The sequence below is a fragment of the Eutrema salsugineum genome, unplaced genomic scaffold (assembly GCF_000478725.1).
Source record: "Eutrema salsugineum unplaced genomic scaffold, Eutsalg1_0 scaffold_1, whole genome shotgun sequence".
Taxonomy (NCBI): domain Eukaryota; kingdom Viridiplantae; phylum Streptophyta; class Magnoliopsida; order Brassicales; family Brassicaceae; genus Eutrema; species Eutrema salsugineum.
Window position 1 is genome coordinate 9,496,208 of NW_006256909.1, and position 276,000 is coordinate 9,772,207.

Below are 276,000 nucleotides of genomic sequence, written 5' to 3' on the forward strand. Positions count from 1 at the left end.
GAGAAATTCATTGAAAAAAAAAAACAAATTTCGCATAAACATAATTTATAATTATCATTTTAACGTATTTAACCAAACGTTGTCTTTATCAGTGTAAAATTTTCATGGATCATTGGAATCGTCAAATGAATTTATAAAAATTACATAATTATAGATACAAAGGATTTTTTGGTCATATCAAAAAATAAATGTGTTAAATTCAAAAACTTATAGATTCGAATATTAATTGCAAATTTATTTCTTCAAAAAGAATAATTCTGAAATCTTTTAATTATTAAAAATGCATCATTTAGTTTTGGTTTTACATTGTACGCCATTTCAAATTCGTAAATTAAAAACACTCGTAAAACCATCTGAGAATATAACATACGTATTTGTAAAAAAGAAGAAGATATATATTCGAAAAGCCGAAAGATATTTGAGAATTGATTGTTTGACAAATCCACCGACCTCGTCAAAAAGAAAACTTTTCCATACTTGAAGGTCCCCTGACTATTATAATCATTGGAATTGGGGATCCTTATTCTCTATTTTTAGTTAGGTTCTGTTATGAAAACATAATTTATTTCGTCAATAGTCACTTATAATTTTTTAAAATTCAACAGTCTATCGCTTGAAATACACGCTATAGTAATCCTTATTCAAAATGACAATGTAACATCCACTATTAAAATGCTTAAGGATTTATAATCCAACTATTGTTAAGTGAATGATCCAATATGTATCTATAATCTATAATAGATAATTCAATTTCACATATTGTAAATGAAAGTTTAACAAACCATTAGCAAAATATCACATACTTTACAGTTTTTTAAATTCCAAAATTAAAAAGTGATTACGGAAATAAGTTTCTTTCCTATATTGATCAGTGTAGGAAAACTAATTGGATCCAAACCGTTTGATAACTCTAAAATTTTTAGATTAAATTAACTAGTCTTGGATATTCTTAGTAAAACAAGAAACATTCTTAGAAATAATTTTTAGTTTTGCAGACTATTTTTTTTTCTTTTCAGTTATCATGTTCAATTGTCGTAAGACTACTGGAGATCTTGTTGACTAAAGAACCGACTTGTGTGGTAGAAAATATACCAAAAAAATAATATGTTAAAATAACTGAATCTCTATTAATGTTTTAGGGAGAAAAGTTATTATTACAATTCCATGACAAAATGTCGTTTTATTGTAATAAGATAGCGAGACACATTATACACGCCTGCATATATCTACACGTTGGTAGGTATATCTGCATATATATACATATATATATATATATATGTGTGTGTGTGTTTGTACATATGCTGATATGAGCACAGAGCACACATATAAGAATACTTATTGAATACTATGATAAGACTAACTTAATTGCCTACATATGGGGAGAAAGTGTTCGTATGTTCCTAAATGAAACAATACTGTATATGGCACTTAAATATTCGTAAGTTCAGACGACTATTTAATTCAGACTATCACTAATAAGGAAAATAAGTTATATTACATGATGTGTGTGTGTATAATTTCAACCAACAAAAGGTAAGACATATTTACGTGGCTTACGGCTTACCTACATTGTGTTGACAAATTTTTTATGTGCAATCAATTTAAGTCAGGCTATTTGACCTTCAGTCGTAAGAAATTAATATTCGAAATAAATTGCTAAGATACATAGATTAATACATATCAGGTTCTTTAAATCTTTCTCATATTCAAAACGCACGTTGTTACAATGTTTAACTTGTTATATCTTTCTCATATTCTTAATTTTCTGTTTTCAAAGAATTTAAGGAAAATATCAAGCCTAATTATGAAAATAACAGGTGCAATGAATTTGGTAGATAGTTTTGGTGCATCTATAGAATTGAATATTTAAGTCGTGTTTCTTTCGTATCAACTAAGTGTTATCAACTAAGTAAGAAAATAAAAGAATGTTTTAAGTCATAAGTGATTTATAACAGTAAAACATTCCATCTTTGACTCAAAAGATTTGGCTAAAAACCACTACCATTGACTCAAAATCTATAGTTTCAAAAATCGAGTACTATGTTGGGATTTATGTGCCTTCACGCAAATAAATTAAGCTTTATAGTTTGAGGTAATCTGTTTTTTAAAAATGATATTACTAGATATATTAACCAAATAAAATTTTCAAATTATTTTGTTCACTAAAAATGAAACAATTGTTGGTTATCAAAAAAAATTGTGAAAATTTTAAAATAAAAAATGAAACAATAGTAATTTTAATAGCAAGAAAAACTTAAAGCCACAAACAAGAAGTGAAAGTCTTTACTAAAAGCCTATAGCAAGCAACCCCTCCAGCTTTGATAACCAATCCAGACTAATTCATTCTTTTTTTCTTTCACCTAAACCACCCAAAAACCGAAATTTTAATCGAACATTTACAGCTCCAATCAAGAACAGCAAAAACAAAAGGACAATAAAATGGCGAGAACAGAATCTCTCGGCCTTTTTTTCTCTTTAATTTCTTGAGATTACGGAAGAAAATTTCTACAATTGTGAAATTGTAAAAATATACACAGAAAATGTTAAACGAAGTGTGAGTGAAGAGGGGCTTAAAACAAGTAGAGAAATTTTCTAAGCAAGATAGTTGTATATCTGAGGATTATTCTTGTCTCTCTCCAAGTATTCTCGATCGATCAAACTCTCTATTCTCTTCTTCAAATCAGCCGGTTTTATCGGGAATTTTAGCTGCAAAATCACAAACGAAACCAAACCCGTTTACGAAAACTCGAGCAAACTCCATCCTTTTTGCAATTCAGAAAAGCGGATACACTAGTGAAAGCTAAGAGCCATAACTTATCCTAAAGAGAAGATTTACTGCATATCGAGTTCAAAACTTTTCTCGTTTAGATATGTAGTGAGCATGAAAAAAATATGTTACCTGTTGGAAGAGCTCAGTGATTAGAAGAGTATGACTTAAGACTTTTCTTGTCTTCATAATCCGGACAATGGCTGCATCGATCTGTAAATTGAGTAATTTGGATAAGAGAAAGTTGTTTGTCAAAATCTCTTCTCGTTTTTAAGGAATGAAGCCACGAAAGTTTTTACAAAACCGGTAGAAACATACCTGGTATTGGCGGTCGTGGAATACTTTTTCGGTTGTACTTGCGTTCTCCTCTACCGTTTCTTTCATCTGGATCGCATTTACCTGCACCAAGATTTGATCAATTAACATGGAGACGATTTCTAGATCTCTGAAATGGCAATAGGTTATACTATAAGATTCAAGAAAGTATAAAGTGAGGGAGGGAAAAAACAAACTTACCTTAATGCGATACAGTGAGGCTGTAAAGTCTTCGTTGAAAACAAATTCGTCACCATCCTCTACATCTTTTCCTTTTGGGACCTGCAAAGGAGTTATATAAGATCTGACGAGTTTCTGCTTAAGTAGAAAAGACGGTTACAGAGTCACAGTTTTTTGGCTCTACCTTCACCAGTACACGAATTTTCCCACATGCAAGTGACTGCAAGGTCCTTCTCAGTTCCTTGTCTTCAATGTTTGTGGAATCTTTTATGTCTTCAAAGCTAAGTTTTTGTGCATCATTAAATAACATCAACACAACGGCCTGAAACACCAAAAGAAAAGGCCTCTTAAGCAATCACGCAAATAAAAGCAAAGAAAAGAAAGGGCATCAACATACCTGAAACAGTGAAACAGCAAGCTCCTTTCTACCTTTCGGGAACTCTGCCTTTAGAACACAGTGACCTGATGAGTTTTGCCACATCAACCTCCTACCACTGTACTTACTCAAATAGAACTCTTTGAAGATATCCTATGAAACACACACACACACAGATTGACATAGAGAAAACCATGCAAATATGTCGAAAAGGAAAATGTATCAAGACTGCTGGAAAAACCTGATAAACATTTAATTCATGCGGAAGTTTAGCATCCATTTGTGGATATGTTGGCCAGTACCTGCATTATGATGATATAAGGATTTTAACTTGATTTGCAATGTTTATTCCTATCCGACTTTGGTAGAAATGTGATACACAATACATACCCTGTTGTTAAAACATGTACACTCATCTCAATTCCTGACGGCAGTTTTGTCCTGGCCTGGGACGATTGTTTGAAAGACTCATTGATTTCCTTTGAGAGCTCGATGTCCTGGAAAATTTTACCAGAAACAGAGAGGACTGGTTACGATTGTTGAGCTTGTACAGTCGTAAAGAATTAACTAAAAATCTTGTGAAACAGTCTGATTATATTTGAAGTAGTAAGCACAACACCTCATAAGCTCGTAAATTTACTACACAGTATGCTAATTTCTTTTATAAAGCTGAAAAACCAAAATATTCTTTAGGGAGAAAGAAATAGGACCTTAAACATCCCCTCAAGTTTGTTTGTAAACTGGCTACCACACTCATTCTTAAGCTGCAGTTGCACCAAAAGGCAGGTCAGTGGATAAGAAATTAAGAACTTTGTCGGTAAAGATAAATTCTCTGTGAGAAAACGAAATGACCAGAAAAGTATGTTAGTTTTCTACCTTAGAGATCATAGATTTTTCAGCATCAATCGAAGCACTCTTTCCCAGCAAGAGTCTTTTTGCAAGATCCTTTTTGTAGAAAGCTTCAAAGACATCTTTACCCTTGATTAAGAAAAATAATTTCAGCAACATGATTTCTAGATGGTCATTGAGTTGGCTTTCAATTCAGGCAATGCCATGCAGCCACACATAAGCAGAAGTAAGAAGTGAAGACAAACCTGGATAAATCTGAACAAAACCAAGACTTTTTCAAGTGTATTCTCCAGCTCTTCTTCCGAAGTACCCTTATTCCCAGCACGGAGCTTCTCATCCAAAAATTTGGCTATAAGCTCAGCAGGCCGGTTCTGCAAATAGTCCAGGAGCATAAATACGTTTCTTCATTTATTTGGACGCATGCTGACATGTAAAACTCGAAGAAGTAACACGAAAAGAAACCTAATGTGAACTTATGTCAAGGATTTCACATCTGTAAAATGTTGGCTATTTGCAAAGTGTGTATACTTGCGGAAGCACAACAAATACAAAAGAAGCCACAAACTGAAATTGTGTTTCGAAGTTGAATTCCAGTAACATGTAGCGAATATATGCATCGCCAACACTAAATCAAGACAATAATCAAGACAATAATCAAGAAGATAAAACTCCAGATGTTCAAAAAAAAAAAAAAAAAAAAGAAGATAAAACTCCAATACCTGACGAAGATTAATCAGATGCTCAAATGAATCTTTAATAGTATTTCCAAACGATTCATTCTTGGAAAAACTCTGTTCCCATATAGTGTCAAGAGAATTCTTGAAGTCCAATAACGATTGTACCATATCTTTATCTTTTTCATCATCCATAACGATCCTCTGCCCAGTTTTCTTAATGTAGGAGCTTAGAGCCTGCCTCAGAAATTCAAGCGCATTAACCCTAGTTAAGAGAGTGTACATCCTCTGAAGGTCCTCAGTACGACGTCCATCCATTAATATTGTGAAACCCTGAATGATTTTGAAAAATGAAATTAGTTAGCCATAGACCATGCTTTTCTAATAAGTACATAAATACGTAGATGACAAGAGAGTGAAACCTTATCAAGAATAGGGGATATGTGACACTCAAGCAGTTGCTTTTCAGTGGTTGCTATCAGTGGCTTCCTGGTCCCTGCATCTAAGTACAGCATGCATCTTTCATTTTCTTCATGCAACCTTCCCTGCAAAAAACATCAATAGATACCTTACAGAGACCGGAGCTACTAATAACCTTTACTGATGTCTATCGTAAGGAGAAAGAAACACTTTAAGGTTATATGAGGACATTCAAGGTACCTCAGTATGCTTCAAGTACTCAGGAACGTCAGACTGCTGCATGTATTTCATTCCTTCAGCCGCATAAAACTCCGATGTGCATTCAAGGAAACGTTTCTCGAAGCTTTCCATATATATTCCCAGTGCAGTAAACATCTTCAAGAGATGGTTCAATAGAGTCCTATTAACAGCTTCGCCTAATCTGCAAGATAATTCACATGCCAGGAAGAGTTGGTAAATTGAGATGAAATAATTTACAATAATTATGACCAATAACAGCACCGCCTTGCCTTGGAAATTGCATTTAGAACATAAGAAATGGAGACCATACTTCTAGAGAGCATCAAAACATTACATGACTCATAAGCCGGAAAAATAAGTAAGACAAAGATCGGCTTCTCGAGTATCAATTCACAATGTGACAAATGAACCAAGCTTCTCCGTTACCTTTAAAAGACCAGAATGTTGCAAATGCAACTTTACCTTTCGTTTTCAATCATACTTAAGAGACCAGTAACAGTCCTTTGCTCAACTTCAGGGGCAAGGGAGAGATGCTTCCGGAAAAGCTGCAGACCCATCTCCCATAATGAACGTATGTTTGGGTTTTGTATCACATACTTTCTGTCCAGAGACAAGGCTATACTACGAATCATTAGCATCTGGTCACAAAAGTCTTGCCAGCGCTTCTCGACAAGCGACAGAAAAACAGACAGATCAGTGTTCTGACCAACTAAAGATTGTAAGGCAGCAGAGATGTGTTCTTCACACTCCTTTTCAATTTGTTGGTAAAGTTTCTCTTCCAGCTTATGCAAGCAAAGGTTATCAACAGCCTGATGAAAAAATCACGCTCTCATCAGCGAGACATCTTAACAGATGCAAATAAGTCCCTATCGGGTAAGCTATAAATTTGCAGATAAATATACCTGATAAAGCCCTTCAAAATCAAAAGTAACTGGTTTCATCAGGAATATAGCTTGGATAGCTGACTGCAGCTTTGCCCACGTATTCTCCTCAAAATTCGTAGGTAGAGTTGGTTTAGCTTCAAATTAAATGAAATAAAATTAGAAACTTTTACATTCTTAATTGCTAGCAACTCTAGTAACAATGAGAATCATCCTCCCAGGCTCCAACTAAATAAACGGAAATATAGCCAAGAAATAGCTAGTTTGACTAAATTCATCAACCAAGATTCATTTTCATTGATGAAACTCAGGCAAGAACACAACCAAATGGATGGGAAACATTAGCGAATAGAGAAAAAACAACCACTTAGTGGCATCCAAAAATCCATGGTTTAACACTCCATTCGCAGTTGATTAAGCTAAATTCTTAAAACTAATGCTCTGGAATTTCTATCAGAAACAAGTAACTATCCCGCAAAGCCTACCAAATCACTCAATTGGACAAGCCAAGCAAGAAACCAATGGTAATTCTCTAGCCTAACCAGTATAAAGACTCAGAGAGTAATCCTAATCAATCAATCCGTAACATCAATCACAGATTATACTAGATGAGATTTCGATCGAATCACAATGGACCAAAGAAAGAGCAGATAGATACCTTTATTGAGTTTGATGACGAGTTTCTTAGTTGGTTGTGGAAGAGTAGCCTTTTTCCGAGAGAGATTCGCGGCGGCCGGAGTAGGATCGTCCTCCATCGAGAAGGCTTCTTTGTCGTTGTCGTCTTCTTGAGACTGCGGCGTCTGATGGAGGCCGTTTTTGGCTTTCTTCATCGGAGGAGAAGAGGAAGAGGAAGAAGCGGCAGAGAAACAAGAAGAGCGTTTGGTGGGAAGAGACATGAAAATGGTGAAATTGAGAAATGGAATCAAGAAGAAGACATCATCGATCGATCGAATGGCTTAACCCTTTCCACGAAGCTTCTCTTTCTCTCAATGCTTCTCTCAGACCTACGCCAAACTCACGAAAGAGAGAGAGAGAGATGACGAAAATTACTTGTTTCTATAATATTAAATTAAATATTTCAATTTTGTGAAGAAAATGAAAATTAAATATTTCATCTCCAGTTTTAAACTTGGGGTTGAAATTAGAAAATCGTGTTAAACTATTTCTTATTTTTATAACAGAATAAAAAAATGTCTATGTAATTTTTTCAAGATTTAGAATTCGTATAAACCAATGTACTAAAAACCTTAATTTGCTTTGATGTTAAGGAGAAAAAGATGTACTTGTATGGTGTAAGAGATTTAAAATTTGATACTAGAATGTTGTGAATGCTCACAAAAACAAATATAGTTACTTTTTTCAGAAACAAATTAGTCTCCCATTACCTTCTTTGAAAACTTAAAATATGAAATAAACTACATTACGTTAACAATCAAAACTGTCAAAAGATTTCAAAAATGAACTAATAAATGTTTGGTTTACAGTTGTACTTTCATGGGATATTGGGATTGAGTCGATTGATTGAAAATGAGCTCTATTATGTTTTACCATATCATCGATCCATTTGATTTGCGTTGGTTTAGTTAACTAAAAGACAACTATTTGGTTTGGGTCTAGACTGGTTTGGTTAAAATGCCAGATTTCAATACCATGCGATTCATTGTAGCCCAATGATATATATATGTGCTGTGTTCAAGGTTCAGTCCCAAAAAGTATAGACCCAATATTATTTTTCTGGTTACGACCCAATACTCCAACACTATGCTTTTTATTTGGTAGGTTAGATTTTTCTTGGGTACTTCCTTTTTTGGCTAGAATAATTTTTTTGGGGTAGTTTTGCGGATTTTTATATTTGCATCTTGCTGTGTCATAAATTCGATTTTAGTGATGTGTATGCTTAAGTTAGATTATAGAAAACAATACTATTCTCTATTTTTTCATTCTCCTATTTCTAATTGTTCACTAAATTTTTGTAATCCTATATAAATCTTCATTATCTATGACATAAGACACAACAATTTCATCTCTTCACTTCTCTTTCTTTTTATTCACAACATGTTATCAGCACGAGAATCTCTCTTTATTTTTCCACCGAAAAATGTGAGATTTAATTTTTATTTGTGTTTATATTATTTTGGAATGATAAGTAATATCTTCTCCAAATCAATCATGATCATATAATAGACAATGTCTCTTTATATCATATTCATATAAAGAGCATGGCTATTGATGTTAACGATGCTTATGTAGAATAATGATTATTGATTGTCTGATATTTGCACAAAGATCAAACAATCAATAATCATTCTCTTTATATAAATATGATCTGAGGAGACATATAGTCTACCATATGATCATGATCGTAGAGGTAGAACATATCATAATCAATGATTTGAAAAATATATTACTTATCATCTCAGAATAATATAAACACAAACAAAAATTAAATCTCATTTTTTTAGTAGAAGAACAAATAAAGAGATTATCGTGCTGATAATATGTTATGAATAAATAAATAAAAAACAGAAGAAATTGTTATGTTTTATTCTATAAATAATAAATATTTATATAAGATTACAGAGACTTAGTAAATAAGTTGAAATAGTAGAATAAAAAAAGTTCTATAATATTCTAGAATATTCTGAAAATCTTCTAATAATAGTGGACTTCATAATGAACATCCACGTAATTATTCATAACAATCATATTCATACGATATAAATATTCAAATTATTTTTTGACATTTAGTCAAACAAATAAATATATAGAAAATATTTCAAAATAATTGATAAGAACTAGAGGAACCTCTAGCTTCTCATTTTTCAGCTAGACGAAACCTCTAGTGAACGAGGATAAGGTAAGCGGAATAGTGCAACCTGGACGTGTGTTTTACCAAAACTTGTACATGCATGTCCTAGGTGGGATTTTGTTTACCAGAATTTTGAAAGAATATAAGATGTGTTTTCCGACTGGTTTTTCTACCAGAATTTGTTTTATAACAACACAAATAGAACAGAGAAACAAAGGAAAAAAATTATCTTCTGTGACTGTAAAAGAAAACATGAACTATAAGTTCAAACATAGCAGAACATGAACATAATTGGTGTTATTTTTTCGGTAGGTTTGATTCAAAATTAAGAACTATATTGTCGGTTATACGATTTTTTTTCTCCCTATAAATTTTTTGAATGGATTTGTTTTTTTTTTACATTTACTTTAATTGCTTTCTTTTTTTTTTCACTAATCAACGTCGGCAAAAAAAAAAATGTCTTTCTTTATGTTTTTGGCGGAAAGAAAAGTAATTCTTCCTTTTTGGGGATCTCCTTTTCTGATTCTTGATGCGAATCGTCACATATGTTATATACATATGCAAAAACGTGAATCCACACACATACAATCTCCCTTTTACATGTCAAGCCATGTGCCAAAAAAAGCAATTGATTAAAAAATAAATAATACTAGAATGTGAGTGGCGAAGCCAGAAATTTTTTTAACCGGGATCAAGTAAGGCATCCAACATAAAATTACAGGGATCAATCAAATAATTTTTAACAAATTCTTTCAAAAATAACATATATTAGTAAGCTTAAGTTTTAAATTTTGTAATTTGACATGGGTCAATTGACCACTCCACACTACAAGTAGCTCTGCCATAATGTCCATTGGATAACAATAAAAGAGAAGATGGTTCTAAGAAGTGACTAAAGATATATCAAATATATGCATAACCCTATAGATACAAAGGCCAAACACTTATCTAAGTTATTTAACAAACAATCTAAGTTTGACAACCCTTGTTACGAAAAAAAAAGCAAGCTATATAAGTTATTAACAAGCATATATAAACACAGCTTATGGAATCACAGTGTAATGGAGATCAAAATGTCGAATATCGTATCTTGGTACTCTATTCGTTAATCCTCATCAAACTTTTACTATTTTTTTTTTGTAATCAGACCATTTTCTGTAATTTTGTTTTTGGCAATACATTAACTATAAAGAAAAAAAAAACCCTCGTAATGTCTAGTAAATTAGAGGTGTACAATTTAAAAGATATTTATGAAGAAAATATACGATGCGTGACAAGCCAACATGTTGAACTTATCATTAGGAATTTTAGGATCGTCTCCATTTTTTTCATTATGAGAACAACGTGTAATAGTGTAGGTTATTTTCTATAAAACGTTATACCGGTTAAACGTTGTGATTTCACAATCGAATATATATAAAATCTAGTTGTATATACTTAGTTTTGTTTTTATTAGTGTCGGAAAAAATTGCTATATAATTCATCTCCTTTTTAAGGGTATATGTTATATATGATAGCTCATATAACCAAACGTTTGAATATCATTTTCGTGTATAAAATAATAGAAGTTCTTTCGAACAAAAATCCTATAAATTGTTATATGACATAAGACAAGACAAGTACAGCAACACCAACGATATGCTGCTTTAATAAAAAATTTCAAATTCCGATATAAATTTTCACAGTCTTACGTGTCTTATCCATTAATGTCGCACCCAAATTACATACTTTTTATAAAAATGTTTAGACGTTCTCATTTTTTGTCGTTTATACCAAAAAAAGGTGGAGGAAAAAGAGAAGCATACACATAGATTAAGGCCCTTTTGACGTATGCGCGTCATAAATGAAAAACACTTTGAATAGTATAACAAAAAAACTAATAAAAAGAAAAAAGCACACGTAAAAGCTTTTAGCCATGCATGCACGATGTTTACTGGTTATCGAGAAAGCAGTATCGTCGAAGGATAAGACCTTAACTTTCTCTCTAGCATTATAAAGGTTGTTTTTCTTATACATAAATGTTGTCTCTTAATGCTTATCCAGTTATCCATATCCACAAAAATTCAATTTTGTAGGCAACTTTACAATAAAAAGTATTCTCTTAATGCTTAAACCATTAACTTGACTGGATTATATGTTTGACGTAAAATGGCCCACAATATCCGCTTTCTTAATATGACGTCAAATATATCTCATTGTCTAATGTATAAAGCCAAAGTCCAATATGCATTTGTTGTGTAAAAAGGTGCAATATGTAAATATCTTAATGATATGTAATTATATGGGGTTATAAATTATATATTAAAAATTTTGGTTTAGTAGATTATTTAACAGTTTTTTTAATATCTAGATTATTTAACAGTTACATTCACTTTAAGTTTAGTTGGATTGTAGAAGTTCGGCTAAATATAAAAAACGCAGTTATAGAGTAGTTAGAGGCCAACATTTAACCAAATTAAACCAAATTTTCTTGTAGTGAGACTACATATAGTTCAAATATATTAAAACTATGAGTCTGATGGTGCAATGGCTCAGCAGATTTATAATGTTGGTCATGATCTTCGAAACATGAAACGTATCTTTCCAGTGCCAGACAGCCAGAGGACTGACTGCGAGATTCTTGATGCTTAATTAATATCTAAATGTTTTTCTCAAAAATAATATATATATATATAAACAAAATCTCTGTCGTCATAAAAGAATGGATAGAAACGTTCTACACTCTAATTATGTTTTCACCTTTTTGTGCGTATTATATCAAGGGTCCCTTATATCAACTGACCCTTACAATGCATAGACACGTTATAGACACATTGTAACTAAAAATATAAAAACATGTCGGTCCAGTCTAACCTAGACCGGTCAGGCAGGTTCTGTCTCCGATGGTTTGGTCTGATCCGTTTCTTAAACAGTTGATATATAAACAAGTTGTAAATTGTTGGTTCATTTGCGATAACCGACTCGACCCAAAAATATGGTAATTGGAAAACCGGATAAAGTAGTACTCTACTTTTTTCATGCACTACGAAGATTCGAAACCCTTTCCTCGCAGAAACGTCTTCTAAGCTTATAAACACATTTCTTTCGCCATTTTGCTCTTAAAAACATTCAGATCATTTTTTCCCCCTTCTTTTCATCTAAATCGTCCTTTCTAAACATCATTTTTTGTTGTTAAAGATCATATTAACAGAAAAACACTATCTTATCAATCTGACCTAGAACGGAAAAAAAAAACTCTTCTTACCGCTTCCCAATCTCTCCGCACAATCATACGATCTTATTTAGCGACTTGCACTTCAAAAATGTCCACTGAAAGACATCACACCGGTGTTTGAGAAGCATATGTTTGTTTCACCGGGAAAAAAAAACCATGGAAACTTTATGAGTTCGTGGATTAATAGAAGTTGATTCACAAAAGTATGTCCAAACAACATTTATGATAAATATTCAACAAAGTAGATCACTCATCTTATAGTTAACGAAAAAATCACTCATCAAACAAACATAAATAACTAACGTTTAGCTATATAACAATAATATAACTTGTGTCATATATTGGATTAATAAAATTATCATTATAATTTTCAACAAAACATATAATTTAACACAAATATGTTTAGGCCGTGTATGGTGTAATTACGTCAGGCGTCAAATCCATCTATCTATGGAACTGCCACAAGTCGACCGGTAGTCCATTCTCAACCGCGAAATCAAACTTTAAAACGTCGAGCAAAAAGTTTTTCAGCCAACTATAAACAGGCCAATCTGGATAATTGACTGATTTTGACCCATTCTCACATATTTAACCCCAGTTCGAAACGAGAAAGAATTTGTTTAATGACAAAAAAATCCAATCGCGCTTTAAATATATTTCTTATAAGTTGTATACATGTGTTCAAATAAAATGGCTCTTGGTGTCTCGAAAAAGAGAGAAGATTTAAAATTATAGAATAGAAAAGAAGACACTACGATATTTCAGATTAGATCGATGCTGCCAAAAGTCTCACTATAAATTAATGTAATATTCTAGCTAGCCAACCTTTCGAGAAAACGAATTGACTATCGTCTACGTGATCAAATTTAACTTTTTATTTTATTTTACTATTTAAAAATATAGTAAGTAGAAATTAATAAATTAACAAATCAATCGCCAACCAAACGCATGCACTTGCTAAATTTGTTTTATAGGTTTAACAATGTCAAGTGATTTAAAAATTACTGGTGGTTGAAATTGACCGACGCCCCCAAGTGTATGACACTGCTCCGCCAACTTAGCTCATTCCCCTCAAAAGCAACTTAGCAACATTATCCTAATTGACCCATTTATTTTAATTTTATCAATCTAATGCTTTTAGTTTTTGTCAATTTATAGTTTAATACATATTCACACACAGTTATCTTCTTTTATTTTAAAAGCGCCTCACTATTATTATGCACATATATTGGCTTTTGTCTTGTGATAAAAAAAAATATATTGGCTTTTGTGTGAGAGAAGTTTTCTGTGCTCATATGTATCTATATGTAATATATGTATACAACTATTGTTCAAAAAAAAAAAATATGTATACAATAATTCCATCCAAACGATCTTTCACCTCAAAACCCTTGTCTTCGCAGGAAGTTAGAGGTCCGAAATATAATGTTTCACATCTGGAAACAGAGAAATTTGTGTCACAATCAGAAGGGTATTGACCGAAAGATATAGAACACAATTACTGCAAGAATACATAAAAAAACAAGAAAAATTACTTAGAATGACTCTAATTTTTTAAAAATTTACTAGTTAGATTCGTTATTGACAGGTTTACTTAGTAATAGCATTCTTGTAATATCGTTTTTCCTACAACAAACTTACAAGGACATTTTGAATAATAAATTTACTAGAATGACATATATCTTTTGTAGTTTATTCTAGTAATTAAACTTATAATTATGTTCATTCTAGTAAATTTTCCTAAAAGAAATTTTGAAAACTTAATTTCCCATGTGACTTCGATGATTATCTTACCCAAAAATTTATAGTGCTCCCTTGTATTTACTTCTTCTTTTTTTTTTTTGCCAATATAATACTATTTTAGATTTTGTTTTTTGTAAAATATAACTTTCATTTTAATCAGTACATTCATAGTAAAAAAAATGTATATAAAATATTTATGTCTTGCACAACTGTTCATCAAGAATATCAACGACTCGTAAGTGCAGGGGTGGATGTAACTAACGTTTTTTAATTACCCTTACTGTTTTTTAATTTTCTTAAATAATTTAAATAAATTTAATTAAAATATTTAAAATTTAGTAATAAAAATATAAAATTGCCCTCAATTAAAATTTTTTTTCTTTGTTTATTAAATTATGCCCCCATAATTCGCCATTGCGTAAGTGTACGTAACAAGTTGAAAACAAAAAAAAAAATTCAATATACTAAAAGATGGAGAAGTTTGTTGAGCCAACAAATGCTCAACATGGATGGTGAAATTGTGTTCTAAACCGCAAATGTATGATTAGTTTGGAATATTGATATGGATTATATTGCAATTCCGATCAAACAAATTTATATACTTTATTTACATCTACGATATTGTTGAATAAAAGATCTTGAATATTAAGCTCATCGCATACTCTAAAAATTAGTTAATTGAGTTCAGGTCTGTAATTTTTCGATTAAAAACATAATTGTGATATATGTATTTTTATTTTTAGTATGAATGTTAATAATTTTTTTTTTTCTCGGAAGATTTGAAATTTAAAACTTTATGAGCCAAAAATAATATTTAAAAACTTTTAAGGAGAAACGGAGGAGGCTTCCTTCAGTGTACCGTTGAATCCTTTGACACGTCATGTCAAATCGGATCTCCAATTAGCTTTTGTCTGAAGACGGTATTTTCGTTATAATAAGGTTGGGATACACTCGTGGTCAAGATTCATGCGAAAGGTAATCAATTCTTCGAATCGTTTAAATTAGCATTAACCTAATCAAGTAGACAATACTAACAGTCGAAAATAGTAAAAAATAAACATTCTTTTTCCGACTAACAATAACCTATGTATTAGTAATAACCCAATTTAATTATTACTTTATTATCTTGAAGTTTGGGTTCAAATATATTTTACCTCAATTAATCTATAATCAAAATATGTATGTTTATGTACACAACGATCCTTTTTGGGTGATTTGCATTAGTATTACTAACAAATTAAGTAACTACTATAGAAAAGCGGTCAATTAAGTGCATAGCACAAGTCAACAGAAAAAAGTATGTGAAAATGATATTGCACTCCTTACTTTCTAAATCTAGACATCGCTTTTTTTGACTGAGGTTGGGACCACACCAACTTACTAAGACACAGACGTTACTTGCTTTTTGAAACAATAGCAACGTAAACTTTATTGTTACTTTAGTAAGCTTTAAACGTTGTTGTCGTTTAGTATTACGTGTACAAATAGGTTTATTTGAGGGAACTCTAGTGGATCAGATAAATAGCCACTAACACAACACCCATAAACCAAACATTCAAGTTTCTGATTTTTAGCGTTATGGTTCGTATTTTCTCAAGAAATTATGGTGTCCTTTTGCTCAAATCATTAAAATATGAGATAACTCTATGGAATAATTAACTATTTTCATAAAAATATTTACTCAGAGTATGCGGTTATGTAGTAGACGACTATTTAATAAAGCAGTTGCATCCGCCTCAGATGAACGTCTTCTCATTCTAAAATTATGAGACATTATGTACGATATTTTCTATGGTTACACCAAGTTAAAAGTAAATAGACATATACAAAATAGTCACCTATCACTTCAACATAGACATTCTTTTCAATTCTATTTATTTTGTTTTTTGTGTTCATATATTTATAGTAGATGACTACTAATAGGTAACTATGTTTAAAATGTAGGCGGTTGTTGTCGGCCACGATAAGTATGAAGTTTACAACATAAAAAGGGAGATATGTACATAACAAGTTATCGGTAACTTTTTCTTACAGCATGAAAGACCATTTCACCTAGTACCAACTCATGTATGTTATGGTGTCTCAGAACTACTTCCTCCATTAATGCGCTGACCAGATGGTCGACCAAAGAAAATAAAGATCTCATCTTAAGGGGAAATGAAGGTAACGTACTCAACTATTTAGTGTTTGTAACATAGTCAACTTTTTTATTATTATTCATAGTTGACTACTTTGTGGTAGAAATGTGGTTGATCTAATTCGTTTGCTGACACAGAAGAAATTTGATGAATACGGCAATACTTTGCAGCATGTGTCTTGGGAGGTGTCACAATGGTAACTCTATAGCCATAGTTGACTATTTTCATAGAAAATCATTAGCGAAGAGTATGTGGATATGTAGTATACAACTATTTTCATAAAAAATATGTATCCCCCTCAGACAAACATTCTCTCACTCCGAAAGTGTGAGATATTATGGACGATACTTTCTATAGTTGCACCAAGTTGAAAGTAAATAGACATATACCAATTAGTCATCTATCACTTCTGTATAGACGTCCCTTTTAATTTTAATTCTTTTGTTTGTTGTGTTCATATTTCTAGTAGACAACGACTAGTAGGTGACACAGAGATGTTGACTAGTTTGTAACCTATTTTGATTAGATAGGTCGTACTCCAAGTCGATTACTAGTAGTTGTCTATTTTCTCCATACAACTCAAAGTTGATTTTAATACTTAAAAGTAAGTATTAATAATTGTCTATTTCGATTAGATAGCTACTTCTAAAATTTGATTATTGGTAGTTATCCATTTTCGCTGACTCAAAGAATTCAGGGTAGCCCTTCATTAAGTTGAGACGTTTAATGAAGGCAAATAGGTTGAGCGCCTTGATGAGAGATGGTTCCTTAAATGTTTGGTTTAAAACCTTACATGAACAAGCAAATGAACACATCTTCTGCAGATTCTCTAGCAACCTTTACAAAGACATTAACGAGTGCATCGCGAATCTGAAGAAGCACATTATTTGCGAACAGTGTGGGTTCACATTGTTGAAGAGAACACATATCCCTACAGAGGAAAAATGGCAAAAAGTTAGCTATTGTAAACTGATTACTGTTATAACGTAGTTAACTACCGATAATTATATTAGTAATTGGTTATATGTGCATAGTAGTTATGTAGACTAACTGAATATGGAGTAGTTATTTATTGTATATGTATAGATGATAAGAGTAGGCAATTACTAATGACCATATTCAATGTAGTTACTACTTACTCAGTATGCATATAAAAATAGTTAACTACTCTAGATCTACAAAATAAAGAGAACCAGATATCGATAACAACGAAAAAGATGATGGAACTGTCAGAAATTTACATGAACAAGCAAATGAACAAGCATATTCGGCAGATTCCCGACCAACTCTTTTAAAAATATCAACGAGTGCATCACTAATCTGGAGAAGCACATTATTTGCAAACTGTGTGGGTTCGGATTGTCGAAGAGTACACATATCCCTTGAAACGAACAAAAGTCAAATAGTTAGCTACTGTAAACTGACTACCAATGTGATGTAAATAACTATTGTTATTCATATGAGTAGTTGACTATTCCTATCTAGTAGTAATGTAGACTAACTGAATATGTAGCTTTATATTGAATCGATTATAGATGTTGCGAGTAGACGATTACTAGTGACGATGTATATAGTTAACTACCGAAAGAAATTTTTTAAAATCCTAGACTGCATCGCGAATCTGCGGAAGGACATCATTTGCCAGCGGTACCAGATCGGGATGTACTTGGGACAACATAGCCCTTCAAACACATAGCAATGAATAGTTAGCTACCGAATAAATGGTCGCCTACTAAGCTAGTTATGTAGTTCAAATGTAGTTGACTATAGACAGTAGTCGACTACTCAGATATGAAAGCATATATCTAAATGACGGATGAGAATGAGAGTGGGCTGGGTAAAAAATACAAAAATCATGAATCACGAGAAATTACTTATGAAAAAAACGTTTATGTGTCCAAAAAGAGAAAGAATAGCGAGAGATCTAGCTGAGAAAAATAAACAATTCTAGATTCTGAAAATTAGCGACGACATATGCGGGTAACTGCGACTACAATCAGATAATATTCAAATTACAAAAACAATAACAGAGTAGAAATAGATGTGTCAACGACTGAACATGTACCTTTCAATATTCGCTGCAGAAGAAAAAGGCAGTGGTTCACAAAATTTGTCCATCATGTTCGGAGCTTTAAACGGCGGTAATGATATAAAGACTCGCTGTGTCAAACCCCGGTTGATATTGACGGGAACGGCGAAGCAAAGATGGATAGTCGCCGATATAAGAGAAAAGAGGATATGGGTGTGGTAGCAGTATTTTGAAATTCATTGAATTTCAAAGACTTAAGCTTGACTATAAAGTCCCAGCGAAAATAATTTGAATTAAAGTTGATGAAAGAGAAATGTGTCAGAAAAAATGAATATGTAAAAGCGTATACGCTATCATTTTAAAGAGATGCTAGAGTGGAAAGGAGCTGAGGGGGTTTAAAGTATTTTCCATACTATAAAATAATTAGTTTTCAAATACCTAAATAGTTCTTGTCTTATTGCTACGACACCAAATTTCTCATTTTTTTTTCTGGGTCAAGAACACAACGATTTTATAAGACATATAGATTACTAATTAAATTTAATTAATTTAAGACTAAGATGTCATTTATATCTATCTAAAGTAAGCATGATTAGATAATTAATTGTTATAATTAATTGTGATATACTAATTTATATCTTTCTCTTCCCTGATTATCGTAGAATAAAATCTCGATGTATTATATAGTTTTTTTTTAATTCACGACTCACCTACTTAATTGAAACGACTTTTCAAATATTTTCCGGTACTTTATGAAAATTTTGCAATTTTCTATTACATTCACTTATGTGTATCCCATTCTTATTCTCTTTTTTTTCTTTTTCTAATTAGTTTAATAACATTGCTCACTTTATTAACCAAACCAATCGCTAGCACAACTTGTAGACTACATGTAATCAAAACACACAGAAATGTATTTCCATACATGTGCATGCAATTATGCAAATTTTCTTGTCATGGAGTCTGCATAAATAGTAATTTTCTTAAAAAAGCATTCATATCAATATTTTGAAATCTAATATATAATCTTTAATAAGAAATCCCTTGTTGTGGTTTATAGAAAGCCGTCAATGGATAAAAAAAGGCATAAATGAGAAAAGCAATATAGGGAAGGCAAAGCTAAACAACGAAAAACATTAAAATACAAAAACTTCAAAACTAAACCTTTTCCTTTAACAAAATAAATAAAATAAACAAAAACACGGAAAAAAAAAACAAACAAGCAAAGAAAAGTATTCTTCAACTTGGCTGGCTTATTGTGTATGTCTATATATATTCCATTGAACCCTTTCTTAAAACCCAAAAGCTTCACAATCTCTCTCTCTCTCCCTCTCTTTTCCTCAACATGACATCAAGAACATGCACAAGACTTTCGAATCTCTTTAACGTTTTTCTCCTGCTTTCTCTCGTTTTCTCAGGTGATTTGTTTTTTTCCATCGTCTAAATCCTTTTTTTTGTTGTCTGGAGTTTTCTTACAGAAATAACGTCTAAATTTTTAGTAATTACTTTTCAAACTTATGGAAATTTTGGCATAATTTTCTTAAGATTCTGATTCTTTGAATGGAAAATAATGCAGGGAATATATTACAAAGAGTAACGTCTCTTGGCATCAATTACGGACAAGTTGGGAACGATTTGCCTTCACCGGATAAAGTTATTAACCTCTTGAGATCTCTAAGGATCACCAAAACAAGAATCTACGACACTAATCCTCAAATTCTTAGTTCTTTTGCAAATTCAAACATCGAGATCATCGTCACCATTGAAAATCAGGTTTTACCGTTGTTACAAGATCCTCAACAAGCCCTCCAGTGGGTGGATTCTCACATCAAACCCTATATTCCGGCCACTAGGATCACCGGAATCATGGTCGGAAACGAGCTTTTCACCGACGAAGACTCTAGTTTAATCGGGTAATTAATAATCATTGAATCTCTTAATATTTTGCATTTAATCAAATATATCTCTTTACAGTGATTTCACATTTCCTAGTAGAGTCCTTGGTCAACAATGACGATCGCATAAAAACAAAATTAAAAAAAAAAAAAATATATATATATATATATATATATATATATCAAGGGCCCAGAGCGATTTTAATTTTGAAAAGTTTTAAATGGTAAAAATATATGGACTCGGTACGTCATCTGCATGTAGTTACAAAATATTGCTATATTTTTTATATAGTTAGGTGCGATAAAAAATTTCAAATAATGCTAATTTGTATTTTATTCCTCATTTTTCTTTTGTAATAGATACATGATGCCGGCGATGATAAACATCCACAAAGCTTTGGTTCAATTAGGTTTAGACAGATACATTCAAGTCTCGTCTCCTTGCTCTCTTGCCGTTCTAGCCGAATCTTATCCTCCATCGGCCGGAAGTTTCAAGCCGGCGGTTTCCTCCGTGATGCAACAACTTCTAGATTTCTTGGAAGCCACGAAATCTCCTTTTTGGATCAATGCTTACCCTTACTTTGCCTACAAAGATAGCCCAAACAAGATCCCAATCGATTACGTTCTATTCAACCGTAACATAGGAATGACCGATCCCAACACAAGACTACATTACGACAACATGATGTATGCTCAAGTCGATGCGGTTGCTTTCGCGGCTGCGAAATTAGGGTACCGTAACATAGAAGTTAGGGTTGCGGAAACAGGGTGGCCTTCAAAAGGAGACCCCGGAGAGATTGGAGCGTCTCCTTTGAATGCTGCCACGTATAACCGGAATCTTATGATGAGGCAATTCGCCGGAGAAGGAACTCCGGCGAGGCGGAATTCGAGGCTCGATGTTTATATATTTGCCTTGTTCAATGAGGATATGAAACCGGGTCCTACTTCGGAGAAGAATTACGGGATATTTCGACCAGATGGATCATTGGCTTACAATTTGGGATTCTCTACGATGTCGACCACGACTGCGAATTCAGAATCAGTCACTTATTCATCCTCTGCCACTAAGGTACAATAAATATTCCATGGTTTTGTTTTGTTAGAACCCGGAAATTTTGAGGTGATCACAATGAGAATAAATGTTTGTGAAGGCTAATGAATTCTCTGTTTCTAATTCTTACAGGCAGTGAATAAGGCAACGAGCTTGGAGTATTGGACAATTTTGATATTGGCGATGATTCAAGTTGTAATGTTGAGATTATTTTAGAGGGGAATTTATCGAGAATATATATAATAACGCGATTGGTTAGGATATTTATGTAAACAAATTAATTATTTGAAGTTCGACAAATATGATTTCATATTCTATTCAATATTACTAATCAAATCGGTAAATAGTTAAAATGATAAATTTGTTGTTGTCGTTAACATGTTGAATGGACATGTGGATATCGATGAATTAAAAAACTGTTAATTTTTTTCAAGAAATAACTTATATTGGCGACTTGTCGCACATGAAAAGCTAGCTTACTGTAACCTTGACCCTTGGGCGTAGAATCGATAAGTACTAGCTTACAATCAACCATATCGTTTCTCTAATTCAAGATATAAGGCATATAGCCGATTCATTTATTTATGTATGTTATTAGATATTTTAAATATAATCATAAACATTTATATATTTACTAGAATGCAAATCTATGCATTGGAGTGGACGACACGAAAAACTGGAACTGAAGCTAAGAAAAAAAGGCCATGAAACAAGAGCTTATGCTCACGATGCATATCCACATGCCAATTTCCAATTATATCGGCTAAATGTACTCTCTAGTTCTTGCCGCAAAACGATGCGTTTTTGACCTTGAAAACAGAGGCAAATATGCTCTTTAATTAACCATCGTCTGTATATCTTTCAACCGAGCTCTTATATTTAATAGATATACAAAATAAAATATTTTAGCCGCACGTACTATAAGAAATTCAATATTGTTTGAAGACATTATTTACAGCTGGTTAATGCCCTCTAATATATGCTACTATTTTATATTAATCCATAGACTAAACAAACTAAATAAACATAAATGCGTTGTAAAAAAAAAAAATTAACATACATGCGAATTATTTTCATACATTGGAGTATTGGACCGTCGAAAAATGCATCGATCATTACGAAAATCTCTCAAAATGAAAATTGTAAAAAGAAAAAAAAGATGAGAATTACAAAAGTGGAAGAACAAAATCGTTTTACGTACCGGTAGTTAACGATCGCGAAAGTCCGGTTTGTGGAGAACTTCTAAGGTTGTGTAGAGAGATCGCAGTAGAGAGTGGTAGCGGAATTAGGGTTCTGGTTATGGCAAGGAGATGAACCGGAAGGTGGTACGAATCCTTTAGGAAGCATAACCGAGAAAATATCCGGTCGGACCGGACGATTTAAACCGTTATTACTCTTCTTGATCATCATCTTGAAGTAGTCGGCACGACGATGAAATTCAAGACCACGGCGACGGATGTTATGGCGATAGTAGTAGTAGTGGTGATTGTAACGAAGACGACGGTGGTGATCTCGTTGCCGGGGGTTCAAGATAAACGGCGTCGTTTTCTTGATGTAAACGAGTTGATGCGGCGATTCCTCGTAGCCGTTGAGATAGGTGTTTTTCTCTTGTGTTGATACTCGTCTTGTTTCTTGATTCGAAGATGATGGTGATATGAGGAAGACGAGAGTGAGAATGAGAGAGACGATGAAGCATTTGAGAAGGTTATGTTTCATCAAGTCGTCCATTGCGATTGAGAGAGAGAGAGAGAGAGAGAGAGAGAGATCGTAGGGTTTTGGTTTAGAGAGAGATAGAGCGAGAGCGAAAGTAAACAAAAGGATAAGGGTTATATAGTAGATCTTGATATACATAAACTGTTTTTTTTTACCTGGTGTCTAAAGTTTAATTGTATGAACTTAATTAACTATTACAATTTGTTAGCATTTCAATGAAAATATGACTAGTTTGTTAAACAAAGTAACCCTATTGGGATTGGTTTAAGATTTTTTTCCTCAAGTTTTTATTTTGATGTAAATGTTTAACATATTATTAAGTAAAAAATAAAGCATTTCAATTTTAAAGGTGGTTACAAAAAAAAATTATTATTGTGCTCAGGCCCATTACCGGCGATACAATCTAAGCCCAATCCAGCTTACGCTTATGTAGAAGAGCGGGAAACGCTCTGTTGAATTCAGAATTCAATCTTTTCAAACTTTGTCAAAATTTCTTCACATACAGTCTACAGAGAATATCAGATCGATGCGAGTGCGAACACGCGTTTCCGATCTCACAGTGAAACAATTTTCTTCAGATAATCGCCAGGTTTCTTCATCGAGATTTTTTCAGTTTCTTCTTTTGATTCTGCATTTTTCTTTTGTATACATTTCTCGGCAACATAGGTTTGATTTTGTTACTCGATGAGATCTAGAGATTCGTTTTCTGGATATTGGAGATGAGATCTGAGTTCATATCTAGTTTTACTTTCTCTTTTATTTCGATTTAAATCCTTAATTGTGACGAAAACGCGCCAACTGTTTGATTATATGCTCTTCTTTTCGAACTATAGATTCTTCTTTGATGATCTAATTTTTCCTATGAAAACTGGATAAATGATTACATCAATGATATACATACACTCTCAATGTTGGAAAGGCTAATAATATTGATTATACAATTCACGTTAAGACTCTTTATCTTCGTTCTCACTGATGGAGAAAAACAAATGATCACCGTCTCTAATGACATGTACATCATCTATTTCTGCGTTTTCCGCATTTTTGACCATTGTGAAACTTCTGTCTCCAAATTTCTCACCTGCATAATTACGCCAGTTTTTATTTAGTTATATGAGCTTAGAGCATTGTGAAGTAAAAGAGCTTACCTGCAAGTCTTAGCAGCTCTTCTATGGAAGCAGGTAATATTACTAGCTTCGACAAATCTTTTCCGTGAGACTTCAAGTGTATGGTAACTCTCATATCTTTTGGTTTTGTAGCTTCATGTTCACTAGTTTTGTTTGGTTTTCCCCCTTCTGCTATCTCCATCTTCTGTTCTTGACCTCTTCTTGTTTCACCATAACCCTCTTTTCTTGAATCCAAATCGAAATGTTCTGAATCATTCAGTTGTAAATATTTGTGCCCATGTCCTTGATGTCTGGCATTTCCTTCTCCTCTCTTTGGACCACCACCGAGCCACTCTTGGAGGAGGAAGTCTGGTTGGTTGTTTGGATCATCGATTGCTATTGACTGTTGCCCTCTGAGCTTCTGCAAATTTCATCATGACAAGAATGAGTTAGTATTGTTTTAACTGTAATGTGAAAACATCTTATAATATTCTCAAATCACATATTTGGTATATTGCTTGCTTACCATGAAGAGATTGTTCATTATGACACGTCCATCTTCAATATGAGATCGCATAGCACTCATTAGAGATGTTTTGCTTACACGTAGTATTTGAGATAGTTCTCTTGTCCTAACTGTGAAAGGTTGTGGTTTGTAGCATAAAACTCCAATCTCTCCAAATGCATCTCCAACAACTGCCTTGCCTTGAATCTACATGAATGTTAGAAATGTGGTTATTACTTATTTGATTATCTCTGTTTCTTTCAGATCTTTTGGTCAAATACTTTGTCTACACATACCTGGTTTTCTCCGTCAATGTAAGCAGTAAAATCCTGCACAATCGCCAACAGAAAGAGTAAAATATGTGAGAAGGTAACTTCAACAATCCTAAACCGTCTTTGATGTTTAATTTAAGCCACTCACCACTGCTCCTGAGACAAGGATATAAAGGTCTGTAGGAGCCTCGTTCTGTAGTATTACATCTTCTCTTGGTGGGAAATACTCGGCATCTATATCTGAAACCTTGGTCGGAAAGGGTAATATAGCGTTGGTGGGTTATATAAGACGAGACAGAGAAAGAAATGGACAAGAATGAGTTTAACAGATAGGAGTATTTTACCAACTGAAATAGGAAGTTGCGAGAAACTCCTTGGAAGAGGTAGACGTTCTGAACAATTGGGAAGAAGAGATAGTTTGCAATGCTTGACCGTATTGCTTTCGGCAAACCATTCAAGGCTTCCTGTTGTTTCAGACCCTCTGTTTTGAACTTTAAGCAAATGTGTGATAACATCTGGTCCTGTATGTTTGGTGGGAGCTGGTTTCTTGATGCAAACTCTGAAGCAGCTCTAACAGTATCTCTCTGTTGAATAGAAAGAATCAGCTCTAACAGAATCAAATTTTTGCAGGTGAATTCGAAAGAAAGTGACTGAACTTACAAAGGTTCTGGTGCGGCTAGTCCAGTGAACGACAAGGTTGGTCATATTTCCAATCAGGTAAGATGTGAAACCAAGGTTGAAGAGCATGTAAAAGACATCGAACAACATTTCCCTCGGATTCTGAGCATGTAAGTCTCCATATCCTGTTGTTGTTAATGTCGTAATTGACCAGTAAAGAGCAGTCACATATCTACTCCAAAGGCTTGCCTTCTTGAATTCTGGGTACACATCTCCAATCCATGTTTTTCTTGGATCAGGGTATCGATCTGCAATGAGGTAGTTGAAGCAGCCAGCACAATGTACTGTAAACAGTGTGACCTGATATAGACAAGTATACGTTGTAAGTTATAATTCATACACTAGTGACATTTATACGTTATAAATGAAAGAGAAAAAAAAATTCCTCTGTTTTTGGGACTTACCGAAATGAGTTTTGTGCATCGTGTCCAGAAATAGTTGAAGCGGATATCTTTCTCAAGCCTGAAGCAAAGGAAAAATGAGGGATATGGATTAATATTTGTGCTGATTCTTCAAATGGTAACTCTTCTAAACCTGAAAGAAAATGGTTTGCTTATGATTTAGAATTTAGAATGAACCTTGCAAACAGAGAGCTAACTCGTCTGAGACGCCAGAGCCTGAGCATACTAAGAACTCTGAATCCTATTTCGCTTCCATTGTAATTGAACAGAAGACTAAGTGACTGAAACGGAGCTGTCGAGCAGACATCAAAAGCGAACCAAGTCGATAGGTACCTGAAAAATGTTTCATGTATCAAAAAGAAACTTATAATGAAAATATGTTTCCTTCCAAACTGTAGTTTCTCTCACCTTATAGCTATTTTCTTAGGATTATCGACTAGAAGATAAGAGTGGCGGTCTAGATAGGCAACGAAGAAGGTGAGAATGATATCAATGGCAAAGAAGCCATTGACAATGTTATCTACAATGAACAGAGCGTCTTTCTTGTAGGTGATGAATGCAACTTCAAAAGGACAAATCCAAGCTGAGTAAATCACGAGAATGACCAGCCACATCTCCCATGCCCTGAATCAACATTACGCCACAACTTAAGAAAACAACAAAGACAGAAACAGAACGCGAAAGATGAGTTCTAAAGTTATACAACACCTGAAACGTGGATCGAAAGGAGATACTATGTGTTTGCGGAGCTTGGTTGATTGGTTAATTCTTGCTCCAAGAGATGGCAAGAGATCAGCAGTGAGGACACTGCTGTGTTTCATTGTGTCCATATTGTATTCTTCCACGCAGAATCTTTCGAAGAAGTTTCTGGTGCAAGAGATTGACATCTTTTTGTCTAAACGTTTAAGGCTTCCTCCTCAATAAAGGTAGTTATAGTAAAGAAACTTGTGACAAAGTTTCACAAGCTAACGAACTTTTCTCTTTTCTCTCTCTTTCTCTCTCTCTCTCTCTCTCACGTTGGTTCTGACCTTTAGTACACCAACTTGATCTGACCCAAGTTTTATCGTTTTCTCAAAAGGAGGTAAAAACGAAACTTTTTCGCAGGAAAAGGTTTGTAACTTGTTTGCACAGACTCAGTGCAGCATTAATGCTGCAAAAACACACAAGGAGGTTTACACAAGAAATGATTAAGAGGGTGAAAACTGAAGCGGTTCACGGAACAGAGTAGTGTTGGTACATTTGGAGGAAGAAAAATTAACAAGTAAGATCTATTTGAGTGGCAGACATTGAGATTTTTTACAGCAGCAATGCTCTGAGTCTCTTCTTCCTGACAGGAAGTAAAGATTTGAAAATTGGAGAGTAAGAAGGAGAAAGAGGACGCAATCTGGTAATGGAGTTTCTACTTGATAAGATTGTGACTGTGGTGGGATATCCATTTACTTAGTGTTTGAGGCTATTATATATAATATATACAAAACACACATTTTGTATGTGTGTGTATGTTAATGGAAAAAATTGGTGTTTTTCATTTACAGGAATCCAGAAATGGACCAGGTAAGGCAAAAAGAAAAGATGGTCAGAATAGAATTTTTAAGGGCCGAAAAGGATAAAGATAAACAAATTCTAATAGTATTCGTTAAGTATCTAATATACACTTTATGGTATGCTTAATTGAATTCTCTTTGGTAAAATGTTGAGCGGCTTACACTACATACTACAGAAAATCAGATTCTTACCTGGACAGCTCAAATATAGGGATGACAAGTGGACCAATAACAGATTTCCTTCGTTTCTTGGCTTTTGACTACTGAATTAACTTTTACGTCTCGAATTGTTTTGATATTTTGTTTATGATTGCTCTAGACCTTTGGTTTCTTAAATTTTTTGTTTTATTAAAAATATTAATCCTTAATTACGCGTAAACATCTAATCAGAGTATTAACAACCAAAACCATCTAATCAGAGAAATCTGACACGACATGGAAAGAACAAAAAGACTAATCAGATAGTAAAAGCAGACTACAAAGATAAACTCTGTTTCACACTAACATTTATAATGGAATACAGAATGAAGTAGCAACAATCAAATCGTGTATTTCAGTGATAATGTTTTCTCAATTATGGAAATTTCTTTAGTAAATCGTATAGAAAACTATAATCGTAGTTGATATTTGGAAAGGCTATTTAGAATTTTTTTGTTTTTTTTTTTGAGTTCATCCAGTGATATTACAGTTTTTGTTTTTTCTTGTTAATTTTTTTTATACAAAACTATACTTGCATAAAAGAATTGTTTCACATATGATGATTGCATTCGTTTTTTTTTTCTTTTTTTTGTTTACACGAAAATATTTAGCATTAGTTTCTTTGTCCCTATTAATTACTACTAGAGATAAATTGCTTGCGGGTATATTTATGTTGTTTTGTGACTATTCTTGTTTCAACTCTAAAATTCTTACCAAAAAGGAAAAAAAAAACTATTTTGCATTTAGCTAGCAATGTGATTACAGTATTTTTTTAGATGGGTTGCCCAAACTTTAGTTTAGAATGTTTAATAAGACTTAAAAAATATTCAACTCATTTAGTTGTTCACTTGGCTTCTATGCTCTGCAAGAATGGCTATTACTCCACTGATTAACCACACGGTCTAAGAGCCGGTTAAATCCTGCACATGCAAAAAAGTGCATTGGGTCCAAATTATTCAATATTTTTGTCGTTATATTTCAAATGGGAAACACAGTTTGGGACTCACAAGTCAGAACCCAGATTAGGTGACATGGCATTTGAGTAAGAAAACTTAACTCCAAACCGATATTTTTTATAGTGATAAGTGATAACCGGGGGTTATCTTGGTTTTTAACTTTTAAACTCTCCACAAATGTTTGCTTCTAACTTTTTGATATAAAATAATACCCCTGGGTAATTAGTTGTCGTTTCTAAAAAAAGTGATCGGAACGTTTTGAGTGATGATTAGTCAATGTTCAAATTTAAATTCTTTACGTTTTCGTTTTGGCCTCTTAGTTTTACTTTGCAATCCGGTTTAGCCCATAAATCGAAATCAATCCAATAAAATTTAGGCTACGATAATTTATATCGAAAATGGGTTCGACCTGATAAAATGGTCCACCAATGATGGTCGTCCAATAGCGAGAGTCAGTGGGGATTAGAAATAAATATCTTAAATACATAGTTATTAATGTACTATAAATAAGAGAGCTTGTTATTGTTCAATGGGCTGATCATTTCCTCGAGAAATAGGAGAGAGACTAGCTCAATAACATTTGTAATTTCTAGTTTGTCGGAGACCTCAGAACCAGAACCTTTGTATCCCAAACTCAAAGTATTAATAAAGAATTTCTTCCAACCTCGAATTACCGAATTAACCCCTTAGTTGAATTCCACAATCAACACTTATCATTGCTATTAATCATGATTACAGTAATGTAGCATCCATATATAGGTCTATCCTGGAATATACCTCGTTTATTCTCTTAAATTTGTCACCATGATTCATCCTAGCTATGTGATTACAAGATACACATATTTGGTTAACATACGCACACACAAAAAAAAAGAACGAAATTTCAATTAAGCAGGACAAGCTAGGATCCAAATGACAGGTTTAGAAGCTGGTCGAACATACACGGTCCGGTTTCATGCATGGGCTGTCTGCATTTTGTGATTTTGTCACGTGCGTTTTACAAGGTCGGCTTAACGTAGAATATGCGCACTCTCTCTTCTCCACCTTTATTTAATTTTAAAAATGTTCATCTATATAAGAGAGATTCTATAAAAATATTATTTGTAATCATCTTTTAGCTTTTGTTATAAAATCATTTGATAACTAAATCGCTATAAGAGAGACTAGGTGTAAACTCGTCCTCCTTTTAATTTGGTTTCAGCTTGAAACAATTTTGCTGCTATTAGAGCATTTGAAATCTCGAAACTTTGTGATGATATATACAGAAAAAGGTTGAAACAATGTTGATGTTCTTCAGTTGTGATGAAACAATGTTGATGTTCTGTAGTTGTGATATAAATCTCTGATTAGACCAATATATAGAAGTCGATAGACTTGAACATTATGTCAGAGCTAATTAACTAGAACCACTTGTTATTTCTGAACATAAATTTGTGTGACACCTGCTAGGTTTGTTAACCTATTGTTGCTTCCATGGGAAGTTAGTTAAACAAATGCTTCTAGGATCCATCTATTGCACAAGTCCTACCCTGTTGTAAGTGGCTTAACATGGAAAGTAAAGTCCATATGTGTCTGCAACAGAGATCTAACCTTTGATTATTTTGTTTCCAAGTTTTTTAAAAGACTTGGACTACTAATCATACACTACTTAAAGATTCATAAGCAAAAGCGATCATATTGGATTTTAAATCTATTTCACTATTTGTACTTGACATTTTCTGGTTTTGCCTAAAATGATTAAGGTTAACCATAGGAATATTAGAGCCCTGAATTTTGGTTAATAGGTTATGCTTCACGGGATTAGATACATGCATGTAGTTAGACATTGTGGTAGGGTCAAAACCATAATGAATTTCTCGTGATCACAGTCTTACAGTGTGAGACTTTTGAAATGAAATTAAGAAACTATTTTTTTATTTTTGTAATTGTCCATTTGGTTAACTGTGAATGAAGAACCGTTATTAAAAGTACTTTACCAATTGTAGTAATCTTGATATGTTTTTAACCATGGAGTTGTGTTCTTCAGGTCAGAATTTAAACTAATCATAATACAAGTTCAATCACGTAAAATTCTTCTAATATCTAGTTTTTCTTACTTCCCAATAATCAAGAATTCCAACCTAATTAAATGAAAAGAAAATTAGAGAAACAGAAAAGGCAAATAGAAAATCTTGGTGTTGGATCTTAGAAGATAAAGCTAAGAGGTAAAGTGGTCCTTGAGGACAATGATGAATGGTGTCCTCACTGCCTTCAAAGCAGCTTCTATGTTAGGCCTTCTTATTCACGTGGTCCGATTAGTTTCTTATATGTTTGTACAGCCAAATTCATGCATGAGTATCTAACAAAAGACACTGTCTCTTTTCAAATATTCCGAATCTTAAAAGAGCTTTTAGATGGCAATGTAATATCATTCTTCTTTTCTTATCAATATAATTTAACTTGTTTAGATTTGCCTCCAAAAATTATATAGAACATAAGAGATTTATGATTGAGTTGTGAGTGATAAAATTGACATTTACGCACTGAGAGATAATACTCTGATTCCAATCCGGTGTCACAATATACCAAGGAAAGGAAAATGGTTCAAGAGTTTTCTAGTAATATGAATGGAACATTTTGTTTCGATAGAAAGAAAAAGTTTGACGGCTCGATTGCTTATTTTGGCCTAGCTTCAAAGTATTTGAATCTCTTTCTTGTTAGTGTCAAAGAGTCAAAAAAATAAATGGTTTACGACGGAATCACACTACATTTGTTGTAGAGACAATAAAAATTAAAGGAAAATACTTCAAAAACATCTTAGAATGAGAACGAAACCGATCCACCACAAAAAGCTGCTAGAAAGTGAATGTTATAGTTGATTCCTATCTTGAGATAGAAAATTCGAAAACAACATTTCCTCCACCAGTATGGTTTTATTTTGAGATATAAAATATTGAGGAATGAAATAATTATATTCTCAAGATCAATAAAATATCTAAATAATAAATGGAATAAAACTAGTGAACTCCGTGTGTGAAGATTAATGATTTCTATGTTTTGTGTATTGGTCATTAATGTGCTAATAGTTCATTCTATATCAGAAAATTTAATGAAAATGTGTTATATTTTATGGTACTAAGAGGTTTTTCTATATATATATATATAACCTAATTCCATGTGGAACAAGAGTGGTACAGATAATATAAACCCATGTTTTTTTCTTTGAAATATAATTCAGATTCTTTTATCTATATAATTTTTAAAGAATATAATATAAAGAGAAAAATAAATAAATAGTTGACTAAAAGGGCATTAGAAAGTGAAGATAAAAAAGAAGGTGAAAATCAAAGTTGATTCTAATATTTGTAGGGTAAAAGCAGTACCGGACCGATCAATTTGGATGTCCGCATCTAAATTTTTTAAATATGTCATTTTATATATTTTTTCAAAATTAAAATAATAAAAAATGAAACAAAAACTTTATAAAACAATTAAACTCCATAAACGATTTGTAAGAAAATAAAAAGATTCAATAAAACATAATAATTTACTACTGAAATATAGATATTCTTGCATTTTTCCGTGTAAAATCATTCATTAAACTGTCGTAGTCGAGTTTTTTAACCATATCTGTCTCAATTGATAACAAAACAAACTCATTTTGTTGTTTCTGATGACAAAGATAATTAAAGAGATTCTGCTAGAGCAACCTGAGGAATGTAACAGACTATAGATGGACGTGGATTTACTTGGGAGGGGTGTGCTAGATTTAAGTTTTCTTTTATCTAATGGGTACGGTTTTTTTATTGCGCTAGATTTAGGTTTTCCTTAGTCGGTTTTCTTCAAACTATCATTGATGGCCGATATTAGTTTTTTTATATCAAACAAAAACCCAAAAGTTTGTTTATACTTTTGGAACGGTTCAAATCTGGACTCAAGGTAAACTAGAGTTTGATCTCTAATAATTTTTTTTTAACAAAAAATATGCTTTTTTAGAGTTGATGCCGCAAAAAATATATTTTTTTATAGTGGATGTCCGCGGCGGTCGCCTCCCTCGCCTACCTTCAAAGCCAGGCTTGGCTAAAAGACATTAACAAAATGAAGTTGACATTTTGAATTCAACAAAAACTGACATGGTAAATTGATTAGCTCGAATATTTTGGATTTTAATATAATATTATATTTGGGTAATGATAAATGTATCATGTATGGTGTACATATTGGTTTGGTTCTCCTTATTTTCAAAATTCTTTACGCCATAGTTGTGGAAGATCTTAAAATATGCCATTTCCATAAGTGGTTATCATTACAAAGTGTGTGTAGTATGCATATCACATAAATTAATACAAATTTGTAATGACTTGGGCAGCATAAATTTTTTTCTTTTCTTCAAAAGGTAAATTCAGATTCCTCATGCAAATAACAACAAATATACCAAGATTGATATTCAAGCAACCCGTATATAAAACTATTATCTTCCGGAAACTTGTATGAATATTGATTTTACTTTCTTTTTTTATTTAAATTTTTTGAATAATTGTACTAACTTGTACATGAATAGAATCCACTGAAATTTTGTATATTCGTAACACATGTTCTTCGTGTGAAAAAAAAAAAAAAAAAAATGTTCTTCGTGTGAATGACTAAATGACTTATTCCTGCATGAATAATGATTTAACAATTAACACGAATACCCTTTTGATTATACTACTTAAATTTTTTTTGGTCAATGATTATACTACTTTGATTACGGAATGAATATTTACAAACGTACATTTATAAATACTTTCCTGTCAAATAGGTTATACACAACTCTACGGATATTTTTCTTCCACGCACGCTTTATTGGAATTAAATGGGAAAGATTCGTGGCAACAATATTGATACAAACTACTCTTAAAATGAAACCAGAAATTTATCTATTATAATCTTATGTAATTTAGTAAGAGTCAAAATAATGATCTTATTATCGCCGGTTTTGATCAAACAATTAGTAAAAAAAAGATTGTTGCAGCCTTTTTTAGAAAAAAAAAGATAATTGCAGCTTTGTTTTTGCTAAATGATAAATATTTAGTATATTTCTCTGTTGTGATTGATAATTTGCAAAATGGTAGAATTGCGATTCTTCAAATGTTTTGCCAATGAACAAATATTTACGGAAAAAAATGATTAGAAAACAAATTTAACAAAAATATGGAAAAATCATTACATAAAAAATTAAATTTAAACTAGATTATTTTATTTCGCAAGATTATTTATATTATTCTGCAATTTTATAGTGTTACCAATCACCACTCTCTATCTTGTATTTCATCATTTTGATGTTTGCAAAATATATATATATATATATATATATATATATATATAGTGTTACCAATCACCACTCTCTATTTTGTATTTCATCATTTTGATATTTGCAAAATATATATATATATATATATATATATATATATATATTGTTACCAATAACCCTGCTCCGATTTTCTTTTAGTTGTAGTCATAGTATATTGTTGCCGCCTCTTATTAGAGAGGTGCTGAACCAATGAATAAATCTTTATTTGTTTTTCTCTTTTACTAATGAATTTTCCTTGGAAATACTACACATTTTTTTTCCATGCGGCCTCCTTGCAAGTTCCAAACCATTTCACGTATTCACAGATCTTAGTCGCTGTCACTTATTAGCAAGTTCTAGACCAATGAATTTCATTATTTTTTTTCGTCAGCTTTATGTTTTCTTTTGTTCGGTTTCTCATGATAATGGCCTTTTTTGCCCCCGAATTTCATGTGACTCAAACGTGAGATGTAAGTGGTGGAGGGTTTGGATTTGGTCAAATATGTCATTTGTCCAATGGAAGACCAAATCTAAAGAGCGTATCCCTAAATTTTGAGAGAGAGAGAGAAAGTATTTATCAGAATTAAAAATTCTTTTTACCAAAAAAAGAGAATTAAAAAATCCTTCACTATCAGAAATCATTAACCAAAAAAATTCCGTGGTAATTTTATGGGCCTACGTATTGTTACTATGGGCACTAAAAACTTCCATTTTTTGGTTATATTTAATACTGTCAGTATTTAATCGATCTTTTTTTTTAGAAAAGGGTTATATTTAATCGATCTTGTTTGTTTAGTAGTATATTTGTCATAAATATTACAATTTTTAGAATTGTGATTCTTGAAGGAATAGTTGTAATTTTCTTTTTTTCTTATACAGTAATACTATTTTTATTTTTCTTTAGAAAACAATTATATGTTATACAAATTTGGTCGCTAGTAGCATGCTAGACGGCCGATTTTGATCAAATCGAATAAAAAAGCACTAAACAAAATAAGTCAACATTTTTAATTTATCAGACGCTTAGACAATCAATTACTAAAATATATAAAAACTAAAATAATATAAACATGCTAAAACTAATCGGTGCCTAGATAGTTTAGACGCTAACCGAAATTCAAATTAACATCCGATTAGCACTTCACACATTTTAGAACATTGCAAAAGTAATCATAAACTACACCACTTCATCACTCGTATCAACATTTGATAATTAGATCAAAATTTAGGTCTATCCGTTTGCACATGATTGTAACTTGATCTCTGCATTAAGATTAATTTTAGCTATTTTTATTTAACTAATTAAATAGCTAATATATAATCATTCTTAAGACAAGAAGAAGTATATCAATCAATAACAATCTTGATCATGCAGTTGATTAAATCTTCTACATGCACATGTACAGAACTAATAAGTAAGAATTTGTACTTGATATAGACTCCATACAAATTGAGAAGAGAGAGAGAGAGAGAGAGAGAGAGAGAGAGAGAGAGAGAGAGAGAGAGAGAGAGAGAGAGAGAGAGAGAGAGAGAGAGAGAGAGAGAGAGAGAATATAAATGTTCCATTAATGGATCGAGGACGAATGGGGACCAAAAATAACTCACCCAATTCAATCTCAAAGTGGTGTGGAGAAGTTATGGGGAGTTGCAAATCATAAGCCAATTGATTAAGCCCTTTTATGTGTTATGTTTTCCATATATATAAAAAATGTGTGGCCATATATTAGAGACACTTACTTTTCAACGAGGCAAATGAAGCTTTTCTTTATTGTTCCACAATGTTGGCTACTGGTGTCTAAATATGAAATTCATTATCCGAGTCTCTTCTCTTATATTTTCGCATGGCGGCACCGGTAGAATATGATTTTTTTTTTATCATGATGAATTTATATTTATTGGACTATTCCTCGTAGTTAACTTTTATGTTTTAAGTACATAAATAATTTTCACGAGACGCATTTTGATATTTGTAAAGGATATTAAAAAAGTTATATGAGTTTCAGTTAAAAGAGCCCATAATTTAGAAAAGTGAATTAATATTTTTTTTTTGTTAGTTGTTCAAGTTATTCGAAAACTGAAAATATAAAGTTAGACCCGACAATGTGAAATGGTCGTGGAGAAAAACCCATCAACACATATACTAGGATTAAGTTATACATAAGCACCAATTATTGTAATATTCATGCATGCGGCACACTTGATAAGACTATCATGCTATGTATTGTTGAATATCACATGCTTGGAAGGCTCGTTTCAATTTTAACTTTGATCATCTTCAATAACTTATATCAACTGAAGAAGTGATTGATTTCATTTCTTGTAAACACAAGATGGGAACTAATATGAATGCGGAACATGTACAGTGTTAAATGCTGTGTCAAATTCTTGAAATCAAAATGGTTAAATGAATTTCACTATCATCATGTTATTTCTGTTTTTCTATGACATTAAAGTTTAATTGCCTGTTATGAGAAGCTTTCAATGTTATATTGATTTTTTGTATTGATACAGCTGTATATATGGATGTCTATCTGTCTATGATTTTTACATCGTTGCAAAATGTTGAATATTTGTGATCAACTAAATTTGTGGTTTTCGAAAGTGTATAAGTACTAATAATTTCCGAATAGATAAATACATATATCATGCCACGTGAATGCAAAAATGGTGTATCCAAATCATGAAGGGGACCAAAATGCTCAATCGACTCCATCATTATTGCTGTTTCCATCTTCTGTCTCCAACCTCTAGAACTTGATTATCTCAGATTTGCGAAGAGGTAATAATTTCCGTGGTCTGAATTTTTGACTAATCATGTACACGTCATGTGATCTCTCTTTTGTGTGTGCAAAACCCTTGATTAATTGCATAGAATTTAGTCGTACGTGATCGATAATTTAATAGATATTGAAACGTTAATGCTTGATGGTTTTAGAAGTTACTGGGACTTAGCAGAAAAATTAAACTTCGTAGATACGTATGTGCTTAGTTAAATGATGTTAGTCCAATACTTAGTTTTGATATTTCATAAATTAATTTCTTTTTTTTTTTGAATAGTTTTCATAAATTAATTTCTACTAACTAAACTTTTATTTGCGGCTAATATTTACAAGATGTTTGTTAGTAACATTAAAAAAATTTTGAATTTATCCTAGAAACCATTAAAAACAGTAAATACGCAATTACTATAAGCTAGTTAGTAATTTATCTGTTTCTTCACAAATGGTTGCTGACAAAAACAAAGATTCTTTGTCATGTCTCTAACTACTAAGTCGTTGTTTGTTGTCAACTCCACCTAACAAATCTCTACTTGTATACAAGTATTTTCTCATTCGTTTTTTTTTTCTTTCAATTTCTCAGTTCGTTTTTCTTACAAGTATCTTTTAATTTTTTCTATATAAATTTGGACCAGTTATATTTCTCCCCAGCCTAGCTAGTGAATATATGTACCTAGTTACTAGTCCATTTGCTTGAAATGTGATATTGTGAAGTCTAAGGCATTTGCTTGCATTAATTCAAGCCTTACGATCACATTCTAAATTGGGCCAGAATTAAGCCCATCACAATACACATCTGCATCTAATGCCGGTGAACGGAGTATCACAAAGAAAAAAAAAAAAAAAAAAAGAAGACATCAGTAACCGTGGTAATAATGTTTAAGGATTATGAACATTTCTAAGTACTACATACTCGAAAACCACCAGGAGTTAAAGAATTGTAATCACCTGGGTTTTTCAAATATATACATACTAGCTTGTTGTATCATAAACTTGATTTATACTGTAGTTATGTTATATCATAATTCGGGTTTAGAGTCAAGAAAACGGCAGAAACTTGGTTGCTTTTTGCTGATTTGCAGATGCCCATCTTTAAAAAAAGTAATTTACTAGTTTTTTTTCCTTTCCATAATGATTAATACACTAGTTTTTTTTTTTTTTTTGGCGCATGAACAAAAATAGAATACGTTTATAAAGTATATAATACAAAGCACAGTGGTAAATTTCCCAACTAATTATTATTTTGATCCTTATTTATTATGCATTAAGCTAATGTTATATAGGTGGTAGTAATGTTCTCTCTTTTCTTTTAGTCTTTATTATGTATGTATGCTTGTGTTAAGGTACCAACAACAAGAAAAAGCTTCATTTAGCGGTGTTGGCTCCTCTCTCTACGTCCTGGAGATGCTCCACCATCCCCACCGCCTGAGCCGCCACCTTCACTTCCGGTCCCACTTCCGTGGCCAGAACCACCACCTGTGGCTCCTCCTCCTCCCGAGCCAGACCCAAACCCAGTTCCTGAACCAGAACCGGAACCAAACCCGAATCCAGCCCCTTTTCCTCCTCCATCTGGCGATGAACCGGAACCAGAACCATAGCCATAACCACCTCCCGGGGTTGATCCCCATCCCCAATCATATCCCCAATTAGGTCCATGAGCCGAACCGGTTGCACCACTTGATTTTGCTGTTGGACTACTTGGACTAGCCGCTGCATTAGTAGGCGTTCCAGGCTCTTCTCCTCCATGAACAAATGAGAAGGCCAAGAGGAAAGAAATAAGAGCCAATATTGTAAGGAACTCACCTTTCATTTTTTTCATGAAATATTTGTTTTAACTCTTTCTGTATGTTCTCACTCGGTTTAAGACTTTATATAAGCACCCACTCACACAACACACACACACGTATAAGACACGTATTACTTACTATTATTATGTGATGAGAATCTAAACAATGATATAAAAATTATATGAGTTCAAAAGGAGAGGAAGTTAGTGATACTCGTGAGTCCGTGACAGGAGTCTCTCTTTTAGACATGTGAGAATCCAATTTTAGGGTTAAAATTAAAATGTCGGTTTCTCATGATATCTTTTTTAAGGCCTCTATAGTAATGAGTCACGCCACTCATGCTTCGTGCTATTTTTATTATCATCCCACTAACTATTTGGACATTGATTTTTTGTTCTTCACTTATTTGGCTCAAAATTTATATCGTTTTCTATAATCTTTTTTTTTTAAAGGTAGTTTTTATTTAATCTTTGTATTATCACCAATCTTTTAAAGAAATAACAATGCTATAACTTATAACTTACTTACCGGAGAAAAGAGTATTTATTTTACTTATGAGATTAAATATTTCTTAAAAGCAAACAGTTCCCGTGAGTGTTGACAAATGGCAGCTCACATTCTATATATCTTTTTGCTCTCTCTAAAGTTTTACACTAGCAGAACAGTAATTGAATAATGTTAGTTGGCAGTTAAGATAATTCCTACGTCCTAGCTCCAAGACTTTTTTGTCATGTGTCTTTGGAGTCTGTCTGTGACTATGCTTTATTGTCAATCTTTTAAAGAAATAAAATTAGAGCACTTCTTTCCAGTCATTTTCCACATATTCTTTCTCCCACAATAGAATGTCTTCAGGGACTAGAAGAAAGGCATGCATGATGCATTATTAGATTTAGATTAGGACATTCACTTCACATGTAATCAAACTTTTTCTTTCTTTAATTTAAATTAGGGATTGTCATTTCGGATATTTTATTTCCTTCCAGATTTGGTTTTAGTAAAACTCTGGTTAACCTCTTAGTTTCTAACCGAACTTAACTCAATTTAGTTCAACTTGGTTTTAGTTCGGTTTGGATTGTGTTAAATTTGATTCACAAAGTTCAATACAATTTATTTTGTATTTCTTTTTTTTTTTTTTTTGAAATTGAATGTAAAAGTTTATTATAACCCAAAAAATCATTTTTACAATATGCGTGTCTATTTTCTGAAGTTTGAAAAGATAAGACTAAAAATTAAAATCAAAAAGATGATCCAATGATAATTAGATTTCTTGTAGCAAACCCTTGTTCAAGCCTTCTCCATATATACTGTCTTTTAAAGTTTTTATCAAAGATAGTCCATTCCGTACTTGCTTATCCATGAATTGAATTAGTCAATCAGGTAGGGTGAGATCCTTTCCATTTCTCTGGACATTCCTATCTCTTAATAAGCTATGAATAGTCACTAGAAATGCATACAGGGAAGAGTGGTATCCGTAGCTAATCTGTGTCTAATATGATAGGAAGAAGATCTTGCCATGCTCCTGTGAACCTCTTTGTGAGTATTCCTCTTGCTAAAACCATCCATACTTCCATACAAAATGGACAAGAGAAAAATAAGTTGTTTTTAGAGGATCATGGCATAAAAAACACATAGTACTTGCGCCCGTACAGAACCTTATTGGGTTGAAGGAAAGATTAACCAAAACTCTGTTTCGTTTTGGGTTTGATTAGTTTTGGTTTGATTGAAACCGATCTTTACCATATAAAGCGATCTTTCTATAGTCAGAGTTTCGATGGCTGGAGCTTGTTTAGGGTTTCTACTTCACAATTGGTACAGAGCATCTGTGTCCATGGGAGATACAAGATCACTGGCTCTTGGTGGAGCTTTGGCTACTTGCTCTGGTATGTTTCCTAACCTTCATGTTTCTACCATAAATTGTCTTTTATATATTCGTTTCGGATCTATGCAAGAAAGTAAAACTCATTGGGTTTAGCGAAAAACCAGTGCTTTATTCTTTTCATCATAATGTATATAGAACATGTTTCTTCTATATATATATATGTATAGACAAGCTATACTGAAAATAATTTGCAAAGCTGAGATCATTTATTCGAATCAGAACACACAAAAACACATAGTACATAATAACATATAACTTAGATACTTCAGGTCGAGCAAAGTCTGCGGCAGATCAACCGGTCTCCAACTCGATACTTCAATCTGTGTGTTATAGAAAGAAAGAGAAAAAACAAACTTAAGAACTTCTCGCTTTGATGAAAGAATAAAGAAAAAGAAAAAAAAGAAAAAACCATGTGGTAATTTGATTTTACCTCGGAAACAGGAGGGAATCTTAGCGCCACATCTGGCCAGACCAGACTTGACTTTGGATGGGTTGATACCGAATCTGGAGAGAGAGTTCTTGTACGAGCAAAAGCATTGTAGATTAGAGGCTTTGACCACCTTGCAGCAGCCGGGTCCTGGAGGTGGCGGGTTGTTTCCAGTAACAGCTGAACGACACTTCTCCAAGTCACTTGTGTCGACGTTACACACGTGAATGCTCGTCGCTTCTTCCACCATCATCAAAGCGGTTAAAACCATAGCAAGAGCTGCAAATTGCATGAGGATTCTGGTTTTGTTCTTACCCATTCTCTCTTTTTCTTTAATTCTCTTTCTCTTTGAACTATATATGGTGAAAACCTTTAAACTGGTGAAACCCTTAAACGTGAGGAGCTTATTATATAGCGATATATGGAAATGCTAAGTGAAAGTTGAAAAGAGCGTAGACTCATGAGTCTTGATATAGTGAAGTCGTCTTTTGAGTGGAAATATGTAAAATAAACAAATGTGGGAGACTTTAGATGCAATGCATAATAAGTCTTCCTCCGGTAGGTTAATGACACAACTTTCTCCTTTTGCGTAGCCGCCAATGGCTTTTGGTCGGTCCCTTCTATTATGTTTTTGTCCTTGTCAAGTCGTATAGAACTATAGATTATATTTCTGTGTAAAGATCAAAAAGACTGACTTCTTGTCATGTAAACAACCCGTCTTTAGTTTTGCAGTGTCGTGTGGCGGAGTTAAAAAAAAATTAAGTTGGGAGCATAAACTTATAAACAGAAAAAAAAATTAGTTGGGGGTAAAAATTTTTTTACCACTAAATTATATATATTGAATTGAATTTGCTTAAACATTTAAGAAAAATAAAAAAGAGTAGGGAGCACTTAACCCCACTACTCATATAGTGCATCCGCCCTTGGTGTCGTGCCAATGTTTCATGGAGAGGCTTAAGGCTATTTTAGAAAATATAGCCTTTTGTTATTTTTTTTTCAAGCATAATAAAAATAATAATCACTATAAATTAATAATTATTATAAAATAATAAATTTTGTGGATCTCAATTAGAACCAACGTAAAAATTTATCAAATTCAATAAAATATTAAGATAATAATTTTTTAAAATTTTTATATAATATATGATCCCAACAAAAACATAAATTGATAATTATATAAATTTATGTAAATATATGTAATATATTATAATAAAATATAAATAATATATTTGTTTTTATTTAAAGTAAAATTTCACTTGTTTTTATCTCTTTACTTATTACATCTTTATTTCTTAATTATTGTTTTATTTTAATATATTTCAAATTTGTGAAATTTTGTTTATGTGATAATTGATTTTTTATAAGCAAATATTTACAAATGTATTGTAGAATTATCTTTATCCGTCTTTTCAAACCGGACCGAACCAATCAGGTTGAAGAAAAGATTAACCAAACAGGTTTTGCATAGACTCTGGTTCGTTTTGGGTTTGATTGGATTGGTTTGGTTTGGTTATGTTCCGTGGATTTCATTTTCATAAGAGAGATTTTGTTTGCGACTGAAAAAAATCGTAGGTGTGTGAACTCTGCTAAACTCAGCAATCGCTGAACTTGATTGACCCAATCGTTTATTTTCTCCGTCTTCTTCCATTTTCAATCGTTTCTTCGTTTCTCACTTTTATTCAATTGCTCTTTCGTTCCTTTCTCTGAGCGATGCGATGAGATCTTTACCGTTTTCGAGTCCGAGCTCTTACCGATTCCATCATCCGATTCCGTTTCGATCTCTCGAATCGATTCCTCTACTTTCGGTTACACGTCTTCGCGTCGAATCTGGATCTAGCTCTTGTTTCAAGGTACATACTTTACTTGCTCTTCGTTTGGTTTGTAATTGGCGTTTTCCGCACCTTTCTCGATTATTTTTGCCACATTTGTTATTACGAGCGTTTCATTGCCATGGCAATTTTCGTCTGCTTGGTTATGCTAAAATTAGAGATTTTCGTAGCAATTCATTAAATAGATATGGATTGATATCTTTAAGCTTTCTACTTTACATTAAATTTGTAGTGATTGCATTACATATTCATAAGGAATGGTCTGTATTGCGAAACTAGAACTACTAGTATGCTCAATTTGCTTGGTAATTTGGCATGTTTTGTTTCCTTAGAATTGGTATAAGCTTAATCCTATTGGATCTCCAGTCTTTATACTATTGCCTCTTTTATATTTTTGTTTCGGATTCTATGCAGTTCTGTGCAGCGAGCTTGAAGAGACATGGATGTAGCATGAGACATAGCTCTGTGTCAGTTAAGGCATTTGATGACGTAATTCTCAATTCCTCATTTCAGATTAGCATTCTTCTTCTTCATCTGTGTGGTTTAAACTGGCATCAAAGTTACATCTTTTCCTCTTCTTTTTCTTTATTCCTTAGGATTCATTTGATTTTTATTCCGGTGACATATTTGCTGCTTCATACTTACTTTCGTCGAGTGAAGGCGAAGAGAGTGATGGGGATTATGCTCTGAATGTGGTAACCGAAACCACTTCTCAAAGGCTAAGCAAGTTTCCAAGAGGTCGGAAAAAGCACAGGCACGTAGATATTTCAGATGTTAATCATGGCACTACTACTCTTAAGTATCATTTACCGCGATGTGTGTATAGGTGAATTGTAGTATAAAGTAAGGAATTTGAATTAGGATCTAGTGTTTAACAAGTGTTTATTCCCTAGAGACTCTTTATAGTTGTTCGTTTTATAAAATCATAGCAGGTTGTCTCTTGTTGTTTTGACATTGCTTTTTTTTATTCATATGCAGAATCAGATATGGGATTAATTTGGGGCTTCTTGCCTTTTTGTTAGTGCTGCTTTTATTTGTGGACTCTTTTGCTTGGAAGATTGTTAGACTGCCTCTGCCTCCATACTTCTTAAGCATGCCCTTCTTCACATCGGCGGCTTTAGTCACCCTAGCCGGTTATATTTTTGTTCCCCTGCTAGACAGACTGAAAGTGCATGAGCCAATTAGGACACTAGGGCCAGTTTCACATAACCGCAGACCAACAATCCCGACAATGGGTGGGTTGTTCTTTGTTCCAATCGGTGTTGTTGTTGCAATAGCCATGACCAAGTTTTCGTCCATCGAAGTCGCTGGAGCAGCAGCTGCAACTGTAGTATTTGCGGCGATTGGGCTAGTTGATGACTCCTTAAGCCTCTGCAGTGATAACAATAATGGTTTATCTGCAAAGATACAACTCCTTTTGGAGGTATTTTACTGATTCTTCCCCTCTATCTTTTGCTTTTAAAACATGGTCATCCTCTTAACTTGATCCATCAGCTTGCATCACAGGCAGCTGTTGGGACTTGCTTTGCATTTTGGTTGGAGACTGCAAGCATATCATCTCCTTATGGCATGTATAGCCTCTTATAACTAATATGATCAACGCATATATGATGGTAACTCGCGTATCTACTTTCATATGAACGTACATGAGAATAAAGAATCTAAATGATTATATTCAGACCAGACCACTATGAGCTTTCTATAGCTCTCAAAGACTGATAAATTGGGTTATTCAGATTTACTTAACCGTCTTCTTGATTTTGAATATTTTTCTTTCCAGGAAAATGTTGGTCCCGTTGCCTTCACCATTGGGTCTCGTTTGCTTGGGGAAACTTTACCTATTGTTGACATCTTTCTACTTCGTCTCCATGGTAAACTTAGTCAAAGCAACCGATGGTCTTGATGGATTAGCTGGAGGTATTGCTGCCTTGGCTTTCGTTGCAATGGCAATAGCAGTTCTTCCTATCTGCTCTGGTTAGCCGCCTGATGACTATACTTAATAAACCAAATCATTTACTTTCAAAAAAATTTAAAAACATTGCACTTCATTTCAAGTGAAGATAATGTTTGTTGTTTCTTTGGGACCAGATCTTTCTATATTCGGAGCTTCGATGGCTGGAGCCTGTTTCGGGTTTCTGCTTCACAATCGGTACAGAGCATCTGTGTCCATGGGAAATACAGGATCATTGGCTCTTGGTGGAGCTTTGGCTGCAATGGCTGCTTGCTCAGGAATGTTCTTCCCATTGTTCATATCCTCTGGTGTTTCTGTCTTGGAAGCTTCTTCTGTCATAATTCAGGTAAATAGTAGAATAGAACCATTAGTGTTTCTCCTTCTCTGATCGCAATTCGCAACCGCAACCGCTGATGATGTATATGTGTTGTGGTTTGGCACGCAGGTCGCCTATTACTCGGCGACAAAGCGTTTGAAGGGAAAAGGGCGTCGCGTTTTCAAGACGGTACCGTTTCATCATCACCTAAGGCTCACTGGTTTGAAGGAGCCAATGATAGTAACGATGGCGTATGTTGTATCCTCTTTGCTCTCTCTTTCAGCGGCTTACGTAGGCCTTATATCTGCATAACATTCTCTTCTTGCCCTTCCTCTCTACCCAATTTTGTATTCTTAAATTCTTATTAATAAAGTAATATTTATTAAAGTGGCTAACTGTTTTCTTTTACAAATGCCCTTAATAATATCCAAAGAAAAAAATTACTCCCTCTGTTCAGAATTATTTGATGTTTTAGAAAGTTTTTTTTGTTCAGAATTATTTGATGTTTTCACTTTTCAATGCAAAATTTAATGAATTTTTATAGTTTTTGATCTTTTATATTCTGCAGATTGTCTTCTTATTGGCTGAATGATATTTAAATGGATTATAAATAATATTTTTAGTATAGAAAAAATAAAAATTAAATGAATCCTTAAACTGTGTGCAAAAACCTTAAACATCAAATAATTCTGAACAGAGGGAGTATATATCTTTGAAGTTTGATCTTCCATAAAAAGAACTAAAAGAAAATGTGGTATTGTTTTGCCATTAGAGAGTTCTCTTTCATTAATTTTATAAATGGGTTAGATACACTTTTCCTCCGCCTTTAAAATTTTGATAACGAAGTGAATTAAAAAGAGAGAAAAGTAAACGAAGAAAGTTGATATAAAAGGGACTGCCTACCAAATATTTCATCGTTAGGTGTAGTTATATTTTAGTTTGTTAGTGTTTTAGTCGATGGAATCAGAGACCTTACCCATGCATTTGTAATCATTTCGATGATTGTCAAATAACCGCGAGACACGAACGATAATGTGAATTAATTAAACTTAGGTTTGCCTTTTGTTATCTTTGCAATTCTCGAGATCTGACAGAGAATACCACTTAAGAACCTTAATCTGCTAAATTTCCTACGAAAGTTTTAACCTTTTTTTTAACAGTCAATACACAAATACATGAAACCTAATGGAATTAAAAAAAATAGCGCTAAACATCTTTACATCCATATTTTCTAATTAAAAAATGGATTTATAATTCTTCGATAAAAGAAAAATAAAATTCTAATTTCTTCTTCTATATCCCTCTTGTTCTTCTTCATAAATTCGCTTGCCAACACGATGTTTAACGGGTTGGTCCAAAAAAAGACGATGTTGACCTTTTTTCATGCATGCAAGTTTATTTTCTTTGGTTATTCATGCAAGTTTATATATATATATATATATCTATTAATACTAAGTCTCAAACTATAGATGGAATATGTAGTAGTAACTAATTAATGATGTAGCTACACTTATTATATTTATTTTTATTTTTTTCAAAAAGAAATTAACTCAATGATGTGATCATATTACATAAGGAGATTCATGAACTCTCTTATTTTGTATGTGATTTGTTATAACTGATAACAAGACAATTTCCAAAGAAGCTTATAAATCGATGAGCATACTAAACATAAAGTACATCATTGGAACCTAGAATAAGTAAATTATTTGATTGCTTATGGCATGGGACCAAATTGAAAAGCTAAAACATACTACTTATTTATTCCCTATGGTAACACAGAAAGGCCAAAATCTCACTTGTGAGTGGTGCGTTATATATATATATATATATATATATATATATATATCTGTGTGCATATAGTAAGTTATCAAGAAGAATTTAAAGGGCTGTGATCATGATTCAATTACATGAAGATAGTAGCTAGATATACAAAGTGAAATCACCAAGTAAAAAATATTTATTTACTTCTTCTTTTCTGTCACCCCTCTTTGACTTGTTGTATAAGATCATGATTATGTTGGATGGTATCTTGGGTTTGGTGACTGAATTTATGACATCAAGGAAAATTAACATTATGATGATTATTTGAATTTGGCCCATCCCTCCATGATCAAATTGATTATCATTTCTTTAACGAGCTAAGCTCTCAAATCATTCTAGTAAAGCCTCTTTTGCACCAGCAATCACATGCATCCTCTCTATTTGTCTATCTCCCTCGTCGATCTCACATATGCACCCTTTTATCCAGTGATATACATGTACTTGTATGCTTCATGCATGAGTATATATATTATGACTCTTTCTCCATAAATTCACATAGAATGATGAAACTAATTTAGAGAGAGAGAGAGAGAGAGAGAGAGAGAGAGAGAGAGAGAGAGAGAGAGAGAGAGAGAGAGAGAGAGAGAGAGAGAGAGAGAGAGAGAGAGAGAGAGAGTTAAAGGGAATATTAGAGTGATTTTGTGCTGTGAGATTATTTCTTAGTGTTGTTAAATCAGCTACTGTGATTGAGATCAGAATGAAAATATTTAAATATATAGGGACTGTTTCGTTTTCTATTATCTTTTATCTGCTTTCTTCTGCGCCACCATTTGTCATCTGTTCATCTATTGAAGTCACCATTGATAACCATTCCCCAAGCAATCTCAAGAGCAAAGGTTCCCTAGTACAGGACAAGGTAATTTGTTTTTGATTTAATCGGTTCTTGTTTAATTTATAAAAGCTTATATATATTATACGATTCTCACTACAGTTTTGGGTGTAAATTTTTTAGTGTATTCATTACTAGTATTAATTTAGAAATTTCTTAAATTTCAAATGGCAGTTGAGTCATCAAAGGATAAACAGCATAAAGCTTCATGGCATTCTCTTATGGGCTTCAATGGGATTTCTTATGCCAATGGGGATTCTCTTCATTAGAGTGGCCAATAAAGCTAACGAAAATGGAAGAAAAGTTAAAGTATTCTTCTACTTTCATGTCATTTTCCAGGTAATTTGATTATTACTAATCACCTCATAGATATTGACATTGTAATGATGGAGAAGATATATTATTGCTGATAATTTTGTATCGTTCTCGAATTTGAGATACGAAAAAATATTTAAAATCTTTAGTTCAAACCCATGATGACATCTCACTTTAATCATTTTCTCCACTATAAGTATAATATCAAATATGCTATCTAAGGGGGAAAAACTTTTAGAATAGGGCTATAGGATTTTTAAAATTGAAAAACAAGAAGCACTCATAGTAGTCTTTAATTTACTCAATTTCAACAGCTAGATATATATGCCTTGAAATTAATTCCAAATAGATAGCTTATGAAGGAATTGCTTCTTAAATTTTCTATAGCTTTGATCATGATTTCTTGTATATTAAGGGAAAGGATCTAAGGACACATTATGATTACACTCTTCGTCTTACACACATACTCGAATCCATAACACGTACATATCTAAAATACAAAATGTTATCTCTTCATAATTACTTGTATGAGATTGCATAATTTTATTTTATTTTATTTCATTTAATAAATGAGCAGATTCTAGCATTGGTTTTGGCAACAACAGGAGCTATAATGTCTTTAAGAACACTGGAGAACTCTTTTGACAACAACCATCAAAGACTTGGCTTGGCGCTTTATGCAGCCATGTGGCTCCAATTCTTGACCGGTGTCTTCAAGCCATCTAGGTACCTATACATACAGCTATATACACATACATATCTCTCTCCATACACATACGCCTTGCACTTGTCGTGATTCTATTGGATGCATTGTAGAGGGAGCAAAAGGAGGTTGAGATGGTTCTTATTGCATTGGATTCTTGGAACAATAGTTTCAATAGTTGGCATAATAAACATATACACAGGAATAAGAGCTTACCATAAGAAGACGTCATCAAGTAGAGACTCAAGTCTTTGGACAATCTTGTTCACGGTTCAACTCTCTTGTCTAGTCTTCTTCTATCTATTTCAAGATAAATGGGAACATTTTCAAAAGCAAAGAGTTGTTCTTGATGATTTGGGCCATCATCAAAGTAATGACACAAATAGAAGAAGTAATGACCAGATCATTCAAGTGGTAACAAGAAATGATCATGAACAAAAGGTCATGGCTCCTCAGCCTTGTCGCAAAAGTAATGCACTTGTAAATCTGTTTAAATTGATTTGATTGGTGTGAAGATCAATTATATAAGGATTTTGATTCTAATATTTTTTTTCTTTGGATGTGAATCATGTGATACACAATATCAGATTATACTTATTGTTGATAGATACTGTTGGATTTGCTTTGGTTTGTTTTTGATATATATAGTATTTTAATAGTTCATTTGCTTAACATGGTTAAAAAGAAGTGAGAAAAAAGTTGTTTAAAGTGAATATATGGGATTTATTATATATCTTATGAACACAATATATATGTCCACTGTCCACATTCGATCAAACAAGCTGGATTAGTGATTTGTTAAAGATAATGAGCTTGTTTTATCAGCACTAAGGTAGTCAACTCTAGTCATTTACACGGAGTTTAAAGCAACCTCCGATCAAACAAGTTGGATTAGTGATTTGCTAAAGATAATGAGATTGTTATATTAGCACTAAGGAAATCAACTCTAAGTCATTATGTTACAAACTTATTTTCGAGTTGAAATTTGATAATTATAATATTTTGTTGGCTCAAATTTTGTTGGGGAAAGTCAGTGACGTCAACACGCTTCACTTGCGAGTGGGTCATGACGCGGGGTTAAATTTGCGGGCATCAAACGAAGACAGGCCCAACAGTAAGAAGGAAAGAAGCCCATCGGATTTTTTTTTTTGTTTTTTGTCGCCACCGATCGGATTTAACTTTTACTTTAATTTACGATCGGATTTATTATATTTACGATCATATCTAATTTTGATTTCAATTTTGGGGTGGAATGTGCGCAATTTCTTCCATCGAAGCTTAACCTCTGAGATTAACGAACCAGAGATTCAATTCAAGCTCTGTATAGCACAGATTTAGAGAGCGAGAGAGAGAGATAGAGAGGAGGAGGAGGAGAAGAAGATGGAAGGCGAAGGGGAAACGAGGAAGAGAGTGGTAGTTGAATCGCTGGGATGGATAACGGAATCATCTATCATGCCGAAGAAGCATCGCGCCATCGAAGGCGTGGGTCCTTCCTCAATCATGGAGCTCAAGGCTCAGCTTTATAAGTCGCAGGAAGAAGCTAAGCAGACGAAGGATTTGACGGGATCCGATGCTCAGTACCATCGCGCCAAAGAAAGGATTGCCGCGAAAGACTCTTTCTCCGCGAAGAATTCCGGCGTCGAGGGTCGCGCTCTAAAGTAAGTCGGAGATTTATCAATTTGAATCTTCCTCTCTTTGTTTGTTATTGCTGTCAATTCGGTGAAACGATAGGATTTGAAAAATAAGGGATTAGGGTTTGATAATCGCCTTATTGTATCAACCATTCAGAGTAAGATTGGATCGTAATCGAACTTCGTAGTTTAATTAGTAGGATGATTTGTCGAAAACTGAACGTAGATTAAGCAAAAAAGTATAAAACTTGGGCATGAGTTCTTCTGCATTTGGAAACAGGCTGATTTGGGAATTAGGAGATGAGGTTTAGTCTTTAGTCATCGTGTCTATCATTCTGATTAAGATTAGTTAGTACTCCAACTTCGTAGTTAAGTAGATTCATTAGTCTAAAATTGAACCTCAATTAAGCAAAAACTATAGAATATAGGATTATGCTATGCTTTAGAAGAATATGCGTTATACGAATTTAGTTTCAGTGCTTTGTTATGGTCAAAGATCATTGAGGATGATAGGATCACCATTTTTAGCTTTTATCATGACCATTTCTGCTGCTTAACTATCTCCAGTGATTTTACTTTTGTTCTGTTCTAAATTTCGAATGTTCTTTTGTATATGTGGGAAATGAAGGGACAAGCTTGAGCTTAAAGCAGTTAAAGACGGAGCTGTTAGCTACGCGGCGTTGGAGAAGAAAGCTCAGTTATATGAAAAGCTTGCAAGGGGAGAGCTTTCAGATGAAGAAGCCGAAGAGAAGTACTGTGTGGATTTCTTCAGGAAAGGAATTGAACATGGAGAAGATTCACGACCATCAAGCACCAGCAACAGTTCCATTTCAGCACCTCCTGAAGATTTAAAACCAGATGGTGAAGACGATGGTTCTCTGTTTAGCACCAAATTTGCTGGACTCGGACGCGCAGTTGGGACAGCTGATATAAGTCAACACGTGCGTATGGTCAGGTAAATTCCATTGTTGTCTTTTTTTCTCCATCACAGGCACAAAGAGAGAGAGAGAAGGAAGCAAGTCCATCGTTATAGATTTTACTCTGCTTTTATTAAGTGAATTAACATATATCTATCTCTCTCTGATCTTCTCTTTTGAAATGAAAAATCTGTGCAGAGAGGTTCATGAAGAAGTGAATCAAGCGAGAGAAAAGGCAACGGAGTTGAAGCAAAGGAGACAAGAGCAGGCAACAAATCGTCGGGAGAAACTCAAACAAGCTTATCTTCGAAAGCAGCTCGAGAAACTTAAAGCTCAACAACAGCAACCGCAATAACAGAAATTTTTCTTATGAATAGCATCGATTCTAATTTTTGATTAGATGGATAGTTTCTAAGTGTAGTTTGTATTGTACTTTTACGAGCATGTTACATTGTAAAGAGTAAGGAACTTTTTTTCTTCCATTTTCTGCTACAATTACAAAAGAATATGCTTTAACTTTCCATGTATAATGCATGTACTGGCCAATGCATCCACCTATGGATGCTAAACCTCTCTCATGAATTAGAATTAGAAGGCCGAGCAAGGTTATGTTTTTCCTTTTCATGTTGGATTTTTTTTGTTCTTACAAGTTTTTTTTTATTTTCATTGTAATCTTTATGTTTGTTACGTGGGATATCTTCCGTTCGTGTCTTTTATTGTTTGTTTTGTTGAAATTGCGTTCCTATAAATCTTACCCAATAGGTGATTAGATTTACTCATTCGTCTCTCTTATTAGTCGATCGAACTAAACCGTATAATCGAATGTTCTCCCTCATACTGTATGAGTCATACACTGATACACCTACCAGAAACAACTAGCAGAAAGCTACGTACCAAGTGCTTACAATGATCACTTTTCTTATAATGTAATTCTTTTTAATTTTGCTTGGGTGACTACGTCAAACATCCCACATGCCCGATGCCTCCAATTTTGACCACTAAATCTAAAGATGATGTTAAATCAATCTTTATTTATTTATTTTTTAATTATGAAAATAATTATGTGTGTTCCTCCTACGTACTTACGTTCCCTTGCTCTATAAAAAGACCATGCGTGTCCAGACTCCCGAAGACTTTGTACGAAAAAGAATTAGGAATTACCACGATAACGCAATCAACCATTTTAGATTATTACATTACAGTTACCAAAAAAAATACAATTCAGATTCATTTAAAATCTAAATGAATCTTGAAAAGAGAATTGAAAATCAACAACAAAATTAGATTAAAAAAATTACGGAATGAAACACTTTAGATTGTTATCGATTTAAAATCTAAATGGATCTTGATACTTAAATACTTAAATGTTTTCCTCTCTCTATTTCATTTCTGCATTTTTTTTGTATAGTTGTTACTTCTTTCCGTTTTTTAAATCCTACTTGCTGGCTAAATTATTGCTTATGAACTCTTATCACGCTCTAAGATATCAATATCTAGTAAGCAACGAGGAAGATGCAAGAGAAAAACATAACACAAAATCATATTTTATTGATAGTATTCACTCTTTGGAACGTATTTCATTTTTCCTGTAAGCTAACTAATGGCGGAGAGGTTGCTAGTGATGTTCATCCTTGCTTCACACTTGTTCGTATCCGGTAAGACCATTTTCCCGGTTAATGGATCATCTTTTAGATATTTGTAACTTTTTTTACTTCATTTCCTAATCTTAAAATTTGTTCCCAGGAGTCTTTTCGGGGAGTATCCTCACCATAGAGAACAAATGCGACCAAACAATTTGGTCAGTCATCTTCTCATGGCAATCAAATCTCTCCACCTCAGGCTTCGCTCTCAGAGCAGGAGAGGCTCGTGTCCTTCAGGCACGGTCTTCTTGGTACGGTCTTATCTCGGCTAGGACGCTCTGCTCAACCGACACGACAGGAAACTTCTCTTGCGCCACCGGAGATTGCCAATCAGGCAACATGGATTGTCCCGGGGCATACGATTGGTCCGCAGTGACTTATGTCTACTTTAGGATCGGTGACGGAGGAGTCAGCAGCTACACCATCAGTGTCGAGTACGGTTACAACCTCCCGCTAAAGGTGGTTCCGTCAAAGAGTAGCCGAACATGTATCGCCGCAGGTTGTATGGTTGACTTGAACAAGACATGTCCTGATGATCTTGATCTGTTCACCGATGGGAAACAGATTGGCTGTATTAGCGCGTGCCGGAAATACAATACGCGGGAGATTTGCTGCACACATGACTTCAAGTCAAAGCAAAAGTGCAAGCCGACCATTTACACGAGGAACTTCGAGCGTGATTGCCCGCTCGCATATAGCTACGCATACAACGATAATAACAGTACCTTGACGTGCCCGGACTCAACTGACTTTGTTGTCACGTTTTGCCCCTCTTCTGTTCCCAATAACACCAGGTTAATTAAGCGTCTCTCTTTCATTTCTATTTTTGCTAGGGGTTGATTTCGTCAAACATCATCACACGGTTCCAAATTACATCTTCCTTTTGGATTATGTATTACGTACAGAACATATCCAACTAGCTAGTGCCTAGTGGTTAATTGGGATTAATATATACCTAGGGAAAGCGGATACAATATTAACTAATTAATGCCCTGTGGTGTTAAAAAATAAAAAACACACAATCATACTTTATTGAAATATCTAAAAGATGAGAACATACAAAAGGTTTCTCCATTTCAGTTTCACGACTTTGGAACTTAAAAGAATGGTAAATCTACATTAAATATGTCATGATTTAGGCTAAATTATTTGTGTAACTTAAAGTAGGAGGCTTTGGTAGTTTTTGATGCAATTTATTAATCTAGGCTTTTTATGCAATTCATTTTGCATCCCAACTCACGTAGTTAATTTTTTTGAAACCAAATATATCCGAATATTTTAATAAATCTTAGTGGAATAAGGGTCAAGGCTCACGAGTAGTCACGCCTCAGTTATTCTCAAACGATCTGAGATGTGTGGACTGATTATTTGGTTTGGCCATTTTAGGAGGTTTATTTGTAGCTTTAGTATTTCAATTCACGATTTAAGTTAATTCAGTTTTTAGGTGAAAGGCTTTTTATTAGCAAGTTTTCCCATGCATGCATGCATATATATGGACACATTATATATATATATATATATATATCCTTTATAACAAAAATCTTTTAGAATGACTGTAAAACTGTAATCTTGATCAAGCTAATACCAGTTTCAAACTCCGAAAATGCATTAGTCATTAATGGTTGCTAACCTTCAACATCCCCAAAACCGAAAGGATTGAATGAATGCATTTTTCACATACACACACAAACACAAATGAATATACGTATAATTTTTTATGGGGTTTATGTACGTTTAACTTGATAAACTAATATACATATTTATGTTATTTTCTTGGAGGAACACAACAGAAACTCGATGGCTCCGTTAGCAGGACGAAAACGTAAGTATATTTTTTTTATTTCTTCATCTTATACAAATGTATGAAATTTTCATGTTGGTTTTGTTAATCATAAGTTTTATTTGATACATTTGCAGATAATTCTTTACGGAAGTTCAAACCAATACTTGGTATCACCTTCACTGGAACCACATCTCTGATGCTCATCCATGCACATAGTATATAACTCCTACGTTTCGCTTGTTTTTAAATTCTTGCAGGAGGCTCAGCCGCTTTAGCTGTGTTGATCATTATTGTTGCGACTGTGGTGATGGTGAGAGCAAAGAATGCAAAAAGAAAGAGAGATTCCAATTACGAGAACATTGAAGCGGTGGTAATGTTGAAACGCTATAGTTACGAAAACGTTAAGAAGATGACAAACTCGTTTTCTCATGTTCTCGGGAAAGGAGGATTTGGAACTGTCTATAAAGGAAAATTACCCGATGCAAGCAGCCGAGATATTGCACTAAAGATCTTGAAGGATTCAAAGGGGAGTGGAGAAGATTTCATCAATGAATTATCTAGCATGAGTATAGCATCTCATGTCAATATCGTTTCTCTTTTTGGATTCTGCTATGAAAGGAGTAAGAGAGCTATCATTTATGAGTTCATGCCGAATGGATCCCTTGACAAGTTTATTTCCGAGGATATGTCAACGAAGATGGACTGCAAAACTTTATACAACATTGCGGTCGGTGTTGCTCGTGGATTAGAGTACTTGCACAATAGTTGTGTATCGAAGATTGTACATTTCGATATAAAGCCACAGAATATACTCATGGACGAAAATTTTGGCCCCAAGATTTCGGATTTCGGTCTTGCTAAGCTTTGCAAGAAAAACGACAGCATCATATCAATGTTAGAAGCAAGAGGGACCGCAGGATATATTGCTCCTGAAGTGTTTTCCAAGAGGTATGGAGGAGCTTCGCATAAGTCAGATGTGTTTAGTTATGGAATGGTGGTGTTTGAGCTGATCGGGGCAACGAGCAAAGAGAGAGCTGAAACTTCTAGGTCTAATATAAGTACAATGTACTTTCCAGATTGGATCTATGAGGATCTCGAGAGGAATGAAACCATGAGACTGTTAGGAGATCATATTATCGAAGAGGAAGAGAAGATAGTGAAGAAAATGACATTAGTGGGTTTGTGGTGTATTCAGACCAATCCATCTGATCGTCCAATGAAAAAAGTCGTTGAAATGTTAGAGGGAAGTCTAGAAGCTCTAGTGGTTCCACCTAAGCCTATCTTGACTCCCGCGGTAATGGCTTGGGAAGCTGTTGAAGAGAGTCAATAGACTTCTAGTCTTTTGACACCAAGTCACTTAGAAAGATTTTGAATATTAAAGCTTGTCAGAAACCCTAATTATGCATTTCGAATAGTCTCAAGTTGGTTTTTAATTCTCCAATACCAAAGCCAGGAAAGTTTTCAAAATCTTGGTATATTTTTATCTATAGAAAGAAGGGGATTGAGATATATATGAGGTCCCTTGACATATTGTAAGGGTTTTCTTTCTTTATACTCTGACTCTACGATACAAATTCATATATATATGTTATTTTTCTTTGACAGTTTGTATTTGAAACATATTTTATTTTTCATTATAAGCCAAATGACGGAGAGGCTGCCATTGATTAATTATTTTTCTTTTCATCATTTTAATTCGCAGGAGTGTACAGTGTACTTCTTGAATCTTGATGTATAAATTATAAAGTATATTTAGATATGATGCAATCATATCACACATGTTTAGGGATTCTTCACTTAATCTATTCCCGTAACATACGTAATTGTACAGCTTGTGTAATCTTTAGCATTTACTAGCAAATATGCTCTCTTTGTATATAACGATGTAATCGTTCCTCCTTCAATACACAGAAAACTCTTTTCCAATATTGTTCTCTTGCTCTCTGTTTCCTACATAAAGTGAACAAACATGCGATTATATACTGTGTGGCAAGTTCCCCGAAAATTATTAATCAATTGGAAAAGGGTAGTAGTTAGATTATTTCATTCCTTCCTATGTATTTAATCATTTATAACTTCTAGTTGCTAATAATTTACTGTTTATATAAATTCTTATCACAAGACACCAAATTCTACTAAGCAACGAGGAAGAAGCAAGAGAAAACATCTCCTTCCTTCCTAATTAATAAATATTATACTCTTTAGTTGGTGACTAATTTATAGCCTATGAAATCTTAATTATCACCAAAATACCAAGTCCTACTGACTGACGAGGAAGAAGCAAGAGAAAACATAACCACAAAAAATATCATTGTTTGGAACATTTTTTTCTTCTCCTTAAGCTAATGGCGGAGAGGTTGCAATTGATTTTCTTCCTTGCTTCATATTTGTTCGTATCAGGTACGTTTTATTCTTTTTTTTGGACTAACCGATGAGAATAGAAACACAACATGTATTATGTAAGAATTATATTTACTCATTCATTCGTCTCTCTTAAGTTGATCTCAACACTACAAGAAAACATGGCATATTCCTACTAAACTTCTTACGAAATATTTGGTAAAACAATTTTACAACGAATGTCCTACACAATCACAACGAATGTCCTACACAATCACAATGAAAAGTAAAAATAATAAGAAATTAGTAGGAAATTTCCTATAAAACTAAAGCGTTAAAAAAACGGTAAGACATTTTCTACCAATAACTTACTAAACACAAATTTGTAGAAATTTGGTCCAAATTTGGAAAGAAAGTGGTAAGTTCTATATGACTATTATGGATATTTCGTTGGAAATTTCCTACGTATTTTTACTAAATATTCTCTATAAAAAAAAGCGTAGGAAATGTGTAGGAAATGCTGCAGCGAATCATATTTCTTATTCGATCTCTGTTAGTCGATTTCTTATTCGATCTCTCTTAGTCGATTTCTTATTCGTAGCTCTTAGTCGATCGAACCAAACCGTATAATCGAATGTTCTTTTTTTTTGGTGAACGGTTATATTAATCGAATGTTCTTCCTCATACTGTAAGAGTCATACACCTACCAGAAACAATTCTCAGAAAGCTACGTACCACTGGTCCACTACCAAGTGCTTACAATTAACAATGATCATATTTTTCCAATAATTCAATAATTCTTTTTTGTCTTTATCCAAAAAAAAAAACAAATTCTTTTTTTGCTGGGGGTTGACTATATCAATACCACATGCCCAATGCCACAAACTAAAATATCAATGTCTAGTTAGCAACGAGGAAGGTGCAAGTGAAAAACATAACACAAAATCAGATTTTATTGATAAGTATTCACTCATTGGAACGTATTTCATTTTTTCCTGTAAGCTAACTAATGGCGGAGGGGTTGCTAGTGATTTTCATCCTTGCTTCACACTTGTTCGTATCCGGTAAGACCATTTTCCTGTTAATGGATCATCTATTGGATATTTGTAATTTTTTTTTTGGATATTTGTAATTTTTTTCATTCACTAATCTTCACAGGAGTCTTATCGGGGAGTATCCTCACCATAGAGAACAAATGCGACCAAACAATTTGGCCAGTGATCTTCTCATGGCAATCAAATCTCTCCACCTCAGGCTTCGCTCTCAGAGCAGGAGAGGCTCGTGCCCTTCAGGCACCGTCTTCTTGGTACGATCTTATCTTGGCTAGGACGCTCTGCTCAACCGACACGACAGGAAACTTCTCTTGCGCCACCGGAGATTGCCAATCCGGCAACGTGAAATGTCTCTGGTCATACGGTTGGTCCGCAGTGACTTATGTCTATTTTAGGATCGGTGACGGAGGAGTCAACAGCTACACCATCAGTGTCGAGTACGGTTACAACCTCCCTTTAACTGTGATCCCCTCACATAGTAGCGAGCAGTGCCGTGTGAAGGTTTATAGGGACTTAAAGCAAACTAAAAAATAAAGCATTTTTCATTTTAAAAAAGGTTTTTTAACAAAAAAATATAATATAATTTTAAAATCATATAAAATATTCAAAAATAAAATTTTAATCTAAAAAAACTAATTAAGACATAATCTTTCTTCCTTCTTTTTCAATAAATTTTTCACCAAACTCTCATAATCGAGGTCATTAACTAGTTTTCTTTCTATAGATATGATAGATAGGCCATTCAATCTTTCTTGTGACATAGTTGATCGCAACTAAGACTTTATCAACTTCAACTTTGAAAAACTTCTTTCAGCCAAGGCAACTGAAACTGGAATCGTCAGCAATATCTGATAAACAATCTATGAATTTTTTTTTTCTCTTGGGCTTTAGGGTTTTGGTCTTATTTTAGGATGTTATAAAGCCGATAATCTAAACAAATCTTAATCAATTTCCTAATACTATTGAGAGAATGTAATCTTAATCTATTTCCTATATCTATTCCTTTTTTTCTCTCTTATAAACAAAAATAAGAAAACATCTTATGTAAAAAAAAAATTTCATGCCAACCATAAACCACTTAATCACCTCTTAAGAAAATGGGGGCACTGAAAAATTAACATATTTTGGGGGCTTGAGGCGAAAGCCTTTTTTACTATATGGTAAGCACAGCTCTGGTAGCGAGACATGTTTCGCCGCAGGTTGTATGGTTGACTTGAACAAGACATGTCCGAATGATCTTGATCTGTTCACCGGTGGGAAACAGATCGGCTGCATTAGCTCGTGCTTGAAATACGGTACGCGGGAGATTTGCTGCTCACATGACTTCAAGTCAAAGCAAAAATGCAAGCCGACCATGTACACGAGGAACTTCGAGCGTGATTGCCCACTCGCATATAGCTACTTATTCAACGATAATAACAGTACCTTGACGTGCCCGGACTCAACTGACTTCGTTGTCACGTTTTGCCCCTCTTCTGTTCCCAATATCACCAGGTTAATTTAGCTCTTTCATTTCTTATCTTGCTTGGGGTTGATTTCGTCAAACACCATCACACAGTTCCAAATTACATCGTCCTTTAATTTGGAATATCTCAATAATGTATTACGTACAGAACACATTCAACTAGCTAGTGCCTAGTGGTTAATTTGGATTAAAAGATACCTAGAGAACACAGATATTAACTAATTAATGCCTTGTGGTGTTAAAAAAAAACCCAGTCCTACTTTATTGAAATACTAAAATACTAGATTTTCCGCATATTAACGTGGGTAAAAAAATCAGACTTTTAAAATTAATTATTTATCTAATTATGATCTATATAATTAGATTCTAAATTAAAATCTAGTTAAGTTCTTTACAATTTATGTTTTATGATTCGTAATTAAATAAATAGAAATTGATTCTTAAATCTGAAAAATAGTTTTTTCTAAATAAATGTTAAGGTTCTAGAAACATTATTTTCAGGTAGTTTTTTATTTTTTACTTATTTTACTTTTACTATTTGTTAATTTCTTTTTAGTAAAAAATAATTTTTTTGAAATACATAATTAAGAATGAAAAGTACATATTATTACATGACACATGTCAAATTTTTAATTAATCATGAGTTATAAAAATCCTACGATATTACGTACAGAACATATCTAACTAGCTAGTGCCTAGTGGTTAATCCTATATTATTTATTAAAAATGATATTTTAAAAACAACATTTGTCACTTGTGTTATTTATATATCTGTTATGTTAAAGTGTTATCTCCACAAAACTTCTCAAGGGTTCTTTGTAAGAAAGCTCATGGTCTAGAATATTTACTACTCGGCTATTTTGATTCAACTAATGCATAATCATATCTTATCTGTATTTAATATCTCTACATATTTTTTTAAAAAGATTTCACTTACTAGAATAATTACATTCATGTCAATCATATTAAGCTTATTTTTCATTTGATTAATATACATAATCATATAACCTCTTAATATATTTTTGAAAAATATTTTCTTGCTAGAATAATTACATTCATATTATTCATATTAAACTTTTGTTTCATTTGACTAATATTCATAATAATATAAGTTTAACTATAAGATTTTATATACAGTGTTTTAGTTTTTTTTAATGTGAAAATATTTTTTTTTTACAAATATCATATTTACCAAACTATTTATTTATAATTAAAAAATGTTTAACTAAAACTATGCATTCAATATTTCTATTGATTATTTTTTGATTTTTATACTTTTGAAAAAATCATTATGTTTAACCATTTAAAAAAATTTAAAACAAAACAAAAATCTATATCAATATCGTTTAAATCGCGTACCTATTTCTAACGCAAAATCATTTCTCAATTTGTTCATTTTTCTATGAAGATAAAATTCTACAAAAATAATTTCATATCATCACTCCAAAAATATACTGCAATAAAAAAAAATATATATTTATGTGCATTTGAACTGGAATTCATTTTAAATTTTGGCATTCAAAATATCATCAAATCATCATTAATTTCTATTATAAAACTTATGTTAGAAAATGGTAAGACAAAAATATCAGTTACAAATTTTGCAAATATAATGCAGATGAAATTTGATTGTTACCTTATGTAGTTATCAAACATATTTTGTATTTATTTCTGTTTATTATTGATTAGTTAACAAATTTTCAAAATTTTGACCTAGTTATAATCTTTGTTTCTTATAATTTTGTTTTTTTAACTTAATCTCTGATTTGAAAATTTTGAAGAATATGTAAAAAGTGAATATTAGAAGACTTTGCAAAACAGTACTAAGTTGTTGTTGGTTTAACAATTGAGAGTGTTCTAATCTACTCAAATGTTAGTTATGTTATTTGTTTCATTTAGTTTTATCATTACTATTATTTATGCTAAATTTTATTCATATGTAGTTTTTTTTTTCATGAGAACATACAAAAGGTTTCTCCATTTTAGTTTCAGGACTTTGGAACTTAGAAGCAGCTTTAAAATGGTAAATCTACATTGAATATGACATTATTTAAGCTATATTTGTGCAGCTTAAAGTAGGAGGATATAGATTATTTGTAGTTTCCGATGCAATTTGTTCATCCCAAACTCTAATTTTTTCATGGCATCCTATTAGGGTTTTTATGCAATTCATTTTGCATCCAATTTTTGCATCCCAACTCACGTAGTTAATTTTTCGAAACCAAAAGTATCCGAATGTTAACATCCGCATGTTGTATTTTAGTGAAAGAAAGAACAATCCTATAATTATCTTAAGAATTTTCAATGGTCAAGGCTCACGCCTCAGTTATTCTCAAACAATTTGAGATGTGGACTGATTGTTTGACCATTTCCGGAGGTATTTGTACCGTTAATATTTTAATTCACGCTTCAAGTCAATTCAGTTTTTAGGTGAAAGGCTGTTTATTATGGACACATTATATTGGTTTGGCTCCTTTAAAAAAAAAATCTTTTAGAATGATTGTAAAATTGTAATCTTGGTTAAGCCAATACCAGTTTCAAATCCCGAAAATTAGTCGATAGTGGTAGCTAATTAACCTTCAACATCACGAAACCTAAGGATTGAATGAATGTGATTTCACACAAACACAAAAATGAATATACGTATAAATATTTTTTGGGTTTAATATACGTATAACTAGCTTGATAAACTAATATATATAGTTATGTTATTAATTTGCTTAGCGAGGAACACAACAAAAACTCGATGGCTCCGTTAGCAGGACCAAAACGTAAGTCTATTTTTGATTTCTCCATCTTATAAAAATGTATGGAATTTTCATATTGGTTTTGTTAATCATAAGTTTTATTTGTTACATTTGCAGATAATTCTTTACGGAAGTTCAAACCCATACTTGGTATATATCACCTTCACTGCAACCACATCTCTGTTGCTCATCCATGCACATTTATAACTCCTAAGTTTCGCTTGTTTTTTTCTTACAGCAGGTTCAGCCGCTTTAGCTGTTTTTATCATAATAATTGTTGTGATTGTGGTAATGGTGAAAGCAAAAAACGCGAGAAAGAAGAGTGATTCAATGATAGAGTTTAGCTCGTTATTCTCTCCTTATCACTCTAAATTTCCTTGTATTGATTGTTGAAACTCAGAATTACAAAGAGAATTACAGAACTTGAGGAACTATGTATCGTAACTTCCTGCTAACTACCTCATAACGGAAGTAACAGAAAGTAATCAAGCTCATCACGCTCGAGAATACACAATTCACATATCCCCTCTCTCACTAAACATGATTAGCTATTTATACTAATCGTTGAAGCTCCTTGTTCCTCCACGTGGCCGTGCGTGCTCAAGCTTCAACTTGCTTCTGATCCTTATTCTTTCTCCTTTCGTATACTTTCAGAGGTCTTCCACTCCTATCAATACCCCCCTTCGAAATGCATCTTGTCCTCAAGATTAAAATCTGGGTACTGAGTCAACAGCTCTTCTGCTAATATCCACGTCGATTCATGAGATGGTAAATCCTTCCACAGCACCAAAATCTCCAATTTACCATCAATATTAGTCCTTGATTTGATCACTCTTTCTGGAACAATTATCAGATCATCCGTTCCAGGTAAGGACAATGGTAATGGTAGTACTTCATGATCTTTACCCAAGGCTCTCTTAAGCTGTGAAACATGAAAAACCGGGTGTATTTTGGACCCTTCCGGTAACGCCAAGCGATAAGCGACTTTACCAATTTTCTCCAACACTTCAAAAGGTCCAAAATAACGAGCTGATAATTTCTGGCATGTTCTTCGAGCTACCGACACTTGCCTATACGGTCTTAGCTTTAAAAACACCTGAGATCCTATCTCCAACTCCATCTCGCGGCGATGTTTATCAGCCTGATGTTTCATCAAATCTTGAGCTCTTAGTAGATGCTTTTTGATCTGTTGAAGCATGATGTCCCTTTCCTTAAGCATTTGCTCCAGTTCGTAATTAGTGGTAGACCCTGTTTCATAGCGCATCAAGGTTGGGGGCTCACGACCATATACCACCAAGAATGGAGATGCTTTTAAAGCTGTATGGTATGTAGTATTGTACCACAGCTCGGCCCAAGATAAAAACTTTCCCCATGTCTTCGGATGAGCAGAAGCTAAGCATCTTAAGTAGGTTTCCAGACATCGGTTTAAAACTTCTGTTTGTCCATCTGTCTGTGGATGAAAAGCAGTACTATATTTCAGTTTAGTCCCGGATTGTTTGAACGCTTCTTTCCAAAACTGACTCAGAAATATCCTGTCCCGATCAGATACCACAGACAAAGGAAATCCATGAAGTCTTACGACTTCTTTGACAAACTTATTTACCACATCGGTCACTGTAAAAGGGTGTTTTAAACCGATAAAATGGGCATATTTGCTTAACCTGTCCACCACCACAAAGATAACATTGAATCCACAAGACAATGGAAGTCCTTCTATGAAGTCCATGCTTATGTCTTCCCAGATAGCCTTAGGAATTGGTAGCGGTTGTAGTAGGCCAGCAGGTGATAATGTTGTGTATTTGTGGGTTTGACATATTTGACATTCAGCAACAAATTTCTGGACTACTTCTCTAATACCCTTCCAGTGAAAAGATTGTTGGATTCTCTTCAATGTTTTGAGAACTCCAGAATGTCCACCCAATGGCCCTTCATGGTATTCGGCGAGTAATAATGGTACATAAGCCGATTGATCTGGAATGACAAGTCTACGTTTGTACCACAATTTGTCATCAATAACTGAGTAACCCTCCTTGACCTTTTCACCAGTTTTGATCTTCCTTATCAATGACTGAATGTGTTCATCCTCTGCAATTTCTTTGAACACGTCCTGAAGTTGAAGAACTGTAGGAACCGTTAATGCCAATAAGGACGAGCTCACAGTTTCTAACGGCGCATGCATACAACGAGAAAGTCCATCAGTCGCTTTGTTTTCTATGCCCGGTTTATAAATGATGTCAAAATCATAGCCCAGCAAACGAGTTAACCACTTCTGATACTCCATTGTTACTTCCCTCTGTTCCAACAAGTATTTTAAACTGCGTTGATCAGTATGTACAATAAACTTTCTCCCCAACAAGTAATGCTTCCATTTTTGAATAGCCAACACAATTGCCATCAATTCCCTTTCATACACTGACTTGAGCTGTTCTCTTGGTGATAAACCGCAACTGAAGAAAGCGATGGGTTGTTTGTTTTGCATTAGCACAGCGCCTAAGCCAAACCCTGAAGCATCCGTTTCAACAATAAACTGATCAGAGAAGTTTGGAAGAGCTAAGACTGGTGCGGACATCATTGCTTTTTTAAGGGCTTCAAATGCTACTTGTGCTCTTTCTGACCAATGGAAATTATCCTTCTTTAGCAGTTCTGTCAATGGTTTAGCCAGATTCCCATATCCTTTGACAAAACGCCTATAATATCCGGTTAAACCCAAGAACCCTCTCAACTCCTTAACTGTCCGCGGTGTGGGCCACTTATTCATAGCCTCTGTTTTGCTAGGATCCGTCGAGACTCCCCGGCTAGATATAATGTGACCCAAATAGTCCACTTCCGGTTGAGCGAACAAGCACTTTTTTCTATTGGCAAAGAGGTGGTTTGTAGCAAAAATTTCCAACACCACCCGTAAATGATCTCGATGTTCTGTTAGACTCCGACTGTATACCAAGATGTCATCGAAGAATACCAGTACGAACTTGCGCAAAAACTTCCTGAATAGATCATTCATTAATGACTGAAATGTTGCAGGGGCATTTGATAAACCAAATGGCATAACCATGAACTCATAATGTCCATCATGAGTTCGAAATGCTGTTTTTTCCACATCCTCAGCTTTCATACGGATTTGGTGGTACCCAGATCTTAAATCCAGTTTGGAAAATAACACTGCACCGTGTAGTTCATCCAGTAATTCATCAATTAACGGAATCGGAAATTTATCCGGAACTGTTGCTCTGTTTAAAGCCCTGTAGTCCACACAAAATCTCCAACTTGAATCCTTCTTTTTCACTAATAGTACTGGACTTGAGTATGGGCTTACACTTGGCCTGATGGTACCCGCTTGAAGCATCTCTTGCACCATTTTCTCCATTACTTCTTTATGCATCTGCGGATAACGATAAGTTCTTACGTTTATTGGACCTTTTCCATTCTGTAAAACGATCCCATGTTCACGTCCTCTAACCGGTGGTAACTCGGTTGGTACTGCGAAAACCTTGTCAAATTCATTCAGTAATTCCGTGATCATGGGTGGGACTTCTGTTCTTTCCATATGTGATAACTGTTGTGTTCCAAACTCAAGCTTTACCCCCTTCGTCTGTACAGATGGTTTATTTGATAAGGATTTTAAAGATAGTTTGTGTGAGTGTAATGACAAATCCCCATATAGAGTGATCCATTCTCCTTGATGTCTGAAAGAGAATTCTTGTTTCTTCCAGTCAACGTGGCACTTCCCCAATGTTTCCAGCCATTGTATTCCCAAGATCACATCCACTGATCCCAGCTCTAGTGATATGAAGTCAGTGGAAAATTCATAACCAGCTAGAGAAAACGTCACATCACGACAAACTCCTAATCCTTTCACCTGTAACCCATTCCCAAGTAAGACATCCAACATGGGTTTATCTGATGTCGTTAGGTGAGCCTTGAGAATCGCTGATGGTGCAATAAAATTGTGAGATGCACCACTGTCTAGCATAACTACCACTGATGTTTTCCCGATCTGTCCATACACCTTGGTAGTTCTCGGAGATGCCAACCCCAGGAATGCATTCAGAGATAGGTGCATTAATTCTCCACCCGTAGTGGTCTGTTCTTCCGTCAGTTCAAACATGTTTTCGTCCAGTACTTCCACTTCAAAACCATTCAGCACTGTTAAGACTTGTAGCTCTCTCTTAGCACAAACCTTGTCATGACCTTTAAACCACTTCTCATCACATTTAAAACACAGTCCCAGACTTCGTTTTAAGTCCAATTCTGCATCTGTGAATCTTTGCCTTGGTCTCAACTGGGGTTTACCCATTTGTTGCTGAACTTTGTTCTCTTTGTCCTCACTCATTATTGGTTTCGAACGAAAAGGTATTATAGCCTGCGTTTTTGTATTGGAGTACTGCGTTTGTCCCTTCCACCCCGACGAACGCGAGTATCCGGAATCCTTCTTCGCTGATTCACTTACGACCTTACAGAATGCACTGCTCTCCATCTTCAGTACAGCTGCAATGTGGTTAGCTAACCCCTTTGGTTCTTTCATTTTAATCACCTCCTTCATTTCCTGTTATAAACCGTTGTAAAAGATGTCTTCTAACCCTTTGTCATCCACTCCTGACACTTGTGAAGATAGATCTTCGAATTCTGAGACATAATCTTTCACTGAACCGGTTTGTTTGATCGAATACAGCCGCTTCCCAGGTTCTTCTTCCAAAGTTTCTGCAAATCTGAGCAACAATTTGTCCAGAAAATCTCTCCAACTACGAAATCCTTGACGTTTTCTGGCCCAGATATACCATTTCTTCACTCTTCCTGACAGTGATAATGCGACTAAGTCCAATTTCGCATCATCGTCGTATCGTCCCAGCTGGAAAAATTGTTCAACATTCGCGATCCAAACATACGGATAAGTTCCGTCGAATATCGGCATTTCGATCTTCTTTAGCATACTTTCTCTGTTTGCAAGATCGGAATAACCTGGCCGATAACCTAACGAAGTATTATTCCGGTTCGTTCCCAGATTAGAATCCTGTACCTGGTTGGTTGCTCGCGATGTTTCTGGAATCTCAATCGGTCGAATTCCTCCATCGGATCTTGCCGGTAACGATGATTGTTGTTGAATTGCCGATAGAATCGAATTGAGCTTCACATCCAATTCCGCCATTCGAGATTCCGTTGTTGCTGTAGCGTTGCACAATCTCGTGAATCCTCCATGAAGAAATTTCAATTCCTCTTTTACTGAAGAAATCTCTCCTTCTTCTTCGCTCGCCATTTCGTTATCGGTAATCGCCATCTTCGTCGTTTCGATCTTGTCACGACGCACCATTTTGATAGAGTTTAGCTCGTTATTCTCTCCTTATCACTCTAAATTTCCTTGTATTGATTGTTGAAACTCAGAATTACAAAGAGAATTACAGAACTTGAAGAACTATGTATCGTAACTTCCTGCTAACTACCTCATAACGGAAGTAACAGAAAGTAATCAAGCTCATCACGCTCGAGAATACACAATTCACATATCCCCTCTCTCACTAAACATGATTAGCTATTTATACTAATCGTTGAAGCTCCTTGTTCCTCCACGTGGCCGTGCGTGCTCACGCTTCAACTTGCTTCTGATCCTTATTCTTTCTCCTTTCGTATACTTTCAGAGGTCTTCCACTCCTATCAGTTAGAAGCAAGAGGGACCGTAGGATATATTGCTCCTGAAGTGTTTTCCAAGAGGTATGGAGGAGCTTCGCATAAGTCAGATGTATATAGTTATGGAATGGTGGTGTTTGAGCTGATTGGGGCAACTAACAGAGAGAGAGCTGAAACTTCTAGGTCTAATATAAGTACAATGTACTTTCCAGATTGGATCTATGAGGATCTCGAGAGGAATGAAACCATGAGACTGTTAGGAGATCATATTGTCGAAGAGGAAGAGAATACAGTGAAGAAAATGACATTAGTGGGATTGTGGTGTATTCAGACTAATCCATCTGATCGTCCACCAATGAAAAAAGTCGTTGAAATGTTAGAGGGAAGTCTAGAAGCTCTAGTGGTTCCACCTAAGCCTATGTTGACTCCTGCGGTAATGGCTTGGGAAGCTGGTAAAGAGAGTCAATAGACTTCTAAGTCTCTTGACACCAGATCAGTTAGAAAGTTTTTAAAATCTTTTAGCATGTCAAGATACGCTAACTAAGCATTTCTAGAGAAATCTTGGTTTCTTCTCAATAGACAAAAAGGCGATTGACATATTGTAAGGGTCTTCTTTCTTAATACGATGACTCTGTACGATACCATGTCATATGTTATTGTTCTCTGAGAGAGAGTATTTTGAACATTTTATATTTCTTTTGTATAAGCCAAATGGCTGAGAGGCCATCATTGATTAATTATTTTCCTTTTCATTTCTAATTCTCAGGATTGTACAGTGTTCTTCTTGATGTATCCTTTATATATAGTGAACAAATGTGATTATACACTGTGTGGCAAGTTCCCGGAAAATTATTTATCACTTGGAAAAAGGGTAGTAGTTAGATGATTTCCTTCCTTCCTATGTTATATATTATTTATAATCTAGTTGCTAATAATTTATTGTTTATATGAACTCTTATCACCAAGACACCAATTTCTACTAACCTACGAGGAAGAAGCAAGGAAAAACATCTCCTTCCTTCCTAATTAATAAATATTATACTCCCTAGTTAGTGAGTCATTTATTGCTTATGAACTCTTAATTATCACCAAACCACCAAGTTCTACTGACTGACGAGGAAGAAGCAAGAGAAAACATAACCACACAAATATCACTATTTGGAACGTTTTTATTTCTCCTTAAGCTAATGGCGGAGAGGTTGAGGTTGCAATTGATTTTCCTCCTTGCTTCACATTTTTTCGTATCAGGTACGTTTTTTTTTTTTTTTTTTTTTTTTTTGGGACTAACCGATGAGAATAGAAACACAACATATGTATTATGGAAGGATTATATTAGACTCTCATAATTTCTTCTCCCAAAATTTTTCAACTGTTTATTTCTTCCCTAATCTTAAATTATGCTAGCAGGAGTGTATTCAGGGAGTATCCTTACCATAGAGAACAAATGCAACCAAACAGTTTGGCCAGTGATCTACTCATGGGAATCACAGCTCTCCACGACAGGTTTCACTCTCAAAAGAGGCGAGGCGCGTGCCCTACAAGCACCATCTTCATGGTACGGTCTTATCTCTGGTAGGACGCTTTGCTCAAACGACTCAACAGGAAACTTCTCTTGCGCAACTGGAGACTGCGAATCAAGCAAGATCGAGTGTCCCGGCTCATACAGCTGGTCTAAAGTGACTTACGTCTACTTCAGAATCGACTACGGTGGGATCAACAGCTACTTCATCAGTCTTGAGTACGGTTATAACCTTCCGGTAATGGTGGTCCCTTCACAGAGTAGCTCGACGTGTTTTAGCTCTGGTTGTATGGTTGACTTGAACAAGACGTGTCCTGATAATCTCAAGATATTCAACGGTGCAACGCCAATTGCTTGTAGTAGCGCGTGTCGAGGGTTTGCAACGCCGGAGAATTGTTGCACGCAATATTTCAAGTCGAAGCAAAACTGCAAGCCGACTTTGTACACGCAGAACTTCGAGCGGGCTTGCCCATTCGCGTATAGCTATCCGTACAACGATAATAACAGCACTTTCACATGCACAAACTCAACTAACTACGTGATCACGTTTTGCCCCTCTTCCGTTCCCAACATCAACAGGTAAATTCTCGCAACTGCCCCCTCTCAGTTTTTATTTCGTCAAACATCACACGGTTTCGTCAAATTTTTTTATTCTTTTTCTATTAATTTTATAAGACCAATTGATATCAAATATATAATATAAGACCAGTTGTGAATAGCAAGACTACTGTGTGTCAGCTTTTTTCTTTTGTCTTTTGGGTTTTAAGTCAAACATAGGATCAAATAACCTTGTACAAATAATTTGTTTATGCGAGTGGTGTTAGTTTATGTGAAAAGGAAGGATGGTGTTTTATATTCCTTGAAAAGAAAACAGAAAGAGGCTTTTGGAAACCAACCAAAATAGTTTAGATAAATTTGAATAACATCATTAGTTGGTCTTTCCAAGCTCATCACAATGTCAGACCGTTGTCCACTCATCAAAAAGCTTTACAAAAAAATTCAGCATATATAATTTAGCTAAAATAGTTCAAAAATCTAAGCCAAAAATTATTTTTTATAAGTTATGAACGACCAAAACTGAACCATTGTTATATATATATATATATATATAGATAAAGTTATGAAAAAAAAGTAAATGACCAATTATAAAAAATGTTGAAACAAAATAGTTCATAAATATGTACCGATTCATATAAATTATTTCAAATAAGAATAATGATCTTAGGTTATTTATTAATTAATTTTTTTGCCTGCGGTGAAAAATATTATGGATGCGGCTCCGACAGAAACTCAGTGGGTCCATTAGCAGGAGGAAAACGTAAGTTTATGTCTATTTTCTTCATCCCATAATTATGTATATGCTAAGTTTATTTTGGTTTTGTACTTTTGTTAATCATAATTTTTGTTTGATACATTTGCAGATAATTCTCTACGGAAGTTAAAACCCATACTCGGTACCACATTCATTCCAACCACATCTTTGTTGCTCGTTCATGTACATAACACCTAAGTTATGCTTTTTTTTTTTTTTTTTCTGCAGGAGGCTTAGCAGCTTTAACAGTGATAATCATTATTGTTGTTATTGTGGTAGTGGTGAGAGCAAAGAATACGAGAAGAAAGAGTGATTCCACCGATGAGAACATTGAAGCGGCTGTAATGTTGAGACGATATAGTTATGAAAACGTCAAGAAGATGACAAACTCGTTTTCTCATGTTCTAGGGAAAGGAGGATTTGGAACTGTTTATAAAGGAAAATTACCGGACACAAGCGGCCGAGAAATTGCACTAAAGATCTTGAATGAGTCGTCAAAGGGAAATGGAGAAGATTTCATCAATGAGTTAGCCAGCATGAGTAGAGCGTCTCATGTTAATATCGTTTCTCTGTTTGGATTCTGCTATGAAGGGAGCAAGAGAGCTATCATTTACGAGTTCATGCCGAATGGATCTCTTGACAAGTTTATTTCCGAGAATATGTCAGCGAGGATGGACTGGAAAACGTTATACAACATTGCTGTAGGAGTTGCTCGTGGCTTAGAGTACTTGCACAATAGTTGTGTATCGAAGATTGTGCATTTTGATATAAAGCCACAGAATATACTCATGGACGGAAATTTGTGCCCCAAGATTTCGGACTTCGGTCTTGCTAAGCTCTGCAAAAACAATGAGAGTATCATTTCATTGTTAGACGCGAGAGGGACCATAGGGTACATTGCTCCTGAAGTCTTTTCTAAGAACTTTGGTGGAGCTTCCCCTAAGTCAGATGTGTTTAGTTATGGAATGGTGGTTCTTGAGATGATTGGGGCAAGGAATAGAAAGAGAGCTGAAACTTCTAGGTCTAATAAAAGTTCAATGAATTTTCCAGATTGGATCTATGAGGATCTCGAGAGGAAAGAGACCAATAGACTTGTCGGAGATCATATAATCGAAGAAGAAGAAGAGAAGATAGTGAAGAAAATGGCATTGGTGGGTTTGTGGTGTATTCAGACAATTCCATCTGATCGTCCACCAATGAGAAAAGTCGTTGAAATGTTAGAGGGAAGTCTAGAAGCTCTTCAGGTTCCACCTAAACCTCTCTTGGATTCACATCTGGTGACAGCTTGGAAAACTATTGAAGACATAGAAGACACTTCTAGTCTCTCAACACAAAGCTTGTTAGAGAGAAAAAATATTTCGACCGGCCAAGATACTCTAACCGTTTCCAAAGAAGCCGTTTAATGTATTGTGGAAGAGAAAAAAAAAGATATTTCATATTCCTCCTAAACAAGAAATTAAGTTACAAAATCTTGGGATCTTCTTGTTGGTTTCTTGTGACACTCGTATTTAATTTTGTTACATTCTCTTCAAAAAAAATATATTTACTTCACCATTGCATTATTCATGCGTAAGTTTAAGCCTAAAATAATTATGGAATGATATTTTAAATGCAGAAGTCTGATATTATTAGGTTGGACTGAAGATTAACATAGTTTTAACTCAGTCAATTGGTCAGACCTTCCTTATGGAAGTTACAAGCAATAAAAACACCCATATGGTCCCAGGGCCATAGTTTTTGTAATTGTTATTGTACTTTGGTATGAAGTTGTGTTAAAATTATTTAGATGAAAAAACAAGTATGAAAACGTTTCTTAAAATGTGTAAAACAATCTGTAGAACATCATTCTTAATGAAAAGTAGGGAGTATAAATCTTTTGAATGTGATTGAAACTCCCGAATGTTTTTTTTCTATTATGAACAAGTAAAGAGATTATATATAATTAACTAAAATAAATACGTGTGTTACAAGAAAGAATCTCTATGAGGCATGTGTGAAACTCACGTGCGGTTAGCAGAAGCTCTTGCTCTGGCCACTGATCTCGTGTAGAGCTCTTCGTATTGTGTAGCCGATGATGCCCAACTGAAGTCTATACTCATCACTTTCTCCTTAAGCCTGGTCCATTTCTCTTCATCTTTCTTGTAATGATTAAATGCTCGCTCCAATGCGTAATTCAGACCCTGTTTTTAACATTTTCTTTGTTTAGCTAAACACTAAATACCCACCACCCATTTTAAGCAATCATAAGCAAAGACTGATAAAGATCGAAAGGAAGAGAGAATCGTTTCAGTTACCTGTTCGTCTGCTGTTTGAAATGTGAATCCGTTTTGAAACTGGGTTGGTATTGTATCATCATCGATGTCGAACACACTGAAAAATGATCAAACTATCAAAATGATCTTTTGATAGTTTGAAACCAATGTAATCTGACAAAATGGTCTGAAGTTTTTGGTTTTACCTGTCGTTTAACCCTCCGGTTTTTCGTGCTATTGGAATGGAGCCGTATCTCATAGCGATCATCTAATGCAAGAGAAAAGAATCCGAGAACAGAGATTAGCCAAAATGTAGTCAAATTGATGATGGTTTGGATTTTCTTCTAGAGATCATGTTTGGTACTTCTAACCTGTGTAAGTCCACAAGGCTCGAAAATTGAAGGAATGATGAACAAATCGGAAGCTGCGTATATCGAATGAGACAGAGCTTCATCGTACTTCAGTAATAACCGGACATGATCATGGGTCTTAAACTGTTGTTCAATACCTTCAAATTCCCTCTAGAAAAAAAAAATGCATCAAAGCTATAAACCATGAAACTGGAACTTAGATAGAAGATATGAAAGAGAGAAGCTAGAGAGCATACGGGTTATTACCTGAATATGCGGGACAGGGCTAGAACCAAGAAGAACAAACTGTCCACCTAACTCTAATGTTCGGTATATCGCATGTCTGATTAGATGAACTCCTTTCTGTGGTACTAATCTTGTTATACAACCAACCTATATTGAAAGAAAAGTATAAATTAACTGAATCAGTGTGCTCAAAATTTTCTCAGCATTCGCAGCAATGCATCAATAAGCACTTTCAAACGTAAAAAGTACCAGCGGTCGTCTTGACTCGGCTGAAGAAAGTCCGAGCTGCTTCCTAAGGGCATATTTGTTTTCTTCTTTCCCTTGTAGATCTTTAGCGTTGAACTGAGCTTTGAGGAAAGGGTCGGTGGCGGGATTCCATGAGTCTGTGTCAATGCCGTTAAGGATTCCAATGAATTTCTTGGAGTGGGAATTGAGTGTGGAATGGAGTCCTTTTCCTCCCTGTAAAATACATTAGACCGATTTAGTATGAAAGCTTTGGTTAATTAGCATTGAAAAATACCAAAAGGAGAATGTTCTACCTCGGGTGTTCTAACTTCTTGTGCATAAGTAGGGGACACAGTTGTTACAATATTTGAGAAAATTATAGCACCCTGGACCAATATGAGAAAGAAAGAGAGATGAATAAGAACAAAATGTCGAATTTATATGCTGATTTTGTGATCATTTACCTTAACAGGATTGACTCTATCTCCAGAAGAGTGATCCTGCATTCTGTCTGGTCTGTTTAACTGGTGAACATCAAGCCCGCAAGATCCCAATTCCGAAGCAGACGAGGTACCTTGATACTCGAAATTGTGACATGTAAAGCATATTCTTGCAGAATCTAGCCCCTTTGGAGCATACACATCCCAATAAAGCGGAGCCTGCAATAACAAAATAAAAAGTGCTTAAAATTGTATCCTAAACAAAAAGACTCATGTCACTGTTCACAAACAAAGATAAAACCGTACAACAAAAGCTGTTTGCCAATCATGACAATGTATGATGTCAGGTTTTTTGCCGGACTGAAGAAGCAACTCTAATGCAGCGCGGCTAAAATACGAGAAGCGTTTGAAATCATCTTGCTCTCCGTAAAACTGTCCTCTCCAGAAGAATTTACTCGGATGTTGAGGTTCAATGAAATGTACAGGCAACCCTGTAATTAGAAAGAAATTTTTCTTTTGATTCAAACAAAAAACACAACCACAATAAAAAAACAAAGTTTCCTCACCTTCAACAGTGCCAACCCAGATTTTGTTTTTATACAACTTCCCATCAAAATATGACTCCACAACAGTATCCAACGCCTGCGGTGAATAAAGCAAACCATCATCAAGAAGACTAGAGATTTTTAAGTCCTCTTATTCTTTATAGATTCGTCAAATTGCAACAACATTACCCTCAAGTCACGCACACGATCATATTGCATACAGTCATATTTGGGAAGAATAATCTCCACCAAATGACCTCTTCTTTGCAATGCCTTACCAAGACCTGCCACAACATCCCCCAAACCTCCCACCTACAGAAATTACATACGGAAATTAGGAATGGAGGTGACAAAAAACAAACACGAATAGCAAGAGAAATTCTTAGGGGTTTAGCTGAACATACCTTAGCTACAGGTGCCATTTCAGCTGCAATGTGAACGACATACAATCCTGGACTAGAATCAACACCATAAGAAGTAAATAAGTTATTTTTTGCCAAATTAATTGAAACTGGAAAAAGAGAAAGCACGTTCAAAGGCGTTGATTACCTTGTTGGAGATGCCACAAGCTTGAGGAATGCAGAGATAGCATCGCGTTCAGTTTTGTCTTTGACGTCAATGTACGTATCGTGAATTCTTCTATCTTTCTTCCAAACCATTTCTCTCAGTGAGTCAGCATCATCGCTTGCTATTTTCTTCTCAAGCAGCCATCCATCAACAGTTAGAAGCAAACGACTCCAATAATCCCAAGGCATATCATCGACCGGTTCATCTCTTGCTTTTCTCTTGCTTTCTTCTTTCAAACTTTCAAGTGTTTCCTGGAATTCTTTTATTGATTCTTGATATAACTGAACATACGAGAATATCTCAGCATCAGATTTCTCGAGCCGCTCCTCGAGTAATCTCACTTTATGTTGCATTAGCTCATTGTACTGTTGAATCTTTTCTGATGATTCTTTATAAACATTGGCCTCTTTAAGTGACTCCTCGATTTTATCAACCTTATCTCTGAGATCTTGATTCTGTTGTAACACTAAAACCGCTTGCTCTGCTTGTTTGGTAGCTCTATCTAACAACAGCTGTAGACTCTCTACCTTCGCCCATAGATCAGTGCATTCGGTTTTAAGTGTAGAAAGCTTCGAGACATCTTCTTGGGAAACCGATAACTTAGACTCCAAATCCTTTACAGAAAATTTCAAACCCGAGCATTCCTTTTCCAACACAACTACACGTTCATCAGTATTCTTAACGCTCTGAAGTTCTGACTTGAGCAATTCTAAATCCTTTCTCAAAGACTGATTCTCTATCTTCAATGTTTCGAGTTCTTTGCTAAGAGCTAGAATATAACCATCACTTTCTAGCGGGGAAAGCATTTCATGACGAAGCTTCTCTAACTGTTCTTCCAGAATCCCTACACGTACTTTCTCTTGAGCAGCAGTTTTAATCCTTTCATCAGTCTCAGCCAGTTTCATTTCCAAGACACTGATTTCTCCCTGCAATGCTTCTTTTTCACTTAGAATTTTGTTAAGGTCGTCAAGAGCAGTGGCCCTTGCTTGGTCAAGCCGAAGAATATCTGCCACATGAAGCCATCAGAAATTCATATATGATTTCACAATATAAGAAATAAACACACATAAACAATCTAAATGTTGGTAAAAAATTCACTTTTCTCTGCATTTCTTATCATTGTCATTAGTTCCCCATACTGTCCATCTGAAAACTGCTCGCCTCCACTTTTGTTAATGGACTGAAAAACGATTACAGAAGTTATTAAAAGAAGGCCCTTTAAGAATTGGAGAGTCAAAATATACCATTAACACAAAAAAAAATCCATACCAAAGCTTTAGCTACCTCAGGCACAGTTAATTTATTTAAGTTCTGCACATCATCATGCTCGATATCAACAGTAGCATGAACGTTCTCATCCTTCTTCTTTGCAGATTTATTTTTGGGCCGAGTAACTTCAGTTTTCTGTATATCATCTCTCTTTTCAGTATTCTCATCAGCATGATTAATATCTATGGTGGCATGAATATCATTGCCCTTTTCTGCATCCGATTTGACGCTCGAAACACTCTCTGCGGAACCATTTTCAGGTTCTGATTCCTCATCGTTGTTACTCTGAAGACTTGAGTTTATCGGTAGAATTGGTTTAGGAGAGCCTTTCTTGATTTCTTGTCTTTTATTGGAGCTGCAGATTGTCAAGACATCAGAAGATTTTTTTCTTGACATAATCATAATGTAACTAAAATGGGAACTGAATTTGAAAGGAACTTAAGCTGCAAAGAGGCTCAAATGCAACATTTTTCATCTGATTTCTAACTAAAATCAACATTTTAGTTCACAGAATCCTATCCAACTCATCCTGCAGAAAAAGGAATCTAAATGAAGATAACCATAACCAAATTCACATCTATGACCATTCACCTAAAGTCAAACTGAGGAAAAGAACAATTCAAAATGCAAAACATAAACCAAAATTTCAAAACTGGAAACCAGAGATAAGGTTAATGGTAAGAAAAACCACATCACGCAAGGTATCTAAGAGCAAAAACATCAAACTCAAAAATGCCAAGTTCGTATAAATCCGACAAAATGGTTATGTCTTGTAATCGAATTCACAGCTTATTCTCAAGACCCTAAAAAAAAAAGTACGAATAGACGGAAATACTCACTCGAAACCACGTTGTTGTCGAATCTTACAAGAAGCAGGAAGTAATCGACGCGAAGGGACACAGAAAAATCGACGAGAGCTTCCATGTTCTCTCTCGCAGGAGATTCCTGCTAATCCATGGGTCAAGAAATAGCTTGACAGCTTCGTCGTCATTGATTAGATAATTCCTAAACGAAGATAGATGCAAAGGAGGGTGCTTCAATGGAGGTTCTGTAGAAAATTATCATTTTTTTCTCAAAAAGTACTGTGTAAATATCTTCTTCAGGAGTTCTTAGTATCTTTTAGAAAAATATTAAAATAAAAAAATACATGTTCGCAGGTCCATCACTCACGTGCTTACGCCACGTGTATTCGAAGCAATATCCAAATCGAACGGTGGTAAAAAGAAGAGACACCATAACCAATGAAAATCAACCCTTAATCCTATTGATTCCGTCACCGCCGGGATTCCCCGTCGCCGGTGAGTTTTTTTTGTTTCCTTCCTCCCTTATCATCGCCGTCGCAGATCTTCTGTATCGCTTCTGAGAAATTTGTTTGCTAGTCTAATTTCCCAGTTTGATTTTGACGGTTCGTTTTGTTTTATGGTTTAATTTTGAGTCATTCCTCGTTTAGCTTTTGACGATTAAGATCTGGAATCGTTTTGGCTTGAATATTTCATTACTAGAAATCAGATTCTTTATCCTCAGTTTTGGAGTGAACTTCCTAAAGTTTACAACTTTGTGACTTCTAAAGTTCACAACTTTGTGCAGTCTATATTTGTGAATCAAAGTCACATTTGATCTAGTTCAAATTTCAATTTTTTTCAATTTACTAAGACGGAAAGATAAGATATTTTTTTGGGTATCAGAGTTTTTCTCAATTTGGGAGTCTGATTCTTTGTGTAGTTTCTATCTCCATAGTTGATTTGACTGGATTTAGAAGCTTAAGGATGGATTTTCATGTTTGAATTTCATTTTATTATTTACATTCTTTGTTCAAATGTAGTTTGGAAAGAGAAGAGGGTTATCAAGGATCATGGAGGATAACTATTGCTGCTTTTACTCGAAGATGGTCTCTAAATGCAGCATCGGTTTGGTTCTAATTAGCTTGGCGATTGTTCTAATGGTTCGTGTACTGTATGTTATATACCGGTGTGGCAAACCTCTTCCGAAAGGAGCTTCACGGTCTTTTAGTACTCTTATTGTTCTTGGCTCTGGTGAGAGGAGTTAATACAGTGTGTCTTATGCAATTTGGATACATGTGATGTGCATATCGTTGATTAGATGAAATGTCTCTATTTTTCATCAGGGGGACACACGGCAGAGATGTTGAGTCTCCTCTCTGTTTTGCGGAAGGACAGATTTGCGCCAAGGTTTTACATTGCTGCGGCTACGGATAACATGAGTCTCCAGAAAGCTCGTAGTTTTGAAGACTCTGTAGCTGAGAAGGTATAGTTAAATCCTTCATTTCAATTTCGGTTTGAGTTTTGCTGCTTCTTGCTTATGGTTGTCTTGAGCGTTAAATTTCTGTCTTAGAAAGATGCGAGTGATTAGTATCTTGTGTGGTTGATACTGCATTTTATAGCATAAAAGTGGATCATTCTTGAGCCGATTGATGAGTCCTGTTTTCTTGCTTGATTTGGCTGTGATGTAGCCTGTTGTTAAGGAAGCTTCCTCACAGTTCACGCAAATTTACCGGAGTCGAGAAGTTGGTCAGTCTTATGTGACTTCTGTTTGGACTACAATTGTTGCTATTGTTCATGCTCTGTGGCTAATGGTCCGGATCAGACCACAAGTGGTATGATCTTTCTCTGAATGCTTTCTGATTTTTTTAAAAGGCTTCTTCACAAAAAATGAATCAGGTTATTTATTAAATCCTAGTTGAACCTTTTCAGATTCTCTGCAATGGTCCTGGGACCTGTATTCCTCTATGTGTGATCGCTTTCTTGTTCAAGGTATACACACTTCAGAAATATTTTATTACTCAGTTCTTAGCTTTACTTTTTTGGATGACCTTGAATGGACCTGTGGCAAGAAAACAGAGCATGTCCTGGATTTTATTCTTAGTCATGGTCTCTCCATTTTATGTGGAATTTCCATTAAGTTCTTGTTTCATATTTTGGTTTACAGGTGCTGGGAATTAGATGGTCATCGATCTTTTATGTTGAGAGTGTAGCAAGAGTGAAAAAACTCTCATTAAGTGGATTGCTGCTGTACCATTTAAAGATAGCTGATCAGTTCTTTGTTCAATGGCCACAACTGCAAAAGAAGTACCCTCGGGCTCACTATGTTGGGTGCTTGATGTAAGCTGATTGGAACTCTCCTCGCACCTCGAATTGGTACAATAACTTAGAACTGCTAAATAGCCTACACTCTTTATATACAGGATCATTTTCGTAATACTCGTCTTTGGTTGCTATGAAATCAAGTTTTATATTATGAACTTTTGTAATCAGCTACTGGTCTGAATTTGTCCATGCCATTTCACTGAGCTTACGATGTGATTTTGGGTAATCTTTTCCAAAACTAACGCAGAGTCGTTTACTATTTAAATGAAATCTACTTCCTGTTACAACGATGCAAAAAGTTTCACGTTGAGACTTCACCTGTGTTGCATCACCAATGTATTATGTGTAGTCTTCACTGTAGGCTGCCTTGAGGCCGATAAGGAAAGTAAGTTAACTCATTCACCTTATTTCGATAGCCGACTTTACCCCTTCTGCTTCTGGTGGGTCAAAGGATTCCGTTGTTGGGATTCCATGACTTTTCTTCATGTTTTTGTCATCAAGATAGTGTTGGTAGACGTAGGATGTGAAACCCCAAATAGCTAAGATCATAGAAATCACCTTTAATCCATTCATTTTGTCATGGAAAATGATGACAGCCAGGATAGGAACCACGGGCAGTCCCAAAACGCTTATTGCATTTGAGAATAGAGAGGAAAGCTCGAAGATCAACCCCGTGCCACCGATGCTGAATACCTGCCAGATAACAGCTGTCCACACTAGGTTCATAATGTAAGATACCTTCCCTAGCTTGTAATTTTCCATTTCAGCGCTCAAATTTTTCCACTCGCTGCTAGCAAAAAGCCCCACCACGCTAACACAACTGGCCACTAGACTCACGTAGATGATCATATCCATAACTTCTGAGAAAGTTTGCTTCTTGAGGACTTTACGGAAGGCTAGCTGTTGTAGGGATAAGAGTAGGCCATACCCAGCAGACGCAGCAACAGTGCATATGAAACCTTTGACATACTCTCCTTTTGTAACTTTTGTGGAATTGGATTCCTCATTATTGAACGCAAGGAGGGTGGATGAAATAGTTAGGAGGAAAAGAGAATTCAAAATGACAGGAGTGAGTTTTTGCGAGTTGAGGAAATAAGAGAAGAAAGCGTTGAAGGCTAACTGAGATGCACAGATCAGGGAATAGGTTGAAACGGGTAGGTAAAGCAGTCCGATGGAGTATAGGTAGCAATCTGCTCCTACAAGAAGTCCAAGCACTACATAAACCAATACACGGTTCCTTGTTGAGGTTTTTTGGCCATCTCCATGAGTTGTTGTATGTGTTTTAATTGACAAGAGGTAATATGGAACTAAAACAGGAAAGCCTACGAGTTGAACTACTGTTGCTAGCCATTTGCTGTTTCCTCCATTGTCATAGTATAGTCTGCCCAGAATTGTAGCAACTGATTGGCCTGAAATAACCAAGATTGTATAGATAGTCACCCGGAGCCACCGTTTGTACGTGTTTGAGGGAGATACTTTTGTTTGCCTGCTACTGACCGAGTTTCTTTCTTCTTGAACTGTTGGATTTGGTTCTTTTCCCTGCTGAACTGGTAAGTGAGGAAAATATCGCAAAAAAAATTAGTTTATAATTTATTTTGGTATCATTTTTAACTTAATTTTATATACTGAATACTGAGATAATAAGCCTCTTTTTCTTTTCTTTTTTTGAAGATGAAAGACCAGTAAGTTCTCCACAAACTGGTTTATGCGTACTCACCGATGACTTGTAGTTCTTGATCACCCTTCATGGTGGAGGTGGAATCACCTCCTTGGAGATGGGCAAGGAGGAGCTAACGACGGTCTGAACGGATTATAAGTATCAATTCCCTTGGTTGCTAATATGCTACTGTATGATAGCTTTTTTTATATGGGTGAGATACATTACAGATATATATTAGATTAGGAATCGGTCACCGTCTACGTTTTCATTGCACTTGGCCCCACATCGAGTAAATGCCAACTATACATCTCTTCTCTTGTCATGAAGTTAATCATTGTGTTTTTCTACATGCAAAGATGCCACTATTGTTGACCAAGAAAGTTAGGCCAAGGAGGATTGTGTGACCTTCGTGCTGAATACACACAAGTTGTGTGAAGACACATCAACCATACGCATAGACATTTACAAGCTTACACGCACACACACAAGTTGTGTGGTTGTGAGACCTTCGGGCTGAATATTTTGAAAGTTCTTTATGTCTATGAGTTTCTTTGGGTTGTATCTTTCTCTTATGATGAGACATGTGGAAGTTTATTTCATCAAGATAATGATGAGGAGCTAAAAGTCTAAAACGATGGCAGCCGAAGTTCAGGCTGAATATAATGAAAGTTCTTTGTGCCTAATTAATTTCTTTGGCTTGTTCTTTGGAAGTTTATTTCATCAAGATAATGATGAGGCTAGCTAGAACGATGGCAGACGAAGTCAGAGACTTCCAACTGGTATTATTTCTGGTAACTTACATTTTGTTCAAAGCTCTGTTTCCCTCAGGATATTTGGACCTGTCTGTCTAAGTTTTCTTCCTTTTTTTTACATTATAACTGATTTGCTGTTTGTTATCTCAGGTGCATTGAAACTAAAAGCAGAATCGTGGATTGACATCTTCGGAAATTATGGCTAACTGGTCAATTTTTATCGGGTGTCACACTCACAAAATGAAAATTTCACAAAAATTGACATGGTTTTGTATTGAGGAAATGGTTTTTTATCACCCTGCTCGTATTAAACTATTCTCTTTCGAATATAAGTTTCAAATACCTGAAAATGTACATAATTTCTTATTTACTTAGAAATGAGTATTTGGCTAAATAAACTAACACAAATCTGATATATGTGCACAACTGCTCAACCCGTAATGAAAGACAGGTGTTCCATTTGCATGGACCATTAGAGAAAATTTACATAGACGGGCTTCACATCGAAGATATGCATAATTGTGTGCACAACTTTGTATGTTTGTTTATATGACCTTCAGTGCAGCCGTGTTTCATCAAGTTTGTATATCTTCCTCGACAGGGTTTGCGTGGCAAGTCTTGGACATCTTTTCGTCGAGGTAGTGCTGATAGACAAATGAAAGGAAGCCCCAGATAGCTAAAATGATGGAGAAGATCTTTGATGCTTCCATTTTATCATGGAAAACTATCACAGCTATGACTGGGACTATAGGCAATCCCACAGCAGTTATGGAATTGGAGAAGACAGAAGACGACTCAAAAATCAATCCAACAAGACCAACGGTGTAGACTTGCCAGGAAATAGCTGCGGAGGCCAAAGTCACAACATACGACACTTGCCCCAGTTTGTAGTTTCTCATCTCACTAGGCAAAGTTTTCCACTCTCCACTCGCAAAAAGTCCTATGAGAACCACACAACTTGCAACTAGAGACTGGTAAATGGCTAAGTCCATGACTGCTGAGGATGTATGCTTCTTGAAAACCTTCCTGAAGAGAAGTTGTATCAGAGATAGTAGCAATCCAATCCCAGCGGAAGCACCGATGGTGCATATGAACCCGACCACATATTGTAGTCTAGAGACATTTGATGTTTCTTGCGGCTCAGTGTTGACCACGAGGAGGGCAGAGGAAACGGTGAGGAGAAACAAAGAATTGACGATGAAAGGAGTGAACTTTTGCGAGTTAAGGAAGTAGGAGAAAAAGGCAGTGAAGGCCAGCTGTGAGGCCAAGATGAGGGAGAAAGTAGAAACTGGTAAGTAGAGTAAACCAATTGCAGACAGAGAAGCGTAGGCAGATACTAGCAGTCCAGTGCACATGTAAACTGATGCAAGGGTGGTGAAGGAAGGGGACTGATTGAAATTTGTATCTGCTGATTTTGGTTGTCTGATTTGTGAAAAGAAGCGGAAGAGAACCAGAACAGGGAAGCCAATGAGTTGTAGAAGTGTTACCACGTATGTGCTCTTCCCACCATTTTCATAGTACAATCTACCAAGAATTGTAGCAAGTGGCTGGCAGGAGAGGACAAAGATTACATAAATGGAGACACGGAGCCACCTTTTAAAGTTCCTAGTTTCAGGTAACGATGATGATTCAGTTACCTCATGATCTATTAGGTTTGCTTCTAAGTTTTGGTCACCTGAAAATATTTAACACTCATGGTTATTATATTTCCTTAGAAAAAAATTAGAGGATCTACACTACCAGGTGCTTCTTCCTTACCACTGGCATAGAGTTCTTGAGATCTGTCCATGAGGAATGAGAAGGTGAGAAAGAAAAATTGGAAGAAAGAGAATTGTCTTCTATTGATTGTTATTTGTTAGAGATGTCTTGCATTGTACACCCAAAATCTCTCTTTATACAAAACTTGGTAGTTAATTAAAAACTAAATACCCCACACAAGTTGCACAATCAAACCTGATAGAATTTTTAGTAAATTAAAAAAATAGATGATGCAGGTGATAGGCGACAGCACAGCAGTATCATAATCTAGTATGCTCTTGTTGACCTTTGACTTTGATTTTTCTGCTTCACTTGACTTGGAATTCTTGAAACCTTTGTATGGCGGCTCTAAGAAAACCTTTTTTTTTTCCTTCTCAGTATCTATTAGAAGACAAGCTCCTTATGTAACTTTTTTACATTTGAAGTAATTTTGTTGTAAGAAAGAAAACAGTTACTGTTCAAGTCGCTACGTTATTTATTTGTGGCTTCCAAGTGGTATTATTTCTGTGCCCTTGTTTTTTGTTAAAAGCACTTTTTTCCTCTAGCTGTCTCTGTTTTTTCATTGGACATGTTACGCTGGTTGCTCTAGTGTTCAGTGTTTCAGGTATATTGCGAAATGACAAAGCAGAGTAGTGCATTTAAATCTTTGTAATTTATGGCTAACTGCTCAATTCTTCTTTGGTGTCACACACACAAAAGTATAATGTCACTAAATTGACATGGTCATCTGCTACACAGTTCTATATCGGATAAAAGCTATAAAATCTGAAATGCACAAACTTTATCAGTTAGTTAAAACGGACTAGTTGGCCAAATAGAGTTACATGAGCTTTATACAGGATATATATGCGTGATCATACGCTTTGTGTGTTTGTGTGACCTTCCTCAACAGGTAGACGAGGACCTCCTACAGGATTTGTCTGGCTAGTCTTCAACTTCTTTGCATCGAGGTAGTGCTGATAAACGAATGAAATGAATCCCCATATAGCTAAAATGATGGAGAAGATCTTTGACGAGTTCATTTTATCGTGGAAAACTATCACTGCTACAACTGGAACTATAGGCGATCCCACAGCAGTTATGGAATTAGAAAACACAGAAGAAGACTCGAAGATCAATCCCACAACACCAATGGTATAGACTTGCCAGGAAATAGCTATGGAGGCCAAAGTCATAACATATGGCGCTTTCCCGAGTTTATAGTTTTCCATCTCACTTGTCAAAGTTCTCCACTCCCTGCTTGCAAATAGTCCTATGAGAACCACACAGCTTGCAACTAGAGATTGGTAGGCGACCAAGTCCATGACCGTTGAGAATGTATGCTTCTTTAAAACCTTCCTGAGGATGAGCTGTACCAGAGATAGAAGCAGTCCAATCCCAGCAGAAGCACCAATGGTACATATGATCCCAATCACATATTTAGCTCTAGAAACATTTGTTGTGCTTTGCGACTCAGTGTTGACCACAAGGAGGGCTGAGGAAATAGTAAGGAGAAACAAAGAGTTCACGATGAAAGGTGTGAACTTTTGTGAGTTTAGGAAATACGAGAAGAAGGCAGTGAAGGCTAGTTGTGAGGCCAAGATTAGGGAGAAAGTAGAAACCGGTAAGTAAAGCAACCCGAGTGAGGACATATAAGAATTAGCAGACACTAACAGACCAGTGACAATGTAAACTGATCCAAGGGTGATGGAGGAAGGAAACTGTCTGAAACTTGTAGTAGTAGTATCTGTTGCTTTAGGGGTTTTGATTTGGGAAAAGAAGCGGAAGAGGAACAGAACAGGGAAGCCGATTAGTTGGACAAGTGTTCCCATCCATGTGCTCTTCCCACCAATTTCGTAGTACAATCTTCCCAGAATTGTAGAAAGTGTTTGGCAGGAGAGGACAAAGAATACATAAATGGAGATTCGAATCCACCTCTTATAGTTCTTCTGTTGAGGTACTGACGATGATTCAATTTCCATGGGGGTATATGTTTCCTCCTGATCAGTCAGGTTTGCTTCTATATTCTGCTGAGCTGAAAACAGAGAAAAAAACCAGTCATGGTTAGAGCATATTTTATGAACAGTATCAAATGATCTGCATGTTTTCAGATGATTTTCAAAGGGATCTACACAAAGAGATGCTTCTTGCTTACCATTGACATAGATTTCTTGAGTTCTTTCCATGGCAGCTCTAAGAGAACTTCCCACAAACAGATTTTTAGTCAAGCTGTTATATAGATGGGAGCTTGAGGCAAGTGCATCATATTTTATTAAAGGTCTGCTCTTATTTACCGTTGACTCGGAATTCTTGAAACCTTTTAATTGGCGGCTCTAAGCGAACTTCCTAAACTCAACGTTGTTAAAAATAGGCTGTGTTTGGTGAAACGCTTTATTTCGTTATCTCACTCGAATCATATTGGAAGTGTACATTTGTTTTATTTTTGATTCTTGACTTTTTGGCTTAGTAATGGACTCAGAAGTCAACATAGATATAACAAGAGAGGGAGGCCTATTACACTTGGCATTAAACAAATTTTGTTGCAAGGGAAGCAAAAAGAGTTACTTTTTCCTTTTATCATGTTGCTCCTATTACACTGTTCTCTATAAGATAGAAGTTCATAGGTTATGAAATGTTATATTTTTGTGCTTCTTCTTTTTCAGGTTGAAAAAGCTCTTGCTCTTCTTCTTCTTTCTCCTGATTTACTTCTTTTGTTTTTGGTTCATCGACATAATGCTGGTAAGCATAAGAAACAAATCCCCATATGGCCAACAACATTGCAACCAACTTGATTCCACTCATCTCATCGCGGAAGAACACAACAGCAAGACAAGGAACAACAGGTAAACCAAGAGTGCCTATAACATTTGAGAAAAGCGATGAAACTTCAAGAATCAAACCCAAACTACCAATCGAAAAAGCTTGCCATGATATCGTTGCACCGAGATTTATCAGAATATAAGAGATTTTCCCAAGTTGAAACTCTTCCATTTCTGTCTTCAATATTTTCCACCCACCACTTCCAAAAAGTCCAACTACAACTACACAAGTAGCTGCCAGAGACGGGTATGTGTCCATATCTAAAATCGCCTTGAAAGTGTGTTTCTTTAGAATATTTTCAAACGCGTAATCTTGTAAAGAAAGCACCAGAGAATACCCAGCTGAGCTACCAATTGCGCAGATGTATCCAATCACATAATTGGATTTGGCAATGGACTTGGAAGAAGAAAGCTCAGGGTCAGGTTGGATGACAAGAAGTGTTGAAGATATGGTCAAGAGAACAATTGAATTGAGTATTGGAAATGTGATCTTTTGTGAGTTTAAGAAGTAGGAGAAGATTGCATTAAAAGCCAATTGTGAAGCAGAGATCAAAGAGAAAGTTGAGACAGGTAGGTAGAGTAATCCAAAAGAATATAAAGCACTTTGTCCAGCAACAAGCAAGCCAAGTCCAATATACACTAAAGACTGTTTCAAGAAGGAAGAAATAGTTTTTCTGGTTATGTCTTTAGTCTTGGAAGGCTCAGGCTTTATGTAATAATAACAAGGAAGGGTTAAAGGAAACCCAACAAGCTGAACCAAGGTCTCGAGCCATGTGCTTTTACCACCTTTTTCGTAGTAAAGTCTTCCTAAGAGAGTAGCTATTGTCTCTCCAGCTAAGAGGAGAATTACGTAGAGAGACACTTTTAACATCCATGAGTAGTTTTGACTTCTTTGTTCTGTTGAAAATTTCCCTGCATGTTCTATCATCAACACATGAAAACAAGAACATAAGTATATAAAAACAAGACCGCAAGAAGCTCTATTCCGAAATTGCTGTATTCGTTTGATTGATTCAACCTTGTAGGGACTAAACTACTTACCGCCATTGACGTGAAGACAGAGCTCTTGAGTTTCTGATTCGACTTCCATCATAGAAACCGGAGGGAGCAATATCTCATGGAACAAATAAAGATGATGAGTGCTCACTTTAAATAATTCTTTTATAATCAATTTTATTAAATTACCAACATAACTAACTCCATATATTAAATTGAATATACCAAAATATTATCATAGTATATTTAGATATGTATATGTGAACACATAAAATAGTTAATAAATCAGAAATCAAATGATAAATGTAACTGATAAAATCTTCCTCTAACCTATTTTAATAAGATTTATTAATAGTTTTACCAAAAAAATATTGATTATCATATGAAATTGATATTCTATAATGAAAAGGGAGAAGTTCATTATTAAGAAATTAAAACTCTTACTATAAATTAAATTATATAAAAAATTACGGAAATGATATTAGTATGTTTAATGATTTGTATATAAACACATACTCCCTCCGTTTCACAAAGAGTGTCGTTTTGACATTCTGCACACAAATTAAGAAAAAAGATAAAAGGTCTTTTATACCCTTATTAATTTGCAGAAAATAACTTTTGGAATTATATTTATAACTAATTTTCTGAATTTTTTTAGGTTAAAAATGGTATTTTATGTCAAAAATTACATTGGAATTCTAAAACGACATTCTTTTTGAAATAAAAAAAAAGTGTCAGAACAACACTCTTTGTGAAAACGTAGGGAATATATAAATAATGGTGGATTACAGAAAAAATAATGATCCCGTTAAGGATTGCTTTATTAATCTAATATATAAACAAATTAAAACAGTTAAACATTCAATGTCAAATGATAAATGTAATTAATAACTATCAATTTAATATAACTAAAACAAAAGTGAAGATGTTCCTCTGTTTCGTCTAGTTGTTGGGTATGCTTTGGATTGTGAAAAGCCTATAATCCATGCGCATTCTCATTCCTTTATATGTTGATAAATTATGAAATGTGTGTTTTAGATTTTTAGTTAGCTAAAGTGCTAAACTATCACGAAGCAGTTCAGAAATTAATCTAATTTCTTCAATATATCTCTGTTTTTTTCCTCTACTCATCATAATCTTATGGAAATCGGATGTGACTTTGCATTTATACAGGAATCAAAATTTTCTGTCCAAATAGAATAGATATCATTTATTCCAGGAGTGTTGCAACAGTATGTCATATAATCTTATTAGCACAAAAATAAAAAAAAAGGTAAACGGAAATCAATATCATCATCCCACAATTTTCTCCCTCGACGAGTTTTTTTTTCTTTTTTCAAGAACACTAAATCATAGTAATATCCTACTATTCTCTTCAATTATAAAACCTCATTGGGCCCTTCCGCCCTTGGGTCTTTGTCTAAGCCAGAATGATACCGTTATCTTCTTGTGGTTCTTCATCTTCTTCTTCAGGTTGAGGAATCTCTTGCTGATCTTCTTCTGGTTTTGGATCATCGACATAATGCTGGTAAGCATAAGAAACAAATCCCCAAATGGCCAAAAACATTGCTATCAACTTGATTGCACTCATCTCATCGTGGAAGAACACAACAGCAAGAACTGGAACAACAGGTAAACAAAGAGTGCTTATAACGTTTGAGAAAAGCGATGAAACTTCAAGAATCAAACCCACACTACCAATCGAACAAGCTTGCCACGATATCGTCGCACCAATAGTTATCAATAGGTAATAGCTTTTCCCAAGCCTAAACTCTTCCATTTCTGTCCTTAACATTTTCCAACCACCACTTGCAATGAGTCCAACCACAACGGCACTAGTAGCTACCAAAGACTGATATGTGACCATGTCTAAAATCGCCTTGAAAGTGTACTTCTTTAGAATCTTTTCGAACGCGTAATCTGTTAAAGAAAGCAACAGAGAATAACCAGCTGAGCTACCAATCGCGCAGATGTATCCAATCACATAATTGGACTTGGCTAATGACTTCGAAGTGGAAGATTCAGGCTCATCTTGGATGACAAGAAGTGTAGAAGATATGGTCAAGAGAACAAGTGAATTGAGTATAAATGGTGTGAACTTTTGGGAGTTTAGGAAGTAAGCAAAGACGGCATTAAACGCTAATTGCGACGCAGATATCAAAGAGAAAGTAGAAACTGGAAGGTAGAGTAATCCAAAGGAGTACAGAACACTGTGTCCAGCAGCAAGCAAGCCAAGTCCAATATACACTAAAGATAGTGTAGAAAAGAAAGAAGTTGTATTTTTGGTTATGATTTTAGACTTGGAAGGCTCAGGTTTTATGTAATAATAGCAAGGAAGGGTTAAAGGAAACCCAACAAGCTGAACCAAAGTCTCGAGCCATGTACTGTTTCCGCCTTTGTCGTAGTAAAGTCTACCCAAGAGAGTGGCTATTGTCTCTCCAGCTAATAGGAGAGTGACATAGAGAGACACTCTTAACCTCCATGAGTAGTTGTGACTTCTCTGTTCTGTTGAAAATTTTCTTGCAGGTTCTGATCAACACATGAAAACAGAACAAGGTCATATGTAAGATAAGAACACAGGAAGCGCTATACCATGGTTTGATTGATTACATTTGTATTGGTTATACTACTTACCTCCATTGACGTGAATATGGAGTTCTTGAGTTTCTGATTCTACTTCCATCATAGAAGCCGGAGGGAGCAATATCTCAGGGAACAAGTAAAGATGATGTGTCCTTGATTACTTATATAAAGGTGCATAAATTATTACTTTATAAACAATCTTGTTATTACTTATATTAAATATATAGTTACTAAAATAATAAGTTGTGTATGGATATAATCTGTGCAAGCTATTACCCGGAAATTGTTAGATGGTGCTCTTGACATGAACCATCTCCCCCAATGATTTCGCATTCCATCTTTAAACTAACCAATATTTTTCTTATGAATAATCTTTTAATTAGCCAAGATTTTTCTTTAGGATGATGCTATCGAATTATCTAACAAAAGTCTCTAACTTTATAAGAAAACGTGTCCAAAAAGACAAAACAAGGCACAGAAGTTAAATTACAAGAACAACTACATGACGATGATGATGAAAATTAGTGACATGGGGGTGGGATTTGAGTCCCAATGTATCTAGCTCTAACGTATCTACAAGAAGAAGAGACAGCTTCACTTCCTCTGTTTCTGCTCTGGTTTTCTCCAATTCCTCCACCAGAAGAAGAAAGATAGAGATGAACATTCTCTAAGAACACTTTCTTACATGGAATTCCTCTGCTACAATGTAGCTGCACAGCCACCCTCGAAGATGATGTTCCTCTTATGTTCTTGAAGTATATATCACTCAGCTTCACCTTCGACGGTACCTGCAACAAGGAAATGAACCAAAACAGTGCTCTCAGACCCATTTCAGTAACAAATCTCTAGTAAAACATTCAATGTCACTCAGATCAACGCGGTATGGTTCTTATGTTCTTGAAGTTATATGTCACTCACACTTACTCTAAAGGGTACCTGAAAAATGTAGTACTTATCACAGAATCTAAGCTGATATCACAAAATCAATGGTTAAACCGGGGCTATTGCCCGTTATATATAGAGGTAGATTAAGTCTACTTTGGTTCTTGATGTTATGTCACTCTAAAGAGAGTAACTGGAAATGTAATTATCATGACAGGGTCTAAGTACTCACAAAGGCTGATTAATTACAGTCGTTTAACATAAACTGATAATTTGTCTATAGATAACCGTTATATTTTTAGAAAATAGAGAAGTAGCTAGAGAGTTAAGTGATAAAGAAGACTTACATTTGAAGTGCAAGAAGAGAAAGGACAATAAGACTGATCAATGATGATTGGATTAGTCACATTCTTCATAACAATGTTCTGAAAAGTCATGTTGGTAGCTGCACTAAGACCAGGAGAATTAGCCCAAGTTTTGATCCTTATCCCATTCGTTGTACCGCTCATCTTGCAATCCCTCACCACCAGCCCCTTCACATCTTTCTCATTTGGATATCTTCCTAAACTCCCAACGCTTCAAACGCAAGAAAACAAAACCGTTTATAAACTCTGCAACAACAACAGTTACAAAAAAAGGCGGTTTTGATCAATTTTACCTGATACCATGTCCTGGTCCACATTTGATACTAGTGATTGTGATCTGAGAATTTCCTTGTCCTATAGAGACACAATCATCTCCAGTGGCTATATGTGAACGCGAGAAATAGACATTGGAGCTGCGTTCGATATGAATACCATCTGTATTTGGACTATCAGAAGGAGCAGTGATGTTGAGTCTTGTGCCTTTGAAGTCTCTGCACTCAACTAATGCCATGTGAAAGAACTTGCTGTTCACTGAGCTTATCCTTCTTACCACTGTTCTGTTCATCCCCACAAACTTCAAGCTCTGAAAATCAACAGCAAAAAAAAACAAAAATCAATCATTTCCTTCAAAAGGAGACAATACTTATGATCACACATTCAAACGTTTTTATCTCACTGTTGGGAGGAGTTTGCAGTTAGAATCGGTAGTACAGTTATTAAACGGCCAAGCTACGGCGCCTTGACCGTCAAATGTTCCACCTCCGGTAAGAGTTAAACCGTTGATCCATCTAAACTCAATCCAACCTCCACCTGATCTATACTTTGACAGATCAGTTGATGCCTTGAGATGACCCTAATTCAGTCACGTGTATAGCAAGGAAACATTAATGAAACACATGCCAAAAGCAGATTCAAAGAGAGAGAGATATATAGAGATTGAGGGGAGAGTTTCAAAAGAGAGATAGAATTGAGGGGAGAGTTTAATAGATTACCTTAACTCGGACAGTGAGATTGGATACGTTAGTGCAAGGACCAGAGAATCTGAGAGGACCAACAGAGAATTCACCTCTTGGGATTATAAGATCTACAGAGCTTGAAGATGATTTACATGCCTTGTCCCATGCTGCTTCAAATGCCTTATAAAACAATATCTCAATGGGATTAGCTGATTCCAGTGAGTTAACAGTGATTGGATCTATAAAATGAAAAGCAGATTACGAAGGAAAAAAAGAGAGAGAGAACCTTGGTGTGATCTCTATGGTCGTTAGCTCGAGCACCAAAACTATGGACATTAACAATAAGGACAGAGCTTTTATCAATGTTACGGACTCTGTTTCTCAAAGACAAGTTTATGTCTCCACGAAGAACAAAACTGAAAGAAGATAATGTGAAGAAGAAGAAGAGAATTAGAACTCTGAGGTAATGAAAAATCGCAGACTCCATCTTCCACTATGCTCATGAAGGTGAAGAAACTGCTTTTAGAGCTGTAGTAATTAAAACGAATCGTGACACGGAAAAAAAAAAAAAATCATTTTCTTTTTCGGGGAGTTAAAAAGTGAAAGAAACTGCCATGAACTCCTTTCCCACTACTGAAGTACTGAGAGAATTGAGAATTTACCGCGTGGGACCAGAGAAGATAAATGGGCTTAAATTGGGTTTATTTATTGGGCCCAACCCAGTTACCATTTTTTGGAAGTAAAATCAATCCACCCGATGGAAAGAGAAGCAGTGATGTCGTGAAATAGAGAGAAACCTAAAAGAGAGTTCATTCGCGCAGTGCCAATCAAAACTGAGTTTGGTCGCTGGTCACAAGCAAACAATCGCTCCTTTCTCTTCTCTTCTCTGCTGAGTGTTTCATCGCTGGTCACAAGCAAATCAAACTTAGGGTTTTTCTTTTTGGACACAATCAATGTCGAAACTTGACCTAATCAGGGAGAATCTATTCCTTGGAGATTTCTGCGCAGCAGCTGAAATTCTCAAGAATGGTAGCTCTGAAATCTCACATGTTCTAACAGTTTTACACAGCCCTTCGATTGGCAAAACGTTCGAGGAATGGCAAAACGTGAGATTAGAGTCGAAAGAAATCAAACGAGTCTACGTAGGTGATGATGATGATGATGAGTGCTTCTATTGTCATTGCGTATCTGATGAGAACCGAGAAGCTGTCTGTAAAAGATGCTTTGGCTTCACTGAGACAAAGCTCTAACGTGAGTCCCAATCAAGGGTTTTTAAAACAGTTGGAACTGTTTGAGAAGATGAACTTTAAAGTCGACCGTTCAAGCCCTATTTTCAAGCGGTTCCGTCTTAAAGCTTTAGGTTATATATATAGTCAAGATAAGAAATTCGACAGGTTAAAGCTGAGGGCAGATCCGGAGAAGAGTAATAGTGGTGGTGATACATCTACGTACCAGTGCAAGAAATGCAGGAGAGTTGTGTTGCTTCAAGAGCAAGTGATGAATCATACTCCAGGTGAGGCTGATCTAGAGTTCTCTGCCATGTTTGCAAACATGAACGGAGATGTTCAGAACAAGAATCATGGTGGCGAGCAGCAGCAGAAGCAGTGTACTTCTGTATTTGTAGAGCCGATGAGTTGGATGAATGGAGTGGAAGATGGTGTGTCGCAAGGGAAGTTGATGTGTCCTAATTGTAATGCTAGACTTGGAAGCTTTGATTGGTCGGGAAGTTATTGTAGCTACGGAAGCAAGATTGTTCCGGCGTTTCAATTTCAGTTGAGCCGCGTCGATGTTCTCACTGTCAAGGATGAAGCGAAGAAGAAGTTTAAGAAGAACAAGAAATGAGAGTCTCCAAATCTTTGGCATTGAATTTTTTTTTCTTTTAAAATATGATCAGTGCTACATAAACGTTTTGGAGCTCAATCAGATATTATTATTTTTTTGGTAAAATGGTTTAATATTAATCTTGAGCTAAATATAATATAAAGGGCAACCTTGCAGAGAAACATCAGAAAGGCTAGTTTCTGGTCTGTTGTGGAGCAGTGTCGTGATTCATGAAATTGGAAAAATCTGTTGAAATTAAGAAATCTTGTAGAGAGGTTTGTGAAATGCTCATTAGGGAATGGTCTTGTGGCGCGTTTTAGGTATGATTCTTGGACTCTTTTAGGCCCTCTTAACAAGCTGTTGGGGGATGAGGGACTACTATAGAAATCTACGTAGTCCTATATATATGCAACTGTGGCTGAAGCAAGTGAAGAAATGGTTGGATTGAAACTTTCGGATCCTCGTTCAGATGGAGCTATTGCTCTGCATATGCATTTGACAACCATTAAACAGCCAAGGTATTCTCAGCGAAAAGACTCTTACTCATGGACAGTTGAATCTTGGATCATCCTCAGTACGGGTTGTTGGTGGTACGCTCCGCTCCCTGGTCCGGACCGGTTAGAGACCGAGACCGACCCAATTGACTCTGATTTACGATGGTCTTAGCCGAAGTGGGCCTGACCTGACAGCGCGGCGCATTAGAGAGAGGCCCAACGACGAGAGGCGGTGAGAGCTGAACGAGAAGCCCTAGAACGTCTCCTCGTTTGTGTACTATAAATAATAGAATTGTTACTGTAGAAGGGATCTTTTTCGGACCCGGAGAATAGAGACCTGAACATTGTATTGAGTTCGCTGAGAATCCTCCGAACTGAACAAACTGTAACTGAGAACTTAATAAAATCTTATCAACTTAAGATCTTTCGAACTCAAATTACCGGACCGACCTCGAATAGTTGAATATAGCAATCAACAATTGGCGCCCACCGTGGGGCCGGTTCGGTAATCGGCCAGGACGATATGACAAGTGATGATAGACAACCGACCTCAGTCCAGGTCGGAAGTCAGATGACCTGTGCAGATGGAATCACCCAGGACGGAGGACCTGCCGGCCAGGTCGGAGGGCCTATGGAGGAATGCGAGCGCATCCCCGTACAACCCCAATCGGAAGCGCAACAAATCAGGACGGAGCCGAGCTCAAGCGACGGGGCGCACCAGACCTCACCAATCCGAGCTTAAGCTACCTTCGATCCAACTGCGCTTATGAACGCCTTCGCCGCACAGATGCAAGAGTTGGTCAGAAGCAACGACGCGAAGTTCGCAACCCTCACCGCACAGATCTCCAGCCTACAGCAAGAGAGTCCGATCAGAAGACGGAACCTCATTAGTGACTTCCAAGAGGAGCGAGACCCGCAATGCACAGCGGCACGGTTAGTAGCTCAGCAGTACCAGCAGACAGAGAGCCCATCTCAGCACGTGCGAGCTCAACCAACAGCACGCGACCTGGAGATTGAGCGGATGCAGGCTCAATTGCGAGAGATCAGTTCAAAGTTTCACCAAGCCACCAGCTCGGCACCCAAAATCGACCGTGTAATCCATGAAGCACAGAAAACACCGTTCACTTCCCGAATCACCAACGTCCCCGTCCCAAACTTAGAAAAGTTTAAGCTACGATCGTACGAGGGGAACTCCGATCCAAGGCATTTCCTTACCTCGTTCGGTATCGTAATTAACCGACTGAAGTTTACCTCGGCCGAACAGAAGGACGCGATTCAATGCCAGTTGTTCGTCGAACACCTCGAAGGCATTGCTCTAGACTGGTTCTCAAGATTGGAGGCCGACTCCATCGACAACTACAATGAACTCTCGACGAAGTTCGCAAAGCATTTCTCGATGTTTATCGGACAGAAAACTCGTAACTCCGAGCTGTGGGAGATATCACAGGGCGAGAATGAGTCGCTCCGAGACTTCATGGCACGTTTCAAGCAGATCGTAGCACACTGCACAGTGGACGATGAAGCCGCTCTCGAGGCTTTGTATCAGAAAACGTGGTATAAATCCCCCTTTCACAAAGAGCTTCGCAGGAACAGACCGCTCACCCTCGAGGACGCGCTCCATAAGTCAAACATCTTCATCGCGGAAGAAGAAGAAGAAGCCGCCAAGGATCGGCAGTATTCAACCCTAAAGTCAGGCCAAACGCCAACCCCCAAAGAGAGCTCAGAAACGAAGGTCCAGCCCGGGAAACCGCGCAGAGTAGTAAACCAAGCAGGACCGTCGAACCAGAGGACAGGACGACCTCCAAAATCTTGGAACACATGGCACAAGGACGACGATACGCCACTGAGTGAGCGTTTTTGCGAGTATCACGAGCGATATGGGCATAGCACGGAGGAATGCTGACATTTGAGGCATTTCTTACTTCAACAGTTCCGCAAGGGCGAGATCGACACCGCGGATTTGCCTAAACCGGGACCTTGGCGGCCGAACCCGCGACCAAACAAACCTGGCAATCAAGAAGCTGCCAAGGCAACCGACTCCGATGACGAACAGGTCGCTCCCCCTAAACGAGACCGCGAAGCACCTAATAGAGAGGCGAACGTGCCCAAAACCAGGAAGAAGGTCAATATGATCATGGGAGCCCTTGAATCATGCAACTACTCTGTCCGAGCCCTCAAAGAATACAGTCGGCAAGCGTCGAGTTCACAACCCCAGACAACGGTCACAACCGTACCACTGTTATTCACCGAAGCCGACCTGCGGGGAGTGCACATGCCTCACAATGATTGCCTCGTCGTCGAACTCCAGCTCGGAGATGTCGAAGTAAGCAGAATCTTAATCGACACAGGGAGCTCGGTAAACGTCATATTCAAAGAAACATTAAAGAATATGGATTTTCCGGACTCCGAGATCAAGCCCTACATGGAATCATTGACCGGGTTCACCGGAGAGAAAACAAGAACAGTAGGAACAGTGAAGATACCCATCTACGTCGGCGGGGCGGCTCGAATGATCAAATTCTTGGTCCTCAACAAACCGGCGATATACAATGCGATTTTGGGAACGCCCTGGCTGTTCGACATGAAGGCCGTCGCTTCAACGTTCCATCAATGCGTCAAGTTCCCGACCCCGTCAGGGATTTTCACACTCAAAGGAAGCCAGTGCAAATTAAGCATGGCACGGACATGCGTCATAAGCCCCTTTCAGGACGGTCGTACGGCCGCAGAAAGCCAGTTCGGTCCACCCAAGCAGAGCCAGGTCGACCAAGTCGGCATTGACCCAACAGATCCAACGAAATGTGTCGGCGTAGGGGCCGAGCTGGACAACAGTATCCGAGAAGCACTCATCAGTTTCCTCCAGAGAAACGTTTCCACGTTCGCATGGAATATCAGCGACATGCCCGGAATCAATCCCGACATCACTTGCCACGAGCTAAACATCGATCCCACATGTAAACCTATCAAACAGAAGAGACGCAAGCTCGGACCCGAGAAGGCACGAGCAGTAAATGATGAGGTCGAAAAGTTACTCAAGGCCGGTTCGGTCACAGAGGTTCGATACCCGGACTGGCTAGCAAACCCGGTAGTCGTGAAGAAAAAGAATGGAAAGTGGAGGATCTGCGTCGATTTTACCGACCTGAACAAAGCTTGTCCCAAAGATAGCTTCCCACTGCCACACATTGATCGGTTGGTAGAGGCAACTGCAGGCAATGAACTGTTGTCTTTCATGGATGCCTTTTCGGGGTATAACCAAATCCTAATGCATCCGGATGATCGGGAAAAGACTTCGTTCATTACTGATCGAGGGATCTACTGCCATAAGGTCATGCCGTTCAGCCTCAAGAACGCGGGCGCCACCTATCAAAGACTCGTGAACCGCATGTTCGCCAGTCAGCTCGGAAAAACGATGAAAGTATACATCGACGACATGCTGGTTAAATCCCTGCACGCTAAGGACCATATATCGCACCTATCAACGTGTTTCGACATTCTGAACGAGTACGGGATGAAACTCAACCCCGCTAAGTGCACTTTCGGCGTGACAGCAGGCAAATTCCTGGGTTACATCGTCACCGAGCGCGGCATCAAGGCTAACCCAAAGCAGATATCCGCAGTTCTAGACCTACCTTCTCCGACTTCAAAAAGGGAAGTGCAAAAACTCACAGGCCGAATCGCCGCCTTGAACAGATTTATCTCCAGGTCGACGGATAAATGCCTGCCTTTCTACCAGTTGTTACGAGGTAACAAGCATCATACCTGGAGCGCTGAGTGCGAAGACGCCTTCAAGCAGCTGAAAACGTATCTCTCAACCCCCCCCCATTCTAGCTAAGCCCGAGCACGGCGAGACGCTCTTCTTATACATCGCTATCTCGACATCGGCAGTTAGCAGTGTTCTAGTTCGCGAGGATAGGGGAGAACAGCGTCCAATATTCTATGTCATCAAATCGCTAAGTGACGCCGAGGTCAGGTATCCGACCTTAGAAAAATTGGCGCTTGCAGTGGTAGTTTCTGCTCGGAAACGTCGGCCATATATCCAGTCTCATTCAATTACGGTCTTGACCGACCAGCAACTCCGAACCATTCTACATAGTCCAAGCCAATCAGGTCGCCTCGCGAAGTGGGCCGTCGAACTAAGTGAATACGACATAGAGTACAAGAATCGAAACAGCACGAAATCCTAGGTACTCGCCGATTTTCTGATCGAACTTCCCAAAGAGTTCGTCGTCAAACAGCCGCCTCGCGAACTATGGATTCTGCGTGTCGACGGATCGTCATCTCACCGGGGATCAGGAGTCGGAATCCGCCTCAAGTCCCCTAACGGCGAGATCCTCGAACAGTCGTTCCGCCTCGAGTTTCCAGCAACTAACAACGAGTCTGAGTACGAAGCCCTACTTGCCGGGCTGCGATTGGCTGTCGAGCTCGGCGTACGACATCTTCACGCTTTCTGCGATTCGCAGCTCGTCGCAAGTCAGTTAAGTGGAGAATACACGACCAAGAACGAACGAATGGACGCATACCTAACAGCGACTAAGGTACTCATCGCTAAGTTTGAGACGTTCGAACTCACGAAAATCCCTCGCGGCGAGAACTCGTCCGCCGACGCATTAGCCGCCCTGGCATCCAGTTCTGACCCGCATATGAAGAGAAGGATCCCGGTCAAAAGTATCTCAGAACCAAGTATCCAAACCGCGCTGAAATGTAATGTTGCTACTCGCCGACGGAACTATGACGAAAATCCGACCTCGGCAAGTACGCAAAACAGGAAGTCGACCCGGACGAACAAGAATGCCGAGCAAGGAACTTAAAGAAAACGCCGAGAACAATCCAGAAGACCTAGCTGCCGGTCACGACTTCGAGCTCATAACCGAAGGACACCACAGTCCGTCAACCAGCGAAAGCCAGGAAAGCGAGTCCGCCGAAGATTGGACAGCCGGACTGCGAGAGTACCTCCTCAACGGCAAAGTCCCCGAAGACAAATGGGCTGCTCGCCGTCTGAAAGTCCGGGCTGCCCATTACACAATGCATAAAGATAAGCTATTCCGTTGGAGTGCATCCGGTGTACTCCTGGCCTGCGTTTCCGGGAATGATACAGTCGAAATCATGCGCGAAATCCATGACGGGTCCGGTGTCAACCATTCCGGAGGTCGATCTCTTGCTCTGAAAATAAAAAAAGCCAGCTATTTCTGGCCGACGATGAACGCGGACTGCGAGAAGTTTGTCAGGAAGTGCGATAAGTGCCAGCGCCATGGCCCAATGATTAACGTGCCGACCGAGCTGCTGCAAACCAGTACGGCCCCTTACCCGTTTATGCGGTGGGCTATGGACATCAACAAATCAACAAATCAAAAGCAGTATGTCTTGATTATGACTGACTACTTCACCAAATGGGTCGAGGCCGAAGCATACTCGGAGATTACCGCACTAGACATACAAAAATTCGTTTGGAAGTATATCATTTGCCGACACGGGGTCCCGCACAAGATCGTCACGGACAACGGACCACAATTTATTGCAGGGACGTTCAATGAGTGGTGCGCAAAGTTCAAAATCCGCCTTAGTTTTTCTACCCCGCGATATCCGCAAGGCAATGGCCAAGCCGAGGCAACCAATAAGACAATCCTGGACGGCATAAAGAAACGTCTTGATGCTAAGAAAGGTACCTGGGCAGACGAGCTCGATGGAGTCTTATGGTCGCACTGAACTACTCCAAGACGATCGATCGGACAGTCACCTTTTTACTTAGCGTACGGACTCGAAGCCCTCTGCCCGGCAGAAGTGAGTATTCCAACCCTAAGGTACTCAGTGCTCCCCGAGGATCCCGATCTCAACGACCAGATGATGGTCAACAACCTCGATAACTTGGAAGAGCAACGCTGTTTAGCTCTCCTCCGAATTCAGAACTATCAAAACCTCGCTGCTCGGTACTACAACAAAAAAGTCCGAGGTCGGCACTTCGATGAAGGCGACCTCGTCTTACGCAAAGTGTTCCAGAACACTGAGGAGCTAAATGCAGGAAAACTGGGAACGAACTGGGAAGATCCATATCAGATAATGAGAATCGTCAAGCCTGGGGTTTACGAACTCATGCAGCTCGACGGAACGCCGATCCCGCGATCCTGGAACTCAGCCAATCTCAAGCGATACTATTACTAAGTCCCAGCCAACAAGCGCGCGGACCCAAAAAAAAAAAAAAACCAGTCCGGCTCCGGCCGAACTCACCCCTGTAAACTGAACTACGAGTGGCTTGATCCCTTGCAAAAGGGTACGTAGGCAGCTCGATTTCGAGTCCAGCTACAAATCCAATAAAAATCCTCCTTTTTCATTTCTATAACTAACTCCATAAATCCACTCCCCGGCCAGGAGATCGAACTAAGTATTCCCCATGAATACAATCTCAAAAGCCGGGATCCGTCTCGCCCGCACCCCACGGTGCCCACTATTCAAAGCCGGAGTCCAACCCGCACTCACTCTTTCGAACAACAATCCGCCGACCGCGATTCAAGCTCGAAGAGTTCCCCGAGTTTGTCTGCATCGTCGCAATAACATCACGAACTCCAAAATTAATCAAAACAAGCTAAACTCCCAACAGTCCGCAGTGAAATATCAAAAGAAAATTCTAAGTAACAGTCGAGATAAAGGGAGACCATGTCCATTTCATAAAGATATCCAAGTTTACCGAACTAGACGGCAACAAATACAACGCCTAAAAACGGCGGTCAAAATAAAACACTAAGTAAAAAACCCGAGCAACTTGGGCAGAAAAGTCTTTACAACATCAAAATAAAAAAAAAAACTGAGAGGATGATTCATTGACGAGCAACGGACACCGGACTCTTGAGTCTTGCCGCCCGGTCAGCCGAGATCGACTTGGAGTTCGAGCCGAACTAATCCAAGCCCTCTGGAACCTGCGTCCCCGGTGGAAGCACAATCCTCGGGATGAGGTCGTCGTCGCTTGGGAGGAGGAAATCTTCGTTCTGGAACCGCGGAAGGGGGATGCCATCGACCTCCTTTGTGCAGTTCCTGATCCTGCGCTCATACGTCTCCACGATGTGAGACGGGACGATCATGTTGTGCTCCCGCTTGAGGAAGTCGCAGAAGCCGACCAGAGCCGTCGCCTGGTTGAGTTTGAGGAATGGCGCTTTCCGGAGTTCAGACTTGTCCATGAAGTCCTTCATCTTGGAGAGCTTCCCCTCGCACTTGCCTCTAAGGGCGGCCAGCATCTTCTTTCCCTTCGACTCAGCATCCCGATACCTCCGCTTCTCGAGCTCGCTTGTTTTGAACGACTTGGACAGAGCGTCCACGTCCCCCTCCAGCTCGACAGTTCGCTTCATCATAGCCTTGACTTGCTCTTTCAGAGCCGCGTTCTCCTTCTCCTTTTCAGTAAAGGCCAGTACAGCAGCCTCGTACCTCTCCTTTTCGTCCCGGTACGACGTTTCCAGAGACGCCATCTCAGCAGCGACCTCAGCATTGATCCTCCTCAGCCTCTCGACCTCGGAGTCGTACTCACGAACGAGCTCATTGGTATCGCAGACGAGCTGAAAATAGAACCCAAGTCAAAACACTTCGAAAATAAAAAAGCTAAAGTATTCAAGGCGGAGGGAAACTTACAGCAGAGGCAGATTTCGTGACCCGAGCGTAAGACTTGGGACGGAAGAGGTCTTTCGTCTCAGGCATCGGAGACGAGGCCGGCACGATCTGCCTGAAGAGCTCGGCGCAGGCAGACGAGTTGTCGAAGAAAAACCGGTCCTTGTTGTACTTAAGTCGGACCGAGAAAGAGGACGAGTCGGAAGTCCGGCGCCTTTTGGACGACCTCGGGTTCTTGGTCTCAGCAGCCGGATCCGCTGGAGGAACCTGAGAAGCGTTAGGCGAGTCGCGAAGGACCAATGTCCCCTCACTCGCAACCGTCTCGGGCCCGCCATCCCTCTTCCGAGACGACTTCTTAGACTTGCCTTTCTTCCTACGGGCTCGGTCGGCGATGGTGAGCTCGTCTTCATCCTGCTCACCAATTTCCCCCTCTTCCATTTGAGGCTGAGGAGTCACCTGTGTTCCCACCACATCGCCCTCCGATTCCGCAACCTGGATCAGGGGGTCAACTGGGCCGACCGGGACATTATCGACCTCGTCCCCGATAGCAGCTTCAGCACCGTCACTGGCCTCGTTCCCATCGAGACCGACGATGTCGATTGGGGCGTTGTCGTCTTCCTCATCAGCCCCAAAGTCCATTATTGGGATATCCGACCTGTCGAACGCCATCCTTCTCCGACTTGACTTGCTGACTTTCTTCGTTTTCCTCTTCTTCGGTTCCGGCCTCGACGAGCTGGGTTCCGTCTTATTTTTTGCTACAAAAGACAAGTGTCAACCATAATCCGAATAATAACAAATTCAAGACGATCCGAGAACTCATACCTCTGTCCTGAGCTCTCTTTATCCGACGGTCAATCTTCTCCCGGTAGGCAAGTGGCCAACGGCGCTGTCCGGCGGCACTTAACTGCTTCGCAAGGTCGGACGTGAGGGAGCGCTGAATAAATCCTGGAACGTGGCGATCTGCATAAACACAAAAACGTTGTTAGTACCGACCAAAAAACAGAGGAGTTAACCGTGAGATATGTACCAAAATCGACACTCCAGCCAGTCCGGAACGTGCTCTACGGATTCTCAGCAGATACCGAATCCACGCGGACAAAGAAGTAACTTTGGTCCCAGTTCGGAAACTTGCTAGCCTTGTTCCCAGTCACCAGGTCGAACTTCAGGTTGCAATTCACCGACAGAAACCAACTCTTCGCCGCCGAGACCTTCATAATAAAGAGCTCCTCGAATTGAGCCACGTTGATGTGAGCCCGGATGCCGCGCCCGAGCTGGACAATCCCGACAAAATTCACTATTGACGCCGGCTGAAGCTGCGAGATCGCGCACCCGTGACGAATGCAGTAAGCAAACAACAAGCGAGGCAGGGGAAATTTCAACCCGGCCTCGCGAAAATAGGCTTCATAGACGCAGATGAAGTCCTCGGGTGCATCCCATGGACGCTCATCCGGCTCAGGAACCTGGATAATGATTCCGGGAGGGGCTCCGCCGGTCAGCATAGCAGCCCGAACTGTCTCTGGAGATGACAGTGTGGATTTTACCGGGGCACATATACACGGCCGATCCGCGATCGGCATCATATCGTCGTCATTGGGATCCTGCGCCCCTCCATCCCCGACCTCGCGCAACGGAGCGTCCTCGTCTGTCTTCACGTCAGGCTCCCGTTCCAGGACCAAATCAGCAGGAACTTGGCCCTCAGGCTCGCGGAGATTTGGATCCATCCGTTCTAGAGCCCGAATCGGAACTCGGCTACCAGAGCCGACTTCGACGACCCAGGAGTTCTTCCGAACCAAAGAAGCATTTTAGGAATGCTCCGTAGATCCCGAGCTCGAGATCTCGGTAGAAGTTTCCTCCCTGCGGTGTTTGGGAAGGATCGCGGCCTCGGAATTGGAAGAAGAGCCGGAAGACATCGTCGGAGAGCTCGAGAGAATGATCGTCGACAAGAGAGCACGGCGGACGGCGACCGAAAACTCTAGAGAGAGAAAAAAGAAAATTTAGAGAGAAGGGAGAGCAAATACCTTGGCAGTAGGAGCGAAAGTAGGAAATGGGGAGAGCTGAACCCTATTTATGGAAAAAGAGCAAATCATTGCGACTTTTCGAGTTCTGCGCCTTGTAATGTCGCCATTTCCCACCTAAACTGACGCGTCTTTTCAATTCCCCGCAAGCAAAAATACTTAAGTACCCTTGCCAAGGCACCAGGGACGACGAAGGTTGTAAGCCGAGGACTCAACGTCACCGACCTCAGCCTGAAACCGATCTAACTCTAATTCGGCAAAAGTCAGTCAGGTCCATTTACTGAACTGGGGGGGGGGATATACTGTTGGTGGTACGCTCCGCTCCCCGGTCCAAACCGGTTAGAGACCGAGACCAGCCCAATTGACCCCGGTTTACGATGGTCTTAGCCGAAGTGGGCCTGACCTGACAGCGCGGCCCATTAGAGAGAGGCCCAGCGACAAGAGGCGGTGAGAGCTGAACGAGAAGCCCTAGAACGTCTCCTCGCTTGTGTACTATAAATAGTAGAATTGTTACTCTAGAAGGGATCTTTTTCGGACCCGGAGAATAGAGACCTGAACATTGTATTGAGTTCGCTGAGAATCCTCCGAACTGAACGAACTGTAACTGAGAACTTAATAAAATCTGATCAACTTAAGATCTTTCGAACTCAAATTACCGGACCGACCTCGAATAGTTGAATATAGCAATCAACACGGGTCATGACCATCCTCTCAAACTCAATCCCCTTTTTTTGGCAACCAAAAGTGCCGTTCTCTTGATAAGAGTTATAGTTCTGACATGTGGAGGCGTGTCAAAGATCTTGAGACTCCTAATTAGGTGATCCTCAGGCTGGACATTAGCATCATAATCAACACTATCATCATCCGGATCTCGATTTTGATTTCAAGCTACAGTATTCAGCGAGCTTGTGCTTGTAATACGCGTGATGAGGATATTTGTTGGGCTCCCTAAAAAATTTGAATCTTGCTCTAAAACTTCAACCAATTCTTGGAAACTAAACGTGTGGCTTTTCTCTACTATTGTTCTATTGAAAATTATCCGCAGGTGGCTGAATGATTTCGCTAGTCTTCTTGTTTTGCCCCGATTGCAATTCATTCTGCGTCGGGCTGGAATTTTTTTTTCATACAATAAGAAATGTTAATGACTAGTTAGGGTTTCAGAGAGAGATACGAAACACGGTGTATAAACGAAACACTTAGCCTGACTTGTGATACAAGCCAAGTTCGTAGTAAAAGGGAAAAACTACATAATCTAGAGGAAAAAAATAGAACAAACTTGAGTATTTACCTACGTTGCATGGAATCGCTTGAAAAGCTACGATTCCCATTTTGAAATCGGAATCGGAGTCGTACGGAATCGTTGGAGAATCACGATTCCAAAATTTTATTGTTTGGAAACGCTGAGAAATCATACAATTCCGAGTTAGAATCGTGTTCTTCGTGGTTGGAAAGGTTGCTGCAAATTGCGACTAAAATTATAGAAGAAAAAATGACCTGTCATTACAATTTTGTTAGGCTTAATATATTTCAAGTCCATTAAGTCATCACTATCGGTTTTTATTTTATTTTTAACATTATTTAATTAAGCTAATTATTTGTTTAATATATTTCAAGCCCATTAAATTCATTAAGCCATACGTTTCCAACACGTACCGCTTCCTAAATTTTTGGAAAACTTTGCTTCTCCACTTTCAAACGTTTCCGTTTCCGCGATTCCGTTTTCGATTCCATGTATTTACCGTGTGGGACCAGAGAAGATAAATGGGCTCAACTTGGGCTTTCATATTTTGGGGTCATTGGTTACGCTCTACACGTAAGGAATTATCATATTCATGTTAGGCTTGATTCCCCGGCCAAACTGTTAGGCTAGTTTCTGTGTAAATGTGTATGACGGTGTCATCCATTAGGTTTTTGTGGGATAAATTTTTGAATGTTAAGAATATACTATAATTTTTATGTAAATACACGACTTATACACCAAAAATACATGTCCATTTAGGCTTATTATTCTAACTAATAATGTTCTTTCACATCAAAAATTATGTTCTTTATACCAAGGATTAAAAGGTTCAACTATGTTAAAACTATATATTTTACATGAATGTATTTAATTTAAGCACGTTAGGTTGGTTCTTTGATTCCTACATATGATACAAAAATGGCGTGCCTAAAAATTGGATCTATCATTTAAATAAGAAGAGACGTATATCAAAGATGTAAGAGGAGGATAATAAATAAATTTACTTGATCAAAACCCCAACTATTCATTGAGAAGAGAGGTGTTTTGATCCGTATGTACTTTCTCTATACACTAGCTTTAATATGTAAGTCAAAAAAGAGGTCGTAAAAAATATAATTAACTAGACCAACGATATTTTATAGTTGTAAACTATAATATATGTTTAACAAATTTACCTCTACTTTTCCTACCGTAATTGCTATAAGAATTTTTTGTTTAACAACAAAAAGATTGTTATAAGGATTTATTTATTTATTTTAAGTACTCATCATTACGTGAGAATATAGAAGCATATATGGTCTAATTGTTAAAAATGAGATTATTCAGTTTAACGAGATGTGGATTTAATATAGTGCTCTGAATCTTTTCACGTGTATTATTCATGGGTGGTTTCATATCTAAAGAAACCATTAATCGAAATCTAAAACTATACTAAAACAAAGAAAGCTTGAAATTCGATCCACGCGTTTATTATTTTCATGATAATACAGTCATCCAATGTTGTATGTTAGCAATTTTTACACTCCAATTGTTAGAAACGATGTCGATCCATCTAAGATCGTATTGGAAACATGTTATTCCACTATTGTAGACTAGTTTTAAACTCTTCCTTAGAATTGGAAAAACTTGATAAATTGTTTTCTATATAGAAAATTCATTATTCATTTCAAAGAGAGCTTTCTAGACTTATATAGTTAAATGTATATGGTTTCTTTATATAGAGAGTATCTTCATCATGTCATTATAATTGTCTAGGGACTAGGGGGTTTGGCAATTACTTGATTCTCCCGGAAGATCTTTTACAGTTGCTTCTCTTTCTAGCATTCTTGCTTCCTTTTGTTTTTGTTAGGTAAATTTGATAACGACCCCGAAAAAGAATAAATATATCATTATCACAAGATTTGTTTGTATCAACAAATTGATATTTATATAACTAAGAAATGCTAGATAAATATTAATGTTTCATCATATTAATTTTTTTTTCATCATACTAATTTAGATATGTGTTAAATGGATTTTCCATATGATTCGATGTATGATTGGACTTGATATCATCTGTTATTTTATTTATGTAGGCCAAATCATTTTCAGTCAAAACATGTACCAATTTGGTCAAAATGTAGAACATATAAAGGATATATTTTATTATGTTTGTTTATTTAAAATCGTAAACATTTTTGCAACATAGTACTTGTCTTTGGAAGAATTATATGTCAAACGTGATGTTATAGCTCTATTGATCGAATGTTTCAAGATTTTTATATGGAATCACCAATCAAAATATAACGAGTGGTATTGTGAAAATGATATACTAAAAATGAAAAGTATTCTCAAAATACTTAAACTTTTTTAGATACGTCTTCCAAACAACTGTATTTGAAGTGATTTTATACAAAATGAATAATGATAATTGATCAACATGAATAGACTAGGGATTGGACATATCAGTTGAATTTCTAATTGAAATTCATTTTCAAATAGGAAAGTGAAGTTCCATCGGAGGGCGCATGTTAGATATCAGAAGCCACATGATCTATGATGCTCTCCTGAATCATATAATTGAGATATAAATGTATTTCATGCATTCAGTAACTTTGGTATATGACATAAATGCGCTCCCAAATAATGTATCGCTGATCCGGTGATCGACATATATATTGAAAATATATGTATATTTATAGTTTTCACAAACAATTGGCATTATTGTTTTCGTCAGACAGTGCATTTGTATAAAATTCATATCATTATTAGAATCTCGACTCTCTATTTCTACTATAACTAAACTCTGCTATTTCCATAACTATTTCAGTAGGAATATGCTATAATTGGATGGAAAGGTGAATGTAAATATGTATAATCAGCAACCAAATTTCGTGGTTAGCGATCATTAATTCTAATACATCTTTACGTATATATATATATAGTTGTTAGTTAAAAGTTCCTTAGCTTACTTAAATAATTTGCTAGCTACAGACAGTGTTACTGATATATGTACGAGTCTTCTCCCAAACTAATGATCTTCAAGTGAGACATACATTACAATATCATGCAGTTTGCACATACAGTTTTGAAATAACTTTTCATTCCGTATTTACAAACTAACTTATAAACTTATAGACTCCCATATACTTATCGAGTTAATTTGGGATATGTTAGAATAACCCATTACTCATTTCAGATTTAAAATATTTCCAATATAATCATTTCTTCTTTTTTTGTTAAAATCAATATAATCATTTCTCTCATCGGTTTTTTTACTTATTATATTTATTACTCGTTTGTGGAATGTAAATATTGTTTTCTTGTTATTGATTTTTCAGTTTTCATGGTAGGGGTAATACTACTGGTCCAGAGTCTATGCATGTTTCCATGTGTGTGGATAAGATGGAAAGCAGAAGCAGTCAAATCTTTCTTTGGGTCCATTCTCTCTTAGAACACAAGGAAGAACTCAACTTGTTTTGCCTCTTCCTATCGTTCACACACAGTTATTCGTCCGCCGTCCACAACTTAAAATTTTCGATTATAATTTTTTTCATTTCTTGTGAGCTTGTTAATTCTAAACTAAAACTTCCCAAAAATCATAATAATAAATCAAAATATATATGATATTTATATTGTAGCTAGAATCATGTCTTTTTTTTTTTGCTTCTACATATGATAGTACACACATTACACAACATAACATCATGTCATAAAACTACCCAAAACAGGAACAACGATTTTACAGACAGAAGGAAAAAATACCTAAGAGAAAAATATATCTAAAGTAACCCATTAATCGTCATCAAATATAATCCTAAGCACAATCTCTGTCTCACTCTCTCATGAAAAACAAAATATGTACATGCAATAAGAGACAAAAAATAAGATCTTAAGTTACATATATAATGGAAATTATAATCTCTCTTCCTCTCTATATATAGATATATAAGTAGTATATATAAGTGTATAGCTGTAACACTGATCGATCAAGGCTCTTGCTTGAAGAAAATCGAAGGAAATATCTCCTTCAAGAGCTCATATTCACCACCATGATGATACTCTTGATGAGAAGTAGGGTTTCCATTCACACTTTGTCCATATCCGTAATCCAAAGGCGCCGCCGCAGCACCGCCGTTAGTATAAGCCGACGACCGAAACATATCATGTGTAAAGCTTCTCGGAGTCATGAAGTCAGCGGAGTACATAGCAGCCGCGGCGGAACTTCCCCGGAGATTTGTCGGAATCGAGTGGTTGTGTTTACCCTCGTAAGTTGTAATCACAACCGTTGGATCTTGGAACGATCTCTCCACTCGTTTCTTCACGTTGCACCTTTGCGTTGTACATCTATAGTAGCTCCTATATTTTCGTTTGCATTTACAATTATTAGTTTTTTTTTAGAATTGCATTTTGAATATTGGTTTTTACCTAAAGTTATAAAATGCAAATGCAGAAAAAAAAAATTACCTTGGATAAGGGCTGTTTTTGACTGCCTTTTGGCCGTATTTTCTCCATCTATAACCATCTTCAAGATGATCAACTTCACTTTTAGTCATAAACGAGACTCGTGGCTCTCTTTGTTTCTTCTCCTCGTTCTTTTTCGTTTTCCCTCTGAAATTATACATAATAAAGTTAGTGAAACATGCTAGATTAATGAGGGGATAATATTTCCATATTATTCCATAAAAAATTGCAATATAGTTATGACTTACACTTTTTTGGAACTTTGATTTTCTTCACGTCCATCTCCAACCAACTCTCGTTTCCTATGGCTTTTACTGGAGTCTTCGCCGGGATGATCAGCTTCACTAGAGGATGAAGATGCAGAAACCCTAGTTGGAGTCTCACCGATTACGTCATTAGTAACATCGTGGTTCGATTCTTGATCGATGGAAGAGTTGAAAACCTCTGAGGTAGAGGGAGAGAGACCAAAAGTTTTCTGAAGTAGAGATTCGTACGTTCCTGGAGAGCTTTGGAGGCAATCGGTGAAGGAGTACGAAGATGGATCGAAACAGCTGTTTCCGTAAGAAGATGGAGTTGGAGTAGGGAGATTCATCATTTGGTACAAAGACATCGATGAAGGGTATTGGTAGTTGTATAGATCTTTGTTTTCATTAGACATGGTGAAGGAAGAAAAACAAAGATAAACAAAGAAAATATTGTAAAGAAGATAAAGAAGAAGAGAGAAGAAAAGCCTTTTAGGTTTGGGGATTAGGTTTTTTTCCTTAGAGAGGTCTAGATTGGTGCTTGGACTTTAATTGGGTCTTCGTCTCTCTTTCTCGTATTTATGCATTTTGAAACTCAAAAAAGAAAGAGAGAGAAAAAGAGTGATAAATAGTATGCTTTTGGCTTAATTGATTTGGAAAGGAGTTAATTAAGTGAAACTATAATGGGACGTTATTCAATGGTACCTATGATAAAAAGTGTCGTTCTGACATTTTTTTTTGTTTCAAAAAGAATGTCGTTTTAGAATTCCAATGTAATTTTTAACATAAAATACCATTTTTAACCTCAATAAATTCAGAAAATTAATTATAAATATAATTCCAAGAGTCATTTTCTGCAAATTAATAAGGATATAAGAGACCTTTTATTTTATTTCTTAATTTGTGTGAAGAATGTCAGAACAACACTCTTTGTGAAACGGAGAAAATATTAAGCCTTTTTTCAAACAAAAGACTCAATGTAATTCTTTCTGTTTCAAATATTTCATTTTTATTTATGCAGTAATTTCATTAGTTAATCAACATATTGGAATTTAATAAATATATAAACAAATTTTACAATTGAGGATCAATAAATTATTTGTCGGTAAAAAAAAAAAGTTATTGTGAAAGATGAATTACCAGGGTTGTTAAAAAGAAAAAGCAGTGTATAAGTTTAGCAAAAAAAAAATAAACAGTGTATAAATTTAACAATACGATATAGATGTGAATAACTAATTCATTTAACCCTTTTTACAAAAAAAAAAAACTAATTCATTTGTGATATCATTTTGTGCCTTTTGAATTACTTTTTTAATTTTTTTGTAACGTTCAAAAAAAAGAATGACTTTTGTTTTGTTTTTTTGGCAATAAGCACTTTATATAAAGCTAAGTTGACAAAAAGAAGAGCTGCAAAGTGGCTTCTAGTGAGGAAACATACTTAGCCTCTGTAATTATCTAATATACAATACTCCTACTTAATAGTACTATTATTTAGAAAAAATTCCGATATTTAATTGCAAGTCCTTATATAATAGTTCGAGTCTTTAAGCTCCCCAAAATCTACTTTCATGATTTTGCCACATTTGATAAACATGTATAAACTTTGGGTTCGTTTGGTGTCCTGCCTTTATAATGGGTCTACAAAGTAAGACATGTAAAAGTTCACACCTTCGTTTTTTTTTTTCACACTTGACTCTACACGTGGAACAGTGAAAGGAGGTGGTAACACGCGCTACAACCAAGCGCGTGGATGAAGACGACGTAATTGAAGGAGTCTTATAGTCAGCGAAGACTATGTATTACCGGAAACCGGAAACCGGAAACAGTCAGTCACCGGTCGCTCGGTGTGAAGAACGATTGAAGAGGCAACAGTCAACGATTCAAACGAAAAAAGGTTAAAAAGATTTTTTTAAAAGTTTAAAAAATAATTTTGGGAGTATTAGGCAGCCACGTGTATACTGGCACCGGCATTTGACCGTCGCCGACAAATGACTGGCATGTGCTTGCTAGACGGTCCTCTCTTCTTCTTCTTCCTCTTACTGCTTCACGAACCTTAATAAGTTGTATATGAATCATAGGTGAATTTAAAATTCCTAGTCAAGAGGCAATCATATATATAGACCCAACATTTTCTTGGGTGCAAATATATGAATCTCTTGATAATACTATAATGTAATAGTTTTAAAACAAGCAAAAAAAATCTTCATATACATTCAAGGAAAGTTAGTTTATAATATTTTGGCCAAGTGGAGTGGATCGTTATGCTGACGGGTAAGTGTTGTCATCATTTCGCTACAAGGATTTCTTTTCACATGAGAACTTTCTCTTAACAAAGTTTAGTAAAGGAGCATTTATATACTAAGGAAAAAGATGGTCAAACCAATATTATTAAATGTTGCATTATGCAAGGTATTAATTATGATAACGCTTTGTACATGTACAGTCAGAAATTCCTTTTATAAATAATCGTACGATTTTATTTGCGATAATTGTGGGGAACCATTGTGCTAGAGATTGTTTTGTTCTTTCTTTGATCTTTAGCTAGTAATCGTTTTCAACAGAGAAATTGACAGAAACATGATATGAGGAAATACAAATAGACATATAATTATGCCTAACCGACATGACAAAGGAGAAGGGAACATACATCAACTTTTAGTGTGGTCAAAGTAAATGATTTACTACAAATATCACTAAAAACATGGCAAGATAAAAAAAAAAAAAAACTTGGATGAAATTCGTGTTCGTCAGAGTAAAGTAAACAGATGATATTTCATGGTCTAGTGGTGTTGTCCACGATCCAATTCTTTGGTAGGTGAAGGTTTCAAATCATTCTCTTCACGTTTCTACATGAAATCTTTCTTGTTTTGGTGTTACACACTCACACGGTCACGCCTAAGTTTTTGGATTACAAACTATACATATATTGGGTTATGTTTTGATCATCTCTATATGTTATCTAGATCAATGTTATGGATGGTCCGATCGATAGTCACTATGTATACTCATATATTTTAATTACAGTTTTTTTTTTCTTTTCGAAAAACTGAAGAAACGGACTATTCTTAGGTGTATAATGGTTCTTTATCATTGAAAACAGTAAAACCATATTCTCTTTTTCCTCAAAAGCTAAAACTAAAATTCCCATATTTCGAGCCCCTTTCTGGTCAAATCAAAGTAAGATTAAAGAAAAACGTTTTTGATAAAAGCAATACCAATCTAGTAATCTTTTGTCGATATTGAAAAAGCGAATAATTCTAGATGAACCAAAAGAGGCATAAGACATTTACTATTCTTATTTGACTAATGTTTTTTTTGTTGGGTTAGAATATCAAATCTTATAGTGTTGATTTGAAGAGTTCAACTATTATTGGACTGGGGATACACAAACTGAACGCCGTAATTGGTGCCTAATCGTTTGCGCTATCATATCTATAAAGCTTTATTGATTAGCCTCACATTTATGAAAGTTCTTATTTACTTAGTTGATGTGATTTTGGTTTCCTAATTACCCTAAGTTAGTCTGTGGACCTGAGAACATTTTTGGTTATATAAACACATATATACACGCTGACACGTATGTATAACTGTATCTGTCTGCAGTTGAAATGTCTTACCTATTTTGGGGATATGTGCCTAACTCATAAAGATATTACAAATACTACTATTTTAGTAAAAATACTATTATTATTTATTACTAGTATATGAGTAAGAAAATAAAAAGGAAAATAGATTGAAATTGTTGACTTTAACCTTTTAGAAAGAATAATTGGGAGCAGGTTTGTTGTTAGGTGTGTGGCAGTATTATTAAAATTTGGTTGTGTGTGTGTGATGAATGAAAAGGAATCTCTTGTATTTTCTGTTCTTTCACACATATCTTTTTGAAATTTGAGTTTCTAGAGCTGATAATTAAACTTTCGAATAAGATAATCATGTTTGAATGGAATTATCAAGAACAGGGAAAACAATTTCCATTAGTTTAAATGTATCTTCAGGTCTCTACATGATTAACTACATTTTGGCTACCACACGAGTTAAATTTCTGTTCTATTAGGAATATAACTAATTTGATCAAGCAGATAATTTGACACTCACAGACTTCTTTTTAAAGCTGTTGAAGAAGAATACTCATTCGAATTTTTCAGGAATATCATTTTTGAAAAAAAGTTAACAGTTATGCGTCATATCCCATACCGAACCAAGAAAAGTTCGATAAGACCATTAAGCATCCAAATTTATATACATTGAATCATATAACTCTTGATCCTAATTAACTTATCATATCTGCAAAAATTACAGGGGTCATTAAATATATGATATATCTCTGAATCTCTGATTTAGATGAGAAACAAATCTCATTATCATACCAAAGTAAACCGATGACATAACCATTTGGTACAAAATCAAACCGGTTATGAAAAACCCAGAACTTCTCCTCATCATCTTTGGTGAAAAGGAGAGGGTAACATATTTGGTGATGTGTGAATCACTGAATCCTGCTTAACTAAATATGCAAGACAAGACCAAAGACATAACTAAGATGGGTCCAAACCCGGTTGAAGTAAACCCGAGGCTGGACTCCGAGGATCATCATCAGCATCGTTGGTCAGTTTGTGATTTGCAAGTTGCAACTGTAAGCTATATGCTAAATTAAAAAGCTGCAGAGGATCCATCGCCATTGCTACTATCCAAGAGATCTACAAGAGTAATCTTTCCGTTGCTGCATCGGTCGAGTTTGTCAAACTGTTTAGAGATTGGAATGATGTCCTTATCGGTTATTTTCTCCATCTCCTTCAGTTTGTAAATCACATACTCTGCTTTACTGCAAACACACAAAAACACACAAGATATCTCAGATTAGAGCAAGCAAGCAAAGCATATACATACATGTCCTGAATCCAAAAAATGCACATAAGCCTTCCCTTTTACAGTCATTCAAACTTTAGATAAAGCTAAACACATCATAATGGCATCTCACTTCACAGATCTTCAACTTAGCCTAAGAACACAAACTATGTTTCTGCACAAAAAGATTCGAGAAAAGAAGTGCAGAAGATGCAATAACTTCAGGAATCTATCACCTTCAAGAATCTGATAACTAATGAGCTAGGAATGGTTCTGTTTTCAAAGATCTTTAACACGAAAGAAAATGGAAGGACTAACATCAAGGACAAAGATTTTAGTGTAGAAAAATGTATACTTTACATCCGGTGATCACACGATTATTTATGAAAATCGATTTAAGATTCCATAAAAAGCTTAAGGAGTGAGTCATATCATATAAAGTGGATAAGGAAAACGAGTCAAATACCTCACACAGCCATTATTATCAATATCTGCAGCGAAAAACTGAGAGACAGACATGGTCTCACGAAGCACTTTCTTTGCCCTTTCTCTATTCCTCTTATCCACTCTTGCCTCAGCCAAATACAAGAAAGCACGAGCCACGGCTAATGTAGACACAAGAAGCCATATCGCAGCGAAAAGCCTCCCTGGCAACGTCTTAAAAGCCCGATCTCCATAGCCAACAGTAGTAACAGACATAACCGAGAGATAAAACGAATCCAACCAGTCAATCTCCTCAATAAAATGCATTATCCCAACACCAAGAGCAATGCACAAAACCACAACACCCAATGCCAAAGCCACTTTCAATCTAATCCTCATTCTTCCTTTCTTAACATCGATTATATACGACCTCCTCTTATCTGGCTCGTCTCTCCGCTTAGCAGAGTCCAACATATAGCTCTCTTGAAGGTCAAGAACATAAGAGACCATCCCACTAAGCAAGATATCGATGAAACCAAACCCAACAAGCACGAACATAATCGAGAACAGCTTCGTAACCGCACTGTTGGGAGTGATGTCTCCATAACCAATCGTGCACATTGTAACGATACAAAAGTATAAACCATCAACAACGGGATGGGTTTGATTGACTACGTAATTGTCACGATTCAGCCAATAGATAAGCACACCTAAAGAGAGATACACAACGAGGAGAGCAAAAGCTTGTCTTACGACGGAGCGTGACGTCTCGAGATCCTTTTGTCCACGAATCGGGTGGTGAAGATCATTGATTACGGCCATTGCTGGTGCGGTTTTGGATCGGTGGAGTGCGTGGCCGTGATTGGAGTGTCGATCGGGGTACGGTGGCTCCGGTTGTGGAAGGAGGAGAGGATCTAGGGTTGAGGAATCGGAGAAGGTATCGGCGGCGGCTGCGGCGGCGGCGGAGGAAGACGAGGGGGAAAGTGTCTGTGAGAGAGAATCGAAATACTGAGACGAATCTCGCGGCGAGCGAGAAAAGGGTCCGAAGATTAAACGGTCTTTGAACTCCGACGGTGTCATCGGCATCGGAATCGCGACTTCGCCATCTTCCGGTAAGGGGAATAGAATCGGAGTCGGTTTTCTCATCCTAGGGCTAATCATGTATTGGAGTAATGGGTCTATGTTGCTGTTGTTACCGCCACTTTCGTCGTTTGCCATCTGGGTTTTTTCGCCGGAAAACAGTAAACCGGTGGTGGTTTTCTGTTCTGTTTATCGGAAAACCGATTTCAGATAACGAATTTATCGGAAAATCGTTTCCTGTTCTGTTTATAGTCGGCGATTCGATGGCTTGAAGCTAAGAGAGGTAAGTGGTGGGACGTAAAGAGTGGAAAAAGGAAGAAACTTTATCACAAAGACCGAAGTAGAAGCAGAAATGGCGCTTTCTCAGTTTCTTGTGGCTATTACATTTACGAGACGAAATCAAAGGTTTTTATATTCATCACACTAAATATGTTATGATCCTGTTAGCACAAAGAGAGAGAAACATTGATGCTACTAGTTAAGCCTATTTAATTGCAAACTAAAGGGAATCTTCTTCCGTAATCAGGAACAAATTAAGATGAGTTTGAAAATTTTAGATGACAAAATACACATGATTACTTATATTTGATTTGGTTTTCTTTTAACTATTTGGAGAAAATGCCCTTTATTAAGCCTAAATTGAGTTTAACCCCCTTTTATAGTTGTGATTAAATATGATCATCATGCAATTGATAAAATAGCCGTATACGATTTTAAAATTTTCTCTCTTTGTTGGGTGAGAAAGTTTAATTTTAAAATGGAAGGGTCAAGTTGTAAAGTTTGAATATTATTATTAAACACTCCTCCTCGACGACTCGACCGAAGAAATAAAAATTAAGGGTCAATCATCGACGATATCATTGTTGGAGAAAACCTCAACCGGGTTGGCTTAAATGCAATTATGATGGCTCCTATGTCAAAGACACTAACTGTGCTAAGGCAGGATGATCATAAGAGATGAAGAAGGAAAGTTTATAGGGGCAGGACAGGCAAAAAGCAACCAAGGCACATTTTCCTTTGGAAAGAGAAGCGCAAGCTCTCATCATGGCAATTCAGTATTGTTGGTCTATGGGATATCGAAAAGTAATTTTTAAAAGAGATTACAAGAATTTAGTTAACTTAGTTAACAAGACAACCCTAAATTTCGGCTTCCACAACTGGATCAGAGAAATATGGGAATGGAAGAAGAAATTGCAAAGCACAGAGTTCATATGGACACACCGAGAAAACAATCAAGCTGCAGATACATTAGAAAAATCTTCTATTCCAAATAATTCGACTTATGTATCTCATTTCTATGTTCCATATAATTTATCTGATGTATTATACTCTGACTACTTAAGTTTTATATAAATTAATATAGACGTTAAAAAAAAAACAGCACGGCATCTCTTTCTTATTTAATATAAAGATGGCTCGATCTCGATCCATGGAGCTAAGAAACGATAAAACGGCAAGATGTGTCGTTTTATCAAAATCTCACATGACGTGGATTAGATAAGTACATCTATTAATTAACTATATGATTCGTTAGATAAGTACAAACTCTCAGAAAAAGGTACAACTCTCAGTTAATTATCTAATTAAATATATGTAAAGACTAAAGACTAGTACCAAATATTAAACACATGATTAGCCGTCTAGCTCAGAATTAGTTATCAATTTTTTTCTTGTCACTTTTCTGTTTCCAAATTTTTGGTCTTTTTCTTTGTGACCTAATATGATTTACAGATTTAATAATGCTAATATTTAATTAACACATGTAATATAGAAGCGTTATCATGGGTCAGATTGTCCAACCGGTCTGCCTAGATCCTGTCCAGGTTTAGAGTCTGGATCTTTAACGTGAAGTTTGGTCTAGTATAGAATGTCAAAACACAAAACATAAAATTCAAGAGTTTGTTTATTTTTTTTCATTTTCAAAGAGTAAAAATGGTAAGAAAACAGAGTCTTTTAGTAATATAAAAAAGTTAGCAAGTAAACAAACCAGCCAGTGAAGACCTCTCACAAAACTTCATATAAGACTTTTACCCTGAACCACAAACACACACTTCTATTTTTCACACCTCAGAATAGTTCCATCGCAGCTCATGAATGAGAGATGTTTCCAAGTAAGGGGCCAAAGAAAAAGCAAGGCATGGAGAGGGATTTGATTTAGATCAGTAGTTGTTGGGCCATAACTGTTGTTGGGTCTGTTTAGATGCGTCTCTAGCGTTTTGTTGTTGTTGTTGGTGTTGGTGTTGGTGATGGAGATGCTCTAATGACATTGCAGCTTGTGAATGGTAAGGACTCGCATAGCCATGCCCTCCAAAATGCTGCTGTTGTTGTTGTTGGGACGGCTGCTGCTGCTGCTGCAGTTGCTGAGCTTGACGGAAACCAGGAGGCTGCTGACTCTGATGACCCGGGAAGCTGTAATATCCACTCCCTGGAACCACTCGCGAGTTAGATTGTTGTCCTTGATGCCATGCTGCTGAGTTCTCATTCTGCGGATCAAAGCAAAAGAGAAGATATACTAGTTAAGATTTGTGAAACAGAGATTTGCACAACCAATCCAAATTTTCAAATCCAAAATCTGTCTAAACAGTTAATCAGCACCAAATAAACCTTACATAGTCAAAACCAAACAGCAATAAATACATTTTTAGCTAAAACATGTTGTTTTGATTGTTCTTCAAACCAAAACAAACCAAACAAGAAATTCAGTTCAAACTCGGAATAAACCAAACAAAACCACACATCTAAACCCAAACCAAGCCTAAGAATGAACCTGAATTTTTGCAAACAGAAGTGGTATAAAACCCTACAACCAACTAAACAGAGAAAACAATATGGAACCATCATAATGCTGACACCAACAAGACTAGAATTTATTGGTTTACCTGCTGCTGAAGTGATAACGCCAAGTGATTCCTGTCCTTAAACTGTGAGCTCAAGACATCTTCGTAGGAGTTTGCAGAGGTAGTGGGAGTCAAAGGGAAGTTGTTACTCGATGGAGCACCACCGCCAAACCTGTAGGCAGAAGGAGGCGGAATAGGAGGAGCGGTTGCCTGATTCTTGTACTGCAGATGCATAGCAGCTAGAGTCTGATGGTTACCAGTGGGAAACGCTTGTTGAAAAGCCAAAGGCATGTAAGGGTTGTAACTTTGTGGCATGAATGGGTAGCTTATCAAGTTACCATAATGACCTACAGGCATCCCAGGCTGATGAGCATATGGGTTTAAGGCAAGGTGTTGAGCAAGTGCTGCTGCTTGTTGTCCTGCACCGGGCATTGCGTTTTGACTAGACATACTCGCGGTTCTTAGTGCCTGCAAAAGAAAATTGTGTACGCAATGATATTAAGAGGAAAGATAGGAGTATGTTTATGCTAAAGACAATGCAGTTTACTACCTCGGCCATGGATATTGCTGGACCGCTGAGTGAAGAGGGAGTGGTAGTGTTGTATTTTGTTTGGAAAGGCGAGTAGTGAATATCAGGTTGATCTCTTGTATCTTGAATACCTGATGGTAGCAGATTGTTAGGTAATGAACTTGTATATCCTTGCTGCTGAACATTATGGAAAAAAAGAGACATGGTTAGATCTTTGAAACGAACTTTTGATGGATTTCTATAAAAACTTAATAGCGTTTTTTTTTTACCATTACGTTGGGGAAGGCATCCAGATTCTGCATCTGAGGATTTGTTTCAGATGGAGGATTCAATTGTTGCATGTTTTCAAATCCATAATCTGCAGGAGGTGAAAACTTGTACTGATGATCTTCTTGATGAGGTTCTTGTTGCGCCGCTTCTGTCTCAGAATTAGAGGAGGCATGGTAATTCCGGGCCGTTGAATCGATTTGATAGGATGTTTGTTCTTTTTCAGTAGTAACATTCATGAGTTGTTGTCCCTCTTCCTCTCCATAATAATTAGTGTCGGGGTGTCTGAATGATGACTCATCTTGTGTTTCCTCCAAGGTTTCATTCAAGCCACTAGTTTGGCCAGATCCTATCCGAGAGCTAAAACTACCAAACATTAGGTGCGAGCATTCTGAGGTATTGACTTGCAGGTGATTGGGGATTATCACTGCAGGTTTGTCATCTTTCGGTGATGTTTCATGCTCTTCATCATTGTCTATAGTAAGTTGCTGAAAACCGGTAGCAACAGATGCAGGAACATCTTCCCCTGAAAATAGAGCAAACAAAACTCAGAAAACATGAACAAAGAGGAAGAAAAGAGCTAAAAAAAAACAAGACTCACACAGAGAATTAAAAAGAATAATCTAACCTCCATTTTCCTCAAAAGCATGTCGCTCCATGTTGTTGCTTTCGTCGTCATATACCGAGGACTCTCTAGAATCACCATCAACCAAGTTTCTGCTGGATACTGAAGCAGGCGGAAGAACCTGCTCCGCATTAGGAGGAGAAGCAATAGGATTTTCGTCATCCCAATGAGTCTTGTTCAAATGTTGAGACTCGCTGAATTGGTCGGTGGATATATTAGATTCAGCAAATGGCTTCACAAGAGATGATGATGGATCTTGCTTCTCAATTGAAGGCCATTCATCCTTTAAAGGAGCTTTAATTCCACTCTCTTGAGTCTCTAATGAACGAGACGCAGTGACATTCTTCTGGTAGAGAGGCCTACCCATTTTCACAATATCAGCCATGGTTCTCTGTCCAGGGTTGGCATTGGCCCAAGCGGATTGATATGCAGGAGATGGCAGCGATGACGAGGTAATTGCATCACTCGAACCCATTGGTGCTTTCTTAACTTCAACGTCTGTAGGATCACTGCAAAAGCAAAGGAGATACACTAAGCAAACCACAAAACAACGACATTTTTTTGACTAAGTCAGATAAGAAACGATCACGTGAAGAAATAAAACCTGTTCGATGGAGGTTGGTGCCCGAGGACACCAGATGAAGAAGAAGAAGAGACAGCCCAATGATTACGTGTTCTGTTTTCTCTTCTGTTTGCAGGTACTCCTTGAACACTTCCCAACTCTGAACAAGTTTTTAAACAGTTTTTATTAAATTACCAAACCACAACCATCCGAAGAAAAATATAAACACTCTCTCTCTAGCAATTTGTTACCATTCGAGTTATATCTGTTTCCGCCATCTCGAGCGGTGTTGTAGCTGTCATTACCGCTGCTTCTAGCTCCACGATTTGGGGTGCTACATGTCCAGGATTCTGCTGGAATTTTGGTCTGACCAAACAGACAAAGTAAGTGAGAATAAGACAAAAAAGGAACTCATCTTCTGATACTATAAATGTGTTTAGATTAAACAAATTTGTACTACAAACATTTTTCTTCTTGTCTCGTTTGCTCTTCACCTCGTGAAAAGTATCTGAAAGATTTTTAAAACGAAGCAGCATTATACAAAACTGAATGAACAAGCCGAGAATATAAAAATCATATAATAAGTACCATAGAACAAACATAGGAGAATGCAAAAAAAGGACAAAAACTGATTTTTATGTTCTTTCGAGAAACAGGTAACAATGATAATTCAACCAAATCCTAAAAGTATTAATATTTCAAGTAAGATAAAAAAACAAATAAAGTTCTGACATTTTCTTACACAAATCTCAACATGATAGACAAATTCTTCAAAAGCTTAAATTAAGAATTCTTTTAAACTTTGTTTTTTTTTCTTTCTTTTGGTTTTACTCTATTTCCACAAACAAATTCAAAGCTAAAACCAAGAAAAAACAAATAGAAAAAAGTTATGGAAGCTTGAAGTAAAAAAGATGAAAAAAACCTTGAGAAAGGAGACGATTAACTGTTTCGTCAGGATCCATATCGCACTCAACAAGCATCGCGTAGATCTCTAAGTCAGAGCAGTTCACGATCTCTTTCAAACTCTGAACCACCTTTCTCGAAGATGCCGAAACACCCGTGTTCACGTTACTGATGCTGCCGTCGCCGCCACCGCCTAGACCGCCCATTTTTTCCCTTCTCTCTCTGGATTACCAGGGAAAAAAACAAATCAGATCTGAAACGGAAATTTCTCAGAATCGCGATTCTTTCTCTCGAGCTCCCACAATTGCGATTCTACAAATAAAAAGGATTCTCGATGTCTCTCTTTATCTCACTCTCTCAAGTATCGGAGAGAAAAAAACCTCTTTTTATGCTTTTGCTCTCTGGGTTTGGGGCTAATGGTTTGGGAAAATGGAGAAGATTCAAATTTTTAGAAACTATGTAATGAGAAATGGTAATTTGAAGATATATACTATTAATTAAGAAATTTCTCTTTTGGTAGATTTATTAGCTAAAATAACTTTTTAAAATGTATTTCAATTATTTCTATATTTTTTTCCAGTTGTTGTCTGAGATTCGATTAGAAAAATATAAATAATTGAGATTTGAATTTGAGATTTGAATTTAAGGTTTGAGAAAATCAGTCCACACGTCGAAATAAACACGTAGAGAGAGAATCTAAGAGATTTTTGATTTTTTTTTAATAATTGAATAATAAGAATAATGGATAAGGACGCAGTTGCAGGACTAGTTAGAAAATCTATTTTATATAAAAGGATTTATTTTCCTGGCTTCTCAGCTATGCCACATATTCCAAGATATTCAGGAAAATAATCAACCAATCAAAACATCAATTCATTACACGTCACTTAAAACATTAAACAGCCAATAAAAACATACTCACATCCTCGCAGCCCAATAATCAAACCCATTATAGTTCAACAACCCCTCCCAAACAAAAAACACCAACGAAAGAAGAATAGAGGGCAGCCCAATAATGAAACCCATTATAGTTCAACAACCCAACCCAAACACAAAACCTAAATCAGTCTGCTACGCTTCTTTGTTGTCTACACATCTGTGACCGAAAATTACAGAAATAAAAAAAACCAGTAACGATTCTCCTTCCTCCCAATTGAAATTCAACATCTCCATGAACGGCTCGTCTTCCTACCCACAAAGCCACGTTCTCCTGCTGTAAATATCCACGATGTGGAATCTGCAACATCAGCCCATTCTAATAAAATCGGAAATGTCACCACAACTCCATCCCCTTTATATAGTCTTCGATCATAGCAGAGACACAATACAAAAATTGGGCGCACACAACATATATACACTATCACAGCTATGGCAGCCTCTGCTTCAAAGGCCCTTACACCAGTCCACTGACAGCTACTCTTCACTGAAGTCGAATCCGGACTAAGCAAGGAAGAACTGGCTTTTAGACTCATCCACCTCTGGGAAGCAAGGAACCCTATGAAAGGTAGCTTACTCATTGGGCTCGAGTTACTCCTCATTGACGAACACTGCATTTAAAACAGTCTCTTTATATAGTCTCTGATGGGTCCTAAGATACAATTTATAACTTTGCTCCACCTCATTTCCTAGCACAGCAATGGCGTGTCCAATCTCAATTGCTCTCGCTCAAATCCAAAGACACATGTTCTTCAATAAGGTTGAATCTATATTTAAGAGGTCTTTGTTTTGAGGCTACTCCTTCTAAAAGGTATTCATTTTGCTTTCAAACGGTGTAAAAATTCTAACGCTGATTCTTTTTCACTCCCATGACTTAAATTGACTAAGTATGTTTTAAACGGTTTAGATTTATCGAGAATACATTAAATCCATACAACTTTATATTGATTTTCTGTTGTCTGTTGATTGGGTTATGAATGTGAAGTGTCAAGCTCTACGTAACTGTTGCTGTCAGGTTCACATGGTGTTCTTATCAACAGTGCAAGTCTTCTTGGGAATACTTTTAAAGCATAACCATATGTCCCATTGGAAATGTAAGGATTTGTCTTTTTGCATATGTTTTTGCATATGTTTACTGAGCACTGCAAGTCTGAAACCAATAGAAAATGCAAGCAATCAGTTCTAAAATGTCTACGCCTTTACAGGTTTTGAAGTAGCTCTTTCATAGAGTAATCTTATATTCTATACCAGAATATGCCAGCCTCAACTTGAAAGTGACTGCAGCAACTATGACTACTTTCTCTACTTCATGCCTAAGTATGTAACTAAATTTGCAGGGTGAATTACAAAGCCGTTATGATGCTTCAGATGATGGAAACATATTTTATGCCATTAGTTTCCAGATATAATTTCTGCATTGCAATATATACTCTAGATAGTTCATATATATGAAGGGCTGATGAGAATACGTCTTCTTCTTTTTGAAATTTTTATTTCAGTTACATGTTAAAAAAAAAAGTACAGGTGATGTTGGTACCCAAATTATTTATGCTGGTATGTATTTGATTCTTGGTTCACTGGTGTATTATATTACTACTTTCGCTGGGCCATATTAATCGTCATATTGATATAATTCAAGAATAGATGTAATTTATATTTATTTATGTCTATGCCACTGACCATTGATGTCGTGTCAACTGCATGAGGGAACAAGTTTTACCCTTAACAAAAACAAATGAAAGCCGCAAGCGCACAGCTAATCAGTTGTAGTAGTTAGGGATCGAATCCACAGAGATTTGTGTGTCTGGTATTCTTCTACGGTTTTTAACTTTATGTCTAGACTAGATTGGTTTTAAAGGTGGGTTGTTTATCACGAATTAAACTAAAACTTAAAGAAAGCAAGTAAATATATCCTAGAAAGCAAGTAGAAAAATCGAATGGAAAGCAAGTAAAGCAAGTAAAATATCGAACTAAGGCAATTGAAATGCAGATCTAAATAAACAAGTAAAAATCGATTGGTTTGTAAACTATGGCTAACGCTGAGCTTTTGGGAACTCTAAGGGATCATAATCGGTTTTAACACTAGGGTAGGTAGATTGGGATTGACGGATATCGATATATAGGATTCTAGAGCTAGAGTACGGCTATATGACTACATCACTGTCGTGATCATAACCAATTGTTTCTCGCAACCCTGACCAGTAGGTTTCCACTCTGGCCCTGGAAGGGAGAGAACGCAAGAGCTGCACAAGACTCGTCAATACTCACGATCTCGCCGCAGGTAGGTTTCCACTCCTACGGAAAAATCGCCTGTTTCATTCTTGCTCGTCAATAACACAAGTATTTATAGTCTTCAATACTCCATGGTCTCTAGGGTTCCGGAATTGAGGCTGAGAATGACTTTGGGCTTCAGAAATATGAGCTTTAGTTCGGAGTTTGACGGCCGCGGTCGAGAGTGACGTGACCGGGGGAAATAGGTGGTTGGCCGCAGTCGGGAGGCTTCTGACCGCGGGAAATGGGCTGTTGGCCGCGGTCGCGTGACTTGCTGGCCGTCTTCGAGTGGCTCCGGGGCTAATGGAATATCTTGAGATCCAACCGTTGGAATGTCTCCAATCCAAGTGCATTTGAAAGCTGGTTGATTCTTCTATAAGTTGTCCAATTTTGAGGTGATCAGACGGTGAGAAGGTCTTCGTCTCTCCATGAGAGTTCTGACGGTCTGTATTTATCCAAAAGAGTCTTTTGTTCCAATTTGTGCTTCTTTATCCCAAATTACCTGAAAAGTCTTTTAAAATCCGAAAACATAGAAATCCTTTGAAAACCTTTGGAAATGGAGTAAAAACACCTGTAAAAGATATTAAAGTGATCCATAAAAATGGTCAAAATCCGGTGTTATCAACCATATATAAAAATGCAAATGTGAACCATTATTTAACTTACTTAGATCTCATTGTTGAGGCCATTAGTAAGCACGCAAGTACCATTCCTAAAGCAGTGGAGCAGACCTTTGTTTCTCAAATGCAAGAGCTTTGTAATGACGTTGAAAATTGTGAGGAAGCAAAAATGCTAACAAGGATGTAATTCTCTTTCTCAGATCTCCCTTATTTACATTATTTCTGCTCATTGTTTATCATAAACAGACTATAATTAAGGTTTTCTTGGATTCTGCACGAAGTGATTAAGATTAAAAAAAGAAAGAAAACATGTTAAAAAGAATTCCAGGAACGGAAGTGTAACTTCAGAGGAGTCCTAAACAATCTTTCGGAGATCAAATACAAGAGCAAGAATTAGAAGAGTATATTGGTCCAAGCCTTGAGGGGTTTAAGTTTGTTCGGCTTAATATGGTTTAATCGGCTTTTCCTCTCTTCAATATCATCTATAATATTGATCACTTAAGCCGTTTTAACATTCGAAACGGAGTATTTTTTAACGTATGCTGTGGAAATGTCAGCGGGGCAAAAAAATGAGAATTTGCGTGTGTAGAATTATTGCAATAATCATTAATTTACTTGATTACTAGTTAACTTTTCGGCGCCTTGCACGGACTGATATAATTTCCATTTGATTGTTTGAGATGTAATAGTAGTTTGAATTCATTTGTTTTTTATTCTTGAGTATATTTGTTTGTTAGATTTTCTTGCATTTTAATGTTGGAAAACATGATCTTGAAAACAGTATAGAATAGAAGAGGGTAAATAAAAATATATTAGTATCCAAATAATTTAATTTAAATAGTTTTGGGATTTTTTATCACTGTTCTATGTATTTTAGACATAATTTTTTGAAGTATTGTATGAACTTATTGATTTTGATCACTGTTTTATGTGTTTTAAACATCACAAATACTGTCATTCTATTATTAGATATATATATTTTTTGTTTAACTTTTTTTCAATTTTTTTTTCTTTTTTAATTTCAGTTTTTTTTTTGGTTTTGAAACAACATTCTATAACTTTTTAAATAGTTTTTAGTTTTGAAATAACATTCTATAACAACATCTTAAACATTTTTGTTAGATTTTTTTTTTAAAATAAGATATAGTACACACTAAGAGATGTAAATTATATGTTTCTTAAATAAACGTTGTTGTTGATTGACTATGAAATTAAATGTTAAACCACATTTAGACCGGTTTGTTTTAAGTTTTTTTTTACACATCATCGGATAAGAATCAATAAAAAATGACATGTTATTTTAAATTAGGGCTAAACGGCCTGTTTATAGCTTCAATTCATTCTGAACCTGATACGTAAGCGAAAAGCTGTAAAACTCGCTCTAAAACGTTTTTTAGAAAAAAAATTCTAAATTTCGGTTTTATATAATTTCAAAAACGATAGCTTTTTAGATAGATTCCATTTTTGTTTTTTGTTTTTACATTTTTGTTAGAATTTTTCTAAATTTTGGAAACATAAGAAAAAGTAAACACTAAGAGATAGATTTTTTTTTAGATTTTTTTTTTTAAATTTTTTTTTTAAAATTTTTGTTTTTATATAATTTCAAAACCGGTTTGGTTGACTACGAAATTAAACATTAAACCATATTAAATCGGTTTGTTTTATGATTGACTATGAAATTAAACATTAAACCATATTAATTTAAATCGGTTTGTTTTAAGTTTTTTACACATCATCAGTTATAAACCAATTAAAAAATGCCACGGAATTGCTAAAATCCTATTCTAAATACTAAATATACAAAATAAATTTCACAATTAGTATTATAAAAAAACTTTAAAAGACAATTAGTATTATAAAAAAACCCGGGCGTAGACCGGGGAAATACCTAGTGGGAAAAACCCGGGCGTAGTCCAGGGAAATACCCAGTGGCAGAGCCACATTGAATGAGTTGGGGTCATATGCCCCCAGTAAATTTTAAAATTTGGTGTGATTTACTAAAACCAACTATTGATGCCCCCATTTATAAAATTATATATGCCTTCATTTATTTATTTATGCCCCCAATAAAAAAAGTTTCTGGTTCCGCCACTGGAAATACCTAGTACACGTAAAATGCGCCTAAAGCCCATTAAACTTTACAAAAAGCATCGAGACATGAAGCAATACAATACTATGAAAGGTCTCATTAACCGAAGAAGCTTCTTTGTATCCAGCGAGATTAGCTTGTTGAATATGTAGATCGTGAGATATTGTGAGGGACAGAGAGAGAGAGATCTCTTGTGAATGAGTGAGTGCTTAAGGTCTTCTAAGAAATTGAGATTATAACTTATACTTGGTCTAAAATATACTTGTTCGAATCATACAACAAAAATATAATACATCACAGTTCACGATCAATTAAAATACTGAATCAAACTCATTTTTTTCTTTTCTAATTCCACAGAACAAAAAAAAAGAGATTCCATGAAACTTGTAAAAAGAGAGCTCAAAAGAAATAATAATAATAAGAAAAGAAATTTTATCGGTTGTCACTAGCTCTGGAATTATTATTTGGTATCCGGTCTCTAATCCGATAGTTCCTATTCGATCCGTAAAAATTGAATATTTGTATAGTTTGGATCCGAATCCGGATAATGAAATTAAATATTCAGTTATTTTGAAATAGATTTAGATAATAGAAAATTTTGAGACTAGATATCAGTTATTCATTTGTTAAGTATTTATTTATTTATTTATAATAATATTTATTTATTTTGAAAATTTTATTTTAAAAATCTGTCCTTAAATTTGTCCCACATCGACAAAATGAAATAATATAGAAGGGGAAGCTGCACTATAAGTAAGAGTCTTCATCTCTTAACATTACTTACAACACAGCCAAGTAAAGGGCAGAGAGAATAATTTGTGGGCGATTCATTCTAGTTGAGCCTGATTGGGTCGTCAAAACTTTTATTACGTATAAAAGGTCGGTTATCCTGTTGGTTTTGATGGATTCAACAAATAATTGAATTTTTTTTTAATTCAACAGAGTTAGAAAATAACTCAAAAAGCACTGAAGCTAGAAAAGACAAAGCTTAAAAGAAAGAGTTGCAAATAAAAAACACGAATCCCAAAAATCAAAATATCAATCTTTTTAATTTTTTTCTCCGATCGAATAAAACTCCCTCCTCACTCTCTATTTTTCCAATTATGGGATTCGAGAGCACTTCATCAGCTGCAAGCAACTTCAAACCTCTCAGCGGCGATTCAAAACCTCAAAATGGCGGCGATTCAAGACTTCAAAATTCCAACACTGCTCAATACTCTGTTGATGCTGGTCTTTTCGCGGATTTCAACCACTCCATTTACTCGGGCAAGTCTTTTAACTACTCCAAATCTGTGATTTCGCCGCCTAACAACATTTCTGATGAGCACATAACTGCTTATCTATCTAATATCCAAAGAGGCGGCCTTGTTCAGCCATTTGGTTGTTTGATTGCTGTCCAAGAGCCTAGTTTTAGGATACTTGGTGTTAGTGAGAATTGTATTGAGTTTCTTGGTCTGTCTCTTGCTTCGAGCTCTCATTCGAGTGAGTTTAAGGTTAAGGGTTTGATTGGAATCGATGCGAGGACGCTTTTTACGCCTACTTCAGGAGCTTCTTTGGCTAAAGCTGTTTCCTTTACTGAGATTTCGTTGTTGAATCCGGTTTTGGTTAATTCTAAGACGACCCAGAAGCCTTTTTATGCTATACTTCACAGGATCGATGCAGGGATTGTGATTGATTTGGAGCCTGCTAAATCTGGAGACCCGGCTTTGACTCTTGCCGGTGCAGTTCAGTCTCAGAAACTTGCGGTTAGGGCTATTTCTAGGCTGCAGTCGCTTCCCGGAGGAGATATTGGTGCTTTGTGTGATACTGTTGTGGAAGATGTTCAGAGACTTACCGGTTATGACCGTATTATGGTCTATCAGTTTCATGAAGATGATCATGGTGAAGTTATTTCTGAGATCAGAAGATCAGATTTGGAACCTTATTTGGGTTTACATTACCCTGCAACAGATATTCCTCTAGCCGCTCGGTTCTTGTTCAAACAGAACCGTGTCCGGATGATTTGTGATTGCAATGCAACTCCTGTTAAGGTTATTCAAAGTGATGAACTAAAGAGACCACTTTGTTTAGTCAATTCCACTTTGAGATCTCCTCATAGCTGCCACACGCAGTACATGGCGAATATGGGCTCTATTGCTTCTCTTGCACTCGCAATTGTGGTAAAGAACAAAAGTTCAACTAAGCTCTGGGGATTAGTCGTGGGTCATCATTGTTCTCCTAGATACATTCCATTCCCATTACGGTATGCTTGTGAGTTTCTGATGCAAGCATTTGGACTTCAGCTTCAAATGGAGCTTCAGTTAGCGTCACAGTTAGAAGAGAAGAAGGCTATGCAGACACATACCTTATTATGCGATATGCTTCTCCGCGATACTGTTTCCGCTATTGTGACACAATCTCCGGGTATTATGGACCTTGTGAAGTGCGATGGAGCGGCTTTATATTACAAGGGGAAGTGTTGGTTGGTTGGTGTTACTCCTAATGAGTCACAAGTTAAAGACTTGGTGAATTGGCTGGTGGAGAATCATGGTGATGATTCGACGGGTTTAACCACTGATAGTTTGGTCAATGCGGGATACCCTAGTGCCATCTCACTTGGAGATGCAGTTTGCGGTGTGGCTGCTGCGGGGATTTCTTCAAAAGATTACTTACTTTGGTTCAGGTCCAACACTGCAAGTGCAATCAAATGGGGAGGAGCTAAACATCATCCAAGGGATAGAGATGATGATGGGAGAATGCATCCAAGGTCATCATTCAAAGCGTTTCTTGAAGTTGCAAAGAGCAGGAGCTTGCCGTGGGAAATCTCCGAGATTGAGGCCATTCATTCCCTGAGGGTTATAATGAGAGAGTCATTTACCAGCTCTAGGCCTGTATTGTCTGGTAATGGTGTGATAAGAGATGCAAATGAGCTTACTTCTTTTGTGTGTGAAATGGTTAGAGTGATTGAAACCGCAACTGCACCTATTTTTGGGGTTGATTCTTTTGGATGTATCAATGGTTGGAACAATAAAACCGCTGAAATGACGGGATTACTAGCTAGTGAAGCCATGGGGAAGTCACTTGCTGATGAGATTGTTCTAGAGGAATCACGCGCAACTCTTGAAAATCTCTTGTGCAAAGCCTTACTAGGTTATAAGAAAGATGATTTCCTTGATACAAGTTTCATGTTATGCTCTTTGAATGAGTGTTGATGAACTAACAAAAACATCGGTTTTGTTGTGTTATTCAGGTGAGGAGGAGAAAAACGTAATGCTTAAACTAAGAAAGTTTGGTCACAACGATCATTTAGATTCTTCTTCTGATGTGTGTGTTCTCGTTAACTCCTGCACCAGCCGGGATTATACAGAAAAAATTGTCGGTGTCTGCTTTGTTGGCCAAGACATCACTAGCGAAAAAGCAATAACAGATAGATTCATCAGACTGCAAGGAGACTACAAGACCATTGTTCAAAGCTTAAATCCGTTGATTCCACCGATATTTGCCTCTGATGAGAATGCTTGTTGTTCAGAGTGGAACGCAGCCATGGAAAAGCTTACCGGGTGGTCAAAACACGAGGTGATAGGAAAACTGCTACCCGGTGAAGTTTTTGGAGTCTTTTGTAAAGTGAAATGCCAAGATTCACTCACAAAATTCTTGATCTCTCTGTACCAAGGCATTGCTGGTGATAATGTTCCAGAGAGTTCACTGATTGGGTTTTTTAATAAGGAAGAAAAGTACATAGAGGCATCCATAACCGCGAACAAAAGTACAAACACTGAAGGCAAAGTGATCAGATGTTTCTTCTTCTTGCAGATTATTGATAAAGATTCGGGTTTGAATTGTCCAGAGATGAAGGAAAGCGTTCAAAGCCTCAACGAGTTAACTTACATAAGACAAGAAATCATGAATCCTCTTAACGGTATCCGATTTGCACATAAGCTTCTTGAATCCTCAGAGACTTCAGAGAGCCAAAGGCAGTTTCTGGAGACTAGTGATGCTTGCGAGAAGCAGATCACGAAAATAATCGATGGCACAGACTTAAATAGCATCAAGGAAAGGTAAAGCGTAACAGTTTTGAATCTTCATCTCTTTATATTTTGTATTTAAAAATCAGATGTCTTTCTTTTCATGATATCAGCAAGTGGCAGTTGGAAATAGAGGAGTTTCGACTCGAGAGCATCTTGGACACAATTATTAGCCAAGTGATGATTATGTTGAAAGAGAGGAACTCCCAACTCAAGGTTGAAGTCGCCGAGGAGATCAGAACTCTGCCTCTATATGGTGACAGAATAAAGCTTCAGCTCATTCTTGCTGATCTTCTGCGCAACATTGTGAATCATGCCCCGTTTCCAGATAGTTGGATAGGAATCAACATCTCACCAGGCCATAAGCTTGCAAGCGACACTGATCACTATATCCATCTACAATTCAGGTATAGATCCAAAGAAACAACTGACAAATTCAACCTACTTTTTTTGACAGATTCTATGTTTTCCAGAAAAATGCAACTTTTTATGCTGAGTATGAGTGTTTCCAGCTAAACAATATAGTTATTGAATGATTTTAACAATGTTCGATGTTAATTTGTGTGATAGGATAATACATCCTGGGAAAGGACTTCCTTCAGAGATGCTAGGTGATATGTTTGAGACTCGAGATGGATGGGTCACGCCTGATGGGTTAGGGCTAAAGCTTTCGCGGAAACTGCTGGAGCAGATGAATGGTAGTGTGAGTTATATTCGAGAAGACAAACATAGTTTCTTTCAAGTGGATCTTCAAGTGAAGACAAGGTTAGGTGTTGAGACTAGAGGAAAAGAGGCTGGTTCAAGCATAAAGTAGAAATTTTGCAGTTACAAAGAATATAAGCGTTCTTTTACGTTATAAATGTAATCAAATATGTCAGTCACACGAAATTCTCATTATTTTATTATCAATAAAACATATCTTAACCATCCCTATATACATGATTCACCCGACCAATAAAAAAAAAACACACAACCATCAATTTACATTTCTACATCAGAGGTCCTTGTCTAGGATCTGTTTTAATTCCCAATTCTAAAACAAACCGAAAAGTCTAAAATTAACCTAAGAAAACCAGAAAAAAGAATATCCAAAACTATTATGTAGTACTTTGACTTTGTTTGTTCATCATCATCTCATCCTAAAAACTGAATATTTACGTTTTCACTAGAGGCAATAAAGGGATTCACTTGAATGTCAGCTTCAATGCGTGCTACCGCTGGAAAGAGCCTCAATCAAGCTGCCAATGCTCCACGTCCTGGACGATCTAAGTCAGATATAGATGTATGAGTCAACTAGTTCATCAGCAAAACATAGAACATATAAATGATCATGTCAAGGCAATGTGTTTATAGTAAGAGGTTGTATACTGGACAAATAGATTCTGGTCCATCAAAGACAAGAGGGTGGCATCGCCTGTCTTCGTTCATTAAGCTTGAGTTCTAGAAGTGAGAAATGAGAGCGATTTTGCCTTGGATCCATGCATAAGCCAAGGAAAAAACATTCTCGCTGTTAAACTTCTCCCATTTTTTTCCATCAAAGACCTATGAAAATGATCAGAAGCATAAGGTCATTCTCAATAAATTTTAAATTTCTGAGAAACAAACATTAAAGGACTCAATCAGGTTGTTCCTCGTACAATGCAATGATGAAAGTAGGAGACGCCATATTGATGAATGCATAACCCACATTGCATTTATTCTGCACACATGAAAGAAAAAAAAAAAGAGAGAACATCAAAGAATTTTAATCACTGTGATGTCAGAGGTTCAGCATGCAACCAAGGTGGTCATTACCTTGAAATCATTAGGCAAATATAGCAAAAAAAAGTGCCTCTGTTTGTCTCATCGATGGCAGCTAACAGCATTTTCCGGGTATACCTGAGAACAAGGAAAATATCAGTTCTTTCAAGAACAGTAAACTAACTGGCGCAAAGGAAAATCAAACCAAGGAAAAGATCAGTTCTTTCAAGAACAGTAAACTGACTGGCGCAAAGGAAAATCAAAGGAGAACTCTTACTTATTAGGGATGTTTTTAATCATCAAGGTTGTCCGTTAATCTTCACCGCTCATAATCTTACTCAAGTCAAGCTGAAACTGTTTCTTGCTTTCTACTTGGTTGATGTTTCCATCAAACTGTTGGCTTCTTCATCCTCCAATGGGCCGTCAATGGAAGCCATTGTCGTAACAAGCTGTGGGTAAGAGCCAATTCCCATAAACAACTGACTACGTCTTAGGGAAGATACCATTTTGAAACTTGGGGATCAAGTTTCACGCATGATTCCAACTAAATGTATCTCCTAGTTTTCACTGCAATAGAACAGTAATGAGATTGTAATATAAAGGATTCGAAATCCACAGAACCAATGCTACTCTGTAACTCTACGAGGACTGAAATAAAGCTAAGATGAAAGATGGTTGGTTTGTTACTTTAACGACAAGTAAAAGCAAGCTAAAGACGATTTAAATTCAATTTAAGACAAGCACTAGACCAAGGAAATTCGCAGGAGTTTCAGAGATGAGAATCAAATGACTATTCATGGCACAACTTAAATGCAGGTCTCAAACTCAAACATAAAAGCTTATCGATACACTATCGTGATCTCGATAACTTTATCTAACAACCTAAATTCTAAACTATGCGTTGAACCTAGAAAATTGCAGACAAGCATTAACGAGCAGGTTTGATCGGTTCACGATTTGTCTTAACTTCAACTGTCGTTGGCTAAGGACAAATCGCTCACCACAGTCTATTCTAGCAACCTATGACACTTTTGATAAATAGATTTACCTAAGATCGTAAATTGAATGGCCAGTTCAACCTAAGCGTTAAGTCTAACAAAGGTGAAGACAATCGATTTTAAACCCTATTTGCATCCAATTCTCTTATTCATGAAATCCTTTGAAAACCTTAATCTACCTAAGAGATCTACTCAGACATGGAGAAAGAAAACACAGTAACAGATGAAAATGAATTCATGGAATAAAATCGCAAAAGTAATATAGGGTTCAGAATTCTTCTCAAAATGTAGCATATTTCCTCTCCCAAAAGCTTACAAATAAAAACTCTCTGATTCAGAAAATTTGTAAAAAGAAAGCGTAGAAGAAAGTCTGTAAAAACGTGGTTTGTTTCTGAGGCGGCTCTAGACTTTTTATTCTCTTTCTGATCCCAAAATTAGGTAAAAGTCGATTTTCTTATTTTTCTCCGGGCGGTTGGAGCAGGTGCTCCACGAAAGAGTGAAATCGGTAGCAGGTACTCCCGACCAAGAATGATCCAACTTCGTGTAAATTGACCTCTTGTGCTCAACTTCAACTCCTTTTTGCACCAAAAGCTCCAGTTGCTCCAAACCATCGCATTAAGCCTCCTAGTTACCTGAAACGATTTCAAAATCATTGGTTATAATGAGTCAAAATCTCCACTTATCAACTCCACTTATCTAAAAAGATCAGTAAACACAGGTTATAATGAGTCAAAATCTCCACTTATCAACTCCCCTGAACTTAGAACTTTGTTTGTCCTCAAACAAATTTAAATCTAGTTCCAGAAAAATTGATTAGACAATGGTGGGAACTCGCAAAAACTCAGAAGACCGTAAATTAGACCATAGCATGCAGAAGACCTGTTGCAACATCAATCCAAACCGAACCTCTATGTACTTCTCCGCAGACATAGCAGCTTCCCAGATTAGATCCATAATTTCACGACTTTATCCATATCCCATCATCGCTGGGTCTCACTGATGAAACCAATGCTCAGGACCTTCTAGACATTTCCCATACTATACCATAACAAACTGACCAAAACACACAAATATACTCTTCCTCGCCCCCGAACTTATTCACTTGCAGGCATTTTTTAAATATATATAATATATATATATATATATATATATATATATATATATATATAAAGGTTGTAGGTGAATAATGGGGTCATAGGAAATTTTCCTACCCCTCACTTCCAATCCTTGTGTGATTATTTCTCTCTAAAGTAAAATAGTGAGGTCACAGGAAATTTTCCTACCCCTTTACTTTGAAAGAAAATCATCTCATCTTTTTAGCTTTAGTTAACGCTTAGAATAAGGGAGAGGAGTACCAGATTTTTTCATCACACAGGTTTTTGTTTTCAGGTATGAATGAGGAGTCAAGCCCTGTGAACACCAGTCACATCGGTCAGGTAAAAGGTAGAAATCAGAAATTAGCTCAGGTCAATGGATTTTGTCAGAAACATGGACGCCTCTAGTACGCTGGTCAGTCGTTGGGTTTTCCATTAGTCTGGTCTGGACTGATTCTACAGCAATGGTCACTAAAAAGAACATGGTCAAAATTCAAAAATGGTATAAACTCATCACAGATTTGGTCCTAGTTCCCACAAGTTTTGACTCATATTATCGACTGACTCAAAGAAACAAAATGACTCAAAGAAACAAACTAAAAACTGACTTAAAGAAAGTACTGAAAGAAAGAAAGAAGAAGAAAGAAATACAAGAGACACGACCTTGCCGGAGCAGATGCTCTGGTTTCCCTTGGGTTGCTCCCTCGTCAATTTTTCGTCTGGAGCACCCCGTGGAGCAGGTGCTCTGACAGAGGTGGTGGTGCTCCTTCGTCATTTTTTACACTAAGAGCATCCAACCCAGCAGATGGAGTGGGTGCTCCGGTTGGTTGCTCCTTCTTCTTCTTCCTCACATCCTTTCTCATGCTGAAAACCTTCTACCTTTTTTTTTTTCTAAAACAAAGAACCTAAAACAAAGAACATAAAAACACAAAGTTAGAGACTCTTACCAGTGGGTTGCCTCCCACCAAGCACTTCTTTTAAGTCATTAGCTTGACTTGGAAAGCCATTTAGGCTTGAGGAGGATCACTTAAGGTGAGTGATTCACCTTCTACGACATTTGGACCAGCAAGATATGGCTTCAACCTCTGTCCATTGACAACAATTTCTCCTCTTTTAGTGTCCAGCAACACTACAGCACCATATGGTCGAACTTCCTTGATGATGAAAGGTCTAGACCACTTTGATCTCAACTTTCAAAGAAAAAGCTTCAATCTAGAATTAAACAGCAGCACCTGATCGTTTGGTGTAAAACTCCTGTTGAGGATCCTCTTGTCATGGAAAGCTTTGGTTTTCTCCTTGTAGATTTTCGAGTTCTCATAAGCCAGATGCCTCATTTCCTCCAACTCATGCAGCTGCATCACTCTCCTCTCATGAGCACTTCTAGCATCAAAATTCAGCAACTTCACTGCCCAAGCAGCTTTGTACTCGAGTTCCACTGGGAGATGGCAAGCTTTTCCATAAACCAAGTGGAATGGTGTAGTCCCCAAAGGTGTCTTGTAAGCTGTCCTATACGTTCAATCCTTCCTTGTGGTGCTTACAATTTTCTGCAGAATGTTTTTGATCTCTCTGTAGGAAATCTCGACTTGCCCACTTTTCTGAGGATGGTATGGGTCGCCACCTTGTGTCTTACACCATTCTTCTTCAACAGGTTCTCAAAAACCTTGTTGATGAAGTGTGAACCTCCATCACTGATCACAACATGCAGCACACCAAACCTGGGGAAAATGACAGATTTGAACATCTTCAAGACCACCTTTGCGTCATTTGTTGGGCTAGCCAGAGCTTCGACCCACTTTGACACATAGTCAACTGTCACCAGAATATACTCATTGCCATAGGATGATGGAAATGGCCCCATGAAGTCGATGCTCCACACATCAAAAATCTCTACTTCCAGAATGAAGTTCTGAGGCATCTCGTTTCTCCTGCTTATGTTCCCTTGCCTCTGGCATGTGTCACATCTGGAGATAAAACTCTGCGCGTCTCGGAACATAGTAGGCCACCAATACCCAGCCTAGAGAATCTTTGACACTGTTTTAAAAGTGGCAAAGTGACCAGCATAAGGTGAACCATGACAGTGAAACAAGATCCCAGGTATCTCCTCATCTGCTACACATCTCCTGAAAATCCCATCAGAGCAGTGCCTATATAAGTAAGGCTCATACCAAAAGTAATGCCTCACATCCTTCAGAAACTTCTTCTTCTTGTTTCCCACGAAATATGCAGGTTCCTGCTCTGCAGCAAGGTAATTCGCAATCTCTCCAAACCATGAGAAACCAGAATGCCGATCTACGTCAACTGAGTTGCAAAAACTCGTCAGAGCAGGTGCTCCAGGCTGGAGCAGGTGCTCGTGGAACCCAGAAACATCAATGGTGTAAACCTGTTCATCAGGGAGGCTGTCATCTAGTGGAATGTCTTCATCAATCTTCAGCCTCGACAAGTGGTCTACAACACCATTATCAATTCCTTTTTTGTCTTTAATCTCCAAATCAAACTCCTACAGCAAATTAAAACCCAGCATGACCCACAAAACTGCAAACCCCTTTAACTGATGTTGGTGGTTACAAACTCATCATCACCTTGGTCTTTGCCTTGTCCACTTCGATCCCTTTCTCTAAGATTTTGTGCCCCAGCACGATCCCATCTCTCACCATGAAGTGGCATTTCTCCCAGTTCAGCACCAGATGCTTCTCCTCACACCGCTGCAAGACCCTGCACATATTAGACAAACAGACAGAAAATGAGCTTCCATAGACAGAAAAATCGTCCATGAAAACTTCCATTATGTCTTCAATCAGATCAGTAAAAATCGACATCATGCAGCGCTGAAAAGTCGTCGGGGCATTGCACAAGCCAAATGGCATTCTGCGATACGCAAAAGTGCCATAAGGACATGTGAATGTCGTCTTCTCCTGGTCGTCCGGATGAATTAGGATCTGAAAGAAATCTGAATAACCATCTAAGAAGCAGTAGTAAGGATGGTTAGCCAAACGTTCAAGCATCTGATCAATAAATGGCAAAGAAAAATGATCTTTGCGAGTTGCAGCATTCAATTTCCTGTAATATATGCACATTCTATGCCCAATAACAATTCTAGTTGGTATCAATTTATTCCTATCGTTTTTTATCACAGTGATGCCACATTTCTTAGGAACTACATGAACCGGACTAACCCAATTACTGTCTGAAATCGCATAGATCACACCAGCTTCTAGAAGTTTCATTATCTTTTTCTTAACAACATCTTGTAGATTCGGGTTTAACCTCCTCTGATGTTTTACAGAAGTCATTGATTTATCTTCTTGATGTATTCTATGTATGCAAAGATCAGGAGAAATCCCTGGAATGTCATCTAGTGAATATCCTAGAGCTTTTCTATATTTTCTAAGTTTATAAAGAAGCAAGGCAATCTCTACATTGTTCAATTCAGAGTTCACTATCACAGGGTACGTCGAATTGGGTCTTAGAAACACGTGAAGGGGTTTGAGCTCAAGCTTCGGAGCTCTCAATTCTCTCCAAGGTCCTTTAATCAAGCCATCGGGAGCAGGTGCTCCATCGGCTTTTTCTGTAGTTGAGTTCTCCTTGCTTTCCAGGCTCATGTACGCCACCAGCCTTTGCATCCTCGTGCTTGTATCCAGCATCTTTGAAAACCCATCAGCTTCCTCACTCAAATACCCATGCTCTCCTTCGGCTTTTCTGAGTGCAACTTCTAAAGGATCAATGGCCAAAACCTCTTCAGCAATATCTGAACCATCAGCAATGACAAATGTCTGTCCTTCCCGCATTGGTTTCTTGAGGAGTTTATTCATTTCAAATCGCACCACCATATCCCCCAGCTGGAGATCTATAACACATCTTTTCACATCTATGATTGCACCAGCTGTGCATAAGAAGGATCGACCCAATATCAAAGGGTCCTTGGGTTCTTCATCAAGTTCCAGAACCACAAAATCTGCTGGAATGAGTATATCGCCTATCTGAACATGCATATCCTAGAGTATACCAACAGGAAATTTGGCTGATCTATCAGCGAATACCAGCAAAATTTTTGTCGGCTTGAATCTGGTGTAACCCAATCGCTTGGCTACAGAATAATGCATCAGATTCACACTTGAACCCAGATTGCATAGAGACCTTGCAAACACCACATTACCAATCCTGACTGAGAGAACAAACATTCCTGGATTTTTTCTCTTCTTCAGCACCTTGTTCTGCAACACAGCATTGCACTCCTTCGAGACCATCATAACACTCTCTTCCTCAACAGCTTTCCCAGAAACTAACCCCTTCATATATCGCTCAAGGGCTGGTATCATCTGGACAGCATCAGCTAGAGGGAGTTTCACAGTCAAATCCTTCAGCATCTCCCTGCACTTTGCCTCCTCTAAGTTCTTGCGGGACTTCTTTGGTGGAACTGGGTAAGGTACCTTAGGCATATAAACTCTTTCAAGAAAATTTTGTGGAGCAGATGGCTTGAGCAGGTGCTCTGTCGTCGGCTCAGGATGCTCCATCGTCGCTTCTCCGTCGGGAGCAGGTGCTCCAAGATTCAGAGCAGGTGCTCCGGTTGAGGAAGTATGCTCTATCGTCTTTTTACGTCATGAGTTGGTGCTTCTTCCTGGAGCAGGTGCTCCACGTGTTTTTCCTTCTTCTTTTCTGAGACAGCGCTTGTTGTTGCAGCATGTAGAGTTCTCCCATTTCTCAGCTCAATAGCATTCACAAACTCATTCTTGGGGTTTTCACCTTTTACAGGGAGAGTCTCAGGTGATCTCTTCACAGCTTCTGCAGTCTGAGCTATTTGAACATCTAGCTTCTTCACATGAGTCCACACTGCTTCATACTTGCCATTCAAATCATTGTACATGGTGTCCACTTTGGCATTAATTTCCATGGAAGACTTTTCCTGATTCACCAGCAGCTGTTGCATCAAGTTTTTCAGCTCATCCTGCGAGTTGTTTAGGAAACTCGAAGAAGACTGCAGACTTGTGAAGGGAAACTTCTGCTGATTTCCACCTTGAAACCGATTCTGATTGGTGATGAACTGCTTTTCTTGAAAGTTGCTGGAGAAGTTCTTCTCAAATCCTAACAGATTCTGCACTCCTTGCTGCGGATAAATCTGATCCTGAGGGTTCTCAACTTTGTTGCTTCTGTAGGACAAATTCAGGTGGTTCCTGAAGTTGTTGAAGCTGCGATTCTGCACATACCTTTGTCCATTCACAAAGTTCACCTCCATCTGATTATCATCCTCTGCTTCTACAAACTCTTGAGCAAGAGGTGTATCACCAATCTCATCAGCAAAATGCACAGATTTCTGGTTCTCTTTCAACAGCAGATTCACCTTTGATGTAAGCTCATCGATCTTGCTCAACTCCACATTATGAACTGCTTTCCTAGACCTGTCATACTCTTGGGACTTGTTGCTGGAGCTTGCAGCTAAGTTCTCAATCAACTCATAAGCACCTGCTTTGGACTTAGTCATGAAATCGCCATTGCTAGCTGCATTCAAAGCATTCCAACTGGATGTATCTCCTAGTTTCTACTGCAATAGAACAGTGATGAGATTGTAATATAAAGGATTCAAAATCCAGAGGACCAATGCTACTCTATGACTCTACGAGGACTGAAATAAAGCTAAGACGAAAGATGGTTGGTTTGTAACTTTAACGAGAAGTAAAAGCAAGCTAAAGACGATTTAAATTCAATTTAAGACAAGCACTAGACCAAGAAAATTCGTAAGAGTTTCAGAGATGAGAATCAGATGACTATTCAGGGCACAACTTAAATGCAGGTCTCGAACTCAAACATAAAAGCTTATCGATCCACTGTCGTGATCTCGATAACTTTATCTAACAACCTAAATTCTAAACTGTGGTTTGAACCTAAAAAATTGCAGACAAGCATTAACGAGCAGGTTTGATCTGTTTACGATTTGGCTTAACTTCAACTGTTGTTGGCTAAGGACAAATTGCTCACCAAAGTGTATTCTAGCAACCTATTACACTTTTGATGAATAGATTAACCTAAGATCGTAAATTGAATGGCCAGTTCAACCTAAACGTTAAGTCTAACAAAGGTGAAGACAATCGATTTTAAACCCTATTTGCATCCAATTCTCTAGCTCATGAAATCCTTTAAAAACTTTAATCTAGCTAAGAGATCTACTCAGACATGGAGAAAGGAAACACTGCAACAGATGAAAAAGAATTCATGGAATAAAATCGCAGAAGTAATATAGAGTTCAGAATTCTTCTCAAACTGTAGCAGATTTCTTCTCCCAAAAGCTTACAAGTAAAAACTCTCTGGTTCAGAAAAATTATAAAAAAAAGCGTAGAAGAAAGTCTGTAAAAACGTGGTTTGTTTCTGAGGCGGCTTTGGACTTTTTATTCTCTTTCTGATCCCTAAATTATGTAAAAGTCGATTTCCTTATTTTTCTCCAGGCGGTTGGAGCAGGTGCTCCACGAAAGGGTGAAATCGGAAGCAGGTGCTCTCGACCAAGAATGATCCAACTTCGTGTAAATTGGCCTCTTTTGCTCAGCTTCAGCTCCTTTTTGCACCAAAAGCTCCAGTTGCTCCAAACCATCGCCTTAAGCGTCCTAGTTACCTGAAACGACTTCACAAAGACTCAAAAGACTCTATAAAGATCAGTAAACACAGGTTATAATGAGTCAAAATCTTCACTTATTAACGCATTTTTCTTTGAGCTACATTACCACTTGCTCCTTGGAAAGTTAAACCAATTGTTGAAGTTTCAGGCGACCTCAGAAAGAATCCAAACAGCACATAGCCAACATGATGGTGCTCGAGGGTGGACTTGTTTTGAGCCGAGTAGGGAAGCCTGTGAGCTTTTCCGTTTAAAGAGAACAGATTAATAGACCAAACTGAAGAACTATAGGACTTCCCCACAAAAACTCTGGTCTAGATAATGAATCCACACGACCGGGATTTAAGTTCAAAGAACCAAACGAGGAAGCAAAACCATAAGACTATGTTTGCTGAAAAGCAGAACTTTGTGGCTTGCATTATTATTATAGCTGCTGCCACTTGAAAACAGATGATCCAAGTGGCTACCCCTTCTTCCTTGGTCATTGCTCATCGATGCGGCTTTCGTTGAAAGTTCTGAAAAAACAGATGTTTGATGGGCTCAAGTTTCCATCTATTGGAGACCTGCTGAGACTTTGTATAGGGCTATGATCAATAAGGTTGTTACCCCATTGATTCCCTGCGTGAGATCTGGCTAAAGGCGAATCAAAGAGATTCAGGTAGCTACGAGAATCATCATTCTCAAACTCCAAACTCATCTGCAACGTCATGCTGAAGAAAACAGAAAATAAGTCCACAGTTTCTTCAGTCAATCTCGTTAGTATAAATAAACTCACTTTCGACGAACACCTCCAGGACAACTATGTTCAAGCTTTATACGCTTTCCAGAAATGTCAGTCCTGTTCAAAGCTTTGAGAGCTGCATCAGCGGATCTATCGTTAAAAAATTCAACAAATTTGTGATGCCTCTTATTTGGTGTTTCCCGTATCTGCTTTGTCAGGAGAAATAACTTACACAAACGTTAACCATTATGCAGGTCTTGCGAGAAACCTAAACGAAACAACAGAAAGCAATGCATCACCTCCTTCATCTCGCCATAAGCTCCAAATATGTTTTCGAGGTCTCTGTTGGTAACTGATGGACCCAAGTTGAAAACCACAAGAGTTCCTTGATTAACATCTATCTCAGATGGATTATCCTGTTTTAATAACATAAATAAGAACATAAAGAGAATGAAAAAGTAAAAAAAAAAAAAAAAAAGAATAGAAATGCAGGGGATGTCAAACCTTGGGGATTGAGAAATGTATGTTAAGTTTCCTCCCTCCTCCTTTTGAGCAGATTGCTTTGTAACAAACGCATAGCTGCTCGAGAAGCACATATATCGTAAAAAGAGATCATTACAAACCCTGTGTTTGCAGGCTGTATACATAGTTCGGATATCTCCATATTGCTGCCAAGAACAGGAAAAAAAACACAAACATAAAGATCCAATCTTTCAGCAAACAAAACCTCCAATTCTGCATTTTGTATCCTCAAAATTACCTCAAAAAGAGCTATCAGTTCTGAATCCTCGACGTTGCTGTTGATATTCCGAACAAACAGAGTCCTTGAAGGGTGTTCACCATAGGAATGTTTGCGAGCAAGCGATCCCACTCCACTTTGGAACATACCATTGTCAATTTTAGAATCAGAAAAAGTCATTCTTGGGAAGCCCTTGTCATGTGAGTCAGTCTCCAACCTCATCCGCTACCAAACAAATCACAATCTTTCAAGTCATCCAATGTAGCTGGCAATGCAGTTAAGTTTAAATCGTCCATTAGACCAGCAAAAAGATGTTCCTCATCATCAGGAAGCATGTTGTCACGATGATCATTGAGCACACTGTCAAAGCCTCCATTGAAATGGTTTAACCCGGAAGCTATTTCATCAACAGACTGATGATGATAGTTTTCTCTAGGATTGACTGCAAGGGACAAAGCATAGAACATAATGCAAATGTACTGACGATTAAACGACGGCTTAGGCTACTCAGGAACCAGTTTTGGGTACATACAATTATGGTGTGGAGGAAGAGACAGAGAGCTGGAAAAGAGGAAGGCATCATTTGAAGCATGGACATTGTCAGGTCTTGAGAAAGTTCCAGGGATGTTCTTTGCTCAAGTATCAACTTAAACCTGCACTTAGATTTACTTTTTACAAACCTGATGTAGGCAGATTATCAAAATATGAATTCAATTGTTCTGGTTGATTCGAATAGAGATGAGCAAGAAATTACAATGCACCAAAAAATCAATCATTTCTAGGTTGGATACAAATTTTCAAGAACAGAGGATGACAAAATCCAGTAGCAATATGAGAAGCAACTAACAATTTCAAAAAATTCACCACATGGACTAAGTCAATCGCTATAAACCTTAAACATTGATTCTGCTGAGTTTAAACCCTAATCAAAAGTCTAATTTGGGATAGCTCATCATCATCATCAACGTTGCCACCAAGTCCTATAGATGCATACACATTCCATGCAGCTACAGCTAATTCCGAGGAGTTGAATAAGAATAATCAAACGCAAAACTAAACTGAAATTGGAAAGCAGAATTAAAAAAAAAACCCTAATATCAATCTCGAAGAAGCTTAACCGTGATCATCCAACTGTTTATAGATTAAAAGAAACAAACTTTCTATTTCACCCATTAGTTTTTAGCAGAATCACGAGCATACTAATTTTGCGCAAGAGCGGAAGGAATGAAAATATCAATTTTGCTCAAAAATCAAAACTTTTTTGACAAAAAAATAAGAACCTAAAATATCGAAACTCTAGCAGAGGAAGAGTAGAAGACATTGGAGGAAAAAAATGGAAACCTTAAAGGACTTTGTTTCCCCTTTGTTTACTTTTGTTTATTTTTCTCACGATCACATGTACTGAAACACTCTCTCTCCCTTTCTCTCCCTCTATGTCCTTGGATATACAAATATACACACATTTGTAAAGTAGAATATAATTTTTATTTCTTCGCGTATTTAGATTTTCTTTTCAAAGCATTAAAAGAAAATCTTAATTGGATGGAGAGAGGATGTCAAAACAAAAAAGGGATGGAGAGAGAGTTATGAGCCGAAGAATGGCGAATGATTGAGAGTAAAGCACCAAGTGGGGAAAAAAAATTTCAACTCCATCTAAACTTTTTTTTTTAGTCCGACAATATTGATATCTGTTTAACTATTTTTAAAACTTTACTTATTGGAGTAGTTTTTTAGATTGTTTAAAGATTAAATGTTCATCACAAAAAAAAAACTAGATAATTTAGACTAGAAATAGCTAAAAGAGCTCGCATTTCAAAACTTCAGACTTTTTTTTAGCATTGATTAAACTTTATTCAAAATAACTATTAAAAAGAGTATAATAGCCGGCAGATAAAAGAAATTTCTATGGAGTTGGCTTGCGAAAAGCTTGGTAAATAAGAAATTATTGTTCAAACGATTACGAGAAATTAATGATAAATACAAAGGCCAAGTATGAAGCTCTAGAGAATACCAGGTAAATCAGAGAGATATTGCCGAGATTAGAGGACCTAAAACCATAAACTTGTAAATGAAGATAGACGCGCGAAGAATTAACCCCATGAAAATAAAGATGAAAATCTAAATCCTACACACCTAATCTTCTTTCAAAAAAGATTAAAACTAAAACTCTATATCACAAGAAGTTAACCTTACAAATACAAATCAAAGAAGACCATGGAAGAACAACTATTATATTCAACTAAACTAAATGGTTATGGACGAATACTAATTTCAAAAATTCAAAGACCTAAGGCATGAGAATGATCGAAAACTATTCATATCTAAAACAGATATCAGTAAATAACTACATTTTATTGTAAACAAATAACTCATAAATAATTCATTAATATAAAATCAAAAAATAATTTAGTAGAAAATAATAATTAAAAATTGAAACTGCTTGTTTTATAAAATATTATTATTTTATTCGGAGTAAAAAAATATAAAATATTACATATATAGGATTTGCTACATATTATATAATACTTTCATATTTAAATTTGTTAGTATTACATCGGAGGTTTGCGACAGTAACAAAGATCTTCACTCCAAGTATTAACTACTTCACCTATTAACTTGCAATAGTCAATGCAAGCTTGACGCATATCTTTAGTAAGGGGTAAGCCCACACGTCTTTCGTTAGCACATCCACACTTGTTTTCCACACACTCGAGAATTTCACATTTCATTTTAGTACAATCGGAGACAGTTTTGCAAGACTGTTGTGCCAAAACTTGAGTATCTGTGAGATTTAATATGTTATATGATGATATATAATAATATCGATGATGAAAATGACGATGGTGATGGATATAATCAAATATAACATTTTAAAACATCTTACATGTGAACAATAGTAGAAGACCAATGAATATCAAAGAAGTTTTCTCCATTTTTGTTGAATGAGTTTGTATTTTGTTGATTTTGAGTTGTTTGTGTCACTAAAATTGAGGAACTGGACACTAGTTTATAATTGCAAAAACCAATTAGTTTTCCTTATCACCACCAATATAATCTGCAAATAATTATACTAGTCAATTTTCATTTTTGGTTATGTTTAGTCAAAAACAAAAAATTTGTCAATGTTTTAATTAATAGTCAACTTTGCATTAATTTTTAGTGAATATCATACTTTCTTTGTCCTTTTATAAAACTTATAAATTTTGTTATGGATTTAGGAAAAAAATCTATAACAAAAATATCATACTTAATTTCTATGAAACAAGATTCAATACCTAAATATTTATTATCTTGAAATTGCATAAAATTAAACCTACTGATTAAAGTCCCTAGCTAGCTTGATGGCCTAAGGGTTTTTATTGGGTCAATGTATTTACTGATTATTATTTTTTTCTATTGTTAAACATCAAATGAGGAGGAGCTAAACATCATCCAAATAATAAAGATATGCGGAAAAATGCATCCACAGCATCGTTTAAAGCGTTTCTTGAAATTTCAAAATGCAAAAGCTCGCCGTGGAAAATCTCTGTTTGCATGGATTTTTAATCAGAAAAAGTATCATATTTTTGTTATGTAACAAGATATTACACCTAAATTATATATTTCAAAAGAAGTGTGAAAATACCTACTTAGAAAATTGAAATTTAAAAGTTTGATGACACTGATCTAACATAAATGGTACGTCGACCAATGTAGTGGATGCTTCCAAGGCCATCGGAACGAACTCCGCTCATGTACAGTACAATCAACGCTATCTATGACCATCAGCATCAGCGGCGAGGATTCCGATCCCGTGAAATTGGTAAGTTGCTGATTTTTCCAAACAAAAATCTCACGGGATGGGAGGTTCTTGGTTTTGTAGAAAAAATAATCGAATAAATTCTTTTACTATGCAGTAAACTTGATATCAAGATATGCAAAAATATCACAAATATGGGTAATAATATCACAAATATGTTACGATTTGCCGTATACTTTTACAATATTTTCGTACTTAAATTTATTATTATTAGCCACAGTAACAAAGGTCTTTTGGTCCAAACATAAACTTTTTGTCCTAGTGGGCTAGTGATTTGCAATAGTCAATGCACGCTTGTTGACTCTAACCAGGGGTATAGCCGCATGTCTTTCGTTAGCGCATAAACACTTGTTGTTCACACACTTGAGAATTCAACATTTCGGATCAGAGACATTTTTTGCAACATTGTAATGCCAAAATCTGAATATAACATATATAATCATGATGATCTATAATATGGATGATGAAATAACGATGGCGATAAATGTAACTGAACGTAAGATTTTCAATAGTAGAAATTGATGAATATTAAATAAGCTTTCTCCATGTCTGTTAATTTTGTTTCTTTTTGTGATTTGAATTGTTTGTGTGGCCAAAATTGAGGAATCATAGACTATTTATAGTTGTAAGAAAACAAATTGTTTTTCATATAATCTGCGAACAATGATACTAGTCAACTTTTTATATTGTCATTTTTTTACTAGTCAAGATTTTATCCCTAAAGATTTAAATTTTGAAAGCGTAAAAATTACACCTAATGTGAGGGTCTAACATGATTTAAAAATGGAAAAATTAGAAATATAAGACAAAAAAAACTCATCTATTGTTCCAATAATACTTTCTCACTAAACATTGTCTCATTAGGATTTATGATAATAGAAATCCACTTTTACCCTTAAAATAATGCTGATTAATCTGTTTGTATATATTTTAAAAAAAAAACTTTACTTTGATCAAATAAAAAAACATGTAAACATAATTAAAAGTAAATTCATCCTGATCAATCGTCATTTCCCTAGACGTCCCTTGACGAAGGCTCCTTTCAACTGTCGCCCCTGCCACCATCGCAGGTACTGATCCCGGCGATCAAAATGTTAGTCGGCCCCTTCACGGATAAGGATACAAAACACCATCCCGGTCGTGAAATTGTCAGTTCCAACGAGGTCGAGGTGGATGAGGATGACTCCATGATGATCACGTTGAAATTGATAAAGCGCAAAGAACAAAGAGAAGGTGAAAGAGAGAATATATGCAGGAGAACGATTCGCAAGTTTTGAACCATTTGGTATGAATCTGAAGAAGATGAACAAGACCTAGTTTGTGTTAGAACTTTAGAATCTAAGACATGAAAAAGAAAGCCTTTGTTAGAAGGAAGAAGACGAGAGAGAAAGAGTCGGTGAAAAATTATGTTATTCATCGTTATGGTTAACATTTACAATTGAGTCTCTTATATACAAGAAGACTTTGGTTTACATCAAACCATATTTCGGTTTACATAAACCAGAGATATTAATATCCCCCTCAAAGTGGCGAATATATAGAAAGGAGAGACATCTTGCCCATAAGCTTGTTGAACTGAGCTGGATGAAGCGGTTTAGTGAATGCATCAGCTAACTGCTTATCAGTACGAACATGAAGTGGCTTGATCAGTCCACGTTCAATGCGTTCCCGGATCTGATGACAATCTGATTCCACATGTTTAGTCCGTTCATGATATACTGGATTCGTAGCAATACTCATCGCTGAAGTAGAATCACAGTAGAAAGCAACGGGCTTATGTTGAGGGACTAACAACTCGGTGAGTAAGAAGACTAACCACTGTACCTCTCTGCTAGCAAAGTTCATCGCTCTGTATTCAGATTCTGTGGATGAATGAGACACAGTTGGTTGTTTCTTAGTCTTCCAAGAAATGAGTGAGGTGCCAAGGAACATGCAGTATCCCGAAGTGGAACGTCTTGTGTCAGTACAGGAAGCCCAATCAGCATCAGTGAAAGCTTTAAGAACAAGGTCTGAATCGGCTGAATAGAATAGACCAAGACCAATTGTTCCTTTCAGGTAATGAAGTACCTTAAGAGCAGCTCGGTGATGTGAAGGTTTAGGAGCTGATGTATATTGACAAAGACGGTTCACTGCGTAAGTGATATCCGGTCTTGTAATTGTGAGATACATCAACTTTCCTACCAAACGACGATAAGATTCCGGATTCTCAAGAAGTGGTTCATCACTGTCTAAACAGAGTTTAATATTTGGCTCCATAGGAATAGTAGATGGCTTGCAAGCTAAAAGTCCTGCTTCGTCAATCAATTCCAAGGTATATTTACGTTGAGAGACAGATATACCTGAAGCAGATCTAGCAATCTCCAAGCCGAGAAAATACTTCAAAGGTCCAAGGTTTCTTAACTTGAAAAATGATTGAAGGTCTAGTTTCAGTGTAGACACATCTTCTGTGCTATTACTGGTGATGATAATATCATCGACATATACCAAAACAGCAGTGTATATGCCTGCATTATTTCTCACAAATAATGTGTGATCCGCATGGGATTTCTTGAAACCAAGGTGCAAAAGAGTATTACTGAATTTGAGGAACCACTGTCTTGAAGCCTGTTTCAAGTCGTATAGCGATTTTTGAAGCTTACAGACTGCATTTGGAGGAAGACATTCACCGTGTTTTGGTGTATATCCTGGAGAAAGCTTCATGTATATTTTCTCAGATAGATCACCATTCAGAAAAGCGTTGGAGATGTCTAGTTGATCAAGGCTCCATTTCTTTGCAGCTGCAACTGCTAACAATGTTTTGACTGTCGTCATTTTTGCTACTGGAGAGAAGGTATCTGCAAAATCTACTCCTTCTTCCTGTGTGTAGCCTTTTGCTACAAGGCGAGTTTTGTAGCGCTCTAAGCTTCCATCGGCATGAAGTTTAACTTTATAAACCCACTTACAGCCTATGGCGTGTTTATCAGCTGGCAAAGAGCATATGGTCCAAGTCTGAGATCGTTCCAAGGCTATCAACTCCTCGTTCATCGCTTTGAGCCATTCATCAAATTTCTTGGCCTCTCGGAATGAAGATGGTTCTGAATGAAGAGTCACGGAACATAGATATGCTTTGTAATCCTCTGAGAGTTTATTGTAAGACATATATGCAGCAATAGGATATGGGATATCTGTTTCTGTCATATTGCAGTAGTAGTCGTGTAGATATGCAGGAATCTTTGTTGATCGTTTGTTGGTATTTGGAAGGTCTGAAGGAGCAACTTCATCTGTCCCTGATGAAGAAGAGTGAACGCTGTCGCCTATAGGATGGAGGTTAAAGCTCCCCGTACGCTAAGAACATTCACCCTTTTCATAGGTAGACGATGTTGCAGATGTATCAATGTCAAAACAGTCGGGATTGGTGTTGAAGGATTCCTTTGCGAATGGGAAAATATCTTCATGAAAGACTACATTCCTTGAAATGTGAACTGAATGAGTTTCCAGGTCAAGCAATTTATATCCTTTGTATCCTGCAGGATAACCAAGGAAAACACATGCTTTTGCACGAGGTTGGAATTTGGTTCTGTTCTTTGAAGAGGTGGAACAGTAAGCCAGACAACCAAATACACGCAAACCATTGTAATCAGGACATTTAGAGGTTAAAGTCTGATATGGTGACCTGTTTTTCAGAAGAGGCATCGGAAGTCTGTTGATCAAGAAAACGGCAGTTAGAATACAATCTCTCCAGTAATCTAGTGGCATCTTTGCCTGAAACATGAGGGATCTAGCGACATTAAGAATGTGCTGATGCTTCCTCTCGACAACAGAGTTCTGCTCTGGAGTCTCTGGGCATGAGTGATAAGCTTTGATGCCTTTAGCCTTGAATAGATCAGTAAACTTGAGCTCAGGAGCGTTATCTGATCGTACTGCCTTGACAACCGTGCCATACTGTGTCTCCACCATTTTTAAGTAATCAGGAAATATTGTTAGAACCTCAGACTTCGTTCTTAACATATATACCCAAGTTACTCTGGTGTGATCATCGACAATAGTGAGGAAGTACCTGTATCCTTCAACAGTAGACACAGAAAAAGGTCCCCATATGTCAATATGAATCAGATCAAAAGCATTATCACATAAGTTGTTTAAAGAGTTATATGATCAATGCTTTTGTTTGGCAAGAGGGCAAATAGAACAATGAAATGGGTCTTTATTTCTTTGTTTTATTTTGAGTACATCTGCAAGTAAATCTACTTTAGATACAGATGGATGCCCTAGTCTATTATGCCATAATACTGAATCAATAACAAGGTTTGTATTGTAGAATCCTTGTGATGGAATGTGTTCATCAATGCGATCACTGTCCAGAACATATAGGTGTGAAACCTGTTCACCCTGACCAATCGTCAAGCCCTTGATATGATCCTGTATCAGACAAGTAGATTCATCAAGTATTACTCTGCATTTTAAATCTCTTGTTAGCTGACTTACGCTTAGGAGATTTTAGTCTAAAATCAGGTATATACAGGACGTTATTCAGCACTAATGATGGATTCAGTTGAATCTGTCCAATACCAACAATTTTGATGTCTAAACCCGTAGGTAAAGTCACCGAGTTATTGACAGAGGTATTCATGCTTACGAATAGATTCTTGTCATGTGAAACATGGTGTGTTGCACCACTGTCTACAATCCATGATCTAGATGATAAAGCATTTCCTGTAGCTCTTAAAATTCCAACAAAATGAAGAGTTTTTGAGGATATAGCCATACCAGGAAGAACTGTTATCATACCACCAGTTGTTGAAGAAGCGGTGGGATCATTTGATGAGGGTAGGTGAGAGTTGAAGTAAGCAATGAGCTCCTGAATCTGGTCCTTCGAGAGTGTGTTAATCAGAGTCTCTATATTGTTGTTGCCATCAAGTTTAGTGTTGGCGAGAGTAAGGTTGGCAACAACAGGTTTGGATGATTCAGGTTTCTTCTCTGTTGCGTTTTGTTTGCCTTGTGTTTGAAGCCAGGTGGATATCCGTGTACCTTGTAACACTTGTCAATAGTGTGACCATTATAACCACAATGACTGCATACAGGTCGGGGTTTTTGACCAGTGTATGTTGAATGTGTGGCATTAACAGATGCTTGTTCCGGAACTGAAACATTGAATGTTGAAGCATTCTGAATAGTATGAATGTTCCTTTGGTTGAAGTCTTGATCGAGAAGATTGTAAACTTCTGCAAGATCAGGTACATTCTTCTTCATTATTATCTGGCTTCGAGCATGAGCATATGATTCATTCAAGCCAGCCAGAAACTTGATGATCTTCGTGTGTTCTGCCTTTGTTGCTGTGGCTTTACAACAGTTACAGGTTCTGCAAGTTTTTACACATTCTGCTCCATCAAGATCGTCCCAAAGTGTCTTCAATTTGGTGTAGTATGTAGAAAGATCTGTGGAACCTTGCTGGAGAGACCAGATTTGTTGTGTAATTTGATACGATCTTGGTAGATTTGTGATATGAAATCTAGTTGTCAAATCTTTCCATATTTCAGAAGCATCATGGAAACGGAGGATACTACCATAGATCTGTTTCGATACCGAGTTCAATATCCAGGATTTCACCATACTGTTGCATCTAGACCAGATACGATAATGAGGATGAGATTCCGGTGGACGAGGAAATGAACCATCAACGAACGCAAGTTTATTCTTAGCATCAAGAGCAATCGTCATAGCTTGGTTCCATGTATTGAAATTGGTTCCATCAAGTACCTCAGGTATGATCGATGCACCGGAATTATCACTACTGGTCAAGAAATATGGTGAATATTGAATACCGTCGAAGTCAAAGTTCATTTGCGAAGAAGATTGATGAACGGTGCTCGGATCTACAAAGGACGGCGTCGCAATAGTCGCCGGTGGTGGACTTGTTGAGATTATCACCGGAACAGGTGGTTCAGGTTCAGAATTGGTTGGAGTTCTCCGTTTAGCTGCAGATTTGTTCGGATTTGATGTCGAAGCTGTTCTGCGAGCTACGCGTCGAGTAGATCGGCGAAGAGTAACCATTTTCGAAGAAATCAGGTGGAATAACCCGAAGTGGAGCTTGAAATCGGTGGAATAACCGAAAAAAACTCAGAAAGGATCTATCGGAGGAATTTCCGAAGGATCTAGGTCAAGAAAACGTGAAAAAGAAGATCGGATCGTGTTGAAATTTGGATTTCAACGCTCTGATACCATGTTAGAGGGAAGAAGACGAGAGAGAAAGAGTCGGTGAAAAATTCTGTTATTCATCGTTATGGTCAACGTTTACAATTGAGTCTCTTATATACAAGAAGACTTCGGTTTACATCAAACCATATTTCGGTTTACATAAACCAGAGATATTAATAGCCTTCTCGTCAACAAGTACGTAGCTTCCATATGTGAAAATGAAGAAGTTGATTTTGTCTATATAATAAAGTCAGTAGAAGATGTGTTTGTAAAAACTTGATTCTATAACTTGATTAAATAGATTGATTGATTTTCAGAAATATGAAGGTTACAAAGGATAACAACAACTTACATTATCCAGTCGTCTCTGAGATCTGAATGAGCCGATTAACTTAAGTGCTTAAAGTAACAAAAGAAAGTACGCCTTTTACTGATAACCAAAATGCTTGAAGTAACAAATGGCTCCACTCATGAAAATGCAAAAACCGCAGCAGGAAATGTTAATGTTAGATATGAGGAACTACCAGCAATATATATTATCAATCAAGGAGGCTTTTAATGTTAAAAACTGCCATCCAAACAGAAAAGGCTAAAAGAATGGGATGTAGAGCTATGATTTCAATCTGGTCAGTGTGACAGGATATTATAGGGAGAGGTTCAAATCGGTGGTCAAGAACACTTTTACTTGAAACCTCATGGTAGTTTGGTTTGGACAATTGACGAAGGCAACGAAGTTCATATAATTTCATCTTCAAGGAATCATATTAAGGTTTACTATCGTAAGGATAAAGAGAGTATAGCTAATGCAGAGCAAACAAGGAATGAATTGATGTGGAACGGAGAAGAAAGATGAAAACCATGAAAGAAACGCAATTTAAAAAAAAAAAAACCATTTTCAGTTTTCGCAACTAACCTTCAGATTTTCTTAATTATTTAGGCAGAAGAAAGATTCTAAAGTCCGTAGAACAAAAAAAGAACTCTGGAATTTCTATTCTACAAAATGTAAAATTAAGAGTAAGAGCTAGAATATGTATTCAAAACTTGGTAGAATATAAACAAATTTAAGAAAACGTATTCTAACACTTGGTAGTCTATTGAACAAATGGTAGAATATATATTCTAAGTTTGGTAGATCATAGATCAAATAGCAGAACAAATAATCTACCAAAATCGTAGAATTAGAATACAAATTCTAGATTTCGTAGAACAATTAATAACATATTTTTTAAATCTTGATTTTCCAAAATTGAGTTTTCAATAAATATTTCTTTCTCATTTTGTATTTTTCGAAATTTTTTTAAGATTTAAAAAAAATATTTCTAAATCTATTATATTTGATTAAGGGTAATTTATTCAAAAAATGACAAATGTCAAGTAAGTATTATTAGGACAATATATGGGTTTTTTTGTCCTATATTTCCAATTCTCCCTTTAAAAATTCATTACATTGTGTGTTTATGCAAACAATTTTACTATTTGATTTTTTCTAATTGCACGCAATCAATTTCAAAAAATATCTCTCTCTATCTACATCTTTACGGGTTTATTATCTTACCAGTTCACCATTACCACATTTTCTCCATCAAAATCAGTAGGTTTTTTCTTCCTTTGTGAAATATCTGATACTTACTTATTCGTCTGTGTTTAATCGTTTGTGCTTATTTGTCTGTGCTAAGATTGTATAAATTTCAAAAGAAATTCAATTTAGTATTGCAATCTTTTTATTTACGTTGGTTCATAAACTTGTATTTGGTATACATCAAATAAGAAAACAACTAGATTTTAACCCCGTGCGTCCGCACGAGAATATTTTATTTTTTATTTCTATTATAAGTTGCATTTATTTTTTTTTGTTTAGATATAATTTGTTTTTGTTATTTATTTTTTTAAATCAAAAAATTGTTATCATATTTTAATTTTAAACAGTAAAATTTGTATATTAGTAGAATAAGAGTATGCGTTAATTAAATATACATTGATCTAATGTTAATTATAAACTTTGTTATTATGTGAATTTAGATTTACACATAAAAAATCTATATATCTATGAATTTGCTAATCCATTCGTTTAGTTGTCTTAAATCATTTTTAATACCTTACATGTTTTGACAAACTAACCCGTATAAGACTATAATTATAATTGTATAACCCTATAAATATTTACTAATATGGAATATTTGGACCAATTAATTTTGAAAAAATATAATAAGATATTTATTTACTATTTGTGCTATTAAAAAAAAAAATATATATATATATAAACTGGCTAACCTGTTAGTTTAATTGTCTCAAATCATCTTAATATCTTACATGTTTTAATAAATTAACTCATAGACCTTAAATATATTTATATATATATATATATAACTCTAATCGATCATATTATTGTATAATATAAATATTTATTAATCTCAAATATTTGATATTTTAGACCAATTGATTATGATAAAATACGATAAAATATTTATTTATTATGCATTTTTATAAAAATATTATTTAAATTTAAAATTTTAAATTAAATCTCTCATGTATTTAAGAAATTTTAAAGTATTAAAATTATTATCTAAATTTTCGTAATAAAATTCAATTATAATTTTTTTTGATTTTTTTGAATTTAAGTTAAATTGAATGCAAATTTTTGTAACTAAATTTAATTAAATTTCTAATAATTTGAAATTTAAATTAAAGATGACCTAGATTTTAAGAAATCTAAAAATATCTAAATTAATAACCAATTTTCGGAAATTAAATATAAAAATAAAATAAAATATTATAAAAAACTTTAGAAGTGATGCACTAAATGTGCTTCTGTTTTAATAGAATAGATAAAATAATTTAAATTAATATCACTTTTTAGAATTTAATTACAAAAATAGTTTGAATTTTAAATTAAATATGACCTATATTTAAGGAAATCTTTAGTTATCTAAATTCATATCTAATTTTCGGATTTTTTTATATAAAAAATAAAATATATTTTTAAATAATATTACAATAATTTAGGATAATTTTAAAACTGTTTCTCAAAATATTTTTAAAAAAATTTTGGGAGTGTTTGGAAGCAAGTACTAAATGTGCTTCTGTTTTAATATAATAGATTGATTTATTAATAAAATTTTGTTTGATCTATGTTAAATATGCTATTTGGTTCGATATATATTTTCTGTTTAGATTTTTCTTTCCCAAAAAATAGGTATTGTGAAAGTCCTCAAGTACTAAAACCTTTACAAGTAAGTTATTTTGAGCTCGATGCATTTTTCCTCAAAAGTAGAGTAAATAGATCGATTAAAGAGATTTTGAGGGATAAAATGGATAAGAAGGTAGAATAATGAGATCGTTTTCTTGTAAATTTGTTGTGAAAACTTAGAAACTTTATTAATCACTGGAATGTATATATAGAGTACATAGGGAATCTAGGTTAAGTACAATGCCCTGATGGGCCTAATGGGCCGGTATAAGAGTCCATATATGATATGTGTTACAACACTCCCCCTTGGACGAGTGAACCGGGCCAGCTACTCAATCGGGATCTCGATAATGCGCTGGGGAATGTTGCCTCATTAAAACCTTACCAGGAAAAACCCAGTGGGACAAAACCATGGTGAAGGAAAAAGAGTACAACACGCATTACTCCCCCTGATTGTAGCATCACTGCAGATCTCTAAGTCTATACATTCCTATCTGTTTGACGAGCTTCCGGTGTGTTGAAGTAGGCAATGATTTGGTGAAGAGGTCAGCTGAATTCTCACTGGATCGGACCTGCTGAACGCTGAGAGTGCCGTCCTTCTGCCAGTCTGAGGTTGAGAAGAACTTCGGTAGAATGTGCTTCGTCCGATCTCCTTTGATATATCCTTCCTTGAGCTGAGCTATGCATGCCGCGTTGTCTTCATACATCACCGTGGGCTGTGTGTCTTCGTCCATACCACAATCTCTGCGGATGTGCTGAGTCATGGAGCGCAGCCAGACGCATTCCCTACTAGCCTCATGAATGGCTAGGATTTCAGCATGGTTTGATGAAGTGGCAGTGAGTGTCTGCTTCATTGATCTCCAAGAGATGGCTGTTCCTCCATGCGTAAAAACGTAGCCAGTTTGAGACTTGGCAGTGTGCGGATCTGATAGATATCCTGCATCGGCGAAGCCGACTAACCCATCTTTATTTTGGTTAGTATAGAAGAGTCCTAAGTCTTGAGTACCTCGAAGGTATCTTAGGAGATGTTTTATACCGTTCCAGTGCCTCTGAGTTGGAGATGAACTATATCGAGCGAGGAGGTTCACGGCGAAACATATGTCTGGTCTAGTGTGACTAGCCAGGTACATTAACGCTCCTACAGCACTGAGGTATGGCTTTTCAGGACCAAGGATTTCTTCATCATCCTTTTTGGGACCAAGAGGGTCATCACTTAAGCTTCTAACTACCATTGGGCTGGTCAATGGGTGAGCTTGGTCCATATTAAATCGCTTGAGTACCTTTTCGATATAAACCGATTGATGCACAGGGATTCCTCCTTTGATGTACTCAAGTTGTAATCCCAAACAGTACTTTGTTTTGCCTAGGTCTTTCATTTCGAATTCTGCTTTTAAGCAGTCGACTGTTTGGGAGATCTCACCAGATGTTCCGAGGATGTTTAGATAATCCACGTATACTGCTATGATTACAAATCCTTTGTTTGAGTACTTCTTGATGAAGATGCATGGACTGATGGGGTCATTTTTGTAGCCTTCTTTGATGAGGTAATCGCTGAGGCGGTTGTACCACATACGCCCACTTTGTTTCAGTCCATACAAGGATTTGTTCAGCCTGATGCAGTATTGATCTCGAGATGCATTTTTGTCTTTTAGTTCAATGCCATCTGGGAGTCTCATATATATTTCGTTGTCTAGGGGCCCATAGAGATATGCGGTTACAACATCCATTAACCGCAGATCAAAATTTTCTCTTATGGTCAGACTTATGAGGAATCGGAATGTTGTTGCATCCACCACTGGAGAATAAGTCTCCTCATAATCGATTCCGGGTCTCTGTGAGAATCCTTGTGCTACAAGCCGTGCTTTGTATCGAACGACTTCACCGAGTTCGTTCCTTTTGCGCACAAAGACCCATTTGTGGCCCACTGGCTTGATGTGTGATGGGGTCCGGATGATCGAACCGAACACGTTTCTGAGTTTGAGACTCTTTAACTCCACGTTTATGGCTTCTTTCCATTTTAGCCAATCTGTTCGATGTGTACACTGTGTTATTGACGTGGGTTCTAGATCCTCTTGCGTGAGCGCAACATCAAGTGCTACTTTGTATGCAAAGAGTGCATTTAAGTCGACTTCTTTTCGATTCCATTGTATTCCGGACATATTGTAATTGATGGAGATCTCATTGTTATCTTCTGAACCTGGAGATTCGGCGTCCCGAACTTCCATTGAGGGTTCATTAGATTGAGTCTCAGCCGCGGCTATGTCTGATATTGCAGGAATCCCGGTTTCGGTTATTGCACCTTTCTTTGATTTCCGGGGATTCTTATCTTTGGAACCGAGAGGTCTGCCCCGTTTGAGACGTGGTGCAGACTCTGTAGCAACTTGGGTCTGTCCCGTTGGGACAGCTATTCGTACTGGTGCATTACAAGCTGGGATGTACGATTTGGTTACTTTGGTCGGGTCAGCAAAGGAATCTGGCAATTGATTAGCTAGCTTTTGATAATGAATAATCTTTTGGATCTCTGAATCACATTCTAGAGTCCGAGGATCTTGTCAATTTAATGATGTTTGATTCCATGAAAGATCTTTGACCAGCTTGTTTGTCTCACCACCTAAAGAGGGATATACTGATTCATCGAATTGGCAATCCGCATATCTGGCCTTGAAGAGATCTCCAGTGGTTGGCTCGAGATATCTTATGATGGTGGGAGAGTCAAAACCAACATATATTCCCATCCTTCTTTGAGGTCCCATTTTGGTTCGATGTGGTGGAGCAATGGGTACATATACTGAACACCCAAATGTTTTGAGATGGGAGATGTATGGCTCATGACCCGAGAGTAGTTGGGATGGGGAATATTTGTGTTCACTAGATGGCCGGATGCGTATGAGTTCAGCAGCATGTAATACTGCATGTCCCCATGCTGAGGCCGGGAGCTTTGATCTCATGAGTAATGGTCGAGCTATCCATTGAATGCGTTTAATGAATGATTCAGCCAATCCATTTTGAGTATGGACATGTGCTACAGGATGTTCCACGGTTACCCCCATGGCCATACAGTAGTCATTAAACGCTTGTGAGGTAAATTCACCAGCATTGTCAAGGCGGATAGTCTTTAGTGGGAAGTCAGGGAAATGGGCCCGCAATTTTATGATTTGGGCCAAAAACCTAGCGAAGGCTTGGTTCCGAGAGGACAAGAGACAAACATATGACCAACGGGTCGATGCGTCTATAAGGACCATGAAGTACCGGAATGGTCCGGAAGATGGATGTATAGGTCCACAGATATCGTCCTGGATTCTTTCTAGGAAATGAAGTGTTTGTTTAGAGATTTTAACTGGTGAAGGCCGAGTGATCAATTTGCCTTGAGAACAAGCTGTGCACATGAGGTGTTGAGGATAAGCTCGGTTTTCTTTGAGGGTATGCCCTTGAGAGTTTTGAATTAGTTTACGCATCATATTTGCACCGGGATGACCGAGCCGGTCGTGCCAAATAGTATAATCAGTAAACCAGGCTTTGAGAGTGGTATTAGCTTCAATCATACTGACTTTAGCATGGTAAAGTCCAGTAGAGAGCGCGGGTATGGTTTCGAGGATTTGTTTATGGCCGTCTACGGTTTTAGTGACTAGGAGGGATTCTTTGTTCCCTTGACCTTGGGTTTCTATGTGGAAACCATTCTGTCTTATATCCTTGAAGCTCAGAAGATTTCTCTTCGAACTAGGAGAATATAGAGCATCTGGTATTTCAAGTTGTGTGCCATTTGATAGCAACACATAGGCATGGCCATATCCTTCGATAAGGTTTGAGGGGCCCGCAATGGTGCTAATATTTGCGGTTTGATAGGTTAGGTTTATGAAGTAACTTTTGTTTCTTAAGATAGTGTGGCTGGATCCACTATCTACGACTATGGTTTCCATTTGCTGGTGTGCTTTTCCACCTTTGGATTTCTGACAGGCTAATGAAACTGGGAGCTAATAGACCTCAGTTAGCCGCTACAAATTCCAAGGATTGATCACCAAAACTGGAGAAGCTGCTGGTTGAAGAAGGAAAAAACTCGGATCTGGTTTTTTTTTTTTTCGGTTGATCGTCGTGTACTGTAAGTGTGCGTGAGGGCGCGTCCGACGTTGGATCGACAAACGGTTTTCACCAGTAGATTCGTCTCGTCGAGGGCTTCGATTTGATATGTAGATCGTCTTCTGGTTCCTCACGGTTTGGAAGATATGCGTCTTTTAAGTTTCGACTTGCTTTTAGGGTTTTGGTGGTGGCCGGATTTATTAGGGTTTTTCGCTCAGAGAGTCTTATCGTGCTGATAACGTGTTGTGAAAACTTAGAAACTTTATTAATCACTGGAATGTATATATAGAGTACATAGGGAATCTAGGTTAAGTACAATACCCTGATGGGCCTAATGAGCCGGTATAAGAGTCCATATATGATATGTGTTACAACAGAGATCGTTTTCTTGTAAATTTGTTTTCTGAAAAAAATATGACAATGACAAAAAAAATGGAAGTCTATTGGGCTACCGGATGATTTGAACTTTTTTTTTCATATTTCCTTCAATAGTATTATAGGCCCGGAAAAATTAGTATTGGGCTAGAAACTAAGCCCATTTTGTGTGTATTGAGAAACCCTAGTAACGCCTATAAAAACGCATTCTAGGGTTTGGTCTGCTGTTTACGGAGTCGGACGCAGTTTGAGATCTTAGGAAGCAGCAAAAATGGCGGTCCCGTTGCTTACCAAGAAGGTCGTGAAGAAGAGGTCTGCCAGGTTCATCAGACCCCAGAGCGACCGCAGGATCACGGTGAAGGTAACCACGTTTTTTCATTCTATTTCACAAAAATGTGTACTTGTTCTTTTAGCTTTTCGATGTATCAATCTCTGGGTTTTGCTCTGAGCTTTAGAAACGGAAGGGTCTGATTATAATTTTGTCGCAAATTCTTAAAGTTTGTATCTATTGGATGCAATATAGTTTCACTTAAGCATCTGATTCCAGTCTTTTATTTATGAAGATTTCTCGATGAAAATGATGATTTTAAGTTACTCCCTCGTCAACATTCACTGGATTCTAGAATTGTTGAAGTTTGGTTAATAATCTTAGCATTTAATTCAGTCTCTCAAGTCTCATTTATGAAGATTTTCCATGAAATTTATGGTTTAAGTAAACCCTTAGTGCTCTCATCAACAACGTTCACTGTTTTTCACAGTCGTTTGAGTTTGATTACAGTTTTAGTTATTGATACAGCCTCGTGGTTCCAGTCATGAAGTTTTTCCAATGAAATGACGATTGAAGTTCATCCTTCATTTGTGTCATAATCACATTTCATTATCTCGCAAAATAGTTCAAGCATGATTCTTGTTCTCAGTCTCTGAATTTTAATAAACTTTCATATTCCATAGCTTTCTTGATATGTTTCTCTGTCTTTGGGTTTGTTCTCGTCCATTTACTCATTGTGATTCCTTTCCTTTTTGCAGGAGAGCTGGAGGAGGCCAAAGGGTATTGACTCTAGGGTCAGGAGAAAGTTCAAAGGTGTCACTTTGATGCCCAATGTTGGTTACGGATCTGACAAGAAGACACGTCACTATCTTCCCAATGGATTCAAGAAATTCGTTGTTCACAACACAAGTGAGCTCGAGCTATTGATGATGCACAACAGGACCTACTGCGCAGAGATTGCCCACAACGTCTCCACCAGGAAGAGGAAGGCCATTGTCGAGAGAGCTTCTCAGCTAGACATTGTTGTTAGCAACAGGCATGCTAGGCTCCGTAGCCAAGAAGACGAGTGAAGAAACAAGCCACTTTGAGATATTTAGTTGTTTCTGTCTCGTTGCATTTCCTTTTTTTGTTATCAGACGATTTTGATTACCTTGTTGTGTTTGGAGTGAACAAACAAGAGTTTTGGTTCTTAGTATGAAACATCTTCAATTAAAATACCATTTTGTTAACTGTTTCCAGATTCGTAGTTCTGTTAAAGAGGTATTATTATGGTTATTCTCGTGCGATTAAGAGAGTTTAAAATAGAGGATCTTGCAAGATAGCTTTCTGAAAGCTTTTCTCAGAGGCAATCGTACGTTTGGAAGAGGTTATACGCTGTATTCGCAATCTTTCCCGCACGAGGATCTTGGAAGAAAGAGCCAGAGAAACTCTGTGCTATAGACCGGGAGATCGAAGATTGCAAAAAGAGAGCTCAGGAAGATTGGTTTGACGATCACAGAGGTGAAGCAGCTCCATTTCAATACCAAACGTTCCTTGAGCAGTGATGAGCCAGTCTGGAGGAAGCATGCTTCGGATTATGGAACTCTCTGTTTCAATCAGGAAGGAAGAGGAAAGCAAGCGACTTTGATTGTCCAGAATCATCATCAGATAGTGAAGAATCAGTGTCTCAACCCTCGATTCAGTAACCTGGAATACTCCTTTGTCCATAGTTGCGTGCGGTTTAAGAAATATCATATGACTTGGAGAAAGATTATAAAAATAGTTGGGGTTACTCATTACTACCATTCTACTTTGGTTTCATATTAACCTGTAACTAATTACTTTTAGTGAAGATCTTGCTCCTAAGATCAATAGTTGTATGCTTTATCATCAGTTGTGGTTTTAGTATAACTTTGGTTACTCATTAGTCATTACTACTTTGGTTTCATATTTCGACTCTAATGGCTAATCACTGATTACTTTAGTGAAGATCTTGCTCCTATGATCAAAAGTTGTATGCTTTATCATAAGTTGTGGTTTTAGTATAACACACAACTCGAGACATGGTTCTTAGATTCAGAAAGATGGAGTCTTTGTGGTCTGAAATTGTCATATTACGAAAATTATAGCGAGAGGATCTTGACTGGTTTTGCAGAATTGGCGGAGATATTTTGACTGTTGGGTTATGAGAAAAGCTTCGACATTTCTTCTCGGAAACAGCATCGAGAGTTTTCAGGGATGGCGATTTGGGTACGAAGTGTTTATGTTCAACCATTTAAAAAGCCAAAAACTCTACGAGGGATTGTCAATAGAGTTGAAGATGGTGACGGGATGCATAAGGAAGAACAGTTTAGTGAAAGCACTGAACCTGTTCGACGAAATGCCCGTGAGAGATTATATTCTGGAACTTGATAGTTTGTTTTATCGAATGCCCAACACGAGATTTTTTTTTTGGGATCCAAGTAGATTTTCTATATGCAGCTAGAGAAGAAGTAGAGCTGAAGGAGACAGAGACGACGAGAAAACCAAATTGCTTCAACTGAGTTGTCTTTATAGAATCGTCTGATGTAAGGTAAAAATAGAAATGTATTTGAACAAGTGAACGTCAAACTGGTTCATGTGTTAACTAAGCCCTGTGAAATTGCAAGGTTGGTAATATCTTTTGTGTGTGAATGAGATTGTGATATGGGCTCTGTAGTTTCCATTATTTTCTTCTGCATTTTGTTTTGTGGAAAAGATGGCCATTGGCTTAAATACACTTTAGGATGTGAGAGTTAAGAGTTGCGTTAGACGCGCTCCAAATGCGGTTATCTGTTGACTGATTTTTTTTTTTTAGTTTTCCATTTGATTGGCCTTATTATTGATTTGCTTAACCTTCTTATTTTCAGGGGAGCTTTTGAAAGGTATTTTGCCAGTGTAGACTAGTTTATTCGTTTTTGCAGTAAGTTTAAATTCATTTATTTAGATAATATGCCGCTTGACTTCCTAATCTTAATAGCATGCCTCTTAATATTGAGTAATTAGTAGTATTTGTTGGATACTCATCTTGGTTTTATAAAAAATCTTCAATATTTGGTCGATGATAATTCTTTTGAGCAACTTTTCAACAAAATGAAAGTGGATTAGAGAGACACTTGTGTTGAAACCAGAGAGATGAGTGGCATCCACGTCATGAGTTTAAAAGTGATCCTCCCACGCATGTTTTCATTAGTGTAAAAACTTTAACTTTCCAAAGTGATTATTTTAAGCATTGGACCATTCCCAATTAACTTTAACTTTTTTATCATGGTCACCAAAGATGCAGCTTTGTGTCACACTTGTTGTACGTGGAAAAGATATTCCAAAATTAGAACAAAATGTAATTTCTGGTTTGATTAAATTTAAACGCTTTTCTACGAGTATTAAAAAGAGAGAGAGCAAAAAGGAATTTGGTGAATTCCTCGGAAGGCTTTGGGACCTAGAGAATCCATGGGTATCACTCTCATTAATTCAACTGTAAGTAAAGTTTTTGTTTGCTACTTAATCCTTCTCCATGGGGTTTTGGTTGATGAATGATGAGATATTTTTTGTCTTTGGTCTTAGCTGCTCTATATGGACGCAAACCTGGAACGTTTAGGCGACATATATCCTTACTTGAGCTTTTTTTGGTTCATAGGGATGTGCCTCAAGAGTTTTCAGTTCCTTAAAATTCTAATTTTGGTTCCTTAAGCATGCTTACAGTTTTAGGGTTGGGAGCAAATGTAGTTACTCTTCTTCTGATCTTGATACTCACAGTAATGAGAAGGAGTGGTCAATGTAACAGAAGGGTAAGTAAGAAAAGGCTACTTTTTGGTTCTGGTTTTGGTAGTTTCACAAATGATCGATTCTCTTCTGATCTTCTTTATTTAGAAAAGCTACATTGAAAAGAGTGTGTTGTATGTAATACCTGCACTTGGAGCATGTTTTTCTTGCGTGGACCTTGTGGTGCTTGTGAGGACAAAGCCTAGGAGAGATTTCATTCTTTTCTTTCTCCCTTTGTCTCGTTTCGCAATGTGGGTAAGCCCTTTTGTATACTAAGTTCTGTTTTTTGAGATAATCAGGTGAAATTCGAAGGACAAGAGTCACCTTTCCTGTTTTGGAATTGAATCTTGTATAGAAAAAGATGATTGTTTTTCTTGTATATTACTCTCTATCCGTTTTATTCTGCAGATTGCCGTCATGCTCTCATCGAAGTTTTCATGTGCTTGCTGCGTTTTCAGTAGCCGGATCCTATGTTTCTGGTGGATCCTTAGATTCCTAACGGAAGCCCTTCATCTCAACATGATTTTCAGTTTACAGGTAATTCAAATTGTTCATCCATGATTTTCTTCTGTCATAATAGCTACCATTCGAGTCACAGTTACCATATAAGTAATTAGTGAACATAAGAATTGATGGGGAAATTCACAGACCCTTGTTGATTAACAGACTTTGGAGATTTGCCTGATCATGTTGGACATTGCTTTTGGTATCTCTATCAACGTCCTTAGGATAAAGCAGGGGACTCCCAAGATCAGGTATATGTGCTATATATATGATTCTCTCCTTTTATTTATTTTCATTTTTCTTCTCCAATTTCGTTCTTCTCCTTGTAGTTCTTTGGAAGATCCACTTATTGAGGATGGTGACGATCAAAGGCACATTGTACGTAATATCCCGTTGCTTTTTCCTTCTAAGTAATTAGTTCTTGTTTACAGAATAGTTAAACTAACAGATTTATTCATTTTTGAAAAAGAAAACTATCCGCTGGTGGGATTTATTCACTTTTGGATATATCGGTTTAGTAATGAAACATGGCTCGATGAAGCAGCTCGAATTTGAAGATCTACTTCCACTTCCACCTGATATGGATCCTTCTACATGTTGTGAGAATTTATTGAGATGCTGGCAAGTTCAAGAGTGCAATAATTGCTCAAATCCATCACTATTCTGGTCAATTTCTGGTGTGTATGGATGGCCATATTTTCGTCTTGGACTCTTGAAGGTACACATTAGCTTATTAGACTCTCTGGTAATCTTTGTTCATATTGCTACTGAAAAACATAATTTTTGCAGGTGTTCAATGATTGCATCGGCTTTGCAGGCCCCTTATTGCTCAACAGACTTATCAATTATCTTGAAAAAGGTTTGGATTCTTCATAGAGATTTGGTATATATATGATTACTGATGGAATATTTGACACTGTGTATAACTGAACAGGTTCGGAAAGTTCCGTTGGCTATACCCTCGCTATCTCCTTGGGCCTCACATCTATCTTTAAGTACATAAACTGCCGATTGTGTTTGAAGTGTGACAATAACTAAAGGCACTTCTGATATATGCTTCCTTTCTTGTAGGTCCTTTCTTGATACACAATACACATTTCGTCTTTCAAAGCTTAAACTGAAGCTCCGATCTAGTATAATGAGTGTCATCTACAGGAAGGTAAAAAAAATATGTGAAAGGTGAAAAACCTGATTTTGTGAGTGGTAATTGGTTTCCTTAATTTCCTTGAAATCGGAAGTGAACTAGTTATCAAACAAGAGTTTGTATATAGCAAGGGTTTTGGAACTTGTATCTGAAATCTTCGGGTTTTTGTGCTTCTTTTCCTAGTTACTTCAGCGAGTATTCGGTTCATGATATCTAAATGAGAGGCTCCTTTTGAGGATATTACACGATAGATAGTTACTTGGTGTATCAAACATTTTTGATTCTTTGGTAAAAGATGTTTTGTTTAAGAAATTACATTGTATGCAGTGTTTGTGGGTGAACACAGCAAACCGTTCAGGATTTTCTGAAGGCGAGATTCAAACATTTATGTCTGTAGATGCTGACCGCATTGTCAATTTGTGCAACAGCTTGCATGACATGTGGAGGTAATAACATCTGTTTGTGAACAGTGGATGTGTTAATTTCCGATATTGAGTATAAATAAGATGGTCACTGTTTCAATGTCATCCGACATATTTGTCTCAGCCTGCCTCTGCAAATTGGAATAGCTTTGTATCTTTTGTATACTCAAGTCAAGTTTGCTTTTCTGTCTGGACTTGCAATTACCATCTTACTGATACCAGGTACGAGCTTACATTACATTTCCTGAAATCTGGAGTGTCCTCTGTTCTCATGTACTCTATTTTCAGTCAATAAATGGATATCTGTGCTGATTGCGTCTGCAACCGAGAAAATGATGAAGCTAAAAGATGAGAGGTATGATGTCTTGTATTTCTCTATTCGATTTCTATTCAAGGGAAATGTTTAGTTCTTTCAACGTTGGTGAGTTCTTGAGTGTAATCCGATGGGGTATTCGAGTTGTATATTCTCAAATTGTAAAAGGTTTTGTTATCTATCAGGATTAGAAAGACAGGAGAGCTTCTAACAAACATCCGCACACTTAAAATGTATGGGTGGGATAACTGGTTTGCTAATTGGTTGAAGGAAACAAGAGCCACTGAAGTGACTCACCTAGCGGTTTCATTTTCACATCCCTCCTTTTGCTATTGAAGCTGCCATCTTAATAGAAATTTTCTGTATCTCCCAAGTGTTTTGTATTAACAGTTAAGTCTTTGTTTTGGATTTTCCAGACGCGGAAGTATTTGGATGCTTGGTGTGTATTCTTTTGGGCAACGACACCAACTCTTTTCTCTCTTTGCACTTTTGGTCTCTTTGCACTGATGGGTCATCAACTTGATGCTGCGACGGTACTTTTTGAATCATTTTCAATTATGTTTCTGATTCAAGTACAAAAACATGTCTTGGATATCTGATACTTGAATTGCTTTTTTCAGGTTTTTACTTGTCTTGCTTTGTTTAATAGCTTAATATCTCCATTAAACTCGTTTCCATGGGTCATCAATGGCCTCATTGACGTAAGCTTATCTTCCAACCATGTTGGATTCAGAGTTGCATCTTTATCTACCATTTTAGTTAATAGTTTTGTGAAACCTTGTCACAGGCCTTTATATCCACCAGGCGTGTGAGCAAGTTTCTGCGTTGTTTAGAGCATAATAAAGATTCCTCTATAGATTCTGGTTTGATCTCTGAAGACTTAGCTCTATTAGTCGAAGATGCATCTTGTATTTGGTCAAATAACGTTGAAGAGGAAAATAACTTGACAATAAAACATGTAAGCCTAAGAGTGCCGAAGGGATCATTTGTTGCAATTATCGGTGAGGTATAGAAACTCGTCCCCACCTTTGTTTATATTCTTTCTATATTCGTAGAGTATCATTCTTCTATAATTTGGTGCCTCTTATAGATGTCTTTTCATGTTTGGATCTGTATTTTTTTGCTTTCCTTCATTTTCAGGTTGGTTCAGGTAAAACATCTTTGTTGAATTCACTGTTAGGCGAAATGCAGTGTGTTCATGGATCAATACTATTAAATGGGTCTGTGGCATACGTTCCACAGGTTTGTAAACTGATCAAATACTTTCTATGATTCTTTTCTTCCGTTGGTTTCAACTTTGAGAAGTCTTTACATTTACCTCACTCTACTGCAAGGTCCCATGGATTTTATCTGGAACTTTACGCGAAAATATTTTATTTGGGAAGAATTTTGACTCCAAAAGGTTAAGTAATTCGCTTCATCAATACATTTATGCTCTTCTACACGTTCCACATTTGTCGAGTTTACAGATACACACAGATATTTTCTGGTGTATTTTATTCTCGGAAATGCAAAGTCTTGATCTTCTTGTAACTATGTTAAACTAGGTATTTCGACACACTGAGTGCTTGCGCACTAGATGTTGATATTTCACTTATGGTCGGAGGTGACATGGCATTTATAGGCGATAAAGGATTAAACTTATCTGGAGGACAGAGAGCTCGGCTTGCTTTGGCCAGGTTTGATTTCTATCTTATGCTCTTTCACAATCTATAGAGTTAGTGTTGTGTTTCTGATGATTTTGTGTGCGCAATATCAACAGGGCTATTTATCAGGGTTCAGACATGTATCTGCTTGATGATGTACTGAGTGCAGTCGATTCACAAGTAGGCTGTTGGATTTTGCAAAGTGCACTTTTGGGTCCACTGTTGAACAAGAAGACTCGCATTATGTGCACTCACAACATTCAGGTTTTAGATCTCTCTTGCAATGCAAATTTATCAAGTTTCAGAGTCTTTTGTTTAGATCAAGTATTCCACATTCCATTGTCTTGTTAAGGAGTGGTTTGTTGCGTAAATGAAGCCTAATCACTCGTCGTTTGGTATCATAGATGATTGATTTGATGAAAATTATATTCTTTTTGTTTTCTCATACCGTGGAGCTGTTTCTGTTATGACAGGCGATATCTTGTGCAGATATGGTTGTTGTGATGGACAAAGGAAAAGTGAAATGGTCAGGAACTGTTACTGATATGCCCAGATCCATCTCTCCTTCATTTTCGCTATCCAATGAATTTGATATGTCATCCTCAAAACACCTGACTAAAAGAAAAGAATCTCTTTCTATCAAGAAAGATGATGTAGATGAAGTTAGTGAAGCTGCAGATATTGTCAAAGTGGAGGAAAGAAAAGAGGGCCGAGTTGAAGTAACAGTTTATAGGTAAACAATTTGCTTAACCATGTCCTTTTTTTTTATCTTGCTTATATAGAAGTAATTAACTGTTATCTGTTTTTGCAGGAACTATGCTGTGTTTTCTGGTTGGTTCATTACAATTATAATATTGGTTTCTGCGGTTTTGATGCAAGCTTCCCGTAATGGGAATGATTTATGGCTATCATATTGGGTTGATAAGACGGGAAGAGGAGTGACACAGAACTCAACGTCGTTTTACCTGGTAATACCCTGTCAGAAAACCATTAGATTTAACTCTATTTCTCTGCATTATCGAGCGAAATTACTACTAATCTTGCAGATGGTTCTCTGTATCTTTTGCATCATAAACTCAATATTAACATTGGTGAGGGCATTCTCGTTTGCATTTGGAGGACTAAAAGCAGCAGTGCGTGTTCATAGTGCCTTAATCTGTAAGCTTGTCAATGCACCTACACAGTTCTTTGATCAGACACCAAGTGGAAGAATACTTAACAGGTTAGAGACAAGAGAACTCTTTGATTATGTGTATTATTGTTCTTCATCTTGACCTCGTTTTTGGTTCCTCTGTCCAGGTTTTCCTCTGATCTATATACAATCGATGACTCTCTCCCGTTTATTCTCAACATTCTTCTAGCAAATTTCGTTGGCTTGTTAGGGATTGTTGTAGTATTGTCTTATGTTCAGGTTTGGTCACAAATTCCTATCTCCTTTCTTGCACGTCTAAGTAATATTGTTCTGTTTTGTTGGACATGAGTTGCTAATTAACATTACTATATTATATGTGTACAGGTTCTATTCCTCTTTCTGCTTCTGCCATTTTGGTATATATACAGCAAGCTTCAGGTACTTCTGCCTCGTGTGGTAGATTATACAAGTGCTTTTATATAATCTAAATATTTGGTTATCTTAGTAGAAAAAGAGGAGTTGAAAGTTTTAACTAACTGAAAATTGTTTCAGCTCTTCTACAGATCAACATCTAGGGAACTACGAAGGTTGGACAGTGTTTCACGATCACCAATCTATGCATCCTTCACGGAGACACTTGATGGATCATCAACTATCAGGGCTTTTAAGTCTGAGGTAGTTTTTGTTCTGCTTCTATAGGAGTTGTTCTTATGATTGATTCATTTCCAATCGTTTTGATTGAATGAATGTCAGGTTTTGCCTCTCCACTAATTGACAAACCTGTTTGCTAATGTTGGTTTAACTATGCATGACAGGAGCATTTCGTATCTAGATTTATAGATCACTTGACATTATACCAGCGAACTTCTTACTCAGAGATAATTGCAAGCTTGTGGCTCTCCTTGCGTCTTCAGGTACACTAAGACGTTTAATTCCCCAGGCTCAAATCTATATTGTGTAGCTTTCTTTTGGAGTTTAAGATAATGCTCATTTATGTTTAGTTTCGTGTGATTCTGCAATAAATGAGTATGGAAATCACTAAAAGCCTTTGATCACTCGAGTTAATTGGTGCAGTTGTTAGGAGCAATGATTGTCTTATTTGTCGCTGTAATGGCTGTTATCGGCTCCCGGGGAAACTTTCCAATCAGTTTTGGTACACCTGGATTGGTAAGAAATTGCATATTCCATAAATTATATGGCAATTGAAAGCATAAAAATTTTACTATTTGAATCACAGGTGGGATTGGCACTCTCATATGCAGCTCCACTGGTTTCTCTATTAGGAAGCTTCTTGACAAGTTTTACCGAAACAGAGAAGGAAATGGTTTCTGTTGAAAGGGTTCTCCAGGTAATAATGATTCTGATTGATTAATTACTTGTCATTGTGTTAATGTTACTAATACATAAACCATGCTCTCATGTGTGAATAGTACATGGATGTGCCTCAAGAAGAAGTTTCCGGTCGACAATCTCTCAACGGTAAGTGGCCGGTTCAAGGATTGGTCGAGTTTCATAATGTGACAATGAGGTACAGCTCAGCTCTGCCTCCGGCGCTAAACCACATTTCTTTTACAATCCAAGGAGGAATACAGGTACGTGTATTGCGGAACAGGAGTCTGTAAACAGACTTGAGTTTTTTTCTGGCTCATGAAAGAACAACTTTGTTTGCATTTTTTAAACAGGTGGGAGTAATAGGAAGAACTGGTGCCGGAAAATCTTCAATCTTGAATGCCCTTTTCCGGCTTACTCCTGTTTGTAGTGGACATATAATGGTGGATGGAGTTAACATAAACCATCTTCCAATTAGAGAGCTTCGTTCTCGCCTCGCTGTTGTTCCTCAGAGCCCTTTTCTGTTTCAAGGATCATTGAGGTGAGGACTTTACTCATATTGCATTCAATAATCAGGTTCTTGCTTGCAGTTTCCATTTTAAAAGCTGCGGTGTTCTCATAGGGAGAATCTTGATCCTCTTGGGTTGAGTGAGGATTGGAGAATCTGGGAGATCCTAGAGAAGTGTAAAGTGAAGGCAGAAGTAGAGAGTGCAGGAGGGTTAGATTCGAATGTAAAGGAATCTGGATGTTCCTTCTCTGTTGGCCAGAGACAGCTTCTGTGCCTTGCACGTGCTCTACTCAAGTCATCTAAGATCCTATGCCTTGATGAATGCACAGCCAACATCGATGTTCACACAGCTTCCCTACTGCACAACACAATCTCCAGTGAATGCCAAGGCGTAACCGTCATTACCATTGCTCACCGCATTTCAACGGTTCTTGATTTAGACAGCATCTTAATTCTTGATCGCGGAATCCTGGTTGAACAAGGAAAACCACAACATCTTCTCCGAGATGACGACTCAGCTTTCTCAAACTTTGTTAGAGCTTCAAAGTGAACTGTTGTTAGGATCTGATAGTTGTAACCTCTCATCTTGGCTATAAAACGCACAATGTTCATGTTTTACTTATTAGATAGACTTGTTTGAAAGACATCGATGTGTTCTGTTTTCCATCATAAAAAATTACACAAAACTTTCTTCTTACACAAATTTTATTTATTGACTGATTTTTTCTTCCAAGAAGTTAGTTCAGAAGGTATTAGTTCTTCCTTGCAACATAAAACAGCTTTAGCCATGAGTTTCCCAAGCCAACCATGATAGAGTAGTCCCCTTGATCCTAACCCTCCAAATAACCAGAATTTGCAAGATCCACCTGCCCCCACACCTATGAGCTGATTTATACATCCTAAGAGCGGCAGTGACCCATGGCTTGTGACAGGTGGCATTGCTCTCAAACCCGCTCTTGCTCCTGCAAACTCCCACTTCTCTATGTCTGGATAAACTGCACTCGCTTTGGGAAGAAGCTCGGCGAGAGCTCTTGAGGCTTCCTCTGCTGAGACATCCGATGAATAGTTTCTTGATTGCCATTCCCATGTGGATCCCATGTGTAGATCACGAGGTCCCTGAACCGCAAGCCATGCATCTGACAAGATCGAAGGTCCACCTTCCGGGTAACTTCCCCTGCCAGTAAAAAGTTCAACAAAGGAAATTTTTTTTCACCAGGACGAAATAATGCGCCAGTAAACCAATGAATAAGACATGTTGAGCTAGCCATAGTAGTGCTAGTACATCAACACTTCTTTTAGTGCTGCTTGGGGACAATTTGTATTGGATACCCTCACTAAACAAAATCTTTGGGATCTAACGAATCCAACAAGAACTGTACAGTTAACTTTATATGCTCAAGGACTGTCTAAAACCCTTAAAAGTTATTGAGCACAGAGAAGAATTACCTGGCACTCTCGTGTAACTGCAAATGAGTAATGACACCTCGGCATGTCCTTAAAGGGAGCTTTCCAGTAAGCCCAGGAAGAAAGTCTACCTTGGATCCAAGACATATTACAACAGCATCGTATTCTCCTAGAGATAACAACACGAAAGCCGTTCATACTAAATCTCTGACGGTGCAGGCAAGGACCTAAGAGCAAAAACATGGATACTCTACTCTTGCATTGTTAACGGATATCAAAATTGTGTTCAAGTATCAGATCAGAATCATCAAGAAATAGTTTATCACATCATGTTAGGGGCCAGGACATCTGCCTGTGAAATTTGATCCAGTATATAAGAATATTGTTTAAATAGCAATGAGAAACCTGAGAAAATCATTCACCTTCAAGTTCAAGCAAATCATCTATAGATTTCTTCACCAAAGTTATGGTTTTGCTTCCAAGTGATGCTCTTGCTGAGTTCTGGCATGCTAGAAAGAGTGCCTACAGAAGGGAGAAAAATTCAAGTAAATATCAAACGTTTGGTGCTAACAGATAAATTCAGAGAGTGTTTTTCTTATGTCTATCCAAACCTGGAGATAGCGCTGCGGATTAACATTCATAGCTCCCGGAAGATAGAAGGAGCAGTTCAAAGGCAAGCATAGATTGGGGACAAGGTTTTGAGCTCCATCTTTGTCAATAGTCTCTACTACACAACTGGCAAGGCAGTTTCGAGCATTCTAATGGCATAAGTAAGAAACAGTAAAACTAAAGGGTTTAGTTGAATATCAATGGGGGTATCGGAGTCCAAGAGAGCTTACATCACTCATTAAACCCAAAGTCTTGGCATTTGTTGCAGGTCTCAAGATTCCCCTGGACAAGAAGAGTCAGAAGTCTACAATTCTAATGAATCCTTACTCCATAACTTTTTTTTAAAGACAAGAAGAGAGTTAAATTACTGAGAGTGTACCTTCTTCGAACCATAAAATTTCCGAAACTCTCCTTGCAGTCTCCATTCTCCGCTGGAGATGAGTAACTGGAAGAAGAAGAAGAAGCTGCTGTCTCGGCAACATTTAAGAGCTCTAAACATTCTCTCCAACACTCAGCACCATGCCAAAGTAGCTTCCCTGAATAAAGTAAGAAAATCCATGCTTTAAAAACACTAGAACAGAATAAAGTCTTGCAGCTTCACAAAAAAATGGCAACTTTTCAAAAACCTTTAGGAGAATAAGGGTGGAGGAGCCCTCCAGAAACTCCAGAAGCACCACCTCCGATGCCAATTTCATCATATACATCAACACTTAATCTCAGATCCTTTGGACAGTCCTGCAAAAGAAACACATTTTTTCTTAGTAGTTGGACCAAGTACTCGTCTTGAATCAAAAAAATGAGGTTGAGAATCCGGAAGACTAAGTACCTTGAGAAGGTGCCACGCAACAGAGATTCCAGCAAAACCAGCACCAAGCACGGCGTACCTTGATATGCATAAGAAGAAACCCTTTAAAAATTTATCGCAATGTGAAAGAAGAGAAAGATGAGAGAAAAACAGAGGAGAACGGAACTAACCTAAGAGGAGGACGGTTGGGAAAAGAGAAAGACCCTGAAGAAGAAGATGAGACCGAACAACGGGGAAACACAGAGGTCATGTCTCCACCAAAATGCCTTAAGATTTGGTGGTACCCAACGCCCAAGTTTTTTTTTATTTTGATTATTTCATCTTAACCGGTCAACGAAGAACAGTTACCAATTACATCGAACCGGTCGTTATTTTCTGAACCGGTTCAATGTAAATACATCTAATTGCAATGGACGGTTGATGAAAGATGAATGTGGGTGTAGAATTTCGATTGACGACAAAGAGAGGAATGCCAAAAGGCTTGGAGCGGAGAAGAAAATGGCTCAGGGATCTAGATATTGTTTGTCACTTTGTTGAGTCTATGGAACTCTCTGTTTTACTCGAAAGCTGAAGGCCAAGAAAGCAAGGGACATAGGATGTGTGATTATAGAGGTGGCTAGGTCTCAAAACTTTGACATGAAATCAGATTTGTTGTTAGATTCATGTTTGGAATCAGATTCATGTTAGATTCATGTTTGGAATATTCTGTTATCAGTTTCTTTTGTTTTTAAAATTTCAACTTGGAGAAGATTATTTTTATAAACAGGTTGGTTTACTTAAATAATGGCTATTTTTCTGCTTCATAATGTGTTCTTATTCAAATATTGGCTGTGTGATCAAAAAGCTTTATCATAAAAGCTTCAACACATACAAATAGTTTCTTTCTTGTTATTCTCTCACATCGACTTGTTCGGTTCGGTGTGCTCTCTTACCGTCCTCGGTGAGCTTCAACTATTTAATTAACTAGGAGAGAATCCACGTGTATACACGGGTTTTGTTTTAATATATATTTAAATACTATATTTTAAAATTTTGTATTGAATTTTATGTTTATTATTAATTTTTTTTGCGTTTAAAATATTTATATTTTCCTTAATTTCTTTTTGATGATACATTATTTGTAATCTCTTCTACACCGGTTGTGCCAAATAGTCTAATTTTTCTTCCAAAATAATAAGGGATTAAAAATAAACTATTTTAAATTTTGTATGAAAACGTAATAATTCACTTATAAATATACGTTTAATATTAGAGAGGAATATTTTTTTGTTTTTCGATCTTCATATTCTTTTTATTCTTGTAAATCTTACTAATATAATACTTGTTAAATTTTTCAATTTACCATTTTGAATTTTTTAGTTATATATATTTTATTGATTCTATTTTTTAATTTAAATTCATGTATGACATTTTTACGTGCACATCTTTCTTTATACTAAATTTTTTTTTAATAATTGTTATCTCTTTAATCGTTTATTAAATATTTTTGTGTGTTTTTAATTTATTAGTAGAAGTTTTATATAAGAATATTTGAAACTTCGTAATTTATTCAGTCTTAATTTTTTTTTTATTTGCATTAAAATTTAGTATATTTTTAGTTTGAAAATGAAATTTAAATCATTTGAAAGAAGAAAATAGAATAGTGCATCTAAAAAATCTTGTATTATATAAAATTTATAAGTTTTTCTATATTTAAATTAAATTTGAATTGCATTCTAATGTATATATATATATATTAATCTTTATTTATATTTTTAATGTGTTTTGCTTTAAATTTAATTAATTATTTATTTTATCAATTTTTGGATGTGCCACATGTCACTCTCTCCATTGCTGATGTGTCACTCAACTAGAGAAAGTTGATTGTCTTTTATATATAAGATTAGCTAAAAAGCCTAAGAAACTTCATGAAGAAACTGCAATAATCATGGTCTAAGAACTGTTTATGGGGTTCTTTTGGATTTAAGAAAGGGAAAAATTATAAAACACGTTCAAGTTCTTTTATGCTTGTTTTAAAGTTAGTTTGAAACGATTCTAAAACATTAAAATATTCTAACCGTATGTTTTTTGTTTTTTTTAACCCGATACTCCGAAATTTTTTTGAACCTGGCCCCGCAATTTGCATGGCAAATATATGTAGAGTCGTTTGAAGAACCTGAACCTGGCCCCGGCTGCCTTTTTATCTAGTCTTATTTGCATTTCGGCTAGTTTCTTCTTATCATCTTTTTGGTATGTATGTATTCCTTTTTTTGCTCTCATGTACAGGTTTAGTATTATTACAACCCGTGTACATTCGGTCAGTTGTTTAAAATGTCCTCCCATTTGGGAAGGAAATAAAAGGAGGTAGTTAAAAAAAAAAAAAAAATGAAAAAAAAAGAATGCCAACAATGGATAAGAAAATGGCTCAGGTTTAATAAGGTTTTAAGGTTTTTTTGAAGAAATGTAAAATCACTCAACAATGAACAGAGAAGACACATGTACATTTTCTAAAATGGGTTTAATTAACAACAGTGTATATAATTATGAAACATTATAGTATAGCCCAGATTAAGGTGGGGTGTTCGATTATTCGGTTTGGTTCAGAAATTTAATATTTGGTTTATTAGAGTAGAAAGAGATCCAAATACATGTAGAACCAAAGAGGCAAAGACCATGAAAACACTAGCTAATCTCGTTTCTTCCACAATTCGCAGTCGAGAGAGATAAAAGTAAAACTTACGGAAAAGAAAACCGAAAACACTTTAAGACAATAAGGAGATCATGATGACGATGGAATCAGTTGATGTCGGAATCGTCGAAATCATCCTCGAAGCTGTTGAAGAAATTGGTGTCTACGAGAATTTTCTCGGATGACGAACGTCGTCTTTCGAACTCCTCCATGAATTCATCAAAGTATTCATCTTCTTCGTTCCACTGCATCGCCATGGAGCAGGATTCTGCAAGATCACTCTCTGCAAGAAGGTCACAGAACAACTTCGGCCTCCTCATCATCTCTCTTCTCCAATCTCTCTCCATGGCTTCCCTCAAGCAATGGAATGGAATGAACGCAATGGTTCAACTTAAATATTTTTACGTCAAATGGTTTAGTCTAGAAATTTTTTGTTAAATGGAAAGTATCTAATTTGTTACAGAATATGAAAACGTTAACAAAAAGAGAGATACCTTTCTATGTAACCGATGTGACTATAAGTTGTTAATTACAAATAGTTCTATGGTTTTAATCTTATTTTAATGGTAGTTTTTTTATTGCATTGATTTATTTTATTAAAATGGAAAATTAAGATTTTGTTTTTATTTTCAAATTCTGTGTAATCCATCTTTAAGAAATAGATTTGAAAATGTAGAATAAGTGATTTTTTTTCTTACATCAAATAAAGTTGACTAAAAAAAGTAAATTAAATACGTAAATATAAACAAAAAGTTAACGAGCATTTATACAAACCAGAACTATTGAAAAAGGAAAACGTATATGATGGGAAATGTATTTCTTCATGAAATTCAAATAATTCTTGGAACAAAACACCAATTGATAATTGAGTTTGTTGTTAGAGATGAACGTAAGTACGTAAACATTCTCTTGTTAAAGTAAAATAAAAATAAAAACATTCTGACAGTTTACTACCAAATAGAAAATACCGAATAACATCTCCAGATTCTATAGCACAAAAATTAAACCAGCTCTGCAAAATTAAGCAATTAAACAATTTACAATTTAATATTATTTTTGTAGTATAACTTTTTTTTCTTTAGTATTCTTCTCATAAGCTAACCAATTGGTATTGTTTCGACCTTTGAAACATACATTGATTGAGGTTTGAAATGATGGCGAATCGCGTCAATTCTCAACGATTCATGTTCCTTTGGTGGAATTTTTTTGAATTCTCTCACTTAGAGAACCAAATGCTGAGACGGCTCGAGGGAATTTCAAAAGGCCTTAACTTTTCCCCATGTGAGTCGATCTCGGGAAGAACAGTTTTAAACTGGCGAAGCACTGAATCTGTTCGACGAAATGCATGTGAGAGTTGTTGTACTTTGAGAGTGTAGCTATATGGTGAGCTTCTTCTATTTTTCATTCGATAAAGGGCTTTGATTTGGTTTGTATCGACCTGAAAAATGTTGGCTTTGTCGTATAAAACTCGGCTGCGCGATCGACGCACTCGGTGGAGCATAAAAGACTACTTCTTCGGCCATTTATAAAGGCTTTCTCTCTCCTATCTCTCTGTCTTTCTCTCTCTACGTTTCTGTGGTTGCTGAAACCAGAAGATGGGGGCAAGAACAACGACTAAAGAAACAGAAGAAAGTGACGCGGAGAAGAAGAAGAAGAAGATGACGAGTGCTGAAGTTTCGATCTTTTCAACTATTCTCGCTGAAATTGAACAGAATCCAACAATATTGCAGAAGCAAAAGAATCTGAGCGCTGAAGTTTCAATCTTTACAACAGTCCTCGCTGATATTGATGAAGAGAACCCAACGATTCTGCAGACGAAGAACAAGAAGTTGAAGAAGACCAGAAGAAGAGGATCAATGAAGAAGACCCCAATTGACTTCACTCGTACGGTACCACAAACCCTAACCGATTTAGATTTGGTCGACATTCTCAATCGAGAATTAAAGATTCTGAAATCTGAAATGGAGACTAAAGGTCAAACGAGTGATCGATTTGTGTCTCGTAACCCTAGTTACGGTAGAGAATGTGACTCTGTGCAAAACTGGAAAGCAGAACAACGTGAAGAAGTTAAGTTTCTTGCGGATGAGGTTTTAGAATGGATCTCTAGGGGTGACCTGAAATCCGATATGTCTACTGATAATGAAGATTCTGTGTGCAAACCAGAAGATGGTGACACTCTCGAGAATTTTGATGAGATGTTATCAACTATGCTTGGAGATGAAAACGAAGAGGTGAATAAAGCAAAAGAAGGTGGTGAAATTGATGAGTTTATTGAGAAGATGTTAGAAAAGATTGAGAGAGATGGAAGTTACTTGGAGCGGATTAAAGACGAGTATCTGTTTGGAGATTTTCTTGAGGATCTGTTAAGAACTAAACTGAGAGAGAAAGCTGAGAAGGAAGAGAAGGAGATTTCTTCATGGATCACTAATGGAGACCTTGAAGCCGAACTCGGTGTTGCAGAAGAGAAGAAGGAAGAGAAACGAGATACTAAGAAGAAGAAGAGTCCAGTGAAGGTGAATTTGGAGAGGAGTGAACAAGAACCAACTGTGACTAAACGAGATTATTTCGGGTATAAGATACGGTTGTATTTGATTAAGAAACTGAGAGAAGGAAAAGAGAATCTGATGAAGAGGAGAGTGAAAGCTGCCAGATATGGACTGGAGTTCTCGTTGCTTGTGGCGGAATATATGTTTTTGACACCTAATGAGCTTCTTGCTAGTGAAATTGAAGATTACTGGATCTGTCTAAAGCGATTTGGGGTCAATGGAGATGCTAAGGGTACAAGTGTAATCATGGGAAAGCTCGAGGAAGTCTTTGAGATAGTGATTAGGAAGAAGGAGAACAAGAAGCATCGTCATGTGGACCTTCCTGAATCTATTCGTTTTGATGATTCTATTCTTCTCTGCGTAGATGCAATTCAAATCTTGGGAAAGATTGTTTGGGCTCTGAGAAGAAACCAATGTGAAAGACTCGAGCTTTGTGATCTGGATTCTCTGTTTGAAGATTGCCAAAAGGTTTTGATGAAGATAGAGTTGAAGCTAGCAGAGATGAAGCAGCGGATACACAGATCGGTTTCTGTGGATGATGAATCGCTTTCGAAGTCAGTGAGGTTTGATAGTTTGCTCAGAAGAGAGCTTATGCTGAGGCTCAATGCTGATAGTAGATTTGGGAGACAGATGTTTGGATCTTACTTAGTTGAGACATGGACGTCTCTGTTTCAAGCGGAGGCATTGCATGCGACGGAGTAAAAAAGGATGATTCGAAGCATGAGTCAGGATTTTTAGTGTTTTTGGACCAGAGATTTTTTCCTAGAATTGGATTGGTGGACTTTGTGGGTATATATGTTTGTATATTTTTTTTTCTTCTTTTTAATAGAAAAATCATACAATGTAGAATACTAGGCAAACCAAATCATAAACATTACTAGATTTACTAAATATTATTTTAACTAATATATTAGAACATATAGGTCATATGATTTACTTTAATGAAAAATAATTTGTTAAAAACTATATATAAATGGAAAATAAAGAGACGGTCAAATTAGGTTTTTGAATCCTAGGTGAGTTTGGAAACCTAGATAAAACGCTATAAGACTGGATATATGAAGAAATAATCTACCAAAAAAACAAACAAACAACAATAAACTTCTTTGACAAGTAAAGCACTTGATAGGATTTGTCTCATCAATATAACAATGGCGGACGTTTGCTCGACAAGATGGCATGTAAACTACGAATTTGAAAAGTACAGCGTCGATTCCACATCTTCAGGATCGTTTTCAATAGAAATACGAGAAACTGAGCGGACTTCAATCAGGAGTCGAAGCGGTCATGAAACCCTAATCCGACAAAGAAAACTAGAACCAATAGAAATCGTGTCTGAGACTCCATCTTTGTTACTTGGCGAAGAAGAAACATGTAGTCAATATGTGGCTAGCGTGTTGTCCAAGACAAGGATTGCGAGCTGGGTTCAGGAACGCATCGCTCCTAAAATCTCCAGAATTGCCATTAAAATAGGACAAGAAGAAGAAGAAGGAAGTTTCTTGGTTAAAGCTGACGTTAAAGTTGTCAAAGAAACGTCGTTTTCGTTTAATAACTTTATAAAATTCGACGATGATTATGACTCTGAAGGTCGTCTGATCAGGCCAATAGAACAAAACTGCATAATCTGTCTAGAGGAGATCGTGTTGAATGGTCAGAAGAGTATTATGAGTTTGTGGTGTTCTCATAGTTTTCATAGAGATTGTATTCTCTCGTGGCTACGCCTCAAGCATTCATGTCCCACTTGTCGCGACGATATTTTGAAGCGTCTTGAGATGAACGGAGCGACTTTTACTCTAGAGGATTATAGAAATTTCATTTCTTCTTTCTCTTAAGTTTTTATATCATTTTCGCTGGTATTGATATTGATGAAGATTCGAAGAATCATTCTGGAGTTTTAGTGTGGACTGAAATCAAACAATGTAGCTTCTTATACACATTTCTTACGAAATTCTAATGCTTAGATAAATATATTATTAGCTCATGAGTAGTGAAAATAATCATACATAATTCGTATTGAGTTGTCCAACAACAGTCTCAAAGTCTCAGAACCTAAGAACAAAAACAACAACAGACAAGGAATCGTACAGAGCGAAAAGGAAGAGAACCTGTAAGGACTTATATATAAAGAGCAGAAACTGCAGACATGTCTGCTTTGAAGACTACTAGAAGCTGAGTACTATTTCATATGAGAGAAGGCGTGTTTTGTGTTCTTAAAAGAGGGAGAGACATTCATCAAGTTACTGAATTTTCGCGTATTGTTATATCACACGTAATCCGTGGCTGTGATAACACTTGTGCAGCTTCTGAGTTCATAGGCGACTCAAGTTTCTGCGAATGAATAGAATAGAGCAAAAGAGTGTCAATAAACTTCATCAACAAGTAGAAAACATGTAATTCTACAGACAGCCAATCAAGATCTAGGCTAGTTTTCTTATTACTCGATGCTCACTTCACAGTGCCATTTGGTGAAAGAAATGCTCTCATATGGTAGTCTATTTTTCGGTTTTTAAGTGATCATCTACTTGGAGCTAAGAATCATATGCAGACAAATGAAGCTCACTGAAATAGAGAGATTATGCATCCAACAATGCTTCAAGGTGGAAAGGCAGAGAGAATATAAAGAAGTTGAGGGTTACCTGAGTTTATTTACTCGATCCTGTCATCACATCAAACAAGCCACAACAACTTAACCATGAGGTTCTTTGCGCAACTCCATGTGTTGGTAGCACAGGAGCCTGAAAGGAAAATGAGTTTTAGTCTTACTTTTTTGGTAACATAAGCAACAAAAAAAGATATAAAACCGATTAGGTTAACAGTAAAGACCTCTTCCTCATGAGAAATGACAACTTCAGATTCTGGAAGAGGCAATGTTTTCCCTTCGTTTTCCTTTTTATCAGAGCCGGTTTCACTTGAAGACGCCTGCTTAAGCTCATCAGATGCAAGAGAAACTTCACCAGTAATCTCATTTGGTTTAGGCAAAGGAGTCTCATTTGAGATTTCTGTATCAACATGTGATACTTCAATCAGTTCTCCAGGACTGGGATCGCTAGGAGCCGTTGAATCCATCAAACCAGTAGTCTCTACAATCACATTAGCAGTAGACCCCATAAACGGAGCATCTCCAGCGATTGGAACAGGTTGATTTGGCACAGTAATAACTTCAGAAACAGAATCATCATTCTCCTTGTCGTCCTCTTTCTTCTTGACCTCCCGGGATTCATCATCCGAGCTGCTGCTGCTGCTACTGCCACTGCTGCTGCTGCTGCTAGAGCTCTTGTCATGATCATGGCTTGAATCAGTTATCTCTATGCGTTCATCAGTGTCCAATTCAGGTTCCTTTCCGATTCTATTTGCATCTTCCTCGTTGGATCCTGCTTTCTTGTAGTTTTCCTGGGAACTAACACCATCATCATTCTCCCTTTCGTCTTGGCTCCTCGATTCTAGCACATCAGTTTAACAAATCCAAATCAGTTTCAGAACAGACGAACTAATATGATACCACAACAAAGAGTGACTCTTTGACTGTTCAAGTCAAATCTACAATCCAAAGATCAAACCTTAAAAGACCAAATTGGAACAGCTATTATAATCAAATCAAAGCATCAGAGATCAACAGAAATTCAGCCAAAGATATAAAATTTCAACCATAATCATGAATCTGACAGACAAAACTATCCCCAACTGAATCCTAGATTCAAGGCAGACGAATCACCACCAACTTGCTAAAATTAGTCGGCAAAAACCCAAAGATTTACAGATTAGAATCCCTAAAAACCCAAAGCGAAACACACTTGAGGGACAAAAAAAAAGAAAGTAAAAAAGGATACCCATTTGTTTGGATCAATGAGCACAGCAATCAAAAATCCAAACTTGAAGAATCTATATAATTGAATAAATCCGAATCCAACAAACAAGAAAGGTCGCCTGAACGTGTGTGTAATTTGAATAACTGAGATTTAGACAGACAAACAACAAAAAGAGCAAAAGACAAGGTAGGTAGTGGGATTATGGGCTGTTAAAAAAAAAAAATCAAAATCTCACCTTGGTTGTTGGATTTGAGATTGATTTGAGTAGAAGATGCTTGTTCCTGCTTTTTCTTAGCAGCTTTTCGTTTCTTAGCACCTGGAGGCATGATTAAGTTTTTTTTTTCTTCTCTTGTGGGGATCTGTACAGCTATGGCGGATCGTGGGTTGTCTCTTCCCTTTCTCTCTGTAAATTAAAAGGAAAAAAAAGTGGCGTCTTTGTTTTTTTATTTTTGTCCTGAGCCGTAAAGTTTCAAAAATCAAATGGTCTAAGTGGGAAAGTTGTGTGTGATTTTTATACATGTGAAGAGGTTTCTCGTTTTTTTGACATTTACTGCAAAATCACCCACTAACTTAATTTTTGTATTTGGTTTCCGCGTTTGTTTCATTTGTTTTCCGTGTTTGTTTCGTTTTACTAATTTAAGTCATTTCAATTGATACAGACGAGGAAAACAAAATGGATAGAGATTTTTCTTTTTAATTAAGAAAAACCAAAATAATTTTTAGTTTATTTTTCTTTTTAGTTAAGAAAAACCAAAATAATTTCTAGTTTTACTATTTAAAAAACTTAACCAAAAGCCAAAAACAATTTTAATTGGGTGATATAAAATCGATAACTAAAATAATAATCTTTGACATTTTACACTCAAATAAAAGAAAGCCTAAATGCCTAATAGAACCCTTTTGAAAATAAAAGAAGAGTAAAAGTACATGTTTGATTGATACTAAAATATCGTCTATATAAGAAAATATCTTCTTGAAGTTAAAACAATGTTGATGTACTAACTCCATAATATGTTTTAAAAATGTGTAAATATACACCAAATAGTCGTCAATTAACTAGTGTCAATCGTTGGATTGAAGCCACAAAATTATATTACAATTTTGGGTGATGTTTTACATTGATTTCATTGCACCAATTGAGGCAGTTGCATTACTGAATGCTGCAGAAACATTAGTTTTGTTGCATATGTTTCACAGATAGAGCCATAGAGGCATGAGCCCAAATGTATTAGTCTTAAGAACATGGTAAATATCTCACTAAAGTTGTAGTTGGTAATCTTGGATTGTAGGAATTTAGATATCAAAAGAACCAACGAGAAAAGAGTAAAATAAATAGAAATAGGTTGTCTTTTTCAGAATTATTAATATTATATTGTGGCCACAGTTAGGACAAATAATATGGGGAGTGTGGACAATAGACAAGTGGTTGTGAGGTGGCCATGTCAGATATTTTCGTTAACACCTAAGTATAATTTAGTTGTTTATGCGAGTTAAATAATTAGTTAATCAATTATAATTGTCACGTAATGGTCTTTGACTATTTTGGTAAGGCCTCGTTTGGTATGTTTGTTATTTTGCAGCTTCCAACTATCCCAATCGCCGACGCTTATTTTAACCGGATTGGACCCGCTTGGTTCGGTTCAATCTCAGATGTAATTCAATGTAAGCATTTCTCGCCACCTTTTATCCGACCCGACCCGACCCGGTTCGATGTGTGTGCTCTGTGATTTCTCCGAGGATCAGAGAGAGAACAGTGACATCGTGTCGAAGAAGAAGAACATATATTACTACAATCTCTAAAATCAGATCTGCTCTGTTTTGTCAGTCTCTAAGCTGGTCAGATCGAAGTGAAACTTCCCAATTCCCCTCAGATTCCTAAAGCTCGTCTCTTTCGTTTTCTCTGAGATAATTTGGGTAAATCAAGAGGACAAGTGACGCAATGGATGCCTTTAGAAGACAAGCGAGTAAGCTCAGGGATCAAGTGGCTAAGCAGCAACTGGTAATGGCATTAACTTCTTAGAGACATTCTCTTAACTTCTTCATTTTCACGGATTTACCGAATTTGGGTCTTAACTTTCGAGTATAATGTTATCGGAATCTGCTCATTTGTAGAAAAAATCTGGAAAAAAAACAAAATGATGGGGTTTTTTTTTTAATCTGCTTAGGTGTTTGATCTTGCAATACAAATTTCATGTTCTCGATGATTCAAGCAATTTTGATTTGTATATTAGTATTATAGAGTTGTTTGCTTACACAATGTTAGTGATGATTTGTGTTGGTTTGTGGTAATTGGGAATGTAGGCTGTGATCAAGCAATTCAGTGGAACTGGATACGAAAGCTCAGATGTAATGGTGATTGATGAGCTTGAAATGCAAAGGCATCATCAGCTCGATAAACTTTACCGGTCTACTCGTTCCGCAAAGGTTAGACTAAGAAACTGACATTGTCTTACTTCAGAAATTGACTTGTTAGCAAATGACATTGCATTGAGCCTGATCTCGATTTGTGTATGAGTTGATTGTTGGTGGAGAAGGTTTTCAATATAATTCAAACAATGTGTTATCGTCGCTTTCAGGAGTTCCAGAGAGAGATAGTTAAAGCAGCTGAGGCATTTACTTCCATTGGGCTCAGACACATCGAAGCAGGTACTTAGGAGTGTGTTCGTTTTGTTTTGATTATCTCTGATTATGATACATTTTTGGGTCTTGTTTTAATATATTCTTTAACTCATGTCAGGAACCAAGTTGGCTGAAGACTGCTGCAGATATGGAAACGAAAATAGTCAGAACATCGATGAGAATATTCTAGCTAAGGCTGCAGCTATATACGGTGATGCTCGGAAACATGTAGAGAAAGAACAAGAAGACTTTAACAAGCTTTTGTCTTCTCAGGTTTGGCTTGAAAATTCTCTGTTTTTAATCTTAGTATATTGCTTAAATCCAAAACTAGAAGATAACAAAAGGAAACTTTTTTGTCGAATGCTTTAAGGTATTGGATCCTCTTAGAGCCATGGTTGCCGGTTCTCCTCTTGAAGATGCTCGTCATCTTGCTCAACGTTACAGCCGCATGAGACAAGAAGCGGAGACACATGTAATGTTTTTAAAAATCTCAGTTCTTTGATGTTGTTGGCTATATTGTAATGTGAGTTAAAACTCAAAAGTAAAAAAACAGGCAACGGAAGTCTCTAGAAGGCAAGCGCGTGTAAGAGAAGCTCCGATTCCAGAAAACGTGGCAAAGCTTCAACTAGCGGAAGCGAAGATGCAAGAGCTAAAAGCAAACATGGCGGTTCTCGGTAAAGAAGCAACTGCTGCATTGGCTGCTGTTGAATCACAACAACATAGACTTACTTTCCAGAGGCTTGTTGCTATGGTATGTTTACACACATACACTTCAGTTTTCGTGTTATATACTGATTATTGTTTTAACCATATCGCATTTTCTACTTAAGGTCGAAGGAGAGAAGAATTATCACTTAAGAATAGCAGCTGTCCTCAGTGACATTGAAGCCGAGGTTAGTAACGGAAGAATTGTTTTCATATCTGAATCTCCTAAAAAAAAGAAAACTCAAACTTTTTGGCCTTACCACTTTTCTTAGATGGTAACCGAGAAACAACACAAAGAATCTGCTCCTCCTGCGATTCCAACAGAGAATGGCTCAGAGAAAACATCATACTTTCTAGCTGAAGTAAGTTTTATCTTGCGAAATATCATCATTGCATATCTCAGAGAAAGAAAAAGACTCTTCATTGCAACATATTTGTTTTCTTGGCAGGTGATTCATCCATTTTCCGCTGCTTCTGAGAAAGAACTAGACTTGGACAAAGGAGATTACGTCGTTGTGCGAAAGGTTCATATATTTTACCAAGATCAAAGAACTAATCTGTGGTTAGAGAATCAAACTTAAGTCTGTGTGCTATTTTCTTTGAATATTCTCAGGTGAGCCAAACCGGTTGGGCTGAAGGAGAATGCAAAGGCAGAGCTGGTTGGTTTCCTATGGCTTACATTGAAAAGCGACAGAGACTTCCCACTAGCAACTTTGCTGCTGAAGTGTACTGAGTTTCTTCAAAGACATCATTTTTTTTTTCATTCGTCTCAAATTACTGTGTTATGTTATGCCATTTCCCCAAGATTACTACTCTTGTTAATATTTGTTGATCCAAAATAGCGTTTACCTCCAAAAGATCTTTATTGACTGCTTATTAAAGAGTGTTCTTATTGCAGATTAAAAAAAAAAAATGAAGCTCAAGTGAAACTAATCCTATGAATTGCAGGAAAGGATCAAAATTAGGAATTTAACGACAATGTTTTGTTAAAGTTAGTTACACACTTCCCGCTTTCAATACTTCTACATTTGGAAACCATTGTCTTGAAATGCAAACCCTAGAATAGAATGGTTTACATCTCAAGTTTAATGAGTTTTAAACAGAGGCAAAAAAAAATAACGAATCAAATCCAAAGTTTCTATCTTTCAGTTAGAAGTTAAACCAAAAAAAGGCTCTCAATTTGCACTCATGTGCAGAGAAACAAGCGAAGCATAAGCACCACCTGAAATCTTCATCAGCGTCTCATGCCTTCCTTTCTCCGCAATAACGCCGTTTTTCACAACCGCGATCACGTCTGCGTTCTTTATCGTGGTGAGCCGATGAGCCACGACCACAGTAGTCCGGTTCACCATAACCCGATCAAGCGCATCTTGAACCACACGCTCAGACTCCGCGTCCAACGCACTCGTAGCTTCATCGAGCAACAAAATCTTCGGATCTTTCAAAATCGCGCGCGCAATCGCTATCCTCTGCTTCTGACCGCCCGAAAGCTGAACGCCGCGTTCTCCAACCGACGTTTCGTAGCCCTGAGGCAACGAGCTAATGAAGTTATGCGCGTTTGCAGCTTTAGCGGCTGCGATGATCTCTTCCTCTGTGGCTCCACCGGTTTTACCGTAAGCTATGTTTGATCTGATCGTCTCGTTGAACAAAACCGGTTCTTGGCTAACCAAACCCATCTGTTGCCTTAACCAACTCAATTTGAACGTTTGAATCTCAACCTGATCGATCAGAATCTTGCCTGAATCTGGATTATAAAACCTCTCAAGCATGCTTATCACTGTCGATTTCCCACTCCCGCTCTCTCCAACAAGCGCAACGGTCTGAAAAAAAAAAAAAAAAAAACCAATCTTTAAAAACCGGTGAATCCGATTAAACCGGTGAAAAACAGAACAAAGTCTCTGTTTTTGTACCTTCCCGGAAGGGATAGTCAAACACAAGTCCCGGAAAATCTGAACGTCCGGTCTCATCGGATACCGGAAACTAACATGTCGGAATTCGATATCGCCATGAACGTTTTGTAGCGTTGTACCTTCATCGGAGCTCGAATCAATCTTCGGTTTACTATCAAGAATATCGAAAATCGACGCTGCAGAGTCCTTAGCCTTGTTTGAATCAGGTGCCATAGCACTCGTTTGAGAAACTCCAATCGCCATGATCGTCAATGCAAAGAAAACCTGTTAAATCAAGATCATTAAAAACCAAACGAAATCTTTGCTAAACCGGGAATTTTTTTTTTTTAATCTTCTTTCTTATTACCTTGAAGACTTCACCAAATGTGGCTTTGCCTTGCTGAACCAACAAGGCACCGATGATGAAACATACAGCATTGACGCAATAGAGGAAAAAGAAAGATAAACCGAAACCGGCACCGCTTTTAAGACCTAACCGGACACCTTCTTTCTTCGGTCCGTCGCATTTCTGTTGGTATAAATCCATCACTTTGCCCTCTGCGCAGAAAGACGCAACTGTTCTTATGCTGCTCACTGCATCATTCGCTACTTGACTCGCTTCTTCGTACATCACCTAAACCGAAACGAAACCAAATCAATATCAAACCGAAATTAACCGGAACTTAACAATAACAGACAAAACAAAATGTTATCACAATTAACCTTAGCGTCGGCGCTAAAACCGGTAAGAAATTTAGTCTGAAGGTATCCTTGCATGACTATAAGCGGTGACAGAGCGAGAACTATTAACGCTAATATCCAATTAGCCGAAAACGCTATTATCAAACCGGCGATTACAGTCGATATGTTTTGCACGATTAATGCCAACGCATCACCCACCAAACTCCTCACTGTTGCTGCATCCGTGGACAGCCTCGCTCCAATCGCACCGCTGAAAAACAAAAACATCGTTTTAACTGTGAACTGAAAACGCGTCTGGCGATTGGAACTGGAGGGTTTAGATTTAGATTTACCTGGAGTTTGATGTGTCATCGAACCAGCTAATTTCTTGATGAACAACTTTATCAAACGACAAAGACCTGATGCGTTTAATCAGTCTTCCTCCAGCGACACCAAAGAAATAGTTCTGAACCGGGATCACGACGAAGTTGGCTAAACCGAGAGTAACGTAAATAAGCGCCCAGAAACGCGAATCTTTCTTTAGTTTATTCGGTTGCTCGTAGAACATATTGATCGAGCTCGAGAGCAGCAAACCGAAGATGGGGAACAACGTTCCGTGAGCCATTGCAGCCAAGGAACCAAGAAACAGAACCGGAATCTCCGGTTTGTTGAGGTAAGCTAACCGTTTCAGTGACACTTTCTTGTGCCTCACGGTTTCTGTCTCGTGATGGTTATCTTCGGTCTGGTTTACGTTAACCGCTCCTGGTATAAAGAAATTCGAAGCGAGAGAGAAAGAATGGCGACTGCTCGACGAGTTTCTGCTAACCGATCTTCTCATCGCCGATGATAGCCTATGGCTTCCTGATCTCTCAACGTTATCTAAGCTCGTACTTTCAGGTATCTCTGTTTCGTTAGCTTCTTCTTTTGATCCTTCTTGAAGACGAACGAGCTGTGAGTAAGCTCCATTTGGATCTTGAATCATCTCATCGTGAGTCCCTGCAAATACATTCCACAAACGAGTAACTTACAATGCACGAAACTGTTTCAAAATAAGTTACTTTTACAACACGGTAGCTTTTTTAATACCTTTCTCGACGATTTTACCCTGGTGGACGACGGCGATTGCATCGGCGGTTCTTATCGTTGTTAACCGGTGAGCCACCACAACTGTAGTCCGGCTCGACATTAGGTTCACGAGTGCGTCTTGGACAATGCGTTCAGATTCAGCGTCTAAAGCGCTTGTAGCTTCGTCTAGAAGCAAGATTTTAGGGTTTTTCAAAATCGCCCTAGCGATTGCTAGCCTTTGTTTCTGTCCACCAGACATTTGCGTTCCGTGCTCTCCCACCATCGTGTCCAAGCCCTAGAAAAACGAGATAACTTCATGAAAAAAAAACAAACACAAACAGATCATTTTGAGAATTGTTTCTTGTATTGAAATTTCGAAGGCACCTGTGGGAGTTTGTCGATGAATTTGGCAGCGTTTGCAAGCTCAATCGCGGTTCGAATCTCCTGATCAGTCGCGTCTTCTTTTCCGTAAGCAATGTTCTCCTTAATCGTGGTAGCAAACAGAACCGGTTCTTGGCTAACCAAACCGATTTTGCTTCTAATCCATTTAAGCTGAAGCTTCTTTAAACCAACGTTGTCTATCAACACTTCTCCTGATTCCGGATCATAGAACCTCTCGATTAGACTAATAACCGTCGATTTCCCGCTCCCGCTTTGACCCACCAGAGCCATTGTCGTGCCGCTTGGTACAAAAAGAGAGAATCCGGCGAAGATTTGAACGTCAGGCCTAGCCGGATACCTAAAGTAGACATCTTTCAGCTCAATGTCTCCTTTAATGTCCTCAAGAACATAACCGCTCATGTCGTACGCATCAATCTTTGGACTTCTCTTGATCGTTTCAAACATTTTGAAAGCTGCTGCTTGTCCTGCAGCGAAAGCATTCAAACTTGGCGATGTTTGCCCTAACGACCTGACAACACAAAAGTAGCTTCAGGGATAAGTAATTAAGATCGTATGCAATGAGTTAATCTCAGGGACTAGGGTTTCTAACTCACATTCCTCCGGTTAGAACCGCGAAAATCACGTTGATGACTTGTCCTCCATTGTAACCTTTCTCCATTATCAGCTTTGCTCCATACCAAACTGCTAAACCATAGCTGCAGAAGATCACAGCTAGCATTGTACCAAGACCTAGACCAGAGATCAAACCCTGTTGAACCATAGTTTTGTAAGCGATCTCGAGCTTTCTCTCGTATTTTTCCGTTGCTTGTTTCTCTCCCGTAAACGCTACTACCTGAGAGAGAACAAAAAAACGTGATTAAAGCGGTTTCACAAACGCACTAAGTTTTCCATAACAGTACAGAACAGAGCAAACTCACTGTTCTAATGGCTCCAACGGTTTGTTCAACTACGTTTCCAGCTTCTGCGTAAGCGACTTGACCACGACCAGCCATTTTAGACATGATCAGAGACATTGCTCCACCTGCAATCACGATCAGAGGTATGCAACCGAGAAGAACGGACGCTAATAGTGGGCCTTTATAGAAAGCAATCGCGAATCCTCCCAAAAACGTCGCTGCTAGTTGTAGAAATTTCCCAACCTGAGCATCAATATCATCACTTTCTCAGCTTCTTGCGTCGCAAGAAATCTTTGTCTGTGATTGAATTTACTAAAATAAGAACCTTTTCTCCCATGGCGTCTTGAATTAGAATTGTATCTCCAGACATTCTTCCGATGACTTCTCCAGTGTTTGTCTCTGTATCGAAGAAACCAATATCCTGTCTTAATATTGTTTTCAGGTATAGACCACGGATTGTGGCGGATTGGCGTTCTCCAGTTACCATCCAGCATGAAACCTCTGTTGAAAATTTACATAAAGATATGTTAATTGAGGCACAAGTTAGGGCATAAAAAACAGAGAGTAGTATACTTACGGAGGAAGGCGACGACACAAGCGTATACTGCAAGGTAAATAAACTGTACAGCAACCTGTAAAAGCCATAAGACCGGGAGGAAGTTTGATGTATTAGTCACTAATCAATCGATTATTTGCCACGCCATATAAATTTCCAAAAACAAAAGTTGCTTTAAAATCCTTTAACTTTAAAGTAAAGGCTAAATAAACAGTATCTTTGTCTATATCTTCAAAACAAAGAAAACAGTAAACTCCATTAATATGTTTATTTATCATGTATAAATATTACATGTAACATAGAAAAGGAATAAAGTATATAATTAGATCAATCAATGTGATTTAAAGCAGAAATGAAAGGGTGTAAACTATTTAAGTTACATCATAATTTTGTCTTATCAAAAGATTCAAAAACAACTCTTATAATTAAACCGGAACTAGTCTTTCTGTTATAGAAAATTAAACCGAAATTAGTCAAATAACTGAAATAAGTTATTAATGGCAAAAAATATCCAAATCCGTATTACTGTGTATAATCACTGAAATCAAGAATATATTATTCATCCGAATCCCTAAATGAAATCAAGGAATGTCCTTCTCTCCCGAATTAGAAAATCTGACCCGACCCGATCTAATGAACCCTAAATTAGTTAAAAGATTGAGATCGAGATTCAAGAACCCTAACCTTCCACACTTCTTTAACCATATGATCTGGATCGGTGGTGCCAAAGGCGTTGATGAGCTGGCCAAAGATTAGAGTCATGAGCGGCTGAGTAAAGCCGTTAGCCACGGCGGCGATAGTCCCGACGGTCATCAAAACCACGTCGGTTTTGTCGGCGAACGAAAATAGTTTGAAAAACGACACTTTCTGATTCTCTCCACCATTCTTCGTCGTTGATTTCTCCTCCATTGTTTCGTCGTCTCTTTTCTCTTCTTTCTTCTTCATGATTTTCTCGGGAAAAAGTCGAGACTTTTATAGGAAAAGTCGAAACTTTCACGGGATCTATGAAAGAAGGAAAAAAGAAAGAGCCTTATATATAAGGTTTATTGTAAAGAAAGAGAAATCGAAATTTGATGCGTGTTGTTGAAGAGAAAGAAACTGAAAAAAAAAAACAGACTGTAAAAATATGAGAATCTTAGAGAGCTTCTAGAGGGAGAGAGAGAGAGACCTGAACAGAAGTGAGACAACGAAGAGGGAGGAGAAAAAAGCTGATTAAATTTTCAAATACCGTTATAGATTTTTTAGATCTCACTTATATAAGTCCCTAACTTACATCTTTGTCTTCGTCTCTCCTTAATATAGAGTTGGAAAGTTACATACTAATTTTATTAATTCAGATCAATTATTATTTTCTTTGGCGTGTAAGTTATACTGTTGTTAATAAGGGTCTTAAGAAATTACGCATTATCTATCGATTTGACTCGTATCACATAGTAGATAAATAGAGAATAACAGAAAGTTCAAGTGCTACAGGTAAAACCGCTCGTCGTGGTCTCTAGTGTTGCAAAGAATTGTCCATCACAAATGTGGTTATAACTGTTCATCTTGGATTAATATGGTGTAGGGAGAATTTCTTTGTGGAGCTATTGTTCATAGCTAGAATTATTCATTATAATCGCATGTGCTACATATATAATGTAGTTGAATTCGACCGATTGTTATCATTTGTAAATTTATGTTACAGAATATTTGATGATGATTATAACAAAAAAAAAAAATGTAATTGTGATGATCTGGTATGCCATTGTCCACATTTTTACCTTTCGATAACATGATTTTGCTATTTTCACCTTTGTTATTCAATTCAGATTAATCCTTATGGGTAACAAGATAGAGAAAGGAAATAAATTATATAATAAGTAAAAGCATGTAATAATAAAGACATAACATTTACTTTAATATAGTAATACATCCCCCCCCCCCCCCAAAGAAAAAAAATTCCCATATTTTAAAATCCGTTCGGCTCCACCAAGGATGTGGGGCTAACTAAAAAATCATTTTCTTTTATTTTTTATCAAAGCTAACTTAAAAAAAAACGTTGGTCATATACCCAAAAATATTATTGTTATTCACTTTTTGGGTTAGTTTTTTATTCACCTATTTATACAAAAGCAAACGTTTTGTTATTAAGATTGAATGAATACCAACACTGTAACACATACCTATATATATAAAATATTTATTGGTTTATATATAACTAATTAGACTCTTATCAAACATCTTTACATCCGCAAATTTTTATGAGTGTGACAATTAACTTTTAGAAAATATGGTATTATGTGTACAGTTTTGTGTGAATGTGACAATTTACTTTTATAATAACTAATAAGTAGTATTGTCATTCCGTTTTCATAACAAATGTCGTTTGAAATAAGCGTTTTCACACACATAAGTAGTTCCTTTCATGCTTGAAGAAAAAAGGTAGTTTATTTCATATGTTAGTATTGCACACAATGGACATAATGTAACTAATGTTCATGAACTGAGCCTCCTCATTTTGTTATATCGACAAATCCGGAGCAAGCTTGGCACTTAGATTATGCAGCTATGGTTCCCCAATGACTTTCCACCAGCAATTATGATCCAAAATATATAATCCCCCCCCCCCACCAAGCACGACAAGTCGATAAAAGGTTGAGTTATTGTTTACTTTTAATTGCATATAGGCCTTGTTTGTTTGCTCATTTGTCATTTGCATCTAAATGATCCATTTAAATGATTCATTCTCATGAGTCATCTGAGTGATGCACATAATAAATGGGAAAACGAGATTTTACGTTTTTAACGGGAAAACAAAATTTTATGTTTTTTGACAGAAAAACGAGTTTTATGTTTTTAACGGAAAAACGAGATTTTAAGTTTTTAACGGAAAAACGATATTTTATGTTTTTGACGGGAAAACGAGATTTTACGCTTTGACGGAAAGCGAGATTTTACGTTTTTTAACGGGAAAACGAGATTTTATGTTTTTAACGAAAAAACAAAATTTTACGTTTTTGACGGGGAAACGAGATTTTACGTTTTTTGACGGGAAAACAAAATTTTAGGTTTTTGACGAGAAAACGAGATTTTATGTTTTTTTACAGTAAAACGAGAGATTTTACGTTTTTGATGGGGAAAACGAGATTTTATGTTTTTTGACGGGAAAACGAAATTTTATGTTTTTTACGGGAATACGAGATTTTACGTTTTTTACGGTAAAACAAGATTGTATATTTTTTACAGGAAACAAGATTTACTTTTTTGATGATAAAACGAGATTTTACATGTTTATCGAGATTATGCGATTTTTTTTACTGGAATCATGTTCATCCCAATGCTTCAAATTGAATCAGTTGGATGAGTTTCAAATTTCTTCATAAATTTATAAGTCATCCAAATGATCTATCTAACTATATCATCTAGATGAGTCAATTTATGTAATTACACAAACATCATTTGACTGATTCATCATCCATCCAAATGAGCAAACAAACAGGGCCATATTTGTCAATGTCTAACTCCTCGAAGTTTTTTTTTTTTGGTATCAGAAACGCTCATATTTTTTTGGTCACTCAATAAAGTATATGTATCCATTATCAAAAACAATATGTACATGTATCTATCTAGTATATAAGTCTAACCAAACAAATATTTTTGTATAAAAATGGAACCAAAAACCACGTATTATTGGAATTCAAGTCAGACTAGCTTTGTTTCCTTCCGATAATCAAAGTTCATACAAGCTGGAATGCATGGTTCGCAACACGAGTTACAAGACCGACATAGACGTCCTGGTCGGTCGGCCCAATATTTTTCTTAGCCTAATTGTGTTCTGTTTTCGTTTTCCCCTTGCAGTATATTTTTGAATTTCAACAGAAGAGACAAAAGGGTTCTATCGATGAAAAAACATTCTATGGTGATATTTTAAAAAAAACAACTATGGAAATTAATTTTCTAACGTACAGTAATCAAATAGTTACCATTTTTAAAAACGGCTATAATGGTCGCTGCCTTTGATTGAATAAAAACAATGATTAACATTTTTTTACTTGAGATAAAGATGCGTTAAATTAATTTAGTGTACCTCTTAGAACAATGTCAAAGAAAAGAAAAAAAAAAGTCCAAAGACCCCCCAAAAAAGGTAAAGCAAAAGATACATTTAACCCTGTTTCAATTTACTAACAACCTATATAAGTTTTGCATATTCTTTCATAAAAAGAATATACATCAAGTATAGTTCGAATTTTTTTTCTGTTCTTGGACATGCTCTGTGAGTTTGCTTTTGACATTAAAACTAATGTTGATTTTTTTAAAAAGGAAAAAGAAAATTGAAAGAGACATTTGATTCTAATCTTTATAGAATAATGGAAGAAAACCACGGCGCATTAGGCATTATCTCATATAAGTCGTACTCATAATTAATTATTTATCAATTATCACTTATGTAGTAAAAAGTAAAAAAAAAGTCACTTTCAAACTGGCAAAAAACCGGATCCAAATATCCGAATCGGAACCAAACCAAAATAAAGATACCGAATTCGAACCAAAATCTTTAAATATATCTGATGGGTTTTAAACTCTTATATCTAAAGAACTGAAACTGAACCATAACCAAACCAAGAACTAATCAGGTACCTGAATTATCTAAAATATAACTATATCCTTTAATTTTAGTAATTTTTTATATTTAGAATCTTTTGTTTATATTTTTGGTTTTAAGTATATATTTTATTTATTTTTTGGAATTTTTGAGTATATTTTTGGATTTTGAGATATATTTTTGAGTTTTTGGATATAATTTGTGTTAAAAAAAACTCAAGTCAAACTAAATTATTATTTTTTGGATATTTATCGGTTCTCAAAATTATTTTTTTTTTAAGCCTGGACAAAAAATCTTAGACCCGAATATAGAGTTCGAATCCGAACCGAAATCTATAAAAATATCTGATGGATCCTAACTTTCTTTACCCGAAATATCTAGAATTGATTGGTTCCGAACTAAAACCGAACCGAATACCCGAATGTCCAAGCCTGACGTTAAACATTCCTCTCAATAATTTGGGTTGGTAGTAGATATGAAACTGGAATTCTGAACATCATATCCCTTTTTTTGTAGAAGGTTAATACTAATATTTCCTATATTGAATTTTGGGGAACATGATAGTAAAATATTCCGTATATATGCAGTGAGGAGGGAAGGCCGGTTTAACCCAAAAAAAAAAGCAGGAGGGATAAGTTATGAGACTAAACTATTTCGAGTGGTTGACAATAAAAACAGATTTTAATTATTCTTCTCGAGTTACGTACGTACTATCAGATATATATTCTTGAATGACCCATTATCAAATACAAAATTATATTCTTGAAATGTATATATATATGTATATATATAACATTCGAGATTCTTACCTTTACGGCATATATATAACAAGCCATGCAATATTGCAATTAAATATTTTAGTGACAAAATCATCTTGGTTCTTATAAATTCTCAAGAATAACAAAGAAATGTATTTTAAAAATAAAAACAAAGTCTCTAGTCTCTTTCGAAATATTGGTGTGGAGAATAACTTTGACTATTCTTATAAAATGAATTTTATTCTATACATACAAGTTAGTTTATCTATTTAGTATACTTATTAATTAGTGATGCACAATAACAGTTAATGGAATAGAATCAGATTCACTTAATTATACGTCACTATCAACTAGGAAGTAATATATAGAATTCATTCGACTGCGAACATTATGAAATCTGCTGTGTTCCTCCCTTTCTTTTCTTCTCGTCTGACTTGGAAAACGAATCTTAGTTAAGAAATTTTAATTTTGTTCTTGTGGCTGTGGTATATCCAATGATTTAGATTTTTATATAATAAGATAATACATGCATGGGTTTCAAAACTTCAGTATAATCGGTCAATAAAAAACCAGTATATCGATTAAAAATTATAATAGGTAGGTTACAATCTCCGGAAAAGGTATATGACAACAAAGTCCCTTGGTCACACTTGATCGCCAAAAATGTTAAAATCTGAGATAATTGTGATTAAAGGAATCAAATTTAGAAACCGGTTGTTTAACGTCTAAACTTGCTTCATTTGAAAGTTTAATTTTGTATGAGTATTTACAAAGAATGATGGTTTCAAATCCAAAAGTATATTGTCATTTGTCAATGTCTTTCGATAAGTCTTACCGATACCTATAAATGTTTACGAGTAACGATGTGTTCGAATCCATGAATCGAAGAGATATCGCATTGCACGAATCATCGAGAAACAAGTCAAAGCCCATTATTGAAAAGGCCCGTTAAAGTCTATGTCCCTGGGCCCAAAAACTAGCAAACAAATAAATAAAGTATGTCACGCGTAAAACAGTGTCGTATCGTAATTTAACCCTACGAGAAGAAGAAGCTGTATAGTTTGGAGAAGGAAGAGAAAGAGAGAGAGAGAAGCAGTTTTTTTTTTAAGAAGACGGAAGAGGAACAATGGCGGTAGAAGATACTCTCAAGCCTGTTGTTACGGAAGAAGCGAACCCTAATTCTACAGAGAAACCGATTGATCGATACCACGAGGAAGGGGACGATGCTGAGGAAGGAGAGATAGTCGGCGGAGAAGGAGACGGAGACGTGGACGAATCGGGCAAATCCGCCGTTCCTGAATCGCATCAGTTGGAGCATTCGTGGACTTTCTGGTTCGATAACCCTTCTGTTAAATCGAAGCAGACCACTTGGGGAAGTTCCTTGCGATCCGTCTTCACTTTCTCCACCGTCGAGGAATTCTGGAGGTTAGGCATTTACAAACAATCTCCTGTACTTCTTACAATGATTCTGCAATCTGGGTTTTAGTTTGGTTTCATTTAAGAGTCCGAAATTTATGTTCTTTGTTGGCGGATTAGATCCCGTGAAATCCACTTTTCTTATCTGTTTGTGAAGAATTGGTTTGTTTGGTCTTTGAAATTGCAGCTACAGCTTATGTTAGTGTTTAAGCTATGTAGCTAAGATCTTCTCTATAATCTAAAGCAACAGTTAGATCTTGTTTGTTTCATAGGAACTAAACATTGAACTAGAGTTACGCTAGTTTTTACCTCTTCTTAATGTTAGAGAGACCTTAGTGAATTATGGTGTTGAAAACGAAACTAGAAGCTCGAAGGAGACTTTCTTAAAATCACTAACTCTTTCTTAGCATTTTTGTGGGTAGCAGATCGTGAGCGAACATTTTCTTGGTGATTGTGGGATGCTATTGTTATGTGTCATGTGTTCTTTTTTGGTTGTGAAGTCTATCTCTCTTACCATGAGATTAAGAGGTTTGTATATTTTGGCTTCTAATCATATAAGGCATTTTACTTTGCTTTGCAGTTTGTACAATAACATGCGGCATCCGAGCAAGCTAGCTGGAGGAGCTGACTTCTACTGTTTCAAACACAATATCGAACCTAAGTGGGAGGATCCTATTTGTGCAAATGGAGGCAAATGGACTATGACCTTCCCTAAGGAGAAGTCTGATAAGTGCTGGCTTTACACCGTATGTTTCTTATTTCTTCTTACTTTTACTTGACTCCTGATTCTTGTTCCACCACCCAATCGAGTCTAACCGCGTTTTTCTTTTCACGCGTTTCGTTGTAGTTGCTTGCGTTGATTGGAGAGCAGTTTGATCATGGAGATGAAATCTGTGGAGCTGTTGTTAACATTAGAGGAAAGCAAGAAAGGATATCAATTTGGACCAAAAACGCTTCCAACGAAGCTGCTCAGGTAATAAAAAAGAAATTATAACTTCTCAACAAAACCCCATCAATCTTTTTTCTGCTAAAACAAGACATGAAAATTTCCATTTCCTTCAATGTTGCAGGTGAGCATTGGAAAACAATGGAAGGAGTTTCTTGATTACAACAACAGCATCGGTTTCATCATCCATGTAAGAAGAGAGTTTCTCTTAATGCTTATTACTTCAAAACGTTTTTCTTTGGATCTCTCATTGTTTGTATTTCATCTGTTTTGGATTTGGTTTTTCTTCAGGAGGATGCAATGAAGCTGGACAGAAACGCAAAGAGCGCTTACACCGCTTGAAACAGTCCCGGCTCTAACTTATGGCGAGTGGGGCGACCCCTCCTGGGTCTAGCACCGAGTTTTTTTTTCGTTTTATGTATCAAAATTTGATAATAGAAAAGCCCATGACCTATTATCTTTTTTAATATAGTATGCGAGACACAAAATGGAGAGGTCATTCAAAATTCCATTTTCCATATAGTATATGATTTCTTTTACCTAATAACATCACACTTGAGATGGTTAGAGTAACGGAACAGCAAAAACTGTATACCTAGACATCAAATTCAGAGTTTTTATTATCCGTGACTGCAACCCCTCACGAAAGTCTTTACAACAAGAGTCTCAATCATAATCATATATTCAAGAAAAATTTGGCCAAAAGACCTAAATGTAATTAGAACCGGACTAAACCAGATTACTTTACTCATATAAGTGTAACAACTCAATCATTAAATAATAACAGACTGTCTTTCATTCATCGTTTTCTCCTTATCATTCTTGTTCACTTACATGGTATGAGAGCAACTGAGGCTCAAATTCAATCGATTCATCAAAGTCCCTATAATTGTCCTCCAGATGAACTTTTTGTTGACACCTTAACACAAGCACGCTAATCGAAACTTATCACAAGTCAATCCTTACTTTCTTGTGTTGTGAAAGCTAAGAGTGATGATTATAAATGACTCATTGTTAAAAGACTCAAAGTGTTAGTATTTTTGATGAGTTCAAGTTAAACATGAAGTTAAAAAAAAAATTAATATAGAGAGTAAGACAGGAAGTAAGACAAGACGTTGCTGTTTTCTGTACGTGCCTCAGTTCTGAAAATATGATTGTGCACAATTTAAAGATATTACTTGAACCAAATCACAATGAAAAAAGATTTTTTGAAGATAAAGGTTTAATAGGATATGAAATATTATTTTTGATTATGCCAAATCAGAAAGGAATATTTTCCTTGGCTTTAGAAAAGTGGTTAGCTTTGCAAAGGAAGATGTGAGGCAACAAAAATTAAATAAGTCTAGCATGTACGGTTTAGAAAAACGACTTTTTAGACCTGAGAGATAGAGAAAAGGCTTGTAGCCGTTTTACATATTTGTGAGAAAATGGTGAGAGTTTATCATAGGATCTCATATAAAGGTAAGAACACATCGGAGACTTATGAGAGTCCTAGCTGTATATTAGTGATGTTAATATCATATTGAGTTAAGAACACATCGGAGACGAGTTATAAGGAATTTTAGGATTGTGTATATCTGATATTGACAACTAACTGTAATTGTAGTCAAAAAGTATTTTTAATAAGTTTTTGAAGATTAGGCACGTTGCCAAACCATGATGCATTACTTGTGTCTTGCGTGTGTTTTCTGAATTTATAAATAAGGTAGAACCGGCCCTAAGAATAATTAGGCTAGAAAAAAATTACTATGAACCTAATGAGTTAGGAAGCTTTAAACATACCACACCACCACTAGAAGGAGTACTTTGAACGCTAACCAACACAGTTGCTTATAATTTGATTAATTTAAATCGACCATTAAAATGTATAAAGGAGTCATGAAACTTTGGTTTGGTCCGGTACGATGCATTCATCAATCACGGCAGCTCTGAAAGGAGGAAAGAAAAGTTATGTAGATAGTTCCACAAACATCAAAGTGAAGCAGCAAGTCATCAAAGGTTGTGGAGAAATTTAAAAACATTATAATCTCTTTAAGAGACTTCCCCTTCTATAAATACAAGGAAAGTTTTTCCTTTTTTTTTGTTTATTCTCTTGAAAATTCATTATGATTAGAAATTCACTTCCAAATACAATTGAAACAAGGGCTTCAAAAAGTATAGGTTCCTAATTTATATACATATTTAAAAAGAAATGTAAAATAATTTCGTGCTTGAATCGAGATTATGTCGACTGCTTTTATTGCACGTACTTAAACGGCTCTGCCTGCAAGAACATGGGCTTTGTTAATCATTGTTTTGCACTGTACCGATTTAACTCGGTTTATGACGGTGACCGGTTAAGTAACCGAGGAAATGTGAGTGTCGGTAGGAGATCGAAGTAAGAGATTCGTCAACTGTCTGAAAAGGACCACTTGGGACGACAAGATCCTTGACTCATACCCTTATTTATTTGCAAAAAATTAAGTTTTATTTTATTTTTATTGTTATGTATTCTTTCATCATATGGATTTGATCTTCATAGTATTTCCAAGTAATTTTTTTTTCAATAATGGTGAAACCAGAATCTGAAAGTTATGGTAAATCAAATCAATTACTAAAAAGCTTAAAGTTATTGAAAAAAAAAAGTATAGCTTATACACACAAACGCATACAAAAGGGACTGAAAAAAAAAACATATGCATGCATGTGCAGGTTAGATCTAAATCTATGACTATTGTAATAATAATATTGTTAACATCTTGCTGCGAAACTACACACATTTAATTCAGTCATTTAAAAAAAAAAAAATCAATTTCAATATGACTAAAAATCGAACGCGCCTTCATCAAGTTATAATGAAATCTCAATTAGTGTTCCGATTAATGAAGACGAAGAAGACACTATTATTTTAGTGAGTTCTCTCTCTGTCACACTCAAAGCTTTATACTTTCCTGCAAGCTCATCACTGAAAGAGCTAAAGCCAGAGATCTGAGAAGGGAAGAGAGATTTAGTGTCTCTCTGCAACAAGATCTACTTCGACGACCAGGTGAATACTTCCTCGCTACTCTAGCTTCATTTTCTAGCTCTCAAACTCATCTTGCTTCAACTAGATCCGTTCTGGGTTTTCGATTTCAATACTAAAGTTACAGTCTTTAAATCCCATTTGATAAACCCTAGAATTCAATTGCTAATGTCTCGATTTCGAATTTGACATGACTTAGTTTGAAATTTGCTAGATCCTCTCTGACAGATCTTGATCTTTCTTAGCTCAAAGTTGTGTGCTTTACTGAGAACCAAGTTTATGATTTGTTCGAATTCTTCAGGAGATCTCAAATGGGTTCTAAGAATAACCCACCAGGGAATAACAGATCAAGAAGTTCGCTATCTCTAATCGTTGTGATTGGTTTATGCTGTTTCTTCTACCTTCTTGGAGCATGGCAAAAGAGTGGGTTTGGTAAAGGAGATAGCATAGCGATGGAGATAACGAAGCAAGCTCAATGCACAGACGTCGTCACTGAGCTCGACTTTAAGCCTCATCACAACACAGTCAAGATCCCTGAAAGATTAGCTGATCCGAAACCAGTTTCTTTCAAGCCGTGCGATGTGAAGCTCAAGGACTACACGCCTTGTCAAGAGCAAGACCGAGCCATGAAGTTCCCAAGAGAGAACATGATTTACAGAGAGAGACACTGTCCTCCCGAGAACGAGAAACTTCGTTGTCTTGTTCCAGCTCCTAAAGGGTATATGACTCCATTCCCTTGGCCTAAAAGCAGAGATTACGTTCACTACGCTAATGCTCCTTTCAAGAGCTTGACCGTTGAGAAAGCTGGACAGAATTGGGTTCAGTTTCAAGGGAATGTGTTTAAATTCCCTGGTGGAGGAACTATGTTTCCTCAAGGAGCTGATGCGTATATCGATGAGCTAGCTTCCATTATCCCAATCAAAGATGGATCCGTTAGAACCGCATTGGACACTGGATGTGGAGTAAGTCGGTTTTCAAGATCTGTGTTTTCTTCATTTCATTTCTTAGCTCTTCTTGATTCTAATTCTTCATCTCTAGGTTGCAAGCTGGGGTGCTTACATGCTTAAGAGAAATGTTTTGACTATGTCGTTTGCGCCACGTGACAACCACGAAGCTCAAGTCCAGTTTGCTCTTGAGAGAGGTGTTCCAGCGATTATCGCTGTTCTTGGATCAATTCTTCTTCCTTATCCACCAAGAGCCTTTGATATGGCTCAATGCTCTCGATGCTTGATACCGTGGACTGCAAATGGTAAGAATCAACTATCAAAAGTAGGTGCAAATCCACATTTTCTTGCCTAATTTATATACTCATAATGTTGTCTTTTGTCTTCTTGATTGCTTGTACAGAAGGAACGTACTTAATGGAGGTTGACAGAGTCCTGAGACCTGGAGGTTACTGGGTTTTATCGGGCCCTCCAATCAACTGGAAGACCTGGCACAAGACGTGGAACCGAACTAAAGAAGAGCTCAATGCCGAGCAAAAGAGAATAGAGGAAATCGCAGAGTCTTTATGCTGGGAGAAGAAGTATGAGAAGGGAGACATTGCGATTTTCAGAAAGAAGATAAACGACAGGTCATGCGATAGATCAACACCGGTTAACACCTGCAAGAGGAAGGACACTGACGATGTCTGGTACAAGGAGATGGAGACGTGCGTGACACCGTTCCCTAAGGTATCAAGCGAAGAAGAAGTTGCTGGAGGAAAGCTAAAGAAGTTCCCCGAGAGGCTCTTCGCAGTGCCTCCAAGTGTCTCTAAAGGTTTGATTAATGGCGTGGACGCGGAAACATACCAAGAAGATGTCAAACTGTGGAAGAAGCGTGTTAATGCATACAAGAGAATCAACAGGCTGATAGGTTCCACTAGGTACCGTAATGTGATGGATATGAATGCTGGTCTTGGTGGATTCGCTGCTGCGCTCGAATCGCCCAAGTCTTGGGTTATGAATGTGATTCCTACCATTACAAAGAACACATTGAGTGTTGTCTATGAGAGAGGTCTCATTGGTATCTACCATGACTGGTATAACATCTATACACACAATCTTTGTCTTCCTTCCATTAATGGTAATAATCTCTCCATTTTTTCAACATATTTTCTTATTGAAATCTCTGCAGGTGTGAAGGGTTTTCAACTTATCCAAGAACATACGATTTCATTCACGCTAGTGGTGTCTTCAGCTTGTATCAACACAGGTAAAGATTTTAAACCCTGATTAAACCCTAAAGTTTAGAACTTTCGGAGAATTAGCATCTCCTAACTTAACCCTAAAGCTACAAACTTTCTGAGAATTAGCATCTCTTATCTCAACACTAAAGCTAAGAACTTTCGGAGAATTAGCATCTCTTAACTTAACCTTAAAGCTACAAACTTTTTGAGAATTAGCATTTCTTATCTCAACACTAAAAGCTAAGAACTTTATGAGAAATCTCAGAGATAGCTAGTGATGAATGGTGAATTTTAATTTTTGGCAGCTGCAAAATTGAGGATATTCTTCTTGAGACGGATCGGATTTTAAGGCCGGAAGGGATTGTTATTTTCCGGGATGAGGTTGATGTTTTGAACGATGTGAGAAAGATCGCTGATGGAATGAGATGGGACACGAAATTGATGGATCATGAAGATGGTCCTCTCGTGCCGGAGAAAATTCTCGTCGCCGTTAAACAGTATTGGGTCGCCGGCGGCGATGGAAACAGTCCGTCATCGTCTGCTGATAATAGTGAAGAAGAGTAAAGAAAAACTCAGGTATTGGATTTTACAGTCCCTGTAAGTTTACATGTTTTACCTGATTTTACCACGAAGTTTTGTTAAGATCAATTAAACGATTGTGGACTTTTCAGTTACAACCCAAGAACTGTGAAAATTTACAATTTGAACCCTTTCTTTATATGTTCGAGATAGGATTGAAGAGTTTTTTTTTTGGTATTTTATCAGGTGGAGGATTATAAGCTTGAAGTGTAGAGATATTTTACGGCACCTGGAAAATTCTTAAGAAAGGAAGGAATCAGAATTTCCATGAGAGAAAGGGGTCGAAAGTTGAAATACAATATAGATGGATTAAGACGAATATGTGCATTTATGTATTTTTTTTTTGTTCCCTAGTTTTATTTTTAATTTTATTTTGGAAGGGAAAAAAAAGTTCCATGTGTTTTGCAAGATAGTTGAATCCTTGAACGTTTGTTATGATGTGATCTTGACATTGTTTTTAATAATAATTTACAAAAAAAATTTATGAGCTCAAATGGAAACTTTTGGATAAATTTGTAACGATTTTTAAAAAAGTACAAATCGTAGAAAAATATCAATAATAGTTCATTGACATTATTGTAGGGAAAAAGGATTCATACGTCAGTCGATGTTGTACGTAAATGGATATTACTGTTTTGGAACAAAGCTATAGTTGTCATGGGTCACCTTTTGTCTCAGGACTCCTCATCATACAAATATGCACCACGCACTGATAAAAACATATACAAACATAGAAATTTGTATCTATACTTTATTTAAAAGAATTATATATATATATATCGATTTCTAAAATCCAAGACATTTTACAAACTTTGATATATCAATATCATAGACGTTTATACGAATCGATACCCTCTTTAAAAACACAATCCATCAACAAGTGAGATTTAAACAAAACGATTCAGCCCGCAACATTAATCTATCTTAGTTTCCGACCTCAAAAAACTACGGATTGTGAAATCGGAAGCTCCTTGGCTACAAACAAAAAGAGTTTTGTGATGATCGATATAACCACCAGTTTCCAACAATCACTTTCGTCTAAGTGATAAATCTATAGAGGAAACTAGTTTTCTCATTCAATTATCTTATCACAAACTAATACTCTCGGGTTTTAAAATACATGTTATTGTATTATATATTTTTCATTAAAAAAAGTACGTGCATATACAGATTTTAGGATGAAATCTTATTTATAGTGCAGGCATGCATCCTAAAAAAAGTAATGAGCTTGTTCATACCAGGCAAAGATAAACATTAGTCTATCCTTCTAAACCTACTTCCTCCGACTTTTTTTTTTGGTTAAATACTTCCTCCGACTTATATCAATATACAAGCCATTTTAGAATTTTCTGTTTTGTTTTCTAAATTCGGGATCAAGGATCGTAACCTAAATTAACATTTAGAATTTGTAGAGTGCATGCCATGTACTTTTGGCTTTTGCCCTTTCAAACCTCTAATGGCTAATAAAATTTTACCTCACAGTACAATGACTCGAAGTCTCGAACCATGTTCTTCAGATCCAGAGATGAATTTTCAAACATTGCGCCATATATTGGTCTTACAAACAAAGGATGTTTTTCATATCTTTTTTTTTTTTAAATTCATGTTTTTCATATCTTCAACCACGATATTCAATAATTTGAATTATACTAATAACTATCATAATTTCTTGAATATATGTGAAACATTATAAAACGAGAATTATATACCTAATTTACCTGTGAAAGAAATCAACTCTAACAAAAAAAAAGAAGAAAAAACTCAATATGGTGGTTTGGTCCACAATTAAACGGATGAGTGGGGATTATATTTGTTCGGCCAAAGCACTACTAATATAATAATATTAAAATAGGTTAATTATCTAAAAGAACGCTTTTAGTTTACATGACACGTGAAATAAAAAGCGTTTTCACGACCACGATCTTAAATTTATCTTGTGTCGGACTAATGAAATTTAATGATTCAACTAGTACTAACAACTACTTTTATTTATTTTAATCATAGTAATTTAAGAATCTAGGGGCTATTATTTCAATCTTTTGTTTTTAAAAAAAAAATTATATAGCAAGAGATTTCAAATTAGTTTCTTGAATTATAACGTATCTCTATGAAGTAAAAAAAGCGAGTTGAACAAAATGTGTGGCTAAAACTAAAAGAGAAGAGACTATAGAGCATTGGGACACCTAAAAAGTCAGAACTTCATTCAATTACATAGCAAATACAAAGAGAAATTTTGACAAATGTTAGTTGTCTGTTTCATGTTCCACATGAAACATATATATATATATATATATATATATATATCTCATTGTTTGGTTTTCAAATTTCTAATATCACGTCTTCTTTGATCTAACTTTTATCTTAGGTGTGTATAATCTCCCCATGTATAAACCAATATCTGAACGGAACTAAATCTTGCACTCTACTTTTTTTTCTTTATATATCCTACTTCGATTTATTTTCCAAGTTAGAATTATGCTTGATTGATAGCCCGAACCAAAATCAATAATACACATATATTTGGTTTAGACCCAAAGTGGACTGAATCCATAATCATATCAAATTGATCTATATACATTTTATTTTGATAACATTCTAAAATTACAAACTGAAAGACTCGATCTAAAACTAAAAGACTTAGGTGTGTTCAACTTATTAAATCTTCAGATTGTAACTTGTAAGTTTTTTTTTTTTTAGAGAAATTGTGATATAAATTACAACAATCAAACTAAGTGGTGGTAGTCCAATGGTTCTTTTTTTTTGTGAGAGTTTCTTTGTTGGTCTAGATCAGGGATCGATTCCTCACAGAAATAAAATTGCAACATTTAATTAATTTGACCATTGGGGTATTCATATATAGTCTTTTCGGACTTTAAAATTAGTCGGTGTTAAAGGGATGATGCGATTTATAGTCAGAATTTGTAATCTCTAACTGCATCGTCGTCGGTCCTCTAATTCAGTCGGATCACCTAAATTATAAAAGAAATTTAAAACAACCAGTTTACCCAAAAAAAAAAAACGAAAACCACCATTTGAAATGAGGCGAAACTGTGGGCCTTTTAGTAACTGTGTGCTATAACCTTTGATTTATGAAAGGCTTGTATAAATGTTTTTGTTTCCTTTCTATTTTAGGCTCAACTAATAAATATGTACCAAATTACCTCGATTGGTCCGCTATGTACAAACTCGTTCAATACAAGGTCTACTAGTTTTTTTCTTCCTATTTCCTTTTTGTCGATAATCGGCTATTCGGTTACTTAGTTATTTATTTAGGTTTTTTATCATCTAGAAGTCATATCGTCATCGAGATGAAATACAAGGTGAGTTTTACGCAAGTCGCTCGCATATATAAGTCATGAGCCCGAAAAGTAAAAGCAAAATCCAAACAACGAAATTTATAAACGAAAATTTAGAATAAACCCAAAACCCCCTCAGGTTGGTCTTATGCAAGTTATTTCGAAAAATACATATAAAATATTTTAGAGCAGTGTAGACGCTTAAGTTGATGGAAAATTCCATTTGATCATGAAAACATTTAAAGTAATTATTTAAAAGTTCTTACCATTTGCTACAAATTAAAATCACTTAATTATAAAAAAATTTCACTTAAAATTACTTTAAAATTTTTCTTGTTAATGCTAATGTACAACCTTTTTATATATTAAACTCAAAATTTATTTTTATAAACTAATTACTCTACGCATAGCACGAAATTAATTATAGTATAAATTTATTGGTAGGCCTAGTTACTGGGTCATTATTCAACTCAAATCTGTATATTACCATATTATTAACCCAAAACGTAGTTGTAAAAATAGTAAAAGAAAACAAACAAAAAATGGCATTAATAAAGTATGAACTTTACTCTCTGTCTGTTGAAAATTTAATAATCACAATTGGATATGGTCAAACTAAAGGTTTTCAATCGCCGTTACAGAAAAAAAAAATTAATTATGTTTCGATTGGTTGTTGTATATACCTTAATTATGACAGTCGTTTTTTATTGTTTTATGGGGTTTTTGCTAAAAATCACCTAAAACTTGATTTTGAATACAAAAGTAGACCCTTATAAAAATATTTGGCAAAAATAACCTAAAGGGGTAGTGAAAAAGACCATTTAATCCTGTATGACAAAAAAAAACGGATATCCTAATTACCATTTAAATCCTGACGAAGTCTACTAAAGAATGGATGAAGTCTACTAGTAGACTTCGTTCAAACGAAATGAACTCTACTAAATAATTAAATCAGAAAATTTGATTTTAAAATTTATAAAAAATTATATTGGTATCAAAATTACATTCATAAATTCTGTAATTGTAACCCAAATGTATATAAAATGTTTTTTATATTGATAAATTTAAATTTATGTTTTTAAATTAAGAAGAAGAAAATCTATTATTTTAGGATTTAAACTTAATAGACTTCAATATTGAAGTCTGCTAAACCGAATAAATTAACATAACTAAAATTTAAACCGAAATTGAACAAAAAATTTATTAACCTAACCGAAAATTTTATCCTCATATATAAACACAATAACCTAATTTTTTAGTAAAAAAAACTCACGACTCTCTCTTTCAAACGGCGCTCCCCTCAAGTTACCCACTGCTGCCTCTCACCATTCTCCGACCGACTCGCGAATCAGATCTGAGGTCCGAGGCGCTAATCAGATCTGAAGTCCGAGGAAGATGAAGAAATGGTGTCCCTGCTTGCTTCTTATTTTTCGTCCTAGGCGCTAACCAAATCTGCCTAGTTTCTTATTTTTCACTTTCTGTCTCAATATTTGCAATGACTTTAATCGATATGTGAGGCAGGTATGTTTAAACGATTTGCATGGGTCTAATCGATATGCACTTTCTTTGAAAATTGATGCTATATGCAGCAATCCTGTTTCATAACAGAGATTAATGCCGGCAATAGGCCTGGGCATTTGGATATTCGGTTCGGTTTCGGTTCGGAACCAATCGGTTCTGGATATTTTGGGTAGAGAAAGTTAGGATCCATCGGGTATTTTTATAAATTTCGGTTCGGGTTCGGTACCTTTATTTCGGTTCGGTTCCGGTTCGGATAATCGGATCCGGATCTTTTGCCTCAAATTTTTTAATTTGACTCACACTTTTTTAATAACAAAAATTCAAAAATATATATATCAAAACTTAAAAATATACCCAAAAGTCCCAAAATAAAGAAAATATATCTGTAAAACCAGAAATATATACCAAATATAAAAAATATCAAAAAAAAACTAATATTTAGAAAGATATATAATTATACTTTGGATAATTCGGGTACCCAATCGGTTCTCGGTTCGGTACTAGTTTGGTTCCGGTTCTTCGGGTATAAGAGTTTAAGATCCATCGGATATTTTTAAAAATTTTGGTTCGAATTCGGTACCTCCATTTCGGTTCGGTTCCGGTTCGGATATTCGGATCTGGGTTTTTTGCCCAGGCCTAGCCGACAAGCTTTCTATATTATTTTCCTTCTTTTCATCTCTTGCATGATAATTCTTTTACATGTCCACGCTAGGTCATGGAAGTGCTTATGTCATTGCAAGGGTCTGAGATGGAGGCAGATGCCAATAACGAGTTACATGTTACAGGTGAATTCTGATTACAACATGCTAGGCCTATATTTTATTTATAAACTGATATAGGTTTCCTTCGTCTTTACACTTTCTCTGATTATGATGTCTCAAGCATAACCTATGGTAAAACAGAGGGATTATGAGTTCATCGCGTATGGATGTGTGGTAATTTGTACTAATTCCATCTTTTGATGCAGAAAGGAATATCTCAAGGGCTCGATCTATCCTATCTGAAGCAGCTTTCAGACTACATTATTCCGGCCATGCTAGAAGCTTTGCATAAAGTTAGTCTGTGTTTTGTTGATTATTTATTGGCTTTGATCCTTTTTTCATGGTGTAGGAACCTGATACAGAGATCTGTGTGAGTATGTTGGAAGCTATCAACGGGTGCTTGCAGGTAACTTTTCATTATCAATTTTGGTTAAACTTGTGGTATGTAATAAAAAAGCTTGTTTTGAACTGTCCTTTTGTTGTGCATCTTTGAGTCTGTCTCAGCATTTCCATTTGACAGTGCTGCATTTACTTTGGTAATCTTACTGGTTTTTGTTATTAGCGTAGAGTATGTTACTTTTCAGGTGGCCTTATTTTCATGCTGTCCTTAGGTTTAGGGTATGTAATAAAGAGCTAATTTTGAATAAATCTTTACTACAGGCCTCTAAAGCATTGGAAAACTGGTATCTTATAACCTGTCACTGTATTTCAGATCTCCGGAAATCTCTTGGATGAAGGGAAAATTAGATCCATTGTTGACGAGGTAAATTAGATCCATTGTGTGGTAACTAATCGTAGATTCTACATGTGTGGTAACTGAATTTTCCATCTTCTGTTGATTTTGGGTTATTTGGCTGATCTTTGATCTTTTTTGGTATAAGCAACATTGGGGCTTGGTAACGCAACAACTAGAAGCTTCAGTGGAACCTTACATTCTCTTGCACAAAAACTGAGAAGAAGCTTCCATGGTTACCCGTGATGAAACCAGTTATGATCATAAAACTGTTTTGTATGTAATGATCATAAAACTGTATTGTATCTTTAACAACTTGTAATGGTCATGAACATATGTATTTTATTTGTATTTATCTAATTCTCTTCTGATTACATGCTTGATATTTTGATATATAATTTGTTTAAAGTGAGGAAGTTGACGCCATGATTGAAATTGGAGGAAATGATTTTGCTAATTCAATTACAAAGCTTTTGTACCCGAAGGAAACAAACAATTTATGTTTGCAAAGTTTGCTTCTTTTACTATGTGCCTTTTTTGAGCTTGTAGTCACTTTATAATCAAGTGTTGTAGTATAATATGTATTAGATGATAGGGTTGAAAATTTTTGTAAGTCTAATAACACAAGAAAAATTGAAGCATAAATATAACACAAACATATTTAATTGGTAGTTTTGTAAGAAAACATAAAAAATGACATTAGCAAACATAATTACAAAAATTATATTATAGCAAATACATAAGTATCATTTTTTTACACAAAAGACTTCATTCGAAGACTTTGTAGATTGCAAATGAAGTCTACTTTCACAAGCTAACTAGCTTATAAATAAAAAAATTTGATTCCACAATAAATATCGATTTAAATCAAATGAAAGTCATTGAGTAATTCAATCAATTGCTAACACGCATGTCAAAACCTAAAAATTTTAAAAAAACGTTATAAATATTTAAGATATGCGTTTTTTAAATAAATACAAAAAGTAGACTTCCTAATTAGACTTCCTCTACTGAAGTCTACTTTGATAAGCTAAGTAGCTTAAAAATCAAAACTTCTGATTCAGCAATAAATATCAAATGAAATGAAATGAAATTCACTGGGTAGTTCAATCACTTACTAAAAAGCATTTCTAATCCAAAAAAATAAAAAATACTTTATAAATTTGCCTAAAATGCGTTTTAAAAAAAACTGCAATACGTAGACTTCTACAGCAGACTTCAAACGTAGACTTCTTTGAGAAGTCTACTTTTTCATAGTGAAGTCTACTAAAGAAGTCTACTTAAAAACAGGTTATTTTTGCATTTGACCAATTTGTTGACTTTTCCTTCAGTAGACATCAAAAATAGACTTCCGGCCAAAAAGGTTACTTTAGCATTTGACCGAGCCATTGACTAACAAAGTAGACTTCTATTGTAGACTTTATGCAAGAGTAGACTTCTCTGACAGTCTACTTTTGAAGTCTACTTTTTCAATAGAAGTCTACGGAAAAAATAGGTTATTTTTGCAATTGAATTTTTTTATTAGACTTCACTGTGAAGTCTACTAAAAAAAAGATTCCTTCTAAGTTTGACCGAAAAATATAAGTAGACTTCCCAAAGAAGTCTACAGTTTTTAGACTTCTTTCTGAAGTCTACTGCAGCTTTCCGGAGTTTTCTGAATTTTTTATTTTTTAAAAAACTTTAGTCAAACACTAAAATGACCTATACGTTTTTGGTCAAACTACAAAAGTAACTTAAAAGTAGACTTCTTGTGCAGACGTAAACAGTAGACTTTAGACAGAAGTCTACATTAAAAAGTCAAAATACGGTCAACTACAAAAATAACCTCTTTTCTTTCGTAGACTTCTTAAGCCTTCAAATGAAGTCTACTATGTTTTTTTTTTGTTTTCAAAGGATATCGAGTAGACTTCTCGTGAGGTTTAATGAAGTCTACTTTTAAAAAGTCAATTGCAAAAATAACCTTATGTTGACTAGTAGACTTCAGTATACTTCACGAGAAGTCTACTTTCGCGATATGAAAACCGAAATATGGAAAAATTGAAGTGCGACGATTACCTTTAACAAAATTGAGCTTGGCTACAGTTCTTTTAAGCACTCAGAACTCAGGATTTCACCAAAAATAAGCAACCCAGATGTTAAGTAACCAGAAATCACCAAAAATGCATGACTTTTGGCATTGTAACTTAGCCCAGATGTTTTGGAGAAGAAATTATGAAAGAATGAGAAAAGTTATGAGTGAATGAGCTCAAATATTTACTTATTACAGCTTTAAAATTGGTTGAGAAGCATTTATTCCATTTTCATGGTTGTTCATGGTGGTTGAAGAAATTGAAGAAGATGGCATTCTCGTAATAAAAAGGTCTTTAGAAGGTCCAATGAGACTTTAACCAAATTAAAAAAAAATCGAAATAATAGATGTATAATGGCATTTTCGTTAATAGTTTAAGTGAGAATGATAAAATTGTGAGAAAATGGCAAAAGTTAGAGAGAGAAAAAAAGAGGTTAATTTTGTGTTTGACTTTGAAATATGGGTTAAATCTGAAACTCTCTCTTGTTTTATCTAGTCACATATCTACACTAAACCAGCTTTCGCTTAATTTGAATTTTGAAGTTGGATTTTTTGTAAGTTGAATTTAAAGTTTACTGTAAGATATACAAAAGGAAATAGGAAGTTTGGTTAAATTTAATTGTTGCTTTGAAATTAAACACACATGTCATCATAAAAGTTGGGGAACTTGAGTTTGAAAGAACTTGAGTTTGAAAGATGAACCTCTGCAAAAGATTTTCCCTACATTATACATATATCATTATTTCCACGAACATATAGAGTACCACCATGAGATAAAAGTCAAGATCTCTAAAAATTATATTTCACCAGAAAAAACAAGGTTTTATGGAGAGGGTACTAATATAATCTGTTTCTGATACATGGTCCGACGAAATTATAAATCTAAGCACTGGATTTTCATTGTAATAAATAATTTTGTATACATCATATTATTTACACACACGAACATATATGCAAAACTCAAACGAATGATCGGATTGGAATACATTCTAAAAGTATGCCAAAAATTGCATTGTTAGAATTTAGAAACAAAATTCTGTTGTTTGGTAAAGATGTTTAGTTCAGAATTTTTTTTTTAATGAGTTTTTAAGTTTTTGAATTTTTGGATTAAAAAATGTATAAACCCAAATGAAAACTGAATATTGCGTGGTTTAGTTTGTTTGTTTTCATTTTATTTTGGAGTGCATGGTTTAGTTTCAGTTTCAACATTGAACCATAATTTTTTCATATTAGTTCGACTTATTTTATCAGAATTTTTTGTTCTTTGATCATTTTGATTGGATGGAAATGTGTATAACTAAATTGGACAAACTAAAGTAGGAAAATTTATAGAATTAGCTCTGGAATTTTGAAATCAACGTGGATTCGCTTTTTTTGACACGGAATCAGATCAATTTTTGTTAAAATATCTGACAAATACCTATTTTGTAAATTAAATTGGGCTAGTACGGAAATAATGAGATTTTAAGGAGAGTTTAGCTTTTCCTTTCTTTTTTTGTTACAGGAAATTAAATTTATATAAATTAATTAAAAAGTCAAAAAAAATCCATTAACCTTTATCCTCTTTTTCTTTCCTAAATTCAATTAACCTTTATCCTAGTGAGGCTTTTTATTCCCTGTATCTTGTGTATAACCCAATGACAATAACAACACCAGTCACCAACTTATTATAACTCTTCATCCATTTTCTCTCTCTAAAAGTCACCATGTCCACCCAAAGGATTTAACTTTGAATGTGACTAAGGACAGAGAGAGAGAGAGAAAGAAACAGAGAGCTTGAGGAAGGGGTTTAAGCAGATCTGCAAAAACCACTCTCAGGTATGGTGAGACCTTAACAATACGAAATTACCCTTAGTTTATTTTCTTTTATTTGACTTCTGGATTGTGAAAATTTGCTTCTTTTTTTTTTAATTAAAAGCTTTGTTTTCTCTTCTGGTAAATTATATGTTTCATTGCATGTGATGTGAGCATCTCTTCTCTGGGAAACACTGGATTTGGGATCTTCTCCTTCTTCTGATAATTGGTGGAAAAGATAAAATCAATTTCCTTAAATATGTTTTATAGAAAGTGCAACTTTTGATTTGATCACAATTCTATCTCTCTGGGTATCTTCCTCAATTTTTCTAAATTCTAGAGATTTGCTTTTCTCCTTCTTTGGTAGTCATTAGTCTGTGGTAAAGTAATCAAATCTTTAATTACACATACTGCATGCACGAGTTAACAACAATTAAAATTAATTAAGATGTAAGGATTTAAGTATTAATATATTCACTCTCAAATGATTCAAAGCTTTGTTAGATTTCATGGCATGGTGGTCCACTCTTTAAATAACAAAATCAAGTTCCTCATGAATTATTCTTATCTCATCAATAATACACACCTTTTTGTATTTTTACTTTTCTATGATTATTCCTTTAAAAATATAAAGAAAAACTTATTCCATTTTCTCTTTTTTTTTTGTGTTATTAATCAAAATCTCGACAGTGATTTCGTTCCCGTATAACTCACCGGAAACGACAGTGACGGCGGCGAAAAGCGGCGGTGTTGGCCGCAAAAACGATGCAAAACCAGCTATGGTCTTTACCGCTAACGATTTATCAAAATGGGAAAATTTTCCAAAGGGACTTAGAGTTCTTCTCCTCGACGGCGGCGATGTCGACGGATTATCCACCGCCGAGACCCGATCAAAGCTCGAATCTATGGACTATATTGGTGAGCCAACTGTTACTCTCTAAAACCTGTTATTTCCGCTTTTGTTCGATTTAAAAAAGATATTAATAATTTAATGGCTAAGCATAAATTAATAAATTATATTTTCCAAATATTTGAGTGAGACCTTACGATGTATACGAGTTTAATTTTAGAGCTACTTTAGCTCTTACATGTCCCGTGACGACTCTCTTTTTTTTTTGGGTTGGTCATTGCTCTATTAATGGATAATTATAAAATTAAGATTATAATGTATAATGATGGATTATAGTTAAAAAAGCAACGTTTTAGTCGGTTGAAAGTGGAAAACAGAAGTAGTAAATGTTGTGCAGTTATGTTTTGGAGTTTTGTTAGTTTACATAATTACATTTATGGAGTTTTGAAAAAGCGTTTATTGCATCTTGACGAACGTTATTCCGGGTTTCTTGAACCGGAATCCAAACACTTCCAAGACTTGTTTGTTCGGTTCCTGTGTGTTTTGAGTGTTTTAAAACTGTATTATTCAGTTCTTTAATTTTTTTTTTAATTTTTTTTGGAACTTTCTTGCAGTCACTACGTTCACTGATGAATCCGAAGCTCTCTCAGCGGTTTTACAAAACCCGGAGGGCTTCCACATTGCAATCGTGGACGTGAATACGAGCACCACCGAGAAGGAGAATTTCAAGTTTCTTGAAGCTGCCAAAAACGTTCTTCCTACTATAAGTTTGTGAAACCATTACAAGCACCCTTTTTAAGTTTCTATGAATTTTTACAATACGATCGTTAAAATATGGATTTGTCTTTTGTCTTTACAGTGATTTCGACAGATCATTGCATCACAACTACAATGAAATGCATAGCGGTAAGTGCATTTTCATAGATTTGTGTATACATAATGTGATGAGAACTGACAAGTGTTTTCCAGCTTGGTGCAGTTGAATTCCTTCAAAAACCGCTCTCATCGGAGAAACTAAAGAATATTTGGCAGCACGTTGTTCATAAGGTTCACTTAGTTTTTTCTGCTTCTATACATCTTTCCGGTAAAATAGTAATCATCTAAGAAAGAGTACTACGTTTTTATGTTGTTAATTAGGCATTTAATGATGGAGGAACTAGTGTTTCGGAAACACTTAAGCCAGTTAAAGAATCTGTTGTCTCGATGCTTCATCTCGATACCGATATGGTCACAACTGATGAGAAAGATCCAGCACCATCAACTCCACAGTTAAAACAAGATTCACGGTTACTAGACGGTGATTGCCACGAGAACATAAATTCCTCGACAGAGAAAGAGAACATGGACGATCAAGACATCGGTGAATCCAAATCAGTCGACACTACAAATCAAGAATTAGTCGTCAAAGAAGAGAAAGGAGACAGTGAAAAAGAAGAAGGAGAAGAAGAAGGTGAAAGCAGAGAGCTTAAAGAACAAGAAGGAGAAACCGGAGATCTGAAAAGCGAGAAGACAGATTCAGTTGATTTTCATAAGAAAGAAGATGATACTAAACCTGTTAATAAACCATCCGGGATCAAGAACTTGTCTGGTAACAAAGCTACTCGAAAGAAGGTAAGTGTTAGGTTTCTCTTTACACTTCTTAAGTAGTGGTAACTGATTCAGGTTCTAGTTGATTATTGAGTTCTTTTTTTCTTAAAGGTGGATTGGACACAGGAGCTGCACAAGAAGTTTGTGCAAGCGGTAGAGCAACTTGGAGTCGATCAAGCGATACCTTCACGGATTCTTGAACTGATGAAAGTAGACGGCTTAACTCGACACAATGTAGCTAGCCACCTTCAGGTAATTTTACTCTCCAAAAGTGTCAGAATATCTTGCAAGAGAGACCCTTGAGCTTATATGTAGACGGAATCTTTTGGGGGTTTTTTTGAGCAGAAATTTAGGATGCATAAGAGGAATATTCTTCCAAAGGAGGATCATAACCATAGATATTTACAAAACCATAGACAAATTCATCAACGGCAATATAATAACGGTTTTCAGCAACAACACCGTCCCGTTATGGCTTATCCCGTTTGGGGTCTTCCCGGTGTTCATCCACCTGGCGCAATTCCGCCGTTGTGGCCACCGCCACTTCAGTCCTCCGGTCAATTACCTCCGTGGCGTTGGAAACCACCTTATCCTACGGTATAACATTTTCATTTCTCTTTATTATATATAAGTCAAAGATTCTAGTAACAAGGGTAGTCAGATTTATTACAACATGAAAACGTCATTAGATTCTAGTAATAACATTTTTCATTGTCATTGTTTAAGTCGTAAAATTATAAAACTAAAATTTAATAATTTAAATAAGATTTAGTGATGTATAATGTTAAAATTGATATAGCTAAATCGTTATTACATATAATCGTGTTTCAGGTGAACGGTAATGCATGGGGTTGTCCGGTTGGACCACCGGTAACCGGACCATTCAATACTCCTCCGATAACCGGAACATTCAATACTCCTCCTGCGACTCAGCTGGTAATTAAGGTTTTATAAATTCTCTATATATTATATTGCGGTAGAAATAAAAGTTACAATTAAAGTTTAAATGATTTCCGGGTCGGGTTGGGTTGTAATTGGGTCGGGTCAGGATGAGGAAATGATTGATCAAGTGGTCAAAGAAGCGATTAGCAAACCGTGGCTGCCGCTACCGCTCGGGCTGAAACCACCATCCGCCGATAGCGTTTTGACTGAGCTTTCGCGTCAAGGCATCTCAGCCGTCCCTTCTTCTTCCTCTTCCTCCCGCCACATCAACGGCTCTCGTCGTATCCGCTGACGTGGGACCCATGCAAAAGCGGCAGATGTAATGACGTCACTCGTGGCGTCCTTCTCCGTATCTGACGGTCCGAAGCGGGAACTGATTTCTGATAGTGAGAGAGAGAGAGAGAGAGAGAGAGAGAGAGAGAGAGAGAGAGAGAGAGAGAGAGAGAGAGAGAGAGAGAGAGAGAGAGAGAGAGAGAGAGAGAGAGCGAGTTTAATTGTTATTTATTTTTGTCATTAATAAAATTTGTTGTACGTTGTTATTAATTAATAATGTAAAGAAGGAATCGGACGGTGGAGATGTGGGCCACGACGTTAGTTTCAGGACCACAAATTGGAAATAGATCTCGGACACGGGATTTTGACAGGTCGGAATCTGACGTGTGTGTATCTTTTTTGTGGGTTGTCGAGGTGGGTCCTGCTGAAGAATTTAATAGTTGACGCTTTTTTAGGTGATGAAATTTAAAAAAATAAAGTACAAGTCGAAGATTCCGTGATGACATTTTTTGTTTTTTTTTCTATAAATTCCAAAACAAATATAACCAATTTTATGAGAAGAAATTAAGATTTTTCTTTACAGAATGTAAAAGGACTTATTGTCCTCACAAGGGCAAAATTTATGACAGATCAAGTGATTTAAAGCCGCACTTGCGTTAATGTTGTGTCAAAATAGCCTCGTTACTACATCAAGGGTGATTTTTATTAATCAAAATGTTCAATAGCCAACAAAAAAAAAGTTCGAATTGCATATTCTCCAAATGTGAAGGTTTAATACATCTCGTAAATTAAAACTAACAACATTAAACAATGTATAACATGATAAATTTTTCATCTTATTTGCATTTTAAAGTTTTTGATGAAAAAAAAGTCTTATAATCGGACGATGGATAACATGAGAAGACCAAATCCAATGGCGTTAGGGCATCTCCATCCCTGATACTCAAAGAAGAGTTTTTAGCATTAATTTATTAATATTTTTTAAATTTTAGAATAGTGAAGAACCCATTTAATTTTGTCTCTCCAACTCTAATACTGTGATGTTTCTGTTTCTGAAATTCCACTTTGTCTCTGGTTTAGATCCGACGATCAGAGAAGTTTGGAGGAAGGTAAGCTGTAAAATCGTAGGGATGAAGGAAACAATCGATTCAATTTCGGAAACCAAAGATGAGAATCACTGGTGGTCTAACTACGATTTCAGAGTCAACATCGTCGGACAAGGCGGCGTATGGCTTCTGTAGTGGGAAGAAGCGATGGAGGAAGAGATGTGTAGAAACAGAGGTGGTGAAGAAATGGAGAGATTCTGTGCTCAGTATTTGGGTTTAGAAAATTAAAGAAGAGAAACACAGGCAACCAAAAATTGAAGAAGAAGAAGAGTTACGTTACGAAAAAAAAATTGAAGAAGAGAAACAAAATGGTCGAGAAAACTTGTCAAGAGAAGAGAGAGAAATTACCCTGCGACAAATGAGAAGCTGCCACCTCGCCGATGATACTCTCATCATACAGGTTCTAAAATATGACTGGGATGATACCGTATCATCGTATCTAGACTTTTTTAAATATTTTTTAACCTAAAAAAAATCACAGGGCCCACTTATAAACCTTGAGTCATCCTCCAATAAAGATGGTCTTAACTCATTGTTTGAGTTTGGGAGATCGCGTTGGATAAGTCCAGTTTACCGATGGAGCCGGGTAGCTTCTTCCTCTCTGCCATTATCATTTTGGTGGATTTATAATAGGTAACATACAATATTAACTGACCCAGCCCAAATACACATCCAATTTCATTTGGTATCTGAAAAATCTCATTATATAATTGTAAAAAAATTACTCATTTGTTTCTTTCTCCAAAGAAATAACAACAAAAGAAACTACTTCATATGGTTTTCATTATTATGTTCCATCAGAGCTTGGAAACTACTTCATCTGTTTTTTTTTCATTATTTTATTCCATCAGAGCTTACTAATATACCATTATGACTTTGTAAAGTCACAAGTTTTAATCAATATATAAAATGTTACAAAAAAACAACAACAAAAGAGACAATTTGATCAAAATAACAAATCTTATATCATGGAATTATATAAGAAATAATACTGGATTATAAAGACTTATAAAATTCCTAAATGTTGCTTAAAATTTAGTGTTATTAAACTAAAGATTTAAAATATAACTTCAAATTCACTGTTATTGGAAATTTTTAAATATATTTATTTGTTAAATATTTGTATTTTAAACACTTTAAATCTATTAAAACTCAATCACTCCAAATGTTTGGTTGAATACAACCCCTTTAAAATTTACAACTCAAAAAAGAAAATCCAAAATATCATCAAAAGGACTGAACCAATGGTCAATTGTCTTCTAAATTACACCCACAACTACTAGCTAGATTTAAACATCTATGATAGTTTTTTTTTTATTTAGAAAAGAAAGGTCTTCGATCCATAAAAATTGAGAAAATGACAGGAATCTTTACATTTGAATGGGTCTACATGTATATATATATATATATATATATATATATATATATAAAGCGAAGTAACAAATGTACACATGAGTCTTGAGACAAAGAAGAATCTGATAAGAACCGGAACATAATTCTCTTTATCCCTTCATCACCAATGAACAAACCAACCAGAAAGACCAAGGGATATGATTATATGTCACAATTACCATTCATAATTACCTCCCCTACTTTTAGCTAATCCAAGACTCAGCTAATTAACTTGTTAATTAAACGACTGTTAGTTCTAAGTTGAAGTGGCAATATTAGGCATTGGCTGAAAGTGAAGTCTCTTCTATATATCAACCTCATGAAGACTTATCAGAATCAAACCAAATAAGAAAGCAAAGTTAAACCTATCTTGTCTTGCTCTTTGCAGGTTATATAGAACTAAGTCTACACCAGCACTAACTATTTGTGACATCAATATATTGATCAATTGACCATAACTTTAATTTCCCCCAACATCAAGCCAGTAACGAATGGTACTAAGTACATAATAAAATAAACCCCATATATAAGCAATTATCATAATTGTATTCTATTTCCTTCACATAAATATTAAATATAAGTTTTTATTGGTGAATCATTAGATTTTGATGAAAGAAAAAGAGAGAAAATACTCACAGCCATGTATGGGTCGTAAGGCACGAAACCATAAATTGTCCAAACACATGCGTTTAGAAAACTAGTTACCGATAACCAAAACGGCATGAATTCCAAGCTTTTTGTTTTTATTACCATTTTCTTCATATTTATCCAAGTAGTTATTTTGCCAAAACAAAAGAAAACAAAAACGATCAATATAAGTTAGAAAAGGATACACCAATTTAGTCAAAGATAATTTACTATTTTTATTACGTCGTATATAAACGCACCATTTAACATTAGCTAACACAAAATGAGGGAAAAATTAACCAAAAAAAACAAGTTATTGTTGTTACCTACTCAAGCAAACAAATTAAAAATTGTAAAATAACGTACCATGACAGACAATGGAGCAATATACATCATACTGTTAACAACGCAGCATACGATCCCAACGCTCAATGTCCTTTGATCGGTAGTGTGTTGGAGAGTTAAAACCAAAACGGCGAGGACAGCTACAAACACAGCCTCAACCGCTAAAACAGCTAATATTACCAACCGCTGTTTTTGGTGTTCACAGAAAACCAAAAAGATGGTAAGGTAAATGGTTGCGGCCAGGATCCCTATACCACTAAGTGTAATGATCATTGTGCTATCAGGATGCACCATAGGAAGTCCATAGAGAAGTCTAACCAAATAGTTTATGAGAGTTGCTAAACCATGTACTGGTGAGTATTTTTCCACTGACTTTTTCTTTACGATCCCTATAAGCGTCGGCCTGTAGAATTGTAACATTATATATCAATGGTAAATAGAATTAATTTTTTTTTCCTAGACGAAAATGTAAATTATATATCAACGGACAGTACAAGAAAAATAGTATATTGAAATAGTATATTGAGACGAAATATTTAGTCACAATAAGAATTATTTCGTAGCAATAACTAAATTTATGACTGATTAGTGACCTTTTTAAAACTGTTATAATACAATCGTCACAAATTTTTTTTTAATAAAAACGTCACAAGTCTTGTGACGAATTTATTTAGTATCAGATCTTTCAAGAGGAACATGTCTTAAACTGAAACAACTTTAATTGATTTTCTTCAAGAAAAATTAATTATAATTAAAAGATTCTATGAATAACCCTTCAATATATGTTTCATTGTTTTTGGATTAAGTAATATATATAGCGAAAACTTACATTGGTGACAGGTACATACATATAGCGATAATGTTTCTGCAACCAGGATCATTCGAAATAAATTAAAACACGACTTCTATAAATGAGAGCCATTTTGAATTGTTACAAAAAAAATTGATGTGAGCGATCATGACTAACCTATTACTCCCACAATCTTCCGAATAAGGTTCACTTGCGCAAACACCATATTGTGATGATGGTGATGATAGTAATGGTGAAAAAAATTAAAAAAGAAGACAAACTTGTAAAATGATTTGAGAAATTTGGTGAGGCTGAATTGGTTTTTTCACTCGACGGCTGTGAATTGTTAACAGACTTCTAGGGTTATGTGTATTGTTAAAGCCATAGTCAATTTTGTTTTATTATGTCTTTATTGCTTATTTTCTTATTTTCTTTTTAGAGGCAGATTTCTGTGTAATTGCACTCTTTGACAACGAATGGCCAACTAATTGAGTAAATGAAAAGTCCATTTCGCTGTCCTAAGTAACAGTGGTAATATTTTGCCACCATTTCTTCCCTTATTAATCTCACGCGTCGTCGACCGTCGTTCTCCAAAAATCACCACAACTTGAACCCACCGAAATTGGATGACCTCGTCGAGCTCCCTGTCTCTTCCCACTAGCTCTCGTTTTATTCATCGGTGCAACCATCCAACTCCAGATTGTTAATACCAAATCCTTGATTGACGTTGTTTTTGCAGATTATATATGTCTGTTAATTAGATATATATGTGGGATGAATGTGGATATTAGTTTTAAAGTACTAATTATATGATTTCCTGTATATAAATGTAAATAACATTATACGTGTGTTTGCATATAGAACATATATTTGGTTTCATGACTCTCATCAAGATTATACACATATAGTTGTAAATAGATTCCTAAAATATTTATTGTATCATATTAATATATTAGTGTGAGAAAATATTTGCATGTATATATATATATATATATTAAAATAACATGTTATATGTTTTTGTAATTTGGTAAAGTATCTATTATATCACATATATATGAAGATACACCTCTAATATATTTATTACTTTCATAGTAAAATATCCATGTACGTTATACGAAAATGGATTAATATTGTGTGTGCATTATTTCTTCAATTTAATGTTTTAAAAGTAATTATATATCCAGATAACTGTATTTATGTGTATTTTGGAAAAAAATTGTGTCCGAGGTTTCGATGCCAAACCACCTTAAGCAACCACACTGAGCCTAACCACCGCATCTAGCCAACTGAACCACTGGCAGCCGAAATCGGAGCCTTAAAGCCCTACACCAATTGAGTCGAGAAAAGCCCTTAAACTCGTCTACTACTGCCAACTAAACAGATCATCTAAACCCAAGCAACGCCGTTGAGGAACCAACCACGCCGGTCAAGAAACCACATCTCTTAAATTGTTTACTTTACATCTCTTAATATTAGAAAAATATTAATCAAAATATAAATGAAATATAACGACAACATAAATGAAATATAACGAAAACATAAATGAAGAATATATATGAAACATGTTAAAGATAAATAATCATATAAATATGATTTAAATTGTTTACTTAAACATCTCTCGGTATTATAAAAAAAATAAGCAAAAGATAAATGAAATATAAAGAAAAGATAAGTAAAAGTAAACAAAAAATATGACACATGGGTTTATAAATAATATTTTAAATAAAAGCATGGGTTTCAAATATTTTACTTTACAAACTACTCCTACTCCCTATGTTCCAGAATAGATGATATTTTAGGATTTTTCTTTGTTCCAAAATAGATGATGTTTTGGAAGTATTTAATGCTATTACATTTTACAAGAATGATTTAATAGCATATTTTATTTAATTATTTTGAAGTAAACAAACTAATAGTATCAAGTGATAGAGCTAAAATTCATTCATAATGATTATAGAGTTATTTAATAAGTGTGTGAAAAAAAAATTTAGAAAATGAAAAAATAAAAAAATAACTAAAAATAACACATATTTATTATTTCGAAATTTCTAAAACATCATCTATTCTGGAACAGAGAGAGTATATATTAACTTAAAATTAAATATGTACAAAAAACTAAAAACTTTGGTGACCATAGGCAATGGAAAATAATATAAATGAGAAGCTGAAGGTGAAGAATGGATGAGAAGATACAGACAAAGATCGGATGAGTTTCTGTATGTCTAATTCACTAGCGACTTGCGTGTTCCCCAGATTTTCTTTCAATATTATCGTTCATAATATCAAGGAAAAAATGATTATTTCGTAAACCAATTGTTTTTCCTTCTTTTTGGAAGGACAAAAGTAAATCCAAGAGTGAACGATGATGATACGGTGGAAGTGAAACTGACAGCGTGCGAGGAAGAATCGAATTCATGAGCCGACGACTTATACAGAACAATAGGCCTAATTATATTATACTGATTTATGTAGATGTTTTGGTGCTAGTAATAATTAATATATATATACTGCAACTCTTTAGCCGTGTGCCCGTGTGACATTTTAACACATTTCCTTCGTCCACGATTTCTTAGTGCTAGTGCTTCTCTTTTCTTTTTCATGTGAAAGCCACTGGGCTTTTTTCTCGTCACATTTTTCGACTTTTATATATATATTTTTCTTGTATTATAAATGTATTATTATATATACAAATACAATTAATACACTACATGAAAACATATTGAATTCCTATGAATTTTCTTATAAAAATTTTGGTAGAAAATGTTTTTTACTACGAATTTATGACAAAAAGTAAAAATAGTAGAAAATTGATAAAAAAAATTCTTACGATAAAAATCGTTAGAAAATAGTTGAAAATTTCTTACCAATATTCAACCAAAATAATATCCATAAGAAATTTGATCAGAAAATGGTAAAAAAATCGGTTGAATTGTTGAAAACGGAGCAATATACACCGCAGTGTTGAAAACGCAGCATACGATCCCAACGCTCAATGTCCTTTGATACGTAGTGTTGGACAGTTAAAACCAAAACGGTGAGGACAGCTACAAACACAGCCTCAACCGCTAAAACAGCTAATGTTATCAACCGCTGGTTTCGGTGCTCACAGGAAACCAAAAAGATGGTAAGGTAACGATTGCGGCACGATCCCTATACGGCTATACCACTTAGTGGTAAGGATCAATGTGCTATTATAAATGTATAAAAATACAATTAATCATGCAACCGTTTAAGGCGTTTAAACGGTGTATAAGAAAAGTTATGAGCATCAACACCATGCACTTAATTAACGACCAGTATGAAACGCATGAACGCAGTAAAAGAAAAACCAACGTTTTAAAATGTCATGAACACTATATGTTTTCACAGCGGATAAAAAGCGTTCATGGCGATCATGCTATTCCCTTTTTTTTTAAAAATCATATAAAGTGATTATTGTTTTTTTGTTATTACTCGCTGCAAAAGCTCTAAGGATATTTTAAAAACAAAATTCTACTAATAGACAGCTCAAAACGCAACACTAGCTACTTGTCCCCATTTAGACCTAGTTTCTGGTCGATCGCAGGTATACGTTTCCACATAGTGAAGACATTAGTTACATGTGATGATAATACCACTCTCTTGCATGGTGGGATCTCCAATTCTCTCAAAACCGTATGGTCTAAACCCCAAAAACCAAAGTGTGGAACAAAAGATAGTGATTTCTGATGTAGAGATATCGCTCACATTCCACTTCCAATTTGTAATGTTGTATACAAAAACAACACATCACCCTCATTTTATTCCTATTTTACTTTAACTCATAATTAAAAACGAATATTCGAATTTATTTATTGTATTTTGGGATTATCACACTGTTTGCATTGCTGTCTAGACAAGAGACCAGTGACTGTCTTTTGCAAATAGATTATTTTAATATTTTGTAAGAGAGAATTTTCAGGAAACGTCTAGGAAGTAAGGTAAGCGATTAGGGACAAAAACGTCGCCGTTTTCTCGATGAGTTGTGACGAGTCAGTTCAGTGGTTCACAGCTGTGTAGTGTACCGTAACGGTACTTTATAACCGACATGGCGACATCTACCCAAGTTCTGTTTTTTTCACCCCTAATTTTCTATCTTAAGGTTGATCATCGCTTAAGAAATCAATTATATTCCTACTGTTTAATTTCTCTTCATTTTTTCCTTTTCGTTCGTGTATGTTCCTCTAATGATCACCAGTTGGAGCAGCCTATATTTATGTGGGATAGAAAATATATAGTATTCTGATACATAGTTGATAGATATATATCCGAATATTTAAATTCACAATTTTTCTTGAAGTATTTACATTATAAGTTCTTACAATTTTGTGATTATATCAAGAAAATTTACATTCTAGAAATTTATTTATTCGATATGTGGTTCATAACAAAAAAGCATGTTTTAAAAATACGAATATACGAAACTTATTAATTATTAAATTGCAAAGGAGTCTCTGTTGTTCAGAAAAACAAAAAAATTCCTTAAACGAAAGAAGCCATAGCATAGTTGTAAACTTGTAAGACGGGCGTAGGGTCGGATAATCACTTCATGAGGATGTGTATATCGCACTTTTCTTTTGCTACGTCTAAGAGCTAAATACCAGTAAATGTAAATCTTATTGTGTGGGTCGTAATTTGTTCACATACCTTTTTAGTTTTAATGATTAGAAATGAGCTGTAAAAGGAAATCAAAGTTGAGGTTTTCAAGTTTAATTTCGTAAACCTTATGGGGTCAACGTTAAGGTTTAGCTGATTAGCTCAAGCATATCTCCTTGTCATATATTACACACACTATCGTTAAGTATTCTCCTTTGGGCTCACGAGGGGCCAATATTTCTCATTACCTCGTTGGTACAACTCCGTACACACGCGTATCTCCTTTTCATATAATACACACACTTGCAATTACATGTATCATGTATCTTTTTCATGTATGCATGCATGCACATTATATATAGTGACATAAAATGTGTAGTGTAATATTCGGGTGGTTTTAAAAGAGAGAATGGATTTCAAGTCTATTTTAATTTAGGACCAGTCACTACATAATTATACAGATATACTAAAACCAAGTTACGTTCAAATTATAATTATGATATGTAACAGATGCGTTAACGTTACCATATGTTTTATATATAGTGATACATTGTCCTGGGAAACAATGTTGGTGGTGTAAGTCGAGGTATGTACGTTGTGTTAACAAAAGACAAAAAAAAAAAAACGGATGAGTTACGTAAAATTATAGATGATCAATGTATTATTCATATAATTGATTTTAAATTGAAAGGATCAAATTAGTATTTTTTAACTCATAACAAAACAAATTGACCATCGACTCCAAATGAAATATTATTGCTATAATGAAAGAAGCGTATTGGAAACTATCGTAAAAATTTAAATAAGACCTAAAAAATATATGTAGACAATGGATCATCCTAATTCATAATTAATACATATTGTTTTGTTATGATAACTACTTTTTTTCTGTTAATCATTGTATATATATAAGATAAGATTTCTATTGTCTAGATACTAGTAGATATGTAACATTGATATAAACCATATATTAGAATATTGAAATTTCAAGTATATGTGTGAAGACAAATAGAGCAGTCATTGTTTGTATGTCACTAGATTTTATAGGCTCAGCCCACTATGAAATTTTTATTTTTCTTATTATTGCAAGAAATAATAGTTAATTCCAATATGATCTACAATATTATTAGATGTCAATTTTTTCCCACATAAAATTACACATCGTGAAAGGTTCATACTGTTGTATGGTCGTGATGATGTGCGTGCTTATCTCGTGATATTGCTAGTGAATATTGCATACGGAGCTACTCTCTTTTTGGTGGACCAAAATCCTTCTTTTCTTAATCAAGAAAAAGTAGAATGAGTGTGAAAAGCTAATCAGAAATATATATAAAAAATCATGTAATATACATTAATTCTAATGAAGAAAAATGACAAAATTTGAGATGGTGTAGGACACTAACGAACATTTTTTTCTTATTTTGTTTGTCATTTCTCTCTTGATTAGACAAGATCGTTCATTTAAATAGATGCATAATTTTAATTAGTAAGAATAGTAAGATCTGACTGAAATTTTCCAAATATATTATGATGTTTAGGTAGGGTTGAATTCAGTAAAAAATAAGTAAAATGCTGTTTTTGCACTATTTTAAAATTATTATCTTGGAATTTATACAAATAATAATGATAAAATGGGTAAATGATTTGAGTCTGTAACACTATTTTGCTAAGAACGTTACAAATATTTAGTTATATAATTTTTCAGATGTTTTTCAAGATTATTCCCATTGAATTAAATAGATTATGAACAAGAATCAATCTATTTGTTCGATTCTTAATCAGAATAAAAAAAAATCAAAAAAATCCACTAGCACTTGTATTGTACCTAGATGGATAGAGATTCTATCTCAGTCGGAGAGTTTTTCTCTTATACGAATCGTTGAAAATTATATATAGACAAATAATTAACGTTATTTTGCTGTGAAAATAAGAGGAGAATTTTAATTGCAATTTGATCTGAGGGGACCAAAACTACAACCTCCATGCCTTGTATGGATTTATTGTTTTCCTTTACAAAAGTGTTTGACGATGGCTTCCCACGATAATTGCGTGTCCGTCTATCAACTTTTAAGAAAACTATTTATCAACTAATACATCGTCAATTTGTTCATTTACATTTTGATTCTGATATATAGATGGAGGTGAACACATTGACAAAAAAAAAAAAAAAGAGATGGAGGCGAGCATTTCTTATATCTTCACAACAAATGTTGAACTTTTGACCTATGAGAATCATAATTGTTGGTTAATATTTCTTGAATCCAAATAATTTCTTAGATCAAAGGTATGGTTACTAAGAAATCAATTACGAAAAAGAAAATCGTCTTCCAGAAATCCTTATGGTAACAAAGGTATGTTTATACTGATCAAAGATAGATTATGAAATCTAACAAAAGTTAGGGCTACCAACAAATTCAAACCTTTTTAGACAATTTTGAGACGACGCAACACAAGGCTCTATTCCGCCTAGCCAGTTTTTTTCGTAAGCGACATCATCCCAGTTATCCGAACAAGACAACTCTCATTCGGTTGAATCCTAACTGACCACTGTCCACTTTAGTCGTGTTTCAACCTTTGCAATTGCTCCTTGATGATAACCTTTTTTTTTAAAGAATCATTCTCTTTAACTCTCTCCTAAAACTTCATATGTATAAACCTTTAATTTTTAAGGAATACTAACCAGGCTAACCACAAAGAAAAACAAAATCTAACAAAAAAGTTTTAATTTATGATTAACAAACATTATTTTCGTTTCTGAAAGTTTTACAATTATTTAACTTTATTTTGACAAAAATAAGTGAGCCAAAAATAATTAACTTTACTGTGTGTGAATATACTTTTATTTTGATAAACAGTTTTATTCTATTCAATCGATTATACTTCAGAAATGTATATATTTTTTAGAATATTCTCAAATGACCAATGTGAATTAAATTTGTACACTACGTTATCTCATTTGTGGCTTGGGGAGGTTGGGGCGTAATGAGTTTCGTGAGTAGAGTAGTTGTGACTTCAGTCCATTAAAAACTCTGTTTAAAAATGAAATAAAAAAATGAATAAGATAATATTAAGTGGATTATTCGTATAAGTAGCGTGTTGATTCTCTATTGGGACCTTGGAAAAGGCAAATGACATTTTATAACGTTATAAACCCTTTCTCTCTTAAATTTTTTTCGTCAACACGTTACTGAAAAACTTTCTTACGTGAATCGATTCGATCTTTTTATAACGATATATTCAATTAGTTTCAAGTTAATTATAATAATGAAAATTAGAGAATAATTGTTTCCATATTATGGGTGCGTTTACAGGTATGTGGTCCAAATGCACTTTTAGACCGGCCTACCAATCGTATCTAATTTTTGTGTTGGATTTGGTTAGTTAAAATAGTTTAATTACTTCAAATATATATATTATCGTGATAGAATACCCACATTTTGAATGTTTTCGACTAACCGACTTGATCATTTAAAATTTAAATTATTCGTTTCTGATTTTGTTTATTGCGTTAAGGGTAAGCTTTTTATAATCACACTCTTTCTAAAAACATTTAAGGATATTTACGATACTTAAGACAGTGGTAAGCTTTGATGTGTAAGTTTATTGATATATAGTATTGTATAATCAATAATTAATAACAAACGATCTTTTAAGCAAACCAAAATAGCATAATGATAAGAAGCAATTCCATGTTGACCTGAGACAGCAGTTAAATTAGGAATTAATCTTTCCAAATATTAGTTATCCCGTCGCTCTCGTTGATGATAAGTAAAACACATTTCTATTTAACTTATGGTAAGAAAATATCCCATTTACTATTGATGGTCATTGGTCAACCATCGTCGTCGGCTTTTTGTTTTAAGGTCCACCAATTAACTAACGTGGTTATTGAAATTAAATAAAGCCAAATTGATGAATCAAACTAATTTAATCAAGTGGGGGAAACTTTCCTAATGACTCTCGTTACGTGACTTACGTCCACTATCCACAAATTGCATTGCATGGACTTCAATTAGTTTTATATAATTATTAATATCTAGTGACGCTAATTTTCTGTGATTAATTAGATATTTTGGATCGAAATAAATCAAAATCTGCTGTCGGAGACTAACATTATATTGCAATATAGTTGGGAAATCCACAGATTTGACTTGGATATTTCTCATCTTATCTGAAAAGTAGATATCCATCAAATCCATCTGTTTTGGAATTGGAAATACAACTTTGTTTTCAAAATATGTGAATTTGAAACATAACGTATAAATGACAAATAAACTAAGTATAAAACTTCTAACAGTGGGGATAAAGCGCATATTCTTTATTTTCGTTGTTTTTCATGGTTCTAATTCATTGTTATCGTATAATATTATTTAATCAAACATTAGTCAAATAAATAACTAATCTTTTCGCCGACTGTATGGCTGAAAATATTAGCTGGAGCTAGACTCATGTATTGAAAAACTAATCCTTATATTTGTTGCTTAGGAAAGTGACATTTTGACTTTTTTTAATTCACCAAAAAGAACGTTTATTATATATTATCCTCAAAAGTATTGCTGCATCGGATTTTGGGTTGGTTTTGGTTTGTATTTTTGCAGTTTTTTGGTTCAAGAAAAACAGTGACTAAAGTGAAACTGATTAAACACCACTATCTTCATAATCATAACTGTCATAGAAATGAAGAAACAATAATTAAAAAATTCGGTATGGTTAAGCATACAGAGAAGAATTTAGTACATTCACTCTAGTAAAACCGAATCGTGATTAACCAATTCGGTTGGGATATATCAAAAACCGAAAGAAACACGTGAGAAAATGAAAAACAGAGAAATAAATCTGACAGTCTTTATAGTTCTCTAAAATATGTCTTCCCCAAATTAATCTAAATACTATTATTAAAAAAAAGTGAATTTGCAAGTTGGAGTTTGGTTCGCGAAGGCTGTTAAATAACAGCCATAGCTTTATAGCTTTTTCTTCGAAGAACCCAAAAATAATATCAAGAGAATTTGCATCATTACAACTTTTTAAAACTTTTTTTTTTTTTTGCCTTCACACGTCTTCTTGTCTGACTACCACTTTATTTTTTGGTAACTTTCTTCTTGTTCTTGTTCGTCTGTTGTCTTCTTGATCTCTCAACTCTCTGTCGTCACTGCTATAAATATCAAAAACTCCGACATTTCTTCTGTTCAAATTCTCCTCGAAACTCCCCCAAAGAGCAAAAACCAAAGCTCAAATCTTTGTCTGATGGGAGAGAAGATGAAAACAAGACGCGGGAAACGCCCTGAAGTTCGTTGCTTGCTCTTCTCTGTTTTCATTTTAATTTTATTTATTTATTAAAAAGATTCTAATTTTTGTTATTTGTTTGACTACAACAGAAGTTTTGGCCGTCGATTGTGATGAATAAATGGTTGAACATAAAGCCTAAAGTTTACGACTTTAGCGAAGACGAAATCGATACAGAGCCAGAGAGCGAAGACGACGGTGAGTATATAAAATTCTCAAGAAATTTTCCTCTTTTTATTCATCTTAACATTTGGTCGAATTTTAATTCGTCTATAGTTTTATCTTTATTAATCTGAATTTTAATTTCTGGGTCCCTTCACAGTATGTTCGGTCAAAGACGTAGTTACTTCTTGCTGCGTAACTGATGAAGACAGCCATGGCGGTCGGCGAGGAAGCGAAACTGTTCACGGCAACAAAATTTCAGGCAAGGATCCTGATTTTTTGTTTTTTTTTTCAAATTTATGTGGAATAATTGAAAAAAAAATTCAGAAATAAAAAAGAGACGAATTCTAATGCTTGTTTTTCTGGATTTATTTTTGTTTTACTTTGAAAATTCTTCAGACGGTGGTGTGAGGGGTTACCATAGGAAACACCGGCGAGGCAAATCGGAGACTTTAAGAGTCCAATACATAAACACAAAGGATATCAAGTAAGGGTATTTCTGGAATTTCATTTCTTTATTTTTCTCGGTGAGATATCATCTCTCTGACACGTTTTTGTTTATAGAGTGACGGTGGCTACATGGAACGTCGCCGGAAAACGTCCTTCCGATGATCTCGATATTGAAGATTGGCTTTCTACTGATAACCCTTCAGATATTTACATCATCGGGTAAGTAAACAACAAAATTCGCATCAAAATTCTACTATTTTTCCCAAAAAAATTCTACCTTTTTGAAGCAGAAACATCTCCTCTGTTTTTCCTCTGTTTTTCTTTGATGAATCTATAACTTCTTCTTGCTGATGTGAAATTTTTGTTATTAGGTTTCAAGAAGTGGTTCCACTAAACGCTGGAAACGTTTTCGGAGCAGAAGATAGAGGTCCAATTCCAAAATGGGAATCGATAATCCGTAGAACGCTGAACAAATCCAAGAAAGAATCAGTCAATGATCAATCTCATCCCAACAACAGCATCAACGTTCTTCATAGGTCTCACAGTGCACCGTCGTCTCCTGTCTCAGCACAGCAAACAAACTCCATCATCTCTGATGTCATGGTCGAGAATCTCGCAGCGGACCAATCGCTAGACCTAGCTACAGACGAGTTCATCGATGCTGCGACCGCTTTACCGAGTCTCGAACCAGTAGGGATTCCAAACATGGACTGGCCTGAACAAGCGTTAGACGAGAATCCTCAGATCGTTGGATCCGAAGGGAAGCTAAGGAGAGTGTTGAGCAGCAACGCCATGCTAGGGTTTAAGCTACCGGAGAATCCAACGGGAGTGAGTAGGTTTTCTTCGGACGCAAGAAACTTGAAACGGTCTCGGAGCTTTGAAACCCTAAAGCTGAGTTGGAATGATATCAAAGAAGAGAATGATAATATCTCCTCCTCGTCCGAGGCGGAAGAAGCTGCGAAAATTCAGCCTGATGATGATGATGATTCATCAGATGGAGAATCGTCTTCCGATGACGAGGAGGAGGAAGAAGGAGACAGAATCGGAAACACTTATGGATTGCCGGAAGATTTGGTGGAGGAGTGTCGGAAAGTGAAAGATTCTCAAAAGTATGTGAGGATAGTGAGTAAGCAAATGGTTGGGATCTATGTATCAGTTTGGATACGACGGCGTTTGAGAAGACATGTCAACAACTTGAAAGTCTCGCCTGTTGGAGTTGGCTTGATGGGTTACATGGGAAACAAGGTTAAATAACAAAATAAACCCTAGCTTCCTTTCCAAGAAAGTAAAAAAAAATCTAACGACTTCTTAAAACTTGATAATTGCAGGGATCAGTATCGATTAGCATGACGTTATATCAATCAAGAATGTGTTTCGTGTGTTCACACTTAACTTCCGGTCAAAAAGACGGTGCTGAGCAACGCCGGAATGCTGACGTGTACGAAATCATACGTCGTACTCGTTTCGCTTCGGTTCTTGATACCGATCAACCAAGAACGATTTCTTGTCACGAGTAAGCAAACCAATCAAAGATTATAAAAAAATATAAAGCAAGAAACTTTCGTTCTTTTTTACTAAAGTTGTTTTTGTTTTCTTCAACACAGTCAGGTATTCTGGTTCGGAGATTTGAATTACCGACTTAATAAGTCAGACAGTGAAGTAAGAAAGCTTATCGCACAAAAACGATGGGACGAGCTTAAGAACAGTGATCAGGTTCGGTTTCTTTGTTAGTTATGTTCTGTTTTAATTATTACTAATTTGTTAAGTACTTACTTACTTTTAAATATTTTTAACAGTTGATTAGAGAACTACGAAGAGGGCATGTCTTTGATGGATGGAGAGAAGGAGCGATTAAATTCCCTCCGACGTATAAATACGAATTCGATTCCGATCGATACGCCGGAGAAAACGTGAGAGAAGGAGAGAAGAAGAGAGCTCCAGCTTGGTAAGTGACTAAATTGAACGTTTAAAGAGTTATGGGGTCGATTTGAATTTCGTTTTAAATTTGGTTAAACAGAAACAAACACGTTTTTGAGAGTTTTCTGTTTGTTTTTCTTTGTGTTTTAAACAGGTGTGATAGAATATTATGGTTGGGAAAAGGAATAAGACAAGAGTGTTATAAGAGATCGGAGATAAGAATGTCCGATCATCGGCCGGTGACTTCGATATTTAACGTTGGAGTTGAAGTTTTCGATCACCGGAAACTTCAAAGAGCTCTTCACGTTAATAACGCCGCCGCTTCTGCTGTTCATCCTGAACCTTCTTTTTGAGTCTAAACTGTCTCGCAAAAAGTTACTTAACGAAGTTCTGTGATTTATTTGTTTAATTTATACATGGAATTATGGAAGATTTATTTCGGGTTTTGATTTTTTTTTTTTGTTATGTATAATCTAACCAAAATCTTTTACTTGTTTATGTATACGAGCCTTTTATTTTATTTTATTTTTCATTTTCTTTGATTTCCTTTTCATAATCTATGGTTCTTGATTTTTACAATTGTGAAGTATAAAAATTAAATGGTTAAATTATTAATGCAAGTCGGTAACCTATGTGAAATTAAAATTATCGGCGGATTGTCTAAATAACTTTCTCAACATTTAAATTTCCTTGAGCCAATATCAGTTTGACGCGATCTTGATCACGTACGCTTGAATCTCAATATGATTATATATATTTCCACTGTCATGGCCTATAGATGATATATAGTTCGTGATTTGATCCCAAGCTCAATTTCAAATATACCCACCAATGCAACAATCTACAGAGTTTTGAGGTACTTTTCCAACCTTGCATCTCATAACATATACTACAATACGTGTTTAATTTAAAGAGTCACTAAATCATCTTGGTTCAATGACTTTAAACCTCCATTTAAGTTTTCATTATTGCATAACGCCATAAGCAATCACTTAATTTATTAAGGATTGCGGGTCTTTCAAAGTCTCCCTTTGCTAATTTACGAAATCTGTTAATCATCAGTTCTGTTAATTTGTTAGATCTATTTACTTTGCTAAATTGAAATACTGTATGTCTTATTTTGAAAATTTTGCAATATCCACCATCTCTTAAATATAAACAGAACCAAATCCAAACCATTTAGTCAACATAACCAGAAGCAAACCGGTCTGGTTCAATTTTTGTAAATTTGGCAGAGTAGACGTGTTGGTTTTGTCAATCAGTCGCTAACGTCTGCCGATCTTTAGCCAGAAGATGATTATCATTGTTACTCGACTTGCCAACAATTGAGGATGTGAAATGAACCTTTGTTAATCCCTGACAACTTTCTGATTACGACTTTTATTTATTTAAACTGTAGTAAATCCAACCATGCATGCATGGAGATTTTAAGAGTAAGTGGGCAGAGTTACAGTCAGCTATCAAAACAATTTTCATGATCAAACCAGATTACATTATGTTCTAGTCACCTCAATCAAAAGAATCAATAGTAAGCTTGTGGCGTTGGGTAAATGCATCCATTATTATAAAATCTACTTACTTATCCTCTAAAAAGTTTTGTCATCAGAATATCTAAGAAGAATTGTCAAATTCGCATTTTTGGTGTTTATACTTACAACTTTATAAATGCTTGATTCTAACTTAATTATGAGAACTGGTAGAAACAGTATGCATATTTTCACGGGAGTAGACAGACGTTTTCGCACCAGGAGCATTTATAAAGTTGTAGAAATGGGAGAAAACGAAATAAACGAAGGATCACTAATGCCAAAAGTATCCTTTAAAGAAAGTTATAGTATCATTTAAAGAAATTTATAGAGTTTATCAGAGATTACGACGTATCAGAAGAACATCCCAGAGATGTTGAGGGAGAGAATAGCTGCATTATAGATCTTCAAGAACGAGATCAGAATGTTATCAAAACACTGCGTACGTTAAAGTTAGGGGTTTCGTTCAAATAGATGATTATGTATATGATGATATTTTATCAACTAGTTGACGCAACCTTATTTCGCTCCAGATTGTAATAACATTAGCTATGCAAATTACTGAAATTTTATTTTACTGTTGTTTCTTTTGTGTTAATAATAAAAACTTCTTATTTAGCTTACAGAATCAACTACATAATTTCCTATTTAACTTACATGACATCTATAAAAGACTTAAGTGTCATACCAGAGTTGGTGTTAAGATTTAAAAGATTTTTTTTTTTTTGTCATTCACAAACAAGAGATTGTGGTTAGCCATAACAGTGTCAATCGAGATTGGATCAAGCCACGCATAATGAGATGCCTCAATAATGTCATCGAGATTAGATCAGTAGGTGAAGCTATTTGATGGCAAGGAGGTCAGTTGACCCTGGTGAAATTTATAATTTTTCTTGCATATATGCATTTTTGTTTATATTTCATGAGTTATCTGAAATCAAGCGTATCTATTGACCCCCGTGAATTTAATATTTATGTGATTATATTAATATTAACCCTCTTCCCCCCTCTAAAAAATTATTCTAGCTCCACCACTTGATTGGATGGTACAATTTTCGCACATTAAATCTTGATCAACAACTAAACCATTAAATTTATGTAACAAATTCTTTTTCAAAAATTTATGAACACAAATGCTCCAAACACATGCTTAATGAGCTTCTATTCATGACCAACTCTGGGTACATGGGTAGATTTTCCATTGTCATCACCACTATTAAAAGAATCGCTCATGGCAAAACCCATAAATCAGTATGATTTTAATTTTCACTTACCAAGGTAACAAACATGACACATAAAGATCAGAATACATTCTCCATCCTATCTTTTTCAGAATTTTACATATCCAACTTTGCTAGAAGATTTTAGTAGCTTTGACATTCGTTAAACATCAAGGCTCAGAGGATGAGGTCCAGAAATGGTTTGCTAGGCAGATTATGCTACCTGAACTGATGATCAAGTTCCCTGAGAATCTGAGCCAATATTGGTTCTACTTCTTCTCATTTGTTATTTCTTGAACTTTGGGGAATTGTCTTGGAATTTGGTAAGTTTTAGGTATGTGTTAGTATCAACCGGCAAAAGATGCCTTGTAGTTTTGTTTGGTGGAACAACGATTAGTAGAGTACGAAATTGATTCATCTTGAATTTGCAGTCTGGTTCTATATTGTGCCTAGTGATGCCAAGAAAAATGGCACTTCTGACCCTTTATAATATACAATATATATATATATATCATGAGGTAAAGTTCTTTTTTGTTTCTTTTTTTTGTTATCTCTGATTTATGGGTTCATAGCTCTATTCTTGATCTTACAAGTGATTTGTTATTGTTTTATGCAGTTGGATCAAACATACTACGTGATTGATATAATTTGTTGGAACGGCTACTTGTTTAGTGATTACAACAGATTTCAGGTTCTTTTGTTTGGAATCGAAACTTGCTGAGATAGGTGCTTGTGATCTGCCTTCTTTTTATCGCAAATTCAGATTCAATGCAGTTCCTTTTTATAACTAGGACCAAAACAGAATTTATTCAACTTATACAAGACCACTACTTTACGTCAATAATGGCTTGTTGTTCAATAACACGTAAACATGTCATGTACTCTCTCCTAACTGTAACATTTCAAGACGAGAAATATTTAGGGCTTAACTATTTTTTTCAATCAAAACCTTATCCTAACATGTCATCTTGACTTTGCCCAAAAATATTGTACTTTGACCAATTAAAGCCTAATTCCTAATTAAGCCCAAACCTTGATTCCATGATTTACACCATATAACATGAAAAACGCTCAGAATTTTACTATTTTATTCATTGGTAAATTAGCAACGTAGTTCACTAACCTCTTTACGGCTCATGATCACTAGCTCATTTCTTGATTTACACCATATGGCGTGAAACAAGCTAGATTTACTACTATTATTCATTCCTAGTATTCATACTCCACCAGAAGTTTTGTTCAAGTTTATTAATCGGAAATTTGTAATATATTTCACTAGCCATTTACTAGTAAAAATCATTTGCCACTAAAGAACATTAGGAAGTACAAATTGCATTGTCAAACATTTAATAAATTTTTAAGACTTTTATGTGATATTGTATTGCTATGTGATATTGTACTAAACACTCTTATTTTTGTGTGGCTCTGCACTACAGAATACCTAGATTTAAAGACGAAAAATGTGAATTTTTCTTTCGTCCTCGGTATTATTCAGGACCCAAGAAGACGTAGGCACGTGCCCCATGATAGACGTATCATGTGACTCCTTTTCTCTTTCTCCCACTAATTTACTCACTCTCATATTCTTATTAACAAGGAAAATATGATGATTGTAAATAAAAAAGAAAGCAAGAACCAAATTAGACGTCAAAACTTGAATTATGGCTTTACAGTATGTAATAAATGATTATAAATTTGATAAAGTTACATATTTTTGGAATTTTAATTAATTTTCAATGTTTCCGTCTTTTAATGTCAACAATTATGTAATTTTTGTTTTTACTTATTTTGTAACGTTAAATGAATCATTCTTGTTCGTTAAAAACATATCCAAGAAGATAACAACATTTGCAGAATCTAGAAGAACAGGAAAGGTAAGATTTTTGTTTCTCATGAATTATTGTTTCTTCTATTATTTTTTCAACTCTGCAGCTTGTGGTGGGGGTTAAATTTCACTGTTTTCGGATTCTACAATCAGAAACATAAAACTATTATCCTTTTTATGGAAAAATTAATCTTTTTATGGGAAATTTAATCTATATTCTTCTTCTGCCTCTTCATTTCCTTTTTAATTTTTCACTCTCCATCACTCTCCTTTACATAAGCACAAAGCCAAAAACCCAAACTCACTCCAGAGGGAGAGACACAATCTTCTCTCAAATTCGCCGGCATAATCAATCATTTTAGCTTATTTCTTCCTGTTTTCTAACCAAATTCTGTTCTCTTTTTGGGAAATCTCATTCCTTTTGATGTGAGACAGAGAGAGAGAGAGAGAGAGAGAAATAGAGAATGGGTTGTTTGCATTCCAAAACTGCTAAGCTTCCTTCTCCCGATGATCCATCAGTGCCCAACAAACCAGAATCAGGTTTGCCCTCTACTTTATATCTTTAATTTGTTTTTGTTTCGTTGCGTTTTTTTGATTGGTGTGTCTGCTTCTTAGCCAATGAGTAGATTTTAGTTGGTCTTTTGCCTATTTCTATCTAATTCCTTGGTGGGTTTGTTTTAATGCTTGTGGGTTTAGGGCAAATCAGTTTTAAAGCAAGAAAGATTATACCTTTTTGGGACTAAACTCTACTAATTTCCCTCAAATTGGTCATTTGATTCCTTCTTGTGGTCTCAAGGATTTTGTTATGTATACTATTCTTGTGTTGCAGTAAATGAGGACCAAGTGGATCAGGAGAATCAAGTTCCCGGTTTCAAAGAGTTTGATCTAAGTGAACTGAAGAAAGTAACAAATGGGTTTAGTCCCAGTTGCATTGTCTCTGAAGGTGGTGAGAAAGCTCCGAATGTGGTTTACAGAGGAAAGCTTGAAGGCAATCGTCTTGTCGCCATCAAACGATTCTCTAGGCAGTCCTGGCCTGATGCTCAGCAGTTTGTGGTAAGAATCTTTTAAAAAAGTTAAATTCAGAATCGAGATTTTTATATTATGTTCATGGATTTCATTGATCATCAGTTATAAGTCAAAGAATTGAAATGGTTGTGTAAAGTTGTAGAAGGAAAAAAGACATTAGTTCGTGTCTATCTTGACCAGAGAATATGCTAATCTCTGTCTGGTAGCTATTGAAATGAAGTAAAAGTAGGTAGCTTTAGGTTGCAAAAGCTACTTTATCCCAGGATTCTGACTATATTTTATCGACCATAGATTTATTAGATTCTCTTCTAGCTTTATTGTTGTAGATAGGTTAGTAAAGGTATGGTCTTTAAGTGTAATTATTTGAAAGAAAAAAAAGGAAAGATGCTTTGGAACTTTCTTTTGTCTGTTCTCTTGTCTGAATTGGAATAGTTGATCTTGCGTTGACTATTGTTTGACTCGTGGAATCAGGCAGAGGCGACTGGTGTTGGAAAGCTTAGATCCAACAGATTGGTCAATCTGATTGGTTGTTGCGCTGAAGGAGACGAGAGACTGTTGGTAGCTGAGTATATGCCCAATGATACTCTCTCGAAGCATCTTTTTCACTGTAAATGTTCCTTTGATTTTTCTCTCTCTGACTACTTTCATTTTGATCTAGAGACTTGATGCTCTCATTTTGTATTTTGTGTAGGGGAAAAACAGCCACTTCCATGGGAAATGCGTGTCCGAGTTGCAGATTTTATCGCACAAGCACTTGATCACTGCAACATTGAAAATCGAAAGATTTATCATGATTTGAATGCATACAGAATCCTCTTTGACGAGGAAGGCGATCCTCGTCTATCAACTTTTGGTCTTATGAAGAATAGTAGAGATGGAAAAAGCTACAGTACCAACTTAGCTTATACTCCACCTGAGTTCTTACGAACTGGTAAAACCAAAATTCTACTTCAAGAACATAAAAGGAAATACTTTTCTGATTTAGTTGAATCTAAAGGGTGTCTTCCTCATTTTTCAGGTAGAGTCATTCCTGAAAGTGTAATTTACAGCTATGGAACTATTCTTATAGATCTTTTGAGCGGCAAACACATTCCACCAAGCCATGTAATGTCCCTGCAACTTTCCTCGTTTCATTTCACTCTTTTTGCTTAATTCTTGTCAATTTTTCCTTAGCATATGGAATGAGTGATGGATGTTCAATATCAGGCTATTGATATAATAAGAGGGAAGAATGTGTTGCTACTCATGGATTCATCACTTGAAGGGCAATATGAGAATGAAGACGCAACTAAACTTGTTGATCTTGCTTCAAAATGTCTTCAATCTGAGGCAAAAGATCGACCTGACACCAAGTTTCTTCTCTCTTCAGTGGCACCACTACAAAAGCAGAAAGAGGTTCAAGAATAGAATCAAATAAATAATACTCAATTGTTTCCAACTTTCCATAGTAGGTTAATAATTTCTGTTTCGGGTTGTTTGTTTGTGTTTAGGTTGCATCTCATGTCTTGATGGGCTTGCCTAAGAATACAGTTATACTTCCAACTCTGCTTTCTCCTCTCGGAAAGGCTTGTTCACAAAATGACCACGCGGCTGTACACGAGATTTTGCTTAAAACCGGTTACAGAGATGAGGAAGGAGCAGAGAACGAGGTACTTGAGTACAGATCTTTAACCGAGTTCTTCAATTGTTTTCTCAACTTCTGATTTTTCTATTTCTGTCTTCAACAGCTTTCATTTCAAGAATGGACACAACAAGTGCAGGAAATGCTCAACACAAAGAAGTTCGGAGACATTGCTTTCAGAGACAAGGACTTCAAGAACGCGATTGAATGTTATTCAAAGGTAATAATAAAACAAAACAAGAACAATGATTGATTAGAGCATTTTATCTAAAACCCTTGTGATAACTGTTTGTGTTACCAAGTTGGTGGGGATGATGTCTGTGCCATCTGCGACGGTTTTCGCAAGACGGTCATTCTCCTACTTAATGACGGATCAACCGGAGCTAGCTCTGAGAGATGCAATGCAGGCTCAGGTTTGCTTACCGGAGTGGCCTACTGCGTTTTACCTGCAGGCTCTAGCGCTTTCGAAGCTTGGAATGGAGACTGATGCTAATGACATGCTTAACGATGGTGCTGCGTTTGATGCTAAGAGACAACAACATAACAGTTGGCGTTGTTGATAAGGAAAAGAAACTAAGAGAGAGAGAGAGAGAGAAAAGAAAGTCCCCAATATTTTTATGGGTCCTTTTCAGAAACAGAGTTACTGTAAGAGAGTATTTGTTTTCTATTTGTCTTGTAAGAGAGAAGCTGGAGAGAGGGATTGTCTAGGATGACTGTTTAAGGTTTTATGTTTATATTAAGAATAACATTTGAACCCAAATGTAGAATCAAGAGTTAACCACTACTTGGACTTGGGACTACACTATGTTTGTTTGTTTTGTTTTGTGGGTTTAATTTGCTATGTTAAGCTAAAGGTTGACAATTAAACAATTACTTTGATAAATCTTTCTCTGAATGACAGTTAAACAAATATGTCACATCCAAATTAGACAATGTGCTTATATGATGACCAACATCTTTTAACACATTTGAACATGCGCAAACACACACATAGAATGTACGCATGCATGTCTTGTAAATTTAATTGATTTATGCACACATCTATTATCTATCATATAGTAAAGGATTTCTAACATTTTATTATTTTCCTGATTTGTTAAATGAAATCGACTACTATTTTGGTATGATTTTAAAACTCAGTTCCGTAGCCCATATTGTTTTTTAAAATTTTGAGGTTTGTATCTAAATCTAGTCATTTTTTGGGATCAACTCTTACCATGGATGTTATTAAACGTTGGTGAATAGACCAAAAATCAGACAGTGAAGAAAACGATAAGGAGCCAAAAGGGAGAAGGAGAAAGTTGTGGGACAAAGAGTGATTAAGTAATAAATGTGGGATCTTCTCATTCAATAGATGTTTCAGAATGAGTAAGTGAAAGTAAAACCTATGTTTACAGTTTATGTGTTTTCAAATGAAGCAATAGTCTTTCTATGCATAAGATTAACTAAAGTTGACGGCGATCTACGAATTAACCTCTCAATTTTTTTTTACCAATAAATTGCAGAAAACATATGGGTATACCCAAAGAAACACGAGGAGTCGAGGAGCACAAGTCGATTGTAAGTTCAAAAAATAGTAGAAATCGTTTTATTATAGATTTATAGTAGAGCTAATCTTATTTTACAGTCAAAACTAAACCACAACATAAAATTAAACGAAAAAGATCGAGAATATTCAAACTGAACTGTGTAAAATTCTTGGGAGAAAATAATTGTGTGAAATTTAATATAATAGCTATAACTAGTAAACTGAAACACTAAAAAAAATCGAAAACTGATATATAAATTAGGCCCTAGTGGTAGGCAACACAAAAGCTCCGTATTTCGTTGGCTTTAAAGCATCTGGTGCACTATATCTTGCTCTAAATTTTATTTTTAGAGTAAAATGAACTACAATGTACTCTATATATTGCTCTATAAATAGAGAAATTAACAATATTGCTCTTTATTTGGAGCAACACAGTTCATGGCTCTATTTTTAGAGCAGAACTTTTTAATTTACAAAACAATCCTCTAGTTTTAATATCTTTTCATTTTATGTATAAACAATAATATAAGTAACAACATTACACTAAATTCAATTTATACTACTAATAACTTATTATAAAATTATTTTAACTTAAATTTTAATAACAATATATATTTTAAAATTTTAAAATTTTAAAATTATTTTAACTCAAAATAAAATAGAAAGAACATTTATAAATTTTCAAAAGTAAAAGATCTTATCAGCAATTAATACTAAAAAATAAAATAAAATATTTATTTTTAGAATCAGATATAGAGATAATCATTAGAGTAAACTCTTTCTCTATTTTTGGAGAACTCTATATTTAGAGCCAAAAATAGAGTCAACCATTAGAGATGTTCTTACATCTTTTATCCTACTATGTGACGTAGGTATTTATGCTTTTTTATCTTTTTTTTCTTCATTTTTATTGCCTTTTTCCTCTTTCTTTTTTGTTGGTTTTCAATCTTTCGTTTTCTCTTTTCTATAGTGTTCTCTTTAAAAGACCATAAGGGGTTCAAGGTGACCGTTCCTAAAGTATCGGGAGAATATTCTAGCTATAGCATCGTTACAAGTTACAAGATGCACTTTTTGTTTATAGAACTAACCTCTTTTTTTTTTTTTTGATATGAAGTACTATAGAACTAACCTTACATTTCCATCTTGCGAAGTCATTCGTTTTTTTGTCCCTTTTTCTTGAATATTACAAATATATCGAGTCATACACAAATGGGAACTAAACTTTTTCTTTTCTTTTTTTTTTAAGTGGGAACTAAACTTTAAACTACAACTTTACATCTTAAACAATAACAAACTTCTAGCAAAAAGAAAACAATATCAACATTTTATTTCCTCAAATCAAGTTTCGTTATCCCTTCTATGTCTTTAAGTTGAAAGTGGTTATACCCTATTAAAAAAATTGAAAAGCGAATTTGTCTTACTCATGCTGACGCGGACGAACATTGCTAAATAGTCAAGAAAAGTTTTGATATATAGAATGGAAAAAAAAAACCCGAGAATTAGGACCCATTTTTATGACCTAAAAGCTAAAACTAAAAGTTCCGTTAGATCGGATTCAGACCAAAATACTTATAGAATAACCATTTTCATATTAAATATCAAAAAAAATAATAATAAGAAAACCGCAAAATTCATAACTCTCTTATTAAGAAAAAAGGTTACTTCTCTCCCTGTATATATGATTGACATAAATACAAAAACATCGTTTTGAAACCACGTATCATATAGTTGAAAATTAAAACGATAAGTTGTGATTAATGATAGGTCATATAATACGGAATGGGTTATCATATTATCGTTGAAGTGTGAACAAGTCTATTAGCCTTTGAGACCAGGTGGGTCCAACTTCTTTTGGAATTTTGGGAACTCTTAAGACAAGCAATGTCTTTATGTGCTTTCGGTGACTCGTTATTTTTCTTCTGAATATTAAATGGTTAATAAGTAAGTAAATTTATATTTCTATTTCAAAGTTCAAAGTTCAAACCATTGTGCTATATATATCAATCGCTCCACAACCATTCAATACTCTACCAACCTTCTCTTCTCTTAATCACTATCTTAATTCAATTACTCACTAATCACTTTTGATTGCTTATATAGATAATCCCTTTTTCTTCGGTCAGTGTCTTTGACCCGTCGTAGCGGTTACCTCTTCTTTCAAATTCAAACCGACTTCTATTTTTCGTTATTTCAATTTTTTTTTTACCTTAAATTTGTGTCTATACTGTTTGCTGTACTAGTTAAATAACAAAAAGGGAATTTCGGGTAATTAGGGTTGGTTTATTTTGTAATCATACGATTCTTTTAGACAATGATCTTGTCACAAAAAGGATGCAATCAACGTGAGCTGCAACGTCCTTTTCTTAAGAACAAATCAACTGTCGAAAAACGTTTATATTTTTGGATTTTCCAAATATTTAATAGATTTAGTTTCGGCACTTAGCTAATTATTTGATCGCTACACCTCTCTTGTGTCGCAAGCAACAAGTGTGAATTCTGCAAATGGGAAGTTCATGTTTACCTCCAGGATTTAGATTTCATCCAACTGATGAAGAGCTCATTGGCTATTACTTAAGTAGAAAAGTAGAAGGTCTCGAGATCGAGCTCGAAGTCATTCCCGAAATCGATTTATACAAATTCGAGCCTTGGGAGTTACCAGGTAATTGCAATTAAGAAAACATGTTTTGAATGCTATAAATTTTGATATTATTATTATTTATAATTTATCTTTGTCTTTTTAGATAAATCTTTCCTTCCGAATAGAGATATGGAATGGTTCTTTTTCTGTCCAAGGGACAAAAAGTACACCAACGGTTCTCGAACCAATAGAGCTACAAAAGCCGGTTATTGGAAAGCAACCGGTAAAGACCGGAAAATCACTTGTAAATCGTCGTGTGCTTTAACCGGATACCGCAAAACACTTGTTTTCTATGAAGGCCGTGCCCCACTAGGAGATAGAACTAATTGGTTTATGCATGAATATCGTCTATGCGATGATGATCTTTCACAAAAATCATCTAATTTTAAGGTAAGAAACTTATAATTTGTTAAAATTTGATCCAACTCCATAATATATTCATTTCTTGAATTAATGAAAAGAAACCTTAAAACTATATGTGTGAATTTTCAGGAAGCTTTCGCGTTATGTCGCGTAGTAAAGAAGAACGAACGCAAGGCCAAAGCATTGAAAAACAAAAACGAACAAGCAACTGGTTCGGGTTACTCTAGCCTAGCGACATCTCCTTGTCGTGATGAAACGACGCAGTTTCAATCATTCAAACCTGAATCTTCAACTACAAACGACTCTTCTAGCATTTGGATTTCTCCTGATTTCATCCTTGATTCCTCAAAGGTAACCTACTAATAATATTTTAAACCCTAAAAAAAAAAAAATTAAACCCTAAACCAGTTTTGCATACACAATACTGTTCTGATTTGGCGTTGTGGTATCTACTTATAGGATTATCCTCAAATACATGAGGTTGCTTCTGAGTACTTACCCAACTATCATTTTCAAGTCACCTCGGCGAATCACCACGTGGAGTTTCCGACGGGTTCTTCTTATTTGAACGTTGGTCAGGAGATTGAACAATCAGTACAACCAAGTTCTTGGACAAATTATGAATACGACCAAACCAGCTCGTTCCATTACACAAACCTTTTCTAGCTTAGAAAGGAAAGATGTGTTGGTCTCTCTTCAGGACAAAAAAAAACACCTTTTAACGTTGGATTTTCGGAAGAATGATCAACTTGGTTTGTCATAACTTTGGATTCTCTTGCATTTTATTTTGGTTTTGGTTTAATTTACTTTATACTAATGAATATATTGTAAGCTTAATGAGTATTTCAAATTCCTTATTTCAAAAAAACTTTATAGGATTATATCATAGTCTTAATATTATTTATCAACAAAAGAAATTTTCTTTATTTACAAAGTGGCAAATAAGAAAAGCTATATAGATTACAAACTATCAACCAAAACAGAGCAATCGAAGCCAAAACAGAGCAATTATACCGATCGCAGAATAGGCGAGTATAGATGGAATTAGTAAATGGTTCGAGATAGAGTTGAGTTGGAGAATGATTGCCTTGGAGATGCCTTCTTTCCATTTCTCCCAATCATTTAATTGGACCAAACTTATAACTTTTAAACCAACTTCTTGAAGTGATAACAATCATTTGCATAAAAAGAAACATTTTTTTTTCAATAAAAAGCAATTGATTTGGGACCATTTCATATTTTTAAAAGTTATCCAAAGGAATGGTTTTGAACACCCATAAAGGGAATTTGGAAAAAAGAAAACGAAGCATATACAAAAATCTGAAACTATATATTATATACGTAGAAAGAGGTAAATGTGACGCAGCATTTGTTTTAAAGATGTAAAGCCTAAAAGTTTGCATTTTACACTTGTTGGAGAGCTTTAGTTATATTTTGTCTTATAACCAGCATTTTTACATTTCATTCTTTCAGAAAAAAATTATTTTACATAATTTTTCTTATTTTGATTCATGACTCTATTATTTTTGGAGAGTTAAATTTATTTTTATTCACATTAATTTTTCACAATAAAATTTATTGTTTTTTTTTGTTTCATAGCAAATTTTCTTATTCTAATTTGTGACTCGATTACTTTTAGGAATTGGCTAATTTTTTTTTATACATCACAACAAGTTTATACGACTTAGAAGCGTGGGATGCATGAGTTGAGATTCAGAGAAATTGTATGACTCAGAAGGATAGATTCATGCTTTGGGATATTGATGTGGTGGCACCAAATGAATTGATCAGAGGCCCTATTAGAAATATTTGAGCCATGAAAGTGTTGGTGATTAAACGCATAGGTAAGAGGACAGAATTCTTCTAGGACAGTGCCATTTTCAACCAAAACTTATCTTCCGTTGCAAATATGGTATATTGCATCAGTGATAGATAGATATTTTTATCAATCTCGTTGATCAGTTTTGGACTAATAAAGATATATTTTTTTTCTACTGGCAAATTTTTTTTATATTTTAAGTTAGAATTACAAAGTCTTACAGAATTTTAAGAAAACAAGTTATTATATAATTAGATATATGTGTTACATAGTAAAAATGATATAACAAAAGAAGTGATTGTAACGATACTTTTCATAGATAACTCTTATTCACTAACGAATTATCAAGTCTCTAATTTCTTTTTTCGTATTGATCTTAATCTGATGTGAAATATGTGTATCTGTAACTATCTTTATGCTAAATTTTTGAAATGCACCCGCATGACAAAATTCATTGCATTTTACCATTGTTCTGAATCTTCTGATATTTGGATAATCTAATAAACATAGTAAATATTTATCAATCAGTTAAAAGTAGAGCATCTCTTCCACAACATGACAAAACCAGAATACAGTAAAACCTCTTTAAATTAATAATGTTGGGACCATGATATTTTATTAATTTATCGTGATATTAATTTATAGAGAAAAATTACTTTTTGCATATAATTTTCTAAAAATTATTTTGGAATAATGTTATATTTTAAAATTTTAACAAATATCATAATATAAATTATGATTAAAAATCATAACTATCACAATAAAATAGTTTTCACCATATTGGATTATCCATATAAAAATATACATGTTCATAAGTATAAAATTTATAAAAAAAACTATGGCTACTATCAGTATTATTGATGATAAAATTGTAGATAACACTACAATACATTTAAAAACATTTATATGTAAGAAAATCAATTATCACATCAAAAAATCATCATAAATTTTGAATATATATAGTAAAACCGCAATAAGAGTTACTGATATAATAATTAGAGAGATGAGAACCAATGAGATTTTAACTTTAACTAAAAATGAACACATTAGTCATATTTTAGAATATTAAATTTATATATATTTTCAGAAATTTATATCATTATTAATTTATGTTTTTGTTGGGACCATATATTTACATAAGGGTTTCAAAAAAAATTATTATCTTATTATCTTATCGAATTTGATGGATTTTTACATTGGCCCGACTTGGGACCAGCAAAATTTATTAATTTATAGTGATTATTAATTTATCGAGTATTAATTTATAGAGGTTCTACTGTACATCGAATCAGAGCAAAATCAACTCAAGGAAGATCACACTGCATAATCAATTTACAACTCTTAATCCTCTAGATGAAACTTGATCATGCCATATGTTCATATTCATATAGAGTTTTGCGTTTTGATGTTTTATTGTATAAATACCCATGAAAACACTTTTGTAAGGTTGAACCAAAAAGAAATCAAAGCAATTTGTAATAGTGTTTCCCTTAAGTTTAAGTTTTGTGCTTCCACCTTCATGGTATAAGAGCCATGGAACATGGACCCATGGAGCTCTTCATTTCCAGATTAACCAGAAGGTTTGTAACTAGTTTTGTTTATGATTTTTGGGTTTTGTTAGTGCACAATAATTGTCTTTCGTATAAAGATGAATCAATATTTAAACTTTGCATTTCTTCAATTTTTAGAGCGTTTTGATGATATTTTTCCTTTTCTACTATCTTTTGCACTTTATATAAAATAAAATAAAAATATATTACTTTTAAAAATGACTTGAGAAACATGATTTAAATACGTTATGGTGTGAATTAAGTAGTAAATTGTGTCCATAGCTAAATGGTATCAATGGAAAGTCAACAAAATGAAATGATCAAATAGCATACGCAGTTATGACGACTATCAAAGATCAGAGAAACTTCTCATCTTAAACACAAATATAAGAGAAAAAAATATATATAAAATTGAGAATGAAATTGAATAACAAAAACATAAAAAAGTGTCAAAATCACATACATTGTTTTATTTTCTCTAGGACTACAAGTGGGTATTCTTAAATAACTAATTTTCTGATCTATAGACTCTATACAGAAGAATTTGGAAATTGTACTGATTATTTTTTCATCAAATTAGGGTTTAATCTGGTCCCAAAACAGTTAAGGTATAATGACCAAGGAACTCATCACTTCCTCTTATCAGTATTATGCTTTTTTGGATTTGAATTATGATTCTTATTAAACGAAGTCCAAGTTTTTTATGATTATAATAGGAGAGTTAAAGTGTATTATTTGTGATTGTGGATTTGGAAAACTGTGATATCCTAAATTGGTTCCCAACCACAATTGGAATAAAGATAAAGGAGTTTCACTGGAGTTTGAGCATGACTGGGAGCGATATTTTAATTATGGCGGTTGCCGGTGGAACTATAAGCAAGTTTCAGATTGTTTCAGGAAACAACTGAGATTCGACAGTCAGATTTTTTTTTATTGAAATTGATTTGACTGATAAAAAAATAAATAATTTTTGATCTGATTGTTGATTTACAAACGTAAAATGTTCAAATCTTGAATATACGGTAGAGCAATATATTTTTGGAATCCTTAAAAACGTAGTAGTTAAAAATATAAGATTGATAATATTTTATTTTAAATAAATAATTGGTCTCAAGGCATAACATTTTTATTTTTGTATTTCACATTGACCTAACATATCTCTAATTCACACCGAAACACATCACGTATGCATTTTTTTTATTCAAAAAACTGATAGCTTAAAAAAAAAAGCAATTAGGCATGAACAGTAATTACAAATAGGGAGGATTACTACACTAACCTTAGAAAGTATCTATATTACTTGTTTAGCGCACTTTTATTTTTTTTACAAAACTAACTTAGCATACCCAAAACACCTTTTTCGCCTTTGTTGAAAAAAACCTAATTACGAAAATGTCATTACTTTTTAATGCCACGTAGGCAGATTATAGCGCTGAAAATTTGATAAGTCTCCAGGCTTTGACGGTAGACTTATCAAATTTTGGTCAACGCAAAAATTTTGTCGGTAGAATTATTAGGTCGATGGTAGATTTATTCGAGAGTTGATAGAGTTTACAAATGTTGGTAGACTTATCTTGGTAGATTTTTGACGATGAGATGTAGATTTATTATGTTTCGGTAGATTTGTTGTTATGAATGGCAGACTTGTCAAACGTGTTGGTAGACTTGTTAAAGAAAGCGTTGACTTTCTCGCATAGTTGACTTTCTCGGTAGATTTATTGACAATGAGGTAGATTTATTTTCTGAGTTGGTAGACTTATGTCCTTTGGCAGTAGATTTATGTGAAAAAAAGGTGTCAATACGTGATGGTAGATATATCTGTTTTATGGTAGAGTTATATCTTGTTGGTAGATTTTTCGCTTTTGTGGTAGATATGTTTGTTTTGTGGTAGATTTAAATTCAAGTAAAATTCATTCCGGTGAGTGGTAGATTATTTGTTACATGAGGTAGACTTACAGAATGTTGGTAGATTAATTTGTTTTGTGGTAGATATGTTTGTTTTGTGGTAGATTTAAATTCAAATAAAATTCATTCCGTTGAGTGGTAGATTATTTGTTACATGAGGTAGACTTACAGAATATTGGTAGATATATTTGTTTGTTTGGTAGAGTTTATGTAATCTGGTAGAGTTATCGTACGTATGGTAGACTTCTTATAGCAATCATGTGGTAGATTAATTAAGTTTGGTATTTACAAAGATAACCTCGATCTGGTAGACATATGAGGTGCTTATGGTAGACTTGTTTATATGGTAGAGTTATTTTTCATGCTTGAGGTAGACTTAGTTGTTAATGTTTGGCAGACATTTGACTTTATAGATTAAAATTACTTTTTTTTGTCCTAAAAGTATTGTCCTATCTACGAAAAAACCAGAGGTGTGGTAGACTTGTTTTGAAGTGTCGTATGTTAAACAGGTTTCGTACATATGGTAGACTTGTTCTATGGTTATATTTGAGTTGGTTTTGTTACCATTGACGTTTTTTTGCATGAGTTTGCTAAGATTATGTCGGTTAACTGTGATTCGATCACAAATGATTATTGGTCTTTACGATATAGATGCCATAATCAATGGTCAAAAATTTCTAACATGAATATTTTTTCTATGATATATCTTTTCTCTAAGATAACTTTGTTTTTCATATTAACTTTGAACATATATGTCATATCTGTAATAACTATCTCTTAACTTATGATTTTTTTATTTTTATTTTTGAATATTTGTTACATTTAACTCTATTTACATAAACTCTTACAACATCACAATGTCAAATGATTTTAGTCATGTGTTTTGATTAAAATTTTATTCAGTTATGATATACATCATAGTGAAAGTAAAGAAATAAATTAAATTGAATAATAACATTACTAGCAAATGTGGTAAAAATGTAAAAATGTCTGGGTCAATGTTTTACGACAAATATAATTTGAAAACAACAATATTATCATTTAAAATCTAATTATCATTTTTACAAATTTCAAAATATAGATATACCATCAATTTAATAATAAATCTACCATTATTTCAAAACAAATCTACCAAATGCAAATCTACAATTCATAGTAAAACATGTCGGATCGATGCTGGATATCCCATCAAATATTTATTCACCATGGCAAAGCCCATAATCTGTCAGAAAAAAATAAACAAATACTGTCATTCGTATATAAAATTCAAATATATACGACTGATAAATCTACCATAAATAACTAATAAATCTACCAAACACAAATCATTTTTCAAATAAGTTACCATTAAATGACTAATAAATCTACCAAACCACATCGTTTTACAAATAAGTCTATCATTAGATGACTAATAAATCTACTAAACGACATCATTTTTTAAAATAATTTTACCATCAAATAACTAATAAATCTACCAAACCATATTTCGTTTTCTAAATATATCTATCATCAAATAACTAATAATCTACCAAACTACATATCGTTTTTCAAATAAATCTACCATCACATATTATGAACTTTACAATATCGATTTCCAAATATATCTACCAAACGTACCTGAAAAAAAAATTAGGGATACGGTTTTTACAGAAAATTTACGCCGCCGACAACCTCCACAACACCACCATTCCATCGAAACAACGTCTGTCCACTGCGGTTGTGCGCGACGCGGCGAGAATGCTGCTAAAGAGTCATGCCAAATATTTATGAGATCTCCAACACCAAGATCTGTGTGGATCTGCGAAAAAGAGGGAAGCTGTGAAGAGATAAAAAAGGAGAAGGAAGGAGAAAGCTCCAAAAAAAGGAAAGCTGCGAAAAGAGAGAAGCTGCTAACCGGAATCTTTCGAGCCAGAGGAGAAATCACTATGTTTGCCTATCAAGAAGCTCTACATGGAAAGCGAGGAAGCTGCGACGGTGGAAGATTCAAAGCTGATGGGACCGTATCTTCGTGCCGCAGAGACGCCGGTGACAAGAACCAATCTTCGGCGCAGTCTTCTTCTTCTTCTTCTACAACGGCGACAAGAACCAAATTAGGGTTTTTTTTTAATAATCAGATTTTTATTTTCTTTTCTTGTAGAAATATACTTGTACTCGTTTTTTTGTAGAAATAATAAAAGAAAATCAATTTTTTAATTTTTATTAATCAGAATGGCATTTTTGTAATAATTTTGAACAGCTGGATAAAAAAATCAATTTTTTAAAATTTTTACTAATCATAATGGTATTTTCGTAATAAGTTGAACAGGTGGATAAAAAATATCAATTTTTTAAAATTTTTATTAACGAAAATGGTATTTTCGTAATAATTTTGAACAGTTGGTTAAAAAATTTTTTTTTTTATTTTTATTAACCAGAATAACATTTTCGTAATAATTTTGAATAGTTGGATAAAAAGGAATTAAAGCAACTTTATAAGGTTAGTCTAGTAAGCTGATCCATATGTATGTTAGGTTAGGTTTGTCATTTCATCACCCTTAAACGCTAGTGTAAAGAATTTTCACTTGCAAATATCTCTTATTAGTAAAATTATGAAAACGCAACGATTCCATCATAGTATAATGGAGGAAACCGAATCATACCAAACCAAATCAAATCGCATCATCGATCCATTATACCGATCGGTTTAATTCATCTACGTCTTCTCTAATATAACACCTAAATATGTAGATCCAAAGAAAAACAAAAATCTACAATTTACTTCTCGCCGGTCGTTGCTTCATTCCGCGGCGCCGACACTGATCACAACATTCGCCGGTTTCTCGCATCGAACATCGTCAGCCGTCGGATCTCTTGTGTTATCGTACTCCTTAAAACAGGCGATCCTTCCCAATTCCTCCACTTCCTCGATTACATTATCAAGCCTCGCCACCATCTCCACCAGCAACGACGCAAACGCCGCGAACGGCAAAGCCTCCGAGAATTCGAGGCTCGTCATCACCGCGATTTTGCTCAGCTGCGGCCGTAACATCCTCCTCTCTCCCGCCGACGACGACATCTCAGAGCTATTGTTGTTCTTGAACGATCTCCGATACTCCATCAAAGCTGACGTGTCCGTCCTGAAGCTCGATAACGAAACGGCGCCGTTTTGGCCTTGGCGTAAACCGGTTTCCGTAGTTTTATGGTGACGTGAACCGGTTTCTGTAAAAACGTTGCCGTTTATGTCTTTCTCATGGTTATGGTTGTTGCGTTGTGATACGGTACCGTTTTGGTGTTTATTGTTGTTGCGATGGAGATTGGAGCCGAGGAAGAGTTTAGGCTGAGACTTGATAGCGGAATTAAGGTCTTGGAGTGCCACGTGGAGATGATCGGAGAGAATCTCCGGTGAACAGTGACGGTGGTTGGAGATGCTATCTGCCAGTTCCGACAAAGCTTTGCACACTTCTCCGGCTAATCTTACACAAGGATCTTTGAAAAGCGCACGAACTGATCTAGGAGTCTTGAAAACAAATAAAAATTAATTTAATCTAATTACAAATACACATTACTAAATATATATAGTTATGCTTACTTGAATCTCAGTTTGTAAGCAACCGTGAAGAGCAACAACAGTGTAACCAAATTGACGAAGAACAGCTCCAACTTTAACATATTGTTGACATGGAAACCTATGACATCGTCTCGTGTGTCTTGGCTCCCAATTTGCATATGATGCCTGTTCCATTTTTCATTTCATAAAAACTAATTATATTTCGTGTTTTTAATTTATTTATTTAAAAACAAAGAACTATGTATAAAAAAGACTTACAAGTGTTTCATCGATGGATTTAGAATCCAAAACAGCTTGATAACCTTCATAAATTCTGTCTTTTGAATCGGATGTTTCTAACATCTCTTTCTCCTCAAAGTACTCACTCACACATGCTATACGAACAAACACAAAAATTAAAAGCGGACATAATTTATGTATTTATTAATCTTTGAATATTTAACATACATATGTTACATACCTTCTATGGAGCGAGAGAGACCCTGGAGTTTGCCGATAGTGGTTTTGTGGAGATCTTCACCGGACCAAATAGGAAAAACCATAAGGCTCATGAAAAGACAAATTCCACAACCGATGGCTATAGTGTAGAATCTATCGTGTGCTATGTTTATCACACTGTCTACTCGATAGCTCGAAACCGTTATAAGATTGAATGTCAAGAGAAATATCACAACGCCATAATCGTAGTTCTTCTTTATATATGGTATAAATCTTATATAAGTTGCGGCCGCTCCTGTAAATGATTAGAAAGACAACATAAATTAGTAGATTTATTGTTGGACTATTGAGATTAGTTTATGGTTAGAGACTTAAAATTGTATAACTAAAAATGCATCAAACTTACCGGGTAATTAAATGTTTATGAGAAAAATTGTGAAAAGAAAATGCTTACCTATGATAAAAACAGCAGTGCCAATGAATATAGCTCGAAGAACTTTTCCGGAATCATTAGCTACAAACTCAATAAAAAATGCCAAAGATCCCGCAATTAGTGTCCCTAATCCTCTATTGAGCCCTTTGCACAACGTTGCACCTAAAGAATCAAGAATGTCAAACAAACGTTGATTACACTTAATTACATCACTAATTGTATTGTATATATTTATGCCCGGATTGTTACCGGCAGAGAACTCGAGGACAACAACGACGGTCATGACGGCCCAAATGGCATTGCTTCCAATTCCTTTGAAGAGAGGCTCCATGAGATATAGCAAAGAGACAAGCGTTAAGGAAAGACCTACTTTAAGTGCATGTATAACCCTCCTTGGATCTTCTTTCCCAACATTCCAAAGCCTCTTCGGAATTTTCTTGATTTGCTCGGAAGGTTCTGAAAATTTCCACTTCGTCTTTCTCAAACCTTCCTCCATCTCAATGCTCCCTACGTGAACCTTGTTGGACATTTTGAGGGAGAGAAAAAATGGTTCTCTCTCTTTATTTTCTAATAAGAATTTATATACAAGAATAGAAAGTGTTGTTATGTTATTGCGTTACTCTCTATATATATAGCTCTCTGTGTGTGTATATGTAATATGTGTATATATAGAGAAAGTGATGGATTAGTTTGCGTGCAATGCATATATCATAGAGCTGGCCAGAAGAAATAAGTTAATACGTGTGATTGTGTTGGTTGAACTACAAGAATCTCATTCATTGAGGTTTCGATTGGTAATAGTTTTTTAACGTGTCTTATGACTTTTAGAAATAACGATTATATTTATCTAAATTTATTAATCATTTTATGGTATAATACATGATTTTATATATGCAGTTTCGCTTAATGATCATTTTATTATATTTCACGTAACGTTTTTTTCAATTGTTTTATAATTTTACTATATCTAGCATTTATTACTGCCAACATAATTTGTGTTTTATTCAACATTCTTAGGAAATACAAAAATCTCGTGATGTTACTTTTTACCTCTATATATGTATATGCTTTTTACATAATTACTTTTAAAAGATACAAAAATAAGATTATCTTTTGGCAAGTGAGGAAAGATTAGATTGATAGGTTTCACATGACTTGCAATTATTGGTGTTAATATTAAATTAAAGACTATCTTTTTCTCTGTTATTCACAAGATTGATGAAAAAACTAAGTCAAAAGTTATTGAAAAAGATATTAAACTCACATACGTTCCATAATTATAGTATTAATTATAGAATTAGAGATCCAATTACATTATTATTCTATACACTACCATTTGTCCATTTGTATGATTATTTGCATGCGTGTGTAACCCCATTAAGACTAATATTGTTAAAACTAGGTAGTTCGAAAAACTAGCTAGATCTTGGTTATCTATGTTGTCCTCTTAAATTAAGAACACAAGAGTACATGCACTTTTAGTTACATTAGTCTAACATAATCTTTTTATTTTGTCAGCAGTCTAACATAATCAAATACTACTAACTGTTTTTATCATTTTGATTATGTAGCCGTGTAGGCGACTAAGGCGAGGATGCGAATTAGTTATGAACGGACCGATAATAAGTTGTTGTGTTAGGTAAAAAAAGAGATTGAATATGCAAAGTCCTTACACGAATTTTATTTAAAACACGACAATGAAAATCACATATTAATAGACGAATAAATAATGCAAACAATCTACCCAAATACAAATACAATTATACAAATTCAAAATTTATTGCCCCTATGATGAATATATAAACGATCAATGGTTTCATTAGTAAAAAATAATTTAGTGGTGACAAAGAAAAATACAATTTAAAGCTTATATATAATTTTCTTGCATGCATAATTGATTTCTAGATATAACGTATAGTTGTGGGATAAATCATAATACATCTACGAAAGTCTTGAACAAGTTATCACCGTCTCAACTCTCAACTAAAGTTGACCTTTTGTATCTTATAAAGCCGTACCAACGGTGACACTGTCACACATAACACATGTATACCTTCTTTTTATTGCACGGGGACAACTAATTCTTTTATAATTTGGGTTTTAAATCACATTATGTTATAAAATAATTAGCATTGTTAAAAATATCGTATTTTCACGAAATATAAAACTCTTTAATCTCTTACCGTATTCTTCTACCAAAAGGGAAAAAGAAACGTGAACAATATTAATGGATGACACGGGTGCGACTTGTGAGTTTGATTTGATATACAGCTCATTAAAATAAAATCTGTTGGGAGTCTTTTGGAGCTACTAAATTTATGAATTTACCCTCCAAAGGAAATTAGTTGTGGCTGGTTGGTTAATTGACCAAAGAATTTTTGAAATTTTGTAGTGAAATTTTATTCTAAATCTACATTGTGAATCACTATCTTTTTGGCGCCGTAATCTATCATAAAAATGAATTTATATTCATTGTTACTAAATGCACCAAAAAAAAACTATAATGGGTGATCGATGTTTACAAAAAAAATTGATTTACAGTTGCGAACCTTTTATTTTCTAGCTCAACTAGATTTTTTCACTGTAAATAATTTTAATTCTACAACGAGTTTTGTGGTCACATTAGTGATTTAATTTATAGAAAAGTGCAGTAAAGTTTAAAATCACATACGATTCTCTTTGTAGTGTTGTGTCAAGGAGAGATCTTTGTATAAAACAGAACAGCTGTTCCTTTACTTTTAAGGGTGTTGTGTTGGTTGAATTGAATCTTTGAGATTTCCAGATTTCTCGTGTGTTGTCCACGTCGCTCATGTGGGTTCTCTCATCTCCTCGTGGCAGAAGAAAAGATAGTTCTCGAAAAATGAAATTACAAATACAAAGGTCAAAAAAAGAAACTTGTGTTCATGTTTAAGCCAAAATAGACTGATCATATATGTATAAACACAAAGAAGAACCCGTAGTAATAATACAAAGTCTAAGTGTAAAACAATTCCCAAAACCAATCGACTGTCTAGTTATAAAATTAATCTCATTGTAGAATCAAATCAATAATCATCACAAGAGGTTTTCTTCTATTCTTTGATACCAAGATTTGAAATGCTGATGAAACAAAACCTGTCCTAAACCTCTCTATGTTCTTCAAATCATTCATACTATAAGTAATCTTCCTTGATGTTCAATGCATTGCTGGAGTTTCCCATCGGAAGACACAACTAGTCTTCTTACTTTTGCAGGTTTTGTTTTGCGCTTGGCTTCGAGTCTTGGCATAGTCTTTAAGTTATTATCTTCAGCGTTTGTCTGTTTCTCTCCCTCTTCCAAAAACTCATCCGCAACATCTCCATCTTCATCAATCCTTAGCCGTTTGGTGTACCACCTTAGTCCCTGATTCAGTACAAGAGAGAACTATAACACAGTACCAGAAGATAAGGCAATCTCTTAACTAAGTACACAGTGATCAAGTGACCTAATGGCTTAGAAATTTAACGTTGGGAATCAAGACCGGGATTCGGTTGAAAATGTTTATCGCATTCTGAGAGGAACTAAAAAGTAAACCAATAAAGTCATAGAAAAGAGACAATGTGAGCCAATAAAGTTGTAGAAAACTATAGAAAAGGTTACAGTTTCACTTTCACTTTCACTACATAGAAAGTGATATAAGAGAACTTGCTTTGTACAGATTGTCTTTACGTCTGCAGTGAACTGTTAGGATTATCAATGGGTTTCACTTACAAGTGTCTATGAAGAAAATGAACGAGACAGTGAACTATCTACACATAAGGAAATCTAGTTCAACAGTTCAATCGGAGAATTGGTTTCTGAGCAATCAAACTAAAGCAACTGATCGGTAAAGCGTCAGCCAAAGAACAGAAATATTGATAACAATTTTGTAAATCATACTAAGAAAATCAAGCTAAGGACTATGTAGAACATGATCTATGATCATCAAAGGTTAAAGTAGAAGTAAAGGAGGGATCTTTTCTAGCAATTCTCACATTTTAGAGTTATCAAACCTAATCAATCAGAGAACTAACTAAATGTTAGAACTTTTGTACTAAGCCAATTTCCAGACTTGCATAGAGCAATCATCCATCAATCAAACTATAACAAGAGCTCCAGAATCTGAAAATTCCCGAACCTGAATACCACCGTCTCCGGCGAAGCAAGGCTGAAGAACAGGACCAAGTTGAGACCTTTCGACGGCGACTTGAACCGGAACTCCGAATCCTTTCCTTGGTAACCCGGTTTCACGAAATTTCGGCTGGTTATCTTCCCGTCGTTTATCTCCGTCACCGGAATCGATTCCGGTACTCTCATCCTCCTCATTTCTCACAACTTCCTGCCCAAATCCAAACACACCAGCCAACTTCTTAAGAAACCCCATTTTAACCCAGAAGAAATCAAACTCACCCAAATCAAATCCGAACACCAAAACCAATCCTTCACTAGATCAGATACACAAATGTCTCTCCCAGAGGTTGAGATTGATATCGGAAGACATATACTTAGGGTTTTGAAAACTGCTTCGTTAAACCTAATTTCTACTTCTTCACACTTTCCCAATTAGGCGCGAATCCGTCAATCTTCAGACCAGTCTCTAAACACGCAAATCTCTCTCCACACACAATCTCTGCGACGAAAATGGAGGAAATTGGATCCAGAAGGATCTTCTTCTTCTTCTTTGGCTCTTTGCTTTTGCGCCTTTTTCTATTTTTCTAAATCTAATCCATCTTCAATTTTACGGCGCGGTAAATTTTCTAATTTACTTAACGGGCCACACTAGTGAGAGTTCGGCCCATTAAGAAAAGTCCACCCGCCTCCAATGTAGCTTGTGCGTTCACATTTCGTTGTTGAGGTGCTTATTTTGATTCACTTGTGAGTTCCAATTAGTGTTCTTCTGCTGTGATTTGATTGGACTCAGGTATGATTATTACCTTAAGGAAGTTATTAACAGGAATTTTCATTAGTATTAGCTCTTGGGAAGTGTTTCTCAAAACTTGATCTAGATGTTAAATTTAGAGCTTGAGCTTGGAGTGAGATTATACTTTCTGCTTTTGAATTGCATCGAGGCTGTTGCTTTGTTCAACTCACAACTTTGGTGGCACTATTCGTAAAAACAAATTAGTCGCTTCATCTTCACCATTTTCGATACTTAAGGAATAAGGAGTCATTTCGTCTTCCACCATTTTCCTCCTTTTTAAGGTGAAGATAAAAGAATCAACTAAGAAAGGAAAGTAGTGAACATGTAAAAGCTTTAGGTTGTCACCAAAAACAAAAATGATTTTTAGATTTTCATAAAGAATGAAGGATGCAATTTCTATGTTACATACATTGTTCTTTGTTTTTGTTTCTGTTAGGTTAAGAAAGTTTCTAGGACAAACAGAATCCACTCTAAGTGCATAACTCGAATTGATCTCAACAATGATAGAAAAGAAATCTTGGACAAGACCACATCCAAAAGGAATCTCGGGTCACTTGAATCATCTAATAAACACGTAAATTACTTTCAAAACATTCGTTAAATGTCTCTACATCTTTTCTATTTTCAGATACCAATGTTCACAGCATCTGGTTTCCGTGTCCGGTTTCTTATGGTACGCGCATGGCTTAACAACTGCTTTTGTTGCTTGTCTGTCTAATAAAGTCGATCACTTTAGCCGCTAGCTAGAGTGCTAGATAGAAGAAAGTTTTGTGCTTTCTCATGATTATCTCAAAACCAAATACAGATCACTTACTCTTTTCGTCCTTTGAAATGAACCGGTTTTTTGTGGAATCAATACAAAAAACCCAAACAGTGAATCTGATTGAATTTCTCGTGACAGGTATGGGAGAAGAGTGGATATAACACGGTCGAGTGGGTTCGTTACACAAGCAAAGCATATTCATATGAAATAAAATAACATGTTGAAAGTTAGACATTTGTTCATTTACAGAAACCAATTAAAGTTGGATCTTTGTGTTTGTCAGCAGAAAATCTATAGTGGTTTTTTTTTTTTCCTACTCAATTAATACATCACATTTGGCTAATCAGAAGAGTGATCCGCAGGCCATCCTCAACCAGCACGTTATGATTGATTTGAGAGAAAATATTTCTTTAGCTCGAGCTCCTTTTGCAAGATTATCCGCCCGGACATTTAAAGTTTTCGGGATATATGATAAAATCCACTCGGCAAAGCTCTCTCGAAGGATCCGGAAGGCGTCCAACTCTGTCATAAAAGATGGTCAATCTGCTGGAAATTCAGTCATTTTCAGCAAATCCGAACAATCAGTCTGAAAATGCGCCGATATAATCTGTCTATCTCTCAAGTACGACATAGCCCAAAAGAGACAGTCCATCTCTGCATGAAGAATCGAAAAGCATCTACGACATCTATAGTGGGTTTTAATATTATTAGTTTTACATTCCAGTGGGTCTATTTTTTATATGTAGCATAGCAATAAAAATTTGTCAATTAATTTGGAATTTTTTTTTTGTCGTCAATTAATTTGGAATCTATATAAGTACTAATAATATATACACATTTTTTTTCTGAAAATGAGTTTTTCCTTAAAATGATGAGGCAAGAGAAGGACAAAATGGTCAAAATAAGCTGCTGTCATTTTCAAAGTAGTGATTGTTTTTAAGATCTGATGAGGATATACTTATACTTAAGAAAATCTGACACATCAAAGTACAAAACCCATGTTTATTTGGATTTTCCGATTTCCCACAGTCAAACCAAAATCTATAGTTTCACATAATTTATTAAATTCTCTCTTATTAATTATTGTGCATTTGTTTCTTTTTTAAATTTTGCTAGTAAAGCTTTTTTTGTTATTTGTCTAGTACTCACTTCGGTAGAGTTTGAGTCAAGACTTTAAACTCTCTACTCAAATGATAAAAGGTCACCAAACTAATAATATCCCTCCTAACATTCAACTTCAATGTCTCTTCATCTCATTTCCGATTTAGTTTCTCTTCCAATACCAAACTCTGTTCTGTTCATTCAATGCAACATTGCAAATTATGTGAAAAAACCAAAAAAAATTGAAATACATTAATTAAACAAAAAAAGGAGCAGAGTTAAAGGAGGACACCAAATCCAAAGAGTACATTACAACTACAAAGTGTAAATAGACTGATCATCATCATTTAAGACAAACTCTTTTTATTTTTCCTCCTTAAAATTCTCTTGAACTAAATCCTAACTTAAATTATATGTTTAGTTTTATTTCATGAAAATTAAATAATAAAAAATACCACAACAAAAACGAAACCAAATCCCCTGAAATGTGAAAACCCTAAACCAAAGATTTGTTTCTCGAATTTGTTTTATTTATTTCTAATCAAATCAAGAAAATAATACACAGATCGTCTCTCTCTATAATCTCTGAAGAACTCAACAATAGAGAGAGAAAGAGTTGTTAGCTAGCTCACACGCTTTCGCTTAAAACTCAAAAACCTGCACTTTCTCGTCTATTTTCTCGGCATTCGCAAAACAGAAAAGTGGGTTTCTCTCCGAGAAAATTACCCTAAATTTAACCCAAAAAAAATCTTGAAAATTTTCTTCCTTTTCTTTCTCTAATCTTCGATGGATTCTAGAGAAATCCACCAACAGCAACAGCAACATCAACAACAACAACAGCAGCAGCAGCTACAACCACCGCCTGGGATACTAATGAGTGCCTACAATCGAAACCCTAACGCCGCCGCGTTAATGGGTCCCACCTCCACATCTCAGGCGATGCACCACCGATTACCGTTCGGCTCTCTCTCGCCGCATCAGCCTCAACACCATCAGCAGCAACAACAACATCCTCATCACCATCATCATCATCCTCAGCCGCAGCAACAAATGGACCAGAAAACTCTCGAATCTCTCGGATTCGAAGGATCGCCTTCCTCCGTCGCGGCCCAGCAACAGTCGATGCGATTCGGGATCGAGCAACAGCAGCAACAACAGGCGAAGAAGAAACGAGGAAGGCCTAGGAAGTATGCTCCTGATGGCAACATTGGTCTTGCTTTGGCTCCGACATCGCCTCTTCCTTCAGCTTCTAATTCGTACGGCGGCGGAACAGACGGCGGTGGAGGAGGAGGTGGAGATAGCGGCGGTGGAGGAGCTAATGCGAACTCTTCCGATCCACCTGCTAAACGGAACAGAGGTCGTCCTCCTGGCTCCGGCAAGAAGCAGCTCGACGCTTTAGGTACTGTGAAAACTCGATCTAATCTTTCTCCGCTTTGATCAGATCAAAAACCACTGTTTACAATTCTCGATTACTTAGAAGGTTTCTGGGTTTTGTGTGTGTGTGTGTGTGTGTGTGTGAGCAGGAGGAACAGGAGGAGTAGGGTTTACACCTCATGTCATTGAGGTCAAGACTGGAGAGGTAATGTGTTGTTGCAAATCTTGAATCTTTACACTTGAAGTTGCCAAGATTTGAGTAGTTTCGCTTGTTTTTGTTTTCTTTGATGTGTTTCTTTTGGTTAAGCTTGTGATGTTTCATTCTATTCAGGACATTGCTATGAAGGTAATGGCGTTTACGAATCAAGGACCACGCGCGATCTGTATTCTATCAGCTACAGGAGCTGTATCTAGTGTGGTGCTTCGTCAAGCTAATAATCCTAATGGAATGGTTAAGTGTGAGGTATAACATTGTCATGTGCTTGTGCAGTACTTAGTTCTTGATCTGATTTGAGCTAGGTTGTATGTATCAATGGAGCTGGAATTTTGATCTGATTAGGGGTCTTGTGATTTGTCTGTGTGATCTTGCATTGAGCTGTTTTATGTTGTGTGTTGGGTTTTCAGGGCCCATATGAAATCATTTCTATGTCAGGTTCTTTCTTGAATTCTGAGAGTAATGGTACTGTGACCAAAAGTGGTACCTTGAGCGTGTCTCTGGCTAGACCCGATGGCCAGATCGTAGGTGGTTGTGTTGCTGGAATGCTAGTAGCTGGATCACAAGTCCAGGTTATTCAAATTCTCAACCTTTATACTCGAGTTAAGTCACAAAAAACTTCAAAGACACTCACTTTGATTCGGGTTTTTATTATATGTAGGTCGTTGTTGGTAGCTTTGTACCAGATGGGAAGAAACAGAAACAAAGCGTGGGGCGTGTTCAGAGTACTCCCGAGCCAGCTTCAGCACCAGCCAATATGTTGAGCTTTGGTGGTGGTGGTGGTGGTCAAGGACCAGGAAGCCCTCGGTCTCAGGGACAGCAACATTCGAGCGAGTCATCAGAGGAAAACGAAAGTAACTCTCCGTTGCACCGTGGAAGCAACAACAACAACAACAATCACAACAGTCACGGACTATTTGGAAACTCTACACCACAACAGCTTCACCAAATGCCTATGCAGATGTACCATCATCTTTGGCCTGGTCACAATCCTCAATAATCAGATGGTTCGTGGGTCGTCGAGCTCACCGTGTTTACTTCTCTGTTTCTTTTTACACATCTCTTCCGTCAGAATTATCCATAAGTAGATTGAGCTTTCTTACTCTCTCGTCTTGTTCTTCTTCTTCTTCCTACTTCTCTTTAATTTAGCTTTGGTTTTAGATAAATAGAGAGAGAGAGATGTTAAGTAGGGTTTCAATTCTTCTTTTTTAGTTTGTTTCTTAGTTTCTTTTGATTGTGATGATCATAAAGACTTCTCTTTTTTCTTCTCATATAATCAACGAATGATCCACTTTAGTTTCAAAGTGACTAATTTTCTTAATTTCTAAATATCCAAAGATCTAATCTTTGTTACAAAAGCTATACAGAAGCCCTTTTTATTCTCTATTAAGATTTTTACATTCGTTGAGTTACACATGTTTATTGCTCTTCAGGTTACTATTACATCGCAAGTAAAACAAAAGAGTTAGGAAAATAAAGTAACATACGCTAAAGGTTTGATAATACATTGTCACAGACTCCATCACTCTTTGGAGTTTCTAAACAGCAGAAACCATCAGTTCTTCTTCTTCTTCCTCATCCTCTGCTTCCCACATGAAATGTGCGTATGATCCCAAAACCATACTGCAAAGTTACAAAAAACACAACCTTTTTCACATTTTGAAAACTTAAATTGGGGGAATACTAAATTTCAATTCAAGAATCCAAATTCTTAAGTACCAATCATCAGGAGAAGCATTAACAGCTTGATCAAAGTAACCTTGAGCTCTCTTCTCATCTCTCTTCGTTTCCCATATCATCTTTCCATACATTGACAATGCCTCACCATCACCTGGATTCTCAAGTATTGCTCTCCCGTAGTATTCTTCTGCTCTCTCTGAATCTTTCTCCACCTGATTTATCCAAAACCAATTTCAAATTTTTGAATCAAATAATCTCTCCAAAATTCAGAAAATCCGAAACCTCAGATTCATGATCGACATGTACCTCGTACAAAAACTTGCCGTAGTTCATCAGAAGAAGCGAATTATTGGGGTTAGATTTCAACATCTCTCGATAATAATCACCGATCTTGCTCTTATCGTTGTAACCGCCTCCTCTGCTTCCGTTTCCCTTTCCTTTACCGCCGCTGTAACCAGATCCACCACCACCGCCGGAGATTCCTTGCTCCTCCATAGGAAGCCCACTCTCCTCCCAGATCAACGATCCCCAACCATCGGCGAACCTAATTTCCTCGTCTTCCTCCGGAATTTTCGCCGGCGAAGGCTTGGATCCAACACTCTTAGACCTTCTCTCAGATCTAATCACATCACTCTCCGATAACACCCTCCGCATCATCGCCGTAGACTTGACATCGATCGAGATCTTCCCCCCGGCGGCGAATCCCTCGCTGCCGTAGCTGGGTAATGATTCGACGGAGTTGTGCCTGGAGATTGTCGTCGTCACCTTCCGCGACGGAATAAACCGGTTTTGAACCGGCATCGAACCGGTTCTCATCAAAAGAGATTTCATCGCGAGACTGTTCTCTTCTCTTCGATCTTCCGAGAGTGATAAATGCCATCAACGAATCTTCATTTCTTGCTATATATATAGATTCATTGATTCATCTGACTTTTGTTTCACATCAGCCGTTGGATCTGTTGACTTTTCTCTACTTTACAATCTCGCGCCAATTTCTCTCCACGTCATCTCTTTCGTGTGATGGACTTAAAGTTGGTTTTATCTCAGCCGTCCGATGCGATGACCATAGTGAGGGGGGAAAATCGGCTACAAGATAATAAAACACGTGAGGAAGTCTTGCACGTGAAGGCCCACGAGATTGACTACTCTCTGAATGCCAAGTGGAATTTATGGTGGGACCCGGTTAGTCTGTACGGGGTTCTTCGTACTTAAATGAGTCCTAGGATATTTTACTATTAGAGGTTTTTCATTTGTGCACGCAGAATTACAAAACCAGACTTTACCATTGTATTTTCACTTTATTGAAACCATTGGCGCATCAGAATCATAAACTATCGCGACATTTGTTAAATCGGAGTTTGCTGAGAGTTTGTAGTGCAGTGGTGTTACACTTTGCACGCTTCTCATGTATTTGGGATTTATGTCCTTATTTTCTCCTCTTTGTCAACATTAAAAGTCTAGTGGACCATCATTCTTTTGCATGTAGTTTTGGTTTCTTTCAAATTATTGCAATTAACTATAATTGTCTTAACGATGAGATGATATATAATGATTAATGATTGAGAACACAACACTATTAATATAACATTTTTTCTATTATCTTATCAAACATAAATATTTCGCTGATGATCACAATAATGCTAAAAGCTGCATGTATTATATTGTCGTAGTGATAACTATAACACATGTATGGAAACACGAATGTGATTGTCCTTATTGTTGTGGTACGGTTATTAGTTATCAGTTTATCAATAAGACACTGTCACTAGAGTTAGTCCATATTTAAACTGCATGTCTATATAGTGTGCTTGTACCAAGTAAATGGTTTTAATATGTGAATAGTGACTGATCAATATCACAATCACACGAAATGACATTTCCTTTTCTTGGTTTGTTTTATCCGTGAAATTTTGAAGATTTTGGATTCACGATGATTACAATTCTTGGCAAATTTTCTTGTTTGATAAGATAAGATAAGGTTTTGTCAATTATACTATATATGATATAAAAATATGGTATGTTAGTTTTGTCCTTATTGTTTAACATTGTTAAAGGTAACCTTATCTTATAAAAGAAAATAGTTAGTTTACGAACCATGGAAAATGGAAACAACTTCACTCAACACACTACTTGACTTAATTATTGATACTAAAATAACAAAAGGTCCAAAATACGTCATTACCGAGAGGTTTATTTATATTTTGTTTCTTTTCTCCCTACAAGTTACAGTTCCTTTCGGTGACATTGAAAAAAATGGAAACATTAATGGATTGATCCACTGGCGGAAGTAGAGTTCTATATTTAGTGGGTTTATATCTAAAAAACTAATGCTATTATCGCTAAAAACGCCATAACTATAGTTGTTTCAATTACTAGACAAAAAATTGTATAAAAACTAGTAATTTCATATCATTCATTTTTCCTTTTTGGAAATATATGTGAGTGAAAGGAACAAATTACTTTTTTCTTCAAGATATTTACTTCTCTAAGTGTATAGACTATAGTTGTCGTATGATTAATAGATGTGTTCTATATATCTATACTATACTATAGCGATTCTTTTAGCTGAAACATATATTAAATAGTTGTAGAAAAGTATAAGAAAACAATTACTATATACGTAAAGAGATTACGATATAGGAAAGAAAATAGTAACGAAGATTTTGATCACCTAATAATTTTGGGTGATTTGGATCCAAGACTGAATTAAAATGATAAAAACCATAACAGATTTGACCATTTAGATATTGTCTGATTAATTTTCAGGAGTGAATCAATCCAACAAAAAAATCGACTCACCAGGACCTCGGCATCGGACGGCAAGAACCTGGTTTAAGTGCTTTGCAAGAACTATTAATTTGCAAAACAAGTTAAAACCCGCTTAAAATGGATGTTAACAAAACTTGAAAACGTGACTTTAATTAGACCACTTAAATTAGTGCAAAACAAACGTGTCTTAAATTAACAGCTAACAATCTGTGACATTTGTTTGACGTTAAGCCCCTTAGTCCTAAGAAATAGTCTGTGTTTGGTTAGATTTGTTTCAAAGAGTATAGTCAGTTGTTACTTGTTAGTTAAGTGGCTTAACGTCAAACAAATGTCACACATGACTCGTTCAATGCATAGCAATAAGCAAACAAAACAAAAACCCAAAACACACTTTTTTATTTTTAGTAACCAAAACTTCCACTCTTTCTCTCACACCACACACAGACGAATTCACTATCCAAACAAAAACAGTTTTTCTTAATTGAAAACAAAAACAAAACAAAAACAACTATTTCTTTCTCTAGCTAGCTCTATTGTTTTTTATTTTCGTTTATGAGAAATCTCACGGCGGAGATAACCAGTCTCCGGCCACGTAATGTCGACGACAATTCCATCACCTTTACCGCCACAATCTCCACCACAACATTACGTCACGCCGCCACTCACGGTGATCCTCACCGTAATCTTCCTCGTCTTCTTCTTCATCGGTTTCTTCACTCTCTATTTCTGCAAGTGTTTCCTCGACACCATGATGCAAGCTTGGCGTCTCCACTACGGCGGAGAAGCCGGATCAACCGAAAATCCTCTCCAGCCACCGGAACCTCCTCCGGTAAATCCTGGCCTCGAGCTTCGAATCATAAACTCTTTTCCTACTTTTCCTTACTCCTCCGTTAAAGATCTCCGGGAAGAGAAATACGGCCTCGAATGCGCAATATGTTTGCTCGAATTCGACGGAGATCACGTGCTTCGTCTCTTGACCACGTGCTACCACGTGTTTCACCAAGAATGCATCGATCTCTGGTTCGAATCTCACAAAACTTGTCCTGTTTGTCGTCACGATCTTGATCCTCCTCCGCCGCAAGAAAGTACTCTGCCTAACGTCGATGAGATGATCATCGATGTGATTCAAGAAACCAGCGACGACGACGACGATGACGATCAACGTCATCACCATCATCATCATCAGACAACAACACCGATTGATACTTGGCCGTCCTCAGGACAGAGCAGTTGCGTAAACAACGAAAGGTCGAAAAAGGAACAAACTTTGCCGGAGAAATTCTCGAGGTCACATTCGACGGGACATTCGATAGTGAGAAACAAACCGGAGGAAGAAGATAAGTATACATTGAGATTACCGGAGCATGTGAAGATTAAGGTTACAAGAGGACATAGCCAGACAGAGAGTTGTGTTACTTTCGCTGAACTTGTTAGAAACAGAGGATATGATCATCGCCGGTTTGGTGAAGTCTCCGCTCAAACGGTTGCTACACAAACGGGAAATTGAAAACACTAAAGAAATTCTACAATTTTTTTTTTTTGACAATTAGTTCGTTTATTTTCTTGTTGTTGTATTGATTATACAGTCTTTTAGCTAGGAACTATAACTTGAGATGTTAATTAGTGTTATTAGTGACTTTTTTTCTTTTTCTTTTCGGGAGTTTAATAATAAGAACAATTTGACAATTTATTGTGTAATGCTAACCAAATTGTGAGTGATTTTACTTGATCCAAGAAAAGGAACCCAATTTGTGAGTCTATCATTGCGCCTTTATAAATGTAAGTTTTAGTTTTCAAATCAGATTGAGTTACAGATTAAAACCCATTTTTGAAGATTAAATTTTCGCAAGTTTTTTATATATAATAAAATTAGGGGCAATTTTGACAAAAAAATAAAGTTTGGTAATTTTCAGTAAATATATTTGGAAGTGGAAGACTGTTCTGGTAATTCCCTCTCACATGCTGCAAGGGAGAATTTGTTATTTGTTTTTCGATTTTAAGCATAATATTTTGCAATTTCACATCTCACCCCATTTATTTATAAAATGAAAATTAGGGTTAATTGCAAAATAAACTTAAAGTTAAAGACTGTTCAGGCAAACCTCTCTTAGATGTTGCCGGGAGAGAAATTTCGATCTCCCTTTGAAAAATCACATCTTTCTCCGATGCCCATCACCTTCTTCGCCGAGATCTGCATCTGAATTCTCAAAACTTTCCTCCATTCTCGAGCTACATACTTGAAACCTTTTAATTTAATGTCACGAACCCAGCTGCAAATTCTGCTTCTTCCACCTTTCTTCTATGTTTATTCGGATTAATCCGAGAGAACATGGTCTCTGGGTTGCTGAAATTCACGGGATTATCAACAAGGTTATTGAACATATGCGTTGATTCTCTCTGCAAATTCCGGAAACTGGAGAAAGCCGAATCATTAATCACAGACGGAATCAGATTAGGCGTAGCTCCTGATGTCGTCACATACAACACACTGATCAGTGGGTATTGCCGATTCGTCGGAATCGAAGAAGCTTACGCCGTGACTCGCAGGATGAGAGACGCCGGAATAAGACCAGACGTCGCCACGTATAACTCTTTAATCGCCGGAGCAGCGAGACGACTAATGTTAGATCGTGTCCTCTACCTGTTCGACGAAATGCTTGAATGGGGTATATATCCTGATCTATGGAGTTACAACACTTTGATGTGTTGTTACTTCAAGCTAGGGAAACAAGAAGAAGCCTTTCGTGTTCTTTACAAGGATCTTCACCTCGCGGGACTTAACCCCGGTCCAGATACATACAACGTCCTCCTCGATGCTCTCTGCAAGTGTGGTTATATAGACAATGCTCTTGAGCTTTTCAAAGAGATGCAGAGCAAGTTTAAACCTGAGCTCATGACTTTTAACATTCTTATCAACGGGCTTTGTAAATCCAGGAGGGTAGGTACTGCGAAATGGATGCTAACAGAGCTCAAGAAATCTGGTTACACTCCCAACGCAGTCACATATACAACGATACTAAAGCTGTATTTCAAGACCAGGAGGATTCGAAGAGGGCTTCAATTGTTTTTGGAGATGAAAAGAGAAGGTTATACTTATGATGGTTATGCGTATTTCGCGGTGATTAGTGCTCTGATCAAAACGGGAAGAACGAGAGAGGCCTACGAGTATATGGAAGAGCTGGTTAGGAAAGGTAGGAGACATGACATAGTTTCGTACAACACATTGTTGAATCTGTATTTTAGAGACGGGAATTTGAAAGCGGTGGATGATTTGTTAAAGGAGATAGAGCGGAGAGGATTGAAAGCAGATGAGTATACGCACACGATTATAGTCAACGGATTGTTGAGGACAGGACAGAGTAGAGAAGCTGAGAGGCGTTTTGTAAGTATGGGCCGAGAGATGGGGATTGGGTTGAATCTTGTGACGTGTAACTGTTTGGTGGATGGGTTGTGTAAAGCTGGTCATGTAGACCGTGCGATGAGGTTGTTTGATTCGATGGAAGTGAAAGATGAGTATACTTACACTTCGGTTGTGCATAGTCTATGTAAAGACATGAGGTTTGTTTGTGCTTCGAAGCTGCTCTTGTCGTGTTACAGTAAAGGGATTAAGATTCCGGCATCAGCTAGACGAGCGGTTTTGTCCGGTTTAAGGATGTCGGGGTGTTATGGTGAAGCAAAGATGGCTAAAGCTAAAATGAAACTGACTCAGGTCTGACGATCTTAACACACAAGTTTTGCAAGTGAAAGTGTGTGATGTACTTATGTATCATGAAATAGAATAAAGTCTGATTCTTTTGCATTCAGAAGGTTTTTTTCATGTGAACAGAACCGGATATTATCCCACCATCCGGACCTCATAATTGATCTAAAGTCTAAACCCTACGAGTTGTCTAAGGAAACACTTAACCAACCAAACTACATTCAAATATATGAACATACATTAGTAAAACCTCTATAAATTAATAATGTCGCGTCGCGACCATAATATTTTATTAATTTATCGTAATATTAATTTATATAAAAAAAATATTTTCTACTTATAATTTTCTAAAATTTTTTTTGAAATAATGTTATATTTTAAAATTTTAAAAAATTTTGTAAT

The 276,000-nt window shown here is 35.7% G+C and overlaps 44 protein-coding genes, 1 non-coding gene and 3 pseudogenes across 53 annotated transcripts; 24 read left to right on the top strand and 24 right to left on the bottom strand.

The window, feature by feature from the left end:
• Window positions 1-2,431: 2,431 nt before the first annotated feature.
• On the bottom strand, window positions 2,432-7,720 carry LOC18031101 (cullin-4). The gene is made up of 17 exons (XM_006414058.2): window positions 7,361-7,720; window positions 6,724-6,839; window positions 6,284-6,630; window positions 5,822-6,002; window positions 5,584-5,706; window positions 5,207-5,494; window positions 4,733-4,858; window positions 4,515-4,616; window positions 4,349-4,402; window positions 4,029-4,135; window positions 3,880-3,940; window positions 3,660-3,791; window positions 3,447-3,584; window positions 3,284-3,364; window positions 3,086-3,166; window positions 2,900-2,980; window positions 2,432-2,706 (listed from the first exon to the last, which is right to left on the bottom strand). The coding sequence occupies exons 1-17, from the start codon at window positions 7,596-7,598 to the stop codon at window positions 2,593-2,595; spliced, it is 2,370 nt and encodes a 789-aa protein (XP_006414121.1). The 5' UTR covers window positions 7,599-7,720; the 3' UTR covers window positions 2,432-2,592.
• Window positions 7,721-19,927: 12,207 nt separating this feature from the next.
• On the top strand, window positions 19,928-21,895 carry LOC18031102 (glucan endo-1,3-beta-glucosidase 14). Of its 2 annotated transcripts, none has more exons than XM_024149536.1 (4): window positions 19,928-20,053; window positions 20,212-20,548; window positions 20,891-21,599; window positions 21,726-21,895. In XM_024149536.1, exons 1-4 carry the CDS (start codon window positions 19,981-19,983, stop codon window positions 21,795-21,797), a joined length of 1,191 nt encoding a protein of 396 aa, XP_024005304.1. In that variant the 5' UTR covers window positions 19,928-19,980; the 3' UTR covers window positions 21,798-21,895. The 2 variants fall into 2 exon arrangements, with proteins under 2 accessions (XP_024005304.1, XP_006414122.1); XM_006414059.2 differs by having other exon boundaries at window positions 19,930-20,053; window positions 21,714-21,895.
• A 928-nt stretch (window positions 21,896-22,823) lies between these two features.
• Window positions 22,824-23,309, bottom strand: LOC18031103. The gene has a single exon (XM_006414060.1). It carries the CDS (start codon window positions 23,307-23,309, stop codon window positions 22,824-22,826), a length of 486 nt encoding a protein of 161 aa, XP_006414123.1.
• Window positions 23,310-24,169: 860 nt separating this feature from the next.
• On the bottom strand, window positions 24,170-27,677 carry LOC18031104 (potassium channel KAT2). Its single transcript, XM_006414061.2, has 11 exons — window positions 26,965-27,677; window positions 26,665-26,880; window positions 26,434-26,589; window positions 26,260-26,317; window positions 25,838-26,155; window positions 25,522-25,761; window positions 25,326-25,424; window positions 25,202-25,234; window positions 24,927-25,112; window positions 24,443-24,821; window positions 24,170-24,375 (listed from the first exon to the last, which is right to left on the bottom strand). Exons 1-11 carry the CDS (start codon window positions 27,141-27,143, stop codon window positions 24,242-24,244), a joined length of 1,998 nt encoding a protein of 665 aa, XP_006414124.1. The 5' UTR covers window positions 27,144-27,677; the 3' UTR covers window positions 24,170-24,241.
• Window positions 27,678-38,204: 10,527 nt separating this feature from the next.
• On the bottom strand, window positions 38,205-38,893 carry LOC18031105 (putative glycine-rich cell wall structural protein 1). Its single transcript, XM_006414062.2, has one exon. It carries the CDS (start codon window positions 38,859-38,861, stop codon window positions 38,412-38,414), a length of 450 nt encoding a protein of 149 aa, XP_006414125.2. The 5' UTR covers window positions 38,862-38,893; the 3' UTR covers window positions 38,205-38,411.
• Window positions 38,894-40,791: 1,898 nt separating this feature from the next.
• On the bottom strand, window positions 40,792-41,631 carry LOC18031106 (putative lipid-transfer protein DIR1). The gene is made up of 2 exons (XM_006414063.2): window positions 41,139-41,631; window positions 40,792-41,028 (listed from the first exon to the last, which is right to left on the bottom strand). The coding sequence occupies exons 1-2, from the start codon at window positions 41,452-41,454 to the stop codon at window positions 41,024-41,026; spliced, it is 321 nt and encodes a 106-aa protein (XP_006414126.1). The 5' UTR covers window positions 41,455-41,631; the 3' UTR covers window positions 40,792-41,023.
• Window positions 41,632-42,568: 937 nt separating this feature from the next.
• LOC18031107 (phospho-N-acetylmuramoyl-pentapeptide-transferase homolog) lies at window positions 42,569-45,618 on the top strand. 2 transcript variants are annotated; one of them, XM_024150144.1, is made up of 8 exons: window positions 42,569-42,985; window positions 43,379-43,453; window positions 43,561-43,718; window positions 43,943-44,387; window positions 44,459-44,535; window positions 44,745-44,938; window positions 45,053-45,261; window positions 45,361-45,618. In XM_024150144.1, exons 1-8 carry the CDS (start codon window positions 42,851-42,853, stop codon window positions 45,541-45,543), a joined length of 1,476 nt encoding a protein of 491 aa, XP_024005912.1. In that variant the 5' UTR covers window positions 42,569-42,850; the 3' UTR covers window positions 45,544-45,618. The 2 variants fall into 2 exon arrangements, with proteins under 2 accessions (XP_024005912.1, XP_006414127.1); XM_006414064.2 differs by having other exon boundaries at window positions 44,471-44,535.
• A 2,040-nt stretch (window positions 45,619-47,658) lies between these two features.
• Window positions 47,659-49,468, top strand: LOC18031108 (cytochrome b561 domain-containing protein At4g18260). Its single transcript, XM_024150008.1, has 4 exons — window positions 47,659-47,911; window positions 48,059-48,223; window positions 48,777-48,925; window positions 49,016-49,468. The coding sequence occupies exons 1-4, from the start codon at window positions 47,753-47,755 to the stop codon at window positions 49,404-49,406; spliced, it is 864 nt and encodes a 287-aa protein (XP_024005776.1). The 5' UTR covers window positions 47,659-47,752; the 3' UTR covers window positions 49,407-49,468.
• Window positions 49,469-50,146: 678 nt separating this feature from the next.
• Window positions 50,147-52,049, top strand: LOC112082345 (uncharacterized protein At4g18257). The gene is made up of 3 exons (XM_024150009.1): window positions 50,147-50,560; window positions 51,162-51,488; window positions 51,649-52,049. Exons 1-3 carry the CDS (start codon window positions 50,283-50,285, stop codon window positions 51,803-51,805), a joined length of 762 nt encoding a protein of 253 aa, XP_024005777.1. The 5' UTR covers window positions 50,147-50,282; the 3' UTR covers window positions 51,806-52,049.
• A 1,001-nt stretch (window positions 52,050-53,050) lies between these two features.
• LOC18031109 lies at window positions 53,051-56,245 on the top strand (annotated as a pseudogene).
• A 1,855-nt stretch (window positions 56,246-58,100) lies between these two features.
• On the top strand, window positions 58,101-72,330 carry LOC18031110. The gene is made up of 7 exons (XM_024148990.1): window positions 58,101-58,277; window positions 58,357-58,760; window positions 59,449-59,726; window positions 69,520-70,194; window positions 70,902-70,933; window positions 71,037-71,069; window positions 71,156-72,330. Exons 1-7 carry the CDS (start codon window positions 58,223-58,225, stop codon window positions 72,328-72,330), a joined length of 2,652 nt encoding a protein of 883 aa, XP_024004758.1. The 5' UTR covers window positions 58,101-58,222.
• A 426-nt stretch (window positions 72,331-72,756) lies between these two features.
• On the bottom strand, window positions 72,757-77,882 carry LOC18031112 (probable starch synthase 4, chloroplastic/amyloplastic). Its single transcript, XM_006414069.2, has 16 exons — window positions 77,661-77,882; window positions 76,822-77,176; window positions 76,651-76,732; window positions 75,535-76,558; window positions 75,390-75,441; window positions 75,175-75,297; window positions 75,007-75,082; window positions 74,747-74,931; window positions 74,465-74,659; window positions 74,315-74,386; window positions 74,025-74,234; window positions 73,797-73,922; window positions 73,551-73,700; window positions 73,386-73,447; window positions 73,222-73,297; window positions 72,757-73,107 (listed from the first exon to the last, which is right to left on the bottom strand). Exons 1-16 carry the CDS (start codon window positions 77,810-77,812, stop codon window positions 72,928-72,930), a joined length of 3,120 nt encoding a protein of 1,039 aa, XP_006414132.1. The 5' UTR covers window positions 77,813-77,882; the 3' UTR covers window positions 72,757-72,927.
• Window positions 77,883-78,041: 159 nt separating this feature from the next.
• LOC18031113 (UDP-N-acetylglucosamine transferase subunit ALG14 homolog) lies at window positions 78,042-80,180 on the top strand. Of its 2 annotated transcripts, none has more exons than XM_006414070.2 (6): window positions 78,042-78,119; window positions 78,644-78,854; window positions 78,947-79,086; window positions 79,292-79,435; window positions 79,533-79,592; window positions 79,768-80,180. In XM_006414070.2, the coding sequence occupies exons 2-6, from the start codon at window positions 78,674-78,676 to the stop codon at window positions 79,942-79,944; spliced, it is 702 nt and encodes a 233-aa protein (XP_006414133.1). In that variant the 5' UTR covers window positions 78,042-78,119; window positions 78,644-78,673; the 3' UTR covers window positions 79,945-80,180. The 2 variants fall into 2 exon arrangements, with proteins under 2 accessions (XP_006414133.1, XP_024005477.1); XM_024149709.1 differs by having other exon boundaries at window positions 78,117-78,226.
• A 17-nt stretch (window positions 80,181-80,197) lies between these two features.
• LOC18031114 (probable purine permease 10) lies at window positions 80,198-81,708 on the bottom strand. Its single transcript, XM_006414071.2, has 2 exons — window positions 81,643-81,708; window positions 80,198-81,472 (listed from the first exon to the last, which is right to left on the bottom strand). Exons 1-2 carry the CDS (start codon window positions 81,671-81,673, stop codon window positions 80,325-80,327), a joined length of 1,179 nt encoding a protein of 392 aa, XP_006414134.1. The 5' UTR covers window positions 81,674-81,708; the 3' UTR covers window positions 80,198-80,324.
• A 934-nt stretch (window positions 81,709-82,642) lies between these two features.
• LOC18031115 (probable purine permease 22) lies at window positions 82,643-84,246 on the bottom strand. The gene is made up of 2 exons (XM_006414072.2): window positions 84,096-84,246; window positions 82,643-84,012 (listed from the first exon to the last, which is right to left on the bottom strand). The coding sequence occupies exons 1-2, from the start codon at window positions 84,124-84,126 to the stop codon at window positions 82,913-82,915; spliced, it is 1,131 nt and encodes a 376-aa protein (XP_006414135.1). The 5' UTR covers window positions 84,127-84,246; the 3' UTR covers window positions 82,643-82,912.
• A 551-nt stretch (window positions 84,247-84,797) lies between these two features.
• Window positions 84,798-86,411, bottom strand: LOC18030971 (probable purine permease 8). Its single transcript, XM_006414073.2, has 2 exons — window positions 86,230-86,411; window positions 84,798-86,109 (listed from the first exon to the last, which is right to left on the bottom strand). Exons 1-2 carry the CDS (start codon window positions 86,258-86,260, stop codon window positions 84,950-84,952), a joined length of 1,191 nt encoding a protein of 396 aa, XP_006414136.1. The 5' UTR covers window positions 86,261-86,411; the 3' UTR covers window positions 84,798-84,949.
• Window positions 86,412-86,699: 288 nt separating this feature from the next.
• On the bottom strand, window positions 86,700-87,986 carry LOC18030972 (probable purine permease 6). The gene is made up of 2 exons (XM_006414074.1): window positions 87,935-87,986; window positions 86,700-87,814 (listed from the first exon to the last, which is right to left on the bottom strand). The coding sequence occupies exons 1-2, from the start codon at window positions 87,984-87,986 to the stop codon at window positions 86,700-86,702; spliced, it is 1,167 nt and encodes a 388-aa protein (XP_006414137.1).
• A 1,323-nt stretch (window positions 87,987-89,309) lies between these two features.
• Window positions 89,310-90,575, bottom strand: LOC18030973 (probable purine permease 6). Its single transcript, XM_006414075.2, has 2 exons — window positions 90,524-90,575; window positions 89,310-90,418 (listed from the first exon to the last, which is right to left on the bottom strand). Exons 1-2 carry the CDS (start codon window positions 90,573-90,575, stop codon window positions 89,310-89,312), a joined length of 1,161 nt encoding a protein of 386 aa, XP_006414138.1.
• Window positions 90,576-90,993: 418 nt separating this feature from the next.
• LOC18030974 (exopolygalacturonase) lies at window positions 90,994-93,162 on the bottom strand. Its single transcript, XM_024148991.1, has 6 exons — window positions 92,962-93,162; window positions 92,712-92,855; window positions 92,396-92,572; window positions 92,013-92,302; window positions 91,702-91,930; window positions 90,994-91,260 (listed from the first exon to the last, which is right to left on the bottom strand). Exons 1-6 carry the CDS (start codon window positions 93,160-93,162, stop codon window positions 90,994-90,996), a joined length of 1,308 nt encoding a protein of 435 aa, XP_024004759.1.
• A 466-nt stretch (window positions 93,163-93,628) lies between these two features.
• LOC18030975 lies at window positions 93,629-94,517 on the top strand (annotated as a pseudogene).
• A 7,357-nt stretch (window positions 94,518-101,874) lies between these two features.
• Window positions 101,875-104,295, bottom strand: LOC112081929 (meiosis-specific protein ASY2-like). The gene is made up of 4 exons (XM_024148992.1): window positions 103,683-104,295; window positions 103,397-103,534; window positions 102,599-103,329; window positions 101,875-102,525 (listed from the first exon to the last, which is right to left on the bottom strand). The coding sequence occupies exons 1-4, from the start codon at window positions 104,293-104,295 to the stop codon at window positions 101,875-101,877; spliced, it is 2,133 nt and encodes a 710-aa protein (XP_024004760.1).
• A 5,230-nt stretch (window positions 104,296-109,525) lies between these two features.
• LOC18030976 (probable WRKY transcription factor 28) lies at window positions 109,526-111,056 on the bottom strand. The gene is made up of 3 exons (XM_006414078.2): window positions 110,521-111,056; window positions 110,276-110,419; window positions 109,526-110,167 (listed from the first exon to the last, which is right to left on the bottom strand). Exons 1-3 carry the CDS (start codon window positions 110,928-110,930, stop codon window positions 109,798-109,800), a joined length of 924 nt encoding a protein of 307 aa, XP_006414141.1. The 5' UTR covers window positions 110,931-111,056; the 3' UTR covers window positions 109,526-109,797.
• A 3,794-nt stretch (window positions 111,057-114,850) lies between these two features.
• On the bottom strand, window positions 114,851-117,214 carry LOC18030977 (two-pore potassium channel 3). The gene is made up of 2 exons (XM_006414079.2): window positions 115,826-117,214; window positions 114,851-115,336 (listed from the first exon to the last, which is right to left on the bottom strand). Exons 1-2 carry the CDS (start codon window positions 116,998-117,000, stop codon window positions 115,165-115,167), a joined length of 1,347 nt encoding a protein of 448 aa, XP_006414142.1. The 5' UTR covers window positions 117,001-117,214; the 3' UTR covers window positions 114,851-115,164.
• A 1,653-nt stretch (window positions 117,215-118,867) lies between these two features.
• LOC18030979 (protein kinase 4) lies at window positions 118,868-123,014 on the bottom strand. Its single transcript, XM_024149934.1, has 10 exons — window positions 122,605-123,014; window positions 122,147-122,190; window positions 121,934-122,048; window positions 121,725-121,842; window positions 121,124-121,629; window positions 120,684-121,021; window positions 120,498-120,608; window positions 120,250-120,405; window positions 119,742-120,167; window positions 118,868-119,345 (listed from the first exon to the last, which is right to left on the bottom strand). Exons 1-10 carry the CDS (start codon window positions 122,789-122,791, stop codon window positions 119,022-119,024), a joined length of 2,325 nt encoding a protein of 774 aa, XP_024005702.1. The 5' UTR covers window positions 122,792-123,014; the 3' UTR covers window positions 118,868-119,021.
• A 6,294-nt stretch (window positions 123,015-129,308) lies between these two features.
• On the top strand, window positions 129,309-133,432 carry LOC18030980 (phytochrome E). The gene is made up of 4 exons (XM_006414082.2): window positions 129,309-131,630; window positions 131,731-132,538; window positions 132,619-132,912; window positions 133,076-133,432. The coding sequence occupies exons 1-4, from the start codon at window positions 129,605-129,607 to the stop codon at window positions 133,317-133,319; spliced, it is 3,372 nt and encodes a 1,123-aa protein (XP_006414145.2). The 5' UTR covers window positions 129,309-129,604; the 3' UTR covers window positions 133,320-133,432.
• Window positions 133,433-133,738: 306 nt separating this feature from the next.
• LOC18030981 lies at window positions 133,739-145,171 on the bottom strand (annotated as a pseudogene).
• A 2,063-nt stretch (window positions 145,172-147,234) lies between these two features.
• LOC112082602 lies at window positions 147,235-147,322 on the top strand. The gene has a single exon (XR_002897268.1). It is a non-coding gene; the product is annotated as a small nucleolar RNA R20 (small nucleolar RNA).
• Window positions 147,323-162,230: 14,908 nt separating this feature from the next.
• On the top strand, window positions 162,231-163,506 carry LOC18030983 (60S ribosomal protein L32-1). Its single transcript, XM_006414085.2, has 2 exons — window positions 162,231-162,365; window positions 163,031-163,506. The coding sequence occupies exons 1-2, from the start codon at window positions 162,276-162,278 to the stop codon at window positions 163,340-163,342; spliced, it is 402 nt and encodes a 133-aa protein (XP_006414148.1). The 5' UTR covers window positions 162,231-162,275; the 3' UTR covers window positions 163,343-163,506.
• Window positions 163,507-164,115: 609 nt separating this feature from the next.
• On the top strand, window positions 164,116-173,657 carry LOC18030984 (ABC transporter C family member 13). 4 transcript variants are annotated; one of them, XM_024148633.1, is made up of 35 exons: window positions 164,116-164,823; window positions 165,140-165,192; window positions 165,661-165,746; window positions 165,834-165,874; window positions 165,970-166,057; window positions 166,140-166,286; window positions 166,440-166,568; window positions 166,698-166,786; window positions 166,865-166,913; window positions 167,005-167,253; window positions 167,325-167,394; window positions 167,470-167,530; window positions 167,607-167,694; window positions 168,007-168,125; window positions 168,226-168,323; window positions 168,390-168,456; window positions 168,600-168,717; window positions 168,831-168,947; window positions 169,035-169,115; window positions 169,202-169,420; window positions 169,555-169,656; window positions 169,749-169,816; window positions 169,962-170,093; window positions 170,177-170,324; window positions 170,534-170,793; window positions 170,872-171,282; window positions 171,360-171,471; window positions 171,577-171,630; window positions 171,745-171,867; window positions 172,008-172,106; window positions 172,267-172,359; window positions 172,430-172,540; window positions 172,623-172,784; window positions 172,875-173,062; window positions 173,144-173,657. In XM_024148633.1, exons 3-35 carry the CDS (start codon window positions 165,720-165,722, stop codon window positions 173,577-173,579), a joined length of 4,356 nt encoding a protein of 1,451 aa, XP_024004401.1. In that variant the 5' UTR covers window positions 164,116-164,823; window positions 165,140-165,192; window positions 165,661-165,719; the 3' UTR covers window positions 173,580-173,657. The 4 variants fall into 4 exon arrangements, with proteins under 4 accessions (XP_024004401.1, XP_024004400.1, XP_024004402.1 ...); XM_024148634.1 differs by having other exon boundaries at window positions 164,117-164,823; window positions 165,140-165,746; window positions 170,872-171,028; window positions 171,107-171,282; window positions 173,144-173,579; XM_024148632.1 differs by having other exon boundaries at window positions 165,140-165,746.
• On the bottom strand, window positions 173,637-176,119 carry LOC18030986 (putative thiamine biosynthesis oxidoreductase ThiO). The gene is made up of 9 exons (XM_006414086.2): window positions 176,018-176,119; window positions 175,869-175,926; window positions 175,669-175,777; window positions 175,422-175,578; window positions 175,273-175,324; window positions 175,045-175,191; window positions 174,856-174,955; window positions 174,476-174,602; window positions 173,637-174,203 (listed from the first exon to the last, which is right to left on the bottom strand). Exons 1-9 carry the CDS (start codon window positions 176,095-176,097, stop codon window positions 173,735-173,737), a joined length of 1,299 nt encoding a protein of 432 aa, XP_006414149.1. The 5' UTR covers window positions 176,098-176,119; the 3' UTR covers window positions 173,637-173,734.
• A 4,054-nt stretch (window positions 176,120-180,173) lies between these two features.
• Window positions 180,174-181,763, top strand: LOC18030987. Its single transcript, XM_006414089.2, has one exon. The coding sequence runs from the start codon at window positions 180,174-180,176 to the stop codon at window positions 181,761-181,763; it is 1,590 nt and encodes a 529-aa protein (XP_006414152.2).
• Window positions 181,764-182,212: 449 nt separating this feature from the next.
• LOC18030988 (NEP1-interacting protein-like 1) lies at window positions 182,213-182,893 on the top strand. The gene has a single exon (XM_006414090.1). It carries the CDS (start codon window positions 182,213-182,215, stop codon window positions 182,891-182,893), a length of 681 nt encoding a protein of 226 aa, XP_006414153.1.
• Window positions 182,894-183,015: 122 nt separating this feature from the next.
• On the bottom strand, window positions 183,016-185,343 carry LOC18030989 (suppressor protein SRP40). Its single transcript, XM_006414092.2, has 4 exons — window positions 185,103-185,343; window positions 183,885-184,501; window positions 183,698-183,796; window positions 183,016-183,389 (listed from the first exon to the last, which is right to left on the bottom strand). The coding sequence occupies exons 1-3, from the start codon at window positions 185,191-185,193 to the stop codon at window positions 183,704-183,706; spliced, it is 801 nt and encodes a 266-aa protein (XP_006414155.1). The 5' UTR covers window positions 185,194-185,343; the 3' UTR covers window positions 183,016-183,389; window positions 183,698-183,703.
• Window positions 185,344-186,596: 1,253 nt separating this feature from the next.
• On the top strand, window positions 186,597-189,058 carry LOC18030990 (SH3 domain-containing protein 3). Its single transcript, XM_006414093.2, has 10 exons — window positions 186,597-186,866; window positions 187,169-187,291; window positions 187,444-187,513; window positions 187,605-187,759; window positions 187,857-187,958; window positions 188,040-188,237; window positions 188,317-188,379; window positions 188,464-188,553; window positions 188,641-188,715; window positions 188,805-189,058. Exons 1-10 carry the CDS (start codon window positions 186,807-186,809, stop codon window positions 188,922-188,924), a joined length of 1,056 nt encoding a protein of 351 aa, XP_006414156.1. The 5' UTR covers window positions 186,597-186,806; the 3' UTR covers window positions 188,925-189,058.
• Window positions 189,059-189,133: 75 nt separating this feature from the next.
• Window positions 189,134-194,664, bottom strand: LOC18030991 (ABC transporter B family member 9). The gene is given in 12 exon segments (XM_024148962.1): window positions 189,134-190,011; window positions 190,102-190,365; window positions 190,448-190,714; window positions 190,804-191,032; window positions 191,115-191,757; window positions 191,848-192,121; window positions 192,211-192,736; window positions 192,822-193,060; window positions 193,146-193,367; window positions 193,450-193,662; window positions 193,664-193,756; window positions 194,365-194,664. Coding segments are annotated over 12 exon segments (3,876 nt in total). The 5' UTR covers window positions 194,626-194,664; the 3' UTR covers window positions 189,134-189,366.
• Window positions 194,665-200,037: 5,373 nt separating this feature from the next.
• LOC18030992 (eukaryotic translation initiation factor 4E-1) lies at window positions 200,038-201,941 on the top strand. The gene is made up of 5 exons (XM_006414095.2): window positions 200,038-200,445; window positions 201,017-201,182; window positions 201,284-201,409; window positions 201,507-201,572; window positions 201,674-201,941. The coding sequence occupies exons 1-5, from the start codon at window positions 200,147-200,149 to the stop codon at window positions 201,722-201,724; spliced, it is 708 nt and encodes a 235-aa protein (XP_006414158.1). The 5' UTR covers window positions 200,038-200,146; the 3' UTR covers window positions 201,725-201,941.
• A 2,301-nt stretch (window positions 201,942-204,242) lies between these two features.
• LOC18030993 (probable methyltransferase PMT14) lies at window positions 204,243-207,609 on the top strand. The gene is made up of 7 exons (XM_006414096.2): window positions 204,243-204,407; window positions 204,685-205,345; window positions 205,422-205,632; window positions 205,731-206,403; window positions 206,499-206,576; window positions 206,856-207,126; window positions 207,316-207,609. The coding sequence occupies exons 2-6, from the start codon at window positions 204,695-204,697 to the stop codon at window positions 207,112-207,114; spliced, it is 1,872 nt and encodes a 623-aa protein (XP_006414159.1). The 5' UTR covers window positions 204,243-204,407; window positions 204,685-204,694; the 3' UTR covers window positions 207,115-207,126; window positions 207,316-207,609.
• A 9,544-nt stretch (window positions 207,610-217,153) lies between these two features.
• On the top strand, window positions 217,154-221,480 carry LOC18030994 (two-component response regulator-like APRR2). 2 transcript variants are annotated; one of them, XM_006414097.2, is made up of 10 exons: window positions 217,154-217,326; window positions 217,993-218,220; window positions 218,767-218,919; window positions 219,012-219,058; window positions 219,122-219,199; window positions 219,290-219,763; window positions 219,851-219,991; window positions 220,085-220,336; window positions 220,571-220,675; window positions 220,788-221,474. In XM_006414097.2, the coding sequence occupies exons 2-10, from the start codon at window positions 218,082-218,084 to the stop codon at window positions 220,971-220,973; spliced, it is 1,575 nt and encodes a 524-aa protein (XP_006414160.1). In that variant the 5' UTR covers window positions 217,154-217,326; window positions 217,993-218,081; the 3' UTR covers window positions 220,974-221,474. The 2 variants fall into 2 exon arrangements, with proteins under 2 accessions (XP_006414160.1, XP_024005419.1); XM_024149651.1 differs by lacking the exon at window positions 217,154-217,326 and adding an exon at window positions 217,435-217,613 and having other exon boundaries at window positions 220,788-221,480.
• A 1,104-nt stretch (window positions 221,481-222,584) lies between these two features.
• Window positions 222,585-225,440, bottom strand: LOC18030421 (bidirectional sugar transporter SWEET6). Its single transcript, XM_006414099.2, is given in 5 exon segments — window positions 222,585-222,749; window positions 224,089-224,208; window positions 224,446-224,827; window positions 225,254-225,289; window positions 225,388-225,440. Coding segments are annotated over 5 exon segments (756 nt in total).
• Window positions 225,441-234,804: 9,364 nt separating this feature from the next.
• LOC18030422 (type I inositol polyphosphate 5-phosphatase 2) lies at window positions 234,805-238,074 on the top strand. Its single transcript, XM_006414100.2, has 10 exons — window positions 234,805-235,114; window positions 235,204-235,309; window positions 235,434-235,535; window positions 235,673-235,760; window positions 235,838-235,942; window positions 236,095-236,968; window positions 237,052-237,236; window positions 237,328-237,436; window positions 237,520-237,668; window positions 237,795-238,074. Exons 1-10 carry the CDS (start codon window positions 235,073-235,075, stop codon window positions 237,991-237,993), a joined length of 1,959 nt encoding a protein of 652 aa, XP_006414163.1. The 5' UTR covers window positions 234,805-235,072; the 3' UTR covers window positions 237,994-238,074.
• A 4,406-nt stretch (window positions 238,075-242,480) lies between these two features.
• LOC18030423 (probable serine/threonine-protein kinase At4g35230) lies at window positions 242,481-245,671 on the top strand. Of its 2 annotated transcripts, XM_006414102.2 has the most exons (9): window positions 242,483-242,751; window positions 243,041-243,264; window positions 243,709-243,844; window positions 243,929-244,168; window positions 244,256-244,341; window positions 244,444-244,632; window positions 244,728-244,886; window positions 244,965-245,078; window positions 245,161-245,669. In XM_006414102.2, the coding sequence occupies exons 1-9, from the start codon at window positions 242,676-242,678 to the stop codon at window positions 245,416-245,418; spliced, it is 1,482 nt and encodes a 493-aa protein (XP_006414165.1). In that variant the 5' UTR covers window positions 242,483-242,675; the 3' UTR covers window positions 245,419-245,669. The 2 variants fall into 2 exon arrangements, with proteins under 2 accessions (XP_024005787.1, XP_006414165.1); XM_024150019.1 differs by having other exon boundaries at window positions 242,481-242,751; window positions 243,929-244,341; window positions 245,161-245,671.
• A 3,217-nt stretch (window positions 245,672-248,888) lies between these two features.
• On the top strand, window positions 248,889-250,053 carry LOC18030424 (NAC domain-containing protein 71). Its single transcript, XM_006414103.1, has 4 exons — window positions 248,889-249,045; window positions 249,128-249,414; window positions 249,517-249,738; window positions 249,847-250,053. The coding sequence occupies exons 1-4, from the start codon at window positions 248,889-248,891 to the stop codon at window positions 250,051-250,053; spliced, it is 873 nt and encodes a 290-aa protein (XP_006414166.1).
• A 7,175-nt stretch (window positions 250,054-257,228) lies between these two features.
• LOC18030425 (aluminum-activated malate transporter 12) lies at window positions 257,229-259,650 on the bottom strand. Its single transcript, XM_006414104.2, has 6 exons — window positions 259,329-259,650; window positions 259,101-259,241; window positions 258,669-258,941; window positions 258,467-258,582; window positions 258,230-258,373; window positions 257,229-258,157 (listed from the first exon to the last, which is right to left on the bottom strand). The coding sequence occupies exons 1-6, from the start codon at window positions 259,606-259,608 to the stop codon at window positions 257,438-257,440; spliced, it is 1,674 nt and encodes a 557-aa protein (XP_006414167.1). The 5' UTR covers window positions 259,609-259,650; the 3' UTR covers window positions 257,229-257,437.
• A 2,335-nt stretch (window positions 259,651-261,985) lies between these two features.
• LOC18030426 lies at window positions 261,986-263,764 on the bottom strand. The gene is made up of 2 exons (XM_006414105.2): window positions 263,215-263,764; window positions 261,986-262,460 (listed from the first exon to the last, which is right to left on the bottom strand). Exons 1-2 carry the CDS (start codon window positions 263,458-263,460, stop codon window positions 262,227-262,229), a joined length of 480 nt encoding a protein of 159 aa, XP_006414168.1. The 5' UTR covers window positions 263,461-263,764; the 3' UTR covers window positions 261,986-262,226.
• A 2,689-nt stretch (window positions 263,765-266,453) lies between these two features.
• On the top strand, window positions 266,454-268,770 carry LOC18030427 (AT-hook motif nuclear-localized protein 13). Its single transcript, XM_006414106.2, has 5 exons — window positions 266,454-267,260; window positions 267,385-267,440; window positions 267,567-267,698; window positions 267,860-268,021; window positions 268,111-268,770. The coding sequence occupies exons 1-5, from the start codon at window positions 266,648-266,650 to the stop codon at window positions 268,447-268,449; spliced, it is 1,302 nt and encodes a 433-aa protein (XP_006414169.1). The 5' UTR covers window positions 266,454-266,647; the 3' UTR covers window positions 268,450-268,770.
• A 33-nt stretch (window positions 268,771-268,803) lies between these two features.
• On the bottom strand, window positions 268,804-270,004 carry LOC18030428. Its single transcript, XM_006414107.2, has 3 exons — window positions 269,436-270,004; window positions 269,169-269,341; window positions 268,804-269,072 (listed from the first exon to the last, which is right to left on the bottom strand). The coding sequence occupies exons 1-3, from the start codon at window positions 269,958-269,960 to the stop codon at window positions 268,988-268,990; spliced, it is 783 nt and encodes a 260-aa protein (XP_006414170.1). The 5' UTR covers window positions 269,961-270,004; the 3' UTR covers window positions 268,804-268,987.
• Window positions 270,005-272,453: 2,449 nt separating this feature from the next.
• Window positions 272,454-273,405, top strand: LOC18030429 (RING-H2 finger protein ATL29). The gene has a single exon (XM_006414108.2). It carries the CDS (start codon window positions 272,494-272,496, stop codon window positions 273,403-273,405), a length of 912 nt encoding a protein of 303 aa, XP_006414171.1. The 5' UTR covers window positions 272,454-272,493.
• Window positions 273,406-274,056: 651 nt separating this feature from the next.
• LOC18030430 (putative pentatricopeptide repeat-containing protein At4g17915) lies at window positions 274,057-275,699 on the top strand. The gene has a single exon (XM_006414109.2). The coding sequence runs from the start codon at window positions 274,228-274,230 to the stop codon at window positions 275,611-275,613; it is 1,386 nt and encodes a 461-aa protein (XP_006414172.1). The 5' UTR covers window positions 274,057-274,227; the 3' UTR covers window positions 275,614-275,699.
• The last annotated feature ends 301 nt before the right edge of the window (window positions 275,700-276,000 follow it).

Coding starts and splice junctions, on each gene's coding strand:
- LOC18030427 (XM_006414106.2), top strand. CDS start 266,648: ATGGATTCTAGAGAAATCCACCAACAGCAACAGCAACATCAACAACAA. Junction 267,441..267,566: donor TTGAGGTCAAGACTGGAGAG/GTAATGTGTTGT, acceptor CATTCTATTCAG/GACATTGCTATGAAGGTAAT. Junction 268,022..268,110: donor TAGCTGGATCACAAGTCCAG/GTTATTCAAATT, acceptor TATTATATGTAG/GTCGTTGTTGGTAGCTTTGT.
- LOC18031101 (XM_006414058.2), bottom strand. CDS start 7,598: ATGTCTCTTCCCACCAAACGCTCTTCTTGTTTCTCTGCCGCTTCTTCC. Junction 4,136..4,348: donor AACTTGAGGGGATGTTTAAG/GTCCTATTTCTT, acceptor AAAATTTTCCAG/GACATCGAGCTCTCAAAGGA. Junction 3,585..3,659: donor TTGCTGTTTCACTGTTTCAG/GTATGTTGATGC, acceptor TTGGTGTTTCAG/GCCGTTGTGTTGATGTTATT.
- LOC112081929 (XM_024148992.1), bottom strand. CDS start 104,295: ATGGATCCAAATCTCCGCGAGCCTGAGGGCCAAGTTCCTGCTGATTTG. Junction 103,535..103,682: donor GTTTCCGAACTGGGACCAAA/GTTACTTCTTTG, acceptor GTGTTTATGCAG/ATCGCCACGTTCCAGGATTT. Junction 103,330..103,396: donor AAAGAGAGCTCAGGACAGAG/GTATGAGTTCTC, acceptor TGTCTTTTGTAG/CAAAAAATAAGACGGAACCC.
- LOC18030983 (XM_006414085.2), top strand. CDS start 162,276: ATGGCGGTCCCGTTGCTTACCAAGAAGGTCGTGAAGAAGAGGTCTGCC. Junction 162,366..163,030: donor ACCGCAGGATCACGGTGAAG/GTAACCACGTTT, acceptor TCCTTTTTGCAG/GAGAGCTGGAGGAGGCCAAA.
- LOC18031104 (XM_006414061.2), bottom strand. CDS start 27,143: ATGTCAATCTCTTGCACCAGAAACTTCTTCGAAAGATTCTGCGTGGAA. Junction 25,425..25,521: donor GCAACTTCCTATTTCAGTTG/GTAAAATACTCC, acceptor TTTCCGACCAAG/GTTTCAGATATAGATGCCGA. Junction 25,113..25,201: donor ACATTGACGGAGAAAACCAG/GTATGTGTAGAC, acceptor ACATTCATGTAG/ATTCAAGGCAAGGCAGTTGT.
- LOC18031106 (XM_006414063.2), bottom strand. CDS start 41,454: ATGGGTAAGAACAAAACCAGAATCCTCATGCAATTTGCAGCTCTTGCT.
- LOC18030424 (XM_006414103.1), top strand. CDS start 248,889: ATGGGAAGTTCATGTTTACCTCCAGGATTTAGATTTCATCCAACTGAT. Junction 249,415..249,516: donor AAAAATCATCTAATTTTAAG/GTAAGAAACTTA, acceptor GTGAATTTTCAG/GAAGCTTTCGCGTTATGTCG. Junction 249,739..249,846: donor TCATCCTTGATTCCTCAAAG/GTAACCTACTAA, acceptor ATCTACTTATAG/GATTATCCTCAAATACATGA.
- LOC18030990 (XM_006414093.2), top strand. CDS start 186,807: ATGGATGCCTTTAGAAGACAAGCGAGTAAGCTCAGGGATCAAGTGGCT. Junction 187,760..187,856: donor ACAAGCTTTTGTCTTCTCAG/GTTTGGCTTGAA, acceptor GAATGCTTTAAG/GTATTGGATCCTCTTAGAGC. Junction 188,554..188,640: donor CATCATACTTTCTAGCTGAA/GTAAGTTTTATC, acceptor TTTTCTTGGCAG/GTGATTCATCCATTTTCCGC.
- LOC18030425 (XM_006414104.2), bottom strand. CDS start 259,608: ATGTCCAACAAGGTTCACGTAGGGAGCATTGAGATGGAGGAAGGTTTG. Junction 259,242..259,328: donor TGTCCTCGAGTTCTCTGCCG/GTAACAATCCGG, acceptor TTGATTCTTTAG/GTGCAACGTTGTGCAAAGGG. Junction 258,583..258,668: donor TCTCTCTCGCTCCATAGAAG/GTATGTAACATA, acceptor TTGTTCGTATAG/CATGTGTGAGTGAGTACTTT.
- LOC18030976 (XM_006414078.2), bottom strand. CDS start 110,930: ATGTCTAATGAAAACAAAGATCTATACAACTACCAATACCCTTCATCG. Junction 110,420..110,520: donor AATCAAAGTTCCAAAAAAGT/GTAAGTCATAAC, acceptor GTATAATTTCAG/AGGGAAAACGAAAAAGAACG. Junction 110,168..110,275: donor AAAAACAGCCCTTATCCAAG/GTAATTTTTTTT, acceptor ACGAAAATATAG/GAGCTACTATAGATGTACAA.
- LOC18030972 (XM_006414074.1), bottom strand. CDS start 87,986: ATGATGGAAGTCGAATCAGAAACTCAAGAGCTCTGTCTTCACGTCAAT. Junction 87,815..87,934: donor CTGTCTTCACGTCAATGGCG/GTAAGTAGTTTA, acceptor TGTTGATGATAG/AACATGCAGGGAAATTTTCA.
- LOC18030994 (XM_006414097.2), top strand. CDS start 218,082: ATGGTCTTTACCGCTAACGATTTATCAAAATGGGAAAATTTTCCAAAG. Junction 219,200..219,289: donor GGCAGCACGTTGTTCATAAG/GTTCACTTAGTT, acceptor GTTGTTAATTAG/GCATTTAATGATGGAGGAAC. Junction 220,337..220,570: donor GGAAACCACCTTATCCTACG/GTATAACATTTT, acceptor ATCGTGTTTCAG/GTGAACGGTAATGCATGGGG.
- LOC18030430 (XM_006414109.2), top strand. CDS start 274,228: ATGGTCTCTGGGTTGCTGAAATTCACGGGATTATCAACAAGGTTATTG.
- LOC18031112 (XM_006414069.2), bottom strand. CDS start 77,812: ATGACGACGAAGCTGTCAAGCTATTTCTTGACCCATGGATTAGCAGGA. Junction 74,932..75,006: donor CTGGGTTGGCACTGTTGAAG/GTGAGGAAACTT, acceptor TTCTAATTACAG/GGTTGCCTGTACATTTCATT. Junction 73,923..74,024: donor CCGAGTCAAGACGACCGCTG/GTACTTTTTACG, acceptor CTTTCAATATAG/GTTGGTTGTATAACAAGATT.
- LOC18031113 (XM_006414070.2), top strand. CDS start 78,674: ATGGAGGATAACTATTGCTGCTTTTACTCGAAGATGGTCTCTAAATGC. Junction 78,855..78,946: donor TCTTATTGTTCTTGGCTCTG/GTGAGAGGAGTT, acceptor ATTTTTCATCAG/GGGGACACACGGCAGAGATG. Junction 79,436..79,532: donor TCCGGATCAGACCACAAGTG/GTATGATCTTTC, acceptor GAACCTTTTCAG/ATTCTCTGCAATGGTCCTGG.
- LOC18030422 (XM_006414100.2), top strand. CDS start 235,073: ATGGGAGAGAAGATGAAAACAAGACGCGGGAAACGCCCTGAA. Junction 235,115..235,203: donor GACGCGGGAAACGCCCTGAA/GTTCGTTGCTTG, acceptor TGACTACAACAG/AAGTTTTGGCCGTCGATTGT. Junction 236,969..237,051: donor TGGGTTACATGGGAAACAAG/GTTAAATAACAA, acceptor TGATAATTGCAG/GGATCAGTATCGATTAGCAT.
- LOC18030989 (XM_006414092.2), bottom strand. CDS start 185,193: ATGCCTCCAGGTGCTAAGAAACGAAAAGCTGCTAAGAAAAAGCAGGAA. Junction 184,502..185,102: donor TCTCAAATCCAACAACCAAG/GTGAGATTTTGA, acceptor CTGATGTGCTAG/AATCGAGGAGCCAAGACGAA. Junction 183,797..183,884: donor TCATTTCTCATGAGGAAGAG/GTCTTTACTGTT, acceptor TTTTCCTTTCAG/GCTCCTGTGCTACCAACACA.
- LOC18030973 (XM_006414075.2), bottom strand. CDS start 90,575: ATGATGGAAGTAGAATCAGAAACTCAAGAACTCCATATTCACGTCAAT. Junction 90,419..90,523: donor CCATATTCACGTCAATGGAG/GTAAGTAGTATA, acceptor TGTGTTGATCAG/AACCTGCAAGAAAATTTTCA.
- LOC112082345 (XM_024150009.1), top strand. CDS start 50,283: ATGGAAGGCGAAGGGGAAACGAGGAAGAGAGTGGTAGTTGAATCGCTG. Junction 50,561..51,161: donor GTCGAGGGTCGCGCTCTAAA/GTAAGTCGGAGA, acceptor TGGGAAATGAAG/GGACAAGCTTGAGCTTAAAG. Junction 51,489..51,648: donor CAACACGTGCGTATGGTCAG/GTAAATTCCATT, acceptor AAATCTGTGCAG/AGAGGTTCATGAAGAAGTGA.
- LOC18030426 (XM_006414105.2), bottom strand. CDS start 263,460: ATGGGGTTTCTTAAGAAGTTGGCTGGTGTGTTTGGATTTGGGCAGGAA. Junction 262,461..263,214: donor CCGGAGACGGTGGTATTCAG/GTTCGGGAATTT, acceptor GTACTGAATCAG/GGACTAAGGTGGTACACCAA.
- LOC18031103 (XM_006414060.1), bottom strand. CDS start 23,309: ATGGACGACTTGATGAAACATAACCTTCTCAAATGCTTCATCGTCTCT.
- LOC18031114 (XM_006414071.2), bottom strand. CDS start 81,673: ATGAAGGGTGATCAAGAACTACAAGTCATCG. Junction 81,473..81,642: donor TCAAGAACTACAAGTCATCG/GTGAGTACGCAT, acceptor CTCACTTACCAG/TTCAGCAGGGAAAAGAACCA.
- LOC18030987 (XM_006414089.2), top strand. CDS start 180,174: ATGACGAGTGCTGAAGTTTCGATCTTTTCAACTATTCTCGCTGAAATT.
- LOC18030986 (XM_006414086.2), bottom strand. CDS start 176,097: ATGACCTCTGTGTTTCCCCGTTGTTCGGTCTCATCTTCTTCTTCAGGG. Junction 175,778..175,868: donor TTGCGTGGCACCTTCTCAAG/GTACTTAGTCTT, acceptor TTTCTTTTGCAG/GACTGTCCAAAGGATCTGAG. Junction 175,579..175,668: donor CCACCCTTATTCTCCTAAAG/GTTTTTGAAAAG, acceptor TACTTTATTCAG/GGAAGCTACTTTGGCATGGT.
- LOC18030980 (XM_006414082.2), top strand. CDS start 129,605: ATGGGATTCGAGAGCACTTCATCAGCTGCAAGCAACTTCAAACCTCTC. Junction 131,631..131,730: donor CTTGTGCAAAGCCTTACTAG/GTTATAAGAAAG, acceptor TGTGTTATTCAG/GTGAGGAGGAGAAAAACGTA. Junction 132,539..132,618: donor TTAAATAGCATCAAGGAAAG/GTAAAGCGTAAC, acceptor TCATGATATCAG/CAAGTGGCAGTTGGAAATAG.
- LOC18031115 (XM_006414072.2), bottom strand. CDS start 84,126: ATGGACAGATCTCAAGAACTCTATGCCAGTG. Junction 84,013..84,095: donor TCAAGAACTCTATGCCAGTG/GTAAGGAAGAAG, acceptor AAATATTTTCAG/GTGACCAAAACTTAGAAGCA.
- LOC18030423 (XM_024150019.1), top strand. CDS start 242,676: ATGGGTTGTTTGCATTCCAAAACTGCTAAGCTTCCTTCTCCCGATGAT. Junction 243,265..243,708: donor CTGATGCTCAGCAGTTTGTG/GTAAGAATCTTT, acceptor TCGTGGAATCAG/GCAGAGGCGACTGGTGTTGG. Junction 245,079..245,160: donor CGATTGAATGTTATTCAAAG/GTAATAATAAAA, acceptor TGTGTTACCAAG/TTGGTGGGGATGATGTCTGT.
- LOC18030992 (XM_006414095.2), top strand. CDS start 200,147: ATGGCGGTAGAAGATACTCTCAAGCCTGTTGTTACGGAAGAAGCGAAC. Junction 201,183..201,283: donor ATAAGTGCTGGCTTTACACC/GTATGTTTCTTA, acceptor GTTTCGTTGTAG/TTGCTTGCGTTGATTGGAGA. Junction 201,410..201,506: donor CTTCCAACGAAGCTGCTCAG/GTAATAAAAAAG, acceptor TCAATGTTGCAG/GTGAGCATTGGAAAACAATG.
- LOC18031110 (XM_024148990.1), top strand. CDS start 58,223: ATGGCGGAGGGGTTGCTAGTGATTTTCATCCTTGCTTCACACTTGTTC. Junction 59,727..69,519: donor TCAACTGACTTCGTTGTCAC/GTTTTGCCCCTC, acceptor GTATTCAGGGAG/TATCCTTACCATAGAGAACA. Junction 71,070..71,155: donor GAAGTTAAAACCCATACTCG/GTACCACATTCA, acceptor TTTTTTCTGCAG/GAGGCTTAGCAGCTTTAACA.
- LOC18030993 (XM_006414096.2), top strand. CDS start 204,695: ATGGGTTCTAAGAATAACCCACCAGGGAATAACAGATCAAGAAGTTCG. Junction 205,346..205,421: donor CATTGGACACTGGATGTGGA/GTAAGTCGGTTT, acceptor CTTCATCTCTAG/GTTGCAAGCTGGGGTGCTTA. Junction 206,577..206,855: donor TTCAGCTTGTATCAACACAG/GTAAAGATTTTA, acceptor AATTTTTGGCAG/CTGCAAAATTGAGGATATTC.
- LOC18030428 (XM_006414107.2), bottom strand. CDS start 269,960: ATGAAATCTCTTTTGATGAGAACCGGTTCGATGCCGGTTCAAAACCGG. Junction 269,342..269,435: donor ACGGCAAGTTTTTGTACGAG/GTACATGTCGAT, acceptor TGGATAAATCAG/GTGGAGAAAGATTCAGAGAG. Junction 269,073..269,168: donor AATGCTTCTCCTGATGATTG/GTACTTAAGAAT, acceptor GTAACTTTGCAG/TATGGTTTTGGGATCATACG.
- LOC18030988 (XM_006414090.1), top strand. CDS start 182,213: ATGGCGGACGTTTGCTCGACAAGATGGCATGTAAACTACGAATTTGAA.
- LOC18030974 (XM_024148991.1), bottom strand. CDS start 93,162: ATGGAGTCTGCGATTTTTCATTACCTCAGAGTTCTAATTCTCTTCTTC. Junction 92,856..92,961: donor ACCATAGAGATCACACCAAG/GTTCTCTCTCTC, acceptor TTGTTTTATAAG/GCATTTGAAGCAGCATGGGA. Junction 92,303..92,395: donor ACTGCAAACTCCTCCCAACA/GTGAGATAAAAA, acceptor GTTGATTTTCAG/AGCTTGAAGTTTGTGGGGAT.
- LOC18031102 (XM_006414059.2), top strand. CDS start 19,981: ATGACATCAAGAACATGCACAAGACTTTCGAATCTCTTTAACGTTTTT. Junction 20,054..20,211: donor GCTTTCTCTCGTTTTCTCAG/GTGATTTGTTTT, acceptor AAAATAATGCAG/GGAATATATTACAAAGAGTA. Junction 20,549..20,890: donor GAAGACTCTAGTTTAATCGG/GTAATTAATAAT, acceptor CTTTTGTAATAG/ATACATGATGCCGGCGATGA.
- LOC18031107 (XM_024150144.1), top strand. CDS start 42,851: ATGAGATCTTTACCGTTTTCGAGTCCGAGCTCTTACCGATTCCATCAT. Junction 43,719..43,942: donor AGAGGTCGGAAAAAGCACAG/GCACGTAGATAT, acceptor ATTCATATGCAG/AATCAGATATGGGATTAATT. Junction 44,388..44,458: donor AGATACAACTCCTTTTGGAG/GTATTTTACTGA, acceptor TTGATCCATCAG/CTTGCATCACAGGCAGCTGT.
- LOC18030979 (XM_024149934.1), bottom strand. CDS start 122,791: ATGGGCGGTCTAGGCGGTGGCGGCGACGGCAGCATCAGTAACGTGAAC. Junction 121,630..121,724: donor CACCAACCTCCATCGAACAG/GTTTTATTTCTT, acceptor TTGCTTTTGCAG/TGATCCTACAGACGTTGAAG. Junction 120,406..120,497: donor ATGCCTTCCCCAACGTAATG/GTAAAAAAAAAA, acceptor CATAATGTTCAG/CAGCAAGGATATACAAGTTC.
- LOC18030984 (XM_024148632.1), top strand. CDS start 165,720: ATGGGTATCACTCTCATTAATTCAACT. Junction 171,283..171,359: donor AGTGGAAGAATACTTAACAG/GTTAGAGACAAG, acceptor TCCTCTGTCCAG/GTTTTCCTCTGATCTATATA. Junction 172,360..172,429: donor GTTTTGGTACACCTGGATTG/GTAAGAAATTGC, acceptor TTTGAATCACAG/GTGGGATTGGCACTCTCATA.
- LOC18030977 (XM_006414079.2), bottom strand. CDS start 117,000: ATGGCAAACGACGAAAGTGGCGGTAACAACAGCAACATAGACCCATTA. Junction 115,337..115,825: donor GATAATAATGGCTGTGTGAG/GTATTTGACTCG, acceptor GTGTGTTTGCAG/TAAAGCAGAGTATGTGATTT.
- LOC18031105 (XM_006414062.2), bottom strand. CDS start 38,861: ATGAAAAAAATGAAAGGTGAGTTCCTTACAATATTGGCTCTTATTTCT.
- LOC18031108 (XM_024150008.1), top strand. CDS start 47,753: ATGAAAATATTTAAATATATAGGGACTGTTTCGTTTTCTATTATCTTT. Junction 48,224..48,776: donor ACTTTCATGTCATTTTCCAG/GTAATTTGATTA, acceptor ATAAATGAGCAG/ATTCTAGCATTGGTTTTGGC. Junction 48,926..49,015: donor GGTGTCTTCAAGCCATCTAG/GTACCTATACAT, acceptor GATGCATTGTAG/AGGGAGCAAAAGGAGGTTGA.
- LOC18030429 (XM_006414108.2), top strand. CDS start 272,494: ATGTCGACGACAATTCCATCACCTTTACCGCCACAATCTCCACCACAA.
- LOC18030971 (XM_006414073.2), bottom strand. CDS start 86,260: ATGGAAAGAACTCAAGAAATCTATGTCAATG. Junction 86,110..86,229: donor TCAAGAAATCTATGTCAATG/GTAAGCAAGAAG, acceptor CTCTGTTTTCAG/CTCAGCAGAATATAGAAGCA.